A 246,004-nucleotide genomic window follows, 5' to 3' on the forward strand; every position below is an offset into this window, starting at 1 on the left:
AAAACTCCATCTCAGCCATGAAATGTTCCCAGTACTTTTGTGCTCTCTCTCTCATTCCAGCCTATCCTACAGTGCTGGTGTGGGATGGAAGTGAGCTCTTGGAAGAAAGGTGGAATGCAATAGTTATTTTTTTTAATGTATATTGGATCCAATCAAGGGAAATGTCACTTACAGCACAATCCTAACCCCCCCCCCCAAAAGCTGGCACAAGTCCCTTATGCCAGGTACCAGCTGTTGTGAACATGCCGTAAAGCACATTTGTGACAACTTGGGAGTAGGATAGGCCAGCGCACATGCACTGACCTCATGGAGCAGGCCCCGTGCCTGGAGGTGGTAGGTTTGTGCCATCCAGGGTAGACCAGCAGAAGGGGTGGGAGAGGGCCATGGGAGGGAGAAACAGAGGCAGGGAGGGAGCATTTCTAGGAGGAGGTGAAGGGCAGCCCAGGGGCAGATCATGCCCAGGAGATGGTTGGACCAGCTGTGGCAGCTCAGGCTGGACCCCAACACTTGTCCCCACCCGCGGGATTTTACTTGGGCTGCTTGGATTTGCGTCCGTGAAATGGCAGGAGCAGATCCAAGTAGCCCCATAGGGCTGCATGGGGCATTTCTCAGCGTAACAGGAAGGACCAGACTCATGCTGAATACAGTGCAGGCCAGCCAGCCTGCCTGGTCCAGCACAAGTCAGGACTGAGCCCTTATATTAACAATATTATTTATTTACCAAACCTATTCATTGTTAAATTTAATTTTAAGAGATAAGTTTCCGCAGGAGAGTAAAACCAACTTTTCTTTGCTTTCAAAATATAAGAAAAAGGATTAAGTTGTCGTTTTTAATCTAATGTATGAAAACTGAGAATATCATATGAAAGGGAAGATATACTAAATGAACTATATATCACTAACATAAAAGACTTTAGAGAGCAACATCACTCTTCCCTTTACCTTGTTAAAATACCGTAGTTTTTATTGTAATCACAGAACATACCCAGGTTGCAAATTGCAGTTGAGACCCCTCCTCCCCCTACTGCACTACCTGGAAAAAGATTGGCACCACAAATAAAATCTAGCACATCACTATTACTTTTCACTCATACATTTCTGATTGTATTTACAGGTACATAGCCAACCTGTAGAGGAAAAGGCAAATAGAAGCAAAAAATAATCCCAGATGTACTAGGTGACTTTTCTGAAGCTCACAGGTGTTGTGAAGCTCCTTTGACTTTCACATGGATTGATTTGTACATTTTGGGCAAAATGTTTCAGTAGCATCATTCCTAGTTGGCACAATTTTTTGAAGGATCTCCTGTTGTCTTTCTAAGAATTTCTCCCTCTCTCTTTCTCACTCACTCTCCTTCAGGCATTAAATTTCTCCACAAAATGCTACTAAGGTGGAGATCTTGCTGATTTACATATTTTGAAATGTGATTCCAGGCAAGATGACTCCAGGTTTTTTGGTGACTCCTGTTCAGGATACCAAGGGGGGGAGGATTCCTGCTTTCATAAGAATATAAGAAGAGCCGTGCTGAATCAGGCCAAGGGCCCATCTAGTCCAGCTTCCTGTATCCCATAGTGGACCACCAGATTTCCCGGGAAGCATACAAGATACCCGCATCCTGTTGACACTCCCTTGCATCTGGTATTCATAGATAGCCTACTTCTAAAACCAGAAGGTTACACATACCCATCATGACTTGTAACCTGTGATGAATTTTTCCTCCATAAATTCTTCACCCTGCTCAACCTCCAGTAACCACTTACACCTTGCCCAGTAGTGGTTTTGCTGATTTACTGGTAGGACTATCAATAGAATTTTCTGGATACTAGGCTTCAGGCAGAGCAGCCCTGCAAAACTCACAGATTCTGGACATGCTGCAAGTCATGTCTCCATTTAACCTGGCTGATGCCCTGCCTGAAGTAAGAGCAGGGCGTCCCAAACCCCTGCAGCCACTGCAGAAGAGCCAGAGAAGGCACTCACTCCATGGCAAGTGTGACTGAACTGAAACTTGAAAACATAGTGGTATTCTCAGGCCAATGTGTGCTAAGAGGATATATGCCTCAGCAAGTTCCTGGTCTCATTAGTGGAAGCAGTGGCGTCACTACGGGGATGCAGGTGACACGCACAGGGGTAACAGGTAATTTTTAAAATCATGACATTTTCAAATAATATCAACATGTTATAGATCATTCGATGCATAATTTCGGGCAGAATGCAATGAAATAAACCACATTTCAATATCTCCATTCTATCAAAAGTTATAGCAAAAAAAAAGTGGATGTGAGGCAATGGTGCATCACCACTCCCACTGCCTGGGGTGTTGTCCCACTGCATGGGAGGAGGTCCATCATGGGGGTGATGTGCTGTCCACCCACACTGGGTGTTGCAAACATTAGTGATTCCACTGACTGTAGGCCATTAAACTTGTGCTCCCCAGCTCCAGTTGTAAAGGGAACGTAAAATCAGTCTATCTTGGCACAACATTTCTGAACAGCTGCTACTGGGCTGAATAGGAGGTGATGATATTAATAAGGAACAATAAAAGGGGGAAAATGAAAAACTCCCAACCAGAAGATCTCAAGGGTAGTTCTCTCCCTCTTACCCTATCTGATTCATTTGGACCATTTGCCATGTTTTCATTTAAAATTTTATAATCTCCTAACTTGACCTTCAGAGCCTCTTAAAGCTAGTTTACAACATGGATAGGCAGAATCAAGAACTACAGGTAGATTGCTGAATGAATTGTAACCAGTATTACAAGTGCATTTTGAGCATGCTTCCCTGTATCATCTTGATGTGAGCTTTACCCTGCACAGTAAGTATTATTATCCCAGTGTTGCAGCTGTGGCAGAAGCAAGATTTGGACCACAGACATTCCAATTCCTAGCTTGCTCGCTTAGTCACTGTACTACATGAGCTTCTGCAGTAGATTGGAAAGGATATCTGTGTCCCAATAGTTTCAAAAGATCAAGAACAGAAAGATCACCACCACCACCCAAAAAAAATAAATAATTACGCTGTCAAAAACCCTGATCTGCAGTCATGCAGGCATAGATTTGTATGTGTGTACGCTAAATCACCCCAGTATATGGTTCATGAAGTGAATAAGGGAAGTGGCAAGATAAAAAGAAAATTGATATGTGTGCATGAGAGAAGTATCTATGAGGAAGTGGGTCAAAGAACAGGGGGCCTCTAATAAGGATTTCCTAGTCATGTCCAAAGCTAAGCATCCATGGAACGCTACTTTTTCATATACCTGTGTTGTGCCTTTGATACTGCAAACTAAGCAGAAGTGGTACCAATGAATGCAAAAGAATAAATAAACCATAGTCCGCTTACTATATGCCCAAATTATCAAGGGAGAAAGAATTCAGCCATTCATAATACAAAACTTACTTTTGATCATCTCATCATAGGGCTCCATGTCCAGATTCACAGAACTCCTTCGCTCACCGTGATTCTCCAACATGCAAACTTGAAAACATCCAGACAACCAGTGGAAAACTGAAGCAACACATATCAGGGGCTTCCTGCAGGAAGGAAGGAAGAAGAGTGTATGTTTCAGTTAAGAGCCAAACTAGATGTGAGACTGTTGATCAAAGATTAGGCTCTCCTGCTTTATTTTTAAGTAATTGTAGCCATGGGGGGTACACATGGATCTGTTCAGGACTGCTATACTAGAAGAGGAAGAATTTATCATTTCCTTTGCACTATTTTCCTGATTAAAATAACCCCTCCTCAAAAGCATCTATCTGACCTATGAGAATAAAACTTTTAGATATCCCCATGGTGTCACTAGGGGATGTGTGGGGTGTGGACCGCACCGGGTGATGGCATTCAGGGGGAAGTGACACCACTACTAGAAAAATTTGTAAAATCTTGGTATTTTTGAATAATATCATGTTATATCATTCCATGTGAAATCTCATGTGGAATGCAATGAAATAAACCACTTTGAAATATCTGTATTCTATCAAAGGTTATAGACAAACAACCAGAACAGGAAAACACAACTGCCTTATGTAACAAAACATGGATTTTCATAACTCAGAACTGACCAATGAGACTGATTGTTCTGAGAGCCAATCAGGTGTTATTATAACACAGCAGGAAACCAGTGAGGCATTAGTATCAGTCAGCTCTCATTTCCATGGATCAGAGCTAATACTAGAACTCTTATTCAGTTGTGCGAGTGCCATTAAGTTAGCCACTGGTTTTTTGTTGGTTAGTGATTTGCTGAATGACCTGTACTGCTATATATTAAAATAAATAAATGCATAAATGGGCGTTACAACAATCCTAGTGATGCCACTGCATTTTGATTGTGTTTATGATATTGTAATTTATTCTGTATGGCCTGGTACAGGAGGAGGTCCCTCATGGGGGTGATACAAAGAGCTCTTAAACCAGGTGAAACAAACCATAGTGACTCTAGATATCCCTGTGTCCACAGGGGCAGATCTGGGATATATAATTGACTGATTAGGCTCTAGGTTTTATGCCTTTAAATCCCAACTGAGAATAGATATGAAGAATACACAGAAAGGTAAGTGGATTCTGGGACTCTCCAACACTTTTGGGGGGGGGAGCAGGAGACCTTTGGAAAGTGTAATGCCTCTTGAGAGCACAGCATATTGGGTTTAGACTTGAAAACACTAGGACCAGATATTTGCTCAACTTTCAACTCATGGTAATGCTATAGATATTTCTCAGCAATTAAATTCAGCAAAGACTATTTTAATAACATTTTTTGAGTGATGCTCTTAATCATGTCAGATAGCAAAAGTCAAAGTTGTTAAAATAGATTTTAATATGATAATTAGTGCAGCCAATATTATGATGATGAAGAATGATGACTGAGGTGTATCCCCTAAATTGTGACACATAGGACGCAATCCTAACCAACCTTCCAGTCCCAAGATGAGAGCAATGCAGCTCCGAGGTAAGGAAACAAGCATTCCCTTACCTTGAGGAGGCCTCCATGACTGCCACCCAACTGCAGGATGCAGCATATGCCCCATTGGCACAGCTGTGTCAGTGCTGGAAAGTTGGTTAGGATTTGGGCCATCATCACCTCCTCAAAGGGAAAATCAGCAATGGAAAGTGTGGTGAAAGTGGGCCAACCTTTCTTTGCTGTCTTCTGAGGCATTTGTTTTTCAGGACAGAGAATGTGTTTTGAAAGCACTTTCACCACATTTAGAATACCTTCATCCTAAACTAGGCTCACTTGGGAAGTCATGGTCTCTCACTTCATTCTCTTCACTTCACCCCTAACTATCTGAGAAAATAGGAATTCATAATGACCCTCTTCACAAGACGGTGGAGGACAATTGTCAGACAGAAAATACTATGTGTTTTGCACATTAAAAGGGCTGAATGAATGAGATGGAACCAATCAAAAGGATCCTGTGGTGTAAGAATAAATGGAAACTGAAGACCGCCTTTACATGCCATATAGAAAATTAAAGAAAGCCAAATCTGCCTTTCCTCTTTGGGAGAGGAATTTGTTGGATTGTTTTCCACATTATACTAAAATCGCTTTTATATTTCACCCTTTGTTGCAGTCTTCTGTTGCAGATATCAGAAAAGACAAGGTTAAATTTTGCTGATGTGCTTCTGTCTATCCATCCATCCATCCATGATCCAACTGTCCATTTTGTACAAATAATCATGGTCATTGCACATCCAGTTTGCTTCACAGGGTGATGAAAATGACTTCTCTGGCATTACTGTAAAACTTACATTTTAAGTGGTTTAATAAGAACTGGGAGATGGTCTCAACCAGCAGGTTATTTGCCTTCAATAAATTGATTCCCTCTTCCTTTACTCACCCTGTGCATTGGGCAAGTGTAATTGACGGCAGACCAGGCTGGCTGACATCTGTTTTGTTGCAAGATATACATTTGCCAATGAACTGGACAGCAATATTCATTTGATATTCACAGAAGAAGTACTTGCAGAACAATAAAGACAATAGCTGCCTCTGATTCTTGTGTTTACAACTTTGCCAAAGGATCTTTTGGGCTTTATTCATAGATAATGCTTATTAATCACATGGATTTGAATGTTGGGATGTATTAGATTAATATTCTTTCATGGTCCAGTTCTGCACCAATGCTGTAAAAAGCGTTTGCTGAAGGCAGTTCATTGGAATGACTTATTTTGTAAAAGTTAAATACAATCAGTAATCTGCAGGTGAGAGATAAAAAATGTAGGGAGAGGTGTGTGTGTGTGTGTGTCATAGTTATCTGAGGTGAACCAGGAGCAACACAGAGAGTAATCCAAGCATTCTAAAAGCTAATGCCTTTCATAATTTTTTTATTATAATAAGAGGAAAAGTGTATACACCATCATGTATGAATTAAGCCTGCTGCCAGTACTATTAATGCATATACAGCACAAGACTAGGCAACTCTGCTCAGAAGTAAGTTCCACTGTCACTCCCAAGAAGGTGCAAATAGGATTGCAGCCTATGGCTGTGATCCGATCCACACTTATTGGGGAGAAAGCCCCATTGAATCTAATGGGACTTACTTCTGAGTAGACACGCATAGAACTGGGCTCTAATAGACTGTAACAAGCTGTCCCGGCACACGCGGCAGTGACATCATGACTTCACATGACATTGTGCGATGTGACATCACATGATGTAATTTACGGGTTCTCCCTGAAGGAAGTGGCAGTCACTACTGCAGCTTTGCATGCAGTCTGGGAGACTCCATGAGAGAAGTGAAGGGGTGTGCAAAGCCATCAACACCTCCTCTGTAACTAGGGTGGAGCCTGGGGTAGTCATGCGCCCAGGACAGCTGCCCCTCAAGCTCCTCCCTAGTTACAGATCTGCAGCCTAATATACCCTAAAGGACCATTTTAATAATCATAATTAATAATCATACTCACTGCAAAATAAGTTCTTGTCCACACTTCATACATGACAGCGTACAGGTTTATTTGCACACATGGGCAAGATCAAAGTGTTGTGAAAATATTGAAAATGTGGTGAAGCTGTACTGAGTTCCACAGTCTAATCCTAAGACTACCTACTTGGCAAAAGTCATAAGAACATAAGAATAGCCCCCATGGATCAGGCCAAAGGCACATCTAGTCCAGCTTCCAGTATCTCACAGTGGCCCACCAAATGCCTGAGGGAGCACACAAGTCCCACTCACTCTAGGCCTTAAAACCCTAAAGGACCACATTCTGCAAAGAAAAGTGTTCTAAGAGACCAGTTAATGATAATTTAGGCATGTGAAGTTCTACTGAGTGCTTCACCTGGACCTCATTGCTTGGAATTGGACAAATATTAATTGTTGCTGAATTTCCCTATGACAGCTGGATCCCAAGCAGGTTTTCTTGTGCTCAGTGAGATTCACTCCCAGATAAGTGTGCACAGTTACTTGGGATTAAGTCATGTTGACTTCAGTAGAACTTACTTCCAAGTCAACATGTGTAAGAGCAAACTGTAACATGAGTCCTCAGAGCAAGTAATTTGTAATGGTTATGCTGAAAATAACTATTCACAGCCCAATCCTATCCACACTTTCCTGGGAGTAAGCCCCATTGATGCTAATAGCATTTACTTCTGAGTAGACATGCCTAGGATTGGGCTGTCAGTTGTTAATTTAAGTTTTTCTAGTTTTGTTTTTAATTATCATGTGATAGTATATTCTGTAATGAAAGAAGTCTCTTGTGGCTGTTTTCAGAGTTTCAACTAATATACAGGATGATAGCACTTAGTTTTGATTTAAGACCAAGATATTTTAAATCTGAGTCTGATTGTGCCAGAATAATATCAGTTTGTGTTCCGTAAGAAATACAGCTGACCGTAAGAAATACAGACTGCAATCTCAGTTCAGCCAGGGATTCAATGAGTGGCCTTGGGAGAGTCACTGCCCCTTAGCCTTGATTTTTTCCCCCAGTAAAATTGGCTTAATAAGGGTGTGTCTCATAGGGCATCATTTGAATGCACCCTGTGCATTATGTTGAACAAGGCAATGGCTGTGCTGGTTGCATGATTTAAAATAATGCATAAAGAGAGCAGAAGAAAGAATTAGAACATACAATAAGCAACCTGAATATTAGCTGCCTGAATTTAAATTTGCCTTTGTCATAACTTCTAAAGTGCTGGAGGGGGGGAAATCTCTTACACCAAAGCCACTCCAGAACCAACCTTTCCTATTTTTTTTTATTGTTTTTTTGGTGTTCAGCCAGCTCTTGATATTTGCATTTAAACAAACACACAGAACAATGTACCCTGTTTTTTTTTTCTTTTAGTCTGTTCTTCAGGCATAACGTAAAGCAGAGCTAACTTAAAAATTACATTTCTGTCTGATTTTTTAACCTACTGTTGTGACAAGTAATAACTAAGACTTCTTTTACCAAAAGAGTTGAGAGAGAGAGAGAGAGAGAGAGAGAGAGAGAAATCATTCTAGATCTGATTCAGCTTATTTACAGTCAGTGCTTTATAATAGGTGTTTCACCTGGATAGTCAGTCACATTTCCATTTTTTTTAATGCAAATCTTTCAAAATACAAACATGAAGCAGGAAAAAAAATGTTCAGTGTTTTTCTTTTTCAACTCATGAAGTTTGCTGAGGATATTTGCTCTTAACCATATGCACTAGCATTTAACGCATTCTAATATCCTAACCTTAACTGTGAATATGCTTATTTGGAAGTTTCATCAACTAAGCCAGGGGTGTCCAAACCCCGGCCCGGGGGCCACTTGTGGCCCTTGAGGGCTCCCAATCCGGCCCTCAGGGAGCCCCCAGTGTCCAGTGAGCCTCTAGCCCTTCAGAGACTTACTGGAGCCCATGCTGGCCCGATGCAACTGCTCTCAGCATGAGGACAAGTATTCAACCTTTCACCTGAGCTGAGGGACGAGGGCTTCCTCCACTACTTGCTGTTTCACATCTGTGATGCATCAGTGGCAGTGAAGGAAAGGCTAGCCTTGCTTTGTGCAAGGCCTTCTATAGGCCTTGAGCTACTGCAAGACTTTCATTCATTCATATAAGTTCCATCTCCAATAAATTCATTTATGTAAATTTATTCAAATTTTAAATGTAAATTAATTCTTTTTTTCCCCGGCCCCCAACACAGAGTCAGAGAGATGATGTGGCCCTCCTCCCAAAATGTTTGGACACCCTTGAACTAAGCGATTAGAATTGTCTTCTAAATAAATGCTCTCAATATCAGTGATATGCAACGCAATCCTAAGCGTGACTACCCATAATCAAGCCCCACTGAGTTTGACAGGACGTACTTACAGGAAAGCATGCATAGGATTTCAGCCTCAGATGAGGAAATTACACATATATAATGTTGCAGGGAATACTATCCAAATGTATAACTACCTCCACAAGCCCAAAGGAGCTTTCACTTGTATTTCTCATGGAGCAGTGGCTGGACAAAGGCTTCTGGAGAACTGACAAGCACAAATTCTTGTCTTTGCTCTCTTGTTTGTCCCCTAGTATCTGACTTTCAGGGATACATTGCCCTTCACTGTGGAGGTTCCATTTAGGTGAAAGACTGGTAGCTCAATCCTACCTTCTTCAGCCATCGCTGGCATGCCTCTTCAACCAGCACTGCCATAAAGCAGGCAGCACCAGTTGTTAAAGGCACTGAAGAACAAAGCAGAGCATGAAGTGGCATGTTGCTAGAGTGCCAGCAGGAAGGCCGAAGCCTTCCCACACACTTGATGCCACTGCTGATAGAATTAAAGTGATGGGGGAAGCAGGAGGGAGTGGATGAGGGCAGAACAGGGGCAGGGGAGGGTGGAATGGGGTAGGTAGAGGGCGGGGAGAGCAGAATGGGGCGGCAACATGGGGGGGTGAGTGGATTGGGTGCAGGAAGGGGATGGGTTTGGTGGTTGTGGCTGCCAGCAAGTCCTAATCCTCTTCCTGTACTTGATCCCACAGCACAGATTCATATGAATGTGTGCCGCTATTTAGCTAGCGCAGATCCAAATAGACCCCCCCCCCCACCGTGCCACAAAGCCACAGAGCCTTACCCCCGGTGAAAGATTGCTCCCTTACCCAGAAGAAACCTCTGCAACTGCTCCCCCCCCCCCAGAAGGATGCAGCAATAGCCATTCTGGCATTGTGGGGGATGAACAATAGGATTGGGTTCTTATTCTAATAGACCTAATACCATCAGCATATAGGTTTACTCTTCAAAGAAAAAAAGTCATCTCTTCCTCAGGTCCTTAGGTACGTCCAAAGAAAATCTTTAGATTTTGGCCTCAATATTCCCATGGAAGATGAGCATTTTATAGGAATAGCTAAAGACCAACTAATCAAGTTGTTTGACTACATTTCTAAGAACAAAGAAGAAGGTTTTTTTATAATATGTAGTAAATGCCTAAAGTACACAATTCAGACTCTACTCAGGTGAAGAATTGTCATGAAATACTGTTTCTTGATTACATGCATGCCTTTCTGTGGAAAAAGAGCATGTCTAGAGTTTCAGCTAGACTTTAGACTTCGTCAGCATTTGAATACTTTGTGATTCAAATTTAGTTATTTGATTTTTCTCTGTAAACTGCTTTGTGAACTTTTAGTTGAAAAGCGGTATATAAATACTGTTAATAATAATAATTAAGTACAGCCATATAGTATGTGATGCTCTCTCTCTCTCTCTCTCTCTCTCTCTCTCTCTCTCTCTCTCACACACACACACACACACACACACACACCAAAGTTGGAATTGCTAACTGCAATTGCAAAGTACTAGGCTGCAATCCTCCACAAAGTCAGACAAAATCTCACAACTTTCAATGGGATTTAAGGAGCTACATGTGCAGAATTCTAGCCTAAATAAATACTTTCTATCCAAAGTAGGTCCCCAAACTAGCATCTTCAAGTTGAAAATTCTATGAGATGAAAGCTGAATATGTTAATCTTCATACATAAAAGGAAACAGGTAAACATGTGTCATATCAAGTGACTGACATTTCAAACCTAAGCATGCTGTCTTCAATTTGCTTTCTTCCCTGTCTACTTGATTCAGATTTTTAATGTTCATATGTGAAGCTATTTATGGTGCTCCTATACAAGAGGTAATTTTAAGGAAGTGATTTTAGGACTCAATGTGTTCCTTCTAAAAATGGAACAAAATTATCAGTTGTTTTGTGTGTTTGTTTCTGACTTCATGAAAACAAGGCTTGACCATATGGGTTATTTTTTAAAATATCTGTAAAGAGGTAAGATGGTATTAAGATCATGGGTGTATTGAGATGCTGCATTATTTGTAATGTTCATTTCTGAAATTGTTCTGAGAAAACTGGCACTCCAACACAGTTATTTGGAATTAGATTCCATTAAAATCAATGGAACTTACTTCAGCTGTCTCAGGTTCAACAGTAGCTTGCTCGTCTTTAGAAATAGATTCCACTGAGATCATTAAGATGTACTGCAAGTACTGTAAATATTATCTACTAGAACCAAGGGATAAATACTAAAGTTCGTGAGTATTCTCATATCATATCACATGATATTAGATTGATTCATTAGTATACAGTATTAGATTATGAAATCCATCCTTGGGGTCAAGGCTTGTCTATCTTTATCATATATTTTGAACTGCCTTGAACCATTTAGACTTCAATCATATGCTCTTGGACTTGGAAAAGTTCAGCTAAATCCAGTGGAAATTTTCATGAAATACATAAAAAGGGCTGCCTAAGTACTGTGTTTAAGAAGGAAGAGGAAACCATATCTTTTAAGCAAATCCCTAAAGATCAACTTCTCAAAGACAGCATAAGACAGTAACCACCACTTCTATCTGTCTATCCTAAAGTTCCAAAGTGCCTAACAAAATGTAAAAATATTTCAGTAACAAGAAAACAAACATAACAGTAAAAGCACAGGGAAATCCATAAACTAGCTAAAAATCTAACAACTGAATCCCTTTTCATATAAAAACACTTTCTTTGAATATTGGGCTCTAGGGAGTCTGCTCCAATGAGAGAATGATTTCATGCCCTACTTAACCATCATGGTATGATGGGACTTGTGCATCTCCCCCCCCCCCCTCCCCAGTTCCCAGAGGCCATGAGGACTATATGGAAAAAGGTAGGCCCTAAGGTGTAGAGGTCCCAGGTCACTGTAAAGTAAAAATAATGCCTTAAAATTCACCTAGAAGCTGATGAACATTTGTACATCTCTTTCAGGGAGGGGGTGCGGTTAACATAAAATAGGTTATCTGTTGTTCCAGTACAAGGAAGATTAATTGAGCATGGATTTTTTAAAAAAGACTAGATAGATGGGCAGGCAAATAGTCAAACCCGTGCTGGATTTCAAAATCATACTTTTTCCCACTTATCTTAATTTGCACTGTACAGTACTTTTATTGCTAATGAGAGTTAAATCCTAGCGTTGTATATCAGGTACTATAGTCAGTGTAGTTTTAATTGTCAGATGGCAAAATTCTTATAAATTTAATTCCTCCAACATCAAAGTGACTGCTTAATTTAACTGTACGTATATTCTTCGAGATACTAAATGTTTAGATGTTGCAGACTTGAGTTCACTTTAGGTTCATTGTCTTGACAAAAAGACAGTTTTCTATTTCTCAGTAGGATTTTCTTCTGCATATAATACTATAAATAATATTATCGTTCTATAGAACTGAAGCACTTCAGCAAAACCACAGATAAATTCAACCCAGAGATATTCTGCATTGCAAATAGATATCAATGGGGAGGGAGCACTGTAAATCGAATGGGACAGTTTATATTCTGTTCTTTTGTGACCTGGTATTTCATTCCAAATCGAGTTTGAATAGATGGCAAGCTTTTGAGAAAGTTCTCAGAAATATTATTTGGCACTCTTTAAATACGTATGTATTAAATACTGTAGGTAATTACAAAAGTTCAAAACCATTTTCTCCCCTATTTTATAGATAATGAATATGCATTTAACAAGCAAAAAAATATGAAGGTGTTCAATGAGAGAGAAAAAAAATCAACATTCTAATATACCATTCTTCAACTCAGTTAAGCCAAAGATAATTCAATTCAAAGCAATGGCAATCAATTATTTTTAACCCAAATATACTATTTCAACTAGGCTGCAGTTCAGGTTGTTTGTTTTAGCAACTTGAATTATAAAATATTGTATTCTAGAACATGAAATGTTATCCTTTCGCAATGCCCAAGAACATGTACAGTATTTGAACAAAACCAAAACAGTTCTTACATTGCATCACCTATAACATTGCTTGATGACAAAAGAATGTGCATAAATCTTTTTCTCCTTGCTTATGAAATAACACCATTACTTAAATAATAACGGGTTGTCCAGTTTGCCATTCTTGCAAACTTTCTGCATTCTTAAAAACATGATGATGCTACGGTCTCTCAACACATTTACTTGCAAGTAAACTCTACCCCAAGGAAAACCGCAAGTCCATTTATTCAGAAATACATAGCTTTAAAATCAGGGGTACTTAGTTAAATATGTGTAGGTCTGAAGAGCCAGAACATCAGGCATAATTCATATAGATCAGTAGGGTGAAGATAAGGCCCCAACCTATTGAAACATTTTGGATGGATTGCTTGGGGGAACCAAAAGTTTCTCCTCTTGTTCAAAGAAGTATTCTGTTGCTTTTAGTAGTTAAAGCCAAAGAAACTTGGTCCTGGATAATGAATGCATGAATGTATACAAGTTAAATTTAAACATGACATTCTTCAAGACTGAGCACCAGAAAGTGCTACAATAAATAGTAATTACACCTAAATGAAAACCTGAGACCAGATTTCCATCTTATAGGAATTAATGGCAGAATTCCAATTATTACCATTGGACTATCAGTGTACAAAATTTAATCTTTGTGGAATTTTGCTACCACCTTGTTGTGGTCCCATTACTAAAAGTAATAACAAACACATACCCAATATTTTAAATTCTATTCCATAGGTGCTAAGTTTGGTGTGAAATAAATTAATAAAAATACAATGGTCATTTTTTGTCTGAAGATGTATTTCTTTGCGATTGTTGTAACATACCATATTAAGAATTGTGAATTTATATAGAATGTGTAATATACAGGTACTGATCAATGTATACAAATGCAAAATAATATACTATAGATAAACATACATATTAAGAGGGGGCATACTTTGTATTTAGGATATTAAATAAATACTGTATACTCTCTCTCTCTCTCTCTCTCTCTCTCTCTCTCTCTCTCTCTCTCTCTCTCTCTGGTAGTATCTAATATGCTATCCATTATGTAACATATCTACAATATTTTAGAAATAGTACTTTCATTTGCTTCATTTTAGAAAATAGTTCCTCTGCATTATTTTCTAGTAAAGGATAAAATAAACCTAGATTCATTATCAGCATAGAGCTGGGCATGTTAAACTCATCAGTTTTACACTGAACTGACTTCAGTACATCTTGGTGTTATTGTTGCTTCTAGAATTGTGCCCACATTTATTTATTTATTTGTTCATGTATTTATTTGGTGTCTGAGACTGTGATGTTTAACTTGGAAATAAATTTCATTTAAATCCATGAGAGTAGCTACCAAGTCACAGTGTCAGTGCATGATTCCAGATTTTTTTGGTTTTGTGTTTGTTTATTTGTTTTAAATGGAAAAGTGTTGATTTAAATTGTTGGGGTCCCAAATAGTTATTTACAGATAAGAAAAAGGCAGCTAAGAAAAAATGGAAGTTCAGATTAATTTCAAATCCAGCACATTTCAAATATTAATGTTTCACATGTTTTATTCAACGGCCTCCATGTGTCATTTCAAGTCAGTTGCACATCATATTTCAAAGGAAGTTTTTTTATCCTCCAGTACAACTGTTCTGTTAATTCATTTTGTAATATCACTGTAGTTCAAGCAAATAGAATTGCACTAAATCACTTAGACCAAGAATCATACTGAATGTAGTAAGACAGGCAAGTTTACATTATTATCTTATAAACCTTTAACTTCATTTTTTTTCCAGATGTGTTGTCTAGCCTAAAAATAGATAATATATATGTTTAGGATTTTGTGTACCTTAGGGGTGTGTGTGTGTGTGTGTGAGAGAGAGAGAGAGAGAGAGAGAGAGAGAGAGAGAGAGAGAGAGAGAGATATTCTTCTGTAAGTTAACTGCTTAATGTAAATGAGTCACAAGTACACACAAGTCATTTGCATTTAGTTTTCTGAATAAACAGTTTCCCCATACTACTCATTGCTAGAATCTTCTTTCTTTAAGTTTACTGTGTACAGTAATTGTAGCTTGTGCTATAAGTGTATCTGAATATGTCTATAAAAAATGTTTCTATATAACTGGTAACTTAGATAAGATCGTACTTCTAGGTGCCTGGAGTTAAATTACATCTTCATCATCATTTCTAAAGGAAAAGAAAAACTTGATAAGTATTGGCTAAGAGAGCAGATCCTATCTGCCATGCATAATTTAAATAATTGGAAAGGTATACATGGAAAGCACATTTGAAAATGTTGAAAAGTTTTGTTACTCAGTGAACAAGTGCAACTTTGTAATAATTACAGGCAAATTAACAATGATAGACCCTAGTAAAACCACCTATAAATATCTGTCTATCTGCACTGAATATTGTTACTGTGAAACAATAAAGAAATTATAAATGCAATTAATATAGTTTTTTTTTTCGAAAGCAGGACACAAACAGAATTACCAGTATAGATATTTATTCCCTGTTTCAATATTGCATTATACTTAATGTAACACATATAAGATCTTTTATATTTCATATAATTTGGACTTTAAAAAAAAAACTGATCCAAGTCATTCAAATTCTAGAGACATATTTGAAGGTAATTCAAAAATTCTTGCTTAAGATGTCCAGAAATTGATTGAAAGGAGCACTATATTCTTATATAGTGATTCATCTTATATAGTGATTCATCTTATATAGGATTCATCATCTATAGAATCCTGTCCACATCTATCAAGTCTTTAAATTCCAGCCAGAACTTTAAACTGTATTTAGCAAAATGGGGAAGGGGGGGGGAGAGCTCACACATTGACATCAGCCGAAATGTTGCATCACAAAATTCAAATGCTACCTTTCCCATTTAATTTCTTTTAGCTATTAAAATCTCACCAACAAAACAAATGCACGTCAAGATAGAATTAATTGAGGAAAGGGGTTGTTTAAAAAAAAAAAACTTACTGAGCAGCACATAGGAAGTGAAGGCTTTTCTTCAAACCGTGATCCCAACCTCCTAAGTGTTCCCGGGTTAACTGATCAGCCCTGTCAGAGAGAGACAAGTGAAGTCTCCTTTGATATTTGTGATCCACGCCGTTGGGGAGCGAGAGAGAGGGGAGGGGGGACCTGGCTGGGGAGAGAGGAAAGAGTGCCATCAAACTTGGGTACCAAACCTGTGCAAGGGGGGTTTGGTGGGGGTGGGTTTGGGGGTTGCTGTAGGGAGAGGACAGGGCTGGCACTCAAAGAGGCTCCCACCCCCCTCTCCCCACCCCACACGCCTCACCGCGTCCACACGCCAGCCCTCCTCTTCCCCCCACGGGTCCATGCGCATCCCTCTGCTGCTCCACCGGATGAATGGGGAGACTCTCAGGCCAGGAGGGCTGAGCATCCTCTGCCCGGGTGAGCCAGCCAGCCAGCCAGCTCCCGAGCCGGGGCGTTCCAGGGCAGCCCACATCAGACAGCAGGGACCGCGGCGGCGGCAGCAGAAGACTCCTCGGAGAAGAGGCACAGCGGCCGGGCTGCAGCCAAGGGCCACGGACGGCAGAGCTTGCTCATCCCGCGTCACAGACCCACCGTCCGCCTGTCCGTCCGCCCGCCCGTCGCTCCTTTGGATACTGAGCCCAGAGAAGGCGGGAAGGAGGGAAGGGATGCGAGAGCGCCGTGTGTGTGTGTGTGTGTGTGTGTGTGTGGTTCATGGATTCCCTCTGCCTTTCTCCCCCCTCCCCTCCCCTTCCACCCCCCCCCCAGCTGCTCCCCCATTTGTTCACCCCAGGCGAAGAGCTCCTGGGCTGGCCGGTCTTGGCGCCGTCCGGAGGAGCTAGAGGTGGCCCGGGGGTGGGCTGGGGGTGGATTGGGGGGGAGAGACCAGGGCAGGAGGCAGAGGCAGCGCGCGGGTGGCGGGGAGGGAAGGTGGGGACAGAAGAATCGAACTCTGGAAAGTGCGGCAGCCCCGACGGGAGGCGCAGGTTGGCCAATTGGTGGCGTCGCGTGGGGCGGCAGGGGGAGCGCTGGCAACGCACCCCGCGTTGGGGGGGCGCGGGAGGGAGGGAGGTGGGTCCCGGCCAGTCCCCAGACGGCGGCTGCTGGAGAGGCTACCTGGCAACCTCGAGTTTCCCCAGCAAGGTGTGACTGGCTGGTGGGCTCCTTCCCCCCACCATCCCCCCCACTCCCCCCCCCACTCTGCTCTACCTCTCGCAGCCCGGCAGCCTCCAGCGAGGGTCAGGCAGAGCCCCAGAAAGCAATTAAAGGCGCATCTGCTGCTCTTGTTTGCCTTGCCGCCGTCCGAGGAGGTCTGGCTGCTGCCAGCTCCCCAGGGGCAGGGAGTCCTCCCTCGGGGAAGGGGGGGGGGAGAAGGAGACAAAGCTGAGATGAAGCGCAAGCGAGAAAAGTGCAGGCACGGTCTGCCTTCTCCCCCCCTCCCCCGGATTTAGAAAAGACTGTCGAGGAGGAAGACGCGCCACCTCCGTCCCCCTCCCCGCAGCCCCCAGCTCCGCGGCAGTCCTGCGGGGGCTTTGAAAGTCTGCCGCAGTCGTGTGTTCGCGGGGGGGGGGGGGGCTGCACTTGCCTCCTCTCCGTCCCTTCTGCGCCAGCCTCGTCTCTCTCTCTCTCTCTGCACAGGGAAGGAGAACGTCTCTGCGAGCTGGTCTTAGAAGGCTGCGGAGGACCGACCCGGCTGCAGCTGGTCTCTGCCTGGCTGCAGCCAAGGGGCCCTATTCTGTCGCCTCCTGGCTTCTCCGCCGCAGCCCCCCTCCTCCATCGAGCCCCATTTCTTCTTCCTCCCTACCCCCCCCCCCAATTAAGGTACTGCATCTACGTCTAACCTGGGAAATGCCTCCCGTTGCTGGCGCCCCCCCAGGCGCAGAATTCACAACCACCAAACACAACCCCTGGAGCCGCTGTGCCGTCTCGGCGTGGCTGGCAATGGAGAGAAGTGGCTGCCCGGGAAGGACACGCGGTTGGTGGAGCCTTGGACCGAGCGGGTCTGGGAACCAGGCGCGGGTCCCACACGCCCCCCCCCTTCCCCACTGTGGGCGAAGCGAAAGACTTTCCAAGATGCGGGCTCTTTGGAAAAACGACGGGGAATCAAAGGCAGGAGAAGCAGCGCCGGGTTGGTGGGCGATCCAATTTTATTGGGATTTACTCTCATTTGTGCGGCACGCCCCTGGGGAAATAATGCCTTGATTAATGTAATCCTGGGCTGGGATCCGCCACACTTGCCCTCCTCCCAGGAGAAGGAGGGGAAGCCTCCTGTTTGACAAACACACACAACACACACACACTACACTCCCCTTTCCACGCTGGGGGAGGGGTAGGAGAGGAAAGGGCACGATCCTAGAGCCATGTCTACTCAGAAGTGAGCCCCATTATATTCCGTGGGACTTACTCCCAGGAAAGGGTGTAGAGGATTGCAGCCAAAGTCACGCACCTCCCCACACGCCCAGTGGCCATATGGCGCAGGGAACGGCGGTGGCCCCGACAGCGCGCCCAGGCGGCTGCCCCGTGAACTGTGCCGGGACACTTCCCCCTTCTTTCCCCCGCGCATCTGGTCACTCAGCGCTTTCCAGAGTCCTTCCCCCTCTCCTCCTCCTCCCCCCCCCTCCACGTTTGTTTCTCCAGGTCCTGGAACGAACCGGTCTCAGCTTCTCTTGTCCCCTCCTGCAGTGGCCCACAGTTCTGCCCTGCCCAGCTGTCTATGAAGAAACACCAGCGCAAGCAGAATACTGGGGGGGGGGGGGGCGACTATGATCACGTTCCAGGTAAGCAGAGGAACCAGAGCCCAATCCTATGCCTGTCTACTCAGAAGTAAATCCCATTATAGTCAAAGGGGCTTACTCCCAGGTAAGTGTGGATAGGATCGCAGCCCCAGTCGCCGCTTCTCCTGCAAAGCCCTCTCGCCCTCAGAAGAAATGTCTAGGGCTCCCCTGATTGCAAGACCAGCCCTGCTACTGCCCCCTATGCACGCAGGGACAGAAGGTCCAAGGACTGGCAGAGAGATTCGGCACTCCAAAAATAAAATAAAAATTAATGCATACAGTATATACAGTACTGGGCCTTTATTGGGGGGGACTGGAGGGGGCTCAGTGAATGATTCGGCTTCCTAAGGTTGTAAACTGCTTCTCCATTCCACGTTCCTTTTTGGAGATCAAAACACCCGTCGAGATTTCCACCTGGCCCGTATCTCCTTCGTCGTTTCGTTGTTCAGTGCCTGTTTGCCTTCATGCAGCCATCACAAAGAGGACCCCAGGATGAGCCAGGCGGACCTCCACTCACAAAGGAGGTCTCAGGCTGCAGATCTACCTCCTGATTTGAAATAAGGCCCGAAGGGGGAAGGAGAACGAGTCTGGGGGGGAGCCTTACACATCACTAGGGTTGATCAAAAAGGGGGGCCCAAGAGCATTTTCGCGGATTGGTCCCCTGACCCCTTTTCAGTGACTCAGCACTTGGGCTTTCTTGGGTGCCTCTCCTTCCTCGGAGTCCTCCTTTTCTCTACCAGGCCCTTCCTCTGCGAAGAACTCAGCTAAGGCCTCCAGATACACACACACAAGCAGACTTGTGGTGGGGCTTTATGCCAAAGGAAAAAAGGGGGGCGAGAACGAGCGTGGCCTGAAGAAGGCTGGAGCTGGGGGGAGGCAGCCAGAGCAAGACACGGCCCTGAACTGCCCCGCAGAGGCTTCTCAGAAGTTGCAATACAATCCACCCTCCTTCAGTGTTTTAGCGCAGACTGAAGTCATTCTGGGTGCACTTGCCATTTCCCACGGACGTACTGGATTTCAATGGCAGAAACAGAAAAGCAGCCCCAACTCAGGAGTATTTTAGACGCTGAACTGGTCCTTCAATCAGAAACCCAGAAACTCCCAATGGAGCCTCAGCTTCCCTTCTCCTCCTCTCCCCACTTTTTTTTTTTAATCGAATAATAACAACGCCTTTAACGAGTTGTTGGTCCAGTTCAGGAAGAGGGGCGTCCACAGAGGCTCATTCTTGGAGCCGAACTCTTTGGGTGATGCGAGTCGTGGTGGAATCCACCCTAGACTCTCTGTTCTGCCCTGCAGCCTGGCCAAGCCCCCTTCTCCAGCCTGTTTCTGAGTGTGGGTTTCCAATCCTCTTTCAGGAGTGGATCTATCAAGGAGCCTAGGCTGGAGGGTGGAAGAGGGGGACAGCCACGCGGCACGGTGGAAAACTGCGGTCCTCGCTGCATGCCTTCGAAGGGGGTGGAGGGAGACGAGGAGGGCACCCACCCACCCACCCACCCACGCACCACCAGCAGGGAAACTGCAGCTTCCCCGAAGGCGAGCAGGCAGCCTGCGAGTGTCTTTCTGTGTGCGATCCCCAAAAGAGCAGCCTTTGGCTTGACCTGCTGCAACCTGCGCCGAGCTCCTCACACAGTCACACAATGGGCCAGTTCAGATGTCAAATTAAAAAAAAAATCTCGTGATATCAAGCAGGGACGCCTCACCAGCGCCGATCCGGTTTTTGCCCTGCCACAGGCTGCAATCCTAGCTCCGTATCTACCTGGGAGTAAGCCCCACTGATTAGAACGGGGCTTACTTCTAAGTAGGCCTGCAGAGGATCGGACTCACAGCCAGCTCTTGTTCAGAGCTTGCATGAGCCATGCTGTTCAGAGCCTTGAAAACCCAAACGAATCCTCTTCCTCACTATGTGGCAGAGAAATCTCATTTTGAACCGGATCACAATGGCACCCTGCCTCTCCTCATAGCAGGGCTGCACAGTTCTCCCCCCCCCCCCACCAAGGACACCAGGGATCCTGGCAAAGCCCTTGCTGTCATCTCATTGGGACCTGGGCTATTGGGAACGCGCCCCTCCCCCATCTTGCCTCCAGCTCCTGGTTTTCAGGTGGAGGGTGAGAGGTTCCTTTCCTTCTTGGGCCAGGCAACTTGTGTCCAGCCGTGCCGTCCCTTCGTGCGCTCCCTTTTCAAGGCACTGTGGTGGGTGGTGGAGGAGGGGGTCCCACTCTCCCTCCCCCCCCCCGCTTCTGCACAATCGCACTGAGTCATGGCAAGAAAGGGGCATCATCTCCTCCTCCCAGAAGGTACCTTTCTCCAGCTCCTCCAGCCCATTTGGGGCTCTCTCCGCTCCTGCCTTCCTGCTCCTCGCATTGATGACGCGACCCGAAAGGCTTTTGTTCGCCTCCGAACAATAAACAAAGCTCAGCCCGGGGCCCTCACAATGAGACGTATGGAGAAGACAAAGCTCGGGCCTGCCCCCACCCTTGTCTTCTGATGGTGCCTGACACCCTTGCAGCGTTCCAAGGCGAGAGGCTCTCCTCCCCATCCCTCCCCTCCCGATTTGATCCAGCCACTATCACCACCATCATCATCATCATCTTGCCAGCGCAGCCATGATCGACCAGGTGGCTGACCAGGAGCAACCACTGTGGACCACAAGTTGGGCAGCCAGCACTCAAAGGCCCTGACAGGAAGTCCAATCCAGACCCTACAGAGTCCAAAGAAGACCCTACTTTGGTCAACCCATCGCACTCCTTCTGGAGGACGCCTTCAGCATCACAGAGCCCGATCCTAGGCCTGCCTACTCGGGAGGAAGTCTCACCGTAGTCAGTGAGGCTTAGGTTGCAATCCTATATATGCTTTCCCGGGAATCAACCCCACTGAACTCAATGGGACTTACTTCTGAGCAGGCACGCCTAGGATTGGGCTGTTAGTCCCAGGAAAGTGTGGATAGGATTGCTGCCAGAGCTGGTTGGGAACTTGGCCCTCTTATACCCGCTTATACCCGCGCGCATCGCTCGAACATATCAGGAACTGAATGTTCAATGCACTATCCAACCCCTGAGCCTTCCCTCTCTACAACACCTCGGCAATCTTCCTGGTTTGGTTGGTGTTCCAAGGGCGTTGAGCCAACCAAACCTTGAGCCAACACTGGGCAGCAATGTTGGAAGGATCTGGGTGCATTAAGGCCCGATCGTATTTCTGCCCAGCCCACAGGTGTGCACGTTTGATCCCTGTTGCGTATATGCAACGTTGGGCAGAAATGGCTTAAAGACAGAAAACAGCCCGCAAAAAAAGAAGCACAACTGCTGCCCAGTTAACTTGTTGCTGGGTTTTGTGCAGCCACTTCCTGTTTGTTTTGCAGGCAGCTGGCAACGTAACGTGGGCACCAGGGCTGAAGGGCGGTGGGTTTCTCCTTCCCCCTCCTGCCCCAAGGAGACATGAAAAGTTTCACTGGAAGGCGGAGGAGAGGAAGATGGAGAAAAGACAGATCAAGAGGTCAGTTGGCACGGGGGTGGTGGTGGGGGGTGAAGAGAGGACAGCCAGGCCAGTGTGTTCCAGATTCCAGATATTGAAAACTGCTGCTCCCGTCCCAAACCGTGCGCTCATCAACATCATAATTAACAGCAGTAAATGAGAGGTGCTGTGGTGGTGGCGGGGAGGTCTGCGAAGAAAATGGCGCTCTGGAAGCATCCCAGAATAGTCTGGGGGATTGTGGAGGCTCCCACTGCCAAGAGTGGAAACCTGGACTGATGCAACCGTCCCAGAAGGATGTTCAACAAGCCCAGCCAGGAATGCTGAACCGGGGCTTGGGTCCGCCTGCAGCCTCAACCTGGGAGTCAATTCCCTCGAACTCAGTGGGACTCACTTTAGAGCTGTGAATGCCCTTGAACAGTGGGGGGGGGGGGGGAGGAGAGAGAGAGAGAGAGAGAGAGAGAGAGAGAGGAAAAGGATCTCAGCTCTCTCACAAACCCACGGCCTATTCGACTTGGCTGTGCATGGTGCCCTTTCCCATCTGGGATGGACGGTGGAAAGGGGGGGGGGGAAGAGTTTCTAAAGCATCCCTTTTACGCACAGCGATTCCAGGTTCCTGAAATGGACTTACCATCGAGGAGACCTAGATTTACAGGCAGACAATAGAGTGAAGGAAAGAGATGGAGACTCTGTTTGAACACCACAGCATTCACTGAAAGTCGATCGAAAATTGCAGCTTCCCAGCAGGGCAGGCGTCCCAGGAAAGGCTATGTAAAAGCGGATCTTCTGAAAGACTGATCGAAGCTCAGCCATCCTAAGAGCCCAGAGCTAGTGACGCGACAATCACAAGAGCCGTTTTCTGGTCATCTATCCTCACTCAAGCCACCTGCAGGACAACTTGAAGGAGTTATCCGCTGGACAATGGATGCCCTCACACTCCAGTGCATGGCGTGGATCTGCCCCCCCCCCCTTTGAAACCATCCACTTTCTGCTCAGAATCGGGATCGCCTTAGGAGACACTTGCAAATCGACCAAAGGGAAATTAAAGGGACATTTCTCGCCCTCCTACCATGTCTGTGGAGAAGAGGAGGGGAGAGGAGGTCGCTCTTGCGTCCACCTAACATGTCGATCTTGAATTTTACTCAGTTAGTTAACCCAACAATGTTGTTTGGCTGATCTGCCTTCAGGGACAGAGGAGGAGGAGGAGGAGGAGTACCCAGAGAAAAATAGGAATACTTACTGGGAAATCATGATGAAGCTTCTCTGGGTTTAGAAATACAATTCAACACTAAATAACGTAAAGGGACCCCAAGTGCCTTTCGCTCGATTTCCAGTGGCTTCTCGAGCTCCAGCTGCCTAGTACAGGACGATGCCCTGCTACAAAAGCACCCTCCTTTCTTTCTCTCGCCACCCCCCTTTAATGTCAAACTGACTTCACTTATTGCGATGAAACTGAGATAACAGCAGGGTCTAAATCATCACCTTCAATCAGGTGAGGAATGGCTTTGGCAGAAGGTTCCTCTAAGTTCTAATGGCTGTTTCCCATTAACTGAGAGTTTATGACAACTCTATCGAAATTCTAGGTTTAGGGAAGAATTTCCTCCTGGCCTGAGCTCTCTCTCCCTTCCCTGCTGCCACCCATGGAATTATTTCCCTGACGCCTGCGGTGTTATAGTACTGCCACACTCATAGAAGGTGGGGTGTATGGACCTCCCCCCCTTTTTTCTGCCTTTTCCTAACAACTTTTTGGAAAACACAACTGCTGTTCGGTTCAAGTGCCTTCGACTGCCCAGGTTGAGCGCCACGTCAGTGCGCCCCCTGCCGACCAGCACGGGCGCTGCGCTGGAGTCTCAGCAGAAAAAGTTTTTATTTTGTTCTGCTAAGCGGATGGGATGAAACGAAGGGCGATCAATGAAACGAGCGTGGATGTCACGACTGTCAGAGTCCACCGCAGCGTACAGCGAGCCTTAGTGAAGCTCGGAGAGGTCTGGGGTTGGCGGCGTGGCCCCTCTTTGGCTGGGCCCAGGCCCTTTTATCTAAAGCCCAGTGCACAAACATATAGCTTAATGTGACTAGTGTTCAGCCTTTCTTTCTCTCTCTATGGCAACCAAGATGTTCCGCTCAGCAATGTTCCCCCATCAAGGAAACAAATGATCTGGAGGGAGCAGCTTTCGACGGCATCTGTTCCAAAGAGTTAACCCCAGTCAAAAGGGAAGCTGAGCGCGTCAACAAGAAGGGGGAAATGGGCGATTCTTCCCCCCCCCCGCCTGAAAGCGACACCTCCCCACTTTTACAAGCCGTCTCATCGATTTGCCATCGGGCCTCTGGGCCACATTTTTTATGAAGTGACCGATTCGGAGGCGGGGAAGGGAGAGAGAGAAAGAGAGAGAGAGGGAGGCAGGGAGGGAGGGAGGGAGGGAGGGAGAGTGAAAAAGAAACAGAGAGAGAGAGAGAGAGAGAGAGATCTGGAGCCCAAGACGTGAAAAGAAATAAGATTGAATAATAAGACCTAATGATAATAAATGACTTGGGGGGAGGGGAGATGACCCCGATAGCTTTGGCTCTGGAAAGCTTGACAAAGTTTCTTTCAGCACCCCTTTCAGCAATCCTTCTCCCCATCTAACACTGCTCCCTCGCTTTCTAATTTCCATATTATTATTATTATTATTATTATTATTATTATTATTATTATTATTATTATTATTATTATTATTATAAGCCTTGCTGCAAGATAAAGAGGACTTCCAGGTCGTTGGATGGAATTTAGGCCTGAAAAGTGGGGCTAAGGACCAGAGCCCCCCCTTCTCATTTCCCCCTTCTCTCCTCCCCCCCCCCCCCCCACTCAGGGCAAGAGAGACAATGTGAAGTCTGCTTCCCTCCTGCTCCAGCCTCAGCCTCCTTGGAGAATAAAATGAAGGAATGTCCTGGTTAGTTTTGATTGATTATACTCTTTCTGATGGACTTTCACTACCGAGCTCGAGATGTTGTGCTTAACCGTCTGTTCCCTAGTTACAAAATTAACCCTGTCCCCCCCGCCCCACCGCCGGCCCTCGCCTCTTCTCCCAAGCCAACTCCAGGCGGGTTCTTTTTCCTCCCAGGTCGTGGCAGGTGCTGCTCTTGCTTTGGCCTCTTAGTAAACATGCAAGTGGGGTTTGGAGCTGGTGTCCCTGATCTGGGGAAGGGGGGGGGGGAGAACCCATCTTGCCTTGAAAACCATTGGCCAATTCTATTGCCTTGCAACATCTGCTGGGGGGGGGAGGCCCTGAGCTCTGTGTCCTGTCTCTCTCCTTGGCTTTCCCCCGAGTGCTACACCACTGCCCCCCAAAGTGCGAGAGCAGCTAGCACCCCTAAGGCAAGGCTCCGCTTCCTTGCAATGACTCCAGGTGAAGAGCCACTAAGATGCGTGGGGGGGAATTCACTTTAAAAAAAAAAGTTCTCTGCCTTCCAAGGAGTTTTCTAGGTTCTCGATCTGAGACTAAACATGTGTGTGTACATTTACACACACACACACACACACACACACACACACAGCACATGAATACAGGAGACACATAAGGGGGAAAACGAGAGGAAGAAAAGAAAAAAGCACTTACCAACCGCAGCTCCAAGCTTTAGAGATATTTTTTTAAATAAAAAAAACCTTATTTTTAAGTGTTTTGCCCTTGAGAAGTAGACGAAAGGAGGGGGATCGCCTCCTCAACTGCAGCGAAACGATCCCGGGTAAGATTTTCCTTTGCACTGACTCCTCTAAGCCCAGCTCTCCACTAGTCTATTATTTTCACCAAAATATATGAAAATTTATGCAAATGAAAATCAGCACTAACTGTTCTCCCCTTGTTATACTTTGGATTTTTTTTTTTTTTTACCCAGACAAAGCAATCACACTCTACAAGGAAGGAGGGTGGGGAATGAGTTGTGTGGGGTGGAGAGCTTTAAGTTGGTCTTTAAAAATAAAAAATAAAAATAAAAGTAAAGCGTCCAATTCGCAGGGTTTGCGTGTGTGTGCCTGAGTAACCAATATTTCAGGAGAACTCTTTCTTTTTTTAAACTTCCTTTATTATTATTATTATTATTATTATTATTATTATTATTATTATTATTATTATTAAGAAAGTGGGTCTGCAGAGGCCAGATCACGTTGCAGCAGGCCACCTGAGACGGCTTTTGAAAGCGTGTACTGTGAAATTCATCGCGGTAATTTAGACAAAATCCTCACTGTATATTAATGAAAGACGGCCCCATGGCACCGTTCCTATCCTCCCCATTCAGTGTAAACAAAACCACGAGACTCACTCGGTTTTTTGAGCCTGATCCAAGCAAAATCGGCTGGAAAGGAAAACATGGGGTTCTGGCACGGGCTATTCAAGCGGCTGCACCTGGAGATCTCCGATTGGGTTCAATGAAATCTGTGTTGGATCTCACACACACACACACACACACACACACTGGAGAGACGGGGGGGCACAGAATGGGGAAAAAAATTATCTTTCTGCTTAGGGTTTCGTTCCTTCAGATCCTTCACCTTACTGGTTTTTCTAAACCTACCTAAGGTGGTCTGGTTTACAGCACAAGCAGGAGCTGGCCTGAGTCCTAAACCAATTCGCCCGGCCTCCAGCTCATCTCCGGGTCCGCGCCAGCGGCGCATACCTTCCTCGCTAGCGGGGTAGTATCTATGCAGTGCGTGCTGTACACCGAGATCCACCTAAGCCGGGTTCCTCTGCGGTGAGATTCTGAACAAGAGGGAGGGGCGGGGGCGTAGTGTTGCACAGCTCAGTGTAAACACGTCGGTGCATATTTTTGCAGAGAGAGAGAGAACGAGACCCACGCGAGCACATCCACACTCTCCAGTGTGGAGGAAGCCACAGCCTGGCTGGCCCCAGCGCGCCACACACAACCACACAGCAGCACAGCCCACCACACCATTAGCCGAGGTGTGCTCCTTGAGTGTCCGAGTGCTGGGATTTCATGGGAAATCCCCGAGGAGTGTTCAATTTGCCCTTGTTTTGGTTGCCACTTTCTCTTTTTTCTTGGTTCACTGAGGTTGCCTCTGTGCCGCGTTTCCGCTTGGTCGCATCTCTCTCTCTCTCCCCCTCTCTCTCCCTCCCCCTCCCTCCCTCCTCTCCCTCTCCCCCGCCCACCTTAACTCTTTCAGCCGGACTAGTGAGAATAAAATGTTGCACGGAGCCAAGTCTGTTTCTGACAAAATGCCCCTGGATCGCCTGGGTTTATGGACACAGGAATCGAATCGTGGGGGAAGACCTAAAAAACCATCATCTTCCCCCCCCTTATAATTTTTTTTTTAATTGAAAGACATCCTGAATTAAAATAGGCACATGGTTAAGCACCTTTTTTGAATGCTTCTGCTCAAAGGTAGGTTGTAATTTTTGTTTGATGAGGCCTGGGAGCGTTGTGTACACACATGCAGTCTCACTTGGGGGGAGGGAGGGAAGGGGAGAAACAGAGAGGAGGGGGAAGAGAAGCATTGTACTTTGCCCAAGATGCGAGGTAACTGGGACAATAAAACAAAGAAGTGTGGGGCTGGTTGCCTACGGTTAGGGGCTAGAGCTCGCCCCCTTTCGCTCCATGAGCACGGTTTTCGTGGGGAACTGTCCAGATCTGGGGGGTGATGGCATCTCCGAAAGAGCAGATGTAGAAGCAGGCGCAGGGAAGAGGGAAACTTTGAAAGGTGCCCAGGGGGGAGCCCCTTTTCTTATGGGGTGGGCTATGTGCGCGCGCGTGTGTGTGAATACAGGCAGCTTGGGTGCCCTGGCTGGTTGCAGATAATAAGGATTAAGAGCCCATAAGAGGAATCAGATGCCTGCAAGGAAAATAAGTACAGTATTAGACAGTGGGTTTTCCTCTCTCTCCCCCTCCCCTCCCTCTTCTCCCTCCCCTTTTTTCTCCCCTTGCCCCCTTCCCCCACCTCTCTGGGAGAGCTCAGATTTATTCTCTGGGCTCTAAGAGTTAAGACGTGGAGGGGGGGAGAGACCAAGGGAGGGGTGATGGGGGGCAGGGCAGTTTTCCAGCATCCACGACACTTTGCCTAAATTAAAAAGCAACCAATCGGAACGGCCGGAAGGGGGGCCTCGCATCCCGAGCCAGTCATCGCGGGCTTGCCAATCACCCAGCGGGTAGCCAATCGGCGGGGGCCCTGGCGCTCGACTTCCTCGTATTTGGGGAAAGTGTGGCGGCGGCGGCGCGCGCTCTGGGCGCAGGGTAAACATTCGACAGTGCCCGCTCTGTGAGGGAGGGACACAGAGAGGGAACTGTCAGAGGCAGAGAAAGGGAAGGCGAGGAGGGGGAGGAGGAAGAGGAGGAGAGGAGGAGGAGGAGGAGAGAGCCGAGCCGAGCCGAGCCGCCGTCCTCCAGCCCCAGCAGAGCACGCCTCGCAAGCCTGGCAGCCAACTTGCCCGCTGGAGTTGGGGGCGAAAGGATCGCGTCTCTGCGCGCACGCTCTCCCTGAGACCGAAGCCCAAGCGGCTTCCCCGCGCTGCTCTCCCGCCCCGTCGCTCCAGAGCCGCTGCAAACTTTTCCTGGAGGGGGGGCGCCCCGAGGAAGCCCCAGCTGCCTCCCGCGCCTGCCGGGGGTCATGTGAAGTGGAGGAAGGCGCCGGAGCACCCAGACCCAGCCAGCCGAACAAAAGGGCGCGTCGAGGAACCACCATGCTTTCTCCAGGCTCTGGAGAGCGGGCTGCCCGAGGAGGACTGCGGCGGCTTCGCGGAGACCCAGCCGGCGCTTCTTGGGCCGGGGCTCAACTCTGAGGCGATGCCTCCTCCTCCTGCCCGTCGACGCCAGCGCCAGCAGCCTCGCCTCCCCCTCCTCCTCCGCCAGCCTGGCCAGAAGTTTTCCTAGGACCGAAACAAAACTTGAGCTCAGGGGAGAGCCCGCCCGCCAGCCCGTGCGAACCGGGGGCCAGAGCAAGGACCCACCCGCAGCCCCGGCGGAGGACAGGAGGGGCAGGACGCCACTTGGGGGGAGAAGCCCCCGGACGCCCTGCCCGGCCCCCGGAGGGGAGATGCGCTCCTGAGGGCTGAAGGCGACCCAGCCCGAGCCAGCCGCCCAGAGGGGAGCCGTGCCGCGGTGGGGCGCGCAGCCCCCGCCCGCCGCTTCCCCCCGCCGCCCGGCTCCGGGGTCATGTCTTTGTGGCTGCGTCGGAGGCGAGTGAAGGCGAACAGGTGAAGCGGCGCGGTCGCAGCCCGGCCACCCCGCGCACAGCTCGCCCCGGGGCCGGCCGTCCGGGGAGGCGGCCGGACGGGCGGGCAGGGCAGGCAGGGCGAGGATTCTGCTTACACGCTACTTGGCTGCGGCGGCCGGAGCGCGGCCTGGAGGGGGGCCCCGGGAAGCAGCGGCAGCGATGGCCACGGCGGCGTCCAACCCCTACCTGCCCAGCAACAGCATCCTGTCGGCGGGCTCCATCGTGCACTCGGACGCCGGGGGGATGCAGCCGGGCAGCGTGGCCGTCACCTCGGTGTCTGGGGGCGGCGGGGGCGGCGGCGGCTACCGGGGGGACCCGTCGGCGGTGAAGATGGTCCAGAGCGACTTCATGCAGGGCGCCATGGCGGCCAGCAACGGCGGCCACATGCTGAGCCATGCCCACCAGTGGGTCACCGCCCTGCCCCACGCCGCAGCGGCCGCCGCCGCCGCCGCAGCCGCCGCCGCGGAAGCCGGCTCGCCCTGGTCCAGCAGCCCGGTGGGCATGACGGGCAGCCCGCAGCAGCAGCAGCAGCAGGCGCAGCAGCAACAGCAGCAGCAGCAGGCCCCCGACGTGAAGGGGGGCGGCGGCCGCGACGAGCTGCACGGGGCGGCGGCGCTGCACCACCGGCCTCCGCCGCCGCACCTGGGCCCCCCGCACCAGGGCCACTGGGGCGCCGCCGCTGCCGCCCACCTGCCCGCCATGGCCGGCCAGCAGCAGCAGCAGCAGCCGCTCCTGTACTCGCAGCCCGGCGGCTTCACGGTGAATGGCATGCTGAGCCCGCCGCCCGGCAGCCAGAGCCTGGTGCACCCGGGGCTGGTGCGCGGGGACACCCCGGAGCTGGGCGAGCACCCGGGGCACCACCACCACCACCACCACCACCCGCACCCGCACGCGCACCACCCCGGGGCGGGCGCGGGCGGCGGCCTGAACAGCCACGACCCGCACTCGGACGAGGACACGCCGACCTCCGACGACCTGGAGCAGTTCGCCAAGCAGTTCAAGCAGCGCAGGATCAAGCTGGGCTTCACGCAGGCCGACGTGGGGCTGGCGCTGGGCACCCTGTACGGGAACGTCTTCTCGCAGACCACCATCTGCCGCTTCGAGGCCCTGCAGCTCAGCTTCAAGAACATGTGCAAGCTGAAGCCGCTGCTCAACAAGTGGCTGGAGGAGGCCGACTCGTCCACCGGCAGCCCCACCAGCATCGACAAGATCGCCGCGCAGGGGCGCAAGCGGAAGAAGCGGACCTCCATCGAGGTGAGTGTCAAGGGGGCCTTGGAGAGCCACTTTCTGAAATGCCCCAAGCCCTCCGCCCAGGAGATTACGAACCTCGCGGACAGCCTGCAGCTGGAGAAGGAGGTGGTCAGGGTTTGGTTTTGCAACCGGAGGCAGAAGGAGAAGCGCATGACCCCCCCGGGGATCCAGCAGCAGACCCCCGACGACGTCTACTCCCAGGTCGGCAACGTCAACTCCGACACGCCGCCCCCGCACCACGGACTCCAGGCGAGCGTGCAGTGAAGAAGGCAGTCCTCGGCGCGCAGCGAGCGGGTTGAGGGGCCGGGGGAGGCGGGCAGGCAGGCAGGCAGAGCAGAAGGGGGGGGGAGAGGATACCATCCTATCCACACTTACCTGGAAGTATGCCCCATTCACTATAACAGGACTTTCTTCTGAGTAGACATGCATAGGACTGGGCTTTCAGGCTGCAATCCTATCCGTGCTTTCCTGGGAGGACGCCCCATTGACTATAATGGAATTTCTGGGTAGACCTGCATAGAATGGTGCTTTCAGTCTACAATCCTTTCCACTTTCCTGGGAGTAAGCCCCATTGAGTCTAATGAGACTTACTTCGGAGTAGACGTGCATAGGATTGGGCTCAGAGACAGTTGTGGGGAATCAGGGGGAGGGGGTTGGGGGAGGGGAAGGAAGGCACACACAAAAACAATAACACAAGCACGCAACACCAACCAAGCCCAAGCCCCAGGCTTGCTGACCTGGTTTCTGTTTTGTTCCAAACCCGTTTCTGAAACGCTTGGGCTTGTCGATCCCCTCCACAGAATTTCTAGCTTCCTGTGGCGAGAAAGAGAAACCAAAATGCACCCCAACCGGATGTGGTTCCTTTGCTTTTCACAGCACAACAAAGCAACATTGAAATTATTCCCGGTTGCTCTTGCTCTTGCTCTTGCAGGAGCGCCCACTTCTCCCTGGTCCATCACCATTCGCTGGGCTGCCTCCCACACACCCACAAGCCCCTTTTCAAGAGACTGTCGTATCTGGTGGATGGGAACTTCCTCTCTCTTTCTGTCTCTCTCTCTCTCACACACACACACACACACAAACACGTTTTAAAAAAAAAAAAACTGGAGTGGTCAGTGCGTGGGGGCGGGGAGGGGGAACCGAATCAGGAAAGGAAGCAGGGGGTGAAATCGCTTAGTTATTCTTGGCCAAACTGCCTGGTTTGGTGCAAGGCAGGAGTCCACTTTGAAAGGAGATCCATTTTTCCTGCAGATGGAGGGGGGTCGCTTTCTCTAGGGAGGAGGGAAAGGGAGAAGAATGCACGCAGCACTCAAACCAGGATAGGAAAGCAAACGTAGATGTTTATATGGTTTCCTATAGATATACTGAGAGAGAAAGAGAGAGAGAGGAGAGAGGAGAAGGGATACAACATCCGCAGATGGAAAGCTGACCCTGATAAAAAAGGGGGGTAGAGGGGGAGGGACTGGAACGGGGGGGGGGGAAGCCAGGCGAGGTTGTTGGTCCTTAAAGTTGTGGAGCTCGGTAGAAGGAGTTTGCATGAATTAAGGGAAACAGCAACGAAAAGAGAATAATTATGGGCAATCCAAATTATGCTCCTGATGGCTGCCAATCATCCTGGAAGATTAATTAAAAAAAAAAAGTTCACTGCTAATATTTTTTTTATTAATATTTTTTATTTTTTATTTCTGGACTAATTCAGATAAAGGGATTTAAAAAGGACTGGGCACCTGCAGCTGCACTTATCTGAACTCCTCTCCTAAATCCGTTGCCAACTTGATTGAATGGGTGCTGTGGATGTGATTATATAACACTGCCGTTTCCTCGCAGTGTTTTTGGTAGGTTTTAATAAACAGACTTTTCAAAAAATAAAAAATAAAAAAAGACGGCAATAGAGAAATGTTTAGATCCGTTGTTGATCTAAAAAAAATTTGCTTTATATTTTCATTAAATGACTTCTTTTAATATTTTATTCAGAATACCTATGAACTGCTGCAAAACGGTAATTTATTTTTTCCCCAGATCTTGTATTACGTGTTTTTTCCAGACGAGCACAAATTTAAAAAATGAAATGAAGAAAAAAAATACGGACAGCTATTAGGTAATAAGGGTATCTTTTGATGTGATAATTTGATTGTAATTTAATTCGAGTAGTGATTCCGTAAGAGATGATTGAGAAAATAAATTTGTTAGAATGAAAGTCTTTTGTCTGATGCATACGAAAATGGTGTGGAGTAAGTTCTCTTAAGAAAACGCTGAAAACCTTCCAAATGACAGAATCAGAGTCAACCTGCTTTCCATAAGTCTATTTATGGGATTTTTACAGGCAGAAGGGAGGGAGGAGAATGTTCTCTCCACTAGTATTGGTCAGATTAGCCTTTTAGAAGTATGTCCACTCCTTAGAAATCCATATATAGTTCCACAGCATTTTGTGGATCAATATACTGTCTTGAAGGTGTGCAATGGGATGATCAAGCAACCATGGGATGAGCCCATCCCATCCCTACGGTAGAATAGAATGCTATTGTTTACCTCCCTGTGAAGAGGAAATCTTTAGCATAGTAGAAATCTTGTAGCAGGTGGTAAACAGTCGACTTTTTAACAGCTTGGCATCTCCTTCCCGCCCCCCTTTCCAAAATATAATACCTAGGACACCTATAAAGAGGGTATGTTATATTGATACGTGTTATCTGTATGTAATTTTTTATTTATTTTATAATAGCTTTTTTATTTAACTTTTAAACTTTTTTTTTTATTTGGCTTTATAATTTAATGAATGAGCTTCTAAATATGCGTGTGTGCCAAGAGAGAAGAAAGTACTCAGAGTTTTAACCAGGTTTAATAGGGTTGTAAACTAGCTTACAGTTGCGGTTCCTTTAGGGATGTGTGCGGGAGGTGAAGTGGTTGTAAGAGAGCTTTCGGTCTCCTCGACAGTAGCCATACCTTTTGATAGCAAATGTGAGTGTTGGTGATACTAAGGATGTAAGTAGATGCTCTAAAAATAGACAACTAGAAATGTTTGTTGTTGTTGTTGTTACCGGTGCTCAGCGAAAGGGAGACAGAGGAAGGTATCAGGGGATGTTAAATCCACACTCACAATGTTGTGGTACCCACCTTACTAGCTCCACAGCTCCCTAAGGAGAGACAGATGTGGGCTGCTTTCACTGAATGAGGGGTTGTGGATAGTGACCATTTCTAACCAGGGAACATTAATTCCTTCGTAGTAAGAAACCAGGGACATTAATTCCTTCGTAGTAAGTCTCTCTCTCTGTTTGAAATCTGCCCAGGCAAACCAGAACTCTGGGACTTGAGAACAAAGTAAATGTCACAGTTGTGTTGATGGGCGACCTCCAAAGCAGGAGAGGTGTTCGAAGGGAGAAACCAGTCGAGAATTTCGTGTCTTTTCCATGTTGGAGTGAGGGAGAGAGGCAGGCACCATTTCATAACCTGTGATTGTTTTTTAAAGGCTCCATCAATTTTCTGGTATGCAAGGCAAATAAGAAAAGAGGCTTTTCAGTGTGGAGGCCCCTAAGTTGGTTGCTTTTACGTGGTGGATACTATTAGCACGTCAGACGGAATCCTATTTTTCACACTCCAGGAAGGGGTGGGAGTGGGATGGGTTTATCAGGAGAGGACTCTTTGCATGTCTTGGTGGTTATTCGCTTACTGCGTTGGGATGACAACAAAGGGCTAGCAGTCAGTGTTTCAGAAGGCAGCCCTCGGCAGTGCACAAGGGTGAACCCACCAAGGTGATTCCCTTCCCTCCTCCCCCCCTTCTCCAAATTGAATCCTCTGAGCAGGAGTGTCAGGATCACAAATCTGGGGAGAAGCACTGAGGGTGCTTCAGGAAAGGAGAGGCTTCCGGATTTAATCGTTCTGACTGTAAATAATGAAAATAATGTTATATATCAGCAGTTCTCTTAATGACCCTGCATATTGTATTAACTTATAATTCCAATGTTCTGTGATTCTTAACTCATTATTATTTTTTAATATTCTTTCCTAGCAAGGGGGGGGCAGAGGCAAAATGTTTTACAAAGTTGTATTTAATCAGTTTAATTCCGAGGCACGACCAATCATAGTATCTATTTTTTTTTTCCCCAGCAGCCTTCTCTTACCCACCCAGCCTCCCACCTCCCTTGATGCCTGGATGGCTTTCCATCGCCATCCCATCTAAACCTCTAGCAAAAAAATAATTTCCAAGTGTATTTAAAGTAGTCACCTCACTGCTTTTGACACCTAATTTGCGAAAGCCTCCAGCTTGCATTGAAATAACCGAGGTTCCTCTTTTTTTTCTTTCCTATTTTTTAAAGATATACTTTATGCTTCAACGTGGTGAGTGGCGTTTGCCTCTTGGCTATTGGTGGAAGCTTGTGTTGTATGAATGGTCTTCCATGGAACCTTTAGAGAACCATCAGTTCTGGAACCAAATGCAGTATATACACCATTGACAGGTTTATCATAAGTGTGGTATTTTCCGTAATTTTGACAACTACTTTTGTGCTTTTTTTTAATGATATATTTGTAAAATATTTATCCTGTCAAAAGCAACGCTATATTGTTGTATTTATTCGTTTATTTTTGTAATAAATGGTTCAACATCTTCAAGAGAAAGACAAAACGACACTTCTATCTTTATAGAGAGAGAGAGAGAGCTATATATATATTTTAGATATCTTCATGTTAAGATGCAAATAGATTTGCATATAAATAGAGGCGAAATAAATCTGTGCCAGGAAGCCTTTTAGAGATAAACCGGGAGCTCCTTGGCCTCATGTCGTTGAGTTTGCATTGAGTTCCAGGGTGATTAATCAAACTCGAAAATGGATGCAACAAGTATTGGCCCTGTCTGGAGGCTTGGAATTAATCACTGAGGATATGGACCAAATTTCAGAAGTCCCAGCCTCTGGCTCTTTCCAGGAAATTGGTCTAAGGTGGCAAGAGGGAAGGCTAAAAAGGACCGAGAGGGGAGGGGAGGGGGCGCCTGCGAAGAGCTACACAAATATTTGCCTTTGCTGTTGGAAATACTTAAAGGGGTGCAAGATTCCGGTAGCAAGAGGAAGATCTTGGTGGTGTTGATGTCCCAGCTGGAGGGAGATGTGATGATGACTGACAGACAGACGGTCTTCAGCTAGCCACCCTCTGAAAGCTTGACCCAGAGTGACATGAATTCCGTTCTTCTCGCCTGCCAGATTAACTAATGCAGGGAGGAAAGGGAGGGTTTGTGTGTGTGTGTGTGTGTGTGTGTGTGTGTGTGTGTGTGTGTGTGTGTGTGTGTGTGTGTGTCGGGAGTATGGGGGCAGACCTCCAAGAACACACTGTACCCAGCTCGCTAAAATCCATTGTGAAACTCCATTGATTCTTAACGGTTGTGGGTTCCACAACCCCTTCTGTGGGTTGGTGGAAGAATGGGGGAGAAAGTGACGGTTTCAAGCTCTCTGCCTTCCCTTAGACCAGGGGTTTCCAAACCCCGGCCGGGCCAGCCTCTGATTCCCTGAGAGCCTCTGGCCCAGCTGACTAAACACAACCAGAGTTGTGCTTGTGGGGTGAGGGAATGGGGGTCCATTTCAGTGTGTGCTTTATTTCTTGGGCTGTGTTGGTGCTTGAAGAAATCCTGGACATTTGAGCCCATTCATTCATTTATTCATTCATCTAAATTTTATATTTAATTTTGTTTTCATTCATTTATTCATTCATCTAAATTATATATATATTTTTCCGCCCTTGGCATTGTGCCAAATATCTGATGTGGCCCTTTGGCCAAAAAGTTTAGAGACCGCTGCCTTAGACAATCAGTAGGGCTTTAGACAAGGTCGAGGTCCCGGGCGCGGTTCCTTCAGAGATCAAACCTGGTCCTCCTCGCCTCTGCTGTGTGAGCCACTTGAGCCTCCCTTCACCCCTACCGGATGGTCATTGCAGTGACGTCACGGGCCTACATCCGAGGCTGAGACTTACTCCAGACAATCCGAGTGGGTGCTGCCGCCGCCTCCCTTAGTCTTCAACCTTTTCTCTTTGTTATCCCGGGGAAGGGAAGGGAAGGAGGGAATAGAAGGCCAGGCTAGATCTGTTCCTTAATCCTAACCACCCTGACAAGGAAGTAAACTCCGTTCAGTTCTATGGGGTTTCCTTCCTTAGTAAATATACTTAGGTGTGTCGATTGTAAGTCATTATTTTAAAGCTGATCCACACGCCAGTTGAGGCGGAGCAGTTAGGTTGGATGGGAAGGGGTGTAATCCTCTTGAAATTAAAATATGAAAGCTCCCTCACAAAGTTGTCTGGCGCAAGACCCACATTTATTAGCAGGCTGGTGAGAGGTGGGGACTTTGGGGGCTGTTGTGTGTGTGTGTGTGTGTGTGTGGGGAGGGGTTCTTACTCCAAATCAATTCAATGGCAACACTTATTTGTTGAGACGCTTTAGCCACCCCTTTTGTACTGCCAGCTTGGGAGGTCGAAGGCTAGTCAGTGGTGAGACCTTTTCACTCTTTCAGTGCCAAGTTAGAGAAGTGGAGAGTGATTCTTGCCGGGGAAGAGGGTGGTGCTTACTCTAGATTCATGAATCCGAAGTAAAGGGCCTGGGTCTCCCTGCTGGCTTGCGTCCGCTCGATCGTTTTCTTGGGGTTTCCTCACGACCTGTGGTGTGGTTAGGCTAGCATAGTGTCGCTGAGCAGTCGGTTTGGATGGCCTTTGGGAAAAGGGTGTTGTGGAAATACCTGAATGAGAGAGAAAGGGGGAGGAAGAGTGAGAATGGATGAGGAACGGGCTGAGGGAACACCCTCAGCAGGTTGAGTAATAGGCGCCTTGGTCGGTGGATGGATGGGTGAGTGGGTGGGTGGAACTGCTTGCAGATGCAATGGACCTTAGCGTGGGTTGAGCAAGGTGGAAAGAGAGATCGGGCCTCAAGAGAGCAAGGAAGGGAGGAGATCAAATGAGATGTGTGGGGGGCACGATGGGGACCTGGACTCTGCATGGGCCTGTGTGTCCTGCTCCTACAGGATTGTGCGCACAGTCCCCTTCCTGGAGGTGGGCAGAGAGTTCATTCTGCAAAGGCGCTTGGGGGGGGGGTCTTTTTCGTCCCCGCTGCCACCTGGCCCTCCAGAAGTGACAGCTGCCTCCTGTCCCACAAGTTGCCTTTTTTTTTATTATTATTTCCTCGTGGCGACCATTCAGACAGACTCAGGATCCCTTCCCCGAGATTTAAATTTCGCGGATGAATTACCATACAGGGGTTGCCTAGCAACGGAATTGAAGCCGGGCTAAGAATATGCAAGCCTTAAAAAAAATTCTCATTAATAAAAGAGCCACTCTGACACAGCAACCTGACTTTGGATCACTGCAACTTCAGTGAAAGCCTTGGGAGAACACCAACCGGCTCCTCTAGTTAATTACAGCTCAGAGTGCCTTGAATTGGGAGGTCTTCAGCTCATCTTTCCTCCTAAAAGCGAGGGTTGGGTTTGGGTGCTTTTTAAAAAGAGGGCTATTCCAGAATACGAGGACTGTACCATGAACTGTTTGGTGGGAAAGGGCTCGTCGTGATTGTGATAGATGGAACCTTCATCTTTGGGTGGGGGGGGGGGAGTATTCCAAAACCCACATCACCTTTCACTCGCTCTCCGGCTCCAGTATCAGAAAGAAGCGTCATATTTCGGGGTCCGGGGATTAAGGAGCAGCTGAAGCCCAGAGACTGAATGGGGCGGATGGCTTTGCGCCTTTGAAAAGGCGTCCACCATGGCTGCAGCCACAGCCACCAGTAGGTAGATAACGAAAGGCTGGGATTCTCCAAGGACTTAGAAGTTTTCTTTTGTTTCCTAGGGTAGAGCGATTGTTTCCCCCTCCCCCAGTAAGTCCTTGTAAGGTCTGAATTTGTTGCAAGTTTCTATTTGAAAGAAAGAAAGAAAGAAAGAAAGAAAGAAAGAAAGAAAGAAAGAAAGAAAGAAAGAAAGAAAGAAAAGCATACTTGAAATGTAAATTTTCTTTCTTTTCCCCCATTCTTAAGCGCAATTGCAACTTTGTCTTTACATAAGGGGTGGGTTTTATTTTTCTACCTTTAACTACACGCTTTCTGCCAACTTTTCTGCTAATGTGCAACCTTGCAAGGTTCGGGGAGGGGGTTATAAAGGAGAACCACTCCTTCAAAAAAGAAAAGAAAAAGTGTAGTGTAGATAAGACCTGGAATATTTCCTAAGATAACTTCCCTCTAGCTAGGTTAGCGTTATTTAATAACACTTTTATTCATCACACCATAGCATGGGGGTGGTGATTTGGAGGGCTCTTAAGCCAGTATAACAGGGCGTCCACGCAAACTTTCTCCTGGCACCAGTCGTCCTAAAGTAGGAGGGAGGTTGATGAACTCTAGGAATATTTTCCGTCGTCGTTCTAATGGAATTGAGGTCTCTCTCTCTCTCTCTCTCTCTCTCTCTCTCTCTCTCTCTCTCTCTCTCTCTCTCTCTCTCTCTCTCTTACTGGAGAGGGGTGGCTCCTGTTAGGAAAAGAAGTCTATGTACCGTGCCTAGGAAATGCCGTCCGTTTTATTTATTTGCCTTTTGGCGATACTGAATGAGCAGGTGGGACGAACCGTGGAGCCAGAACCGCTACTGTTTTCGAGAACAGTCACTCGCCGTTTTTAATCTTGAACTGTCCTGCTTGGGAGAAATCTCTCGGCTGATCTAAGTGAAAGAAGAGCCGCTTTCCCAGGGTTAGGACGGGAGGGTCAACCAACCATTCCCCTCCTTCTTGTCCCAGGATTTGGAGACTGGAGTTCTGAAACAAACAGGAGGTCTGCGTTTTCACAAGTGTTTCAGTCTGTCCACAGACTTTTTTTTTTTTTTTTGAGATCTAAAACAGCTGAGATGTGAAACCAGTTGGTGAGAGATGGGCTGTGCGCGCTTAGAGCAATAGACCCGGGCAGTTGAAAAGTCGTGGAGTTCACACAACCAAGCTAGGACCAGGATTCCGGTTCTGAACCTGAGCGCGCAAGAAACGCTGGCCACTGAGCCCTGCGTGTGCTGGCGCTGGGTGGAACGCGTATGTACACGCAAAAGGGAAGGGTTGTCTGAACATGCAGCAGCAAGGGTTCAGGGTCACCAAAAGCAACCGCTCCCCACCGAGTTTGGAAGGAAAGTCTCCAAATCTGAGCGTACCTCGACTATCGACTCTATTTCCTGGGGTGACTTTCCCAGTCAGTTTTTCCTGACACCGCTGCTGGGTTTGGACAACCCACTCCCTCCCACCCACTCCCACCAGTCCTGGTCAAAAAACCCAGCATATCTGTTCACCTGTCCTCTGTAGGCCACGATTGTCCCATGTGCGCGCTGAAGGGGACCAGCCAAAGTTCATCCGCAGAATTAATCTCTCTTTCCAAGACGGTGGGAGGGCTGGTGGTGGGTGGTGGGGAGAGAAAGAGCGGAAGCGAACGCCACTCAATCCCAGGCGCGTTCGGCTCTAAATCAGGGACCAGGTTTGTGGTTGAGATGATGCAGACCAGCAACCCCAAAAGTCTGGGGACGCGAGAGGAGCGGGGCTTGCGAGCAGCGTCTAGGACGAAACTTCCCAGCGGGAATGGGAATCATTGCAGAGTAGGGGGAGCCGAGGGAGAGAAGGAGGCAACCGCAGAGCAGCTATATTTACTCGCCCCAAACCGACATTCAAACAACTGGAGGCTCTCGGGATGCAGGCACGTTTTCTGTATATAGTAACCTTTTTGTGATCGCTTTGCAAACGCTGGCTGCTGCTGCTGCTGCTGCGGCTCCACAGACCTCCTTCCTTCCAGCCAGCGGAGGGCAGGGAGTGATTGCTCAGGATTGCTCAGGTGGATGTATGAAAGGGGGGGCGGGGACCTTGCAAAGTTTCAGGTGCATCAAGCCCAGTGGTTTTTTGTGGGGACTGTTAGCGGAAAAAGAGCTTGTTGAAAGAGCCCCCACTCTCCTCTCCCCCCCCCTAAGAATCCTGGGCATCCAAGCCAAAATCAGGCCAGGGGAACAGGGGACGCAATGCACTGGGAAGTTCTCCTGAACTTAATGGGAGGTACGCAGGACCAGAGCTTTCAGGGGAGTTAGAGCAGGCGATCTGTGGTGCGTCGCGCCCCATCCAAATGGCAACATTCTCCATAGATTTTCTGGTTCTGGATTTCATCCCCAGTTCCGGAAGCGTAACTGGGTTCAACACAGGATATATTACCCCACGATTTGGAGTGGGGGCTTTGATTAACTATTTCCCCATCGTTACACCCCCACCCAACCAGGAGGCAGCTCAGGACGTAATTTTGGACATTTATCTAAGGCCGAAGTTCCAGGAAGCTTCATTGGATTCAGTGGGACTTACGCTTCCTGAGTAAACTTATCGCGTGCTGTCTCTAATAGCGATGGCGGCAATCTTATTCATTGTTACCTGGGAGTAATCTCCATTTACTATAATGGGACTTACTTCTGAGTAGACATGCGTAAACTTGGGCTCCGTATCAGTCCCAGAGGAGATGTGAGTTTTGTGGGCCTCCTACTTGTCCCTACAAGACTCGCTCACTGGCACCTCCGCCTGCTTGCTGGCAGCTACACACCCCTCCTTATGCTCCGTCTATCACTACAGTACTTACCTCAAGCGAGATGTGCTGGTGTGGTTGGGGGCGGGAAAGGGGAGGAGGAGAGATGCCCATACCTGCTGCTTCAGATGTTCTTAAATCTATATGTTTTTAGTCCATAGAGTGAAATCTCTTCTGCTTGTGTGACATGAAGCACTTTTGCAATTGAAAATACTTAGGAAGAAAAATGGGGGTGGGGGGAGGAGAGATTTAATAGCATCTGTCCTGGAAAGGCAGGAAGTGCAGTGATATACGAGATCCGTCATTCTCAGCGCTGTTCATGACTGTGATGAAGGCAACCACCCGATGTACACTTGGAGAAGCCCCATTGGACTCAGTGGAACTTCCTTCTGGCTAAACACGCGTGGGATGGGGATGGTAGCAAAATAGTGTGTTGATCTTGCAGAGACTGTCGCCAGATTGAGAATTTCCCTGCGTCAGGGAAATGAAATGTGCCCTGGGCTTCTCCCTGCGCCTCCTTCCTTCTCCACTCTCTCTTTTAAAAACAACGTTTGGGTGCGTATTGGGGCCTCTGCGGGACGTCTTCAAGGTCGTGGACGGCCCACAGCACCTGGAGGGACTGGACAGAAGAAGTTCCACTCTGGGCAGCAGATCCCCAGAAGTTTAGCTGTCGAACCGGAAGGCCGTCCTGGGTGGTGGCACCCAAATGGTGGTGGTGGAACTGCGAAATGCTGGAAATGGCTAGTCTTCCCCTTCTCGTCGGGTTTCTTTCCCCCAGAACTGATCTGTTTTTGGGAAGCGAAAGGTTGCGCTTCCCAGAGCCACCAGCTTCAGAACTGTTTGCCAAGCTCAGCACCTTGACTCCAGGTCTGCAACGTGGTGGCCTAGCCCACTCCAGCCTGGCTCCAACGTCTCCCCCCCCCCAATGCCAATTCCCATTTTGCTAGCTTCACGCAGGAATCTGTCTTCTAGCTCTGGAGGCAGAGTGTTCGGCTTTGAACGCCCACCGCTCTCCAGAGGAGAAAGAAGGGCACAATGTCTAGAGCGATAGTGGTGTAAGGTTCCATCCTACCCTCACTTACTTGGAGGTAAGTCCCATTGACTGTAATTGTACTTACTTCTGAGTAGACAGGCATAGGATTGGGCTCTTATCTGCCAAGCTAACCACACTTACTTGGGCGTAAGCCCCATTGACTGTAATTGTACTTACTTCTCAGTAGACAGGCATAGGCTTTGGCTCTTAGTTAGTAGAAGATACACACACACCCCGAGCCTTGTATGTGGCACCTTAAAGACTAACAGATTTATTGTGGCAGAAGCTTTGGAGGAGGAACACCACACTCCATACAGTTCGCACCTGTTTTGCAAATCACTAGTGTGAAAGACTTTGGAGGGTGAAATCCTAGATGGAGATTAAAACCATGGAATTGGCTGCGAGGTTGGTGGAGAAGCTCCTGCAACCACAACCACACGGCCCGCTGTCAACAACAACAGACCAAACTTTTGAAGCTCTGTAGCAAAGGGCAGGATGTGACGTCTGGGTGAAAGGCAAGTCACCTGAAGGAGCCTTGAATCCAAAGAGGGGTGAGGTCGGATTTGGCATTCATTTTCCGGTTGCCTATTTTAGAGGGCACAGCAGGACAGCTCAGGGCACGATCTGGTCCGGTGGGCAAAAGATCTTGCCCTGAATTGCAGGCCACCTCACTCACCGTCTTCCGCAGCTGCCGGGAAATGTAGCTGGGGACAGGCCTGACAAAGCTGGGAAACCCTGAGTATTGGGGCTGTGGCTGAGTGTGGCTCACGTGACTGTTCACCCACTGACGATGAGTGAGTCCTCTCCAGCTCTAATGAAGCTGAGATCCTCAGCTCTCCCTGACCTGCAAGTCCCATTACATTCAGTGAGACTTCTGGGTAGCCGCGGCTAGGCTGAAGTCAGGGCCTGGGGCGGGGGTAAAGGGGGTAAATTTTACCCGGGCCCAGGGTCAGAGGGGGGGGGAAGGAGCCAAAGGAGGGGGCCCAGAAATTTCCTTGGATCTTACATTTCCAATCTCACCCAGACTCACTGTCCATATGGGATGCTGGGGGCACTGCCATGGTGGCTGTCCCAAGTCATACACACCAGGCCCAGGAATGCATACATTCTTTAACAGTGTCACTGGGAGGAAACTGACCTGCCACAGTTGTTCTTTGGCTTGGGATCCGCTAACCATGGAGTGTATAGGAGCTTAGTGACACAGCTGTGGGACTGCAGCTACTGCAGAAGTCAGTTTTGGTGTACACAGGACATTTTTTTTTCTAGTCTAGCGTAAGCCTGAATACAATGGTGATCATCTCTTGCAATTATTTTCTATGTTTGAAATATTTTAGAGGGACTCAGGAGTGAGTTTGGTTTTCCGTATTACTGTATCTAGCTGCCAACACCGGGCAGGCAGGTAGTCCTGAACTCTGCACTGGGAAGCCTGGCAGACCTGGGCTCCAAAGACTATTCCGTCTGTGGCTATTTTCCTCCTGCCTGTTTTGCCCCCATTCTACCCACCCCCATTGCCACCCTCCAGCCACTCTAGTTCACCCCTCCCTCTTTGGGAAGGGGCCCAAAAGAAACTTGGTACCCCCAGATAAAATTCCTCTCAGAATTCCTGGCTGAAGTTTCCCCTGTGCTAGGCTGATTTGACCAGAGCTCCCGCTTAGTCAGTCCAAGGGGACTTTCTGAGCCCAGTTCTGCAGAATAGGGATGCTCGAGTTTCACGCTGCCTCCCCCCCCCCCCACTTGTCCCACCCTGCGATTCTTTCCTGGAGAAAGGAACCAGGTCTCCCTCCCGTAAAGTTCCTGAGAATGTGTGTGGGATTAGACGGTAGGAAAGGGCTCTTCCTGGGCCCCCCCCCCACTCCTATAGACTGGGTAGCAGCAGCCACTGGGAATTCCTGCGTGGGCTCCTCTCCTTTAGTGACGGGTCTGTGCCAGAGCCGAGTTCCTCCGTGTCCCCTTTTGGGAGAGACTTCCATGCCTGGGGTCTGCCTGCCAGGGCGGGTGGTTCGTCTTGGTCTCCTCTCCTGACTTGGACGACAGAACATCGTTCAGCAAGGCTGATTCCATCGTCCTCGGTCACCTCAGCCAAAGAGTCCTCCAAGTCCTCTTGGAGGATCTCAGCACCAGATGCCCCTTCTCTGCTTGTCCTCGATCTTCAGTCTCAGCTGCCCCTGGTGAAGAAGACTGAGGCTGCAATCCTATTCGCACTTACCTGAGAGTAAGCCCCATTGACTATGATGGGACTTACTTCTGAGCAAACGTGCATAGGCTTGGGCTCTCATTCAGGCGCTAGGTACACTCAGCTAGAAGGGAGAGGGAAATGGGATCCCAGGTAAGAAACCTCTTCCTCGCAACCTGTCTTCAGGATGAATGGTCAGGTGCCGTTCCGAGCCTTGCCCTACCTCTGAAGCAGCTCCCTACCCGCGCTGTCTGCACATGAACCGGAGTCCTCACGCCTCCCCCATCCTGAAGTATCCAAGAGGGCAACAAACGCCATCCTTTCGGCCCCTCTGGGTTCCCCCTCATTGCATCCCTCAAAAGGTGGTGGCAGCAAAGTGAGAGGGTCACTAGCGGGCGACCAGGGTTCTTGAGGAAACCAAGAGGAGACCCAACACCGGCTGCTACCAGCTAGAGAGACCTGCCACGCCTAGCGGTCTTCCTTCCCTGGAAAGTCCCACAGAACCTGTCCAAATGCTCTCCACCCCGCTTTGTTCTGCTTGTAGGTTTCCTTCTACTCAGGTCTCTCTCTCTAGGAAACCATGTATTGAGCCTGGGATCCTCCGAGCGCAGGGAAGATTTCTCCGTCGTCCAGCCCGTCCACCTCCAAACACCTGAACGTTACACGCAGCCACCGGAGAGCCCTCTGCCCAAAGTCGTCCAGCCATCGTATTCCTGGGTGTCAAGGGAAGGCTCCAGCCTCGGGGAGGTTTGCTTTCTTCATGTGATCCTCCTTTTGGCTCGCATCACCCACCTTCTTCTGCTCCAGCTGGGCCCTGGTAGGGGAGCATAGGAGCATTGAAATCCATAGGAGCTTTTTGTTTGGCCTTCTATTTCAAGGACATGCGGGTCTAGGGCGGAAAGGGGGTCTGGGGCAGCCCTGTGTCCCTCTCAGAGTCTCTTAGTCCTAGTGGCCTACACTTACTGGGGTTTGGGTTTCGTTTTAGTTCACACCTTCCTCCGAAGAGTTGCAATTTCTTCCTCAACCTCTTTGGCTCTGGGATGATGACATGTTTCTGGGTCTGAGCAAACCCACAAATGAAATATCCTCCCCCTACCCAAAAAAAAATTTTTTTCAATAAAAATAAAGGGTTAAAAAAAACTTTCTGATCCAGTTTAATTTGACTCAACGTTCTGTGAGCTTGCATGGTTACCAAGTAAGTAAGGCTGCAATCCTATCCACACTCACCTGGGAGTAAGCGACATTGACTACAGTGGGACTTACTTCTGAGTAGGCATGCATAGGATTGGTCTCTCAGGCTGCAATACAGATGCTCTAAGAGGATTTCCAGCCTAATGCAGTGGGTTGGACTAGATGACCTATTAGGCCCCTTCCAACTTTATGATTCTATGATTAGAATCCTATCCACACTTACCTGGGAGTAAGCCATATTGACTACAATGGGACTTACTTCTGAGTAGGCATGCATAGGATTGGGCTCTAAGCCCCACTGAACTCCGAGGGATGACTTCTGTGCCAGTAAAATGGGCAGAGAACCAGTCTGCATATCCACAGACTGTCCCCAAGCACGTCTGTCGTTCCACCCCTTGAGTTGCGAACTGGCTCTCCTTACACCTCCTCCTGTTAGCGCTTGCTGGTTGAAGGGGAGGCCTAAGAGGAGTGGTAGAGTTCCGGATCCCTTCTTCTGAAGCCGGGATGGGATCTTACCCATTTCTAGAGGTGTTTAAGAACAGCCCGACTGGATCAGGCCATAGGCCCATCTAGTCCAGCTTCCTGTATCTCACAGCGGCCCACCAAATGAAAACGGTGTTCTTTATTTTACTCAGAAGTAAGCCCCGTGGGTTCAATAAGAGGCTGTCATCCGAGCCTACTCACTGGAAACAAAAACCCCTATGGTGGCCATCTCAGAAAGGAACCGAAACAAACCACGCGCTCCTCGCCTCCCGTATCAAATGCCGCCTTCGAAATCTTGGTTCAGACACATAAGTGAGTGAATCAATCCAGGCAGAGCGCAGAGGGCACCCTTCGCAAACAGAGCACACCCGGGGCACCCCAAACCTGCATCCATGGACACCAGTGGCCAAACTGGAGCTGGATTGGAAAGGGTGCGCGCCGACTGCGAGCTAAGAGCCCAATTCTATGCATGTCTACTTAGAAGTAAGTTCCGTTACAGTCAATGGGGCTTACTCCCAGACGTGGATAGGATGGCAGTCTCAGAAAGCAGATCCTGAGCGCAGTGGGAGGAAATGGAGGATGCAACCCTAGAGGCACACACCACAGAGTCATCCCAGCCAATTCAGGAGAACTGACTTCCTAGTAAAGCATACAAAGGACGTGCGGGGAGGGCCCCACTCCACCATGCAAGGATATCTCCACAAAGGTGAACAATTCCCTTCTGAGACCATCACTCCAGAGGTTCCTGAAGGCCTCCAAGACTCTTTTCCTCTCCCCCAAAAGGTAGCGTTTGCTCCTGAGGCCACCTCCGAAGCAGCTGGCCTGGCACGATTTGGCTTCAAACTCCGTCCATTTCTGACCCCCCCCCCCCAAAGAGGGTTTCACAGAACCCTCTTGGCCTGGATCAGCCTCTTTCTTTCCTCTCGCTTCTCTCTCAACTTGCCCAAAGAGGAAGACTTGTTTTCTTTTAAACAAATGCCCCCTCCAAAGACTTTTCAAGAATGACTCGTATGGAGGAGAAAGCGCAATCAGTCTGGCCGGAGTAGCGAGGACAAGAGAAGGGAAGGGTGACAGCACAGTGTGTGTTCTTCTTGACCTTCCCTTCTGAAGTCTCTCCCAATGAGAAGGGTCTTGGTGTCGAGGGAATGTGGTTTCAGGAGGACCAGGGCTGCAATCCTAGGCACACTTTCCTGGGAGAAAACCCCATTGGTTTTCATGGGACTTACTTCAAGTAGACAGGCATAGGCCGGGGCTCCAGGGCCTTCCCTCAACGCCATGATGAAAGAGATCTCGTGCGGAGAGGAGGGAAGCTCTGGCCCCCAGGATCAAGGCGACCATGGATTTCTTTTTTAGAGGCACGCGCTGTGCGTGTAGGCAGCAGCCAGACCACCACCTCTCTCGTCGATGATGGATGGCAGCGAGTTGGAAGGTTAACAGATCTGGAAGGATTTCAGCCGGCTGGGTAATCAGATGGGCTCAGAATCCGAGCTCCCCAACGCCTTGCTTCAAAGTAAGCGCAGGCAATTGAGGTGAAGCCGACTTGAAATCCCCAAGAAGCCTGAGGGAGGGAGATCCCACTGCCAGGTCCAGTGGCACCCAGGGGATCCACTCCTAGCCGGCAAGAAGTCCACATATCTCTCTCTCTCTCTCTCTCTCTCTCTCTCTCTCTCTCTCTCTCTCTCTCTCTCTCTCCACGGCATGCATTCCAGGTGTGGCTCTAGAGTGAGTCTTTCCTACCCACCCTGGTCCCTTTCTTGGCAGTCAGGGTCATGGATTGGAAAGTGACACGCGGAAACAGTGCGTTTTAAGAGAAAGTTGCAAGGTTTAGCTGGGGAGGGGCGGCGACCTAGAAAGAAGTTTTGCAATGTGAAAGGTGTCTCTGATGAGACAAATAGATAGATAGATAGATAGATAGATAGATAGATAGATAGATAGATAGATAGATAGATAGATAGATAGATAGAAGCGTGACACACTCACACGTAAGAGCTGTTTTGTTTGCCTGGAGCTCTGCCCCTCACTTTCGACAGTCTCTGCATCCTACATACAGACGAACTGTAAGAAAAGTTTGGCCTTCCGAGAAGTCCAGAGCCACTGCACTCCGGATGGGCCTACTACGAGCTGTCTTCAGCGCCCCTCTTTTGGCCTTCACGCAGATACTGTGCGTTTTTCAGGGCCTTCACCCAGCCCAGAGGCCCACCTGGACAGATGGGCTCTACCACCTTTCCTTCCCCCTGCCCACCGCGCGCCTAGGACTTTGCCACTTCCAGACCCCTCCACCTTGCCCAAGGGATGAAACCAGGATCCAAGGGTCGCCCTCCGGCCCCACGTCAGCCTGCCTTGGGGGAGGACACCACCCGAACGCTCCATGTCGCCAGAAGCTTGGTCGCGGATTCAGGTGACCTCAACCCCGAGGATCGTCCTGCTGCTGGCTCCTTGGGCGGCTGCTGAAGGGCGATTTGCACCCACCCCTGTGGTTAGCTCACACCCGAGGCTTCTACACTTACAGCCCAGTCCTATCCACACTTTCCCACTGACTCTAATGAGACTCACTTCTGAGTAGACATGCATAGGATTGGGCTCTCTCTCTCTCTCTCGCTCTCTCTCTCTCTCTCTCTCTCACACACACACACACACACACACACACACACACACACACAGAGAGAGAGAGAGAGAGAGAGAGAGAGAGAGAGAGAGAGGACTCAAAATATGTTCGGGATGAAATCCTTGCGGTCAAAGTTTTCCGAGCAGGATCCACACCTCTCCTCTCCGACCCCCCTCCCCCTCCCTCCCCCTGCGTCCACATTCACTGCCTTGGCTCCTCGCCTGGTCCAGGGGGCACATCTCCAACCGACCCCCCTCCCCCGCGTCCCTAGAGTCGTGTTGCCACCCTGTCCCGCTGCTCCCTCCAACCAGTCCCCCGAGGTCAGTCGATCAGTCTTCTCAGCCCTCCCCGGACCCTTTCTCGGGCCTCCTAGATGCGGCCGGGGCAGGCCATGGGGCAGGAGGCGGCGACCCTCTCCGGCAACCTGCCCTGGGCAAGTTCCACTCCGACCCCGGGAAACACCGCCCGCTGCCTTGGAGCCGAGGCGCCTGGGAGTGGCGGGCAGGCAGCGACTCCAACGGGGCCTCGGTATGCCAGGTAGGTGCGCTGCTGCCGCCGCCAGCCCCACCTCATGCAAACCCCGGGCCCTGGGCTGGGAAGATCGGCCGTCCCCTCGAGGATCGGGCAGCAGGAAGGCTTTGGACGCCCAGTGGCAACGAGGGAGCCGCGCTGTCGGTGACTTGATGGGGCACCCCCTGATCATCGACCCAGGAGGACGGGAGGGAGGCTCTTCCGAGGAGGACGGGAAGGAGCGGACCAGACAGGTGTCCTGCTTCTCGACGGCCTGGGAGACAAGCTCCCTCCCTCGGGCCTGGCCGTCCCTTCCCAGGATCAGGCCAAGACCTGGCAGCAGCAGCACCGGGTCCCTCTTGCCTGCCTCCAGTCCCCAGTAGGAGCTACGGTTTGTACCCACGTCCCAGAAACTCCAGCTGAGGTTTGCAGAGCCTGGATCTCTCATAGCAAACTGGAAACCGCTAACACGAAGCAGCGTCCGTTGACCTGACCCAGATCTGACACGTGTACGCGCCTGACTGCATACACACGTTACGCATTTATTGGATGCGTGCCCACGTCAAGGCGAGAGGTTCCAGTCACCTCCTTTCCCTTCTCTCCCCCCCCCCCCCGATAAAACTTCGCCAAGATCCTTTTGGATCACTTGCGTTCTGATCAAGATTTCCCCTGACCCCAGATCAGCCTCAGAAGAGATGGGAAGCGGCTCCCTTTCCGAGCTCGCCTCGCCATAGCTGGGGAGGAGCCCTTCCTCCCCCTTGGCTTTCTAGGGGTTCCCTGACACGCACAGCCAGTCAGTCAGGGGGCAGTCGGTTTCTTTTCCAACCCGATCTGAAGCCAAGAAGAAGAAAAGTCTCAGAAGGAGTTCTTCACGTGTCTGTGAACCTGCAAGGGAGGAGGGAGAGAACTGGGGCCTGTCAGTGGCGCTCACGGGTTTCACTAGTGCACATTCTTACGCTCGCACGCAGACGCAGACTCTCCTCCGAGTTTCTTGTTCGTTTGGAACTTACACCGCTTTCCAGCCGAAGCGAGTCAGGGGCGCTCCACTGGACCCGGGGAGGGGGACAAGCCCGCCCTCCAGCTCGGTCCTCGGAGCTCGGCAGCAGCCGGGGGTCCCTGCGGATCCATCCTGCGTTCGAGCTGCTGGAGTTTTCTCTCCAAGTTCACAGTCGCACCGCAGGAACCGAGGCGAATGAATCCGGGGAGGCTCCCGCCCCAGGACCCAGTACCCCGCCCCAGAGAACACCCCTCCCCGGGCCAGCAGAGCGAAGGAGGAGCAGGAGGCGAACCCGAAAGTTGCCTGGGCTTCCCTCGGACCTGCTGCCGCGACCCTGGACGGCAAGTCCCGGGAAAGCCGGGGGGGAGCCTCCGTGGGAAGTCCAGGATTGATTAGGCTGGCCAGGCATGGCCAGAGCCCGTGCTTGCGAAACGGGGCTTCCCAACACCTCGCTCATTTGCTCGGAAGAAAGACTCGTGCACTTCAGGGATCCGACTTCGGGAGGGAAACCCACCAAACATAAGACCGTCCTGTATATAGGGACAGACTTTGGGGGGCTGCACCCCCGATCTTAATCTTAAACTCAGGAGTCAACCCTTGAATACCAGCTTTCCTTCCCCCAGTCTCCGGGCGAGTGGGATCAGGGAGCACGTCTGTAGTTCGCAATCGGTCCTGAACCTTCATCCCTTCCTACTCTCAGGAATCACCTCCAGCGGGATGCCCTTCCGAGGATTTCATTAAAGTTTTCGATTTGGTGCTCTCCCTCTCACACACACATGCTCTCTCTCATACACGTGCTCTCTCTCTCATACACACACATGCTTTCTCTTTCACTTGTGCTCTCCCTCTCTCACACACACATGCTTCTCTTTCACATACGTGCTCTCTCTCTCTCTCTCTCTCTCACACACACACACACACACACGCTTTCGCACACCCACGTGCTCTCTCTCTCACACACATACGTGCTTTCTTTCTCACACACGTGCTCTCTCACACACACATGCTTTCTCTTTCACATACCTGCTCTCTCTCTCTCTCTGTCACTCACACACACACACACACACACACACACACGCTTTCTCTTTCACATACGTGCTCTCTCTCTCTCACACACACATGCTTCTCTTTCACATACGTGCTCTCTCTCACACACACACACGCTTTCGCGCACACACGTGCTCTCTCACACACATACGTGCTTTCTTTCTCACACACGTGCTCTCTCACACACACATGCGTTCTCTTTCACATACGTGCTCTCTCTCTCTCACACACACACACATGCTTTCTCTTTCACTCAAGTTGTCTCTCTCTCACACACACACACGTGCGCTCTCACACACACACGCACGCACGGACACGGGGGGGGGGCGCGTGGCTCTCCAGGCACATACTTTTCCAGAAACTTTGGCGCTGACGGAGACGAGGCCCGGCTGGCTCCTGGGGCGCCTCCCCTTCGAGCCCCGCGCTCATTCCGCCCCCTCTGCAGGGATGCCCTCAACGGAGCAGGGCTCCGCGTGCGCACGAGCTATCCCGAAGAGCCCACTGGGAACAGTCCTCGCCGGGCGAGGGGACGGCGGAGAAGCTCCCCTCTCCCCACCAGAGTCTCCCTGCGCCATTCTCACGCTCAGGGAGGCCTCGCCTCGCCTCCTTCGAGATGGCAGTTCTTTTCTGCTAGTGGACAATAAGCCATTCTTGCTACCGGTGGAAAAGTCTGTAGCGCCATCTAATGGCGGCAGGAGGCATTTCTTCTCCATAGAGACACGGCTAATTAAAAGGCAGCTTCTCTCTCTCTCTCAATTCGTGACATCCGCGTTTTGTTGGTTGGGTAGCATCATTTGTGCAGATAGACTATATTTTGTTTTCTGGATTGCTCTGAAGAGTTTCAACAGGGCCTGGCAAACAACCCAGGAGGATTCCCCTTACTCTCTAAGGTTGCCACTGGGTTTTTCTGAAACAGTTGCGAAACAGGCAGAAATTCCACAGGAGCTCTGCCTCAAATTTCCACCCATCACAGTTTTTGAGGAGCCTTTCCAGAAAAAGGTGGCAACCCTTTTTTCTCAATTGGCAGTGTGGTGCAGAGGTTAGAGTGCTGGATCAGGACCTAGGAAGACTCAAAATCTCACTTAGCCATAAAACTCACTAGGCCAATATCTATCTTTCTGTCTATCCTTGATGTGAGTTTAAAAGGGGTGTATTTGGAGGGGGGAGGAGGAGATAGGTTGCACTCTGCCTCCTATCCTATTGTTGGAGGCAGGGCAGTAGGGGAAATCCAACCAATACAGACACTTCCTGAAGCTCACATGTATTTGATAGTGATGGTTTTCGTACTGGGAGGCCCTATTCTGCATTCACTAGTGTGTGGGCTTACTATGCTTGCTCAATGAAGAAGTCAAGGAGTTCATTAAGACAACCAAGGCCTGGGAATATCAGCACCTCTTTCTTCTGTTTGACAGGTGCACACATTTTTTTCTTTCTTTCTTCATTAACATGACTGTGATTGGATGGCTGATTTGGGGGCTCAGTGGGATCCAAAGCTCAGCAGAGCTCAGCCTCAGAATCTGTTTTCTATCAAGATTTGGCCCCAGAAAATCATGGTCAGGATCCCAAGAAGGGCCATGTCAGAACAAGAGAGGAAAAGTAGAGAAGGCTGAAGCTTCTTCAATAGAGAAGGCAGAAGTTTCCACTGCCAAAGTGACAAGCCGCTGCTCATTTAAAAACAAAAGGGAAAACAAGTAGCCTCTTTGGCCGTGGATGGGAAGTCTTGCAGCCAAAACAGCAAGCACATTTCTGATTGCATGCATTTTCCTCTCTGTGTGCACACATGTCCCTCTTTTGGACTCCAGTCTATAAGAAAAGAACTGATATCATTGCTTATTATTGTTCATTTTCAAACACCTTCAAGCACCACTACATTTTAGCGATGAGATCTCAATAGTACAGCCCGACATTCCATTGAAACTATTTCTGCCCAATGTTGCATATATGCAACATTCCAAATGCGTACTCCTGTGGGCCAGGCAAAAATGGGTTAATATAAAACAAAAATGTTTAATGAGCACAAGAAAAGTTTGCAGAGAAAGTCAGATATTTCCATGGGAGGGAAGGACTCTGGAACTTCAGTTTGTCTGCATTTATTCAAAGAAGGAAGATAAAAATGAGACCCGAACAAAAAGAGCACTGAGAGTTCATATGGTATGATGGTTAAAGCTTTAGACTAGGACAGGGGAGACACAGGGCCCAATCCTATCAAGCACTGATGCAGTTGTGCCAATAGGGTGAGTGCTGCATCCTGCAGTGTGGAAGCTTTCACAGAGGCCTCCTTAAGGTATGGGAACATTTGTTCCATTGTGTCAGGGCTGCATTGTGGCTGCAGCAGCCCTGAAAAGTTGGCCAGGATAGGGACCTATCCCAATCCTGCTCAGACAAGAAGTTTAGTGGATGACCTTGGGCTTGTCAGGATCTCTCAGCACAACCCACCTCACAGGATTGTTGTGTGTTGAGAACGCAAAACCTAAGACCCTGTGGTTCTTTGAGGAAGGATGGGATATAATGGTGAGGAATAATAATTAAATGATACTTACGTGGATAAGCCCAGCCATGGGTTTGCACAGTTTCAGAGTGCTTGGTGTCACAGATCTAGAAATGGAAGATTTCTCTGGAAAGGGAACAGTGGACAAAAATGAACAATTGCAGCCATTTCAAGTGATGTATACATGGGGGGGACAACAACCTTGAGTTGCCTGGTTTCTAGTCCACATGTTCCAGAGTGATATTGACATTGGCTAGCAGTTGCTTTTCTCTCTCTTTCCTTGCCTCTTTTCTTCTTCATTTTCTCCCCCTTTCTGTTTCTTGCTTCTTCTTCTTCTTTTCTAATTTGGCAGGTGATGAGAGGGTGGGTAATTACTTTGTAGATTCAAAAAAGGACTACAAATATGACTCATTGGCGGGGTGGGGAAGGAGTAAGATCCTTTGGTTGGCTTTATCTGTTACAATGTTTATTGTTGAAAAACCAAGAGGTTATGAATAATTAAAAAAAAAAAAGAATATATTTTGGCAGGAGCCCGGATTCACAATCATGTTTGCCAAAATATATTTGGAACACACACAAGCCCATTATTGTAAAATTCAGCTAGAAAATAACTAGGTTTGTTGGGTTTTGTGTGCAAAACCAAAAAAAAAAAAAAAAAAAAAAAAAAAAGCTGGTGGCTTGTCCATTAGGGGCAACCTGAAATATTCCTTGACAATCTACAAGAGGGGTGTCAAACATAAGGCCTAGGGGCTGGATGCAGCCCGTGGAAGCCTTTTATTTAGCCCTCAAGCTTTATCTGCTAAGCAGTGCTGAGGTGTTACTTCTGGAAGGGCAGCCCACATGAAAATTGGGCTCTCCCATATCTTGAAATATGATCAAGATTTGCATATTTTCTCTTCTGTCATTTGCAGCTAATAAGGTCCTAAGTGAGAAAAAGTGCTTATTTTTGGTTATGACCTGTTTAATGACATCATTTCCTGTCTAATTACATCACTTTCAGCCCTCAGCAGGCATCATAAATGCTATTCGGCCCTTGGTTTGGAATGAGTTTGACACCCCTGATCTATAATATTAAATCAGCAATTCAAAAACAAAGCATTGTGGAAATTCAGATCCACAGAAGCTGGTTGCGGGTTCATAAAGAAACTGATAATCGGTGGTTAGCCCTTAGGTCAGGGGTGCTCACACTTTTTTGGCTCGAGAGCTACTTTGAAACCCAGCAAGTCCCGGAGATCTACCGGAGTATTTTTTACAATGTTTGCGCCATCATAACATATAACATTTATGTGCACAATGTATGTTGGTGTACCTTGAGCCCCACTGAGTATAACAGGACTTACTCCTGAGTAGACATGCCTAGGATTAGGCTGTGAGGCTGCAATCCTAGCCACACTTACCTGGGAGTAAGCCCCATTGAGTACAATGGGCCTTACTCCTGGCGTTTCCTCCCAGAGGCACCTGAAGGGGGGGTCCGCACTCCGCGATCTACTCATTTTGCCTCGCGATCTACCGGTAGATCGCGATCCACCTATTGAGCACCCCTGCCTTAGGTGATAGCCATGGCATGAAAGCAGCAAAATAAGAGCCATAGGCAGAGTACATTGGGGATCTATGGAGATTTCCTGTTGCATGTATACTTTTGGGCAATGATCTTCCCGTGAAACAGAATGAAGTGGCTATTTCGGGCAGCCCATTCTGGCTGAGCAGCGAATGATCAGTGATTTAATTATTGAATGTATATTTTTACTGCTAGGAGGCACCATTTGAATCTTCTGACTCAGGCACCAAAACGTCTGGGGGTTTTAGCAGTGAAAACATGAATTGTCAGAGCCTGAATGTATTCAGGAGACTGGCAAGAAGGTTGATTAAAACAGTGATCTTCATTCCGGGCATTATTCAGCCAAAGTTGAGCACTCCTGCTGTCCCACTGTTGATTTCAGTGGGAGAATTCCTTAAACACCTGAGAAAGACCCTCCAGTTGAAAGTTCAATCCTGCTAAAGCTAGTCATGACTGATTGTGGCCGTATGAGTTTCATTGGAGTCAGTGGCATTTACTTCCAAGTAAATCGACATAAGGTAAGACCAGGAACTAAGTCCCACTGAATCCAAAAGAATGGAGCTTAATCATAACTAATCTGTTCTACTTGTTTGAATAATACCTACAGCCCAGTGCTATTCCTGCTGACTTGGCAAGAAACCCAATTGAGTTCACTGGGGATCTACTCCCTAGTAAGTATGCCTGAGTCATGACTCACTTTGGCTGGTTTGAAGTGTTGGACTTTAAAATGCTTCACTTTGGTTGAACTGTGTTTCTGCTAGTACATATCTATGCAAGTAACTGTGGGCAGAGAAACAGAGACCAAAATACAACACAAGGCTCTGTTGTATGTTTCAGGTAAGTGCCCAACTAATTCCAAGTACCTATTTGGACTTGATTCTTCTCTGCAGGGAAAGTCACCTCTGAAACGGGGACAAGTATACAGGGAACTAATAATAGGGAAGAAACAGGGAAGTAATACAGAAGTCTCAATGGCATGATGCAAATCTTTAGGAAAAAAATACTTTTGATTGTGGCCTCTGGAAATACACTATGCTGTAACCCATTTATAAACTCAGTCAAGGATCCCATGCTAATTGGGCCTCCAGAGCCAGCTGCTGCACCCTTGGAAACCCCCATGGAGACCCAGGTCTGAGTCCTGAAAGGCCATCAAGTTACAAAAGAAGTTTCCTTGAGGAGCTCACACCACCAAAGACCCCATAGTGTTCTGTGGATTGAAACAGTATCAAAAGCCAGGTTGCAGGCAGTGGTCCCTGTAAGCTGCATAGCCGAGGGCTCACACAGCTGCAACTGAAGGTCTGCACAGCTTCTCTATCAGCGCTAGATAAATGCACACACAGATTAGGCAGGGAGATAAATGCGCGCAAATTTTCAGGACACAAAAAGTGCCGTTTCACACAATAAGCAGATTCAGCCTGGAGTTTGCCCCATGAGTGCATTCCTTTGGGAGGTGCAGCTAATTATGGCTTCCTGGTGAATGTACCTGTACAAAATACAGGTTTTCAAATGTATTTGTTACATTCGCACTTCATCTTTATCAGCAGGCACTTTAAACAGCAAAACATCTTCAGTGTACAACATCACATGACAGGCAAAGTGACCTCAAGTAGCAGCACGAAACGGAAATGAGAACTGCAAATATTTTCATCTCTGGAAATGGACCCCCCCCTTTTTTTTCATTCAGAGGCCGATGCATGGGGCTTAACAAGCCCAGCATTTAGGTATACCAGTTTGAGATTTTTTCAGTCCATATGTTTTTCCCCCTCAGGGTCATCTATTCTTACATTTTTTTTTATCATAGGGTAGGAAAAAAAAACCCTTAATGCTTTCAATATTCCATGTTGGCAGTAGTATGGTTTGAATCAGATACACAGCACAAAGAGGAGTTTGACTGGAAAAGAAAGTACAACCTTCTGTTTTTATTTGTACAGGTATGGGGGGGGGGGAATATGGTAGAAACATTTGTTTTTCAAACTTGTTTGTCCCTAGAGTCAACAGACACCATGTGCAAGGGGAGAGAGAGGCCTTGCTACAGCTTCAATAGTTTTACCTACATGATAAATACAACCTGGCATTCTAACTACCTTGCAGAAGCAATAGGCTCATCTAATTCGACTCGCACAATTTTAAGGTCAGTGCTTTCTGGCATTAGAGGGGTCATAGCTCAGAGGCAGAGCTCAGAGTTTGCATGCAGAAGGCCCCAGGTTCAACTGTAGACCTTCACCTACGTGGATGTCAAGTTGCAGGGCTGGGAAGCCTGAGATTCAGGAGAGTCATTGCCAGTGAGAGTCCTGAGCTAGCTGGACCACTTGCTGATTCATATAGGGCAGCTTGTGTGTTTAACCACCCCAACTAGATAAATCCAAAAGTAATACTTGGATCTAAGTGCTCTGGTTTTGCTTGTTTGAATGTGAATGCATGTTTCCCATCTATTTTGTTTCAGCAGAAAGAAAATCTAACACTAAGCATTAGTGGGCTAATGATGGATAAAACTATTTAAGACATCAGCTGCATAGACAAGGGGTTTCTCTGATCTTCCGCTTTGAGTTATGCTTCCCAAATGCTGATGCTTGATAGGTTCACATGGCAGAATTGAAACCAAGATAAATGAGCTTCATACTGGCAGAGTAGTTCAAGGATCTGGGCAGAAGAGTTTGTCGTGCAATCCTCAAGCACACACTAGAACTTTTAGGCCTGATGATCAACACAACCTTCTACATCTAAAGTCAATGGAATGCTTAAGTCACAAATGGAGAAGACCTTCATGGTGTCTTTTTGGCATGCCAGGTCCCTGTTAGGGCTATACTATGAGCAGAAACAAGAGGCCGAATTGGGATTTGATCTGGGCTCATTTCACTTTTGGAATGGACTCATTGTTTGGCCTTGACAAGACAATATCTGCCCTCTGTGAACTGAGACAAAAATATCCCAAACTGACCTGAGGTAGATCAAGGCAAGGCAAGGCAAGGGCTTGGTGAAATGAAATGTAAAGGAACCCAATGGTCTCACTCAAATAGTTGCAATGGTTGAAAGCATTTTGCTGTTCCAGATTGTGATCCCACAAAAGCAATTATGTTTCTGCTTCCTCATTTTAAGAAGAGCCGAAAAGAACTTGGAGGTTTTTTGGTTTGTTTTAAATTATGGACCATCTACATCTTGTGAGCTAAACAGAAGGTAATATAATACAACATATAGCCAAAAGAAACAAAGTCCAGTTTTTCAAAAACCAGAACAATCCAAATCACAACAAATCCTATGTTAGAACTTGGAACACTGACAACCCAATCCTATCTCCTGCCACATTATAGCATGCAACTGCACCAATCAAGGTTGCGCTACAGGCTATGGGAGGGGCAATTGGACAGCCTGCAAGAGGTAAATAAAAATATTAACTTTAAAAATATGTACTATTATTATTATTATTATTATTATTATTATTATTATTATTTAAACATATTAATATTTTTAATATTTTAATTTATCTTAAATATTTACATACATATATTTTTTTTCCCTACTTCCCCCCCAGTAGGCTGCCCAATCACCTATGGGTATACTCAAGCCTAAGCCAATCATTTCGCTGGCATAAATCAGAGGAGAGAAAAGGAGCGAGGAGGGATTGAAAAGAGGGGATAAGGTCCTGGTGCAAGTTGCTACTGCCAGGAGACCTCCTCAAGCTAAGAGGCTAAAGTCATAAGTGTGTGAAGAACCTGTAGACTGCAGTTTAGGGGGTCAGGCCGAGACAAAGAAGCTGAAGGTTGGAAGGCACCATGGAGCGCAGCAGGGCCTCTCTCAAAGGAATGGATGTGAGGTTGAGGATTTCACTGCCTGGCAAGAGTGCATGATGCTTCCACCTGATGGTCTACCTGTATGCTAGCAAATACATCAAATACTGTATTGCAAAGGCAGCCCAATTATCCCATGATCTCTCACACAAAGGAAGCTACCTCTAGTTAGCACTGTCCTTGACACTTTCCAGTGGAAATGGGCAGCATGTAGCAATAATTTGCAGAAAGTTTCAAGCACAATCTGCAACACAGAGGGATGTGCCAAACAGACCTGACACAGGGGGATCCCAAACAGACCTATGGGTCCAGATCACTGTGTTCTACGCTACAACTCAGCCTGAAGCAAATGGATGCCCCTGTTCCCTTCTACTAATCTCTTTGTAGATGCCAAGAAAGGTGGCATCAAAGGAAAATGATGACAGCCTTGGAAATGCCCAAATCATAGGCTGCTTCCACCATGACTTCACTAGGCCACGATTTTCTCAGATTCACACCTCATTTTTAAACACAATCCATTCCCCAGCAGAGGCAGTTTCGGACCAGGAATAACTTGTGTAGAGGGTACAAGAGAGAGCAGCTGGGTGCATATTAGTGAGCTGCAGAAAGGCCTGCCACTGAAAACCATTGCAGTCAGTGGGGCTGCAAGGCACATATGATTTGCATGTGTGCCCCAACTATCTGCTGAGAAATCTATTGTATACTATGCTCATCCCATTCCATGCACAAAACTGCATTCATGGGCAGATGCACTGTCGCATATTTTTAATTATCATTGCAATCCTAGACATGACTAATCACCTACTCAGAGGGATAGCCCAATCCTGAGCTGCCCAGTGTGCGGGGCTGCCTCAGCACCAAAAATGGCTGCTGTGGTATCCTATGTGCACCGGGCAGCCACCTGTGGCTTTTCGGGGGGAAGGGAAGTAGCCCCACAATGGGGCTACTCGATTCTGTGCCTGCTTTTTAGCTGGTGCTGAATCAAGGACTCCTGTATCAGATCACATGGCCTGATGTGGGGCTCCATATACACCAGAGCTGGATCTTATACTAAACATGCCATTGTTAAGGAAAATGTTTCATGTGTCTAGTCATCCCCATTAAAATCACATCTTGTGCCCTATGCAAAGAGGCAGTTCTGGAGGGCTCTTCTTCCTGAATTCTTCTTTTCCCTTTTAAAATTTCTCATGAGAATTATTTTGGTGACTCAGGGTCCAGTCCTATCCAACTTTCCAGCTCTGATGCAGCCACAATGCAGCCCCGAGGTGAGGGAACAAGCATTCCTTTACTTTGAGGAGATCTCTGTGACTGGCTCCCCACTGCATGATGCAGTGCATGACCCATTGGCATGGCTGCATCAGTGCTGGAAAGTTAGATAGGATTGGGCCCTAATGTAGGTGGTGTCTGCATTCCACTTTTAGGAAGTATAGATCCTTCCATATTTTATAAGTGTGTTTGCTCCCTCATTACTGTTTTGTCTCCCCCCTTCTTCTGCCTTTGTTGCTTTACCTCCTCCCAACCCTCTCTACATTTGGGCTGTAAGTTCCTTGCGCAGGAATCTGTCTCTGGGTTCTGTCACTCTGCAATGTGCCCTGGGTATGGATGATATATACCTTGTATTCTATTTGATCTTATTCTGCTCTTCCTCCAAGAAGCCCAGGCTGGCAGATATGACTCATTCCCAGGGCCAACCCAATACCTCCCAGAGCCTGAGGCAGCATGTCAAATGCTGCCCCCACTTGCCCATCGATGTGCTAGCCTCTGCTCTTCTCACTCTCCAGAGTTTTGGCTCAGTGCTCTCCCTCCCCTCCATGTTCCTTCTTCCTCTCTTTCCCAGTCCAGGGAATGGAAAGAGGAGGAAGAGCAGTGGGGGCAAGCGTGCAGACAGAACTGAACGCCTCCCCCAGCCATCTGCTGCCTTAAGCGACTGCTTCAGGTAGCCTCATAGATAGGATAAGGGGTGGGCAGGGCTAACCCAGCGACAACACTGTGCAGCAAGTTAAACTGGAAACAATTAGCCCAAGATCACCAAGAACGTTTTTGTGGCCTTTGAACCTGGAGCAACTGTTACCCTGCACATGCCTGAGCTCGTCTGATCTCGGAAGCTAAGCAGGGTCAGGCCTGGTTAGTACTTGGATGGGAGACTGCCTGGGAATACCGGGTGCTGTAGGCTTCTACCATAGTCTTTCGAGACTGAAGGTTGCAAACCAACCAACCATCAAAGTTCTAACCTGAGGTGGTGGTGGCGGTGGCAGTGGCGGCAGAAACGGTAGCAATGGTAAGACCATTTGTATTTTAAAAAGGAACATACTTTTAAAACAATTGAACCAAACAAGATAGGGTACAATTAGGTAATTAGATAAGCAACACCCAAACACATCCTTTCTATTGTTAGATGGCATCAAAGAAAACAGTGCTTTCCTCTGCAAACATTTTCTCATGGTAGGAGACGTTTACATTTGCTTCAAGAAACAGATTAATCTCATGCAGCTTCCAAATCTGTACGTCATGCTACATGTGCTCGTCCGTCATTTTCAGCCCCTGTGACATGATATGCGCGAGATGCAGTGTGCACGAGAGATGGTTTGAGAAGCACACACCTATGGAGCAGCACTGCTAAAACAATCAACTTGCTATGAGTGTTAATAGGATGATAACTGTAACTCTCATTACCTTATTTTACCTCCTGCCATCCCCCGCCCCATCATCACTGAAGAATTTGCTTTGCGGCTGTCGTCTGTCTACTTAACTTGTAAAATGCTAAACAAGTTCTGATATTTACCTGTTTATGATTAAATTGCAAAATGATCTGCTGCGTTCTGTTCTAAATTAAGGTCTGCATTAAATGTCATAGCATTTATCTTTCATAAAATGAGACAGCAAGGACACTAATTTCCTAGGTATTCAATCACTGCCCCGTGCCACTTGAGAGGCAGCTTGGGAATGAGCCTGCCCACAGTTCACAGCTCACTGACAGCACCGAGATGGAATCATAAAAGTCAATTAATCATTAAAAGCTGTTACAAGCACATATCGAACCAGTCTGGCACAAAATGTTAATCAGTCCCATATCAATATAATAAATTCGTGCAAATTGGAGTGATCGATACCCTTTAAGGCCTAATGAATCAATTGGAGGGCTCCAGGCCTCTCCTCTGGGCCTTAGGAACATGGCTGCCATGTGGCTGCTACATCTCCAGGCGTGCTGCCAACAGAGGTCACCTATCCCAACAGGCTGTTCACTTCAGCAGCAGTTACCACGGTGACAGCATGTCGCTGTTGCCCTAGTGTCCTTCTAGGTAAGGTGGAAACCAATGCATCACTGCCTTTGATGGATTTGTCAATAATACTTAGCAGGGGAGGGGAAACTGCTCACATAACATTCGCAGGGCCGCAGTCCCTGAGCAGTTTGGGGTGATTTAATTGTTTGAAGGGACGTGTGCTTCTGCATATATGCAGGGGCTAAACAGTGTCCATAGGAAGCATGGGGTAACCATTTGAATCACTGCCTTCTGAAACCTTGGGAAAGTGCAGGCCTGCAAGAGGAAGAAGTGGTTGGCCTAGTGGTACATTAACCAAGGAGCAGTGGAAGGTAGGAATAACCTGCAGATTCTTGGCTTAGAAGTTTATCTATCAAATTATAATATATTACTCATGAATGGCTACGGTGCTGTTTAACACTCAGCCCAACACCCATCCACCCCAGTTTTGGGACAGTATTTAATAACATCTGCTTGCCTCCTATCTATTGGGGCAGAGGGAAGCAAATTAAACATCATTATTAGTATTTAGTTCTTCTATTCATCTTGACTTGGCACATTTTCATTAGCTGCTAAAGACTGGTAGTTAGTGCTGCATCCTCAGTATCCTTAACTGGTGGGTCAAACCACTGATCCATTTGACAAAGGTTTGACCCACCAGTTTGACCCACTGACAAAGGTACTCCAGGAATTCAGAAGTTTGCTCTGCCTTAGCTGGAGTTGCCTGGGTTGAACTCAGGGCCTTTGGCATACAGAGCAGGTGCTCTGCCACTGAGCCACAGATATTAGGCCTTACAAAGCCATGGGTTCGGGGATGCAACAGAAATTTATTTCCAAGTAAACAAGTTTTAACTGAGATGCACATCTCAGTGTTATCATCTATCTTTATCACCGGTTTGAGGAAATTACCCACTCCCAGTGTTCGTAATGATATCATATCTGGTTAGCTGCTGCAAGGTGGAGAATGGGAGAAAGAAACACCAGCAGCCTATATAGCAGCGAGTTTACAGCAGCCTAAACCAATCAGAGGATGGGCAACCCAATCCTGAGCTGCCCGGCACTGAGGGCTGCAGCGGCGCTGAAAATGGCTGTCGCCTCCATGCAGCCACCAACGCACTCCATGCAGCCACTGGCGGCTCCTCAGGAGAAGGGGACTTTCGTCCCCTTCCCCCAGGTAAAGCAAGAAGCCCCACAAAGGAGCTACTCAATTCTATGGCAACTCAAAGGTCATCATAGAATCAAAAGGTTCCGGGTCGGTTGGCCAGCCCAACATGGAGGCTTTGAATCTGGTGGAGCAAAGCTCCACTGGTCCTGGCTACCTCCCGCCCTCTCCCCTCCTTCTCTCCGCCTCTCCCCTCCCCAGAATACCACCTCCCTGCCTCCCCCCACACCTCCACCTACTTTGTTGCTTGGCAGTCCATGCGACCGCCCAGTGGCAGAGCTCCAATACTAGCCTAGTGCTGGCCAGCACTCTGCTAGTACCGGCGGTGAGCTGGCGTGCCAAGCTCAGGATTATGCTCTAAGGCATCTTCTTTGGGGAATGCCAGTCCTCTCAGCACCTGCCATTTGAACTAGGGTGGGACAGCAGAATGGTGCTGGTAGAAGCAGGACACAGGTGAAGTTGGCCACAGACTGATGCTCACATTGGACAAGGTCTGAGGCTGAGCAAACTGTTATGGACTAGCTAAGCTCAGGATTCAGAACCCATTTCAGGCACAGAGGGGAATAGGGCATGCACTATCATTGGCCCCTAAGCACCCAAAGTACCTGCAGGTTTTAAAACAAAAAAATCATCACTCCATTTCTGTTTGTGATTACATACCTCTTTCATTTTATGTCTTTTTAAAAAAAAATTACATCTGTTATATTATTCATTCAATAAGCACACACTCACTTTGCTACTCATTCACTGGAATTACATTCATCTCTATTAAATGGGAGGTCCTCATGGTTCAGCAGGAGATTGAGACATTTCTTTCTTTCTTTCCTTTTTCTGTTTAAATCCCAAACGGCAACTCTTTTGTCACACTTTTAAATAGATGATGCCAATGGCAGAGCTCCTTTCTCACGAGTTGCCAGTTGTTTCTCCCACAATGCCCTGGATATTGCACGGGTCCAAGGCATCGTGGGGAAAACAATTGTGGCTACTAATGAGTTCCTCCGTGCTTGTCTGGCAGCTGCCATTTTTCCCTACAATGTCCAGGGCACTGTAAATAGGAAAAAAAAAAGTGATGGCCATTTGATTGATTTGAACCCCTATTCATTATTGTATACATTTGTTTGGGAACAAAACAAAAGAAAATAGCCAAATGGGCCTGATCTGGCTCATTTTCTCATTCATTCCAAGTGAATGCACACCCCTTGCAGGTACAGTAGTGTGAATAAGGTGTCTCTATCCAAGTCTGGTATAAACTACTAATCAGGCAGACACCTTTTAAAGTGGTATTCTCTTAAATTTAGCAGGTAGAAATCAACTTCCCCCTTTCACCCCAGCACAACTTCTTTTCCAGTGGCAATTGCTTGAAGTGCCTTCCATACTGTTTTTTATATTGTGAGCCCTATGGAACAAGGAACCATTTATTTATGTGTTTAGTAATGCAAACTGCTTTACATGTGGTAAAGTGTTTTGAAAAGTGGTAAATGAATATTCTTATTGATAATAATAATAGTAATAAATACAGTAAGTCTATCCTCTGTCCTTGCCTGCCTAACAGCCCAGACCTATTGCTGGATTGCACTGCCTAAACTCGCATTCCAGCAGCACAGCCTGACTTATGGCATTGCAAAACATGATGCTCCATAGCGCGCTACCAGGACTGGAATTGGTGAGTGGTGCCAGCCACAGAGCATTGGCTTCCCTGGATCCCCCAGCACCAGTATGTCAGTGGACCATAAGCAGGGAGGAAGAGGATTGGGGTCTTCCATTGGATGAACTAGGGGCAGGGAAGGAGATGGAGTGGGTGCATCTGGTGGCAATGGAGCATGACAGATCTTAGCCCCTCTTCTTAAAACCTCCCTGTCCCTTTTCCCATCTTGGACATATGCCACCAAAATAGGTGGTATATGTCTGAGAAGACCCATAGGTGGCCCTAGGGCTTATGCAGAGGTAAGTTAAAAATATTTTTTACCTTACCTCCCATTTGCCTTCATGTCTCTCTCACACACACACACACACACCATCACCACCACAGGATGCAGCATGCACCTTTTTGACACTGCTGCATTGACACTGGTTGCAGAGGTTAGGGTTGGGGCAGTATATTCTGCTTCCGGCTCCAGAAACAACACTTACGGAGTCTGACTGCACAGATCAGAAAGCTCTATAAGTCTAGAGTTGGATATGGTTGTTCATGACTCTGGTCAATGGTTAGGTAAGCAGGGGCAGAATTATAGGCACAGCAGAATCATATGGCACATACACAGGATCACACATGTGCCATGTTTTGAGTGGCTAAAGTCACAGTAGGAAAATAAAAAGGAAAAAAATACCATCAGGAGTGTAGAGAAGATTTATGGCCCGAGCACACTTCTGGCCCTTGTTGGAGAAATGGACTCTCTCAGAGCTGTCCGTGGTGCTGAAATTCTGATATGGCTTGCCTGGTTACCACCCTTGGTTGGGATAGGGCAACAATTTGCAGTAGTGCAAGATAGGGTTAAATACCCTCACTGAATACCACAGTCCTGATCCCAATTCCCCCTCCTCATTCACACACTTGAATGAATGAATGAATGAGTCATACCATGCATTCAACATAATATGTAATTTGGTCCTAAATAAAAACCCTGTAGTGTATATAAAACAAAAAGCAAACCTGACCTTTCAGCAGTGGCTCCTTGAGCTGGTTTTTTCCACATAGAAAGTCCCATGAAACTTAACAGGACTCAGGGCCCTCAGTAACTACCCATGGATGCTACCTTACAAGCTGGCTCTGAGCTCGGTTCTAAACTCTTTCTAAAAAGAAAACACATCTGTTGATTGCCCTTTCTACTCTCACTGCCTTTTAGGTTCTCAGGTACATAGCTGGGATGAGAACATTTAATTTAAAAAATGAGGATTGAGCTTCAGGTTAATAGTGTTTTGATATTCCCAGATGTCTCTGAAATCACTCAGATTGTGAACCAGGTTTCAGTATTTGAAATTAGATTTTGTTAAATTGAATGCTGAGGCTGCACTTTTCTATCCAGTTCCAATATAAGTGGTTTTAAATAGCAGAAAATAAATCTTTACTGATTTTGATAAATGCAAAGTGACTTCTAAACTTAAGGTCAAAATCGTTAGTGATTTAGAGTACTAATCTTTCCCAACATCACAGGCTTAGGGGACATTGATGAGAAGAGAAGACTAAACGCTAGAATATATTAACAATAATACAACTGGTAGAACGCCTTTGCACCTCTCTGGCCCCGAATGCCTTCCCTGATGCAAAATGCTGATAGTACTGTGCAGAGCTGCTCAGGTGAAGCAAGGCCAGAGGGATAGAGGCCAAGAACCAGGAATAATGGAGAGCTGCCTTCTCCTATATGTTCCTCCTTAGCATCTAAGGACATTTGGCTTCACCTTCTGGCCCTTGCAGGGGTAAAATTTGCTCAGGCATGAAGCAAGGTCTTCTAAGACCAGGTCCCACACCATGGAACACTTTGTCAAGGGAAGTGCATGTTATTTGAATCAGGGCTAAGGCATAGGGGGGAAATGATTAGATCCCCTGAGTTCCACGCCAAGGGCCTAATCAAGAATCCTCACCCACATCTGTCATCTCTAGTTCTAGCCCACTGCTATAGATAAGAAGCAGAGGGAAACTTGCAGAACAATTCAGTTAAACTTAAAAAGTAGTAGACTAACTAAGCTGTTGCTCAGGCCATGGTCTGCTAGATGCCCTGGGTGTGTTCCTGTTCCACAGTGGCCAATCACATGCCTTCAAAGGAGTCAAGTGTAAATGCTACTGTGTGCATTCTGTTTTGTCTAGATCAGTGGCTCTCAAACTTTGAGGGAGCATTACTCCCGCAGTAAGTTCTTGCAGGGGAGGGGCTAGAGCAGCGATGTGATCCCCAGGATTGCATCGCTAAGGAGGGCGAGGGGGTGGGGGGGTGCTTTGCACTTACTTTTTACAATGTAGGGCTGCAGCAGGCTGCAGGAGGTGTGGGGAGCCCTGCAAAATGGAAGTACTTTGCGCCCGCTTTGAATGCAGGTTCCAAGCATTGAGGAGCGCTGCAGAGGGCTGTGCAGGGCTCCCCACACCTCCTGCAGCCTCCAGCAGCCCTATCTTGTAAAAAGTAAGTGCAAAGCACCCCCCTCGCACCTCTTAGCGACGCAATCCTGGGGATCACGTCGCTGCCTCCTTCCCCTTCCCCCATACCTTAAAGGGATGGGGGACGTGTTACACGAACTGGTCGGTTGCGACCCACCAGTTGAGAACCACTGGTCTAGATCTACTATAGCCTTTTGCTGGTTGTCGTACATGTCGTACACTCCCAGGGTTTTGGGGTGCTCAGAGTTCTTGGTTCTAGAACCCTAGAGGCCTCAAGGACCCTTGTTCAGTAGTACTGCCACCACCCTGTATGTTCCAGTGTCTCAGTCCAGGGACACTGAGACCCTCTAGGCTTAATTCTATCCCTTGCAGGCACTGAGCACTTTCTTTAGTTAAAGCCTCAGTCCTCAAGTTACTAGTCCTCAATGAGGATTTGGTAGCTTGCTGAATGGCTAGGCAGGATTCTGAACCTTTGTCCCCAACAGACCATGAAACAACTTAGTAAAAGGATTTTTACTTTATTAAATGCATAGGGTTACATAAATTACAAAAGGCAGCAAATACTAGAGGCATAAAACTTCTAGGAAACATATCAGCATTAAAATAACAAAGCTAACTGGCTATCTCTATTATGTCCTAACTCTCACCTGGGTCAGCTTTCCTTTGTAGATTCTCAGCTCCAGATTAACTATGGCCCTGGTGGACTAGGCTCCCCTGCAGAATGTTGCACCCACAACCTTTCCACCAAAAGACAAAGACACACCCCTTCGACTTTGTTCTTATACTTCTCAGGCTAACAGGATGGAGGTGACTCTGTACTTATTTTAAACTGTCCAATCAGAAACTCTTGGGGACAGAATCTTCCCGAAGTGGGGCTGGATGCTAGCCCTCTCACTTCTCCCCTCCCTACTGGAGGTTCACAGCTGCATTCCATCCTTGATGGGCCTTTCTGTCTGCATAGGTGCTACATTATCACCTTCCATTTGTGTTGTAAATTCCTTGCAGCTAGGAACTACAAGCCACTTGTCTGTTACTGGTTTAGTTTGGTTCAGGCACTGCATGCTACTAGGCCTAAACTGTACATTTTCATGACACTGGTGCAACTCCAAGTAGACCCGGAGAGGTAGACTGAGGTTGGGAAAGTGGATAGGATATAGATGGAGTTGCTGCCACTGATAGCCAATCCCTTGCCAACCTTAACAAACCCCCATCCTTCCCAGTTCCTGCCCTGTTCTTCTCCGTCCCTGTCCCCTTTTGCTCTCCCACTGCCTGTTCCAATTTACTGGTGCCAGGGCATCTTTGTTGGACCCTGTTGCACAGTCATTGCCTCTGAGGTGGCTCAGTTGCACACAATAGTGTGGCACAGCTTGCAACACCAGAAAGGGTGCTGTGCTCTTGAAATGAGAGTTCCAATGGCTCAGCTGCATGAAAGGAGTGGGTCCCAAATCTTGCTAAGCTCTGGCTTCCCAAAAAGATTTGGTTTAGAGTGGAAGGTCTACCAAATTCCCTTTTTCTGTATGCAGAGACAAGTACTTTTCTGTTTGTTCAACAACAGAACCTTGGCTTTGTACTTTCAAGGTCCCAGTGGCAGCAGTGTTTGAAAGCAAGTCAAATTCAGATTTGTGTCACATTGGACACAGAAGTTGGTCTTCTCCTTGTTCTCCAGAAAATATTGGGCAAAAAGTTGGATTTGGTTTTTCTAAGCCTGGAATTGTCACTGGTGTACCACCACTGTTCTGTAGCTTGATGAGCCAAAGATGTAGAAAAAGGGAGGGAGTTCAAGTGACCTGCTGTAGAATAAACCAAGATAAATAATTCAGATTCTCATTATACAGGGGATGCAGCTCTCATTCAGAGCAGAGCACCTGCTTTTGTATGAACTGGGATGTGGTGACTGTCTTGGGTAGCCCTAGCAATGTAATCGAGCATTAATATTAACCTGAAAATCAGTGGCAGGAATTACTCGTCTTTCTAAAGTCTTCAATGATCGCTGAATTCATACCATATTGTTTAGTCCTCCTGGGCATTTTAATAATCATGTAATAGAAATGTTGGAGTACTTGAGATGTTCTTTGTACTACTCTCTGAAAAGGTCTTTAACAGAATGTCTTTAGTAGACAGGTTTGATAGAATGTGCTGTAGGAAAAAAAAGAAAGAAAAGAAATATGCCTATTTTGGTAATATGGGGATGTTTCATTAGTTCAGCCGGCAGCGATATGACATTACATTTTAAAAGGAATACAATTAATAACAATGAGAAAGAAGGCAGGGTAGCGCTCATAATATAGCTGGAGGAACTGAGCAAGGTGTCAGGGCAATTAAGGAGATGCAATGCATTACTTTTGTTTGAACACTTAGTTCATTGGCCTTTTGAACAGAGAATTTCTTTATAAGCTGATTCACACACACATGTGCATCAATAGATGTACTGCCATTCCTTGACTGGCAATTGAATGTGTGAACTGTCTCCATTTAAAAGTATTGTGCTGGAAATGATGTGACACTATAAGAAAGTTCTGTCTGCCATGTGAGGATCAGCCATCACAGGACAAATGTTACTGACACTGCAAGTGATTCCACAAATGAGCATGAGATGAGCATGCATGTGTGAATTCACCCCACGAATGATACTGCACTGCAGATACTGCGGGCCAAGAAACTAATATGACAGCACAATCCACTGAGAGGAGCATTGGAAAAAGAGATGTCCAAGAGCAGGCACCAGCACCAGACCCTTCCAGAGCACTGGGTGGAAAGCAGGATATCTGACAAATACTGTAATACCCTTCTACTTTACCCATACCCTTAGTCTGTTTCTGTTTTATCTTCGCTCTTGGTTAGTATGGATAGACTGCATTATTTTATGGATGTTTTACTATTTTGTTTGGGAGACTTGTTTGTGAACCGCTTTTGAAATTAATATGAATATATGGCATGCATAACATACATCTTCAAAGTGCATCACATGGATTATCTTGGTAATCCTCACAACAGCCTTGCAAGGTAAACCAGCATTAATATCGCCACTACTGCAAATGCATAATTGAGACTGAGAGAATAACAGAGAACCCAATGAGTCAACTTAATGGGGTCAAGGCAGAGAAGGTGAGCTTTTTACTGAAGGCCCCCTGGTCTACAGCTCACAATCTTCACCTCAGCGCTCACCAGCTGCCTTTAGTAGAAGTAGTGCTACTGCTAATTTAAAGCATAGTAGCCAATCTCAATTCTACAAGATTGTAAAACTGCAGAATTTCCTTCAACAGCCTGGCTTCCAACACATTGAGGAAAAGAGACATTATATCCATTTGTTTTAGATGACCAATGCAATCCCATGAGCAGCACTAAAAATAAGGGGTGACCCAAAAGTAGGTGAACAGTAGGTGGAATAAATGTTATCATTTACTGTCCACCTTCTTTTGGGTCACCCTGTACTACTTACAAAGAAGTCTGTGGTGCCATTATGAGATCTCTATCAGCTTCCACACTTCTCATTAGGATTCAAAATGAAAACAACAAATAAACCAGTAAATATCTAGCATAATGCAATAATAAGAAAAGTCTGGAGCTGTCCCTCTTTCATTCACCTTAATCATATCAACCTGTTTGCATGTATTAGCGGAACCAATGCCAAAAAGCCTGCTGGCATCTCATTGCCTTGCCAGTTGGTGTGGCCTGTATTCCAGCATGATTCCTTCCTGCCTAGGAAGCAACGGAGGAATACTGGGGGTAAAAAAATCATGAAAGAGAAATATGGAAGCAAGTGGACACATCTGGAGATTTCAGAGAACAGACATCCTTTTGCTTGTTCAGCCACAGAGAGAAAGAAGGAAAAGTATCCTAATTCATCAGGGTTCTACTTATCATCAGAAATACATTTGAGTATCAAACCTTCATTTCTGTACAGTCAGTCCTCTTTGGAAAGGTATCAATAATTATTATTACTTGGCAATGGCAGCCTTGATTCAGAAAATCATTGGGACATGGTCAATTTGGCTTTCTGAAATAGAAGACAGAAGAAGGAACATAAGATCAAATACTTAAGGTAGAACTAGCAATCAAAAGGCACATATTTTGCAAACCTGGACACAGTTTCTTGGAAATAAGTATCACTGGACTCAATGGGACTTTACTTTCCAGGAGACATGCCTTTCCTCAAAGTGCTTTAAGCCTGAGATCTAATACACACTTACTTGGGAGTAAGCCACAATGAACTCAATGGGATTCACTTCTAAGTAAACAGGATTGACCAGTAAGATTACGTTTTAAATTGACTGCTTTTAAAATCTATTTTCAATCTTTTTCATCTCATGGCACACTGACAAGGCACTAAAATTGTCATGGCACACCATCAGGTTTTTGACAATTGACAAGCCACACCATGCAGCCAGTGGGGGGGGCTCACATCCCCATTGGCCCTACTAATAAATGACCTTCCCCCAAATTCCAGTGACACACCTGTGGATCACTCACGGCACACCAGTGTGCCACGGCACAGTGGTTGAAAATGGCTGGACTAAGGGCTCAATCCAGGTTGGACCAATGCAAGTCCCAAAGGACTTATTAAGTCCATTGTGCCTCCCCAGAGGTGTTGCAAAACTGCCATAAGGCACTTTTGCGCCACCATGGAAGGAGTCAGGACATGCGCCAGTGTCCGGAGGCTGAATTTGGCCTCCATTGTACCAGCACCTGGTAAGTTTGCATCAGCCTGCTTCGAGAGTAGGCAGCCTACATGAGAGTGTGGAGAGGGCAGGGGGAGGGTGGTCTTGGAGCTTTCTGGAGCAGGGGAAGGGTGGGTGGTGAGTGGACTTGTGGGCAGACCAGGCTCAGGAGGGGGGTGGAGCCAAGATCTGGCACTTAGGCCAGATCCTAGCCCCCTTCCATGGCAGCTCAACCTAGTGCCAGGCTGCTCCTAACTGTGCCACCTTTATAAGTAGTGCAGATCCAAGTAGCTCCATTCAGGCCACTGCCACTTTACCTGGGGTAAGGGGAATGAATTCCCCTTCCCCCAGGTTGAGTCACAGCTGGCCCCAACCCTGCGCAGGATGCAGCACAGGCCAGGTGGCCTGCCTATTCCAGCACAGGATTGGATTGGGCTGTTAAGTTTCTCCCAGTGCTAGCCTTCCACCAGAGAGCTCACCAGCACAGATTCAATAACTAACAGGACAAGCCTCTGTGTGTCTACTCAGAAGTAAGTTTCATTGAGTTCAGTGTGACTTACCCCCAGGAAAGTGTGCATAGGATTGCAACCTAAATCAGCCAACTTAACCTACCTTCAGCCAATGCAGGCAGGGTCAGAGGAACCTTATCCTCATCCAGCAGGTATATCTCGTGGATAGGATCATATAGTTATGGTTTAACTGTTTTGCTGAATTGTGCCCTGGGTTTTTGGGCCATTTAGTTACACAGAACAAATAAATTATACAAACCAAAATAACTACTCCTACAACCTTCCTTCTCCAAGTTCAGTCCCTTCTCTTTTATGGGTTTGTTTCCTGTGAGTAAGATAGGATTACAGTCTGGCAGCCCAATCCTATCCAGTTTTCCAGTGCCGGTGCTGCTGTGCCCATGGGATATGCACTGCTTCCTGTGTTGGGGAGGCAGTCACAGAGACCACCTCAAGATATGGAAACTTTTGTTCCCTTACCTTGGTGCTGCATTGTGGCTGCACCAGTGCTGGAAAATTGGATAGGATTGGGCCCTAAGTCAGTGGGTTCCCAAACTTGTAGGTTGCAACCACCAGCCAGGGAAGCACTTCTCCCTGTCCCTTTAAGGGGTAGGGAGGGGGGAAGGTAGCAACATTATCTTCAGGATGGGAGATGGGAGGGATTTTTTTTACTTACTGGCAGACAGTGCCAGAGTGGGGGGGGGGGGGAGGTGTTCAAGGAGCCCTTTGCAGGGCTCCAAATATGTAAAAAAGGAAAAAAAGTTTCATGTTGAAAACCAGAAGTGCCAGAAGTTTTTCATGTTTGGAGGTGCCAAGCAACCCTGTGAAGAGATCCCAGACCCCCCCCCCCCAACTCTCCAGGACTCCAGTGCTGGTTGCTGGTAAGTAAAAATAATACCCTCCCATCCCTGGCAGCAGCGTGATCCTGGGAATAGCTTTGCTGCCATAGCCCGTCCCTCATACACATAGTGCTCCTAACTCCCTTGTAGCAGTTTGGGAAGCACTGGCCTTAGTCTTACTGAACACAATGGGCTTACTTCTGAGTAAAATAAATAACTTTTAAAACACCTCTACTCATAAGCTACATATGTGCTTGGTTACAAGTGCTGTTGGGCCTATGGAAAGGAGGTGGTAAAACATAAAATGGGGAGCAGTTAGGTAAAATGGCTAAATTATATCCCCTTGGTGGCAGCCTCTGGTCCAAGTTTGTGGGATAAATTCAGAAAATGTTGGTGACAGCTCTTGTATTTAACACCTGGTTTAAAGTTTTCCGCAGACCATGTCGGTTTATGGAAGGATGTCTGAAAGAAAAGTGAAATGAAATGGTTCTTTTGAAAACGATGAGATTTTATTCTATTAAGATGTGTCCTTCTGCAGCCAAATCAGAAAGATGTGTTACTGTAAAGACACATTGAAAGAATCTAGCCTGTGGATAACTTCATGCTCAACCAGGTTCTATTTGGATATAAGCTGTCAACACAACACAAGTTAAGAGACAAAGTGCAGGAAAAGATATGTTTAGAAGTGGGGAAATGAAGCAGCCAAGATATTTCCTTTTCATCCCCTAGTATGCAAGAGCCTCCTCTTTCTTCCTCAACTGCTGTGATCTTGTATGCCATCTGCAACCACTTTGAGCTGTTCTTACATGATTGTATTTATTGAGGTGCAGGCAGTACCTGAGCAGTAAAGGCCACGATGAGGATATCATGGGGAATTGACTTCATACTATTTCCAAAGCTGCACTGGCAATCTGAATTTCATTGGACATGGGGCTTGCTCTCCAGTCTTTCAAAGCCACTCTCTGCATGCAGTAGAATAACTAGGACCTTCGGTGCAATCCTACACATGTCTACTCAAAAGTAAGTGTGTTCGGTGTGACTTTCTCCCAGGTAAAGCATCATAGCCCTTATGGCTGAATGTTCTCTTGTGAGAACATCCCTGCAGATGGAAAACTGAAAAATTATTATGAAGGGCTATATGCTGGGATTGTGCTGGCATTTATGCAGGCACAGAAAGACTGCTAAAGGATGATTGGCGGTGCTGGAGGAGGGACTAGCACAGTTTTTGCTTTGAAGGAAGCCCTGGATTGCACTGAATGTGTGGTTGCAAATCCCACATGACTTGAATCCCACGGATGTGACTCAAATGATGTATTTTCTTATGGAATTACTGCATATTTGATTTGGGCCTAAGGTCCAAACTGTGTGTTAAACACTATATCACAAAGGTTATTTTAGAATACGAAAACCTGCTCCCAGAAGGGGTGATCAGGAGCAGTAGAAGTGGTAGCTGAAAGGGGTCTTTTTATGCTTGCTGTTTCATCCACATGGAGAGTTTCTTCTATGTAGGGTTTCAAATGCTGCATCTTCCAACACTGCTCTGCATGTTATCAGAAGCAACTTTGTGTTTCTTCAAAAGGTATGTTTCCATCCATGTTTTCCATCTGCAGGGATGCTCTCAGAAGACAGCATTCAGCCAGAAGGTATGTTTGTTGCCTGGGAAGCATAGGGAGTCTCCTTGTATGGGTGCTATTGTTCATATGACTGATGCAGAAAAGGTCTCTTGAGAACAGGGTCCTGGAAAGTTCAGAAAATCCTGTTCTGTCCACTGTAGAAGGAGGCCCTGGAAAGTGAAAGCAGAGGATCCAATGCAAACCTTCTTCAAGGCTGCAGAAATCTAGTTCAAGTGAAATGCGGCAGCTACAGAACCCAGTGTGGGGTGCCACATTGGAATCCTCCAGAGAGCTGTTCTACCAGTGACATTTGCCATGAGGATCCAGTCGGCAACCCCGTGATGAGTTGCCCACCAGTCCTATCCTAGCTGTAGTATTCACCACAACATAAAGCACCATCCTATTGGGACTTTCAGCAAATACAATTGACATAGAGAATATGATGGCACCACATGGTGAGGAAAGTTTCTACACATCATCATGTCCAGCGCGGGGTGGGGGATCATTCTTAAAGTAATGTTGATCCCTGGAACAATTGTCCAACGTTACCTAAGCTCAATGGCATGGCTAAGGTGCCAGGCTCAGAACGATGCCCTGGTAGTGATGCCATGACCAAAAGTGACATCATGCCCAGACTCTTAAGAAAGTGAAAATTGGAGGAAAACCCACATTCTTCCCCCCCCCCCAGCAACTCACCGCCCACTTGCACTGCCACCTCCCTCCAGCTACTGGCATAGCTAAGGCTGTTACATGGGAGGTCAAAGAAGATTTTGTAGCCCCCCCATGACAAAATCATATTTAATTAAGTAAATAAATAAAAAGTGTGCCCCTTACTGGTTACTGTGCTAGGGTGAAGAGGGGCAGTTATTCTCCCTCTGCTAAATTTAAGAGGAGCACCACCTGAAAAAGTGCCTCTTTACCCAGTTAGCAGGGGTAATTATGTGATGATACATGGAAATGAGAGCTAACTCATATAAACACTTTACTGGTTCCATGCTGTACAATAATAACATTTCATTGGCTCTCAGAACAATCAGTGTCATAGGTCAGTTTTGAGTTAAAGAAATCCACTTTTTGTTCCATAAGGAGGTTGTGCTTTCATTTTCTGGTTAATTGGCCATAACTTTTGATAGAATACAGATATTCCAATGTGGTTTGTTTCATTGCACTCTGCATTAAATTACCGTTCCAATGATATATATCTTCATTCAAACATACCAAGGGTTTCACAGTTTTGGCCACTGGTGTCAAGCTCAGCTTGTTGCCCCCCTAAAGCTTGTTGCTCGGTGCAATTGCTACCCCTTGTACCCCCTTAGCTACACCACTGCTGAAACTTACATGAGGACTCTCCAATAAGCAACAGAAATCCATCTGACTCTAACCCCTCAGTGCTTCTCAGTGGCCAGCACAAACTTCCTTAGCAATCTCGGACCGTTTGTCCTCCTGAGCAGTGGGTTCAAGAACAGTGCAGAGCAAGTGATCTAAGGATCATATCAGACAGAGGCGAGGAAAGTAATTTTGTCTGCTTTTACTGAAACTTGAAGATTAAGTTTCTTTTTTAAAGCAAAACAAAAGAAACAAATGATTCACTCTATTTTCCTCTTAAGACAAACCCAATATTGTCCGTGAGAGTGTTCAGAAAATTTCAAATTTTCACCCATATCAAACTTTAATCATTGGTTCCCATCAAGCAAAGCTACAGAAGCAATGTTTTCCCATTAGATGAGCAATATGCAGTAAGGAGATGTCAGTTCTCACCTGATACACCATCTGCTGAAATCCACGGGAGTTTAGTCACAATAGAAGCAGAAAAAAGATCCCATTTTTGTATTGAAAGAAAAAAATATTAATTTTGCCTTTCTGAAAGCAATTTCATTGTCATGTGGTAGGAAACAAACAAAAAAAAATTTCCTTTTTTGTCGTTTTCTTTTTCCTGAGTCCCAAACATTTTATACTTTCATGAGTCTGTCTTCTAAGAGTGTGGAAAATCAAAAAGAGATGGACAGCAAGATAGTCTGTTTAAAAAGATGCGCCGACTTTATAAGAAAGCGTTTGTCTGCCTAAAGTTGCCTTTTATCATCACAATGACAATGTCTGCTCACATCCCCCGTTTTGTAGGAGGGGATCGCCTTTAATTCATTCACAAGATGATATCTTGACGAGAAAGAGGGAAGCCTGCCTTCCTCCCAAAACAAAATAATATTACTAAACAATAAGTATTTCATATCACTTCAGAATTCAAAACATGGTCACATATAAATAGCTGCATAGATGGTTTGGAGCTAAACTCTCCCTGAAAAAAAAAGTAATTAATTGGTGCTATACACAAAAGACTGTTTTTTTTTGGTAACCAGCACAGCTTTAATTACAAGTAATTGTTCTCAAAACCCCGCTGTTCACAAGTTCTACATTCTAGACAGTGATTAGGCATCAAGACGCTAATCTATCACTTTCATTATTTTAGTCATCAGGGGTATGTTCATCAAAGTCCTGTGTGAAATCCAAACAAACCAGGCATATCCAAGTTTCCTTTCTTTTAAAATCTGCTTGTTTTCAATAGTTTTTTTTAATGCTTATGTAAACTAGAAACCTTTGTTTTACCTAGAATTCTATCCGCAAGGGAGGGCACCAGGATGCAGGTCTCTTATTGTCTTGTGTACTCCTTAAGGCATCTGGTGGTCCACTGTGAGAGACAGGAAGCTGAACTAGATAGGCTTTTGGCCTGATCCAGCAGGACTCTTATGTTCTTATGTTAGTGAAGATGTTATATTCAATTCCCCTGATCTTGACTTTTAAGGCTCTTTATGGCAGGTGCAGCTCAACATGGAACAGTTTAAAAAGCTGAACCTGCCAAAATTCCCTCTTCTATACAATGAAGCCACTCTAGGGCGAATGCATACATGACTTGTACACTATATTAAAAAAACAACAACTAAGGCTGTTTCCACAACTATCATATTTTATGGACTTCTGAAGGATTCTGTTGCTTTCTGGATTCAGAACTGGAGAGATAAACTGTTCCATGTTGAGCTGCACCTGCCACAATTTCCTCTTCTATACGATGGCTAAAGGCAGCGGTCCTCATCCTCAAACTCACCAGAAATCTGAGAACCACTGATAATTGCTTGAGGGGGTGGAGATTGGAAGGGGGTATGTGCCCTAGTGGCGCTGCAGCAATCGCAACACCAAGGGCACTCAGAGGCTTGTCTCTCTACCTGGGGGGAGGGGTCAGCAAGCCTTGGAGTGGGTCCAAGAGGCCCACAGCCCCCTCTGCGTGACTCCCCCAAGTGGTTTATCACTCTGATATGCAGGTCAGAGTTCTTCTGGTTTACCTGGAGATTCTTGGGGTAAACTGGAAGTCACTCAGACCTGCAGATCAGAGTGATAAATTGCTTGGGGGAGACCCGCAGAGGGAGCTGCCGGCCTCTGGGACCCTCTACGAGGCTTGCTGACAGCATCCCTCCCCCCCAGTAGGGAGACAAGTCCCTGGGTTGCCTGCAGCATTGCGATCGCTGTGGCACTGCCAGGGCACCCATTCCTGGGTTACTCCCCTTAAAGGGGAATGGCCTATATTTTGTTTCTATGGTGGGTCACGACCTCCCACTATGAGAACCAGTGGTTAAAGGTATAGGCACTCTGTCCCACGTTGTATCTGGTAACCCTACCTGAGGCACAACATTCAAATGGCACTCTCTTCTACTAATTGACAACGAGGTACAACTTCTAGGAAGATCTCTTGTGCAAATGCTCTCATCTCTTATAATGGTTTGATCATGAAGGTAAGGTGTTTGGGAACCCCTGGTTTAGGAAGAGAGAAAAAACTGGGACCAGGGAATGACCCATGTTTCTCATAGAACTACTGTGGTAAGTCACTGGGAGCTAACGTTGGTTTCCTCCCTTTTTGAAGGACACTGGCAGATAGAAATCTCTTGTTGCTTATGAATCAGAATTCCCATCCCTTTAAATGTTGAAAGAAGAATTTCAAGAGGAGCTGCTTCTTTTGTCAACCTGCTGTTCACAATTTCTATGTATATATAAAATGCATAGAAGTTCTCCTCTGAAGTAATGTATTCTGATAACCGTGCTGCTTAATGTCTGGTGCACTACACAGTGTTATAGTCTATGGGCCCAATCCTATCCAATTTTCCTATCTAGCGCTGATGCACCAGCAATGCAGCCCTGAACTAAGGGAACAAATATTCCTTTACCTTCAGGAGGCCTCTGTGACTGCCCCCATCATCACAGGATACAGCACATGCCGCACTGGTGCAACTTCACCAGTGTTGGAATGTTGGATAGGATTTGGTGCTATGCCAGTGTTTCCCTCCAGTGAATCAGGACCCACCAGTGGGTCATGAATCCAAAACTGACAAGCTGATAGCTGGCTAGGAAAATGTATTGAGCCCCATGAAAAGTGAAACTGAGCTACATGAATGTGTTTACTCACAAGTAGGTGAACGTGCTCAGTCCACTTTGAAGGGCAGGCTGAGAGGAATGCAACACCACCAGAATGGGTTTGAACTCAAAGCCCAAAAAAGCACTCTAGAAGTTCCCCCTCTCCAAACAGAGAAGGAAAATGTACTGAGGCTCATGAAAACTGAAGCAGAGCAGCATGTGCACATTTACCTGTGAGTAAACAACCATGCCTCAGCTCCTGTCAAAGGTCAGGCAAGGGAAACGCAAGGCCACCAGAAGAATGGTCTCGATCCAATGAACATGGAGCTCAACAAATGCTCCAGAAGGCAGCACCCCCTCCCCCAATAGTAAAAAGGATAAAAACAGAGGCTTGAGTAAGGTTAAACTTCTTTTTTTTTTCTTTTTTTTTTGAAGTCTTAAAGTTGGGTCCTGATATTGTGTCATTTTAAAAAGTGGGGCCCTGTGCTAAAACGTTTGGGAACCACTGACATAGAGGATTGTAGCGAGAGATGTATAGAAATAGTGAAGAAAGGAAAGGCACACAATTGCACAGACAAGGCAAGGCAGCAGTGATGTTTTTCAAGCTACTCGCTGCTGCTACAAGGGTCAAAAAGTTGATTTTTTTTCAATAAGTAGAATCTGAGGGAAAATCAATTTACATACGGTATAAGTGCAGTATACCTCTACTAAGAGATTTATTTGTAATATACTACATCTCCAAAGAATGCCCAAGACAGTTAAAAAGTAACATCACAATGAATTAACAATGAAATAACTAAACACTGTTTAAAATAAAATGTAGAATAGGATCTGATAAACCTGCTTTGTACCAATAGGCCATTGGCATGATTAGACTGCTTTATCCATAACAGCTTATCTGTAACTGCTATTTGCCAGTCAGGGTAAGTGATTATAGCAGTTGTGACATTTTATACACATAGTTGGGCATGAGATTTTGTGACACCCCCCCCAAAATGCTGATAATTACAATACTGTACTCAGCATTTATATAGCTCTTTAATGGTTCAAAGTAGCAGTTCTCAAACTGTGGGTCGCGATCCACCAGTGGTAGCAATCCGATTATTGGTGGGTTGCGTGCCGGCACTACTTGGAAACTGCAAGGCATCCTGGGTCATGATGCACCCATGATGACGCACATGCAGTGGGTCATGTGCCAGAGCTACCCAGAAGCCACAAGGCATTCTGGGGCATGACGTGGCCACCGTGGCCGATAAAGGAGGTTGCAAAGATAAAAAGATTGATAAGCACTGGTTCAAAGCAATTCATAGATGCTATTTTGTTGGGATCCTTACAACAGCCTTAAAGGTAGGCCAGTATCACTATCCTCATGTTTCAAATTGGGGGCTGAAGCTGAGAGGAAGCAGCTTGCCTCAGGTTAGCCCAGGAAATTCATAGGAGAGATAGTGTGGTCCATTGGGAAAACACCATTTAATTCTTTAGGCCAGGGGTGCTCAATAGGTGGATCGCGATCTATCGGTAGATCGCGAGGCAAAATGAGTAGATTGCGGAGCCCTTGTCTCTCCAAACTGTTAATATGTCAGTTTCGTCTAGTTACTAGACGAAACTGACATATTTAGCTGACACTAAACTGAAACTGACACTTTAGCTGCTCTTCAGGCATGCAGCAACAAAACTGATGAAACTGACTAGACTACAGCAGGGGCTCCATACATTAAAGGGGGTGTCTGTCAAGACGCTTCCTTCCCCCCTGGTAGATCTCTGGGCCTTGCTGGGTTTCAAAGTAGCTCTCGAGCCAAAAAAGTGTGAGCACCCCTGCTTTAGGCTATTCCTTTATAGTTACAGAATTCCACTATCAAGTGACTGTTCCCTCCACAATGACCTCCACACTGTAAGCTGACTTCCATACATCCCAAGACTTGAATTGTATCTCAGTAAGAATGTCACTCATGTTTAGGGCTCTGCATGGCATCTTTTACCATTTGCCAGCATTTTGTCAGACAAGAATAATCTGATATGTTTCTTATGCTACAATAGAGCTCAAGCCAGTTCCTACTAAAATCAATGAAATAAGCACTAGGTAGGAGAAGTGACAATGGCTGCAGCCACTGTAAATGAAACATAAGTGTGCAGGATGTAATTGTATTGCATGTATAGTATGTATACCTGACCTGTGGAGGCTGCAAAAACATAACATGATTGACCTCGTTGAGCTATCTCAATTTGCAGTAGCTATCTGCACCTAAAACCTTTTCCTCCACCGTCATTCAAAATTAGAACCATATGCTACAAAATAAAAGAGATCTCTACACATCAAATTACATTATTTTTTTCTTGCTCTGTTTTTGTATCTTATGAATGTATTTAACTTGAAACTGAGGACTAGGAAACACGAACCCTCTTTTATTATGGTTTTCACGCAGTTCAACCAGGACCTTGAATTGTAGCAAAGATTTGTGTAGTTTTCACCCTCTGATATCACCTTAACCATTTCAAGAAGTTTTGTCACACAGCAAATTCAATTTTTTTCCCCACACATGACACTGTGTGGAATGCCAGCCGAGGGACAAGGAACCAGGAGAAAGACGTGACGGAGAAAAAACTATTCCTTCTCCCATGGCTTTCCCTCTGAATTACCTTAAAACATTTTTTTTTCCTTTTTCTTAAAAGCTCCATCCCTGTATCTTTTCCCCCATCAGAAGAAAAGAATCATGGGAAAGCACTTCTAAGAAGAAAAATAGCTGGTGGAAAGGCTTAGCTGTTCCTCATGTCCAGGTTTGGCCCAAGCTGCAATCGTGTTGGAAGCAATGCCCATATTTTCTACAACCCTACCCCCTTTTAATGATGTTGTGATAACATATAATTTTATCATATAATATGTTTATCATTATAATGTTTATCATTATAATATCATATAATATGTTGTGATAACATATAATTTTATTATATGTGATAACATATAATTAACATATTTTAATGATGATAATAACATATATGTCCCAACCCTCCCCCAGCCCTACCATCACCTCCTTGCCCAAAGCAGTCTGGGTGGAACATCCTAGGACCCGAAGAAGTCCCAGCATGTTCACCCAGTCTGAAGAAGCAAGGAATCCTCTTTTGATTGTGCTTCTCTTCTTGCATATTCTCGGTGAGGATCAAAGCTCAGGTTGAATCAACTGGGGGGAGGATGGTAGGCATGTAATGTGGGGCACCCCTGCCAATTCACCTCTTCCCTCAGCCTGCCACTCAGAGCACTCATTCACCTGGTCTCATGAATAGGCTGGTCCTGCTCATCCCACTCCATGCATGATTGCCATGTCTCATGACTGCTTTGGGCTCTCAATTTTTTTAAAGATTAGAAAAATACCCATGTTTGCACAGTAGTCTCATGTGTGAACATGCCCTGTTCATTATTAATCTGCCTTTCATTTATTTCACCTTAAAACAGAACTCCCTTTTTATGAACCATAGAGCATGTTCACATGGAGTTTCTATGAGGTCCCAGATGTTCTAACGGAACACTCCTGATAATGATGGCAGACTAGGTTTGATTCAGAATCAGTTTGGTATTTATGAGCTTTATCAACAAGTGTTGGGGGGAAGGAATCATGTGTTTTTCAAGAGTTGTCTCCTGGCTTATAATGATGATGCATGCGCTGATGGTGTCATGTGCATGAACATTATTGTACTGTCTCTTGATACTTGGAGTTTGGTTTCACCTGGCCAGTACTCACCCCTTAGCACCAGTCATGGCAGAGAACCACTTGGAAATTCAGCTGCCCTCCCCTTGCCAAACAAACACGCCTGGGAACAGGAGAAGGACTGTAACACATGTGCAAGAAACAATAATAGAATTGCGTGATCCAAAATGAACGTATGCTCACCAGCCAAAAGCTTCCTTGGTTCCCAACCAAAGAGGTAAAGAGTTTCATTCACTGGTATACCTGGGAGGTCCCAGGGGCAAATGCCCTGAGGCATGCTGCAACCCTTCCCCACTGCCATTTTTTTTTCTGGGCCTGTTTTTGAGGCCTTAGAAGGCCTTTTAAGGGCCAGGGAGGCTGCCTGTGGCCTCCCCAACCCCCAGAAGGTCTTCTGAGGCCTTCAGAAACTAGATAGATAGATAGATAGATAGATAGATAGATAGATAGATGATAGATAGATAGATAGATAGATAGATAGATAGATAGATAGATAGATATCACAAACAAGAGCTTTTCTGACCACTGTTCTATCACATATATATATTGTTCAAAAATAGCCTTGATATAAAAGGGATTAATTTTATGAATATTTCTAATATGTAGCAAGCCTGAAGCACATTATTTTCTGACCCTCTAGTCTGCCTTTGGCCGCCATAGATTTTAATAATCCATTATTCAGGCCTGCAATTGTGTATGCAGATTGCACCATGGAAAGTTTGGGAAAAGGAATTTCCAGTTATCTTTATAGCGTCCTAATTATGACCCAGCCTGTACTGGATTACTGGATAACTTTCTGAGATAAGGATGAAAGTACCAAATAATCAAACCATGTGTCGCGGGGGTTATAACTTCTTGATTTGTCCCGATCCAGCCAGCAATGTGTTCCAGATGCCGGAGCTCCAGTGCATGCACAGAACCCACCAGCCAAGAATAGCTTCACCATCCTCCTTTGTGAACTCGGGTTGGCGTCCTAGACCTGAATGAATGAATGAATGTCTTGTGTATGCAAAGAAATTCATGTATACATCTGCACAGATCTCCAGATGAGGATGGATATTTCCACTTTCACTATCAGACTTTCCCCATACACAAAGCTGGGAGGAAACCCCAATTGAGCCTCTTTTGGATCAATGTATTTTAAAACAGACCCATGCCGTTTTGCTACATTTTCTTTTCCCTTTTTAGCACATGAAAGCATATGTGAAAAATGGATGGAGTGAATTCTGTAATTCCTGCTTATACAGGTTCAGCCTTTGAAAAAGGTGAGCTCAAGACTTCTGAAATTAACACCGTTTGAATTGTTCCCATTTCATTTTCATAGTGTTAAAAAAACAATGGGTTCAAAACTTTGTAACTCTCACAAAACATTAATTCATTATCAGAAGCACAAAAACAAAAGTGACTCTTTGGAACTTATTAAAATGTTCAGCTAATTTAACAATTCACTTCAGGCGTATTGCAAGCTGTGAAAGAAGAAGTGTTTTAAAGATAAATGCTATATGATTGTTAACGAAGTCCACATACATATAGGCTGCTGCCATTTGTGTGTATGCTCATATGTGATCCTTGCAAATTGATTTACGAGGACCAAATAGAAAAGAAATAGCAGATTTTCTCACTGTCTGCATAATTGTCTTTTATGCAGGTTCTGTAGATTAGCACTGGCTGTTTACAAACCCTGCTTCAAAAACTCCTCAGCCAAGGAGAGTAACATACTTCCATTGTTTATAAAATGACAGCCTTAAAGGATCATGTTAGCCTTAACACAAACTATTAAATCCTTCTCAGTAAATTTATTTTGTATTCCATTCTAGAATCTTGTTAGCTCTGGATGTAGGTGCAAACTCCGAAGGAAACATGAGCACACATTGAGGCTATTATAGATAATGTTTATTAAATAAGCCTCTGAGGATGTTTTTCTTGGGTTGCTCTCAAGCATTTTGAAGGAGTCATGTTCCATGTTTGAGGTCCCATGTTTCTTCCTCTCAAACTATGAGCAGCTGTAGCACATGACCTACTTCTGTAGAATTCTGTAATGATTTCCTTCCTTCAGTGGCTTCAGGAGTCCCTCTTTGCCCTGCGAAAAAAGGGACAAATATTTTAATCCAAGCAAAATGCGAATGCAGGTTTTGTTGGTTTCAGGGAAGAAACTCAATACAGCTACATCACTGAGTGTAGGCCTCAAATTGGATCCATCTGGACTGCAGAAGCTCCATAAGATCTTTAGGGAAAGGCATGGAGATTTTTCTTGCCTTGGGGTGTAATTCATACACCTGCAAAAAAAGGGAAGACTTTAATGGCAGACAAGCTGGACTAATGCTGGAATTCAGCCTTTCTCACACAACTATAAAAGCAACAGTGACTCAAAGTGTGGAGGTTGGACGGATATATTTCATAAATGTAGGCTCTGAGCTGCAGGACTATAGCTGGAAAGTGCTTGACTGAAGGTCACCCAAAACATGACTGTAAATTGAGCCCACATCTTGTAGCCTTTCCTCACATAAGCAGTTGAACTGACATGAAAATAAGGGCAAAGGAAGGTACAAGTGTGAACACAAAATGCTAAGAAAATATTCCAAAGGTCACCTCTTTTTTCTTTGCTCTCTCTCTCTCTCTCTTTTTAAATGAAACTTGTTTCTCTAATGTCTATTGAGAATAGCAACCTGTAGGTATCAGGCTTATTTGCAACTACTTCTAATTTACACTTTGTAAGTTTTCTCACACCTCTCCAAATTTAGTAGTAATGTAAGATCCCACACTAAGGCTACAATCCTATACACACTTGCTTGAGAGTCAGCCCTGTTAAACTCTGTGGGAAATTCTTCTGAATATACAGGATTGTGCTGTAAGGCTGCAATCCAACAAACACCTGTGTGAGAGCAAGTCCCATTAAACTAAATAGGACTTACTTCTGAGTAGAAATGCATAGGGTTCAATTGTAAGGCTGTTTAGCATCACTGAGGCATTGCTCTTCAGCTATCAGCTAAAAGTGGAAGATGACTGTGGTTTGATACTACACAATATATTGCAATATTACCCACTTCAGTGCCCATCCCCATATGCTCAGAATTGTGGGCAAAGCAAGTCCCCAAGTCTTTTCAAACTTAGGGTGCAATCCTATACACCAGTGTTTCTCAGGACACACTAGGTGGGTTGTGATTGTGAGTCAATTTCAGGTGTCCCCCCATTCATTTTAATATTTTATTTTCAATATATTAGACATGACGCTACCATGGTATGTGATTGCATTTGGGGAAATGTTACAGATCTGTACTTTTAGCAGGCTACTATGTATATGCTTTTAACAATGATAGTCAATTTGGCTTACTCCTGGGTAAGCGTGGATAGGATTGCAGCCTAAGATTGTAAAAATTTTCCTGCTTGATGATGTTACTTCTAATTATGACATTATTTCCAGTGGGTCCTGACAGATTCTCATTCTTAAAAAGTGAGTCCCGATACTAAAGTTTGAGACCCACTGCTTGACACACTTCCCTGGAAGTAAGCCACATTGAATAAAGTGGGTTTACTTCTGAGTACATGTCTGGGATTGTGCTGTTAGTCCTTCATACAAGCCCTCTACATGGCTGACTTATACAGAAAGGGCCTAGAAGCCCATAAGCAAAGTTACTGCATGAAACCCACGGCCTGTTTTGTTGGCTGATGTTTTAAACTGTGCTGTTAAGAACTCTGAAGTGCCCATGAAGCTTATCAAGATACCTCAATGACACAAGCCATGTGAATCTGAGTACCTCACTTGGGCAGGAAATGAATAATATGCCTTGTTACTGTGTTCCATCATGTGGTTTTGGCAAAAACCAGAAGTGTGGGATTTCTGGTTTGATTTGTAGGGACTGTACAAATAAAGGAGCACCTTTGTTCACTTGGTTCCTTTAATAAATCTGGAAGTCTTGCACTTCCAAGTCTACAAAATCAACAAGTTAGAGCAGGGGTCTCCAAACCCTGGCCTGGGGGCCAGATGTGGCCCGCGGTGAGCCTCTATCCGGCCCGCGGCCAGCCTCTTGTCCCCTGAAAGCCTCTGGCCCACTTGGCCAAACATGAGTGGAGCTGTGCTCTGGTTGCATCTGGAGGGTGTTCTAAGGGCCAGAGAGGATGAATGAATGAGCCCATTCATTCATTTATTCACTCATCTAAGTTCCATCTTTAATATATTTATATAAATTTTATATTTAAATTTTTTTTTTCTGGCCCTCTACACCATGCCAGATATTTGATGCAGCCCTCTGGTCAAAAAGTTTGGAGACCCCTGCGTTGGAGCACAGTTTCCATGAATCTGGACTTAAAAGGACTAAGGGTGCAATTCTAACCCCTTATGTCAGTGCTTTCCAGCACTGATATAAGGGCAATGCAGCACCAAGGTAAGGGATCAAACATTCCCTTACTTTGAGGAGGCCTCTGTGAGTGACACCCAACTGCAGGATGCAGCACATATCCTATTGGCTGGAAAGCACTGACAGAAGGGGTTAGGATTGCACCCTAAGTGAACAAAGGAGTTCCTTCCCAACAAAGCACAGTAAGTGGTTTTTTCTCCCAGCATCCTCTGTTCTGCTACTTTGCAACTGAGTCAGATGATTACAGTGCTGATCGGCTATTCTCTTGTGACATCATAAATCTCCTTCATTTACCTCCCCAGAGTACTTTAGCAGGTTTAAAAACTTCATCCCTACCACCGCCACCCAAATAAGGCCCAGACTAACTCTTGATCGTTGAAACAGAAACAATACCTTGGGGGACAGAAGTGCCTTAAGACTTGGAGGGCAAAGTGAATAACCACATCAGCATTCAATTTGCTTATTCCTGTTGAATGCACTATGAAGGTGGGAAAAGCCGGGCTCTTTTTAAAGAAGAAATAAATGTGGTGAACTCTCTTTTTAAGGTATGCCTGTACACACCCTTAGGCTCAAAAGGCCTATTCCTGTAGGTACTCAACATTCTTGCTTCTTCCCCCCACCCTTCCATAGAACTAGAGACACATTATTTATTGAAAACAGCTCTTCAGAGAACTGAATGCTAGATATCTGTTCTAATCCCACAGAAGTCAACAGAAAGCCACAATGCTGGCAGGAATAAGTCTCATGTCCTATGTTCTCTAATCACAGATGCATCATAGAGCCCTTATAGAATGTGCAGGCTAGGCCAACATTTGCTTTAAAATATAAACATATGCTGAAATTTCACTTTCTTCTAATAAAATACTATCTACTACTTTGGAGTGAAAGGAGAATCAGCAATCTGTAGAATCTTTAGAAACCTAGAAAAGGTCTAAATATGTTGCAAAGAGACAAAAGGATAAGTTTTTCAAAATAGGATCAAACATAAGAAATAGGCAGAATACCCAGCATGCACTATAGGTAGGTCTATGGATTTGTAACAAGTAACACTGACAAAATCAAGCGTCATCCTCAAGGTAGTATCTTGAGGGCAGGAGGTCTGGTCTAGAGGGTAGAGCCTCCATTTGCCTGAAGATAACATCCACAAGGTTGCCAGTTCGAGGCCACCGGCACCATGCGACCTTGAAGCAGCTGACAAGCTGAAGCCGAGCTATTCCATCTGCTCTGAGCGTGGGAGGATGGAGGCCAGAATGTGAAACCAGATCAGAGAGAAACACCTGAATGTTGTGGTTCTTGAAAGAAAGAACCTTCTTTCATTTGTAAAAATCCCTACGGGGATTTAAATAAGCCTGCCTATGTAACCCGCCTTGAATAAAGTCTTGAATAAAGACCAAGAAAGGCGGTATATAAATACCTGTATTATTATTATTAGTAGTAGTAGTATCTATTCAGATGGGCTGATTTCCTGCTATTTTGAATTTCTATTGGTTTCCACAAGTTTTCCCACTGTTCTCCCACTTTTGCAATTGTCTTTAGGAGAGAGTCTGTGCAGCTCACTGTTTACCACCATGGAACTATGATAGATTCTACCACTTGTTCATTATCAGCAAGATGTGTCATCATGAAGCTCAATCAGACTGAGGAGGGTGGCACCACAAGTCAAAATACAGACAAAATTATCAGAGTTCAAGATGAAACTTGTCTTGAGTAAACCTCACTGCATTTTGAGTAATTAGCTCTTTGTCAGGGGAATAAGAACCCAATCCTGAGCTGGCGCTAGGTGTCACAAACATACCATACAGCATGCCCGTGACATCCTGTGCCAAATCAGCACTGGAGCTGTCCCAGTGCCAGTTGGTACTGAACCCAGTGCTGGCTGGATGCTGCCTGGAGCTAAGCAAGAGCTCCGGGCAATGGTAAGGGCCTTGAGACGGGCAGGGGGGAGTTGTTCTGGGGCAAGGAGCGGGCGGGGCAAAGGGAGGAACCAAGGTGGGAGGGGCGGGACCAGTGGGATCCTGAACTCTGTGTTGGACCAAAAGGCCTGACACGGAGTCTTTCAAGTCTTTAGGAACCTTTAGGATTGGGCTGCCCATACGGTAACAGTGCCCTGCTTGAAGCCCTCAGATCTGCTAACACTTTTGTTTCCTGCATCAATCCCCTGTGTAGTGCTTGAACTTATGCAGGGCGAATGTCCTTTACTAACTACAACCCTCTCACCCACACATATGAGACTCAGCCCAATCCTAAAGGTGGAACCGCTGCCAGGTGTAGCACCAGAGTGGCTACTGCTGCATTCCCAAGCCCCCCCCCCCCCATTGGGGCTTTTCAACACTGTGCCAGCTATTTTGGGCCTTCTGACCCAACATGGAGTTCAGGATCCTATGGAGCAGATTCTCCTCCCACCCTGATTCCACTGGTGCTGATGAGTTCAGGCTCTAAGAGGGGAGATCTTCCCATCAGAAAGGATAGCTTTTAACTGCAGATAGCGGATTGGCAGGGAGTGCACACATCTCCCATTTCTCTTTCTTCTCCTCTCTCTTGAATTTGAAAAGGAAGAGGTTCACCGCTCTCCTCCCTTCCACATCTACCCTTCATCCCCTCTCCCTTTTCAAATCCAGGGGACAGGGTGAAAAATGGCAAAGGCCACAGCTGGCATGCCACAAGGGAAGGGGGAAACAAAGCACACTGCCTCAGATACTAAGGGCACAATCCTAACCCACTTTCCAGCACCGACATAACAGCAATGCATCTCCGAGGTAAGGGCACAAACATTTCCTTACTTTGAGGGGGCCTCTATAAGTGCCACCCAACTGCAGGATGCAGCACATGTCCCATGAGCACCACTATGCCAGTGCTGAGAAGTTGGTTGGGATTTGGGCCTAAGAGGTCTTGGATTGGCTCTTCTGAGTTGCCTGGAAGCTGGTACCTCTCTGTGAAGAAACTGAGCCACACAGTAGCATCACCAAGAGGAACACAGATACAAAGAACTAGAGAACAATTCACCAGGCCCTTGGGTGCAGAAACTGAGCACATTGGAGGTATAAAGAGAGATTTCCTGGTCGTAATGTAGGAAAGCACATCTAGTTCTTGTTGTTGTGTGTGCTCCCAGAGGCTTCTGGTGGGCCACTGTGAGATACAGGAAGCTGGACTAAATGGGCCTTTTCCTGAACCACCAGGGATGTTCTTATGTTAGGCCTGGGTTATCCTGTAGCAAGGAGCAAGGGACATCACTGTGGGTGTATACTTACAAGGGATACCATGGCATGATAGCATCTAGAAAGTGTCAACTATCAAACAACATGAGTGGGGCTACTAAATGTTTCAAAAACAACCTTGACTCAGAGATCCCTAGGTGAGCACAAAACAGGTTTAACCTTCCTACGCTAATAAAAAGCACTTCACTAATCTGGCATTCTGGTTCAAAATTTTTAATCATATTAAAAGAAAGTGATGCATTTGACAACTACTCCAGTTTAATACTTAACAAGTAAAATTGTATTGAGGGTTTAAAAAAAAAAAGTACAGTGGTATATCTAGGCAGAGGTAGCATCAGGGGTATGCAATGATTCCAAAGCAGGTCTGCCAGCTCACCAAATTTGAGCAGTCTAATTTGCATATTATGCAAATACTTGCTAATTATGCAAATTGAGAGGCAGATGGGGGGAGCTAAGCATCACTAGTGCATTTCCATTCCAAATTGCCCCCTCCTAATGATGTTTTGCAAAAGGCCACGGTCCATTAGGCATTTCCCACACACTGTTGCATGTAACATTATTTATTGTTACATTTCTTACCCTGCCTTCTATCATAACATGATCTCAGGGCAGGTTACAACAAAAATGTGTTGATGAATAAATCTAAAGAGCATAGCCTGCTATGCAATCCCTTGAATGTCTATTCAAATGTAAGCCTTTCAAACTCAGTCCGATTTACAGCCCAATCCTAACTAAACGCCTCTGTCCATGCAGCTGTGCCAATGTGAGGGAGTAGTCCTGGAGGCCTCTACTGCCCCAATGGGTCTTCTTGAATTCCAACCAGCCATTTTGCTGGCACAGAACCAAGTCAAGTAAGGTCGAGGGAATGGGGGAACAGAGACGAAGCTCATGAGGGGCAGGGAGGCAGTCTGTCCTAGGTGCCAACCTTGAGGGAGTGACACCACAAGTGATCAAAATTGAGGTTTTTAGGAATCATACCATCATACCAGTCAAAGTTGAATTTACAGCAGAGTTGCAATGAAAAAAAACCAGCATGAAATATCTCCATTGTATCAAAAGTTATGGCCCAAAAACCAGAAAACAAAAATGCATGAAGCACTTTGGAAAGTGAAACTGAGCCATATCGCACATTTACTTGTGAGTAGGCAAACTTGCCTTCGGGCCCAATTTGGATTGTGCCCAGAGTTTCACTTTCCATAGGGCTCAGTACATTTGTCAGCTTGCAGGGAGGGACTTCCTTCTTGGGTGATTTTGGGGGGCTGTCTTCATCAGACTGGGCCATTCTGGTGTCACTGGATTCCTCTCAGCCTGCCCTTTCTGATGGACTCAGGGCCCAATCCTATCCAACTTTCCAGTGTCAGTGCAGCTGTGCCAATGGGGCATTTGCTGCATCCTGTGGGGCAGGGGGGGCAGTCACGGAGGACTCCTCAAGGTCAGCGAATGTTTGTTTCCTTACCTTGGGGCTGCATTGAGGCTGCACCGGCACCAGAAAGTTGGATAGGATTGGGCCCTGAGTCCATCAGAAAGGGCAGGCTGAGAGGAATCCAGTGACACCAGAACGGCCCAGTCTGATGAAGACAGCCCCCAAAAATCACCCAAGAAGGAAGTCCCCCCTGCAAGCTGACAAATGTACTGAGCCCTATGGAAAGTGAAACTGTGGGCACAATCCTAACCAGGTCTACTCAGAAGTAATGCCTATTTTGTTCAATGGGGCTTACTCTCAGAAAAAGTGTGGTGAGGACTGCAGCCTAAGCTGTATGTTTGCATTTACTCATGAGTAAGCAAACATGCCTTGGGTCAGGTAAGGCAAAGGGGAATGCGAGGTGACCAGAATGGTCCCAATGTGATGAAAGTGGAGCTCAACAAATGCTCCATAAGCAGCTCCCCTTCATAAAAAGAATAAAACAGAGGCTTGAGCTAATAAGATGAATTTTTTCTATTTTAGACTTGTGAAGCTATGTGGGTCCTGTGGTTCAAATGATGGTTTAAATGTAAGAACTTAAATTGAACTGGGCACAGTAGGGCTGAAAATCTTACTGATTTGTGCATGTGTGTGCAAGGGAGTATTATTTCAGGCAGGCTACAGAGAAATTCACTTGGTGGAACAGGGCTGGCTTCCCCTTATTTAATTATTTGTTTTTCTTTAATTTAATTATTTACAATTATTTATTTTATTTGCTTGATGCTGTTACTTCCAGCCATGACATCACTTCTGGTGGGTCCTGGAGAGATTGTAATTCTAAAAAAGAGTCCTGGTGCTAAAAGTTTGAGAACCACAGCCTTAACTCAAAACAAACCAATGAGACATCCTTGGGGGGGGGGGGGGAGTGACACCCTAGTGGCCAAAATTGTGGAAACTGTGGCTTTTAGGAATAATACCATCATGTTATACACTATTTGATGCAGAATTTCATCAATTACTTGTGGGAAAATATTCACTGCATTTATTTTCTGGCCATTATTATTATTCATTTCATTTCATGACTATTACTATCTCTCAGTCTCATCTACCTCACAGGGTTTTGTGAGGACAAAATAAAGGGAGGAACCATGCATATCACCCTGAGTTCCTTAGAGGAAGGGTGGTATAAAAATGTGGAAAAAAAATTATGTCATATGGGAGTTACAAAAATTTATGGGCCCCTGGTGTCAAGTGACATAGCTACACCACTGTGGGGGAAGGAATGGAGATGGGATCCTGGCAGACAGTAGTGCTGCCAGAATCCACACCTCCCTCTCCTGTTCCACCTCCTGCCTAGAAACTCTCCCATTCCTTCCAGCCCTGCCACATCACTCACCTTCCATGACAGATTACCTGCCTCAGTGCAGGTTACCATCTGTGACAGTGTGCCAGGGCCACTGCCACCATTTGTGGTGGTGGTCCCTGAAATGGCCACCAGTATCATAAAGGCACATACACTATTGTACATGCCTCTACGACATCACAAACCCACTTAGGATTCCGTCCTTTCTGGGAAATTCATATAAGAATACAGTAATAGTAGGTTTAGGTTGCATCCTATACCAGCTTAGCTGGGAATAGGTATAAAATCCCATCGAATTTAATCAGTGAACTTCTTAACAGACATGCATAAGATTGCACTGCAAATAATCTTTAACTCAGTGCATAGACCAAAGTATCCTTTGTAATCTTCTCATGCCTGGCAAGTCAGAGTATTTCCCCAGAATCAATAAAATTTCAATGGGGGGGAGGGGCTGATTGGGAGGTTTCCCAGGGCAACCTCCTTGTTCAGAAGCAGCTCCACATTTTGGTAACTTTTGGTAAATTAAACAAAAAAACAAAAACAAAAAACCACCTGGACTGCATTTCCCACCAAATGCTGATAAACATCCTCAGCTCCTCCTCAATCTGCAAATGGTTCCTTAGATGGTAAGGAAGTACCCCACTGCTGAGAAGAGTAGCCTCAGTAGTTTCAGCCATATTTATTTAGTTAATCATTTTATGAATGTTTTGGTTGAAAAGTAGTAGTAGTAGTACAGCAAGGAAAAGAACAGACTTGAGGCTTCTTGACCCAATAAAAAATCTAGCAAAACAAAACAGGATTGTCACTGAAGTCCAACTGTGGCAGAGTAAACTATACTGAGAGCCAGAATTCAGAGATCCAGGGAACTGTAACTTGCCACCCTTGTAAAGGAGAGACCAGAAACCCAGTCCAGGAATAGTACATTCTGCTTTGGTCAGAGGAGAAAGCTGGCTCCTGTTTGTTCACCTCTTTTGTTCATTAGCCAAAGCATTGTGCCGGAAATGGCAGCCAATGTAGCTCTCCAACCTCTCTTCCTTCCCCTCCTGCTGAGACGAAGAGAGCGACTGAAAAGTTCACAGACAGTGAGGGCAAGACAAACGAGGAAACATGGAACAAAAACAAAAACAAAACATATGTTGGTGGCAATGCCACTGGGTCTGTGCTCTGGTTGGGCAGAAAAGCACATTGACGGAGACGGGAGTCTGCCCAGCTGTACACTCTTATGCTATGCACATACGGACACACAAGCCGTCTTTCCTTTCACACGGCACGAAACCAAGCAGAACTCAATTGAGGTCATTGCGCTCATTTACGATTAGCATAAATCATGTCAACACGGTGCTAAGAAGAACGGCGAGCAAATCAAGCACCGAAGGTAATCCATTCAACCCACAGTTACGAATCTTAAAACAGGTAGAAAGTGTTCACAGGCCCACCAAATCTTCTATAATATAGGGAGGATAATCCTGCTCCAGCAGCTGTATGTAATACCACCCTCCTGCTTCTTAGTTGAAAGCTGTCTTTATGGAACTCCACAGCACATGGTAAAAGGGACTCTCTGGGAAACCTTCAGGTAATGTGTGTGCCCAGCTGTGCAGGTATGTGTGTGAAAACTTTGCCTTCACAAAATGTATGCCTTGAAGGAATTAGTCAAACAAAAGATCTACCTGGAAGATCAGATAGAAGGCAGAAAAAATAAAGGAAAGCACCTGAACTCCAGCCCTATTTTTCAAGGAGGGTAAGACATGAAAGAGCCATAGAGCATTGTGGAATTCAGGTGGACATCGCATCTTTTCAAGGACAGTACCCGTTAGCTAGTGTAGCACAGAGGTTAAGGCTGCATTTCTAAACACACATACTGAAGAGTAAGCCCCACTGGGTGCTGTGGAACTTATTTCAGGGTAACTGGGACTTAACTGTTGATATCACTGGTTGGAAACTTGCCTCAGCCATGAACTTGCTAGCCAAGCTGCTATCCCAAGAGCTAGCTCTGCACCTATCATACAGGAATAATAATACTCGACCACCTTATTGGTTGGTTATAAGGATGACTGTAAGAATGACTGTGAAGTGCTTTTAACACTCTAAAGCAGTGTTTCTCAAACTGTGGGTGAGGACCCAATGGGTGGCTCATGAGCCAATTTCAGGTGGGTCATGTAGCACTTAGCTCAGCCATCACTGAAAATACAGAGCTGAAAATACAGGGTACAGAGCTGCTGGGCAGGGTGTGCTCCCAGTGGAAGAGAGGCATGATGCTTTGCCCTGAATAGGTGGGAAGATGGGATGATGGAAAGGGGGGAGGGCTATGTGGTTGGAAAAAGATCTAAACCTGCATTCTGCTTTGACTTCCATTTTAATTCTGAGCTATGCAGTGTTGGAATGTTTGAATTCCGAGCTATACAAAATCCATCCATCCATCCTTTATTGCAGGGGTGGGCAAACTTTCAACTTTAGGGACTCTGGACCTTTAATAATTGTATAGAAGAGGGAATGTCAGCAGATGCATCTTGACATCTCACAGGTGACAAGGTGCACCTGCTGAAATTCTCTCCTATGCCCCTGCTTTATTGGCATAAAAGGTAAACACTGTACAAAACTGGATGCTTCAAAAAAATCTACTACACTTGGTGCTACCATGGTATGTGACTACATTTGGGCAAATGTTACAGACCTGTACTTTTAACAAGCTACTATGTATATTCTTTTAACAATAATAGTTAATGGAACTTACTCCTGGGTAAGTGTGGGTAGAATTGTTAGAAATTTTCCTGCTTGATGATGTCATTTCTGGTCATGACCACTTCTGGTGGGTCCTGACAGATTCTCACTCTAAAAAGTGGGTCCCGGGGCTAAATGTGTGCCTTAAGGCACTGCCTTACGGCATAAAAACATCCTTCCAGAAACCTGAAGAAGCATTTTTTCAACAGAATTGGCCATTCTGAGTCTCTCAGAGGCCATGAGCAGATACATGTGCCCTCTGCAGGGCTCAGAAAGGCCTCCAGAGGCAAGGGGAGCACATCTCCCTTAGCTCCTGAGGCTTGGAGGGGGAACAGGGATCAGTGACAGACCGTTGTATATGCAGTCCATCAGTGATCAGAACATCACTAAATGACATTCATTTGTATACCAGTTACCGGCTGAGATCTTGAGCCCATTATAAAGTGAATAACTTATCACATACGGAACCTTTTTACTATGAAGAGTCTATTGTAAAGAGATTTGATTGTAAAGTGAACTCATTGTAAAGTGGGGTCCATGGTAATCCCCCCCAAGTTTATTGAGATTATTTTTTTTAAAGATGCAGACAATTCAAACATTGATAGATCATGTAAGAAAAGAACATTTATCAGCAACACATGATCATTTTCCCTCTACGAAAAGTACTTCAAAAATACATACTCTGTGCATGTCCACAGGAGGGGCAATGCCTCATTGCTTTGCTCTTTTTATTTAAAAAAAGTCAGGAGATCTGCAATCCAGTACAGTCCTCAAGTGACTTTTTTAAAAAATAAAAGCAAAAGCTTTGCAAAATCTGAAGACATTGCCGCAGTGGGAGAAAATCACTGTAGTGCTTTAAGGCACTTTTTTTTTTACCCCTCTTTCGAAGACCAATGCATGTCAGCCTCCTAGTCAGCTACTCAGGACTAATTAAACATTGCTTCCAGCTTTTGGAAGATCTACTTGCCTCTCAGTGCCTACTAAAAAGCACAGAAGGCAGTTTTCCAAGATGCTGAGAACACAAGTTTCATTCTGGAATCTGACACTGAGTAAGCACATAGATGTCTACATGACCAAAACCATCAAAATCTGAAAATGGTGCCCATTGCTAAATTTTCCAAAATGTTGCCTTTAAAAAAAGTGGGACAAATATCATCTGTGGGTTAAGATGGATATACTTAAGATGGGGATAAATTTCAGTTTTAATACAAAAATATTCATTTACTTAAAAACATTTATACCTCACTTTTCCCTTCCTGTGTTTACAATTCAATGATATAACAAAATACCCAATTAAAAATAATAGTGGCAGAATAGCAACAACCACCCCAGCACCCCACACAGTCAAAATGCCTTCAGAAGATCCTGGACCAAATCAATTTAGTCAGAAACAGTGGAGGGAAACTAAACTTTAAAGGCCTGGCAGAAAAGAAGAGGTTTTAACAAATGGCAAAATGAAAACAAAGAGGGGCTAATTGAGACAGAGAGTTCCACATAATAGATACCACTACAGAGAAGGCGTGAGAAACTCTCTCTTGTTCCCATCAACTGCACCTCATAAGAACCTCAGAAGAGCCCCGCTGGACCAGGCCAAAGGCCCATCTAGTCCAGTTTCCTGTATCTCACAGTGGCTCACCAAATGCTTCAGCACACAAGACAACAAGACACAACCTGAGTCCTGGTGTCCTCCCCTGCATCTGGCAATCTGAGGTAGCCTACCTCTTAAAACCAGGAGCTTACACATACCTACTATGACTTGTAATCTGAGACACCTCTGATGTTGATGGTGGGGCACACAGAGAAAGACCTTATCAACTGACCTCAGATACAGACCAGAAGTATGGGGCAAGGTGGTCCTTCAAGAGTATGGAGCATGAAATCTGCTACAATTCACTCTCTATGATCCAACATGAACAAATGAAGTTAGAGGACTAATGTTGAGGAAAAAATGGAAACAGACAGAACACACATCAAGTTACAGAGCAGGAGAGAAACCAGAGTCACAACTGCCTATAGTTACATCCACTTAGGCAGCCCACATGGACTTGATGTATATAATATGCAGCTCAGTCCTGAAAGAACTGGCATCTTGTTGGAACTCAGTGATGACAGCAGCTCAGCGAAGCTTCTGTAGGCAACACAATCACTAACAGTTGCTAGCAGTAGCAAGACAGCTGGTCTGCAGATGAATCTACTTGCGAGTATAACTGATGTCAACTTAAAAATTACGAGTAGATTGAAATCCATAGATGTTCCTCATCAACAGCATATCTGAGAAGGGCCACATTAGAAGTGCCTAAAATGCATACAATGTAAACATTCTTCCAACTAGAAGCTCTCTTTAAGTCAAACTGGGTGATGGAGGAGAGTGACTAAATAGGACTGGGTCATGTGGGGGTGGGAGGGTTCGCTGTTCCTCATGGTCTAAAATGGAAAGCCCAGCCCTGGAGTTCAGTGCAGGTTAAAAACCTAAGGATTGAGTTATCAAGGGAAGAGCAAAGAAAAAGGGCTCATGCTGCTCAGATTCCAGTCACAGAAGATCACCAGAAGAAAGCAAGGACCATAATGCATGATTTCACAATATACACTAAAGTTGAGGGGTCGTGGTACTCTGAACTATTTGATTGCTTCTAACCCTTCATCCTTGACTTTCCTGGACCACAGTGCAAGTGTTTTGCACAAGTGCACCATGCAGTAGCAATAGTGGCCTCAATACGTTACAGCAAGAGGGAGATGGAGGAATGGACTCAAGAAACATTATATTAGACCTTAGGACCATCCTTGGTTGTAAGTGCTAGACTCACAAAATCCAAACTTCACCACTATTTTTTATTCTTGGTTGCACTGATCTTCAAGAGTGTTGGAATCTGGGCAAAAATATTATCTATGTGTATGTAGACTTTCCTCAATTTCCTACCTTAAGAGTCCTGTTTTATATTACCAGGTAAATTCCCTTCCACCTCTGCAAGTATAGAGAAACAGTGACATTCAGTGGACGATTAGATTTATGGCATCTGAGTTGTTTTTCTGGCAAATCCCTAAGGGTGCAAATACCCTGAGATAATCTTCTGCTTTGTATCCAGTCCCTTTCATCTTTTAAGGAAATGAGAAAAAAGGAAAGAGAATGAGAAGGAAATGCTGCATGTTTTAAGTAGTATAAAATCACTTGAACATTAATTTCAGATTAGCTCAAATGTGTTTGTGCTGCATTTTTAAGGAATAAATGTAATGTAAGAAACTATAAGCAAGAATAAAGAATTTCATGATGCTGCAAGAACCCTCTTAGGCTTTCTTTTGCCTGCTTGCAATCCCCTTGTATTTGGAAGTAAGGAATGTATATTCAAGTTCAACAAGGAATAAAACAGTGACTACTATTTAGTTTTGGGCATTTCTGTAGATTTAAAAATAAAGCAATGATGACAAAATGTACAATAACTGTACAAAATATACTTTCACTTCAAAGAGCAACTTACAGTGAGCACTAAGGGGACAATCCCGTTTCTTTCCTACACACATGGAGAATGCAGAGAGAGAGAGAGAGGGAGAGAGTGTGCTCTGGGCTTGCAAACAATTATCTGAAAGCAGAAGCTAGTAGTATCCCGTGTTACGGAGCATCACTTCATATATGTACAGTTTGGTGTACGTGATGGGGATAGATTGGCATGCCCAAACCCCAGCCCTGGGGCCACTTGCGGCCCTCGAAGACTCCCAGTGCAGCCCTCAGGGAGCCCCCAGTATCCAAGGAGCCTCTGGCCCTCCGGAGATTAGTTGGAGCCTGCACTGGCCTGACGCAACTGCTTTCAGCATGAGGGCGACTGTTTGACCTCTCATGTGAGCTGTGAGATGAGGGCTCCCTCCACTGCTTGCCATTTCACGTCTGTGATGCAGCAGTGGCAGTGAAGGAAAGGCTGACCTTGCTTTGTGCCAGGCCTTTTATAGGCCTTGAGCTATTGCAAGACCTTCATTCAATCATATAAGTTCATCTTTAATATATTCATTTATATAAATTTATTCAAATTTTAAATGTAAATTAATTATTTTTTCCCCCGGCCCTGACACAGTGTCAGAGAAATGATGTGGCCCTCCTGCCAAAACCTTTGGACACCCCTGGGATAGATCCACAGTCTGGGTTGTCCTCTAAATTTGCAACTCTTCACCCCAATCCTATGGTTTACTTTTCCTGCCATACCAAAATTGGCTGCACTGCATGCTGTAGTGGGGAGAGGGGGTGATCAGGAGGTTTGGGAAAGGGAAAATATTTTCCCTTACCCCTCAGTAAGCCCCACAACAACCAATGGTTCTCCTTAGAACCGTGCCAGCTCTTCAGCTGGCACAAGTCTGAGGAGACAAAGGGGAAATGTTTGCTAGTACCAGAAGATATAACATCTGGTGCAAGTCACCAGAAGGTATAGCATCTGGCGCCACTCCCTCCTTCCTCCCCCATTCCACCCCATTATGCCCCCTCCCATCCCGCTACATCCACTTGACCAACTTATAGGTGTCAGCAGCCTTCCTCACCCCACTGCCATGCACAGGGCCTCCACGGCTTCACCAATACAATACAACACAGTACATGTAACCTAGCATAGCCAGTTGAATCAACACTACTATGGAAGAAACAACCAAATCACATGTTTTGCTGTGGCTTTATACACAGCTGGAATTGGTACTGAAATGGGAAGAAACTGATTACAATGGGACAGCTCAGCTGCGCACCATTCTAAAGGACTCTCAGACATGACAAATTTACGGACATGTAAATCTGTTACATGTCCAATGGATTGTCCCTAAATGCCAACCCAAAGCACTGTGTGCCCCTTACATTGAAGACAATAGCAGAGGACTTGCATGTGGGAGCTCCATTAGCACAGTACATCAGAGTTCCCATGGGCATAAGAATGCTTGGATCAGGTTACTGCTATTGGTAGAAGAGGAATGAAACTGACACCGTGTAGCAAGACAGAACTGCTCCACTGCCTTTGAACAGAATGATGATGTAGCTATATTGATGCACTGTGGCAGCTATGCATATTTTTAGGATGTCAGAGTCATAACGGAGCTTTGACACATTGCTATAAAGGAACCTGCTTTGCTTAAACAGAAGAGAGCCAAGTTCTGGAGTTTATGTTGTTCCTCTGTTTATTAAAAACGGATGGAAGCACTTGACAGAAAAATCAAACTTCTGGTCATGGCTCATTAATCTCTATTGTATCTGTCAGATATGTGTGTTTAGAGTTTCAACAAGGCTTGGAAATTAAGATTACTGCTGTGCTTTTGTGTTCTCTCCAGTTCTGAATGGAGAAAAGTGCCACCAGTAGCATTAAAATGAGAGACAAGAAAAAGGGACATCTTATTAGCCAAGATAGAGCCAATGACATTTACAAGTTCCCCACTTTGGCCCTAATATTCAGAATCAGCTGACACTTACGGCATGTATTGACTGCAAATGGAGCTTGGGCAGCTCAGCCTCTTAAAAAAATTATGTCCAAAATGTATAATCGAAATGCAATTCTTTTAGTAATAATGTGATTTCCAGTGACATTTTAAGTAGATGCATCTCCATTATCAGATTCTGCTCTCACATACTGTGGGGTCGATTATCAGCAACCCAAAGACAACAGAGTTTTGCAAAGGTAAAAATAATCAGAATTTTCAAGGTACAAAAAAGAGAGGCCCTTGATAAGATATGTTGCTACTGTTATGCCGGTGAAAGTGGACATAATGGATAGGTGTGGAGTACACACAAAATATTATGAAATTCCACAAAATGTTTCATTCATATTCTTCTCCATGAGCAGAGTTCTGGTATAATTTTACAGGCATTCCAGAACATCATGTAATCCACTGCAATCACAGTGGGAGATTCAAATTCAGGCTGTTGTTCCATTATAGAATGTCGGCATTATTTCAAATGCCTTCCACTCTGTTCACACTTAAGAAGAGGCTATGAAAACAAAAAGTGACAGCATATTACTCATAGTGTGTCCCCAACTAAGTTACAAAGAAACTGTAGGTCTCTCAAAACATACAGTATAAATGTGCTTTCTGGGTGAAAGCAGCACAATAAGAATTCGAGCCATATTATGCTAACCATGCTAGGGAATAGAACTCTAGCCAAATGAGGTACTCTTAACTATGATATGATCACCCCATCTACTGCAGTGGTTCTCATACATTTAGCATGGGGACCCAATTTTTTGAATGAGAATCTGTCAGGACCCACCAGAGGTGATGCCATGACCACAAGTGACATCATCAACCAGGAACATTCTTTACAATCCTAGGTTGCAAACCTACCCACACTTACCCAGTAGTAAGACCCATTGACTATCATTTTTAAAAGAATATACATAGTAGCTTGTTAAAAGTACAAGTCTGTAATATTTCCCCAAATGCAGTCACATCCCATGGTAGCATGGTAGATTAAAATAAAGTATTGAAATGAATGGGGACGCACCTGTGACAGCATCACAGTGCTGTCTAGTGACTTTTAGTTATCTCCAGCTATCTAGGAAAATATTCTGCAGGAGACAAACTTATCATATCAAGCTGCCTTATTCTTGGATACATTTGATCCATCCAGCCCAGTGTTGACTATTCGGATAGCTCTCCGGGTCTCCTTTCCAGCTATGTGGTCCTTTTAATTTGAGGTTGAACTTAAGACTTTCCATATTTAAGATATATAGTCCACTACAGAGCTATGGCCATAAACCACAGTGGTCTGTAGCATGCAATACATTTTGCACACACACAAGCACACACAATGCAGGTTTCCTCTGAATTATTTTGCTTTTACATTGAGTTTTGCAAAATTGTCTCTACTTTTAACTCTTAATAAAATGGGAGAGAATGGGGAGCCTGTTAATTTATACAAGAATGAAAATGGAATGTTCTCTGCTACGTGTTAATATGGCTGATTTAAATCTGGAAACAAAGCTTCAATTTTGTATCTGCATGAAATAGAAATGCATTTATATTTCTAAAAATGTGACAAAGGCATAGTGAAACAAAAAGAAATTACAAACTTGGGGATAATGAAACAGAAAATCAGAACAGGAATATTGTACAAAATGAAATAAACATGAAACATCACAAAATAAAAAAATTTGTATTTCTTTGATCTGAGTACAGACTTCCAATTGGTGGCAATATGTAGAACAGTCTTCAGATCACATTACCTGGTTGAATTGAAGATGCATTTAAAACACCTTTTGTTTTGCAGAACTTTTTTTCTGGTTCCCTTTTGGGGAAAATGAAAAAAAATAACAAAAATAAATTACAAAGTGAAATGAATGCAAAAATGAAGGCAAAGAGAGAAAAGTTAAGGCATTCACAGTGCAAGCCTATGAATGTTGACTTGTTTATGACCTTTAGCTTGGAAGCAATCCCCATTGTGTTCATTGGGGCTTCCAATCCCCATTGGGTTCATTGGACTGCGGCCTGAATCATGAAAAAGGGAACATATCAAAAGGAGTGCCAACTATAAAAGGCTGGAGCTTTGTAAATTAAAAGGACATCCCTCATTTCAGTCATAATACATGCAGATTAGAAAACTGACAGATGAAACATAAAACTGAGCCCAATATAAAAAATTTCCACTAAGTAGAAAAGGCATCACCACATTAAGGAGGATGCCAGCGTGGCTCATGCATAGAGTCAAGGAAGCTATAAAAGGTACGGATTCCTCCATAAAATAGAAGAGCGCAAAAAGGAAAGTAAACTCAGTGTTTTTAAACTTGTTCATAAATGATCTGAAGTTAAGGGTAAACAGCAAGGTGGCCAAGGCTGCAGATGACACCAAACCATTCAGTGTGGCAAAAACCAAAGCAAATTGTGAAAAGCTCCAAAAGGACCTCACCACTGGGTGCATAGGCAAGTAAACATCAAATGCATTCAATGTCAAATAAGTGTAAATGATGCACAATGGAGTAAAAAAAATAAATCCCAACTTGACTGATGAGTATATACTGATGAGGTTCATGAACTGCCAATGACAAAGCAGGAAAGAGATCTTGGGCTCATGGTAGATAGCTTAATGAAAATGTCAACCCAGTGTGCAGCAGCAATGAAGAAGACAAATTCGATGCTAGGGGTCATTAGAAAAGGGATCACAAATAAGATTGCTAATATTATAATGCCCCTAAACAAATCTAGGGTGAGGTCACATTTAGAATACTGTGTACGATTCTAGTCAAGAAGGGTATCGTAGAGATGGAAAAGCTGCGAAAGAGGGCAAACAAAACAATCACTGAAGCAACTTCCTTATAAGGAAAGGCTACAATATTTAGCTTAGCTAAAGATTATTGGCTTGGAAAAGAAAAGATTATTAACCGTCTTTTCCCACTGGTATAGAGAGCTACAGATAATAAAAAAATAGACCAAGCATAATCCTAAGTAATTGATGTGATTTTTTTTTTACTGTTAAATGGACCTTTTAAAAACAAGAGGTTTTTATAAGTATATTGCCATGGCATAATATAAAACAGGGGCAAGAAGTTAGGGTTCTAGGAGCCAAAACCAGTGAAATTCGAACCATTCATACCCCCCCCCCCCAAAAAAAAGAGTTGTAACATTGGCATTTTCTGAGATCAGGAACTTACCTTCATAAGTCAGCGTGATTGAAACCTTTCAGTGAAACATTAACACCTCTACTTGGAACTTGTCCTCCACAATAGTGCTCAGTTCAATTAACATAATTGAAGAAGACACACTGATGGAAGTGTGGCTCAAAATCTTGAAAGGATCTCCAGAATACCATACACCGGCTCTCAGATTTCTGGCAGAAGCACATTGAGGATGGAACCTGAGAAGCACCTGCCTTAGGTGCTACGCCTTGGGTGCTATGACTGTCCCCAGGCTCTGGTCTAGTTACGGAGGTGGCACTGGCAGATTCGCATGCCTTGTTCCTTCTCTTGTGGGGCCTCCACAGGAGAAGGAACGGGGTGCACAAAGTTGCAGCAGCAGCGAGCACTCCGTCCTTCTGGAAGTGACATCACAACACGTAACGTCATGACGTCACTGCCCTAGGTGCTGGGGCAGTGCTTTACGGCTCTGCCTACTGGTTCTTGATTCTGGATTTTCAGCGTGGACACAACGTTTTGCAGGCCTATTCCTCCAATTGCAAATGAATTCCCATAGTGGAAAATGTTACTGCAGAAGAGGTGTCAAAAAAGGAGTTGTGTCAACAGTTAATTGGTTTCACTGTTCAGAAAGGGTCAGTTTACCAACAGGTGATGCGATAACAAAAGAGACAATATCAATGAAAAACACCCATGATTCATCAGAAGGAAGGTCATGTGATAAGACAAGAAAAAGCTGCAGATTGTGATTCTTAGGACAGCTGTGGTCCCTTCTCGGCTGCAATGTTTATGACAATGGCAGCAGAAGAGAGTGAACATTTCCCCTGGTAGAACCAAATCATGTACCATCTGGCCACCACTGACAGAGAAAACCCCATCAAGAAACTTCCCATGTAGTGTGAATAATGCTTCAGTCAGCATTCCAGATGCTCTTGTGCTACATTACTGATAGGCTCATTGTATCTAGTGCTTATACAAGGAGAATGCTGGTCTCAATAAACATGAAGTCCCTGTCCAAGATGCACATAATTTGAGGTCCAGGCATCAACCTGTAGAATACAAACATTCTGTACGACTTTCATGTACATCCCTGTAAAAATATGCAGGTTCCTGGAAGCAATTCTTCTTATAGTGCATTCTTCAGAAGACTAATATTGAGAACACCATTCTTCTTTACCATACCACAGATGCATTAATATCATACATCACATGTTGGCGACCAACTTCGTGCCTCATTTGAAACTTACTAATTGATATAACCTGGGTGACTGTTTTAGTGGATTTTCGGCTATTGTTACATATCTGATGCTGCAAGCCTGGGATTATAACTCTCAAATTCCTCAAGATATATCTCTTCAACTTATTTTGAAACTATTGTGTTATGCTTTTCATAGAATCATATAGTTTGATCGTTTTCATAGAATCATATAGGAAGTGTCCTTCAAAGTCACGTAGTCCAATCCGTTATTCTCTTTAAGTTGTGTGACAGAAAAATCCTTTCTAGGACATCTCCAAAAGGTACCTGGTGAGTCTCTTCTTGAGGGAGGGAGAACCCACCACTTCCCTCAGTAATCGGTTCCATTGTTAAACTGCTCTCGTAATTAAGAAATGTTTCCTTATATTCAGTTGAAATCTCCTCTTCTACAGCTTAAACCCATTAGATCTAGTCCTACCTTTGGGTCAGCAAAGGACAAATCTCTGCCCTCTTCCATGTGGCAGGCCTTCAGGTAGTTGAAGAGCACTATTAAGTCCCCCCTCAGCCTTCTTGTCTGCAGGCTTAACTTGCCAAGCTCCTTCAAAGCTTCTTCACTGACTTTTGGAATAAGTCAGATAGCTTTCAACTCCTTGAATTTTGTATACTGCTAGCCCAGGACATGTTGGCACATGTCCAAACAGGCTTTTGGCAACTTACCATGAATTGCTAAATTGAATGAACCACATTTAGGTGAAACTGAAAGCATAGACTTGAGGGCTAATTCTTGAAGTCAAGAAAGAATGTTATTGTCTAAAATAAGGATCCAAGAAGAATGGGTTCTCACTATCTGTATTGATTTGATGGAACATATGCCAGATTAAACTTCTAATGAAGCATAAACTGGGCTTTATGGGAGACCTCCTTGGTGCTGTAGGCTTATACCATAGTCTTTCGAGACTGAAGGTTGCCAACCATTATAACCATTCAAGCAAAGACTTCCCCATGTTCAGCCATAGGTCTGACCTGGCCCTTGCATGCATGCACATCACTTGATTGCCCTGAATGACTGGCCAGTGTGAAGTGACTCCACTGAGCAACATAACTGGCATGATCTGGGCAGGAGGTCTGGTCTAGAGGGTAGAGCCTCCGTCTGCCTGAAGATAACATCCACAAGGTCGCCGGTTCGAGGCCACCGGCACCATGAATGGCGAGACCTTGAAGCAGCTGACAAGCTGAAGCCGAGCTATTCCATCTGCTCTGAGCGTGGGAGGATGGAGGCCAGAATGTGAAACCAGATCAGAGTGAAACATCTGGACTGTTGTGGTTCTTGAAAGATAGAACCTTCTTTCAATTGTAAAAATCCCTACAGGGATTTAAATAGCCTGCCTATGTAAACCGCCTTGAATAAAGTCTTGAATAAAGACCAAGAAAGGCGGTATATAAATACCTGTTGTTGTTGTTGTTGTTGTTGTTGTTGTTGTTATTATTATCTGCTATGGCCCATTCACACATGCAAATCACCACATTGTGCAGCAGCCATCAAGAGGTGAATGTGCACATGTGAACCAACCCCTATATGAAACAAAAAAAGGTTCACTACAGGTGATTTACAAGTAGAAAGTTAAAAACAAAGGACATTTATACTATGACTATACATAATAAATAATCATAATAAATTACAGATAACAATAACAATAATAATACAGGTATTTATACACTGCCTTTCTTGGTCATCAGATTTCTCCTCAGACTTTAATTCAAGGTAGTTTACATAGGCAGGCTGTTCTAAATCCCCGTAGGGATTTTTACAATTGAAGAAAGGTTCTATCTTTCAAGAACTGCACAACATTGCAGATGGATCTTTTGCGGTCTGGTATCACTTTCTGGCCTCCAGATTCCTCCCACACAGGCTGACAAGCAGCTCCTTCATCTCTCACTTGAAGGGTAGCCAAGACGCTTCTTCGCTCACACCAAAGAGCAGATGGAATAACTCGGCTTGGCTTGTCAGCTGCTTCAAGGTCTCGCCATTCACGGTGCAGGTGGCCTCAAACTGGAGACCTGCGGATGTTATCTTCAGGCAAACGGAGGCTCTACCCTCTGGACCAGACCTCTTACCCAGATGACACTAAACTGGAAGGAACAGTTGACACCACAGAAGAAAACAGAAGCATTCAGGAAAATCTTGACAGAATGAGCTAACAAAATGAAGTTCAGAGGCAAATGCAAGGTTCTGCACTTGGGGGGGGGGGCAGAGACACTATAGAATGGGAGATACCTAGTGGTGTCACCCATTGGCAATACAATGTTTGAAAGAGATATTATTATTATTATTATTAACAACAACAACAACAACAACAACAACAACAACAACAACAACAACAACAACAACTTTATTTTTACCCCGCCTTTCTCCCCGAAGGGACTCAAGGCAGCTTACAACAGGTTAAAACAGATTAAAAACATAATTTAAAACAGATAAAAGCATATTAACACATATCATAAAAACAGCAGTCAGATAAAAAGCAGTCAGGTAAAAAGAGCATAGAGCAGCAAATTATAAAAGAATCAGGCCTGTAAAAAATATTAAAAGATGTTGAAAAGATGTTAAAAAGGCCATGAACTCAGAAGGCTTGTTTAAACAGAAGGGTCTTCAGGCCTCGCCGAAAAGTCTCAAGAGACGGAGCCATTCTTAATTCTTATCTTATGGCCTAGTCTTATCAAAAATCTCCCACTGATGCAGCTGCACCGCCAGAGTACATGGTGCATCCTGCAGGGGGGCAGTCCTGGAGATCTCCTTGCTCCCCAGATGCCGCTAGCATGCTTTACAGTCCATGCGCGACACCCAGAGCAGACAGTACACATGTTCCACCAGCGGTAATACATTGCAATACAGCAACATGCAAGGAAAAATAACTTTTGCTACACTCCTGATCATTTGTGAAATTAGAGCATATTATCATGCAATCTGTGGGACTAGGCTTTACAGCAATGCAACAACCAAGTCAGAGAAACTGAAATCTATTTGTTCACTGCTGAAATATTACTGTGGATGTGAGACAGAATGATGTCAGTAATGACATCATGATGCTGAAGCAGACTTCTTCCAATCTCTCCCCCCACCCAGTCAAGAAATAATGTAAATAAGTCTATTTTAATTTCAGGTGGTTAATTAAAACAAGGCACCAGGAAAACATTAATTTTAAAACTCCAGAGATGTATCAATCTAGAGGTAGCCATTTTTGCCCTTTCAACGACTGCTGTATCAGCTTGAAGGTGATTAAATGCTGTATTCCAAGATTAAAGGCATTTGTAAAAAGCATTTTATTGGGAGGGTTCTTATTTAAAGAGGTGCTTCAGGAAGTAATCAGCTGTTTTACGGTTCCACTGAGAAAGCTATTTCTCTGCCAGTGTAACCTCAAATAATAACCATATCATCAGTCTAAGCAATGAGATGTGTATCATATTTCAAGACAAACTATGTGGGAAGCATCTTATAAAGCTGTGTAATATACATGATTTTTAAAAATATATTTGATTAATGGAACAGGAATTAGAGGGACATCACAAAATATCACAAGCAGAGGGCTCCTGCTCACAACTGGAGATTGGGTAATACAGATAACAGAAAAGTTCAGGTAATGTTTACAGATCCTAGAGAGAGTCTATATGAGTTATCCAAGAAGACTTTAATACATATTATCTTTTCTAATCATATTACAATGGGTGGCCAATATGTCCAAACATGCCCATTTTATTGCAGTGTAAATAAAATCCATGTCTACACACTTACCTGAGAGTAAGCTCCATTGACTATGCATAGGATTTGGCCCTCTTCCCATTCTTCTTCCTTTAAGCTGTCAGCTGCTAAGGACACATTTGCGTCTTTGATTTCATTGTCTGAGGTCTTAATAATCTGTTCATGTTCAACTTACTGTCTCATTCCCTAGGAATGTCAATTCAAGGTATCTAGAATGCTGTATTACAAATCTGTTTTATCTTTTTTGTTGTTGTTCCTATTTTTGTTTTTGATGTTATCATATAAGCTGCTCTGAGAACATTTTTACATTGAAGGAAGGGATATAAAGTGATCAAATAAACAAACAAAGAAAGAAAATTAAATTTAAAAAATGCAGTGAGCTTCAGGGTAGAGGTAGGTAACTTGTTCTGATTTTAAGTAGCACCTTGGCTATGATCCAAAGACTCTCATGCCTGTAGCTAAGTGCTTCTGTGTGCAAGCATGGAATGCTTTGGATTTTCCATTCTGACTTGAGAGGTGCTTGTTGCTTTTGTTGCTGCAGAGAGCTTCCAGACTTTCTGAAATACCTTTTTTTGGGGGGGGGGGCTTTTTTGGGAATGGGAAAGCTCTGTAGACCCAGAACAGTGGCAGAGGGCTCACACAAGCACAGTGAGGATTAGGCTCAATAACAAGATTCTGAGTGGACCTGAGGTTGTGCTTCCCTCTCAAGAGTTCAAAGCAGCTTTGGGAGAAATTTAGATTGAGAAAATGATGCTCCAATGAAGAATTAAACACACCTACCCAACTACCACGCAGAGTCTGAGCTAATTGTCAGCTTTCCATGACAACATTTTAGTAAAAGAAAACATGTTGAGAGATTGCCCCCCACCCAGTTGTGCCACCTGGAGTCAGTAGCACCTGTTGCAGTCCCCAGGAATGCAAATGGCCTTGCCAGCACCAGCATTCAGTCCATTTTTATACAAATGTCAAGAGAAAGCACTTAAGAACACAACACAATTTACTCCTGTAAATGCAATTTATTCCAAAAGCCAAAGCTACCTACAGTTCAATTCTATCCTCCCAGTCCTATTGTGGCAGCCTCTCTGCCAGCCTGTGGGGAACTGCTGCCAATGCAAAGGCCACAAGGCCAACTGCTGCCCACAGTGCGGTACAGTACGGCTGCCAGTTGGCTTCTGCCAGCTGTAGGAGCATATCAGGGCTGGATCAGGAACAGGATTTGACAAAGTGGATCATGGCGGCACATGTGATCACGTTTCCAACACATCCTAAGCCCCCATCCCAGGCCTGCCCTCTGTGGCACTTCATTTCTATGCCAGCAAAAGAGTGGTGGAGATCTGAGGAGTTCCGTAAAGTGCTAGTCAGCAGCCCAGGAAATAAGAAAAGCTTTCTCTACTTACCTCTCCTGGCTGGCCAGGTACCCTGTTGGTGCACAGGATACAGCAGCCGTTGCACTGGCGGCCCTGCGTCAAGCACACCGATGTGGGATATGATAGGGCCATTACAGTGCTATGCTGTGCTGTCTACTCAGAAATGTTCCAGTGATTTCAGTAGGACTTACTCCCACACATATACATAAGATTGAAGTCTTCATGTATATGATAGTACCACCCTTATGAGGGTCATACTATTTTTAAAAGATAGACAAAATTATTCTTAAAAGATTGAAAAGTCTGCAGTGTTACTGTTTTTTTATATTAACACGCACTTGGGGAACTGGGAGAAAAACTTGGCTATCCTTTTTTTACTGTCTGATGTCCTTCAATAAGGCATTTGACTTCTGAAACCAACAGTGACCTACAGCTTCAGCATATAGAAGAGGTCAGTCACTGATTAGTTCCTGAGATGAAGCTCGATGATTTCCAACACAAACTCCAGGTTATCTATCTCCACTGCTTTGGGACTGAAAGCTCAAAAAGATTTTTCTTTAGTGCCACAAATTTGTAAAGTTAAATTTATGCCCCTCAAAAAGATAAATACACTTGCAGCTCTTTTCTGTCACACACATAAAAATTTGTAGAGGTTACTTACTTTACTGTAATTGCTATGCATTTAAAGCAGCTCAATGTTTAAAAGAAAATACACTGTCTTATAAGAAATATTTCATTTTTATGAGTATTTTTTTTAGTTTATAGATGTATGCTGCTGCCTTTTGATCAAAATTATCATGGGGCAGAGGTCTTACAATAACCACTGAAAGTTACATCACACCCTGGCTTTATAAAAAGTGCAAATTGGGAGGAACCCACATCCTTCCCCCAGCAGCTCACCACCCACTTGCTCTGCTGCCTCCCCCCCCCTTAATGGCATAGCTAAGGCATCTATCTGCAACCAAGAAGATTTTGTAGCCCCCCCTGCATGACAAATTCAAATTTAATTAAGTAAATAAATAAAAAGTCATTGGTTCCATGCTGAATCATAATAACATCTCATTGGCACTCAGAACAAACTGTCTCATAGGTCAGTTTGGAGTTAAACAAATCCACTTTTTGTTCCACAAGTCACTTATGTTTTCATGTTCTGGTTAATTGGCCATAACTTTTGACAGAAAACAGATATTCCAGTGCCATTTGCTTCATTGCACTCTGCATTAAATTACCTTTCCAATGATAGGTATTATTCATTCATATCAAGATTTTCACAATTTGGGTCACTAGTGTCAAGCTCAGCTTATTGACCCCCCTAAAGCTTGATGCCCAGTGCAACTGCTACCCCCTGCACTCCCTTAGCTATGCCACTGAGTAGAAGCATGTTTTACGTACCCTCCTCTACTACCACAGGGTTCCCAATAGGTCTACTCAAACCTGTGCCAGCCACTTAGCTGCCATAAGTTTGAGTAGAGCAAAAGGGGTGTGTGTCAGGGACAAATCTCTTGAGCTTTTATTTCCCTCAGGTTTTCAAGTTTTGTTTTCTGATCAGCCCACATGAAACTGTTCTCATAAAGAGCTTAAATGTGATCTTGTTGGGGTCAGCAAAAATAACACTTGGGAACTGTAAACAAAACCTCCATCGGAGTGTGGAGACCAATGAAGTGCAATACAGGTATTTGAAAAAAAATTTTAAAGTTCAGATAAATACACTTGTGCATGAAACAAACAAGGGGTAATTTTACCATTTTCACCCACGTGTTTGGGAGAAATCAATGTCAGTTTTACTTCACCACACATGCCCAGCTTATCTCCTGCGCACACGTGAAGCTGCAGCTGATCGCTCAGACACAAGGGGCAGTTTCCAGAACGATGGAACAGTGGACGGTATGCACATCCTTTCTCATGGCAAAGGGATTCCCAGTGTTTGCACTCAGAATCCCCAGGTGGGTAGACAAAGTGCTGGTGCCGGGCTGTGGGTGGCCCTGATCCTGCACTGGACCCTCCACAGGAGTCCCTCACAGTCCCTGAGAGAGTATATAGGATTGGCGCCTCAGAGCTCAAGCCTTTGCGTGTCTATGCAGAAGTAAGCCCCATTATAGTCAATGGGGCTTACTCCCAGGGAAGTGTGGAGAGGATGGCAGCTTGAGGCTACAGTCTTAGCCACACTTACCTGCGAGTAAGAGTAAGTCCCATGACAGTCAGTGGCTCTTACTCCCAGGTAAGTGTGGCAAAGACTAGCTTCAAGCTGCCACCCTCTCCACACTTCCCTGGGAGTAAGCCCCATTGACTCTAATGGGGCGTACTTCTGAGTAGACACGCGTAGCCTTGACTGTCAGGCACAAGCCTAGAAACTCCCTTCGAACTGAGAGAGCGCGTGCAACTTTGGCTCTGCAAGCCGTGCGCGCTCCCGCCCGACAGTACCTCACCCCCCCCCCTCAGCGTCACGTGTCCCTTCTCACGGGCCGCGCGCACTTCCCCCCTCCCTTGTTCACCGCTGCCCGCTTCCCAGTTCTGCCGCCGCCGTGCTCGTGCACGCGTGCGTCAGTTCGCCTGCGCAGTGGCGGCGTGTGGTGGCCGCAGTGTCCACCGCTCCAGGGGCCAACATGGCGGCGACGGCGGCTGTTGGACGTGTGCTGGTGGGGAGTCGCGCCTGGAGCGCAGCGGTGAGGAGGAGGGGAAGCCTCGGGGGAGGGGGGTCGAAGGGAAGGGAGTGGCTGAGCAGCTGCTTGTGGCGAGGGCTGCCTGGTGAAGCACGTCTTCCGCCCCCCACTGTCCTGCGTGGGGCTTCGACACGGGGGCTGCCTGGTCCAGGTGGCCCAAAGGAACACTTTGGTGTCTTTCTGTGGCCAGTCCCTGTCACTGCGGCCTCCCCCATTGCAGCCAGTCCTCCCCCTGCAGGGCTCAGTCCTCTTCATAAGTGCATGGTGGGCAGAAACAGAAACACCCCCTCCCCAGCTACCTACCTACCACCCACCCAACTACCTGCCTACCACCCACCTACCTACCACCCACCCACCTACCTACCTACCACCCACCTACCTAACATCTCTCCCCCCTGGGACAAGTGTCACTGGCTGCATGTTATGCTTGTAGCTGTTCAAAGCACAGGAGCCCTGTGGGCTCAAGACAGGATTCTCAGGAGGTAATAAAGGGTTTATTTATGTGTCATGTGAGGGTTACAGCCTAGTGTTTCTCAAACAGTAGTACCACTGGTGGTACTTGAGGTGGTGTCTGGTGGCACACGCAGGCCCCCTTGCGCACCTGCTGCCCAACAGCAAGACCAGGAACTCACAACAAACAGCGGTAGGAGGCATGGCTCATTGATTACAGCTCTGAAGCACGCTCTCCAAAAAGCCCTGCTATCCAACCTAAACCTCTTAACAGGTGTTTGTTGCAGTTACATCTGGTCTCCCAACCCAGAAGTAACTAGAGATAATGTCATTGCCTGTTACTTCCAGTGGTACTTTGAATAGGTGGACCACGTGATGTGGTCCATTGAGGGACAAATGTTGAGAAACACTGTTTTAGTCATAACACAGTACAAAATATCTGTAAAGGAGAGAAGACCTTTTACTCAAATGGTTTGAAAAGCCGTATATAAATACTGTAAATAATGATTTATTATTATTATTATTATTATTATTATTATTATTATTATTATTATTATTATTGAATCCACTTGACCCTGATATGAGTGCCTTGGAGTATGGTGGAAGAATTCAGACCTAGGACACAATCCTATGCATGTCTACTCAGAAATAAGTCCTACTGTGTTCAGTGGGGCTTACTGTCAGGATAGGATAGGATTGCAGCCTTCTTGTTTGAAGTATCAGATCTTTTCATTTGGCGCACTTGGATTTTTAGGTGAACTCTTGTTTTCACCAGGATTACTATGGTGGCATAATGAATTGAGTGTGAGACTGAAGGGAAGAGTTGCTTCAGTCTTGCCTCTCACCCCACCCCCATGAAGCTCACTGGGTGATCCTCTCATCTCAGCATAATTTATCTTATATTCTTAGGGTTGCAGAAAAAGGATGATGGTGGTGTGTGTGATCTAAATTTCCTTTCAGGAAGGATAAAGTAAAAATATGAAATAAATGAGATATATTCATAAATAAAATTATTTCATTTCTAGTGATTGAATGGTATCTTACATGCATAATTTTGCAGCTAACTTAAGAGAAATGGCATTTAATATTATTTGAAAAAGTTATACCCTCCTTTTCCCATGCTGAAGCTAATGCCCAACGTGTCTTACAAATGAATACAGAAATGAATAACAAAGAATGGATACATTTAGGAAAAAAAACATTGAAAACTCTGGGTATGATGGGACACCATGCAGAAAGCTATGTAATATTTTATTTTTAATGTTTATGTAACATATGTATATCCCATTGTTCTATTATACGTCTCCAAGGTAGTTTGCAAATATGTTTGAATACTGTTGGTTATAATCTCAGCAAGTGTCTGGCAGACAGAGACTCATTGGAGATTGGGAGCTCCCTGTGGGTCCTCAGGGATTGGGGGTCCTCAAGGACTGCAAATGACTCCTGGGCCAGGGTTTGGGCACCCCTGCTATAGATGTTCTAGCCTAGATCAAAGCAACAGACTCTCATCCTGTGTCTGATGTCTCCATGTAAGGGTCATGCCTTTGGTAATGACCTCCAGAAATGACCTCAGTGGTGGTGGGGAGATAAAGAACAAGTACTCTATAGAAGCTTCTCTGTCTCTTCTCCCTGCCTTCCCCACCCAAGACAATCCAGTCATGGAGCAGATGACAATGCCTTGATTAAGGCAGCTACTGCTATACAGTACTTCCCACAGACTGAATGTATGATGGACAGGAATCCATATCTGTTTATTTAGATTATTTGTGCTCACCATTAACATCCTCTGGCGTGTGCAACAGGCCTGGTGAAGAGACAAGGATATCTTGAATTCATGCTGGGTCAGAGGAAAAAGTAAGGGAGGGAGAAACTGTATTTTTAGTTGCTTCAGACCACAATGGAAATGAGAGCTTATGCGAAGGGATCTGTGCTTCTTTACATCTTTCTTGCCAGTGAGCCCCATCAGGAGTGTTCTCTGTCAGGAATTTTGGGTGACATTAGAGGCGTTGCTAGGTCTTTTGACACCCAGGGCCCATAAATTTTTGTCACTCTATATGACATAATTAATTAATTATTAATTATATAATTAATTAATTCATATTTTTATCCTTCCTCTAAGCAGCTCAGGGTGGTGTACATGGTTCCTCCCCTTATTTTGTCCTCAGAACAACCCTGTGAGGTAGGTGAGACTGAGATATAGTAATAGTCATGACATGAAATGAATAATAATAATGGCCAGAAAATAAATGCAGTGACTATTTTTCCACAAGCAATGGATGAAATTCTGCATCAAATGGTATATAACATGATGGTATTATTCCTAAAAACCATGATTTCCAGAATTTTGGTCACTAGGGTGTCACACACACACACACACACACACACCCCGGATGTCTCATTGACCTGTTCTGAGTTAAGGCAGTGTTTCTCAAACTTTTAACACTGGGACCCACTTTTCAGAATGACAATCTGTCCAGGACCCACCAGCAGTGATGTCATGGCTGGAAGTGACATCATAAAGCAAAATAAATTATAAATAATTAAATTAAAGAAAACAGATAATTAAATAAGGGGAAGCTAACCCTGTTTCACCAAGTGATTTTTTTCTGTAGCCTGCCTGCAGTAACACCCCCCTCCCCCCCAAAAAAAAAATCAGTGAGATTTTCAGGCCTCCCCAGTGCCCACCTTACCAGCTCAAGTCTCTGTTTTATTCTTGGGGAGGTGCTGCCTTCTGGAGCAGTTGTTCAGCTCCACTTTCATCAGATTGGGACCATGCAACTAGCCTTGCCTTCCCCTTTGCCTGACTTGACCAGCAGCCAAGGCACGTTTACTTACTCACAAGTAAACACGACCCTGTGGCTTACTTTCGCTTTCCATAGGGCTCAATACATTTGCCTGCTTGGAGAGAGGGACTTCCTTCTTGGGTGTTTTTTGGGGGCAGCTTTCATTGGATAGGAGCCATTCTGATGTCATTGGATTCCTCTCAGCCTGCCCTTTCCGATGGACTAAGGCACGTTCACCTACTCGCGAGTAAGCACGTGATATGACTTGGTTTCACTTTCCATAGGGCTCCATGCATTTTTTGGTTTCCCGGTTTTTGTCTATAACCTTTGATGGAAAGGAGATAATTTCCTCCGGTTTTTTACATTGCTTTCAGCTGAAAATTCCACATCAAACGGTATATAGCATGATGGGGTTACTCATAACCTCTGCGATGTTAGCGATGTTGGGTAATTTGTGGTGTCGCCCCCCCCAAGGCTGGCAGATGGGGCAAACTGCCCCTCGCTAGCTACGCCACTGGGTGGCAGTGCATTGTTGTTTTCTGACTTTATGTGGTCAGTCAGCTGCTTGCTTATGGAGACCAAAAACAGTCTTGATAAGACTGTAAAGATTGTTGCTTGTTGCAAGACTGTCACCTTGTTTTTCCTTTCTCTATAAGGGTTTCTATCTAAGGTTAAGGATGCAGAAATAGCCAATGGTACAACCTTGGTCGTGCTGCCCACTTTAACGTAGGATGCCTCATGGAGGCTGCGTATGGTGCATTCTTCTTTTTTGAGCCATTTTGGTAGAAAAACCAAGAGTATTTTAACGTATTCTCAAGCATAGGTTTGGCTCCTTCTTACGGTTCAGTTCCAGGGCTCTGAAGATGCAAGGGGAGAATTGTCCTTTGCTGTGTATTTGAGAGATGTTTCAGAAGAGCTGAAGTCCATAGTGATCTACCGGTATATGCTTGTGAAGTTGAGTGGTGATGTCTACTAAAACACTACTAATGGTGACCCCCCACATGATTGCTATTAGAGTCTGTGACTATCTTCAGCCATTTGTCTGAAGAAGAGGGCCTCCATGCTAGCAGGTGTGGATGCTTCAAGGTGTGGACAAGATAACTTCTTAGCCCCTTCCATTTCTGTGAAATAGCATTCTGTGATTCTGCTTTTGCTCACTAAAAGTAAACTTTAATATGACTTTATTTTCAACCTGTTCTGAAAATGTAGAATGCCTCTTTTGTACAACAGTGCTCTGGATTTTTTGTTAATCAACATCATATTAGTTCTGGTTCTGAGAATGCTGGCTTTTAAAAGTCTTGCCTTGGTTTGTCTCTATTTTTTTACTGTTTTGGATCTATAGGCATTGATTGATCTACTGTCACTAGTGCCTTTAAGAAATCTCAGTCTGCTCACCATCCAAATGCAGTGCATTGGATGACTTTTTGTTTTATAATTTGTGGAGCCTTGAAGCCATCTGTGAATCTGTTAGCATATGGAGCACATGATACGGTGAGTAAACTACATTTGTGAATGTATGGAGGGGGAGACTTTTAAAATGTATCCTGCATACTTTGCATCTTGTGAGATTTGCGGTGAAGTGTGTGGCATGAATCTTAGATGTGGAGAGCACTGAGGAGAGTTGTGTGTATTGGTTGGGAATGGAGTCTGTTTCAGGGGGTACTTGATTATCATTTTTTAACTTTTTTGGCCCATGCACAGTGACTGTGTCTTGCAGATCTGTTATGGGGTGATTTGGAGGGGGGCTCTTGAACTATCAGTTTTCAATAGTGTCCGTAATTATGTGCTACTTTCTGTTTCTACGTGTTGTAGTACATCTTCAACAATGAAATTCAGAATTGATAGAAGGAAAAAATTAGGAGTGCTTCTTTCAGTATCTCTACAATTAAAGACATAGTATGCAGAATGGATGATACAGCCATATAAGATTTTCTTGTTCCGGATGAGTTTCCTACCATATCACAGCAGCACCTGTCACACTGAGTAGAAAGTGACCAAAAAGGAATAAGAAACATCACTAGTTATCCTTATTGAGAAAGAGATCATATCATCTCCTGCCAAACCTTCTCTTTGGGTGCATCTCCTGAGCACATTGCTTCTAGCATTGCTTAGAGGGGCAAGCTGCCTAATGAATGAGATGTTGCCTTATTTGAGGGAGAATTTGCATGCAACCATGGAAATACCAAAAGCATGCATGACAGCCCTGTGTCATTGTCTTTTTATTCCTGTGCTTCATTTGAAAATTATAAGAAAAAAATCTTAGGTGCAGAATCGAGGACACTTGCAAAGTGGACCTCTTACAGTGAACAGCGGTTGTCTCCTTAGATAGTGTTTCTGCTGTGTGCCAAGACAGCATTTGCTCTCCATCAACTTCATCCATGTCAGATCAGCCATCTCTATTTGGTAGGTTGCCGCAGGTTACCATGGAGGGTGCAATGAGGAGGAATCTCAGTGGCAATCCATTCACCACATAGTGTTAACCTCTGCCTGTGTGTTTGCAATGAAAATGCTACAATATTATTTTGTTGGATTCTTAGGCATAGCGAGCTCATAGTGAGCCTCACAACAATCTCCTTTAGGCACAGCTTCTCTTTTGGGCACAAGTAAATATTACCAGAACTAGCTTTTGTGGTTTCTGATGAGCTAGTAAGAGTCCTGAAGATCAGTATTTTCCTCCAGTGCACAGCTTGTCAGCAACTTCACACTGTTTGTCTGCCTTGCGAAAGACTTGACTTTCAACAAAAGTCTTAACTTGACGACAAAAACCCTTGACTTCCGACGGGCGGACTTCCCTCAAATGAGGAGGCTGGTTAGAAGGAGGTTGAAAGGGAGGGTAAAAAGAGTCCAATCTCTCCAGAGTCCATGGAGGCTGCTTAAAACAACAGTAATAGAGGCCCAGCAGAGGTGTATACCGCAAAGAAAGAAGGGTTCCACTAAATCCAGGAGGGTGCCCGCATGGCTAACCAGCCAAGTTAGAGAGGCTGTGAAGGGCAAGGAAGCTTCCTTCTGTAAATGGAAGTCTTGCCCTAATGAGAATAAAAAGGAACATAAACTGTGGCAAAAGAAATGTAAGAAGGTGATATGGGAGGCCAAGCGAGACTATGAGGAACGCATGGCCAGCAGCATTAAGGGGTATAATAAAAGCTTCTTCAAATATGTTAGAAGCAGGAAACCTGCCAGATAAGTGGTTGGCCCTCTGGATGGTGAGGGAGGGAAAGGGGAGATAAAAGGAGACTTAGAGATGGCAGAGAAATTAAATGAGTTCTTTGCATCTGTCTTCACGGCAGAAGACCTCGGGCAGATACCGCTGCCCGAACGGCCCCTCCTGACCGAGGAGTTAAGTCAGATAGAGGTTAAAAGAGAAGATGTTTCAGGCCTCATTGATAAATTAAAGATCAATAAGTCTCAGAGCCCTGATGGCATCCACCCAAGAGTTATTAAGGAATTGAAGAATGAAGTTGCAGATCCCTTGACTAAGATATGTAGCTTGTCCCTCAAAATGGCCACGGTGCCAGAAGTTTGGAGGATAGCAAATGTCACGCCTATCTTTAAAAAGGGAAAGAGGGGGGACCCGGGAAACTATAGGCCGGTCAGCCTAACATCTATACTGGGTAAGATGGTGGAATGCCTCATCAAAGATAGGATCTCAAAACACATAGATGTTGCTGAGGGAGAATCAGCATGGCTTCTGTAAGGGTAAGTCTTGCCTCACGAACCTTATATAATTCTTTGAAAAGGTCAACAAGCATGTGGATGTGGGAGAACCCGTGGACATTATATATCTGGACTTTCAGAAGGCGTTCGACACAGTCCCTCACCAAAGGCTACTGAAAAAACTCCACAGTCAGGGAATTAGAGGACAGGTCCTCTCATGGATTGAGAACTGGTTGAAGGCCAGGAAGCAGAGAGTGGGTGTCAATGGGCAATTTTCAGAATGAAGAGAAGTGAAAAGCGGTGTGCCCCAAGGATCTGTCCTGGGACCGGTGCTTTTCAACCTCTTCATAAATGACCTGGAGACAGGGTTGAGCAGTGAGGTTGCAAAGTTTGTGGATGACACCAAACTTTTCCGAGTGGTGAAGATCAGAAGTGATTGTGAGGAGCTCCAGAAGAATCTCTCCAGACTGGCAGAATGGGCAGCAAAATGGCAGATGCACTTCAATGTCAGTAAGTGTAAAGTCATGCACATTGGGGCAAAAAATCAAAACTTTAGATATAGGCTGATGGATTCTGAGCTGTCTGTGACAAATCAGGAGAGAGATCTTGGGGTAGTGGTGGACAGGTCGATGAAAGTGTCGACCCAATGTGCGGCGGCAGTGAAGAAGGCCAATTCTATGCTTGGGATCATTAGGAAAGTTATTGAGAACAAAACGGCTAATATTATAATGCTGTTGTACAAATCGATGGTAAGGCCACACCTGGAGTATTGTGTCCAGTTCTGGTCGCCGCATCTCAAAAAAGACATAGTGGAAATGGAAAAGGTGCAAAAGAGAGCGACTAAGATGATTACGGTGCTGGGGCACCTTCCTTATGAAGAAAGGCTACGGTGTTTGGGCCTCTTCAGCCTAGAAAAGAGGCGCCTGAGGGGGGACATGATTGAGACATACAAAATTATGCAGGGGATGGACAGAGTGGATAGGGAGATGCTCTTTACACTCTCACATAACACCAGAACCAGGGGATATCCACTAAAATTGAGTGTTGGGAGAGTTAGAACAGACAAAAGAAAATATTTCTTTACTCAGCGTGTGGTTGGTCTGTGGAACTCTTTGCCACAGGATGTGGTGATCGCGACTGGCCTGGACACCTTTAAAAGGGGATTGGACAAGTTTCTGGAGGAAAAATCCATTACGGGGTACAAGCCATGATGTATATGCGCAACCTCCTGATTTTAGAAATGGGTTATGTCAGAGTGCCAGATGCAAGGGAGGGCACCAGGATGAGGTCTCTTGTTATCTGGTGTGCTCCTTGGGGCATTTGGTTGGCCACTGTGAGATACAGGAAGCTGGACTAGATGGGCCTATGGCCTGATCCAGTGGGGCTGTTCTTATGTTCTTATGTACTTGTACCACAGAGCACATTTGTAGCCATTTAACAAGGGTCATCAGGAAATGGCTGCTACCACTTGACTTACAATCAGAGTGTGTGATTGTGAACTTTGGTTGAAATGTTGCAGAGGTTGTTGGGGATCTTGGTCCTCATCGTGTGCCAGGCATGGTATACTGCCTATGCCTGGTGGTGAAAGTATTCCGTAATGCAAGAGCACAGATTCTGAAAGCTTGCTAGTAAGTAGTAAAAAAAAAATCGTCATAGAAGACATTTGTTAGAAGTATGTCCACAACCCCATTGACTGAAAAGCTCCATGAAACTGTTATGCTTTGAAATGTAGCAGGAACTACCCAGACAATGGAATTTCATGTTTTGGATACCGTCTAAAGTGTTGAAAGTATAGTTTGAAAACCATGTGTACATTGCAGTTGTAACTGGAGGTTTTGTTAGATCCTCATTGATACCCTATAAGTCTTTAAGAAACAGTGGAGGTGAACCAGAAGAGTAGTCTGCTAAGCAAAATTTTACCACTGCTGGTGCAGATTCAGCACAAAATTAAGTTAAGGCAGAAGATGATGATGACGACGATGTGCCTTGCTTACAAAATGCCAAGTACCCTTAAAAGTAATGAACACCTGAGCAAGTTTACCGATGGTCTGTTCTACAGAATATCTGCTCTCCTTGACCTGCTCTTGAGAGATCTACTAGATAGGGTTGCTGCCTTTGAAATAAGAACAATAAAGGACTAATTTGCTTATGTGTCATTCAATTCTAGTCAAGGTGATGGTATGGATGAGAAAAGAAGCCAAGAGGAGTACAATGAGGACGAGGAGTTTGGGAAACAGACAAGGTTTTGTACTCCAGTTCAGAGACAGGCTGATAAAGACCAGCAAGCTACTGTAATCACAGCAAGTAAAGAACTTCATGCGTATCTGCATGATCCTTGTGTAAAGGTTTGAAAAATATGGCATGAAAAGAGGGACCTATGGCTATACTTGTACAAGGAAGCCATATTTACCTGGATGAAGAGAGGCTGTTTAGCATTGGTGACTTCCCTGCAAGCAAACCTAGAAAAGGCCCCTTTCCAGCTGATGTGGAGAGCCTTCCATTTTTATGAACAGGAGGAAGATACCAAAGGTCTGGTACTCCAGGCTGTTTTCACCCTGTGGTCAAGAGAGGAGAGAAAAATGAATTAGGAAGATGGTGAAGAGCAGGTAGAGAAAGATGATTGAAATGATCTCTTTGAAAGATACTTAAGTCATAATCTATTTTAGTTTTCCAATTATTCGGAGGAAAAAACTGGATATAAATCACTTAAATAATAAATACTCTGGTGAATTCATCCCCCCAAAATCCCAAAACACACAAGTAACTTCTTATAACTTTTTGAAAGATTAAAAGCTCTTTTTTAAAGAAAATCATCAAAACATTGAGGAAGAGTTGGATTACATCTTCCTAAAAGTCATTTGTAAATCCTGCCAGTGTCTTACAATTTCTGGACCTTCTGGCAGGTGAATTTCTGCTTCTGCTGGTGCAGCCATATTTCCTCCCCTTGGGATCAGTGCTTGAAAACACTCATGACAAATGGACGGTTTTGTCTATGTCATGTCTTTATCAGCAGCACACATTTGTGGTTCAGCACGCTTTGGAATGCAGTTTAGAAATGGGTCCTTAGGTGATACTTGTTGCTGGAAGACATTGTCATAACTGCTGTACGTGAGGGTAGTAACTGTTTACAGTCACAAGCAGAAGCATTTGCAGGCTGCAAATTGAGAATGTGCATCCATACTGGTAGGCAAAGCTGTATTACTGTGTCTGCAATTCTGGAAAATGTTTATTAAGAACTTATATTTGGAGATTAAATATGAGCCAGCAAATACTGAAAACTCAGACTATTATACAGAAGTAGACTCCTTATGCTTAGAGTTAGCAACTCTTTAGAGTGGAGCTAGCTATAGTTGAAGGACTATCAATAAGTAGTTGTAAATGGAAGTGAGAATCTTCCCAAGAAATGTATCAAAAGAGACCTGGTAATCATACTTAACATTTTATAGTTAGGCCAGGAACTTGCTGGAAGTTACGTCAGCATTAGTTGTTAGGAGGTCCTTAGTAATAAGCATTCTGATTCTTTACATGGGAATGATACATACAAGTGATGGATGATTATGGCACAGGTGTGTTGTTCCTTCACAGTGCTTATGGTAATATTCCAGGAACTCAGAATGGGAATATTTTCATTCAGTCTTTTGAGATCATTTCCACCTTATTTGTTTTGTTTTTTGATTCTTAAACTTAAGCTACAATCCTAGGCATGCTTTCCAGAGGTTAAGCTCTCTTGAACACAATGGGCCTTTCTTTTGCGACAAAATGCACAGGTTGTGCACATGGTCCTACTTTTCAGTTTCTCCAGATGGTAACTCTTATTTATTTTGCTCTGCAAACTTCTCTGTGAACATTTTTGTTGAGAAGCAGTATACAGTGGGCCCCCCCTTATCCAGAGGCTCAGTATCTGTGAATTTGATTATCTACTGCTGGAGTGCCTCAGAGGACCTCCTGGAAGCAACTTTAAATGGCTTCTCAAAAACTCATATTTACTGCATGAAAGGTTGTCCGCCCATTATGACTTTTTAGAAATGCCCTTATCCACCCCCAAGAAAACAGCAGTAGATAGTTTTACTGAATTGAGTTTGTTAACTTGCTTGGTACTGATGATGGTATGGATCTCTTAACTCATTCATCTGTGCTTTGCAGTATCATAAGGAATTACAGGTCCAGACCGATTATCCCCAGATTTGGAACCCACAGTTCTATCTAACCGTGGGTTCTGAACCTGAAGGTTCAACTGGACCTCTTCCCTCCAAACACATCGTATACTTAGGGCTTTCTGAGGGCTAGGGAAGCCTTCCTGACCCTCAGAAGGCCTACTAAGACCTTCCACAGCTTGAAAACCATGTTGCTGTTTTTGGCCTTCTGGAGGGCTTAGAAAGCCTTCTGAGCGTTGGGGAGGTTTCCCTGGCCCTCTGGATGCAATTGAAGCTCAGCTCTAGGATTGCCTGACTCTTTGCAGGGTACCTCACCCGAAGATTTCATTTCCATGGGTTGTAGCATCTGTGGGGGTTCTGGGAACGGAACCCCTGTGGATACTGAGACACAAAAAGGGAAGGGCAGTCCAATCCTATCCTGTGCTGGAGCAGGCAGGTCAACTGGCTTGCACTGTATCTAGCACATGGTAGGAGTTGACTGCCACGCAACTTGGAGTAAGGGAATTTATTTCCCCTTACCCTGTGTCACAAGGCAGCCATCCCAATGGGGCTACTCGGATGTGTGCCAGTGAAATTCCTGGAGCAGATCCTAGTAGCCAGGTGTAATGCTTGGTTGCTCAGAGTTGGGTCACCTAGCCCAGTCCCATCCACCCCCCAGGCCCAGTCCACCTTCCCCCTGCCCCAAACGTTCCTGTAATTCCCCCCTGCCACCATCCCCAACCCTCCGTGACCGCTGCCCTTGGCTGGCTCAAACTTACTCCTTCACAACAGGTTCCAGTGCAGGGAGTCTGGTGCATGTCCTTGTGTTGGGGGGCCTGCTCTCACAGAGGCACAAACATACCATATATTTGCAATACTCCTGGACCAGTGTAAGGGATTTAGGCCGACTGAGCACAGCATTAGGTTTGCAACCTAAATTCTTTGCTATGTTATTGGAAGATTTTTTTTTCCTTAATTTTAAGCTGTCTTTAGTTCAGTTGCTTCATGCATCTGCCAATAAAAATGGCATCCCTCTAAGTCTTGCCAGAACCCAAGTCTGCATCCTGGCCCTGTTCCTGAAGGCATTTACTTACAAATAACCGAGGCTCACTCAATTCAACCAGACTTGAAAAAAGAATGTGCTTCAAATTGCAGACTATAGAAGTTGGCAGCTAGATGACTCTCTTTAAATTGCTGTTGAGTGTAGCTGCTCAGTAGACCTCCAAGACTGCACCCTTAAATTTCTGGGGTTTTTTTCTTTCCTTTTTTCTTCTCCTTGTGACTTGTTTCTTTCCAGGGAGACAACTCCAGTAATCTGTTTATGGAATAATTAGACTGCTGAGAAGCTTTGTTAATATGAACACAGGACAAATAAAGTAGCATAAAGATGGCTCTTTGCCAGGCTTGAGCCATTACTGCTTTGCCAGTGATTCTTCTGTTCCTTTGGCAGAGTGCTTGATTGAAATTACAGTTGTCTTACCCACTGATTATCTTGCTAAAAGAAAAACAAATCTGTCTAGCCATATCTTATAGTCTTCCACAAAAGCCAGAAGATAACTGTCTCTTGGCCCATTGTTTTGAGCTGGAATTGTATTTGTTAGTAGGCATTGATGGCAATCATACTAAGGTTTTAAGAAGGAGGGAATAAATTGTTCAGCCAAAAATGTCAGCCTCCAAACCAGGGTTTTCAAATGGTCTGTCTTAGTCAATATGTTAACTAATAGAACAAGCTGCTCAAGGGAGGCTTGAATCCTCATTCTCTGAGATCTTAAGAAGTTGTTACACGTTTGTCAAGAGTGGAATGCATGCATTCATTTGGTTTTTGCATGCACCCAGAATTTGGTAATACAGTCACGTTTTTATGCACACTTACTTGAAAGTAAGTCCCACTTAACTCTGTATGACATCTTTCCAAATAAGTGTGCATTGCAGCGGGCTGTTGCTGTGAAATTTGGCCTCCTGGAAATCTTAAGTTTCATATTCTTCTTTTAAATAATTAGCATGAAAAGTCTGAAAATAATCACCATGTGTGTATTAAAGACTTGGGCAGAATTCTAGTAGACTACTCTTCTGTGGCTTGTCATTTCTTTTTACAGCTAATTTTCTCTTGCCTCTACTCCAGTCTTATAATCTCTGTTTCTCAGCCAGCGCTATCCCCACTGACTCATATCTGTCTTTCCTAGTGCCCCATTCTTGCCAAACATTTCCAGGTTTGTGAAAATGTAAGTATTCTAATCACAGGAATGGAAAATTGAAGTGTCCCAAGTCTCTTAAAAATTTGATGCTTGTGCATAGGAAAACAAAGTACTTGTCCAAGTTAGTTCTAGGAGAACATATTGTACTGATCAAGTGTGTAATTTGTCCACTTAGCATAATTTTCTGCAAGTTTTGACTATCCTGATGCAGTTGAAAAGGTGGTTTGGGCATAGAGGTATGTCCTCTCCTAATTGGTCTAGTTGATCCATGGAACGTTTGCTATTCTTAATAAATATTCATCAGCAACAAGGCAGTTATGATTTCTACAGAACACTGATCACAGGAGTGAGAACTACATTGGAATGTTGCTTGCTCTTAGACACATTTTGTGTGTCTTCTGTACTGGAGATCTTGCCAATAAAATGGGTGCTGAGATTTCTTACAGCATTCGTTTCTCACATCAGTTCATTTTGGCTGATGGGACAGTGTAAATCAGTCATGCCTTAAGATTTGAAAGGCACTTATGTTTGCTTTCTCAGTGATAAGTTTTCTTGCTTTGTTGTGAAATCTCTGAATACCAAATTTGTAAGGAAAGAATAACCCCAAATGAAACTCATTTACGGGGGAGGTATCAGGTATTCAGGGAGCAATCCTTTATCTTGCTATAGCACTTATTTGTATTTTGCTTGCTTCTAGAATTTTACTTTTCGAGTGAGGCAATGAAGTGTTACTTAGTTCATATAATCACAAATCCCAGAAGTGAGACCAGCAGTATTTAATATACAGGGTGACCCAAAAGTAGGTGGACAGTAGGTGGAATAAATGTTATCATTTACTGTCGGCCTACTTTTGGGTCACTCTGTATATCTGCTGGATTAGTATAATTCTGAGTGTATTCTCATATGCAGAAATTTAAAAATGGATTACTTTTGAATCCTGCCTTAGAGCTTGGGGTACATCTTTGTCTTAGATACAACAAGATAGTTGTATCTTGTGAACTGGTTAAGACAGAGAGATAATTAACCCCAAATTACCCTGTGAGCTTCATGAGTGGAAATACGAATCCTGGTTTGCCTGATCTAAACCCAGCATTTGATTCACTGTGCCACATTGGCATACTAAACTGTTGAAAAAGTTCCAGAATAATAATGTTTTCATTTCTGCATTATAAGCATGGACAAGCCTTGCTTGTTTTAATAATTGTCCCACTTTTCTTCCATCATGGAACTCAGGGCAGCCATTGCCTGTTTAGGCACCAACCAACCTCCCAGACCTGCTTAACTTCAGCAAGTCTGCTGAATCATATGCCTCCAGACTATATGTATGTTTTGTGTTTTTATTGTCAATCATTTAAAAGCCACTTTGTTTTTCCTCCCTAGACCTTAAGACTAATCTGTACTACTACAACAGCTCATAGAAAAAAAGTTGCCGCTTCAGGACCTGAAAAGTACACAGAAGCTTTTATTAAAAAACAGATTGAAGAGTTCAGCATAGGAAAGAGACATTTAGCCAACATGATGGGAGAAGATCCAGAAACTTTTACCCAAGAGGATATTGATGTAAGTATGGTTGCTCAGTTGGAGAAGTAATTTACTGCAGGGTTTCAGAATTGAAAGCTCTTTGCTTCAGCATGAGCCCCTTAGCTCTCTGTGAATTTTAATCGAACTGTCAGCATATGAGAGAATACTACTATACATAGGAAACATTGCAACTGTGGCTCTGAATAGAGATTCTACCCCTACTACTGTGCGAGGTCAGACAGAACAGTATAGAACTTTATACCAAACCTTGCTAAAGCACAGCAGGCTCTTTTTAAAACTACTAATGGATAATCCCCTTGATCTGAGGTCGTAAGAACCACTATCAAGGTTTATGTAGCATTTGGAAGCATTTACCCGTAATTTGACCTGCTGCGTATTCTTATACTGGGGTCTCACGTATGATACTACAACAGCTAGCATTGCAAGGAACCTTTTTTTTTTTGCCACTTTGTTGCCAATGCCTGGGCTGTAATTCTGTGCCCACTAACTTGGAAGAAAGACCTGACTCACTGGGGCGTAACCTTGGATTCAGTATTCTTAGGATTGAGCTGTTGGTTCAGTTTTGAATTTTGACTTCAGTACTTATTTGGTGTTGAGCAGTTGGTACTTTCTGGAAGTTTCTTTTTAGTCTCTGCAGCTTTAGAAAACTTATTTCTCATCCAGAAATTTTTTAAAAAATTAAAACCATAGAAATTAGCACATCTCCTTTGCACCAACCTATTTTTTCTAATTTTTCTTTTTGTTAGCATTGTTGGTATAGCACTATGTGGTTATTAGCTATGGTACTGTTAACTTCCACATGTAGAAGCAGTGTACCACTGAGGTATAAAGAGGAGGAGATCACCTTCATACCTATCCTTGCATACTTGAAAGTTTCTAGCTGTCCACCATTGAAAACTGAATGCTGGTTTAGCGTTTTGATCTAGTGAGGCAGATCTTCTATTCTTAGTTACCATGTTTCTTTTTCTTTTTGTTTCATATTTTTTTTCTCACTAGCTTTTTTCCCCCCTGCTTCTTTCCAGAAAGGCATGTGATCTTATATAGTCATTTTTCTTTCTGGGATAATGGACAGATTTGTAGTGGAGATCCTTAATCATTGATTAAGGATAATGGGCTGATCATAACTCAGAAGTACAGACATATCTTGGGTTTTTGTCTCGTTAGGGACTAAAGCATGGACAAAAGTAAAAAATGGACAAATGTCAAAGCATAACCTAGTCCAATGTTTCTCAAACTGTGGGTTGTGACCCACTAGGTGGGCCGTGAGCCAATTTCAAGTGGGTCCCCATTCATTTCAATATTTTATTTTTAATATATTAGACTTGATGCCACCATGGTATATGACTGCATCTGATGAACTGTTACAGCTTTGTACTTTTAAAAGGCTACTATGTTTATGCTTTTACCAATGATAGTAAATGGGACTTACTCCTGGGTAAGCGTGGGTAGGATTCCAGCCTAGGATTGGATGTTCCTGCTTGATTATGTCACTTCCAGTCATGACATCATTCCCCGCGGGTCCTGACAGATTCTCATTCTAAAAAGTGGGTCCCGGTGCTAAAAGTTTGAGAACCACTGGCTGAGTCTATTGAGCTGAAAGTGAAACGGAGTCTATTGTGAGTCTATTGAGCTGAAAGTGAAACGGAGCCACACATGTTTCCTTGTAAGTAGGTGACTGTGCCTTTGCTCTTATGGAAGGCCAGGCAAAGAGGACCACAAAGCCACCAGAATCCAATAAATGTGGAGATCAGCAAACACTCCAGAAGTCCCCTTCCTCACAATAAAGAAGACTGAGGCTTGAGGTTTGAGAGACTGTGAAATTTTTTTTTTCATGTAAAGCTCAGTGGTAACCACTAGCCTTGACAATTAAAAAAATGTCCTGGCTTTCCATGCTGGTTTGCATGCAGAAAAGAGAAGCAATTCTGCTGGAATCTCTTCTGCGCAAGCTTTTACCAGGTACGATTATGAAGAGCTGCTGAGAGCAGCCAGGCAGTTGCAAAACTGCCCCTCTGTTCAGGCATATTCAGTCAATGCTGAAGCAATAGATTCCTCCCATTGTGCAGTATTTCTCTGGCCTTCCAGTTAACTCAATTTTTATATCTGATCCCGCTCCTTACCCTTTGAGGAGTTAGATTAAATTGGACGAAATAGGAAAGCTCATGGACAAAATTTGAAATATGGTTGTAAATTGAAATGATTGAAAGAGCAAAGGTACAAAAATCAGAGCATACCTGTATCTCAAATTCAGTGGAACTGAGATCCTGGGGCACATCCCATTCACTTTCCTCCAGGTCTAGGCCACAAATGATTCAGCAACCAGGAAGTGATCTAGCACTTGTCATATTTTGCAGGTAGATGCAAGACCCATTCAATATATGTACAGGCATTTTGAAATTGCTTATGTTCTGGACTTGGTGATCTGCCTGCTGGGATTATTAAAATCAGAACAGTGCACTCTATTATTAGGCATTCTTCAGCCAAAGCTCTCAAAAGTGGTGAACAGTACAAAACTGTATGTGAAAAATAATGAACATTAAACAATAACTAAAACTGAAAGGCAATAAAATTCCAGTACATCACACGTACTGCAACATGGATGAACCCTATCAGTTATGAAGCAGAATAGCAGTTTGAAATAGTGGACAGAAACGCATATCCCATAACCTATCCCTTGTCTGTGCTTTTTTCCTCAAATGGACTTCCTCAGCTACTTCCCTCCTGTAAGAGCGACTTTGGATCATGGGTAGGAGAAAACAAAACTGAGGCACAGCCAAGGGAAGGGTTTAGCATCCCCTCCCCTTCCCTGCAAGAAGTTGTCTGCATTCCATTTATATCTATTCAGTGATAAATCAAGTTTTGGAGCAGGATTTGCTGCCAGGCTGCCTTGTTAGACTCACAAATCATATATTTTATCAGGCTCTCCTTCCCTCCAACCACTGGTACTGTTAGCTTCTCTTGAAAGAAAACCAAACTTTTTCTGGAGAAGGTCAGGAACACTAGGCTTGTCAGAACAGAGACTCAAAAATAATGAATTTTAACAAAAGATCTTGAGTAATTCAGCCCAAACCAGGTTTACTGCAGCCCTCCCAAGTATATGAACATACTCTCCTTAATAAGATATATCCTGAAAATCTCATTTTCTCCTTATTACAGATGTCAAATATAAGACCAGTTCAACATTTTATCTTTTTTTTAAAAGTGAAAGACAACAAAGAACAACATTTTACTTAGCAAGGTAGAGTACTTATAATGCTTGTTAAATTTGCTCATATAACATCAGGTGTGGTAAATACTTAGGCTCTGTAACAGTGCCTGCTAAGCATAATTAAGTTTCTGCTATAAAAATATAAAAGCTGCTTAGCACTGGCAGCAGAATTATCAGGCTTTACACTTGGAATGGTAATAATTCCTTCTGATGAGTGCTTATGCATCTCCTGTCTACTATTAATCAGTGTGTGCAGTTCATTTCCAAAGTAGACGTCCTGGGTTCTTTTTCTTCCTGGCATTTTGGATGTCTATGTTTTGCAACAAGTCATACCGGGAAATACATTAACGGTATGTCAGTGCTTGCGCAGGGTGTTTTTTCACAGAATAACTTGTTACTGGTGGCTTTATTTTTTAAGAAATAAAAAAAGTTAAGCTATAAATTACAACTGTGTGTCTTAGGGGGTCAAAAAAAAAAAAAGCCCCAGCAAATTGATATATAACTCTGCAGAAGTCTACCAATTGCTTTTTAATTGGTATTATAGACCGTGCTCTGAAATCAGGATGTTTTATTCTCCTATGTGTGAATATGCAGTATGAAGTTTCTCTAATTGATTCGCTTTGCCCATTCCATTTGATGTATCATTTTTCACAATATTTCATAATTTGTGCTCATTTCTAATGAACAGAGTCGTTAGGACAGGCATGTCGAAGTACAACTGACAGCTAACATTAGGTGCCAGATGCAGTTTATAAAGCTATGTAGAACTGTAGAGAACAGTTTAAATAAATTAGCACCTGTACATTAGTCTCACTTGCTGGTAATTTATAAGCGAATCAGTAGAGATGACATTTAGGTAAGTCATTGATCAAGTTAACAGCTGCATACCTGCTGCCCAGCTGGGATACCTAATTAATTGAGATTGCAGTCCTGACCTAGTGCTTTTCCCTGGGTTGAGAATGTATTCTTTTTATTTTGTGATTTCATTTTTAACGTATGGAGTAAACAATTTGCCTTGGTTTTGAACAGTCAGATCATTTAACACCAAAGACGTTCAAAAAGGTATCTCAAACAGTACCCTCACCTATTGCAATGATATTTCATTACTCATTAAATACAATTGCAACATCCTGTTCTCTCAGATCCTAATTCAGGACAGCTTTCTTTTTCAAAACTTGATAAAGAAAAGTGAGAGCTGTTACTCTTTGGAATTAATATATCTGCCTTGGGGATCTTTGGACTTGGGGGCAGCCAAAGGTCTTGATTGATATTGACATGAAGACTACTTGTCTAATGCTTAAATGTGAAACAAATTTTTTAAAGAAACTAGCTTCATTGACAAATGCCATTTGCCAAGGGTAGTGAGAGAGTGGTTCTTCTACAAAAAATTTCATGGCCTCAAGCGTATTGATTAAAGAGGGCGGGAGAAATGCCCTCTGCTCAACAAGAGCATCTTGTTTTATTTGTCTGTTGTAGGTTTGCTGTTGGTGAGGATTTAATGACTTCTTTGTTTCTATTGCAACAGTATGAAGTTGCTGTAGGTTAATTTGAACAAAGTGTGGGAGATGTCATTTTGAAGATGAGCTTTTAAAACGTTAATTGCAAAAGAAACAGGCTGCAATCCTAACCACACTTTCCTGAGAGTAAGCCCTATTGAACAAAATAGGACTTACTTCTGAGTAGATCTGGTTAAGTTTGTGCCCTGAATCCTTTATCTGAGAGGTCTCTGTGAAGACTGTAAATAATATTTAAGATTCTTAGGTTCTAGCCAAACTTTGTACTAATATACCATAGTTCAGTGTTTCTCAAACTGTGGGTCGGAACCCACTAGGTGGGTCGTGAGCCAATTTCAGTTAGGTCCCTATTCATTTCAATATTGTATTTTTAATGTATTAGACTTGATTCTACCATAGTATGGGACTGCATTTGGGGGAAATGTTACAGGCTGTCCTTCTAACAGGCTACTATGCATATGCTTTTAACAATGATAGTAAATGGGACTTACTCCTGGGTAAGTGTAGATAGAATTGCAGCCTAAGATTGTAAAAAATGTTCCTGCTTGATGTTGTCACTTCCAGTCATGGCATCACTTTCTGTGGGTCCTGACGGATTCTCATTCTAAAAACGGGTCCTGGTGCTAAAAGTTTGAGAACCACTGCATAGTTGCCTCCATTTACTGTACAGGATCTCAAATAAAAATTCTCTGATTCTGAGATACAATTTAAAAGAATATAACAATATTTGTTACAGGTTGTAGGTGCAACCTCCTGATTTTAGAAATGGGCTACGTCAGAATGTGAGATGCAAGGGAGGGCACCAGGATGAAGTCTCTTGTTATCTGGTATGCTCCCTGGGGCATTTGGTGGGCTGCTGTGAGATATAGGAAGCTGGACTAGATGGGCCTATGGCCTGATCCAGTGGTGCTGTTCTTATGTTCTTAATACTGTTGAGGTAGAACATCTTATCCTGTATGTATATATACAGCAGTTATATATACTGAATTAATTTTGAAAACATCCTCTTGAACCCAGTGTCTCTTTCCTTTCATGGGAAGCCATACTTTACAGTTTGTATGCTAATTTTCATCAACGTTCATTTCACATAGTTGACTATTAAAAATCGTTGCAATAGTCTATTCTCACTGGATTAAAATGAATATTTTGCTGTTGATTTGAATAATATTGCCCCACATTCTTCAAATATATTAGAAGCAGGAAACCCGCCAGAGAAGCGGTTGGCCCTCTGGATGATGAGGGAGGGAAAGGGGAGCTAAAAGGAGACTTAGAGATGGCAGAGAAATTAAATGAGTTCTTTGCATCTGTCTTCACGGCAGAAGACCTCGGGCAGATACCATACCGGGTAAGATGGTGGAATGCCTCATCAAAGATAGGATCTCAAACCACATAGACGAACAGGCCTTGCTGAGGGAGAGTCAGCATGGCTTCTGTAAGGCTAAGTCTTGCCTCACAAACCTTATAGAATTCTTTGAAAAGGTCAACAGGCATGTGGATGCGGGAGAACCCGTGGACATTATATATCTGGACTTTCAGAAGGCGTTTGACACGGTCCCTCACCAAAGGCTACTGAAAAAACTCCACAGTCAGGGAATTAGAGGACAGGTCCTCTCATGGATTGAGAACTGGTTGGAGGCCAGGAAGCAGAGAGTGGGTGTCAATGGGCAATTTTCACAATGGAGAGAGGTGAAAAGCGGTGTGCCCCAAGGATCTGTCCTGGGACCGGTGCTTTTCAACCTCTTCATAAATGACCTGGAGACAGGGTTGAGCAGTGAAGTGGCTAAGTTTGCAGACGACACCAAACTTTTCCGAGTGGTGAAGACCAGAAGTGATTGTGAGGAGCTCCAGAAGGATCTCTCCAGACTGGCAGAATGGGCAGCAAAATGGCAGATGCGCTTCAATGTCAGTAAGTGTAAAGTCATGCACATTGGGGCAAAAAATCAAAACTTTAGATATAGGCTGATGGGTTCTGAGCTGTCTGTGACAGATCAGGAGAGAGATCTTGGGGTGGTGGTGGACAGGTCGATGAAAGTGTCGACCCAATGTGCGGCGACAGTGAAGAAGGCCAATTCTATGCTTGGGATCATTAGGAAGGGTATTGAGAACAAAACGGCTAGTATTATAATGTACAAATTATATTTATAATTTATTTATAAATTATTTTACATTATATTTATAAATTATAATTTATAAATTTGTACATTATATTTATAAATTTATAAATTTATACATTATATTTATAATTTATAAATTTGTACATTATATTTATAAATTATAATTTATAAATTTGTACATTATATTTATAAATTATAATGTACAAATCTATGGTAAGGCCACACCTGGAGTATTGTGTCCAGTTCTGGTCGCCGCATCTCAAAAAAGACATAGTGGAAATGGAAAAGGTGCAAAAGAGAGCGACTAAGATGATTACGGGGCTGGGGCACCTTCCTTATGAGGAAAGGCTACGGCGTTTGGGCCTCTTCAGCCTAGAAAAGAGACGCTTGAGGGGGGGACATGATTGAGACATACAAAATTATGCAGGGGATGGACAGAGTGGATAGGGAGATGCTCTTTACACTCTCACATAATACCAGAACCAGGGGACATCCACTAAAATTGAGTGTTGGGCGGGTTAGGACAGACAAAAGAAAATATTTCTTTACTCAGCGTGTGGTCGGTCTGTGGAACTCCTTGCCACAGGATGTGGTGCTGGCTTCTAGCCTAGACGCCTTTAAAAGGGGATTGGACAAGTTTCTGGAGGAAAAATCCATTACGGGGTACAAGCCATGATGTATATGCGCAACCTCCTGATTTTAGAAATGGGTTATGTCAGAATGCCAGATGCAAGGGAGGGCACCAGGATGAGGTCTCTTGTTATCTGGTGTGCACCCTGGGGCATTTGGTGGGCCGCTGTAGATTCAGGAAGCTGGACTAGATGGGCCTATGGCCTGATCCAGTGGGGCTGTTCTTATGTTCTTATGGAGGTAAAACCAATAATAATATTTATTAGTTATGGTCCAAGAGTAATGTCTAAAGACTCAAGATACAACCTTGCTGAAGCTAAACAGGTCTAGGTCTCATCAGTGACTGCCTGGGGATCCCATGTAAGCCTCCTTGAGTTTCATAATGGAAGAATGATAACATTACCCTTGAGGCAGATGACAATTTGGAAGATAAAGCTTCAAAACATGCAATAATTCTAAAAGTCACAAAACAGCATCATTAGAATTAATCTGAGTACTTGTATAAACTTGTTGAAGTAGGTGGGTAGTGATGGAACCAAATGAACCACCTCAGGGAGGGTATTCAACAATCTAAATGCTTTTCTTTCAAGTTTATCCTCCATACAGAGGAGGCCTTGCAAAGTGGAACCTAATTTTGGGCAGCTTTTTGCAGGAGGAGGTGGTTCTAGATATACCCAGATCCAAGCCTTTTAGATCCCTATTGGCCAAAATTATCCCCTTGAATTGAACCCAGAAGCCAATTAGTAACCAGTGAAGAATCTGAATAATATGTTCTGATTTTCTAGCCCTGGTGGTCACAAGACTAGTGGCTGTGTTAAACAAGCTGAAGTGTTTGAACTGTTTTCAGAAGAAAGCCTACATTCTGTTAAGGTAGGACAAGCCTCTTCAGAACAAGCCTCTTCTGTTAAGGTTTCAGAAGAGAACCTTAACAGTATTAATATGGTTATTTGTTTAGTCATGGACAACTCTGGAAAATATGAAGATAAATGTGTGCTATTGAAGTTACAGCATAACTTTAGGTTTCAAGGCACTTGCAGAGAAATAAAGGCCGTTTTATGTTTTCTGTTATATTAATACTGAATCACATTCCAAAGAGTCCCTTTTGCATTCACTTGTGTGCCAAATTTCATCCAACAATTGCACCTTGCCCTGCATCAAACAACACTGTTTTGGACTCCAAGAAAGAAAGATGGGGTCTAAAATTAAATACACTAAAGATAATAACAATTTGCTTTGCAAAAATAGTTATGATGAAAACCTTTAATGTACGAGAGCAAGGGATGATTGTACTAATTGTACCAGTGCAAGGGATGGTAATATTGGCACTGTCCACAGCAGAATTTCTCATCTTGGCATTACATGGTAACCTCACCTACATCTAGTTGTACATAGAACAGTCAAGTAGTTGTATGCAACTACTCCAGGGAGTGAGCAGCTCCAGCAATCTTTTATTTTTCTGTGCCCCTGTCTAGAAAAATGAGAGTGCCTGACAGGAACATGTTTTGTTTGTCATGCTGTCTCTCAGAGTATGATTTGAAACCTACATGTAACTGATATATAGCTTTGTTATTTTTCTTTAATGCAGATTTTTTAACAGAACACTTCAGTTCTTTCTTGAGATGAGGGACTGAATGGGTTAATTTAACAGTTTGGTTGAGGATCCCTTGCCACTTTAGCAATTTGGGCATACCTGCAAGAAGGAAATGGTATGACTTGGAAACATCTAATTTATACAGTAAATTTGTGAATCACCCTCTTCCTCTTAAGACTGCAAGCCTGTGCATATGTACTGGAGTAAACTGCATTGAACTTGGTGGGACTTACTTTTGAGTAGACATGAATAGTACTGCACTGCAAGTCTTGTTTTCTCCTTATTTAGGGTGTATGCAGACAGTAGCGTGTTCTGCTTTAATTACGGATATGCTGCAGTCAGAGTTTTTCCTCTCATAGCTGAGATTAATGTTTAAGTCAAGCAGAAGCTAGTATAGAAGAGACTTCTTAATAAGTACACACAGTTGGTCCCAGTGTTCCATAATATATTCTTTTGATATGTTATTTTATATGGTGTTTAATATCCGTTGGCTCGCACTGGGTTTTTCTGTTGTCATTATAATTAATCCCCATTTGTTCACAAATGGATGTTCACCTACTCTGTGTGTGTTGACTAACAAATGGGAATTCATCAAGTCGCTAAGAGAAACAAAATACCATTCCATAAAATCAAGTTAATCCTTTTTGTTTGCTGCTGAATTCTCAGAATTTCTGTTTGGAATGCCAATAGGGTATTAATAAAGTAATAGGTGAGGTCTTTATACACTCTGTGCATATTAAGTGGCCTGACAACATTGACAAACCAATCTGTGTCCACAGAAAATATTATCAGTATGTAATAGCCTTGAGTTAATGTAACCAGCAAAGCAATACAATTCTTCAGAGAGGAAAATATTAACTGCAGGCTTGAGACTTATTTCTCATCACTGTGGACAAATACATTTTTGCTTGCACTGGTATTCCTTTTGTATAAGATTTCAAGACTCAGGCTTATAATGAATTTTGCATAATGTCTGTATTATGCTTTATCACAGATGGTTTAAATTTTCTAACATAACTCTAAAGTTAACAAGATGTGTAGCAAATGACTTTAACAAGGTATCCACTATGGACAAGATGGACAGAAGGTAGATCGAGATTACCGGTAGATCTCTGGGTGATTTGCAGTAGATTGGCATTAGTTTTGGACTCCCCAATAATTTAACGAAAGTAAAAATGTAGGTTTAAAACAAATCTCCAACGTGGCTGGCCTTCTGCTAATTGCTTATCTCTTGGTTGTAGTGGTACTCACTTGTAAAATATTATGAATTGGGTCTCTTTGACTGGGAGAGGGGTGCAGCTCAGTTGTAAAGCACATACTTTGCATGCATAAAGTTCCAGGTTCAGTCTTTGGTATCTGCACGTAGGGCAGAGGAAATTTCCTGTCCGAAATCCTGCAATCCTGCAACAGCCAGTCAGTGTCAAAAACGTAGTATAAGGCAGCTGCTGGTATACAGCAGCTTCTTTGTACATCTTTCCTGGTCAGTTTCTCCGTTTGTGACTTGTAGTAAGTCAGGTGTGGATTTGTATTCCTATATGCAGGTTATTCAGTGTGTGGCATATAGAGTGCAGTTGACTAGTGGTTGTTTGGTGTTTCCTCTGATTCCGCTCCAGCTTTCTTCTGTTGGTGGAGGGGTGGGAGTCAGTCCTGCAAGACTAGCATTCTGTCATTCCAGCAGTGCAGCATGTCTCACACCCCAGTCACATAGATTTCTTGGCTAACTTGGGTTCTCTGGTTCATGTCAATATTGGGAGTAGGTAGAATGAATGTCTGATGCTATCTCCGGCATTGAATTGATTGGGCTTCTGTGTTGGGACTATTTAAAGTCGATTTTGTTCAAAGCTGTGGGACTCATTTCCAAGGATACATATTTAAGACTTGTATGTAAAGTTTATGGAGTCAATTTGTCATTTCTCCCCCCATATACATCTAGAACAGAGTTTCTCAACCAGTGGTACTTGAGATGGTGTTCACTGGTACCTGCGGGAACCCCAGACCCCCACCATTTGACAGCAAGACCAGCAATACAACATGACAAACCGCAGTTGGAAACTTGGCTCATTGGACAGAACTCCAGCATGTGCTTTTTTGAGCACTCAAAATAGTCTTCCAGTCCACCCTGAGCCTCTTACCAGTGTTTGTCATGCTTGCGACTGGCCTTTCAATCTGGAAATAACTGTGATAACATAGTCGCCAGTTAATTCCAGCAGTACTTCCAATAGGTGGACCATGCGAAGTGGTACATGGGGGGGGAGGGGACAGACGTTAAGAAACACTGACCTAGAATGATATTGCTCTCTGCTTATCAGAAGGCATCATTGGCTGGTGTTGTAGGGGACATTTTCTTGATTGATTACAGCCAAGCTGCTGCACTGCACAAGAGACCTATGGAGGTTCTTAGAAGACAATTAGGATATTTTTCAGTCTTCTTCAGTTGTAATAGAAAACTTGGAAAGATCCCCATTGTTTTTATATGCAGTCTTTGGAATCCAGACATTTCTCTGCATTCTCTGTGTAGAAAATAGCACAAATGCAAGTATAAAGAACAGAGAAAGGAAGAAAGTTGGGTTTTTTCTTTCACTGTTCTGGATGTGTGCTAGAAAGCATGTGTGTACACATGTTGTTTTTTTTAAATAGAAAACATATTTACTTATGTCTTATAGAGAATATCCATTTTTCACAAAAAGGCACTGATGTAAGTTTATCGTCAAGTATATAATCTCTTGTTTATTATTTTTGTTTTAAATATATTTAAATTGTTTTTGCCTATTGCTTCTAATATGGTGAAATACACATAAATTTAAATATATATGTTTGTGTGTAGTGTGTATTTATTTAATTATTAATTTGTACATATTCATTTCAGGGAGCAGGTGAACCAGCATTGACATTAAATCTTACTAGATTTCAATAAGAAATAGAAATTGTGCTGTGAACACCTTGCCTCTTAGTCATTCATGTAACTGTCCGTAAATTGTATGGATGAGAATATATTTTTGACGCTGAATGTCCTCAATGTGCTATATTTCCAAAGACTTGAGTTTTAAAGTTTTAATGCAGATAAAACTTGTTAAACAAAATATCTTGGTGTCTTTGCAGAAAGCTATTGCCTACCTCTTCCCTTCTGGTCTGTTTGAGAAAAGAGCCAGACCTATAATGAAGGTAAGAACCTCATTCAGTTTTGTTGCTGAAAGGAGAATCTTTCCACCAATGCAACTAACTTTTTTTCTTTCATTTTTTTTAAACAGCATCCTACTGAAATATTTCCAAAGCAAAGAGGTAAGTGCAAATGGATAAAAACATTAAGATTCTGTGTTGTATTCCCTGTATAATCCTTTTTTCAAACTTTGCTGTTCCTTTTCTCATTCTGTGGTTCTTTTCTGTATAATAAAAATATAAAGTTTACTGGTCATCTAGCACAGGGGTGCCCAAACCCAGGTCCGGGGGCCACTTGCGGCCCTCGAGGCCTCTCAATGCGGCCCTCAGGGAGTCCCCAGTCTCCAATGAGCCTCTGGCCCTCTGGAGATTTGTTGAAGCCCGCACTGGTCCAACACAACTTCTCTCAGTGTGAGGGCGACTGTTTGACCTCTCATGTGAGCTGTGGGATGAGAGCTCCCTCCACTGCTTGCTCTTTCACATCTGTGATGTAGCAGTGGCATCACAGGAAAGGAAAGGCTTTCCTGAAGGAAAGGCTGGCCCTGCTTTCTGCAAGGTCCTTTATAGGCCTTGAGCTATTGCAAGACCTTCATTCATTCATATAAGTTCATCTTTAATATATTCATTTATGTAAACTTATGTAAATTTATTCAAGTTTTAAATGTGAATTAATTCTTCCCCCCCCCCCGGCCCCCGACACAGTGTCAGAGAGCTGATGTGGCCCTCCTGCCAAAAACTTTGGACACCCCTGATCTAGCACAATGAAAAAGGAATATTGGAACAGTGGCATTTTACAACTTACTTTGCGAGTAGTGGTTACAAGCGTCAGTCATCTCTAATGGCAGCTATTTATATATTACCCTTAAAGGTCGTGCTTAGTGCTTAGAACACTCTTGTGAAAGATTAAGAGAGACTGTGTGTTTAAATAAGAGTAGGCTGGAAACATTGACATAGTCCCTATGAGGCCCCATGCTGCTAGTATATCTATACTGTCATCTGGATCTACGCTTTTGATACCAGCTCACAGTACAATCCTATTGAGTTGTAGAGCTGGAGCAGCAACCGTGGCACCAGCACTGGATGTCGTAAAAGTTTGGTAAAATGCCTTTTGACACTGGAAAGTTAACAGCACTGGTTGGAAGGCCTACGCCATCCTGCCAGCACTGAATCCCAAGCTGTGGCCGCTGGGGCAGGTAAGAGCTGCTCTGTGCAGTATAGGGGCAGGGTGAGGGCAAAATGGAGGCAGGGATGGACTGTAACAGGGTGGGCAGAGGGCAGGTGAGCAAATGAATCAGGCCTGGGAGGGGATGGGATTGGTGGAGGAGGTCTCCGCTGAATCTGGTTCTGCCTCCCAAGCCTTTTCCTTGACACAGGGCTTCTTGGATCTGCACCAGCAATTTTACTGGCACAGATCCATTGGGCTGACTGGGGCCCAACATGGGGTAAGGAAACAAATGTCCCTTATTCCAAGGAAACCTCCAGCCTGTTCCTAATCAGCACTGGATGGAGCACGGGCCATGCGACCCTGCTATGCCAGTGCTGGATAGGATTGGGCTGTCAGTCTTTTTAGCTCTTGTTCTTTGCACTCTGTTCTAAATTTATGTGGTACTGTCTTAAGGCAGATTTGGAAGCAAGGCCTATTTAAATCAGTAGGATTTAATTGGAACTAACTCTTTATGATTGGGTTGTGCAGGAGAAATGAACGTGTTTAGCTGAAAATAGAGAATATTAAGGAAGTGTACACTTTTAAATGGGTCAGATATTTCTGAAAGTGATTGCTACTTTATTTGTGTGACCTCTAAGACTAAGCTTTAACATGAAGCATAAAAAACTTGAGTCATGTATCAGGTGGAATTCTTAAACCTAGACTGCTTAAGCAGTGAGATGAAGTATCAGTTGAGATTATGGTGTGCTAATTGCTGAATGTTGGTCTTTAAAACAAATAACAGAAACTGGAAAAAATGCCCTGGTATAATTTGCCCTGTTTGGGGGGGGGGGAGTATGTCCTTGTTTTCCTTTACTTTTTTGGCTGTAATATTTGTTTCCTAATGTTTTTTCTTTAGCAATCCAATGGAATGAAGATGGCCGTCCATTTCACTTTCTCTTTTACACTGGCAAGCAGTCATATTATTCATTAATGCATGTGAGTAATGATCTAGTGGTGTGGTGTTTTTTTCCAAATGGACATGAATAAAAGTACCTATAATGTAACGCAGAATTTTGTTTAGTTGTGACTTTCTTAGAAAAACTTACTACCAAACTAAGGAATTACAAGTGGGCCTGTGTTATCTGGGGCGGTGGGTTCAGTTCCAGGAACCCCTGCGGATACCAAAACCCTCAGATGATGAAATCCATGGGTCTCAAGGCCCTCTAATGCCTCTAATCTGTGTACAGCCTCCACAGGCCTCAGAACACCTTCCTGAGGGTCCACGTGGGGCTGACCCCACAGATTTGGGACCCACAGATAGTGAATTCCATGGTTCTCAAATCCACAGATACAGTGAGTCCACTGTACTATTTTTTTCCATTTAAATTTTGGTTTGGTACAAGTTCATAATGATTAATCAGACTTGGCTTTAAAAGTGATACAACAGCAACAAAAATTAACTTGATAGTTCCATTTAAAATGGGTAGTATTCTTCAAAGAAAACAAAATTACAGAACCGAGACTTCTTATGAAAGGCCTTTCCTATAATGTGTGAAACAATTTTAAAAGGTTTGTTTGAATGGAGTTGTAGTGCTTGAGACTGCGCATATCAAGTTGGCTGCAAGTCAGTATTGAGTTTATCTGATAGCTGCACTTCTCATTAATAGACCTCTGACAGTTGTTATTGGTTGTGCTAAGGTCCAAATTGTTCTTTTTAAAACCTGGCTCCCAAGCAATGTACTTGATGAAGAAAATATAGAAGAGGGTATGGAAAAACTGGGAAAAGTGTACAAAAAGCAGAAGATAGTCCTGCAGATTTGTTCATGCTGGCAGGAGTTCCAACCAGTCTTTTGTGCACAGTGAAAGAGCAGACAGCAGGAGACTGTGTGCTTTGACATACCTCTTTTTATCCTTTTCTTAGAGAACATCCAAGCCACTATAGGATATTTGCACCTTGAGGCTTGATTCATATGGTTAGGACCCACACAGGAGCTGCTTTAAAAATTTACTTTGCAAATTTTGTAACTACTGATCAGGTGGCGAGCCAAGTGTTTCTATATTTCTGCTTCCACAACATTTAAATTGGTTGCAGAAATCATCTTAGCCTTAATCACTGTTAAAAGGCTACAGGCAATAACTACCCCATTCAGAAGAGGTATAGTTTGGCTCCCAATTGCCTGAACTCACCCTGATCTGGACAAAGGATGTGGGATCTTCTATCAGGAATTTTTCCTGTAGATTTTAACATGACTTTAAAACTTGTGTTGATGAAAAGTCCCCCGTTAACCTCATATTTGGTCATTGTATGAGTCCCTAGTTGTGGTCTGATGCCTTTGCCATTCTACCTGACATATTATGTGATCACATTTCAGAGGAGCTTATTTTTCATCTGCTTTGTTTGTTTGCTTAGTTAAAATATCTGAACTTTTTTGTCCAACTTCTTTGGAAGGTGGGGAAAATCTGCCACCATCTACCTTTCTGACATTTCAAAAAGAATGGCAGTTTGAAGCAGGTAAGTAAGCACAAAGTGGCCCCTCCTCGCTGCCGTGTGGCAATAGCATTTTAGACATGGGATTACCATGTTCAAGCTCTGAGTACAGTTTGAAAGCAGATAAAGAAATAAACTGTGCAAGGTGCAACACTGTGCAGTAGCATGGAGGCATTTCTGGAGAAAATCTATCCATGTCTATTTGATATAACAACAAAGCATCCATATATTATCCGCAGCAGGCCACTATGGAAACTGGATTTCAGGATTAGATGGACTTTTGGTCGGATATAGCCAGGCACTTCTTATAGTTTTAGGCAAGACTTTATGGGGCTTTCTGTTGACTATTGTTGAAAAACAAAACTAAAGAAACTGAGCTTCCTTCTGCAGTAAATAGCCATAACAGTGTGCAACATTTGTAGACCTTTATGGAAGATTCATTGACTTTCTGTAAGACTGTGCTATCTTGAAGTGTATACTGATGCACAGTTATGGAAAACGAAATGCTCTCTCTTTTGTAGTGTGATAACTTTTCATGATGGCGTTGCTGTTGCATTCAGTTTCCCTCATTACCTGTTTTGGGGGGAAAAGGTTGAGGTAGCATTTATGGGACTTGCTCTAGAAAAACTACAGCTTTACTCTGCTTTTCAGAATTATCTGGTGTTCGTTTGTACTCTGCACACCCAAAGGACAAAATCCCCACTTTTGTCAGGTACATTTATTTCTTTAGAGGGAGAAGAGAGGAATTATTTTTTCTTTTGGTTGACCTTGGGCAAATGAGCTTCTTGCCCTGGCAGAAATGAAATGAATGATAAATGTAGAGTGTGTCTTTGCTGAGTAATGGAGCTGCAGCGTAGGCTTTCCAGAGAGGTTTTCTCCTGCACAGCCTGAGGCAGCCTGAGGACCCCTACTGTTCATTTAAATAGGTATGTCAAATCTGCCTCGAAACGCCGCTGGTTTGATCTGTGGTAATATTTGTGAAGGTTCCATATGGACTTGAGCCCCCTGCAGTGCTAAGAAATAATGTACAGCGCTTCATGGTGCAGACGCAAATTTTCTCTGAAAAGGGATGCAGTGCTGCGTTTTAGCTGTCGGAGAGGATGATGGAGCTGACGCGCTAGGCCTGTCAACTTGTTACACGGATGGGTTGCACGCAGAGAGGCTGTGGAAAATCTGTGCCTTTTAGCTTTTCTACTTAATCACGGTTGTAGCATTGCCTTTAGACTGTATGCTACATTAATTCTCTTCCTGCCTTCTGCCTTTCATCCTAAGTTTCATGGAAAAAAGTAAAGCATGCAGGTCTTGTAGAGGAGCCTTATCAAGCAGCTGTCATCTGACAGGCCATTTGCATTTGTTTTGGCTGAAACAGAGCAACCCAAGGGCAAGATGTTTTGATGCATTCCATCATAATGAAGAAATTACAAAAAAAAATTACAAGGAGCACAACTTTATTTTAGCTATTGCTTGCCTTTTGAAAAAAGGTGTGTAAGATTTTCTTGAGCTACAGCTTTCTCAAAGAAAAGCCCCTCTCGCAACTTGATTTCATTCTTCACATGAAATCCTTTTGAAAAACACAAATGCAATTATTGTAGAATATGTTAAACTTCTGTAGTCAGGCGTTTAGAAATGTCTTCATTTAAAAAGAATGGGAAATCCATTTCATTAAATCTTGCATTAAGACATGTTAAGTAACTGCACAGTATCTAAGGTAAGAACCTTATATGTAAAAACAAACTACATAAATAGTTCTGTACAAGTGTCACTTAAAAAGGTAAATGGAAAATGTCACATTCTTGCACAGTCAGTCTTTTGTAGTTTGTTCCATGTAAAAACTGGTAAGAGTAGTGTTGCCTAAATGTATCCATGTTTCCTTTACTGATACATCTCATTTATTTATTTTGGCTGTGTCACATGTATTAGTAACTGCTCTATAAACAGTGGTTCTCAAACTGTTTAGCACTGGGACCCACTTTGTAGAGTGACAATCTTTCTGGGATGCACCAGAAGTGATGTCATTAACCTGGACATGATGTCATGGCCAGAAGGGACATCGTCAAGCACGAAAGGCTCTCCTAAGACTGCAGCAAGCACTGAAACTGCCCACGACAAGCAGTGAAATTGTGGCATTTACCCTAATTGTGGGCTATAAATAAATAAATTATAATAAATAATTATAAATAATGAAATTAAAGTAAAACAAATAATCAAATAAGAGATGAGATGGGGAAGCCAGCCCTGTTCCTCCAAGTGAATTTTCTCTGCAGCCTGCCTGCAATAACTTCAAACACCCTTCCCCCACAAAAAGAAACAATCAGTAAGATTTTCAGTCCTACCCAGTGCCCAATTCAATTTAAGTTCTTATATTTAAACCAGTTCAGTGTGTTTTGGGCCGAAATCAGTTTTAAATCCAACGTGTTTTTTGTTTGGGCTGGATTGAGATTCAAAACTTCTCTAAACAGCATTAAAACCCCATAAGAGAGAAATGAGGCCCCACTGTCTGGGGGAGAGAGGGAGAGGACTAGGGGAAAACAACAACTCTTTTCAATAAAGCAGTGGTTCTCAAGCCTTTTAGCACCAGAACCCACTTTTTAAAATGACATACCATCAGGACCCACCTAGACTTAAAAAACAAAAACACCTTACCAACTTCAGCCTCTTATCCTTTTTCCTGTACTATGGTGGGGGGGGGGGGGAATCTGCCTTCTGGAACATTGGTTGAGCTCCATGTTCTTCAGATGAGGATCATTCTGGTGGCCTTGCACTTTCCTTTGCTTGACCTTCTGTAGGAGCTTTAGACACAAACATGCTTAGTTTAACTTTCCTTAGAGCTCAATATATTTGTCAGATTAGATGGGGGGGCTTCCTTGAGTGTTTTTGGGGGCCTGTGTTCATCAGATGGGACCATTCTGGTGGCATTGCATTCCTCTCAGCCTGCCCCTTGCAGTGGACCAAGGCATGGTCATCTACTCGTGTGTAAATGTGTCCAGCTCCATTTCAGTTTTCATAGTGCTCAATATATTTTAAGTGCCTGCTATCAGCTTGTCAGTTTCACGACCCATTAACAATCAGGACCCACTGCTGGGGAAACACTGACTTATAACAAAGTAAGAGGAATTAAGCAAAAATTACTTACATGTCATCCACTCCCTGTTCTTGCCTATCCCCTGCAATTTTGAAACTATTTGCTGCATTTGCAGTGGCCATTTTGAAGCTATCGGTAGCCATCTTTGAAAATCCACAGCAACTTCAAAGCTATCTACAGCAATTCTGTAGCCATTTTTGAACATCCAGCTTTGCCATTTCCCAAGATGGTGGCATTCAACTCATTTGCCAGCATACAAGATGGCCACGCCTTGCTTCTACAACCCACCAGGAATCGGATTGTGACCCACCAAGTGGGTGCTCTATAACATTAGGGGCCACCACTCACCTTATGTATTCTATTTTACATATGACTTGCAATTAAGGCTGCTTATACCTGGGTCAATCTTTGGATTTTCATCTTTGTTTTGTTTTGTTTTTTGCTTGATGAAAATTCTTTCGTTTGGGAACCTAGGCAATTTGATTTTGATCCAAACAACTTTACTTGCATGCTCTTCAACAGCACCTTGGGAATATTTAACCCTTTAAGTTCTCAGGCTTCTAACAGAAGTTTACAAAATGCATACACAGCCTCTCTGAGATTGCAACCTTGTCTTTTTTGAAGTGGCATTAAAACTCCAAATGGTTCATGCAGAATTTGACCAAATGTATATAATAAAATAGGAGATATTTTCATTCTTTTGAAAAGTGACAGTATAGAATCACTTTTCATTGAACATTTAGTTTGTTGCTCACATATGTATTAAAATCTAAAAGTATACTGATAGAAAGATTTTTTCCCAGTAGAGAGCTAAAGATGGAACCTAGTGTCCTGATAGTGCTTGTGGACAAATATCCTTCATCATCTACCACACCACTGCTGAAATTTAATGGCAAGAAAACTAGGTTGAAAATGTACAAATGATGTTGATATACAACCAAGATGTGTTTCAAAGATCCAGTACCTTGATTCCTGCTCTTAACTTCTTATGCGGCAATGGTGCAGCTTTGTTTAAAACTGTCTATCTTGTTAATTGACAAGATCAAGGATACAGTCCTCCTGTTTTATGACAGTATATATGACTCACAAGTGTCTTAAAAATCTGCTGCATAATAGCCATGTTTGTAAGGATATAGGCATACATATTTATGACTTTTGCTGTTGCCTCTGGAAACTATTAGAAAGATCTTTACCTAACTGTTTGAAAAAGCAAGAATTTGTTTCTGAAATTTTTCAGATGGATATGTTTGCCAGGTGACATGCTTCTCAGAGTCACATAACTTTGCAATGTATCATTGTCCTGTCTGTTGATCTGTTATCCTGCAAATAATTTTGTACATGCCATCATTTTACTTATATGCACATTAGTACATAAGAACATAAGAACAGCCCCACTGGATCAGGCCATAGGCCCATCTAGTCCAGCTTCCTGTATCTCACAGCGGCCCACCAAATGCCCCAGGGAGCACACCAGATAACAAGAGACCTCATCCTGGTGCCCTCCTCTGCATCTGGCATTCTGACATAACCCATTTCTAAAATCAGGAGGTTGTGCATACACATCATGGCTTGTACCCCATAATGGATTTTTCCTCCAGAAACTTGTCCAATCCCCTTTTAAAGGCATCTAGGCTAGACGCCAGCACCACATCCTGTGGCAAGGAGTTCCACAGACCAACCACGCGCTGAGTAAAGAAATATTTTCTTTTGTCTGTCCTAACCCGCCCAACACTCAGTTTTAGTGGATGTCCCCTGGTTCTGGTATTATGTGAGAGTGTAAAGAGCATCTCCCTATCCACTCTGTCCATCCCCTGCATAATTTTGTATGTCTCAATCATGTCCCCCCTCAAGCGTCTCTCTTCTAGGCTGAAGAGGCCCAAACGCCGTAGCCTTTCCTCATAAGGAAGGTGCCCCAGCCCCGTAATCATCTTAGTCGCTCTCTTTTGCACCTTTTCCATTTCCACTATGTCTTTTTTGAGATGCGGCGACCAGAACTAGACACAATACTCCAGGTGTGGCCTTACCATAGATTTGTACAACGGCATTATAATACTAGCCGTTTTGTTCTCAATACCCTTCCTAATGATCCCAAGCATAGAATTGGCCTTCTTCACTGCCGCCGCACATTGGGTCGACACTTTCATCGACCTGTCCACCACCACCCCAAGATCTCTCTCCTGATTTGTCACAGACAGCTCAGAACCCATCAGCCTATATCTAAAGTTTTGATTTTTTGCCCCAATGTGCATGACTTTACACTTACTGACATTGAAGCGCATCTGCCATTTTGCTGCCCATTCTGCCAGTCTGGAGAGATCCTTCTGGAGCTCCTCACAATCACTTCTGGTCTTCACCGCTCAGAAAAGTTTGGTGTCATCTGCAAACTTAGCCACTTCACTGCTCAACCCTGTCTCCAGGTCATTTATGAAGAGGTTGAAAAGCACCGGTCCCAGGACAGATCCTTGGGGCACACCGCTTTTCACCTCTCTCCATTGTGAAAATTGCCCATTGACACCCACTCTCTGCTTCCTGGCCTCCAACCAGTTCTCAATCCATGAGAGGACCTGTCCTCTAATTCCCTGACTGTGGAGTTTTTTCAGTAGCCTTTGGTGAGGGACCGTGTCAAACGCCTTCTGAAAGTCGAGATATATAATGTCCACGGGTTCTCCCGCATCCACATGCCTGTTGACCTTTTCAAAGAATTCTATAAGGTTTGTGAGGCAAGACTTAGCCTTACAGAAGCCATGCTGACTCTCCCTCAGCAAGGCCTGTTCGTCTATGTGGTTTGAGATCCTATCTTTGATGAGGCATTCCACCATCTTACCCGGTATGGATGTTAGGCTGACCGGCCTATAATTTCCCGGGTCCCCCCTCTTTCCCTTTTTAAAAATAGGAGTGACATTTGCTATCCTCCAATCTTCTGGCACCATGGCCATTTTGAGGGACAAGTTGCATACCTTAGTCAAGAGATCAGCAACTTCATTCTTCAATTCCTTAATAACCCTTGGGTGGATGCCATCAGGGCCCGGTGACTTATTGATCTTTAATTTATCAATGAGGTCTGAAACATCTTCTCTTTTAACCTTTATCTGACTTAACTCCTCGGTCAGGAGGGGCCGTTCGGGCAGCGGTATCTGCCCGAGGTCTTCTGCCGTGAAGACAGATGCAAAGAACTCATTTAATTTCTCTGCCATCTCCAAGTCTCCTTTTATCTCCCCTTTCCCTCCCTCACCATCCAGAGGGCCAACCGCTTCTCTGGCGGGTTTCCTGCTTCTAACATATTTGAAGAAGCTTTTATTATTCCCCTTAATGTTGCTGGCCATGCGTTCCTCATAGTCTCACTTGGCCTCCAGTATCACCTTCTTACATTTCTTTTGCCACAGTTTATGTTCCTTTTTATTCTCCTCATTAGGGCAAGACTTCCATTTACGGAAGGAAGCTTCCTTGCCCTTCACAGCCTCTCTAACTTGGCTGGTTAGCCATGCGGGCACCCTCCTGGATTTAGTGGAACCCTTCTTTCTTTGCGGTATACACCTCTGCTGGGCCTCTATTACTGTTGTTTTAGGCAGCCTCCATGCACTCTGGAGAGATTGGACTCTTTTTACCCTCCGTTTCAACCTCCTTCTTACCAGCCTCCTCATTTGAGGGAAGTCCGCCCGTCGGAAGTCAAGGGTTTTTGTTAGAGATTTGCCTGGTATTCTTCCCCCAACGTGCACGTCAAAACGGATCGCAGCATGATCACTGTTCCCCAATGGCTCAGTAACGTTTACATCTCTAACCAGGTCCTGCGTACCGCACAATATTAAATCCAGAGTCACCTGTCCTCTGGTGGGCTCTGTGACTAGCTGATCTAAGCCACAGTCATTTAGCACGTCAAGAAATCCGGTTTCCTTATCGTGACCAGAACACAAATTGACCCAGTCAATATGAGGATAATTGAAGTCCCCCATGATTACAACCCTGTCCCTCCTTGTCACCTCCCTGATCTGTTTCCTCATTTCAAGGTCCCCATCTGATTTCTGGTCTGGAGGACGATAGCACGCCCCCAGTATTACATCGCTGCACAAGCCTGGTAATTTAACCCACAGAGATTCTACGGTGGAGTCAGACCCTTCAATCTGTACTTTGCTGGATTCTATCCCTTCCTTAACATAAACGGCCACCCCACCTCCAACACGCCCCTGCCTGTCCCTCCTGTAGAGTTTATAGCCCGGGATTGCGGTATCCCACTGATTCTCTGCATTCCACCAGGTTTCCGTTATACCCACTATGTCAATATTTTCTCTTGTCACCAGACATTCCAGTTCTCCCACCTTTGCTCGTAGACTTCGGGCATTCGCATAAAAGCATTTATACACAGAATGCCCCAGGATGCGCTGCTTATTCGCTCCTTTGTCCCCGCATCCTCTCATTGTGCCAAACCGTCTATCACATCCCATCACCCTACCTTTCCCAATTTCTTCTCCTACTCTGCTTTTGTCTTCTTGTTCTCTAACCTCCCCATCCTCATCCCATAGGATGAGTGTTCTTAAGTGTTCTTAAGTACACTTAAGAACAGTCAAAGTGTTTTGAGAAATGATAAAAATGTATGGACTAGGTAAAACCTTATCATGTTAGCCTGACAGTAGGTAATGACTCTTCCAATGATCTGTAGCCTGTGTTTTGTTGTTTAGATAAGTTTTATTTAAGAATAGTAAGTTAGTTTAAAAGGCATTTGCTTAAAGTTAAAATCAAAAACCACATCCTATGAGGTAGCATGTACCATCCAATCTCTCTGTAGCATTATGGGCTATTATTTCCTAACAACCCATTCCTGAGCTGCCCAGCACCCAAAATGGCTGCTGCTACATCCAGATATTTTGTCTTGTTTTAATTGTTTTTTACTGTTTTTTGTTCTTAATGTTTATTTGAATTTTACTTTGTTTTGTATTTTAATTTTGATTGTTAGCCGCCTTGGGTGCCCTTCAGGGAGAAAGGCGGAATACAAATCTAATAAATAAATATCCTCTACGCTAATCAGGCAGTGCTGGCGGCTCCTTGGGAAAAGGGGACTTTTGTCCCCTTCCCATGGATAAGGCGAGCAGCCCCGCAATGAGGCTACTTGATTCTACAGCGACCTAAGGGAATCGCTGTAGAATCAAGAGCCTCTGTGTTGGGCCAGCAGCCGGAAACGGAGGCTCAGGATCTGGTGGAGCAGAGCTCCACCAGTCCTTTCTCCCTCCTGCCCCTCTCCCCGGCATGCCTCCTTCCTGCCCTCTGCCTGTAACGCTTCCTCCCCACACCCTCACTTACCTCTCCACTGCCTGGTGATCTGCACAACCGTGGTGCGGTGAAGCAGCGGCGGTCCACCAGCACTGAGCTAGCACCAGCGCTGGACCAGTGCTGAGGGCCACAGATGTGCCTTACGGCACGTTTGCAACAATGCACGCTGGCAGAAAGCTGGTATGCACTATGTAGGATTGGGTCCTAAATGCCTATAGCATTATAATAAGATCACAAGAATAATTTGCCAACAGTGTTCAGAACCACTTGCGTATAATCCGGCTCTATGTGTTTTGTACGAGACGGCTCTATGTATTACATTCGTACAACATAGAATGTAATCCTAGTGCAAAATTTGACTTTTTGAAAAGAGAAAAGATTACCATCTTTCAACTGTAGAGAAATTTGAAAATGTTCAACCCTGCAAGTTGAAGACTCATCTTAGCACTTCCACAGGTATTTTCTGCCATGAGACAGTCACTGTGCAAGCGGAAGTTTTCTCCATGAACAGAAGAAGCATTTTACTCATGGCAGAGGTTCTTGCACTTGCAGAATGCTCATGGCATTCAGAGAGGAAGCTTCTATTTATGCAGAGAGCTCCTGATGGCATAGGCCCTTGCCAGGATGCCACCTACAGAATCCTGGACAAAGATTTCAAACATTTATTTGAAGCTTGCAGATGTCCAAATATTTCAATTTGATCAAATCTTGAGCAGTTTCTAAATAAATTGGAAAACTTTGGTCCACACATAGCTGAAAGTGGCAAATAATCAGCTTTTTATGTTACAGCCACCTTGTAGTAAGTAGAAATGTGACCCCACCGTCTATAAATCCATGAATGGCCCAATACTATTGGGCTGTGCTGCTGAACTACTGTAATGTTCCAGTGGGTTGACACTTTATGGTGTCGTAAATATCTTCTGGAAGTGCATGGAACCGTGTGCTTCTGGGCCACTGCTACAGATGGCAGGGAGTACCCCACACACAGCAGCAAAGATGAGCCCCTCCACTGTTGGTGAGTCAGGGTGTGTGAAATTGAGGAATACTGGGGGCATGTCAGAGGCAGGAAGGGGTGGCACATGACATGGGTACCTTGTGCTGGATGCTATCCCCTCTGACATTGAGCTGACATGCCCCCTTTGTCCAAACCTGTCTCAGCTAAAGTGCTGGCAGTTGAGGGGCTTACAAGAGGGTTAAGGGAAAATATTTTCCCTTTTGCCTCCTGATCCCTGACTAGTTTCTGTTTTAAAAATATCAGTTCCATTTTGAAAAGTCAGCAGTACTAGTCTATTCTATTTCTTATTCAGATACCTTTGTGTAGAAAGCAAAGCCTATTTCTACTTCCACCTATTTTGTTAGCCTAAGGCATAGGTTCTCAAATATTTTAGCACTGGGACCCACTTTTTAGAGTGACAATCTGTTGGAACCCACCTGAAGTGATGTCATTGACCTGGAAGTGATGTCATAGGCAGAAGTGACATCATCAACTTGGGCTTCAAACCTCAGCTGTGATCAACCAAAGGTCCCATTATACAGTGTGCTCATGCTGTTATTTTGCATAGCTTGAAATTCAAGCATTCCAGCTCAGAAGTCAAAGCAGACTCCAACCACCCTTTCACACCCCATCTTCCCCTATATTCAGGGCAAAGCACCAGGCCTCTCTCTCACTGGGAGCCCAGCACCCTGTCCAGCAGCTCTAGCTCTGAAAATATTTCAGCTATGTTAATTTCAGTGGTGGCTGAGTTAGGTGTATGCAACCCACCTGAAATTGGTTTGCAACCCACCTAGTGGGTCCCGATCCACAGTTTAAGAAATGCTTCCCTAGGGACTTTCCCAAAAGTTCCTATTGAAATTTGATCCCTTTCTGGTATCTCCAATTCAGATTCTAAGTTTCTTAATGAACAAAACAAAAAAAAAGAAGTTCACAGTGCAGGCTTAGCTAGAGAAAAGTTAGTTTATTAACTTAAACTGAAGGCTAAGTTTACACTTAAGCATACTCTTGCAGCCCAATCTAATGCATGTCTTCTCAAAAGTAAGTCCCATTATTAATGAGGCTTACTTCTAGTAAATGTGGACAGGATTGCAGCCTGACACATATTGTCTGTAGGTTCAGAAATAGATTCAGGAGACTAAAGTAAGTCAAATTTTTTCATTTTTCAAGGGGTGGGGGATGCTGCTTTAATTCCCCTCTTTGATCTATACATGTTGTCCTCTCCACTAAGAGTGCCATCTTTCTCAGCGGGAAACTGGCAGGGGCCTGACACTCTCCTAATCCCATTTCATTTGGCTGCGTAGTCTGGTGCAGTCCAGATACTGAGTTGCATCACCATCCCTTAAACAAGGCCCTCTTTTCTAATTGACCACAAAGGGAATTGGAGAGAGGTAGCCAGAGGTATAAATTTGGAACTAGTTTGTGAGTGCAAGGGAACCCCAGCAGCAAAGCTCCGAGGTAACTGGAAGCAGACAGGAGATTTAAGCATCTGTGAAAGTTGAACAGCAGGATGAGAAGGCCAAAGCACTAATAACCCCCTTCTCAAAGCCAGACTTCCTAAAATAAAATGCAGAAATAAAACCCAAATTTAGCTTTTCAAGTAAACAACTTGTAAAAAAAAAAAAAAACAATAATTAGTTAGGAAGTCAGAAAACCAGCGATGGGGAGGAGGGTTCTTTCCAGTGTATTACGTAGTGTCATCTGTACGACTGTCTTTTTGTTAAACATAACTTGTGGTTGTGTCCTCTGTATAGTGAATGTCTAGCTCTCGGGAAGCAAGTGTGTTCCTTTGAAGCCAGAGTAGATTTGGAGAAGCTGAGAGAGGCAGTAGGATCTTGATAGGGGCATCCCACTTCTGAACTGACAGTTCCACTGCAATGAAGAATGAGAAAGGGGGAAATGATCCGTTAGAACACCAGTTTTCAACCAGTGTACCACAGCACATTGGTGTGCTGTGAATGGGCCACGGGTGTACTGCGGGAGTTTTGGGGAGGGTCATTAGTAGGGCCATAGGGGGATGTGAGCTCCCCACCAGCAGTTTGGTGTACCTTGTCAATTGTCCAAAAACTGATGGTGTGCCTTGACAATTTTAGCACCTTATCTGTATGCTGTGAGATGAAAAAGGTTGAAAATCATTGCATTAGAAGGAAACCTTTTCTTGGATGATAAAGGCATATCCTTTCCTGCTATGGATAGTCCTCATAGGGTGGGGAACTTCTAGTAGTGGGTGATTCAGTTGTGAGGAACATCGAGATGGGTTTGTAACAGGTGTGTAGACCGTGTGGTGACATCTGCCAAATACAAAGGTTGTGGATGTCACAACCCTAATGCACAACTTCATTGTTCTTTGTTCCCTGGTTTACATGGACTTGTCATCACAATGACATGAGAGTCGACATAGGGTGAATCTGCCTAGGAAAGAGATTTGGGAAGATTTATTTTGGAGCTGACCCATGTACTTTTCTCTTGTGTTCTAGGAAATATATGGAAAACAGTTGCATATTCAAGAACACCAAGATCAAATGCGTACTCAAGGATTGCTTCCTGACAACAAAACTCAATTGTGAGTTGTTTCTGAGACTAATGAAAGTGCTTGGAAGAGGGTGATATAGTGTATGAATAAAGCATGCACATGACTTTTGTAGATTGACAGCCAGTATCATATCCATGTACTGTACACTACTCTGAGCTTAATGGAAAAAGGATGAGATACAGTGGGAATAAAAATGTTAAACTCCCATGGATATGATTGTCTTTTCCCTGACCCCTCAATTTTAAATAGGGAGGGAACTGGGCTTTATAAAGGACTAGCAAGGGTAGAAGAGGGTTAATGAATGGCAGACAGTATTGTAAAGGGAAATATATGGACATTTGGAGAAAGACCTTGGAATTTAAAGGAAGCAAAGGAGATGTTAGGAAGTAAAGGCAATGGGTATAGACCATGTGGGATATAGGAAATGTTGTGATATGATGGGAGAAAGAGCTGGACAGATTTAAAAACGCATTGTGTAGGTGAGTAATGAGTAAAGAGTAGGTGGTAATGAGCTAGAGAAATGGGCTAAGAATCAGAGAGGAATTAAGAACACATGGGAGGAGATGAGGTCATGTTCAAATAGTGCAGGACTGATGGGGAAAATGAGAAAATCAAGAATTAGGGGAAGATATGAAGTTGATGGGATTTCTGGCAGGACTGTGTTTATCTTCTCTTTGAGAGAAGGAGGATGATGGAGTGAAGGATTTTAAGAGTGAGTCAAAGGTACAACAGACAGCACAGATGGTAAATAACAGTCAATGAGAGAGAGTGGAATAATTGCTTGGCTTCGTAAAGAACAGAATTTAAGGAAGAATGAAGAGCAGTCACAGGAAGTGTGATGGACCCTTAGCCTCCTCCAAAAGCTTTAAAGAGTTAGAGAACATATTACATTCACCATAGGTGTACTAGTGAAAATAGCTTCTCCATGAGAAATTCGTAGACTTTGTCTTTTGTTATAATATTTAGAAGCTCTTTCCTTGTGGAGAGCAGCTATCATGCCATCCCTGTGTACAAGCTCTGTTTGCCTGGCATTGGTCATCACCTAGATCAAACTCCCAGAGAGTTTGAAAGCCACAGTAAGTCTTTGCAGGGGAGGGGAGGGAGGCAGTCGGGGTGGGGGGAAGGCAGCGACGGGATCCCCAGGATCACGTCACTAAGGGGGTCTGCAGGGACTGGGATGAACTCACCAGTTCCTGCAGCAGCCTGTCAGGGATGCAGGAAGCCCTGCGTGAGCGTCTGCAGGGCTCCCCAGCCTTCTAAAGTGAAAGTGGAGCTATCGTGCTACACTTCCGGTTTTGCGGAGGTGGAGCACGACTTCACCACTTTCACTTTTGGAAGTGAAAGCCTGCCCCTTACGGGGGCAGAGACCAGGACCCTCAGGCTGGAGCATCGCAATGCCCCAGTTTGAATACCACTGTAGATGGTTGTGTTGAGTTGAAATTAATAAGTAAAAAGTAACTTGCATTAGAACTGGGGTCCCCTCAAAGAGAACTAACAGTGTGTCTGTTGCCAGAGGATGTTACTTGGGGTGGAGGTGGAAAAAAGACTGGTTGAGGAAAGGAGTGGAAGAGAATCTCAGAGATGGCTAGAACGATACAAATATGTACTATTACTATCACAGAATATTGGTAGGAGAGGGGCAGTCAAATGGAAATTGGAGGAGGAAGTTAAGGCTGAGAATTTAAGAACCAGTGGGTAGACTGAAGTCCCTGAGAATAAGATTGAAGAACTTCAAAACTAATGTGTTTAGACCAGGCTTGTAATATAAAACGAGAGAATTTTGGTAGCTTTGAATTGAGGGAGAGAGAAGGATAAGGAAATGAGAATAGAGAAGAGAAAGATAGAATGAAGGACAGAAATGGAACAGAAAATAAAAACCTTTGAGAAAAAAGAAGCATGAAAAGAAGCAGGAGAAAAGTAATCAGATGAAAAGAGTAGCAAGGCGGGACAGAACACAGAAAGAAACAAACTGAAAAATGATAGTCACCAAACCCAAAGGGTGCTCATCATTCCCCTGCTGTTGGTGAATGTTATATAAGATTTTTGAAGCTGGATGATGCCTGGATTCGCTCTAGCCCTCAGCACCTGACTAGGCATTGACCTATGCTATTTTTGATGCCTTATCTCCATCAGTAACAGTGAGTGTGCTGGCATACAGCAGCAACTGGCCTGTTCGCATTGCGTCAGGGCAGATCTAGGTAAAATGTTCAGGTTTAGAAGACTTAATATGTCCTTTCTACCTGTTTGCTTCAAACACCTGAAACTACCACTGAATTAAGGGAAAGATTTAAAGTTTGCATATTTCTTTGTTATTATTATTATTATTATTATTATTAACAGTATTTACATACCGCTTTTCAACAGAAAGTTCACAAAGCGGTTTACAGAGAAAATCAAACAACTAATGGCTCCCTGTCCCAAAAGGGCTCACAATCTAAAAGGATGCAAAAGAACACCAGCAGATAGCCACTAGAAAAGACAGTGCTGGGGTGAGGAGGGCCAGTTACTCTCCCCCCACTAAATAAAAGAAGAGCACCCACTTAAAAAGTGCCTCTTATTCAGTTAGCAGGGGTTGTTCCCAGTCTTTTTCCCCTCTTGAACTCTTTGTGTATCAAATTCTACAGAAGTATGAGTATTTAACCTATGTTAGCAGAATCCCAATGAAAATGAGCTTTTAAACTAAACTGATGCCTGGCTTATCAGCTGTCAACAGTTTCAGAAAAAATTGTCTGTTGGCCCTAATAAAGAAGAAATTGGAATTACTGCTCTTTACACTTGCAAGTTAGTAATTGCACCTTTTAAAAGCAAGAAGTATATTTCCAAATGAAGTGTGACTGTATGTGTGGCCCTTTTCAATCTAACTCTAATTGTATGATTAGTTAAAGAGTGAATATATGTGATATTTTTTGAACAGAAACCTGATTGGCAGCAGATGGCTGATTAAGGAGGAATTGGAAGAAATGCTAGTGGAAAAACTGTCAGATCAAGATGTGAGTGATTAATATCCTTTATTTAATGAACTCTATATCCTAATGGAACAGCTACTGGTTGTTTATAGTTTTTAGGGATTTGGGGGAAGAAAACCTACTTCCTTAGAGACCAGAATTATTCATGTTCTCAGTCTCATATATATACTTACATCATGGCATAACTTTATATCTGTGCAAATAAATTAGAGTTGGATAACATATTCACCAAAATTGTGGGTTAGTTTATATATTCAACAGAACCAATTGATAAATCTTTTCTGGGTTAGAAAAGTTCAGATCAGACTGCAGGAGATGGAGTTGCAGGCTTGATTGCTCCTTCCATGATGGCTGGGGAAACCCCATCTGAACAGAGAAAAATAATATGTTGGTAAGAAGGCCACATGGAGCCACTTTCCTTACCAGCTAGTTTTCTGTGAACAGCAAGGTATCTCTCCCTGCCCTGTGTGGGAGGATTAAAACGTGTATCCTTAATCACCACTTCAAGAATCGGTCTGCTCCTATGAAGACTTCACTTTGCGGGGGGGGGGGGGGTTCTCTCTTCTGACTATCCATTTAATTCCCCTTTGATCTCTATATGTCTCCTGACATCTCCCCCACCCAGAGTTCCATGTCTGTTTCCTGTTTTTTCCATTTTTTTGTGAGTAGTGGCAACTGTATTTCACAAATCATCTCCGTCCTCTGCCTGGGAAATATGGATGGTTTGTCACTGCTGCCATCAAAGCGGATTTTTCTGGAAACCTGTAGCATTCCTAGTGCTATAGGTCTCCTGTTATAAGGGACCCATTTTATTCTGGCCTTCTATTATAGGAGTGTGAGGGCCCAATCCTATCCAATTTTCCAGTGCCGGTGCAGCTGTGCCAATGGGGCATGCACTGCATCCTGTGGTGGGGAGGCAGTCACAGAGGCATCCTCAAGGTATGGGAACATTTGTTCCCTTACCAAAGGGCTGCATTGCAACTGTACCAGTGCTGGAAAGTTGGACAGGATTGGGCCCTGAATCTGCTTCAGAAAAACATCTTGCTCCAAACTGAATTATCCCTCTCTGAAGCCATTTCAGAGACAGTCCTAAATGAAGCAAGGTTTCTCTTCTCGGTGAATTGAAGCAAAGCTGTTTGAAGCCCCATAGATGACTTGGCTACTTCAGATGCCTTTTCTTCTCCTTTTTTACCCTTGTCTCCTACTGCCTGGAGCTTTTTCTTCCATAAATGAAAGGTGGCTTCTAAGCAGTTAGGGAGAGATCAGCAAGGACCAATGGGATTGACAGCTCTGGCCTGCCAATAAGGCACATATGAATTTCCTAGGGTCAGCTCTACATTTCCTGTGACTTTGGTGCAAATTTAGTATAAGACAAAATAGTAGTACTAGTAGTAGTGGCTCACAAAGTGTTTTACAGACAGTCAGATAATTAAATGATTCCCTGTCCCAAAAGGGCTCACAATATAAAATGAAGAGTCAAGGTCAATTACAAGCTCAAATCTCCAGTATTTATTATGGATCGCTCCTGAACCCCTGCACATATCTTCTGAAATTTAGCAAAGAATCTTATATAGGGGCCTCTGTAGATTAACCTGTGAGTTTCCTGCAAATTGGCAAAAAACCAAATGGCAGGACCAGGAGAAACCTTTAAAAATTATCAAATGTCATTTGCCCCAGAATAAAAACCTCAGCACCAATTTGCATGAAATTTAGCCGACTTGTCCCCTTATGGAGGACATCTTTCCCTTTAATGTCATCCAGAGCCCAATCCTGAGCTCGCATTGCCAGTGCTCTGCTGGTGGTGAGTGTCGTAAACGTGCCATAAAGCACACTTGCGGCCCTCAGCACTAGTCCAGTGCCGGTGCTCGCTCAGTGCCAGCTGGCACTGGGCTAGTGCCAGTAGATCACCGGTGCTCCGCTTCTTGGTGGTCTTGTGGACTGCCAGGTGGCTGAGAGATGGGAGGAGGCATTCCAAAGTGGGGGGCGGATGGCCGAAGGGCAGGGAAAGAGCAGGAAGGAGGCATGCTGGGGGGAGGGAGTGGGACGGGAGGGAGTTGGGACTGGTGGAGCTCTGCTCCTCTACATCCAGAACCTTCGTGTTGGGCCGCTGGCCCAATACGGAGGCTCTTGATTCTACAGCAACCTAAGGGTTGCCATGGAATTGAGTGGCCCCGTTGCAGGGCTACTTGCCTTACCCAGGGGAAGGGGACATTAGTCCGCTTCCCTTGAGGAACCGCCGGTGACTGCCCTGTTGAGTGCAGGATGCCACAGCAGCCGTTTTGGTGTCACGTCAGTCCCAGCGCAATGGGCAGCTCAGGATTGAGCTATCAATTCTGAAACAAAAAATTAAAATGTTAGTGAATGGTTTTGAATTGGGTTAGCTTTGCCCTCTTGCAGATCTGCAAGAGGGATCTGAAGGCCTTAGGAGTGGACCTCAACAAGTGGGAAACCCTGGCCTCTGAGCGGCCCGCTGGGAGGCAGGCTGTGCAGCATGGCCTTTCCCAGTTTGAAGAGATACTTGGCCAACAGTGTGAGGCTAAGAGGCAAATAAGGAAGGCCCATAGCCAGGGAGACAAACCAGGGACAGACTGCACTTGCTCCCAGTGTGGAAGGGATTGTCACTTCCAAATTGGCCTTTTCAGCCACACTAGACGCTGTTCCAGAACCACCTTTCAGAGCGCGATACCATAGTCTTTCGAGACTGAAGGTTGCCAACTAATGTAGCTTTGCCCATTTGAAAACTTGAAATAAATTGGGTACAAAAAAAGCAAGTTGTTGAACCATGCCAGTGTACTGAAATCTGGCCACCAAACAAAGCAAAATCCAAAGCTTCCTATCTTTTTCCTAAACCAACCAAAGTATTATTTTTGGCCAGTTCGCAACTATGAAATTTCTGTCAAGGAAGTTGGGCAGCCTGTAAGAGGGCAAACTGAATTCCTTAGCAAAATTCTTTGCTTAAGAAAAAGATTATCTGTTAAGAATCCAGAACTCTTTAGAAATGAAAGAATAAACATGCAAAAATGCTACCCCTAGTGTCTGTATAAAAGCCATGTACACTGAGTACATGGAACAAATGTGTGGTGCTGTAGCCAGCGAATTTGGTAAATGGTGTGGGGATTTTTAGTTATGCCCTGTTAGTCCTGCTGGACCTCTCGACGGCTTTCGACACCATCGACCATGGTGTCCTTCTGGGTCGGCTGGCCGGGTTGGGGCTTGGAGGCACTGTTTTGAAGTGGTTCCACTCCTTCCTGGCTGACAGATCCCAGAAGGTGGTGCTGGGGGACGCCTGTTCGGCACCCTGACCTCTTAGGTTTGGAGTGCCGCAGGGTTCCATCTTATCCCCCATGATTTTAAACATCTACATGAAGCCTCTGGGAGAGGTCATCCGGGGGTTTGGAGTGGGTTGCCATCAGTATGCTGATGACACCCAGCTTTATCTCTCCTTTCCCCCTGATTCTGAAGAGGCAGTTGGGGTCCTGGATCGCTGTCTGGAGGCGGTTAGGGGCTGGATGTGGGCGAATAAGCTGAAATTAAATCCGGATAAGACAGAGGTGCTCTTGGTTCAGAAATCCACAGCTCGGGTACTGGACTATCGTCCTGCTCTGAATGGGGTTGCACTCCCTCTGAAGGAGCAGGTCCGCAGCTTGTGGGTTCTCCTGGATCCACAGCTGCTCCTGGAGTCCCAGGTGGCGGTGGTGGCCAGGGGAGCCTTCGCTCAGCTTTGGCTGATTCACCAGCTGCGACCGTACCTGAGCTGCGCGGACCTGGCCACAGTAACCCATGCCCTAGTGACATCTAGATTAGATTATTGCAGTGCGCTCTACATGGGGCTGCCTTTGAAGACGGTCCAGAAAATACAACTAGTACAGAACGCAGCTGCTCGTGTGGTTGCTGGGGCACATTGGTTTGACTCTGTCGAGCCGTTGCTCTGGCGGCTACACTGGTTGCCGGTTCTGTTCTGGGCCCAATTCAAGGTGCTAGTTTTGACTTTTAAAGCCCTTTACGGCTCGGGTCCGGGGTATTTGAGGGACCGCCTCCTTCCCTACAATCCTGCCCGTGCTCTTAGATCATCTGGGGGGGCCCTTTTGACTGTCCCGCCACTAAGAGATGTGCGAGGGGCGGCGGCCAGGAAGAGGGCCTTCTCGGTGGTGGCCCCCGAACTGTGGAATACCCTCCCCTTAGAATTGAGAACTGCTCCCTCGTTGCTAACATTTCAGCGTGGACTGAAGACGTTTTTATTTCAAAAAGCTTTTAATTGTTGACAGGCTGGCTGGCATTCTTGCTTCTTACTTTTTATATGAGAATCCACGGGGTTTGTTTGTTTGTTAGATTTTTAATTATTGTAAATTGTTTTAATGATTGTTTTTAATGTTGTATTTTAAATTGTAAGCTGCCTTGTGTGCCCGTTGGGCAAAAAGGCGGGGTATAAATTAATAAAATAATAATAATAAATAATAATTTTTTTGCCACTTCGACTGTTTGCTGTCCTAGTCGTTCTTATTTATTTTGCATGTAGGTACAAAACACTCTATTTGAGATTTTAATAAAGAGCAAATCTCTTTGCTCCTGCCACTTGCAATGTGAATTTTCCTCCATACAGAAACATTTGCCATGATGTGAAACACTGAATACATCCAACCACTTCTTTAATTCCTTGTTGCCGGGGGCCACGTGGCCTTCATATAACCCTTAGTAACAAGACCATGTATTATCAGTGAGACGTTTTACTTTCTAATCACATGTTCAAGATGTAGGGAGAAAAGCACACAGTAGCAAAGGATAATTTATTTCAAGAGGTTGCCCTTTAAGTCAAGTATCTCTTGAATTTTTAAAAAGCTTGATTGTTTGGTTTTTAAAGGAAAAGCATAAACATTAAAGTAACTCCTGGCTGAACAGCCTATGGCAGAGATGCACGTTTCCTGTATGTATTATGAAATATAATCACCTCAGAAGTGGAGTTTAGGAAAATAAAATTATTTCCATTTAAATATACATATCAGCTTACTGGAAATGAGTTGGGAAGCTTACCTCTTGCCACTTTTCATCAAAGCATTGGATTTCGTTTTGAGGCCTGCTGTTTCTTTTAAAGTTAAGATGAACTTCATCCTAATGTGGTAATCCTGTGTTACAAAGAGATTGGTTATATTTTTGAATTGCGGATTCATTTGTTGCGAGGAAAAGAGGGGAGGGGGATTAGGTATCTATTCACATAGAAAATGATACATCTGCATGTTGTTTTGAAAGCAGCATGCAAATACAGATGTGTCATCCTGTCAAAAGTTATCAAGAATAGCAGAACCCAAAAAGATCAAGCGTATAAAAATAGAAGTTGTTGGCAAATGCAATTGCACTTGTGCCCCCCTGCCACCTCTTAATGAATTTTTATTGTCTACAGTATTCACGGTGTATTCAGCTGCTGGAAAGATTAGCGACATTGCCGGGGTGTGCCATCGTAGAAGATTATGTGCTAAAATTTCGCAAGCAATTACCTGTACAATCCAAAAAGCAGATAATTGAACCCCTGAAATATGATGAGCGAGGAGTGGCCTTTAGTACTGCAGAAGGTAACTCTTTTTCCTCATGGTGAGAGGGAAGAATTTGGAAACTGGGAAGTCAAATACATTTTGGTATTAACCTAATTGTTCTTTGAGCAGGATTTCACTTTTCAGTATCAAATACCTGCACTGGAATGGTATTATATTCTGTGCCATTATAGCTATTTTATGGCATTAAAATGGATTTATATTGCAGGAGGACCCATTAGTGTCTTCTCCATGATGGGCTAACAGCAATTGTACAAAATGGCACACAAGACTGTAACTGTAGGTACATATACAACTAAGTCCCACTGAAAACTAGACTTCTGAGAAAAAGTTATTGGGATCAGGCTGTAATCCTTATTTAGATTTTTTTCAGAAACTAGCTGCCTTAGTACAGGTAGTCCCTGCCTTATGACTTGGTTCTATTCCAGAGGTTTGTGCCAAAGGTGGAAGTGATGTAAGTTGGAACAGCATTATCGCACCTGCACAAATGCACAAGACTAGATAGACTGTGCCTGTGTGAAAGCACAGTAAGTCAGACACTGCCTGTCTGCACTTGATTGGAAACCTCCACTAATAGTATATAACTGCATGGTATTGTTTCTTATCCATTTTTTAAAAATGTGGCAAAAGTTAATTAGGCTCATTCTTAGGCTTTATACTAAACAAAAACCAAAGTGTGCAGATTCACTATTGAGCAACCCCAAGTGTCGACACCACATTAGTTCAGATCTCTATGGATGTATGTAAGAATACGATTTACTATTCCTCAGTTTGATGCAGTTGAACAGGATTGTGGTTTGTAGAGCGCTTGGTTCGCGTAGTGACTAAAAGACTGAAATGCAAATCAGGACCTCCCTGGTTTGAATTTCTTCTATGGCTTGAACTTACTAGGCGGGTCTAGGTATGATCAACCCATTTTTGCCCGGCCCACAGATGTACACATTTGGTCCTTGTTGCTTATATGCAACATTGGGCAGAAATGGCTTTTACAGCACACAAGTATGTTTGTGGAAAGACTTAATCTTAATGCACAGTCTAAATCTTCTTCAGAATAGTAAGGAGGTGATATCTTTGGAAGCATTTCTTGAATTAATAAGCATATAAGCTGTATGGAATTTCTTACCTCACTGTACTTAGTATTTGTGTTTGGTATTCAAAACAACTTATAATGCAAGCTGTTCTGAACATTACTATGTAGAGTGCTGATAACTTTAGTTTTTAATTATTTCCTCGACAGTTAATAATACAATGTACATAATGGAAATGGATGTAGTACAAAGCATGATTTTGCAAATCAAAATTTCACAGTCAAATCCTACAGCACAGATAAGAGTGTTCTTCAGTCTGTAGGTAGAGTCTCCTGAGTGCTTATGTGGGTTATTACAATGTTTGTGCTAATGAGCATTGTCTTCATTAACAGTTGTTCCACACCATTTACAACAAAATCTGTTCTAAAATTCAGTTCCCCCCCAACTCTTCATACCACCCCAGAATCTTAGTTTACACATTGAACCCACTATGCAGATCACGTACACTGAAGTATTTGGATTGAAGCATATTTAGTTCCTTTCATGTTAATGAGACTAAAGAGGCTTAAGTTGAGTTTTCACAATTTGTAAACCTATTCATCTTTTATAAATCCAATTTCTTTCTATTTAAGATGCTGGCTGCCATTTTGAATTCTCAGAGTATGCTTCCCTCTGGTGGGGGAAAAAAGAGAATATTTGAAGAAGTGATAGCTGTGTAAACACTTTCTAAACCATTTTTTCCTCAAAATGGATGGCCTGTTTTATTTCCTGTTTTTTCACTATTTAGCATTTTATTTGCATACATTCAGCATTTTATATAGAACTGCTTGCAAGGGAAAGAGAAAAATTCTGCCTGAAGACTTGGTTATAGAGCATTGTCACTGTCTCTACTGCGCTGTGTATGGTGATCGTGTAAGAATCAGGATTCAACCATACCACTTGGATTTTCCAGCAGCTAGAGATTTCTCTGATACCATTTTAGTACCTTCCACTAAGCAGGAAACACCAGGCATTTCCCACTCAAGGTCAGTCTCTTGTGCCTGAAACTGGCAATCGTTCCTCTCCATCAGCTGTAGAAATATTCTCCATTCCTTTCTTTCCCTGGCAGTTGAGGCAGCCTTGCTCTTAGGCTGCAAAAATCAGCACACTTATCTGGGCGTAAGTACCATTGAACAAAGTGGGACTTTCTTCTGAGTGAAAATGTGTAGGACTGTGCTGTTAGAAAAAGAAGGCTTAAGACTGGCAACTTGTTATCCATAACCTGGGACAGGTTGAGGTCAGTATCTGGCTCCAAGATAGGAGTAAGAGCTTTTTCCCCTTGCTATTCGTGAAGTGGTAAAACGTATTTCTTAAGGGTAGCGGTGATGGCCTTGTTGCTGACTGTTCTTGTTCCATGCCCCGCTGTGGTCCTGCAGATGGCCGGAAACGGATGCTGCATGGAACAAATGCTCTTTGTGAGAATCTCCACTTTCTTCACTTTTAGCTAGAATTTTCCTGGCAGCAGCTTGCACAATAGTGTGTTTGAAATGCTGAAGATACATGAATATGCAATGTGTTTTCTTTTCAAGGCCGAAGAAAAACAGCAACAGCAACTGTTACAGTTTATGACAATGGAAGTGGAAAAATTACTGTAAATGGAGACCATTATTTACTTTACTTTCCAGTGCTGCAGGACAGGTGAGTGCACAACCATTTTCCTGTTCTCATTGTCTTCTCATTTCTCAATTCTCAATTCTCATTGTCTTGAATCTCTAGGGCAGTGCTTCCCAAACATTTTAGCATTGGCACCCACTTTTTAAAATGACAGTCTATCATGACCCACTTAGTTTTACTAGACAAAAAAAATACTGTATTTATTAATACTAATAATAGAGTATTAATGAATAACAATTGGGGTCCTGTGCTCCCGAGGCTGCTAGAGATCTTATAGTATACATATAGTATGTATGTGTAGTCATTTTGCTATATTCTCTCTAGAAACGGAGTTCAAGGACTGTTCCCCAAAGCTTTACAGTCATTCCAGAGTATTCAGAAGGCTGAACTGGAGATTAAGATGTGCAATTAGGAACTTGCAAGTTGGACAAAAGGCTGAAACTAGGTTCACATGTGATCTAAAGCAAGCCAACTATTAAAGAAAATAGGAAAATGGGACATTTTAATTTGGGGGTATGAAGATTACCTCGTACCACTCCAGCCACAAGAGTAGTCACTTCATCTGAATTGCCCACTGCTGCAATTTTCTTCTGCAAACTAGGCAAGAGTGCTTGTTAACATTCTTAAAAATATATTTCTGTAACTTTTCGTGACCCACCAAAAATCAGCTTGTGACCCACTGGTGGGTCCCGACCCACAGTTTGGGAAACACTGCTCTAGCGTTTTAGGCATGTCTGCCAACCACTGTACACTAATACTGCATTAGCAAAAACATTCAATTTTTTCACACACAAGAAAATCTGGAGAACCTCATGCCTTACTTGGAGCCCAATCCTGGGCACCATGCCGTGGCTCCGTGCTGCTACGCACTGTCACCAACGTGCCATAAGGCACGTTTGCGAGCCTCACGGCCACGCTCCTGCCCGTGCTAGCCCAGTGCAGGGCTAGAACCAGGCTAGCGCAGGGCAAGTGCCCAGCCTCCACAGCTCAACAATCTCACAGACCGCCGAGTCGCGGCATGATGAGGGAGGCAGGGAGGAGGCGTTCCGGGAAGGGGGAGAGGGCGGGAGGGAGTCGTGACATGGAGGCATGATGCAGGGATGGGGGGAAGGAAGGAGGCGTGCTGGGGGGAGGGAGGTGGGTCTGTGGAGCTCTGCTCCACTGAATCCAAGGCGCTCGTGGAGGGCTTGGTGCCATACACAAGCGCCTTTGCTTTTGGCGGTAAAGTGAGTAGCCCCATTGTGGGGCTGCTTACCTTACCGGGGAGAAGGGGATGAAAATCCCCTTCTCCTGAGGCACCTCCTATGGTAGCCTGAGGCGCTCAGGATCCGGCGGCAGCCATTCTAGGAGCCGCTGAGGCTGGGCGCCCCGGGCAGCTCAGGATTGGTCTGCCCCTTCCTTACTTAGTTTAAAAATGTCTGTACTGTCTTATCCCAACTGTTGTATAGTCAAGTAGTCAGTCAAAACTACTTGTGCAAATAATTAAATTATTGTTGAAATATAGTCCTTCTTAGGTTATTTATTTATCGAATTTATATCCCACCTTTCTATACCAACAAAGGGCACTCAAAGCAGCATACAAATAAAACCATACTAAAACATACATAAATACATTGGTGCCTCGCATAACGAAATTAATCCGTTCCGCGAGTCCTTTCGTTGTGCGAGTTTTTCGTTTTGCGAAGCGCGTTTTCCCATAGGAATGCACTGAAATTTAATTAATGCGTTCCTATGGGCAAGAAAAGTCAGAACAAAGTCAAATTTGGTTTACAAAGTGTTTATTAAGTGCTCTTTAAAGGCATACATACTGTACAGAGGATTTCAAAAATTTCAAGCACAAAACTTCAACTTTTTTAAACATGACAGAAAAACATTTAAAAATCAGCAAACATGAGGCAGGACCATCTGACTTGAGGCTGAACACTGAAACTGAACAGAAACAGTCACAAACAGTCCTTGGACTGTGCAAAACTCTTCAGAAAGTACATTTTTAAGGCATGTAAACAGGGACATCATACAGAAACCAATACAGAAACTTTTTAAAATCACCAAAGGACTCTCTAAGGCTCTAGGGGACACTTGTACTCAAACATTTTAAGGTGACCAAGTCAGGCTGAAGTGTCTCAACCTACAGGACCAGTCTTTTAAGTCAGGAAACGGGAGGCAGACAGAACTGTCTCCACATCACAGCAGCAGTCTTTTACGTTCCCAGAGCTGCGGAAGGTCTCTCTGGGGATGGCACGAACACTGGTCAACTGGGAGAAGGCACAGCAGAGTAGGCAGGGACACTGGCAAACGTGGAGAAGGCGCATGCAGGAATGGTCTCAGGCTGGCTAGCTAGGACAGAAGCAGTTTACAGTTAGCCAAAGACAACCTGGAGACAGACCCCTCTGTCCCCCAAGTCTCAGCATCACTGCTCTAACTTAACTTAACTTAACAACGTGGACAACTGGGAGAAGGCTTCAAGGCTTGACTTCAAGGCTTCTAGGAGGACGAGGAGGAGGATGAAGGCAACTGGGCACCACTGGTAGAAGCAGCAGGTTCCTCTTCCACTCTTTGCTTCTTCATGAAGAACCTCTCCATGGTCTGCTGCTTCAGCCGCCTTTTTAGCACCCCTCTGAAAGAGGACATGATCCTTGTATCAAACATGTTCGCAAGGTCATGTGCCAGAGCCTTGTCTGGGTGGTGCCGCTGTGCATAAGTCTGCACGTTTTTCCACTGTTGGCAGATGTCCTTCAGTTCTGTGGCAAAGTCCTCAGCCGCAGGAACCTCGGAACTGGCAGCCTCTCCATGCCTGACCACACTGTGGATTCCAGATCTGGTTTTGAATCTTTCAAACCAGCCTCTGCTTGCCTTGAAGACTTCTGGCTCGGCTGAGGTTCCTGGCTCTTGCTGTACAAGGTCTGCGTGCAAGGCCTTGGCCTTCTCACAAATGACAGCCTCAGTCACTGTGTCCCCTGCACGCTGCTTCTCTTCCATCCAGATGAGCAGCAACTTCTCACCTCCTCCAGAACAGCTGGCCAGTTCTTCACGATCCTGGTGACTCCCTTGGCTGCATCTGTCGCAAGGATCTTCTCCCTCATCTTCAGGATGGTCCCGATGGTGGATGGATTCCTCCCGTACTCCCTAGCGAGGTCTGTCACTCGCATGCCTCCATCGTGCTTCTGGATGATCTCCTTCTTCATTTCTAGCGTCATCTTTGTCCTCTTCCCGGCCTCTGCAGGAGCAGCCTTCTTGGGACCCATGTCAGCAATTGCTACGTTCGCAAAAACAAAAGGCAGTACTTCACATCCGCTTCACGCACACCTTCCCACCCCTGGCCAAATCTGCCCGGGACAAAAAAGTGGCATAACAGCCCCCCCAACACAGGAGAACAAATGCAGATGGTGAAGCTATGCTCCCTACCTTTCCACTGCTTGAGATGTCCCTGTGAAGAAGCTCCTTAAATCCTGGTCTGGAAAAACGGTTGCAAATGAGTTCCACAGATTCCCCAAACTGCTGGAAAAACTCCCCTAACCTCCCTAAAACAGCAGGCCAAAACTGGCCAGCTGGCCCCAAAACGTACCTCAAACGCTGGCCACCACTTCCCAAAAGTTATGAAAAGTTCAAAGAAACTTACCTTAACTGCTGGTAGTAGGTTCCCCAAGGAGTTGGTGAACTGCTCAGAACTGCTCAGAACAGTTGACCAAAGACAGGGTTCGCCCACAGCACAGGCCACAGTTGCTCCTGGAAGTCAACCCTGGAACTGCACGTGGAGAAGTGAGCCCAGGCTGCATTGGGGAGGCTTTTTAAACCTCCAGGCACAATGCATCCTGGGTATTAACGGTTGTGCGATTTAAAACAAACCAGGACAATAAAAAAAAGGAAAAAATTCGTTTTGCGATGCATGGGTCATAAAAATTCGTTGTGCGAGTTACCAAACTTCGCACAACGCTTTCGTTCTGCGTTTTTCACTGCGCGGGGCATTCGTTATGCAAGGTACCACTGTATATAAAAACTTGGATCCTGATTAAAATACATTCCTAAAAAGGCACCATACTCCCCTGGGTTCAGCATAAAAAGGCTTCCCTGAATAAAGAGGTCTTAAGACCCCACCAAAAGGACTCTAAAGAGAGAGCTGTTTTCAATTCCAGGGGGAGGGAATTCCACAGGCGGGGAGCCACCACCATCAAGGCCCTCTTTTTTGCCGCCATTTCCCTCTCCTCTTTTGGTCATGGCACAGTTAGATGGGCTCCCTCTGACCTTTTAGGTTAGACCAGGAGTGCCCAAACCCTGGCCCCGGGGGCCATTTGTGGCCCTTAGAGACTTCCAGTCTGGCCCATGGGGAGCCCCCAGTCTCTAATGAGCCTCTGGTGATTTGCTGGAGCCTGCACTGATCCGACGCAACTGCTCCCAGCATGAAGGCGACTGTTCGACCTCTTGCGTGAGCTGCGGGCCAAGGCTCCCTTCACTGCTTGCTGTTGCACATCTGTGAAGCAGAAGTGGCAGCAAAGGAAAGGCCGACCTTGCTTTGTGCCTCGAACTATTTCAAGACCTTCATTCATTCATAAAAGTTCCATCTTTAATATGTTCATTATGTAAATTTATTCAAATTTTAAAAGTAAATTAATTCTTTTTTTCCTGGCCCCCAACACAGTGTCAGAGAGGTGATGTGGCCCTCCTGCCAAAAAGTTTGGACACTCCTGGGTTAGACCTTTTTCTTACATTATTGGCTTTGTTTTGTTTGGGATAGTTCTGAACAGTGTGGAGTATGAAATTAATTCACTTAGATCTCAAAGTTGTCAAAAGGAATAGTTCAGTTCAGAATCTTGGGTGCCACCTCAAAACCGTTTGCCAAGCGTACATTTGTTCTTGTCATAACACTGATCAGATTCCATAAGTGGAACTCCACTGATGACGTGGATTGTTCCACCAGTGTATTAAAAATGGTCATGTGATTATGCAAATCCATTCATAAAGCAGATGTTTTGAAGGGTAGACAGACTATGTTCTAGTCTAGTTCATCTTGGGCATAGATCCACAGTGGTAACAAAAGTAGATAGGTGCCATTTAAAATCCTAGAAGGGCCTTCCTAAATTGCACCAAATGCCATCCAGTCAGGCATCCTGATTCTAACCCTGGCCTGGCAGATGTACCTGAGAAGTTCACAAAAGACAGCAGTTGTGACCAGCACCAGACATTCAGGGGTGTAGTACCCCTGCTTTATCCGTGTGCAGCAGGCCTGCACAACAGGCAATCTACTAAACCAATTGCACCTTATGTGGAGCTTAATGAAGTTCCCTGCTGTGCTGCTTCTAGCAAGTACAAAAACGGGTTGATTAAACACCTGGCTTAGTTGTCAACAGTACAAGGCTTGGTGGGTCACAAGTTGTACAAGCCTGGTTGGCAGACCCAGATTTTTGGTTAATGTGGATGACATTTAAAAGCAGATATGACAACAGCATCATACTTCGTATTCAGATTGATTCATTCATTTGAGGGAAAATGTTGGGCCAAGTGGGGAGGGTCCTGTAGGTCAATGGTACACAGAAGGTCCCTTCTGTACACAGCTTCAGTCTCTGTCAACTCCGTGTACAGCAGGGAAAAGCTTCTCAATTAATCAAATCTTTACTAGGATCACAGACCAGCATATAACCAGTGTCAATACAAGTACAACTTAAAAATCTAAATAAATTGAATGTTGAAAAGTTTCTGTCTGAGAGTCACTGCCAGTTAGGGTAGAAGTTGGTGTTCCAGATGGACTAATGACCAGATGCAATATAAAGCAGCAGCATCCATTTTGAAGTAATTCTTTATCTTGGTGGTTCTCATAATGTCCTAGAGCAGGGGTGCTCAACACGTCGATCGCAAGGCAAAATGAGTCGATCGCAAGGCAAAATGAGTCGATCGCAGAGCCCTTAGTCTAGTCTATAGACTAAGGGCTCCACGTTCGACTCATTTTGCCTTTAGTTGCTAAAGGGTTGGGCTTGACTTTGCAGGAAAGTCCTCACTAATCGATTGCGGAGCTCTAGCTAGACCTCTCCCAACCGGGCCACGTGGGAGCGGAGAGGTTGCTTCAGGGGCAGCAGGCAGGCTGCGGATTTCTGTCCCGAGGTACGTGTGGGAAGGAGCCTGGCTGGGGCTGCAGTGCTAGCCACTTACACAGGAGTAAGCCCTGTTGGCTCTAATGGGGCTTTCTTCTGAGTAGACATGCCTAGGATGGGGCTCTGAGGCTGCAAGCTTGTCCACACTTTGCTGGGAGGAAGCCCCACTGGCTCTAACGGGGCTTACTTCTGAGTAGACATGCATAGGATGGGCTCTGGCTTCGTGGAACTAAAACTGAGCCACATATTCAATTCAGTCCCAATGGAACTGCGAGGTTGTTTTGTACCATCACTTCACACTTCCCTGGAGGTGAATCCTTTGAACACAGATTTACTTCTGAGTAAACATGCAGAAAACTGTACTGTTAATTGCTTTCCCCCCCCCCCCCATAACTTTTTTCTTTGTATCCCCCTGTGCATCTGTTTGCTAAATGCAGACACTTTATGCATCTGATAAAATGGGCTTTGGAGCCCAATCCCATGCATGTCTACTCAGAAGTACATCTCATTATAATCAATGGGACTTGCTCCCAGGAAAGTATGGATAGGATTGCAGCCCTACAACACAGTCCTATGCTTGTTCTACCCTGAATTAAATTCCATTATAGGCAATGGTGCTTACTCCCAGGTAAATGTGCATAGAATCAATCCTATGCCTGTCTACTCAGAAGTAAGTCCCATTATAGTCAATGGTTCTTACACCCAGGTAACTGTAGTGGAGCTAAACAAGGGTTGGGCTTGACTTTGCAGGGAAGGCTCGGAGCAGAACTTCGGTTGTTCCTTGGAGAACCTGAGGAGCGTCTCCAGAAGGGCTCGGGAGCATCCCGGGACTGTCTGGAGGAGTTGCTTGGGGCCACTCAGAAGTGCCGCTGATGCAGAGTGGTGGCAGCCTCCGGATGGGGAAGTTCAGCAGCAATTGAGAGATGCAGGTGCCTAAGGCACCTCCTCTCCTCACTTACCTGGGAGTAAGCCCCATTGACTAGCATGGGACTTACTTCTGAGGAGACAGGCTTAGGCTTGGGCACACAAGCTGCAATCCTCTCCACACTTACCCGGGAGTAAGCCCCATTGACTAGCATGGAGCTTGCTTCTGAGGGGACATGCAAAAGATTGGGCTCTAAAGCAGGGGTGCTCAAACTTTCAACTTTAGGGATGCTGGACCGTTAACAAGTGTATAGAAGAGAGAATTTCAGCAGGTGCAACTTGTCATCCCACAGATGACAAGCTGCACCTGCTGAAATTCTCTCCTACACAATTTTAAAGGTCCAGGATCCCTAAAGTTGAAAGTTTGAGCGCCCCTGCTCTAAAGCTCCTATCCACACTTACGGGAGAGTAGACCCCATTGACTAGCATGGGACTTACTTCTGAGTAGACACCATAGGGTTGGGCTCTGAGGTTGCAATTCTGTCCAGATTTACACAGGAGTAAGCCCCACTGACTATAATGGGATAAAAAAAAAAAACTCTGGTAGATCTCCGGGCCTTGCTGGGTTTCAAAGTAGCTCTCGAGCCAAAAAAGTGTGAGCACCCCTGTCCTAGAGGCTGCTGCCTGGTTTATAATTGCCAAGGGGTTATTGGGAAGCAGTGCTCCCTCCCAAATAGCAGCTTGTTTAACCCTTGATGCCTTGTCAGTTTCGCAAACCACCAAAAACTGGGTCAGGACCCACTGGTGGGTCCTGAACCCACAGTTTGAGAACCACTGCTATCAATGAAATTGTTGTCAACTAGCATTAACCCTTCTCTATCCTTAATGAAACATGACCATTTTCCAGCAAAGTGTACTCAAGATCACATTGTAGAATAAGTCAAGATTTTTGAACACATTCTGTAAATGAGTGGGAGAAGGGCCATCTGGACAGAGCACTTGTAGCATCTGGTACTCCCTGAATTAGTGCATATTACTCTGCCTTTACTTACTCTTATTAAGGAATTAAAAAGTGTGCAGTAATTTTTAGTCCTTAAATGTGAAACCGCTTTGAAACAATATATACTTGTGTGTCAATAATTCCATAATTGTTTTTTAGTGTGATCCATGGACAGAACACTAATGCAAAGTTTTCATGGTTTACTAGCTCATGTGTGCCTGATTTTAATTTTCTCACAGTGGCAGTGTTGTTCAGATTGGGCTACATGGGAAAGTCAATATTTCATGTATTTTTAATATGTTATAATGCTTTTCAGAGAACAGCTGATGTTCCCATTCCAGTTTCTTGATCGATTGGGGAAACACGACATGATCTGTTCTGTCTCTGGAGGAGGGAGAGCAGCGCAGGTTGGAGCAATCCGCTTAGCTTCCGCCAGAGCATTGTGCAGCTTCATCACAGAAAGCGAGGTGGAGTTCATGAGGCAAGGTATAAGCAGGATCAGGAAAGTTAGCCTGGCTACAGTTATCACATGCTTTACCTAAAAATAGTTTTCAATATGTTGGAGTTTTTTAAAAAGGAAATCTGAAAAATATTTTCCTCCTGTGCTTACAGACTTGTAGAAGTGTAGATAGTTGTTATATGAAATAAATCTGGAAGGTAGATAGATGCTCCATCAGTACTAGGCCCAACCTTAAAGAATGGTAAGTTTAGCTTTCATTTTGAGCACATGATTTTTCAAAGGAGCAAAAGTTTTCTTTATAATGTAGGGTTTTCTTCCCAACGTTCTTGTTCTTACTTTTGTAATGTGAATAAACACAGGTTATAAGTACTTCATCAAAGTAATCCTTAAATATCTCCAGAGCATTACTCACATAGGTGAAGGAGATACTGAAGATATCTACTTATGGGTTGGCTGTATCAAGAAATGTTGGCTTGTATTATTCTACATGGCAATGAAACTACTTAAAATGGAGCCCAGGCATGCAAAGTTCAAACATCAGAGAAATATTCCTGATGTCTCTCTTAATTAGCTCCTCTTACTTCTGTGAACTTCACCTTGCAAAGCTTCCCTTTTCCTCCTCCAAGCTCATTGATTGTTTGAAATGTGGAACAAAAGTACTCTGACTGAACTGCTCATAAAGTATTCCTTATGCCCCTGCAGCTGGTCTCCTAACACCTGATCCACGTGTGAGAGAGAGAAAGAAGCCAGGTCAAGAGGGAGCCCGCAGAAAGTTCACCTGGAAGAAGCGCTAAATATGAAAATAAAATGCTATACAGAACTCATAACTGTGTGTGTGCCTATGTTTAGATAAATTGTTTTCCTCCTTTTTTACCATGGTTGTCTTTATTTTGCATTAAACAATGAAAAGACAGGCATTTGGTATGATAAAAACCACCAATGAGGTCCTTAAAACCATATCTGTATGAACTCCCCTCCATGAACTTTTGTGGCTTACATCAATAGTAAAATAAAATATTCTGGTTTCTCCTTATTATATATAGAAAACTACTTCAGACACTAAATTTAAAAATACACAATGTAAGGTATTAAGTTTTCAGTACAAATGGTAAAAAACAAAATCGGGTTCCTTTTCACTACTTGTTAGCCCCCAGTGCTTGAGGACTCTGGGATGCTCTCAGAGTCCACTAGGAGGTACCCTGCTTCCTGCAAAGAGAACATCTTTCTATAAAGCTGAGGCACTTTCAGAACAGAGGAGTAACTGCTCATCATTGCTACACATGTACAAATGTCAATGAAAATTGAGAACCAAGCTGGTCTGAAATATGTCATTTGTTTAATAGTGTATCTGCATAAGTTTGTACATAAATAGCATAGTAAGTTATGTTTTACCCACATGCTTGTCAAAGTATACTTTATCAATCAATCAGATTTAAATCCACCTGTACAGATATTTTGAAAGCTTTAATTTAATCTTCAGTCAATGTCAAGATTAACTGTATCGGTTTAATTTATGGAGAAAATGTACCCAGAATAAGTCATACACCTGGGGTATTGTATTAAGAAACCATTCGCAAGTGGTTTTTTGATATTTTTCTTCAGTGAAACAATATACTGTAATTGAACATAAGTCATCAACATCTCACCTCACAGTGTAAAATATATGACAGAGGGTGGTTTCTACGAATGCAGTTCTATACACATTGGACATAGTGGGACTTAATTCTGAGTAGACATGTTTAGGATTCTGCAGTTAGCAAATGCATGTTAAGACACATTGTGCCATTAACCTGATTAATTCAGATCACTCAATTTCATGACAGTTTCCTGAAATATTAGTGGCCATTTTTCTTTGCTCTTTTCTAATCAGAAGCTACAGACTTTTATTTCTTAGCTCATCAGGAGTAAAAGCAAGAATCCAACCACAGCCAGCAAACCAGCTTGTAATTTCAAGTCACATTGTAAAGGCATCTTTTACCTTTACTAAAAAAAAACGCCTGGCTCCTAAACAGTTAAGATGAATTCTTGCTCAGCTAAGTCTACAGTTGGAGGTTGGTGGGCTGCTGGTTACAACTGATCCCTAAAGGTAACCTTCAACCAGACAAAAGAGTTTCATCTGAAGGTTCATAATTGAGAGATGTCATAACTATGATCATAATTAGAGTGTGAAGTTGGTGGTTTCTTGCAAAATTTACAGATGCAATAGAGATAAATAGGACCCCAGAAGTAAAATTAGAAATTGTTTCTCAACATGCACTCTGGATAGTTAAGATGGGGGGAAAATCAGTTTTGCTAGGTCACAAGAAAGGTACTATGGTTTTTAAAAAAGGTTAAATATTCAAGTTTTAAAAAAGGTTTTATAAACCCCCCCCCCCCCCCAGAATAGTTTGCAGTGATATTAGAAAGGTGAGAATTGTTTTGAAAATAGACAAAATATTTTATCACCATCTATGCCCTTTTCTCACTTAACAAGTTCAGGTTCTCATCTACACATTTGTAGCCACAAAGGGTAGTTAAAGCATTAAACAGCATTTTGACCCTTTGACCCCCAAACCTTATATGCTTGGTATTTCTGTCTTATTAATCATTCGAATAGGAGAAGTAGCTACTAAAGCTGTGAGAAAGTATCAATTTTACACTAGATTTATGAGGGAAGGCCCTGAAACAATAAGGTCATTCAAACCTCACCATGGTTGATTAGTATATGGAGCACAGAGTTGCAGAAGGCTTGCACGAAAGTTTAATGTATTTGTTTAATCACTGAGGGGTCCCAGTACTCTGATTTACTTAAGCCTAGGATTTCAAAGATTTTTGTAATTTCCTTAATGCAACCTTTTCACCACAAGATGGAGCTGTTTATAGTCCAATAAAATTAGATAGGCTTCCCAACCCAAAGAATTAAAGAAATGTAGAAATTCTGCAACGTGATATATACTTTGAAGCCATTTGAACTATAGGCTCAGTTATTGCTGAAGCATAGAGGCTAAAATATTAAAATCTAAAATCCTAAAAATTGAAGTGAATGGGGACCCACCTGAAATTGTCTCATGACCCACAGTTTGAGAAACAGTGATTTAGGTTGTAATCCTGTCTTACTGGAAACACTCTACTTAAGTGCACTATCTAAAAGGGGCAGGGGTGTCAGCAAGGCATGCTGGGGTGAAGAAATGAACACCCATTTGCCTTTCCTTAGCAGTGCAAGCAGCCAGTTATTTGCATCTCTCTTGAGCAACAATCAGAGCACACCCCTGAAAGCCAGAGAACAGAAGGAAGGATAAATGTAGTCATGTTAGCAAAGGCAGAGATGAATTTTAGATCAGTGTTTCTCTGTGGGTTGGGACCCACTAGGTAGGTTGCAAGCCAATCTCAGGTGGCTCCCCATTCATTTCAATATTTTATTTTTAATATATTAGACTTGATGCTCCCATGGTATGTGACTGCATTCGAGGAAATATTACAGATCTGTACTTTTAACATGCTACTATATATTTGCTTTTAACAATAATAGTAAATGGGACTTACTTCTGGGTAAGTGTGAGTAGGATTGCAACCTAGGATTGTTAAAACTCTTTTTGCCTGATGATGTCACTTCTGGTCATGACATCACTTCCAGTGAGTCCCGACAGATTCTCATTCTAAAAAGTGGGTCCCAATGCTAAAAGTGTGAGAACCACTGTTTTAGATTATGCCTTCTTAGGCAGAGTCCATAGAAACGTTTTTGTAGTTACAGTACTTAGATTGAAAGGCATGTTTCCCATAGAGTAAGACCATCATTAGATAGTAAGAGTCATTCACCTCCACTGCTAGGATCCCCCTCCTGGATGATTATCTTTGAGGTTCTCCAAAGAAGACTTGCAAATAGCCCATTAGAAAAATAAAATCCAAAATCAACTGCAGCATAGAAACTTCATTCGGACCAGCTAAACAAAAGAGAGTACATTCCACCCCAGCAATTTCATATGTTCAATTTAGTAGTATCTTTAAAGCATCTCCAGAAATGCCTAATTTCAAGGCTTAGTTAGGTAGCATAACATGTAATTAATGTTCTCCCTCCAGTCCAAATCCTATCTAGAAGGTAATAGTAAAGGAGACCATTTTCATTTGGATGCCATCAAGAAGACAGTATCAGCTATGGAGTAGGTGGTTAGCATACTTTTACTTGGCAAGAGTAAAGACCATTAGGATTTGCTGAGAAGCTGGCAGCCATGTAAGGCTGGGAAGAACCGCAGATACTTACCCATGACCATAAATCATCCTAATGGCATTTTGACTACCACTACTGTTTCTGCACACCTGAATACACCTGGATTCTAAGAGTAGGCAGCTCTAGTGAAATCGCATTGCAGGATGGCCCTGCCTCTGTTACATACAAAAAAAACCTGCTATCGCTGCATTAGCAGAAGCTGTTCTTTGTACCAATTGCAACTGTACAAATCCATAGGGCCAGAGTTTGCAAGGGGCAGTTGCCTATCTGCGCTTCCCCTACTAGTGAATTTGTGAGGGAAAGAGAGAAGATTGATCTGGGAACTTCCCCAGTTACACTCTTTAGGCTGGAGACCATCTCATCTCCTGGACTGACAGCTGTTGCTGCTTCACTGATGCAAAGTGACAACTGATAGGGGAGAAGCAGCACCAGAAAAGGATGTAAGGGCTTGGAGGCCAGTCAGCCAATGTGGGGAATGGGGTGGCAGTTGCCCTGTTGCAAGCAGGAGGAAGGGCAACTCCGTTCCATCCTATCAATGTCTGAGGACAGCTCCTCCCCTCCTCCCCCCCCCCCATGTTGGGATGGGAGGGACATTGTGTACTGGCAGGAGCTGGGAAGCCCCAGGCCTGCTGCAGCCCAGCACCAGGAATATTTACCTGTATAAGAGTAAGTAAACTCAGCCCAAACTAAGTGCTTTTTACAGAAGGCTTTTCCTTGTTTTTTCTTTCCCAACCACCTTACTTGATAAATAGCCATAAAGTGAGTAAATGAAGCTAAACAAAAATGAAAGTACATCTGCAGAACATTTAGAGCAACCATCAAAGCACATGGGGTAGATAATTTACATCTGTATGCAAGAAGTAATTGTGCTACTCTCTTCCTGACATTATCATCTTCATAAAACATAATAGATTTCTAATTATGCATTGGGATAAAAGGCAAGCTGGGGGGGGGGAGAAGAATGGTACATGAGAGGTAAAAATAATCAAACTACAAAAACAACACTACAGGGGGGCAGTGGCATGATGCTTAACTATTCACCATTCTGAAGTAGAAGTTTGCTTAACCCACCATTTACTCACTGTTAAGCAATTGGTGTAACCTAAAAGGTAGGAATAACCTGACTTTGCTGTCCGACTGAATAAGATCAATCAAAAATGGGTAGGATGTGAAATCAAAATGTGAACGTTTCTTTTAAATGGTCATGTCAGAGATGAACCGAGAGTAATCTCACATTTAAGATTAAGTTTAACTTCAATTCAGACACAAATTTCCATCTCCCTTGTACTACAAACAGTTTGGGAGCCCTGCAGTCATTGGACTTGCAGTGAGGGAGCCCTGCAGTGACTTCCTAAACTTTGTTCACTTAATCAAAATCTAGATCAGTAGTCCCCAGTCCTTCTGGCCTCATGACAAAATACATTCCTTTAAAACTGCAATGGCACAGGTTTGACTTTGGTGACATTCTACGACATTCTCGTACTTGAGCCTCCCAAGTGGCAACAAAATTCTGAACATAGAACTTAGTGAACATAAAACTAGTTAGGAAACATTTGTTCTCACCTCCCCCATGAGATCATGGGCCCAATCCTATGCTTCCCAGCACCTGGAGGAACTGTGGTGCCAAAATGGCATCTACTGTATCCTGTGGGTGCCAGCAAGCTGCCAGAGGTCTCATCAGGGGAAGGGGACTTTTGTCCCCCATGGAAAGTCTGGGCCCCGCAATGGAGCTACTTGCATCTAAGCCAGCTATTTTGCCAGTGCAGACAGTAAAAGCCCCATGTCTGACTTTGCAGAGAAATGCTGAAGTTAAATAAAACCACAGGTCCTGAATTCACAGATAATTAGTCTGGACCTGAATTTTTTTTATCCACATTTTTATACCACCCTTCCTCCAAGGAGCTCAGGGTGATTATGTACATGGTTTCATCAAACTACCCTGTGTGGTAGGTGAGACTGAGAGAGAGTGACTGGCTCAAGGTCACCCAGCAAGCTTCATGACTGAGCAGGGATTTGAACCTGGCTCTTCCAGGTTGAAGTCCAACTCCCAGAGCACTATACCTTCCTGGCTCTGTTTATTAGCTTGCAGTGGAATGCATAGCTAGGTCCTAGCCATTGGTGTCATCCTAGATTGGGATGTGAGATAGAATTTGTAGGATCAAATCCAAATCCAACCCCTGGACATTCCTACTTGGAAAAATAATAAAGAAATTTCTTTACTAGTTATTTGGAAAAGAAGAAGAGCAAGCTACAACAGAGCTAAGTAAAGCTGCCTTGATGTAGGGCTCCTGCCCCACTCCCTTGCCCCTGGCTTTTTCATGTCAGGGGTCCTTCAGTTAGAACAGGGGTGTCCAAACCTTTTGACAGGAGGGCCACATCATCTCTCTGACACTGTGTCGGGGGCCGGGGGGAAAAAAGAATTAATTTACATTTAAAATTTGAATAAATTTACATAAGTTTACATAAATGAATATATTAAAGATGAACTTATATGAATGAATATAAGGCCTTGCACAAAGCAAGGCTGGCCTTTCCTTTGCTGCCGATACTGCATCACAGATGTGAAACAACAAGCATTGGAGGGAGGGAGCCCTCATCCCACAGCTCACACGAAAGGTCAAACAGTCGCCCTCATGCTGAAAGCAGTTGCCTTGGGCCAATGTGGGCTCCAACAAATCTCTGGAGGGCCAGAGGCTCATTGGAGACTGGGGGCTCCCTGAGGGCCACATTGAGAGACCTCAAGGGCCACAAGTGGCCCTGGGGCTGGGGTTTGGATACCCCTGGGTTAGAATAACCAGTCTGGATGCAGAGTGCAGTGTTTCTGTAAGGTGTTGAGCTCAAGCCTGCTTGGAACTGTACCCACTGCCCTGGAAATTCTTTCCCTTACTCCTAGCTGTGGGATTGATTTGTTCCTCAGTAGGGAAGGGGAGGTTCTTTGTACATGCTCAGGAACGCTAACATTATTTCATCAATATGAACTTTGATATTTGAATGCCCCCTGGGGGGTACATTAAGTGCTGTGTGTACCAGGATGGAACCTCAGAAACCTTTTCTGAATTGCAGGATTTAAGTTGAAAGGGGAGGAAATTGAGGGCCCATTCCTATCCAATTTTCCAGTGCTGGTGCTGCTGTGCTAATGGGGGTAAGCACTGCTTCCTGTAATGGGAAAGCATCACAGAGGCTTCCTCAAGGTATGGGAACATTTGTGCTGGAAAGTTGGTTAGGATCGGGCCCTAAGAAATCTCAATTGTAAGTTACAATTGGCTGCTCTGAGGGAAAGTGAGAGAAAGGCCTTCCAGTATTTTTAGATTGTGAGCCCTTTTGGGACAGGGAGCCATTTAGTTATTTGATTTTTCTCTGTAAACTGCTTTGTGAACTTTTAGTTGAAAAGCGGTATATAAATACTGTTAATAATAATAATAATAATAATAATAATAATAATAATAATAATAATAATAATAATAATAATAATATTGATCAGTGTGTGGGGGAGAAGTGCAGTGTGCAGGTAAGAGTTTCTTTCCTTTGGGTTTTGTTATTTTTTTAAGCATGCCCTATTGTTTTCTTTCTCAACCTTTTGAAACTGCCATGCTGCCAACCTAGACACTTGGTAAAGCCTAAGGCAGTGATTTTCAACCTTTTTCATCTCATGGCACACTGACAAGGCACTAAAATGGTCACAGCACACCACCAGGTTTTTGACACTTGACAGGGCACACCATGCTCACATCTCCCATTGGCCCTATTAATAAATGACCTTCCCCCAAATTCCTGTGGCACACCTGTGGACCACTCATGGCACACCAGTGTGCCAAGGCACAGTGGTTGAAAATGGCTGGCCTAAGGAAGGACTTGGCAGTGCAATCCTACTCATGCCCTCTCAGAAGAAAGTGCCACTGGGTTCAATGGAATTTTCTCCCAAGTAACAGCCCAATCCTATGCCTGTTTACTCAGAAGTAAGTTCCATTATAGTCAATGGAGCTTACTCCCAGGTAAGTGTGGATAGGCTTGCAGGCTGCAGCCTAACAGCCCAATCCTATCCACACTTTCCTGGGAGTAAGTCCCATTGACTCTAATGGAACTTACTTCTGAGTAGACATGCATAGGTTGTAAGTGCAGTGTAGGAGGGGTGCCAAAAATGTATGGGCCCCGGTGCCAAACGACCTTCGTAAGGCACTGATTGTCACCGTAAGGTCTGAGCGCAGGCAGGATGCTCTACGCCAGCCTGTGGAGACACTGCGTTTGGGTACCGCTTCTGCCGCTCAGGGGAAGTGGCCTGCAGAGGGCGCGCTTCCCCCGGTCTCTGCCAGGCAGGAGGAGGATGCGCGTCGCCGCGGCGCGCTGGTGGGACGAGGAGGCTGAGCCGGAGCGCGGCGGGCTGGTCGCAGCCTCTGGCACAGCTGCGGGGAGGCTCTGCGGCGGAAACAAGGTCGGTGGATGGGGAGAGGAGGGGGGCTGGGAAGCGTCGCGGCTCCTTCTGGCCTCAGTGAGACTCTGCGCGGCCGGCAGGGCTCCTCTCTCTGCGGAGACCGGGAAGCCTGGGCTCCGAATGGCGCTGCAGGAGCAGCCTGAGCTGTCTGGCAGCCGAGAGCCCAGTCCTAGGCACGTCTACTCAGAAGTAAGTCCCATCGTAGTCAATGAGGCTTACTCCCAGGTAAGTGTGGGTAGGATGGCAGCCTTAGAGCCCAAGCCTCTGCATGCCTACTTAGATCTAAGTCCCACAGTCAATGGGGCTTATTCCACACTTACCTAGGAGTAAGCCCCATTGACTATAATGGGATTTACTTCTGAGTAGGCATGCATAGGATTGGGCTCTAAGGCTGCCATCCTACCCACACCTGGGAGCAAGCTCCATTGACTATAATGGGACTTTTTTCTGAGTAGGCAAACATAGGATTGGGCTCCCAGGTAAGTGTGGAATAAGCCCCATTGACTATAATGGGACTTAGATCTGAGTAGACATGCTTAGGATGGGGTTCCAGAGGGGTGCACAGGCAGACTTTCCTCTTCCTCCTCTCAGTGTTATTGACAGCAGCCCAATCCCTGGCTGATCTCCACTTCTGATGTGTCTTCCCAAGAGCACATGGGGGAGAGCTTTGCATTGCTTTGCATCCCCTTGGTGTCTGCAAAATGTAGGGGAAAAACAATGCTGCACCAGCATTGTGAGATGCAGGGAAGGGAGCAAAGCCTGGCTTATGTAACTCTCCAGTCGTCCAGGTCTCTCCTCTGCAGGCACCTGTTTGGTCTCGAAGTGGAGAAAGACAAGCAGTGGTTGACATGTACAGGGTTCCTAGGCACCAGTGCTATTCATTTATTTGTCCATTTCAGTAGCAGGAGGAATGTGGGTAGAATTATGTCCATATCAACTGAAAAGTCCATTCAGAACCCCTAATTGCCATTCATTGCAGTGATCGAGTTGGGTTTCTAAAGATAAGCTGAAGGAATAGGAACCCCCCCCCCCGAAAACCATTCTCCCTCCCCCCATAATCTGTGGTAAGGTCATCCAAACCACTCATGTTCTCATGCCAAAAGTGGGAGAACACAGACCAAGAATCCCAGTTCTTGAGGAAGACCCTGCTGGGATTGTGGCACTGGGGACTGGACTTGTCCTTGCATTTCCTCCAACCATGCAACGCTGCTGAGAGCTTCCAAGCACCATCTAAGGCCTGGATAGGGCTGCCTGGGCCTCTTGGGTGTTTTGCACCAGATGCCCCACAAACAAAAGGGCATCTGTCCTCTGTTCCATCTCCAACCTGGTCCTGCCACCATTATTGCTCACCAGAATGCTTGTGATGCCAGGGGTGGTATAGAGGTTTGGGACTTAAAGCTGGAAGATGCTTTGTGGGTGACCTTGGGCTAGTCACTCTCTCTCTCTCAGCCTCACCTACCTCACAGGACTGTTGTGAGGACAAAAAGGAGAATGAATGCCAGATGCATTCAAAATGCCAAAATGCCAGATGCAAGGGATGGCACCAGGAAGTATGTCTCTTGTTATCTTGTGTGCTCCCTGAGGCCTCTGGTAGGCTGCTGTAAGATAAAGGAAGCTGGACTAGATGAGCCTAGGGCCTGATCCAGTGAGGCTGTTCTTATGGGGGAAGCACCATGTACACCTCCCTGAGCTCCATGAAGGGAGGGTGTATGAAACTGTGAAAAAAAGGAAAAAAATTTTGTTTAACATTTTTGTCAAAGATGACCATAAACTGGAAGTTCAGGAACTGCCCCTTAGACATATCCCCTCACCCCCAGTACAAGAGCAACCCCCTCTGTGTGCCAATCCTGGACGACACGGGTCTCTTTGAAAATGTTAAAAGATGCGCAGGGAGTTAGACTTTGTTTTTGGGTTCGATTCAGGTTCATCAGTAACTGTATTTCTCTAGTTCAGTTTCAGTTCAGAAGCTAACCTTAAAAAGTGATTTGGTAACTGGTTCAGATACTTTGAACCAGTCCAGGATCATTTTATGCAGAATAATCTCAAACCCTTTTGCTTACAGTGTATTGCAATAGAATGAACGCATTTATAACCATTGGTGTAGTTGTATGTTTAAAGTGTGATAGCTTGTCATGACATCCCCCCATAGTCACATCCCATTAAGAAAATCACCACCACCACCCCAAAATAAACTTTAATTGTATTCATTAGAGTGTTCTCTTTTCCTGCCACTTACTTCTACTTTGAAAATTGTTATACAGGCAGGCCCTCAGTTTCAGTTATCCATGGATGTGCTTCCCCATGTGCATTAACATCAATTAAGCTTACCAGGGTAGTGTATACCTTGCTGAACACATCAGGTTGCTGTAAGTGGATTCCTGTACAGGTTGCTATAAGTGCTTAAGCTGATAGTACAATGTGAACATGCACTCGGAGGCCTGAATACATGATTAAACTAGCTCTAATGGTAAACAGGAAGCAGTTAACTTTCACTGTTAATGTTTAATGAACATTAATGATAGTTTAATGTTTAGCATTAATGATAGTTTAGTCAAGTGTTCAGGCTGCTAGCAACATGTTCACATCACTCTGTAAGCTTAAATGCTTACAGAAGCCTGTTTAAGCAGGCTATATCTTGCCCCATAAGCTTTTAAACAATTTTAATGTACATGGGGGGATGCAGGGGCATGCGAGTGGGGGCTGCTATGGAAACAGGTGTCCCCCGTATCTGCAGTTTCTGTATCCAGGGGAGAAGGAGCGTCCATGGAACAGATCCTCCGTAGATATGGGGGCATACCTGTACTTCATGTAAAGATCTTAATTTGTTTTCATTCCAGACTCTTGGAGCAAATTGTCATAGTTTTAAAACAAAAGGATAAAAATTGAAATACGAGTCTAAAGACCATCCCAAATAAATATAAAAAGTATATAAGTGTGCTGGTCTATGCATGTGGTCTATGCATATTTACTTAGAAGCATTGTTAAGGGTAACAATCTAAGGGTTGTTAGAGTTGCAACCCTTTGTCTGGTAAAGAGTTGTATGGAACCTTGGAAGAGCAGGCACACAAAACAGCATACACCAGCAGAGTTCTTTGAATGCAGTGGCTATATTTCAGAGCAAGGGTTATCACAGGTAGAGTAATCAGTAAACAGTCCTAGTCAGCACAATGAGCAGTCAGTCCATAAACAACAAATCCAAATCAGTTTTCCAAGATACACAGTCAAAGTTCATTCCATGGTCAGTAACAACATGTATATACTCACATCCAGCCTCCCAAGTTACTGGCAGCAGTTCAGTAGTCTCCTACTACACTCCTACTGCTGCACTGGAAGCTCAACAGACCAAACATTAAGTAGCTGGAGTGGCCAATCAGTGTAGGCTAAACCACACCCAGGGTGAGGCAGTCACAGGTGTTTGCTGATCCTGCTGACTCCAGCAATCTGCACCTGTTCCTGAACCACCTAGTTGGCTGTGTTTCTGCCTTATCCAGAACATAGACCTGACATCCTCCACTGTATTCAATAGGACTTACTGTCAGGTAGAATTGCATACAACTGTAGCTTTAATGTAACATGAGCTGCATACCTCCTCTCAGGCACCCCTTGGGAAAGACCAGGGGTACCCAAACCCCGGCCCGGGGGCCACTTGCGGCCCTCAGAGGCTCCCAACCAGGCCCTCAGGGAGCCCCTAGTCTCCAATGAGCCTCTGGCCCTCCAGAGACTTGCTGGAGCTCGTGCTGGCCCGATGCAACTGTTCTCAACAAGAGGATGACTGTTCGACCTCTCACCTGAGCTGTGGGACGAGGGCACCCTCCACTACTTGCTGTTTCACATCTGTGATGCAGCAGTGGCAGCGAAGGAAAGTCTGGCCTAGCTTTGTGCAAGGCTTTCTATAGGCCTTGAGCTACTGCAAGACCGTCATTCATTCATATAAGTTCCATCTCTAATATATTCATTTATGTAAATTTATTCAAATTTTAAATGGTAAATTAATTCTTTTTTTTCTGGCCCCCGACACAGTGTCAGAGAGATGATGTGGCCCTCCTGCCAAAATGTTTGGACACCCCTGGGAAAGACAATAATCTGCAGGCTTGGCAAATTTCTCAGTTTGCCTTCTGCTAAGCCCAGTGCTTCTTCTATGCTACAGTCCTTTCGAAAAGTTTCAAAGGCAGCACCTGAGGCATCAGCATTCCTGCTATAAGTGAAGTCCCCAAACTCTTCTCCCTTTTGATAACACCCCTGATTGTAACAGTTCAATTTTTTAAATATATATATATATTTAAATTCTTTTTTTAAAGCCATTTCTGCCCAATCTTGCATATACACAACAGGGAACATATGTGTACACCTGTGGGCTGAGCAGAAATGCGTTTATTTTGTTTTGACTGACAAATGAAAATAAACCAGTCATACCATTGCAGGCTGAGTACCTGATTATTGAACCACTAATTTTGAATTAGTTGCTGCTTTTTTTGGGGGGGGGGGGGGGGAGTGGTTCAAGTTCAAGGCAACCAAGAGATTGCAGGTTCAGGTTAATTGGGAAAACCTAAATATACCAGTATTTGTATTTGGGTTCAGGTTCATTTTAACTCCCTGCTTGTAATTGGTGTGACTTTTAGTAGCTGTGGTATTCATTGTATTGAATATCAGAAGAGATTTCAATGACATACTGATGGACATTTAGGGGTGTCAAACGCATTTCATACAGTGGGCTGAATAGCATTCATGATGCCTGCTGAGGTCCGGAAGTGATGTCATTAGGCAGGAAGTGATGTCATTAAACAGATCAAAACCAGAAATAAGCACTCTGTTCTTGGGTAGGAACATTAGCTGCAAATGACAGAAGAGAAAATACACAAATCTTGATCATATTTCAAGGGATGGGAGAGCCCAGTTATTGTGCAGGCCACCGTTTCACCCTTGCTGCATTGCTCAGCAACTGAGAGCCCGAGGGTCAGCTAAAAAGCTTCTGTAGGCTGCATCCGGCCCCCAGGCCTTATGTTTGACACCCCTGACTTAGAAGGTCAGAGGTAAAGCAAAGAATTCACCTTCCATTTGAACGAATAGTAGCAGACCCATCTTTGTTTTAATATGTGACTTTTTATAAATGTAAGCCCACATTGGGAGCAGGGGCTGGAAGACTCCATTGAAAGAGTATGAGTAGGCGAGCTGTCCTGAATTCTTCTGCCAAGCTGCAGTTTATGTTCCCACAAACCTTTCTCCTTGCTGTGCTTACTTCTGGTACTGGGGCCTAGCTTACATCAGGGAACAGACTGTAGGAAGGGAAACCATGGAAGTGGAGCTGGAGGGAGAGGGAGAATTTATTGCTAGCATTGCTAGTTTATTGCTAGTTCACACCCCTTTTCTTCTTCAGACTAGACCCTTTCCCAGTTTCTGCTTTCTATATGATTGGATCAGACCTGCATTTAAAGAGATTGAACTGCCACTGTCACCATTTGGCCCTTAGTTTCTCCAAGCTGTCATCCCATCCCCCTCCCCACCCCATCATTGGAGGAAGCAGAGAAGTAAACCAAGTGTTGCTCACGAGGAGAGCATACAAAAAGAAGATGTGGAGGCAGTTGGGTAGAGTGGTCAGGCAAGTGTTGGGCTGAGGGAGATGGTGGGTAGACACAGGGTTCAAGGCACTACCCACCAGCTTTCCACATCCCCCAGCCTATCACTCAAATCAGCCATTTCAGTCAACCTTATGAATGGGCCACCTGTGCTCTTCCCCTCCACCAACTTAGTTCATAAGCGCACTTCATCTCCCTGCATCAATTTGGATCATGTTTACAGTACAGCCTTAAGCCAGTTTAATAGTCATTCTTTCTCCCCACAGAATCTAGAAACTGACTTCAGATGTGTGGGTGCTAGAGACTTCAAATGGAATACTCTGCAGTCACACCAAGTTCCCAGGATTCTTTGCAGTAACAGCTAAACTAGTGTATTCACAATGTATTCACCTGGGACGGCCAGCCCCCTTTCAATCAGGAAGGAAGGAGGGGGGAGGAGCCAGCCAGGAGTATAAAGCTAGGCAGGCCATCGCGTGAGGCTCTCTGCAGACGCGTGTGGCCTCTGGGAACCCAGTGCCTCGGGAACTAAGTGCCAGGTAAGGCACAAGAGTTTAGCATCTGGGCGAGTTCAGCAGCAGGGCGAGGAGGCCAGGGCCCCATACGCTGCCCTTCCTCTTCCCTTGAGAAGAGGGCTGCTATCCAGTGTACGGTTTTTAAAAGGACCCCTAAATAAAACAACAACAACAAAAAAAAAGCTATGCAGTCAGACAGCCAGCAGCAGGGTGGGGGCTATCCAGTGTTCTGCATCGAGTGCCACATGTATGATTATATGCCTCTGGGGCATAAGTCATGGGTGTGTCCTCGATGCAAGGAGCTCCAGGCTCTCAGGGAACGCGTCCGCTCCCTTGAAGCCTTGGTGGCCGACCTGGAGAAGCGCAGGCAGCCAGAGGAGGACCGTGGGGAGACTTCTGGGGACGATCAGGCTTCGTCCCAACCTCAGGCGTGCAGCTCCTCGGCTGCCCGGGTGGGAAGTCTCGGGACTGGAGGACGTCATCCTGGAGAGGAGGGAAACAATCCCCTAGGGGGGATCCCTTCTCCAGGGGATGGGCCCGTATCCGAGCGCACTCGGGATACTCCTCGGCGGGAGGGGGGTCGGGGGCTTCTTGTAGTGGGGGATTCGATTATTAGAAACATAGAGAGGGGGGTTTGCGACGGATGTGAGGACCGCATGGTGACTTGCCTGCCTGGTGCGAAGGTTGCGGACATCACTTCTCGTCTAGACAGGCTAGTAGACAGTGCTGGGGGAGAGGTAGCGGCTGTGGTGCATGTCGGCACCAACGACGTGGGCAAGTGTAGCTGGGAGGTCCTGGAGGCCAAATTTAGGCTTTTAGGCAGGAAGCTGAAAGCCAGGACCTCAAAGGTAGCGTTCTCTGAAGTGCTACCTGTTCCACGCGCAGGGCCAGCTAGGCAGGCGGAGATCAGGGGTCTCAATGCGTGGATGAGACGGTGGTGTAGGGAGGAGGGGTTTAGATTTGTTAGGCACTGGGGAACGTTTTGGGACAAGCGGGGCCTGTACAAGAGGGACGGGCTCCATTTGAACCAGAATGGAACCAGGCTGCTGGCGCATAACATTAAAAAGGTGGCAGAGCAGCTTTTAAACTGATCCCTGGGGGAAGGCCGACAGGAGCCGAGGGGCATCCGGTTCGGAACTCCTCATCCCTATGGGATGAGGATGGGGAGGTTAGAGAACAACAAGACAAAGGCAGGGTAGGAGAAGAAATTGGGAAAGGTAGGGTGATGGGATGTGATAGACGGTTTGGCACAATGAGAGGATGCGGGGACAAAGGAGCCAATAAGCAGCCCATCCTGGGGCATTCAGTGTATAAATGCTTTTATGCGAATGCCCGAAGTCTACGAGCAAAGGTGGGAGAACTGGAATGTCTGGTGACAAGGGAAAATATTGACATAGTGGGCATAATGGAAACCTGGTGGAATGCGGAGAATCAGTGGGATACTGCAATCCCGGGCTATAAACTCTACAGGAGGGACAGGCAGGGACGTGTTGGAGGTGGGGTGGCCCTTTATGTTAAGGAAGGGATAGAATCCAGCAAAGTAGAGATTGAAGGTGGGTCCGACTCCACCGTAGAATCTCTGTGGGTTAAATTACCAGGCTTGTGCAGCAATGTAATACTGGGGGCGTGCTATCGTCCTCCAGACCAGAAATCTGATGGGGACCTTGAAATGAGGAAACAGATCAGGGAGGTGACAAGGAAGGACAGGGTTGTAATCATGGGGGACTTCAATTATCCTCATATTGACTGGGTCAATTTGTGTTCTGGTCACGATAAGGAAACCGGATTTCTTGACGTGCTAAATGACTGTGGCTTAGATCAGCTAGTCACGGAGCCCACCAGAGGACAGGTGACTCTGGATTTAATTTTGTGCGGTACGCAGGACCTGGTTAGAGATGTAAACGTTACTGAGCCATTGGGGAACAGTGATCATGCTGCGATCCGTTTTGACGTGCACGTTGGGGGAAGAATACCAGGCAAAACTCTAACAAAAACCCTTGACTTCTGACGGGCAGACTTCCCTCAAATGAGGAGGCTGGTTAGAAGGAGGTTGAAAGGGAGGGTAAAAAGAGTCCAGTCTCTCCAGAGTGCATGGAGGCTGCTTAAAACAACAGTAATAGAGGCCCAGCAGAGGTGTATACCTCAAAGAAAGAAGGGTTCCGCTAAATCCAGGAGAGTGCCCGCATGGCTAACCAGCCAAGTTAGAGAGGCTGTGAAGGGCAAGGAAGCTTCCTTCCGTAAATGGAAGTCTTGCCCTAATGAAGAGAATAAAAAGGAACATAAACTGTGGCAAAAGAAATGTAAGAAGGTGATAGGGGAGGCCAAGCGAGACTATGAGGAACGCATGGCCAGCAACATTAAGGGGAATAATAAAAGCTTCTTCAAATATGTTAGAAGCAGGAAACCCGCCAGAGAAGCGGTTGGCCCTCTGGATGGTGAGGGAGGGAAAGGGGAGATAAAAGGAGACTTAGAGATGGCAGAGAAATTAAATGAGTTCTTTGCATCTGTCTTCACGGCAGAAGACCTCGGGCAGATACCGCTGCCCGAACGGCCCCTCCTAACCGAGGAGTTAAGTCAGATAGAGGTTAAAAGAGAAGATGTTTCAGACCTCATTGATAAATTAAAGATCAATAAGTCACCGGGCCCTGATGGCATCCACCCAAGAGTTATTAAGGAATTGAAGAATGAAGTTGCAGATCTCTTGGCTAAGGTATGCAACTTGTCCCTCAAAACGGCCACGGTGCCAGAAGATTGGAGGATAGCAAATGTCACGCCTATTTTTAAAAAGGGAAAGAGGGGGGACCCGGGAAACTATAGGCCGGTCAGCCTAACATCCATACCGGGTAAGATGGTGGAATGCCTCATCAAAGATAGGATCTCAAAACACATAGACGAACAGGCCTTGCTGAGGGAGAGTCAGCATGGCTTCTGTAAGGATAAGTCTTGCCTCACGAACCTTATAGAATTCTTTGAAAAGGTCAACAGGCATGTGGATGCGGGAGAACCCGTGGACATTATATATCTGAACTTTCAGAAGGCGTTTGACACGGTCCCTCACCAAAGGCTACTGAAAAAACTCCACAGTCAGGGAATTAGAGGACAGGTCCTCTCGTGGATTGAGAACTGGTTGGAGGCCAGGAAGCAGAGAGTGGGTGTCAATGGGCAATTTTCACAATGGAGAGAGGTGAAAAGCGGTGTCCCCCAAGGATCTGTCCTGGGACCGGTGCTTTTCAACCTCTTCATAAATGACCTGGAGACAGGGTTGAGCAGTGAAGTGGCTAAGTTTGCAGACGACATCAAACTTTTCCGATTGGTAAAGACCAGAAGTGATTGTGAGGAGCTCCAGAAGGATCTCTCCAGACTGGCAGAATGGGCAGCAAAATGGCAGATGCGCTTCAATGTCAGTAAGTGTAAAGTCATGCACATTGGGGCAAAAAATCAAAACTTTAGATATAGGCTGATGGGTTCTGAGCTGTCTGTGACAGATCAGGAGAGAGATCTTGGGGTGGTGGTGGACAGGTCGATGAAAGTGTCGACCCAATGTGCGGCGGCAGTGAAGAAGGCCAATTCTATGCTTGGGATCATTAGGAAGGGTATTGAGAACAAAACGGTTAGTATTATAATGCCGTTGTACAAATCGATGGTAAGGCCACACCTGGAGTATTGTGTCCAGTTCTGGTCGCCGCATCTCAAAAAAGACATAGTGGAAATGGAAAAGGTGCAAAAGAGAGCGACTAAGATGATTACGGGGCTGGGGCACCTTCCTTATGAGGAAAGGCTACGGCGTTTGGGCCTCTTCAGCCTAGAAAAGAGACGCTTGAGGGGGGACATGATTGAGACATACAAAATTATGCAGGGGATGGACAGAGTGGATAGGGAGATGCTCTTTACACTCTCACATAATACCAGAACCAGGGGACATCCACTAAAATTGAGTGTTGGGCGGGTTAGGACAGACAAAAGAAAATATTTCTTTACTCAGTGAGTGGTCGGTCTGTGGAACTCCTTGCCACAGGATGTGGTGCTGGCGTCTAGCCTAGACGCCTTTAAAAGGGGATTGGACGAGTTTCTGGAGGAAAAATCCATTATGGGGTACAAGCCATGATGTGTATGCGCAACCTCCTGATTTTAGGAATGGGTTAAGTCAGAATGCCAGATGTAGGGGAGAGCACCAGGATGAGGTCTCTTGTTATCTGGTGTGCTCCCTGGGGCATTTGGTGGGCCGCTGTGAGATACAGGAAGCTGGACTAGATGGGCCTATGGCCTGATCCAGTGGGGCTGTTCTTATGTTCTTATGTTCTTAATGCAGTATCAGTTTGTTGAGGAAGTTTGTGTGGTTCTCTTGCCTGACCTACAACAATCAGAAAATTGCAAGTTGATTCATTTCTTGGAGTGATTCTGGTGGGATCACAAACTGCATGTTGGGAAATTCTGAGCCTTGACTTCTGTTCATGAGACATGTGATTAGCATTTTCCTGGAGGGTTCCTGATATCCTGTTGTGGAACCAACCTCCTGACTTGGAAAATGTTGTGATGCATCTATTATTGCATTATGATATGATTGTATTTAACTATAAATGTTTTACAGCCCAATCCTACCCCCTACCACCAATGCCAATGCAGCTGTACCAGAAAAGGCGCATGCTGCATCCTATGGTGGGTGCATCCTATGGAGTGACCTGAAGGCAAATGGAAGGTACATAAAACTACATACCTTTCCTGGGTTGTCTGGTTGCCCCCCCCCCCACCATAGGATGTAGCATGTGCTCCAGCAGCAGTTACACATTGCGCCAATGGGGAGGCACAATTTTTCTGCCCAGCTACAGTAGACCTCTGAGCACAGTGCTGTACTCAGAAGTCTGCCATGGCTTCAGCTGGAGCTTCCCAGCTGACTTTCATCTCCAACTGAGCCATGCTGACCTCCATGCTGCACTTGGAGGTCTGCCATGGCTCTGCAGAAGACTAAAGTCAGTCGGGAAGCTGCTGTAGATGGAACATGGGCAGCAGCCACACTGTGAAACTACCACAGCCCTCCTCCAAACCGGGAAGTGATGTCAAAGCATCACGTGACGTCACAACATTGTGTGATGTCATGACATTAAAGCTCCGGGTACCTCTGCTCCTCATTGCGTTTTCCTCCACCAACCTGCTATCTGAAGCATCCATTTAAGTTGGCCTCATGAATAGGCCAACCCTGCCTGGGACTTTGCATTTCTCTAAATCAGTGGTACTCAAACTTTCCGGCCAGTGCCTCCCTTGACCCCCCCGTGGCTGTTGCCCATGACTCCCCATCATGTTCCTGAGGGTTGGAAGTGACATCATTAAATAGGAAGTGGCCAGAAATATTAACTATATTAATATTAATCATATTAATCATATCATTAATTAAATGCAGATCTTAAAAATATATTATTAATACACAGCAATATACATGCTTTATAAATGATTAGCTGCTGATCACTGTTGGAGACAGGATGCTGGAGTAGGTAGATTTTGTCTGGTCCAGGAAGACTCATTTTTTTAACTTTTTAAGCATACCAATTGAATTGTTTTATCAAATGAACTTTGTGAACAACCAGTCTGACCAACATTACACACACCCACCCCTGTGGACCCCAATCCAACTAGTCATTTCTCCCATTCTCCTTGGATAGGATTGAACCCTTTATTGATTTAATGAAATTAAATTTTTCCAGCAGCTGGTGGGAAAAACAAAAACAGACCATGAAAATAGATCAGAGCTGATAAGGGTTTGGTTAGGAAGCTGATTTGTATCCTGTACTAGGAGACAAGCCTATGTATGTCTACAAGCCTATGCATGTCTATTCAGAAGTAAGTCCCATTAGAGTCAATGGGGCTTACTTCCAGGAAAGTGTGGATAGGATTGGGCTGGCAATCACTTATCAATGGCTGCTAAGTATTCCCTTCAAATAGCAAAATTCATCACTTTAAAAATACAGCCTCTCCTCTTCAATCAAACAACAAGAGTAATAAATCACTTTAAAAACAGTACCCTTTTTCTGCTCCTGGCCAAGTAAAGTGTGTGCTTCTCTCTCTCTCCCCCCCCCCCTTTGCCAATTGCATGGAAACAACTTTAAGACCCCTGGTGACTGGTAAAATAGGAAGCGTTTTATTTGGGGGGGAAGGAGGAAAGCGGGAAGGTTTGGAGATTGAAAGGGGGAAGTGGAAGAGGGAGGGGGTTGAGAAGAGAGATTTCACTTTGATGAGAAGTGATCCCAGGCTGGGAACTAGGAACCAACCAGACAAGGATCAAGGAGGGTTTCTTTCTGATGGTCAGCAAGGACAAGAACTGCAAGCTGAGCATGCTCGGTACCTGCCAGATGGGGGTTGGAGTCAAAGAGCTTTGGAAACAACATGCAGTGAACACAGAAGGCAGCAGCCTCGGAGTGGAGGGAGAAGAGGGTGGGGCGGCAGCAGCCACTCTTGCAGCTGAGCTGAGCAGCTCCTGTTTCTTCTGCTTTAAAAAAAAGCGAAGACGATTCTGTGCAAGGGTGTGACTGTATCGCTGGAAGAGGACATCCCGCGCCTCCCCTTTGAGTTCCTGGCGCCTCCCTAAGGAGCCGCGCCTCACAGTTTGAATAGCACTGCTCTAAATTCTCAGTTTCAGCTTCATTTTGTTCTGATAAACTGCTATATGTGGTTAAACCTGAGCACTTTCGACTTCACTTCTGGGCTGGTCAGTTATCCCTTCCAAGTGAAGGATTGCCATAGTGACCTGTAGAAGAATATCCATGTAGGTGCCTCTCCTGAGGGCATTTGTGTCAGCCTGACTGAAGGCTCACATCTGGAAGCACTAGGCACAGCTCAGAGAGTGCTAAGTGGCCAAGATATTTCATTGATCTCACATGGCCCTTATCACAAGGTTTAACCTAGAAGTACTCCCTTTATCTAAAATTTAACAAAGTGCATTCATTTTAAGGCTCAAGTGTAATCTCAACAGGAAGCATTTAAAACTGTCAGGTTAAGTGGTTCATTTAAATATTGCCCATGTATCATCTCTGTCTTGTCTGCCTGCCTGCCTGTCTGTCTGTCTATATGTAAGGAATGATTTCTCATTGCTGTAAACAAACCTGACAGGCTGTGGGTTAAATGACAGGCACAAGGCTGGTTGTTACCAGGGCATCATTTTCATGGTTATGTTTTTGGATGTTCTGATTCAGAAAAACTTTGTGAAGAACTGTATTTTTTTTTTAAAAGGTAAGATGCCTTTACAATTCAACAAGCTTGAATAAGAAATCATTCTGTGATGGGAACGACTTTCTTAACCACCTCAGATCATGGTTAGTTGCAGAGCTGATGTTTTGCAGTGGTTACTGCAAGTGTGAGCACTGACCAGGAATTCCTTGTTTCAAAAGTCAGCCTGGGACTTACTGACAGTATCTTGATAGTGCCCATCTATAGTCCTTGGATGGTAATGCTGGCCTACCATGGAAGGACGTTGTAAGAATTACTGCAATACCTTGACTTTCATCGCTTTGCTCTTTCAGTTATTTTCAATTATAATCACATGGGAAGTCTCGGGACTGGAGGACGTCATCCTGGAGAGGAGGGAAACAATCCCCTGGGGGGACCCCTTCTCCAGGGGATGGGCCCGTATCCGAACGCACTCGGGATACTCCTCGGCGGGAGGGGGGTCGGGGGCTTCTTGTAGTGGGGGATTCAATTATTAGAAACATAGAGAGGGGGGTTTGCGACGGATGTGAGGACCGCATGGCGACTTGCCTGCCTGGTGCGAAGGTTGCGGACATCACTTCTTGTCTAGACAGGCTAGTAGACAGTGCTGGGGGAGAGGTAGCGGCTGTGGTGCATGTCGGCACCAACGACGTGGGCAAGTGTAGCTGGGAGGTCCTGGAGGCCAAATTTAGGCTTTTAGGCAGGAAGCTGAAAGACAGGACCTCAAAGGTAGCGTTCTCTGAAGTGCTACCTGTTCCACGCGCAGGGCCAGCTAGGCAGGCGGAGATCAGGGGTCTCAATGCGTGAATGAGACGGTGGTGTAGGGAGGAGGGGTTTAGATTCGTTAGGCACTGGGGAACGTTTTGGGACAAGCAGGGCCTGTACAAGAGGGACGGGCTCCACTTGAACCAGAATGGAACCAGGCTGCTGGCGCATAACATTAAAAAGGTGGCAGAGCAGCTTTTAAACTGATCCCTGGGGGAAGGCCGACAGGAGCCGAGGGGCATCCGGTTCGGGACTCCTCATCCCTATGGGATGAGGATGGGGAGGTTAGAGAACAATAAGACAAAGGCAGAGTAGGAGAAGAAACTAGGAAAGGTAGCATGATGGGATGTGATAGACGGTTTGGCACAATGAGAGGATGCGGGGACAAAGGAGCCAATAAGCAGCGCATCCTGGGGCATTCCGTGTACAAATGCTTTTATGCGAATGCCCGAAGTCTACGAGCAAAGGTGGGAGAACTGGAATGTCTGGTGACAAGGGAAAATATTGACATAGTGGGCATAACGGAAACCTGGTGGAATGCGGAGAATCAGTGGGATACCGCAATCCCGGGCTATAAACTCTACAGGAGGGACAGGCAGGGGCGTGTTGGAGGTGGGGTGGCCGTTTATGTTAAGGAAGGGATAGAATCCAGCAAAGTACAGATTGAAGGTGGGTCCGACTCCACCGTAGAATCTCTGTGGGTTAAATTACCAGGCTTGTGCAGCGATGTAATACTGGGGGCGTGCTATCGTCCTCCAGACCAGAAATCAGATGGGGACCTTGAAATGAGGAAACAGATCAGGAAGGTGACAAGGAGGGACAGGGTTGTAATCATGGGGGACTTCAATTATCCTCATATTGACTGGGTCAATTTGTGTTCTGGTCACGATAAGGAAACCGGATTTCTTGACGTGCTAAATGACTGTGGCTTAGATCAGCTAGTCACGGAGCCCACCAGAGGACAGGTGACTCTGGATTTAATATTGTGCGGTACGCAGGACCTGGTTAGAGATGTAAACGTTACTGAGCCATTGGGGAACAGTGATCATGCTGCGATCCGTTTTGACGTGCACGTTGGGGGAAGAATACCAGGCAAATCTCTAACAAAAACCCTTGACTTCCGACGGGCGAACTTCCCTCAAATGAGGAGGCTGGTTAGAAGGAGGTTGAAAGGGAGGGTAAAAAGAGTCCAATCTCTCCAGAGTGCATGGAGGCTGCTTAAAACAACAGTAATAGAGGCCCAGCAGAGGTGTATACCGCAAAGAAAGAAGGGTTCCACTAAATCCAGGAGGGTGCCCGCATGGCTAACCAGCCAAGTTAGAGAGGCTGTGAAGGGCAAGGAAGCTTCCTTCTGTAAATGGAAGTCTTGCCCTAATGAGGAGAATAAAAAGGAACATAAACTGTGGCAAAAGAAATGTAAGAAGGTGATACTGGAGGCCAAGCGAGACTATGAGGAACGCATGGCCAGCAACATTAAGGGGAATAATAAAAGCTTCTTCAAATATGTTAGAAGCAGGAAACCTGCCAGAGAAGCGGTTGGCCCTCTGGATGGTGAGGGAGGGAAAGGGGAGATAAAAGGAGACTTAGAGATGGCAGAGAAATTAAATGAGTTCTTTGCATCTGTCTTCACGGCAGAAGACCTCGGGCAGATACCGCTGCCCGAACGGCCCCTCCTGACCGAGGAGTTAAGTCAGATAGAGGTTAAAGGAGAAGATGTTTCAGACCTCATTGATAAATTAAAGATCAATAAGTCGCCGGGCCCTGATGGCATCCACCCAAGAGTTATTAAGGAATTGAAGAATGAAGTTGCAGACCTCTTGACTAAGGTATGCAACTTGTCCCTCAAAACGGCCATGGTGCCAGAAGATTGGAGGATAGCAAATGTCACGCCTATTTTTAAAAAGGGAAAGAGGGAGGACCCGGGAAACTATAGGCCGGTCAGCCTAACATCCATACCGGGTAAGATGGTGGAATGCCTCATCAAAGATAGGATCTCAAAACACATAGACGAACAGGCCTTGCTGAGGGAGAGTCAGCATGGCTTCTGTAAGGGTAAGTCTTGCCTCACGAACCTTATAGAATTCTTTGAAAAGGTCAACAGGCATGTGGATGCGGGAGAACCCGTGGACATTATATATCTGGACTTTCAGAAGGCGTTTGACACAGTCCCTCACCAAAGACTACTGAAAAAACTCCACAGTCAGGGAATTAGAGGACAGGTCCTCTCGTGGATTGAGAACTGGTTGGAGGCCAGGAAGCAGAGAGTGGGTGTCAATGGGCAATTTTCACAATGGAGAGAGGTGAAAAGCGGTGTGCCCCAAGGATCTGTCCTGGGACCAGTGCTTTTCAACCTCTTCATAAATGACCTGGAGACAGGGTTGAGCAGTGAAGTGGCTAAGTTTGCAGACGACACCAAACTTTTCCGAGTGGTGAAGACCAGAAGTGATTGTGAGGAGCTCCAGAAGGATCTCTTCAGACTGGCAGAATGGGCAGCAAAATGGCAGATGCGCTTCAATGTCAGTAAGTGTAAAGTCATGCACATTGGGGCAAAAAATCAAAACTTTAGATATAGGCTGATGGGTTCTGAGCTGTCTGTGACAGATCAGGAGAGAGATCTTGGGGTGGTGGTGGGCAGGTCGATGAAAGTGTCGACCCAATGTGCGGCGGCAGTGAAGAAGGCCAATTCTATGCTTGGGATCATTAGGAAGGGTATTGAGAACAAAACGGTTAGTATTATAATGCCGTTGTACAAATCGATGGTAAGGCCACACCTGGAGTATTGTGTCCAGTTCTGGTCGCCGCATCTCAAAAAAGACATAGTGGAAATGGAAAAGGTGCAAAAGAGAGCGACTAAGATGATTACGGGGCTGGGGCACCTTCCTTATGAGGAAAGGCTACGGCGTTTGGGCCTCTTCAGCCTAGAAAAGAGACGCCTGAGGGGGGACATGATTGAGACATACAAAATTATGCAGGGGATGGACAGAGTGGATAGGGAGATGCTCTTTACACTCTCACATAATACCAGAACCAGGGGACATCCACTAAAATTGAGTGTTGGGCGGGTTAGGACAGACAAAAGAAAATATTTCTTTACTCAGCGTGTGGTCGGTCTGTGGAACTCCTTGCCACAGGATGTGGTGCTGGCGTCTAGCCTAGACGCCTTTAAAAGGGGATTGGACAAGTTTCTGGAGGAAAAATCCACTATGGGGTACAAGCCATGATGTGTATGCGCAACCTCCTGATTTTAGAAATGGGTTATGTCAGAATGCCAGATGTAGGGGAGGGCACCAGGATGAGGTCTCTTGTTATCTGGTGTGCTCCCTGGGGCATTTGGTTGGCCGCTGTGAGATACAGGAAGCTGGACTAGATGGGACTATGGCCTGATCCAGTGGGGCTGTTCTTATGTTCAAACTTTGTGCATGTGCTTTTCTCTTTCATCTTATTTTATCCAATCCAGTCTTCCATGACATTTGTTGATGTTCTTGTGTTTATTTTTATTTACATTTATTTTATCTGTACATTTAGGTTTTGTGCACATTCGTATGTGTTCTATAGTTAGTTAGTTATATTTTTCACCGGCCAAAATAAATTTTCAGGCTAAATAAGGCTATGCCTTGACATTTATCCTTTTTTACTTTCATCCCTAACTAGACAAAAGTGCAAGGTATTGTTGTACTAAGACTATGTATATAAAGTACTGTATAAAAACCAAGTGCTATACAAGTTTCTTTGCTTCAGACCTCAATAAAGCATCTAAGGCCCATATCCTAACCAACTTCCCCGCACTGACATAGCTGTGCCAGTGGGGCATGTGCTGCATCCTACAGTTGGGTGACAGTCATGGAGGCCTGCTCAAGGTAAGGGAATGTTTGTTTCCTTATCGCGAAGTTGCATTGCCCTTAAGTCAGTGCTGGAAAGTTGGTTAGAACTGTGCCCTAAGTTCTATAATATTCTCGTTGTCCTTTTCCCCCAGCCACTTCCTTACGTTTCCTTGATGATGAATGAGAGAAGGGGCCCGGGGCACATTTAAATTCCCTTTTTCCACTGAAGGATTGACTGTGGAAGGACTGGGCATGCGGAACTGATTTACAGCAGCCTTTGTACTGCAATGATCACTACATTCCTGTGAGCAGTGCTAAAGCAAGGAGGTAGGAAATGTAAGTTTCAGGCCCAAGATCTGGCATTTTTCTTTAACTTTTCTAAAATTTCTTCCCACACTGCTGGCATTTTCCTGCTGAATTTCCTAGACCGAATTTGGAATGACATTGAGAACAAAATGTATTAAAGAGACCAGGAAGAAACATAGAACAGCTGCAGAGGTCAGTCTGATTTGAAGGGGTGGCTGGAGTCGGAACACTGGTCCTTCCATATCCTTCTGTTTTGTTGTCTGTGAGCTGGTGTGAGGTCAGGATGTGGCAAGCGATGTGGCTTGCAGAAACTGGCAGTAGCAGAAGGCATGAACACGACCCAACTTAAGTGGCAGTCACCATAGCAACACAGTTGGTCAGCACTCTCTGCTTGCGTGCCTCACCCCATGATTCTGCTTGTCTGTCCGTCTTCTCGAAGTGCAGTTAGGGTGTCATTCCTGTGCAGCACTGACCTTCTGGCTGCACTCTCAAGGCAACTTCCTGGCACCCTTCTGTGCTGCTGCTGTTGTCATCCCCAGTTGTGCTCAGCCATGCCTGGTAATCATGGCCCTGTCTCTGAAACCGCGCATGGCATCATTGCCTTCGCCACAGAAACTGTGGCCTGGTCAATCCGTGCACCACATCAAGATGGGAATGAAATGGTCAAACGTTGACATGGCAGAATAGACCACTTTGGGCTACAGGCAGGGGGTCACAATTTTTATTGCTCCTGTGTCAGCAGTAATGTGCAAGCTGTGCCGCATGGAGTGAGCCAATCAGGAACTGGTCTCCTTGATATGCTAGTTTTGTTTTGTGTTCCCAGGGAGGGTGTTGCTTTTGCTTTTGACATGGATAAATGCTTTACTAGTGATGGGGGTGGGGGTGGGGCTTTGGAGCTCTCACTGCCTCCCCCACATGTTCTTGGACATGCTAAAGTAATGAATGCATAGGGTTCCTAGCACAGGCAGCATCATTTCCCAGATATTTTCCCCTGTAGACAAACACTGTAATTGTGGTGAATGTGACAAGGGGCATGGTCTATGGGTGTGTTAGCACTGGAAGCAGGGCTTACTGGTACGCTCCCATAGTCTCCACAATCATGTTTTGTTTCTACACTAAAAGGTAACATCCAAACAGGGCTTATCTGAGCTGGAGCCACCAAGCCCAGGGATTCCACGTTTGGAACTAACTTGTGCATGACTAAGTTAAACACTCTGATACCCAGATGGTGGGGGGGGGGCACGGAATGGTTAAATATGTGTTTTGGGCAAACATATGATTATATAAAAAAAATCAGAGCTTGTTCACAACTTCAATTAGTGTAAATAGAGAACAAAATAGCTTGGTTTGTTTACAGCTCATCTTCAGTAGCTTATTGTTACCCAGCATGCAACAATTTGCAACCTATCTATGCACAACGTAGCTCCCGTAATGACAGTTTCCTCCCTGCATTATACAGGTTTCTCCTAGCCTGGTTCTGAAACTAGGAGTGAACCAAGCTGGGGGAAAAGTGCTTAAAACAAATGGACACAGTGAGGTATGGCAGAGAAAGGGTCAGATTTTTGCTTCCTCTCCTTTTCCTATCAAGAGTTAGATCCTCACTCTGCAACGTGGGTGAACAGGTGAGACGCATGGATTTTTGCTTTCTGTAGGACAGGGATGTTTCAGAACATCAGGAGAGCCCTGTTGGATAAGGCCAAAGGTCCAGCTGGCCCAACATTTTTTTTTTTTTTTGCCACAGTAGCTAACCACAAATCAAGGCAGTAGGTCTACCCCACTGGTGCTTCCTCATCAACTGGCATTCAGTGGCATATGGCTGCTGAAAGGAAATTGTATACAGCCTGTGATAGATCTGCCATCCAAGGGTTTGTCTAATCCTGTCCTCAAGTTAGCTAAGCTGAAGACATCACCACATCTTGCAGGTCCATAAACTGTGTGTTCTGTGACTAAGTACTAGTTTAGATTATGTGTTTCCTGCTGGTACCACCAAATGAGACAGTAAGCGGATTCTCTTCACTAATATTGACAGCGAGTAACTGACCAGCCCTGTCAGGAGAATCTAACAAAATGACTTTCTGGGTGAACAACTCTGGAACTAAAGGCATTAAGGGAGAAAAAAAATCCACTCCATCCCAGTACATGGCTCTTGGATAAATCAGCAAGATTGTTCATCTTTGTTATACAGTTCAGTGCACCATAGTGAACTTTCAGGATTGATGTACACTGACTCCAGCAGTAGCAAGTCACTGTGGTTGTCTTGAATCTGCTCCTTCTTTGATAGGCTATCAGTTGGGGGTTATGAATGACTGTGTCATAGCTGGCAGCTGCTACTGAACTGAGGGCAACAAAGTGTGAATTGGAAGTCCATTCTGGAATCATTTACATTGTGAAACAAGAGAGAAGAAAGCAAATTTGGCTTTTTATAGAGTAGTTGGTGATCCTTGTTAGTGAAGATAATGTCAGGATTATGGCAGGCAGGCAATAAATCAATCAATAAATCAATAAGTAAAACTTATTTGCTCTAGAATAATGTTTTACTTTGGTGAACAAGCTCCACTGTAGGTGGTTTGACAATGGTACGGAGCTCTGTGAAGCCCTGCTGTGCTCATATGGCTGTTTTCTATTTTAACACTGGAAATGGAATACAATTGACTGGTTCCACTTCCACAAAACTGGAAGTGGCACGCCATTGCTCTACTTTCACTTCTGCTGACCTGGGGAACCCTGCAGAGGCTCGCGCAGGGCTCTCCGACCCCCAGGACCGCTGCTGCAGGGACTGTTGAGTGCACCCAGTCCCTGCAGCCCTGTCAGAAGTGAAAGTGGAGCAATTGCGCTTCACTTCTGGTTTAGCGGAGGTGGGGTGCGATTGTCCCACTTTCACTTTTGAAGCATTGGGGAGGCCTGCGGACAGCTGCGCAGGGCTCCCACAACCCTGGGAAGCTGCAGGATGCTGTGGTACATACAGCCAAGCCCCTGCAGCCCCCTGAGCGGCGCGATCCCAGGGATCGTGCTGCTGCCTCCTCCCTGCCTCCTGGCTGCCCCCACTCCTTAAGGGAAAGGGGGCCTCAGTCTGCAGCATTGCGATACCTCATTCTGAAAGCCTCTGGCTTAAGGCTTTGTATACGTATGTGGTTTTGAATGTTTTTATAAGCACAGTGATCCAAAGAGCTGCTTGGGCACTCCCAGTCAAAGTTCTGATTTCTTTGAGTGGCAGATTCCCACCACCACCACCACCCCATTACAAACTGCTCTTCAAATTATCTTCAGTTTGAAAAGCACTTTGTGATATGGCATGAGGGTTTGACACACAGAAGAAATCAAAGATTACAGTTAGGGGGAGGGGTGCCTAAGTGGCTCTTTGGATCCAAATCTGAGTATTTTAATAAGACAGTTTAGATATATGAAGAAAGGCAATTCAAAGTTGATTGCAGCATTAAATTCTTAAGACAGCCAGGCAACCAGCTCCTCACTTTTTCCCAGGCTCTAAAAGCTGTTTACCAATAAAGAATGCATCAGAAAATCAATGTAACATAAAGCTAGTTGCTGTAAAGTGGATAAATGGAGCAGACAGGTCCTGTGTTGTATAATATTGGGGCTTCAACACTTCTTGCCCACACTTACTGCAAAATGCAACCAACATTTTTATGTTACTATTTGATAACATTTATTTCTTTTTCCCCATTTTGTAGATCAGAGAGCATTGGAGATATGTGCTTGACAATGGCTGTACCTCTAATTCTACACAGGACCTTGTTCCTTGCCAAAATCACACTGGTTCAGCACTGCGATTCTTGCTGAAGAACAGTCCTTTAGACAGACATTTGGTCAGCGACCCATGAACAGCTGTTTAAAGATTAAGATGGGAAAATGGCCCCAGCCAAAGAGTTAATAGGAATACTTGGCATTACTGATGCCCGTATTTCATACAATGGCATGCAACGAGACTCCTACAGACATGCTTGTTGGCCTGAATTCAAGCGATCAGTTTGCAGATTCCACCTTCACAACCTTGCCTATCCCACTCAGACTACTCCTGGCTCTCATAATGCTATTCATGATTGCTATTGGATTCTTAGGCAATGCCATTGTCTGCCTCATTGTCTACCAGAAGCCAGCCATGCGTTCTGCTATCAACCTGCTCTTAGCCACTTTGGCTTTCTCGGATATCATGCTGTCTTTGTTCTGCATGCCCTTCACTGCAGTGACCGTCATTACAGTGAACTGGAACTTTGGCGCTCACTTCTGCCGGATATCAGCTATGCTCTACTGGTTCTTTGTCTTGGAAGGCGTCTCCATCCTCTTGATAATTAGCGTGGACCGATTCTTAATCATTGTCCAGCGACAAGACAAACTGAACCCTCACCGTGCCAAAGTCATGATTGCCATTTCATGGGCCTTCTCCTTCTGCATCTCATTTCCCTCAGTGGTTGGCTGGACATTTGTTGAAGTCCCAAGCCGGGCTCCCCAATGTGTCCTAGGGTACACAGAGTTTCCTGCAGATAGAGCTTACGTTGTGATGTTAATTGTGGCAGTTTTCTTTATCCCTTTCAGTGTCATGCTGTACTCTTATCTTTGCATTCTGAATACTGTCCGTCGGAATACTGTTCGGATTCACAACCATGCTGAGAGTGTATGCTTGAATCAAGTGAGCAAACTGGGCCTAACGGGGTCACAGAAGCCTCATCAGATGAACGTAGACATGAGTTTCAAGACCAGGGCCTTCACGACCATTCTCATCCTCTTTGTTGGCTTTTCCTTTTGCTGGCTTCCACACACCATATTCAGCCTGATGTCCGTGTTCAACAGACAGTTCTACTACAGCCCCTCTTTCTACGTCACCAGCACCTGCATGCTGTGGCTGAGTTACCTCAAGTCGGTGTTCAATCCTATCATCTATTGTTGGAGAATCAAGAAGTTCCGCGAGGCCTGTCTGGAGTTCATGCCAAAAACATTTAAGATTTTTCCTAAAGTGCCTGGACGAACTAAAAGGAGAATAAGGCCAAGCACAATATATGTCTGTAGCGAGCACCAGTCTGCAGTTTAAAAATAAACCATTAGAAAGACACATATTTGATTTAAGCCACTATTGCTTTCTTCAGTTTCTGCTCTTGTAACACAATCCAACAATGGTTTATGTATGGATTGCACAGCAAAGTGGAATTTTCTTCATGTCACCAATTCCGTTATAGCACTTGCTACACTGTCTAAACTGTGGTATTAGACAATATACAGCTAGTAAATGGAAGCCTAAAATTCTATTTTTCTAATTTAAAAAAAGTGGTTTTTAGCTCATTATCTAATGCCCCTTTTACATCCGTTAGGGTCCGCTATGAAGGCCAGTGCCTGGAAAAAACACATTAGGTACTGATCATTTGCCATTTTGCACTATCTAGGAAAAATTCAGTTATAACTTAACTTATAACTGCATATCATATTGCATTGCATTCTGGAGTGTGACCTCTAACATCTGTTTGCCAAAACTAAAGTTTTGTTAACTCACTGGGTAGTGTGCATTTACCTGGATGTAGTTGGATGCATTTACTTGGATGTAGTGCAGACTGCCACCAGAATGGATTTGGTCGGGACTAATGGCCAGGTGCAGCTCTGTGCATGCTGAGGAGGTTTTATCTTTCAAGCTCAATATTGACTGGCTTCAAGAAGGCCACTGTATTTGCTTTTGCAGCACTCCACAAAAAGACCATGCAACCACTCCAAATTTCACTGACTGCAGCTAGACTTGTTTCTGTAAGTTTAGTTTTGCAACCTTCATATTTAACTGCAATCCAAAACATGTGCCTAGGAGTAAACCTTATTAAAATTTGGATGTGTCCTGAAGTATTAATTGCATTTGTAGCCCATCCTTTGTAGCTTACAAGGCCCCTCAAACAATCAGGGATGGGCAATTCCAGTGCAGCTTGACTTGAGTCGAGTCACAAGTCTCCACCCCCACAACTCAACTTGAAAAGGAGTCTTAATGGGGGGAACTTTCCTAGTCCCCCAGAGTTTTTGCAACTGAAAAACACTTGAGTCATGAGTCTTTCCCTTTAAAAACCCAGTTTCGATTCCATGGGAATAAACAGAGCTGCTGCGGGGTGTGTGTGTGTGTGTGTGGGGGGGAGTTCTCTTTAAACACTCCCCTGCTGTCTCCATTGCATCTGTAAACAAGGCAGGAGGGGGTGGGACAGACTGCTTGTTATCAGGGCAGCTTATCAGTATGACCCAATCCTTTGCAGCTCTACTCAGAAGTAGTTTCATTTGCACAGGTCATTCAATAAGGTTTCATCCTCCCAAGTAACAATGGAACCATGCAGTTGGATAGCATGGTTGCTACAACCCGCCTACCCCTCCCTGGGCATCTCCAGCCAATGCTAAGGCAAGAAGCTCCATGGGCTCCTCCTTCTGCCCTACCTTATCCAAAGGGGAAAAAAATCAGATCGCCCATCCTTTGTCCAATGATCATTGATTCCTTCAGAGACGGACAAGAGAGCCTACTCCCACTTCCCCCCCCCCTTCTGCTGATGCAAAAGCAAAACATTATCCCTTCCCTACCTCCTGGCTAGAACTTCCCTGCTGCTCACCCAGTCTGAATGATGCCCCCACAAGGTCTTTCACACCATAAAAAAGCAAGCACACCCCACAAGACTCGAGTCTGCATGTGTGGGGACCAAGTGCCGAGTTAGTGGCCTCAGAATTGAGTCAGTGCCCGAGTCACTGACTTGTGTGTAAACAAGTCAGCAAAAAAAATGAGTAACAATTGAATATTTGCCATGCTAGCTTTTTCTCCTCTTCCTCACAGGGAAGTCAGGATCTGGTTTCTACTAATTTCAGTGAAACTTAGTTGCAATTTATGTTTGGTGAATTACATCCTCTTTTGGGTTTGCTTTATTTTATAGGTACCCCTAAGAAAATAGTGTTTCATGTCAATATGTTATTATATTCTCTGCAAGACAAATAAAGATTAATCACAGTAGTTAACACTCTTTTTCAGCCAGTAAGGAGGTCTTGAGGTGTCTTGTGCAACCAAAACAAACTTTTTTTGGTTCAGGACACTTTACTCATACAATTTTTCTTTTGCCAAGTTGGAAACCATCCTTCTATAGTATAGTATAGCAGATAAGTGGGCAGGATACTGAAGGAGTGACACCTGAGCTGCAACTCCTCCTACAAAACAAAATTTATTTAACAGCCTAAGCAGGGTTGCTGTCTTGCCCCACAGCTCCTAAGGCCAACCCTGCTCAGGCTGCTAAGACACAAGAAGCAGGGAGAAACAGATGGGATGGGCAGATCAGGTCCCAGCAGGATAAGTGGTGGGTCACCAGTCGCACTTTATTTATTGGGGTTATGGCATGAAAAAGGTAGAAGACCCTTGCTCTAGGTAAATCCCCATCTTTTTAAACAGAATACTGGGACTCTTCCTTTTTTGTGATACAACCTGCAGGACTTGACCCCAATGGGGTAGTGAAGCCTCATTTAGTTGGTCATATCAACCTTTCAAAGCCTGTGCAAGAGAGGGCTTAGATGCAAGGGTAGCTGCATATGAGAGTTTCAAAGAGTTAACACATCACTTGAGAATTCATAGAGCATTTATTAAGCTTGATAAGTGTTACCAGCACTATAGGGTGCTATTACTGATGTCTTTCTTGCACCCGTAACCCTTTGTATGAGCCAAGGCCCAGTCCTGCAAAGCAGAGGCACAAATTTCTTGCTGGAAATTCTAAAGATGGCTCTTTCTGATGTAAACTCTTAAAAGCAATACCTGCAATTATCAGTCAATGTTTTTTGCTCTAAAGAACCCTTGTGATATAAAACCATTTCATTGAACTGTATTTACACAACATTTGTATAATAAATAAGTCACTACATTTTTAAAGCCTCTTCCTTCTCCCCCTCCCCTATCCAATGGATTATACAGTTCCATAATATGGACTCTAGAATCTGGTGACTTCACTGTGATTAGTAGTGTTGGGGAACTGCATGGCTTCTCACACCATAGTGCAGCATCATCGTGCTTCCCTCACTCCCAACAGCAGCAGGAGCTACTGAGAGGTCAGTGCTTCAGCATGTTCCGTTGTAAACTGGACTTTATGGCAGAGAAGGAAAGAGAACAAAGGCTCAAAGTGCATCAAATCCTAACAGTATGAAAAGCACAGAACAAGTTCATGATGCTGTCCAACAGGCAAAAAATGTCAACCCCAGATGAGAATGCAATGCAGCCTGCTCTGCTCTCGGAGAAGAGCTGCTTTATGCCACCTACTCAAGAGACAGAATCACAATATCTGGGGAACAAATATCTTTCCTTGTTAACCCCTTCCAAGTCCAGTTGATCACCAAATTCAGTGCAAATTTTAATTTAAACAGTTCTTTTTCCCCTCTCTATCCCCACCCCAACACTCACTCTTACTGGGAGGGAAGAGTGTGTTCATTTTATAAACAGGTCTGCAATTTCTTGTGCCATCTACATTCATAAAAGATCAGCAGTTTAAGTGGCCATGTTTCACATTGACTGAAATCTTGGTGCTCGTCCCAGGGACATCTCCTTGACTGGTCATCTGTTCTTTCATCCAGCTGATTCTCTTTGGCAACTTCCAAGGAGTAACCAACACGGCAACTGGTGTTATCCTGAACACGTTTCATGTCCGTCCACTGGGACTGGATAAATGGTGGTTTGTGTTTGAATTGACAAGCTTGTTTGCAGCACAGTGTGTATGGGCCATGCCACCATTTGGGTACCTGACGAACACAGGCTCACTGAAGGGACTTTGACACACCTGGCAGACTTTTCTGTCTGAGAGAACAATTGGACTCCCTTTTAGTTTTACCTATAAACAGGAGAAACAAGCCAAGTATTACTAAAAAAAATCAGTACATGAACCGAGATGAGTGTAGGGCTATCATAAAAAATCAGAAGGGCAGAGTATAATAAAATGTACCCTTAAGAGTTTAAGCAGGTATTAAAGCAAGATGCTAACCCATTAAGGCCGCAATCCTAACCAACTTTCAGTACTGACATAAGGGCAATGCAACTCCAAGGTAAGGGAACAAACATTACCTTACCTTGAGGAAGTCTCCATGACTGCCCCCCAACTGCAGGATGCAGCACATGCCCCAAGGACACAGCTATGCCAGTTCTGGAAAGTTGGTTAGGGTTGCGCCCTAAGACTACTTTCCATTTTTTGTTAACAAAATTGCCTTTTCATATTTATGGAAAAACAGGGAAGTAGTAAGCAGCTAGAAAGTTATTCAGTGTCTGAGCCAGGGAGATGAGACTGCACTCCATCAATCTAAGTTTACAAAGATCATCAGGAGACTTCAATGTGTAAATACCATGAACATACTGGTGCACTCACCTTCTCGTGCTTATAAATTATGTTCTCGGCTTTTGCCAATCCCAGTGCAAGCTGAGTCATTCTTTGTGCATGAATGCTCTCCCTCACTGCACCAGTCAGAAAGGAGGACAGAAGCTGCACCGACCAGCTGTCGGGTATAAGCTGCAAGACACTCGCTGCATCAAATTCAGCAGCATGACTATTTAGGAGATCTACAGCAGCCACAAGCAGTTCATGTTTGGACGGGCTGGAGTTTAGATATGCAGAAAGCAGCATATGAAAAAGCTTCCGCCGGCATGGTGGACCTTTGTTCTCAGAATTCCACATACAGTAGTCCTCAGCAGCAGCAAAATCTTTCAATTCATGAACTAGGATATGTAAAGCTTTGTCATGCTCTTCCAATTTTCCATACAGTATTGCACACTCCATGTGAAGATTCGTGCCACTGATCTTATCTGTGAAATACACATTTTAAGCAGAAGATTCATCAAGGCAAGGGAATGTTATATCTGATCTACATGAAGAGTCTTCAAGGAAAGAAAGTTACTGAAAACCAAGAATAATCCAAAAGATGAACTGTAAGAGCAACATTTTCCCTATTTCCTAGTTATCTTTAGGAATACAATAGGTGGGTACCAAATATCTGTGTGCATGAGAAGACAATTTCTTATGTGCACAATGTACGTGTGTGTGTGTGTGTGTGTGTGTGTGTGTGTGTGTGTGTGTGTGTGTGTGTGTGTGTATTAGACTCTTAAAACTTTAACTGGCTATAATGCAAGCAATTTAAAATTATCCCATGGCCACCTTCAACTCTGACATCCAAATGTTATTCTCTAGGTCAGCATTTCTCAATGTCTATCCTCTGCCGACCTCTTCGCATGATCCACCTACAGGAAGTACCATTGGAAGTAAGTGCTGATGATGTCATCACCAGTTACCTCTGGGTTGAGAGGCCAGATGCAACATGACAAACACCAGTAAGAGGCTCAGGTTGGACAGGAGTGTGCGAAAAAGCATGCATTGGAGCTCTGTCCACCAAGTCCAGATTCCTCACAGTGTTTGTTGCATCACATTGCTTGTCTCACTGCTGGGCAGCAGATGTCTGGGGGGTCTCACAAGTACCACCAGACACTACCTCAAGTACCACTGGTGGTATTTATACCACTGGTTAAGAAATACTGCTCTAGGTCATTTTTGTTTCTCTGTAGAATGTACGAACTCCCCACAGTTGTGTAATACTATTTTATCTCACCTAAAATGAAGTGAATTCTATATAGATCAGATTTCTGTAGAAGACTGCGCAGCTTAGCCTGTGTTGTGGACATCTCCGTGCAGCTCTCTGCACCCTCCTGTGATTTCCCGTGTAGCACTTCTTCCAGGTACAGCACCGCTAGATGGGTGTGGTACTTTTCCTTCTGACAATGTAAAGACAGTCAGTTTCAAGTTAGTCCACAAGCAAGTTAATATTTCAACACAACATTGATTTTCTTGTTAATATTGGTCAAGAATGAGTTCAGAAGAACTGTGTTTCTGTCTCTTTAAAAATGTATACCTGGGAACAAGCCCCACTGAACTCAGAGGAACTTACTTCTGAGCAGACGTGAACTGGATTGTACAGTTAGAAAATTCCATTAACAAAGCTTCTCCAGTACATTACAAGGACAGGAGAGCTTCAGAACATAAAAGGAAAAGAAGCTCAGTGGCCTTCAAAATGATATCAACCAAGAAGAGCATAAATCTTGTTTCAATGGCATTTTACAGCAACACATTTTACCATCCCATTTGTGTCAAACTCATTGAAATCCAGTGACATATCAAGGCTAGTGTTTTGCCTTCTGGGGATAAAATAATATTAAGAATACTTCTGAAGTAGGAGTAGCATGAGGCGTTGGCAAAGTGAGGCACTGGCTGACAATCCACCTGGCCAGACTGACTCCTGAAACCTCAATAGTGGGGGCAGTGCCCAGTGCATCATGAACTGCCCAGTGCAAGGCTTTGCCCCAGGAACCCCAGCAACTGAAATAATGAACAATTAGCTACCCCTAGAAATACTTCGTCCTAACCTCCCACTAACTCAGGGGTGACTGAACTTTCTACTTCAGGGCTCCTGAACCTTTAATAATTGGGTAGAGGAGAGAATTTCAGGAAGTCCAGCTTCTTATGCTGAAATTCCCTGCAGTAACTGTTGGGTCCAATTTTTTAAAGCTTCTCCTTAAAAAAAAAAAATCCAATCTTATATAGGCATACCCCCTTATCTGCAGGGGTTGCGTTCTGGAAGCAGATACCTGAATCCAGGGATATGGACGTCGCTGTCCCCAGGGGGGTGTTCCCTCTCCAGAAGAGAGGGAAGCTCTGCTCCCCGCGCTTCCAGTGGGCCTCTGAGCTAAGCAGAGGCTGAAGACATCTGTTCCTGACCTCTGCCGAGCTTAGACTGAGCTCTACCGAAAAATGCAATTTCTGGTTTCACTTCCAGAGGGGACATGCGCAGTGGTGTGTACGCTGGGGCGGACCCGATCCACAGATTCGCTGGTATGGGAACAGAATTCCCATATTATGCTAACAGAATTTAGCAAAATTTTCGTATTCTGCTAACAGAATTTAGAAGCTGTGAAAGTTAGGAGCCCCACATTCCTTGTGTGAGTGTAAGCAGATCAGGACCATTCAGCACTCTCCTACAGTAGCAGTGAGTGATCAGAGCCACAGGAAACTTCAGCAATGTACAACATCACTGGGGGGGGGGTCACCAGAGAAGATCTTGGTCAACTTGGTGACACAAGGTCAACTTGCACCTCACCTTAAAGCAGCTCCCGTCTCAGACTGGGAAGGGGGTAAATTCAGAATTACTCTGAAGAAATCAAAGAATGGGACAGAATACCACTTTAGCTATTAGCTATACAAGTGCAAAAAACTGCTGTAATGTAAAAGATAATCGTCACTTTTAGAGTCTGAGTTAGCAAGAAGGAGAGAACTGAATATAAGTTCAAAAGCTTGTTATCACCATGGGTACAGTTGTTGCTGTACACCACACGAGACAACAAGAGGAAGAACCTGGAATTTTTGGGTACCTAGGACTTCAGCTCTTGACTTAAGGCTTGAACGGACATGCTAACAATATACGTATTATTGTTACTACAAAGGCACAAGGACTTACTTTTATTCTTCTTTCCAGAACCAAAAACTCTAAATATTTTACTAGTGATTTGGGATATTTGTTAAGGCAGCTGATGACATCCTCTGGATTAAAGCTGTTTTTCTGTTGCTCTTCCTCTGCAGGTCTTTTGGTGAAAATGTATACTCCAATCTAAAAAAAAAAAAAATGCATTTAAGAAAACAAGAATTCTGTCTTTACCATTACAAAGCTCTAGTGCCAACCCCCATTACCAGCAGCAATCCCTGCTGCTCCTCAACTTGTTCGTGACATAGACCAAGAAAAGACCCATTCTACATAACGGCCCAAACCAGAACACCGGTAGCCACCGTGCAGCAAAGGGTTTCACTGGAATCAAAAAATGGGGTGGTGGTGGTGAAAATCCCATTTGGGCATAATAGAAAGGGATGCAAGAGCCAGGGCTGCACTGCTATTTGTCTCTAAAAAATTGGTTGAATGTGTGTACTTAGCTGAGGGTCACAACACTACAGGCTCCAAAGGATGCAACTTAATGAAATATAGGCACACACATTAAAAGTTAACACCCATCTCTGTGCTTTAGGGAAGTCTCACTGTTTAACCTGTTATTTATTAAATTAGAAACCAGAGCTAACAAATGCCCGTGACATCTGAAACGCTGTATCCTACATAGGAGTTCCAATCAATCACATTTTTCTATGTCTAGAAGGCTGAGCTTTCTGTGTTGGGTGTATGGAATCTCCTTGCAACAGGTACCTTGAGAACAATATTTGTATAGTAATTTCTGATTGAGCAAAGCGTGTCACATATTGTGTCCTAACAACTCTGTACAGTTAAGTATTGATATCCTCATCCTACAGCTAGAGAAAAAAAGCTGCAGGGGGAGCGGCTTGCCTTAAGGCTACCTAGCAAGAACTCATAGCAGATATGATATCTGAACTAGGACAGTCCCGATTCACAGTTCAGTCTCCTTCACTATGCTAAACCAACTATCTCTATAAATACAATTTGTGAAGTTGCAAGGGAGGAGAACAGTGTCAGGAAAACTGACAGCATTTCACCAGGTAGGGAGTCCTCCCCACCAAATGCTTCTCTTCAAAAACTGCTTTCTTCAGGAGAACCATCAATGCTGTTGAGATTGCTGCAATGGCTGCTGCTATCTCAACCTTCTATTTGCCTACCAAGCAATGACCAAAGATCATCATAACGTCCAGCTTAACAGGCCTGAAGGCAAAGGATCACAAACATGCATGTGCAGGCAAAGGTGAAGCAACAACTGGTCTTCTTCCTTCCACTGAGCTGCAGCTCATTCTTATGGCCACCTTTTCATACATAACCCCATCATTTGAAATTTCATACCAATTTCTTCATAATTGTGGAACTTAGCTAGAAGAATAAGATGCAGTAATTATGTATGAACAGACATATGTTTCAGAAGTCTAAGGGAAGAGAAGGACCAAACATTCTAAACATGTCCAAGTAACCATTTCCCAAGAGAATCCAGCCACAAACCTCCTCATTTCGCTGCAAAACCCATTCTGCATACTTCCACACTAGTTCATGATCCAAGCAGGAAGTAAGGAAGTCTACTATATATTCATAGAGATCTGTTCGTGTAGAGTCCTGAATTTCTCCATTAACGATTTTTACCCATAACTAAAGTATAAGAGAAGGAAAATAGTTAGAACTCTGTAACAATCATCTTTGAAAGGTATCTTTATCTCAGACTGTTATTCTGGACACAGTGCCACCACCAAAAGTGGAATTTTCCTGTTCTGAATTTCACCCACCTTTTGATACACTCACCCATTGTGAGCTTCCTGACCAATGCTCAGAATCGTTGGCAAAGGAACAAAATTTGCAGTTCTGCCTTCCCTTATCTTCTGGATGCGACTGGAAGAGTCTTCCACTCACGTCTGGGGGGATCTTCTGAAGCCTGGGAAGCCTCCCTGGGCCTCAGAAGGCCCCCCTCCTGGATGTGACCAGAAGACTCTTCCAGTTGTGTCTGGGACGTACAGGGATGTCCTCCTGATCCACGCTGGGTCAAATCTGTGAGTTCTGAACCTACGGATAAGGAGGGCTGACCTGTACAGCAGGATAGGTAAATAATTCACTTCAGCTGCTTATAGGATGAACCAGACAGAATTAAGTTCAACTATTACACTGTAGAGTAGAGTTCCTCACGGTGGGGCATTTCACAGGACCTAAGCCTAGGGATGAAAATATAGTTGCCAACTATGTTCACTGTGCCATAAAAATGGCTGGAAGCATATAGGATAACCAATGAAAAACAAAGAGAAAAATCAGGGGATTACTAAATCATAGCTGGGCTAAGATGGCAGACTGCCATTTACCCAAGTAGGTACAGCCAAGCTGTACCAAAATTGGGGCTCACTACCATGGGCACACACTGGAGATAACTGTGGAGATACATGGATTCCATTCCTTCTCCATTAACTCAGCAACAACAAAAGGTTATTTTAGCTTAAACAACTGGGATAGCATCCAAAGTAACACTTCCAGGAATGTAAGTGCACCAACAGGAATGCAAGCTTCCTCCAAGAACAGGAGGCAAAATTCTATTTCTCTCACAGACAGCACCACTTCCACTTGTGCAAGGGCACACTGCCCAAGAGTAACACTCCTTCCATTCTTAAGGGGAGCTTATGTACAAAGAGCATGCTTCCATACACAGAAGTGTTATTCCAGATGCAAACTGCAGTATTTTTTTTTAATGAAAACTTAAATACATCCACAAGCAACAGTTTCCAGTGGCCACTACTGGATCTGAAACACAAGATAAGCAAAACACCAACACATTGCTTTAATTCACTGTAGGCTTATCTGCACCCTCTCACCTGTAGCGCTGCAGCATCTTGACCGTTTGAGTGATACAGCAGCCCAAGAGCAAAAAACCTGGATGAAAAGCAAATGAAACAGCAAATTACTAGAGTTAGTTTAGTATTTATGAAGCAAGTTTAAAACAGTATGCTTTCTAATATTCATACAATCAATTCTTGCAAAGCTTCTGCATAGCAAGTCTATATTATTCCCTTGTTACACAGTCCAAATTTCTACTTTGGATTACTATTTCTGGGGAAAGCAGCAGAAGCAAGATACAGCTATTAATATCCATGCATATTAAGGGTCTGAAATGACTAGAGACCAGCCATTTCTCCCCCAAACTAAAGAAACAGATTCTCAAATATTGCCGTAATAAGCCTCCTTATATGAAGGAATATTAAGTATTAGAACACTTAGAATAAGTGTTAGAACAAAAATACACACAAAACAAGCAACCCAACAACCTATTAGCCATACCTTAGGGATTGGCTTTAGGGATTCAATCCAGCCATGAAGCCCTTAACTCATTTCTAAGAACTGTTTTATTATCTATTTCAGTGCATGTCTGCTGACCACAAGTCAAGACATGGACAAACAAGGGTAGGTGCATAAGGGGAGAATGCTGACAAAGCCTCTGTTGCTGTTCATATGGGGACAACTGGCCACATTTCACAGCTCAGACACAAGTAAAACAGCGAGAACAATGTCTCTGGCTCTTCACTCCATGCTCAACACAAAATGCTTACATTCTTACAACTGACACAATAGTTCCAGTAAATGCTGGAACGCTGCAGTTACGGACACCTCAGTGATATTATACAGCTGGGTCAAGGTCTTCAGAAGAAAAATAAACTGCTAGGAAATCAGGTTCCCTCTCTGAGTTATGCAGGTGTTGTAAAGCAAGGAGAGGTGGACAGTCTTGAGAATTACATGGTCATTTGTAATTTATAAAAAGTGAAGATGCTTATTTTGGCAATGCAGAGTGGGCCAAATTAAATAATCATACAGTTAAGTGACTTGAGGGCTGGGGAAGGAGCATTAATATTGTCATAATGTTCCTTTCTTTGTTTAGAAAATGTGTTCTTTAAAAAAAGATTTCAAAAAATGTATTTAAAGTAGCTGATCAGGGGTCCCATATTGTTCAAAAGAGACAGGGGCTCCAGGTTCAACATGTTAAAAATGGACAGGAAAGAATGGATGTAACTGGGTCTCCATGAAGATGCCCACGTCTCACTTTGCAAATTGTATTCTAAAGGATATGAAACAAGCTCTAAAGCAGAGGTCTCTAAAATTTTCAGTATGAGGGCCACAGAATATATTTACAAATGATCAAAGGCCAGAAAAAAAATCAGTTTTATAAATAAAAAATACAATTTAACTGAATTACCCCCATTTTTCTCCTCCTTTCTTCCAATACCACCCCACCCCACCCACATCACCACCTTCTTGGGCAGATATGTCAACAAGATGCCAGTATTTTGTTATCCAATGTACTTTGTTAACAAGTCTGTCCGATTACCCAGTGCATCAGCAGGTTGCTGTAGGCTAGAACATTAAGGCTTCCCCATCAACACGTATGGGCCAGGTAAAATCCCCCAGGGTGGCGAGTGTGGGCCATAGTTTGGAGACCTCCTGCTCTAGAGGAGGTCTTACTTTTTGTGCATATGCTTACTTTTTGTGCTTCTCCAGCCATGCGGCACTATCTGCAAGAAGACAGAAGTTCTCAGAGACCAGCAGATCAAGGAGGCTTTCGTGATTGGTTTCTGCATAGAGCTTCAGTAAAGCCGTGTCAATGTCTTCCTTGTAGCCATTTGCAATGTCAGTACTGCGCACCTCGCTCAAGTAGCTCATAAGAAACCGTTTGCACCTGGCCATCTTCTCCTGGTCCCCTTGCGTCAATTGGTTCAAATCAGCATATTCATGGAGAGGAGGATGAGATCGCATGAAGGAAGAGGAGGTAGGCAACAGGAAGGGGTAGAGAGAGATCAGTTCCCGGACATCCAGCTGGCTGCTTCTGCAATTACAGTGTCAAACTAAATGAAGCAAAAAGAAAGAAGTATACAAAGACAAACACCCCCTCCCCCCCACACACAGGAAATGAGCCATGTAGCAAAACAGAATTGGGACATTGTTACAGCTGCACAATTGCGAAATTAAATGCTAGCATATGAAATGCTTTACACACTTATTGTATCAAAGAAAATGTTCTGCTAATATAATCAAGTACCATTCCCATAGATACACTAACATACTACAAGACCTGAATTAAAAAGAGCCATCAGTGAGAAGACTCCCCACAGCCTTCCACGCAAGTCTTACACTTATGCCTGCGAAAGCCCCATTTACAAGGCCCACCAGAGTTCAGACAGAATTGCCACACATCAGTGATTCCCTACTCCCTTTGAGCTGAAGAATCTATTTCTCCTTGGAGGACCTCTGAAAGATAGTATGCAGCTGGAAAGGAGCGGAGAAACAATTTAGCAGGCTTCATGTTTCAGACAAATTTTAATGCTTACTTTCATTGAAAGGGTAACAAATCTGATCAACAACCACAAGATTTGTAGTCACCAGGCTCTTCTCCAAGGGGCAAGATTTTGTCCCTGAGCTTATACCGCATATCCAAAATGTGCAAGGACAGAGACAATCCGCTGCTCCTCAACCCTGATTCAAGGTGGGTGAAGAAGAGGCACTGTTCCCCAGCCTCTCCTCTAGCTTCGTGTTAAAAAAAAACTTCCACCACTTAAGTTAGAACTTAGATGCTTGGCAGATGATTGCACAAGGTGCTCCTTGCAAATGCCATGACCAAAACAAGCCCTTCATCCTTCTCTAGCTCTGAGCTACAGTTGGGTAAAAGATGAAGGGTCTGTCATTTTAGCTTTGAGCTCCCAGCAAATACAAGCCCTTCACTTTCCCTCTCTCCCTTTCCTGCCCTAAGAGCAAGACAAGTCCACTGACAGAAAAGGTGAGTATAATCTTTCTGCACCATCACATGTTCAGCATACAGGAATCAATGCCAAAAGGACCTTGGTATACTGTATATCAGTGGTCCCCAAACATTTTAGCATTGCCACCCACGTAAAAAGGTTTCACTTTACCAGCTGCTCAAACGTCTATGGTTATAATGGTAATTGGGCAGCAGTATCCCCCCCAAGTAGCACAGGCCTGTACAGGTTAAGCAGGTTGCTTAGCTCTTGATCCACCTAAGCTAATCTACCCTGTCAGTTTCACAAACCACCAAAAATTGGTTTCACAAACCACCAAAAATTGGGCCACAGTCCCACCATTTGGGAACCGCTGCAGTACATATTTGATGTCATCACTTGATCATAAAGAGTGGCTCCATATTTATCTTGATTTGCTGTTTTTAATTTTGTGCCTTTCAAAGGTTTCAACCCAACCTCACTGAAAAATCTCAAAAATTAAGGGCCTTCAGATTCAAGTGCATGAATTTAATCAGGACTCGATTAACACTGCATGAGAAATTCCCATCCTTTACAAAGGATTACCTGAAGAGTTCTTTTGCTTCTAGGAACTGAAGCTGTGCAAACTGTATAAATCCTGCTTGCTGCAGGATTCGTCTGTACATTATCTGCAAAGGAAATGGGAGGGGAGGTTTTTCAGTGTGCAAAGCTGAAAAATATTCATTAGCATTATGTTGCTATATATTAATTAGCATTATATAACAATGAAATGGAAAACAAAACTGATCAAGGCTTTTGGGTGGCTCTTGGTATCTGTAGGGGTTCTGAGCTGTGCTCCAGTTGGGTCCAGAGGCCCCCCTCTGAGTGCCAAAAAGCATGACTTCCAGTTTTCAAGTTTTTGGTCCTCAGAAGGACCTCCAGACTCGATCAGAGCACTGCTCTGGTCAGGTTCAGAGGGCTACAGGTGGCCCACCCCACAGGTTCAATACTCATGGATATTCAAATTCGCTGGTATCGAACCCGCAGATATCATGGGCTGCCTGTACCTTTCATTTGCATACTTGGTACCATTCTGCATACGAGACCAACTCACACACTTGAGTGACGTCAGAAGGCCATCCTTCTGATAGCAAGATAGCAAGGCAGAACAATCCTCCTAATTTGCTCTCAACAAGGCCTCAGTTGGCTGCAAAGGGAGAATAGGCACAGTGTTATAAGGTGCCTGCAAAACATGCTAGCCCAGAGTACTCAAGCAATTACCAGCTAAGATCGTACGAACTTGTCAAATGAAATAAAATCCCTATAGATCAATTTCTTAAAAGAAAATTTGTATAAAACTAGAATGCGCGCGAAGCCCACACATATTTTGCAGTGTACATGTATAATGCACACCAGAAATTGATCACAGCTTGCCAGTATGCACATGCTGGACAGACAGACACAGGCCCCACTTTACGATGGGCTCACAATGTGATCAAATCACTTTACAATGCATGAACTCTCCATGATAAAACAAGGCACACTATATGATAGGTTCTTCACTGTATAATAGCCACCAGCAGAACTCTGGGAGTGATATATAAGCTAATCTAGTGATTCTGACACATTTAGCACCAGGACCCACTTTTTAGAATGAGAATCTGTCAAGGCCCACTGGAAGTGATGTATGACCGGAAGTGACATCATCAAGTAGGAAAAATTTTTACCATCCTAGACTGCAATCCTACCCACACTTACCCAGGAGTTAAGTCCCATTGACTATCATTATTAAAAGAACATGCATAGTAGCTTGTTAAAAGTACAAGCCTTTTATCAGGCCTGTACTTCCCCAAGTGCAGTCATATACCATGGTAGCATTAAGTCTCATATATTAAAAATGAAATATTGAAATGAATGGGGACCCACCTGAAATTGGCTTGCGACCCACCCAGTGGGTCCCGACCCACAGTTTGAGAAACACTGAACTAATCAGTAACTGCAAGCAAGTGGCAGCGTCTCAGTCAATAGCATGTTTAACATTGTGACTGCGTGTTTGAGGAAAGGAGGCAACACCAATACAAAGCTTTGAAGTAGCTCTCAACTCCTTGCACATGTTTAACGGAACAATGGTCCCTAAAGAGCACAGGAGGCACCTTTGAAATCACTATTTAGAAGTTGCTTCTTTCTGTGGCAGATGCCGAGGTCTTGGAATGAATTACCAAAAAAAAGTGTTATAAAAAATGTGTATTTTCACAACACAGTGGTGTATTCAGAGTGAATACCATTGAAAGCCAGGGTTCACTGTATGCACAGAAGCTTCATGCATCAGGATACTAAAATGATGTATCTACCTGCCACATGGAAATGCTTTCCTAAAGTTTTTTACTTGACTATAACTTGGAATCAGAATACAGTCTACATGTAAGGTGCTTTGAATTAAAATGCAGCAGTTTAAGTGTGTTTTATTGCAAATTTGCAATTGTGCATTCCTCTCAGTAACTTGAGCACAAACATCTTGACTACTTCAGCATGTATCCCATACTGCACCACCGCATTTCTCATGCACCCTATATACATTTGAGGTGCATAGGGCTGCATAAGAAAACACTGGAAATCCAGAAAGAGCATTTACACAAAAAACGCATGAAGGTTAATGTCGATAAAGCAAGGAAGGAAGTTGAAAGGAAGGGCAAGAAGGGGCTTGGACTGTGACTAATAAAACTATTTCCTACTTGCTGAACAGAATCTAATGTATGCTTTGCCTTTTCTAAATAATCATAATTTTGTGTGGCCTATGGCTAAACACATTTAATGAAATGGGTAGGAGAAAACCACAGTTTAAAACAGAACTGGTAAATCAGCGTAACAGCCTACCGTCTGCCCTGCAAACACTAATATGTTTTTCTTGGCATTTCATAGCCACCAGGGTCCATATAACCATTGTACGAATAATATCTTTATTATTATTTGCCCTTAGAGTTTGGAGGGCATGTGTGCAGCAAAAAGAATGATGACCATGCTGTGGGGGAAAACATCTGGAAATGGGGTTCTATGAGATTCTCAGAAATTAATTGTAAAAACTCCATTTGTTAAAAAAGGGAGGGTAAAGTGGTGATTGCCTGCTTATGTGAACTGTCTTGAGTCCGTAAGACTCTCACTCATTATGAGTCAGTGCGAAAAGCGGTATATAAATACTTTATAAGTATACCCATCTGGAAGCAAAATCTGTTGAAATCAACAAAACTTGCTTCCAGATGAAAATGTTTAGAGCAGGATTAAACAGGACAAAAGGAACTTTCTCCAGTCACAAAATCTTCAAGATAAACTGTTCAGGATAGCTCATTACTCCTAAAAATTTTTGCTCAAGTTCCTATTTCTAACTAAGTCACTAGTCTCACCAAGCTCCACAGCCTAACAGTGGTTAGCAAAACACATTCTAAGTGTATCCTGTAAGCAGCATTACAAATAGATTGTCCCGTAAACCAATGTGCAAGAGCTCCAATTATCAGACATATCCGATTAAGGCTTCACTTTCATCCAAAGAGAAACAAATTGGTGCCAATTATGATACCTTCTCTTGGAATAAGTTAAGGGACCACCAAATATTTCTATATATGTCATAGCCTGTTTGCTCCTCAGCCACCTTCTTATGGTTGGATTATTTAAAATACAGACAGACCTGAAATTTCTCTTTTGGAATATTTCTTCGGGCTCCCTTCGCCAACACTAAAGCTTCTTCAACTCTACGGCTGGCCAAAAGATCCTGAATCTGTCTTTCCAGGGGAAGCGGCACCAAGATGTATACGCCCTTGTTGGTAGCTACAATAACTTTGCCTGAATTTTAAAAAAAGTTGCCAATTTACATTTTAGAACAAAGCAAAAGGATTTAAAATATAGAATGAATATTAACGAACGTAAATAGCATAGTCTTTGAAAAGGAAAATATATCTGATAATTTCAATCAGGAAGTGCCCTAAATTATGATTTACCACAAATCAGGAAGATAGCCTTTCAAAAAATCAACTTACCAACATGGCTCAATATTTTCATGAATGCTATTCACAAAGGTGCATTTATATCACACAAATACTTGCTGATGTTAGGTCTCAGATCTCCTGATCTTTGCCAATTTATAGAAACAGTTCCCTTTCTTTAGATCACAGATCTCAAAATAAGGAGATGGAGAGCTCCCACAATCTCATCCCATTCTCCATCTCCTATTACAAGCAGAGATCCCTTGAATCTACGAAGGATTTCTTGTAAACATTAGACTGAAGCTAAACTTGTGCTATGATGAAACGTGCAAGGGATCTTTCTACCCTTTCCACTACAGTTCTGTAAGCCCCACAAAAAGCCACTCTAAAGGGTCATGGGAACTTTAGTAACAAGTTCTACAACTTTAGCAATTGGGGGGGGGGGAGTAAAACATGGGGGAGGGAGAATCCCTGGAGTCACCCAGTTTGGACAGTCATGCAATTTACTATATTTATGATATTCAGGTTTGCTTAGCTTAGTGCTGTGTGTGTGCATGCACGAACTCAAGAGAAACTTCAAATCATAAAGTTCTCATCGCATATACACTGGGTACGCACATGCTGAAATAGTGTGGCTATAGGACTATGCAACACAACTATTACACATTATGTCGAATGTTTGAGAAGCAACATGGTAAAGATTTCTTTAACAACCCCCACATATTTTGTGTCCTTAAAAAAATATAAACTAGATTTTGGCTTGAATATAAAGAGTTACTTAAGGCATGCTCATGGGATTAAGCTCAAGGGATTGAACCAGCAGAATATTCAACTTCATCCTTTTGAGTGGTGGATGCCATATCACAAACTGCTTTTCAAATGTCTCAAAACCACCCCCTTTTATACTAGCATAAATAGTGCAGCAGAATGCATGACCCAGGGCGCAATCCTAACCCACTTTCCAGCACTGACATGAGGGCAATGCAGCTCTGAGGGAAGGGAACAAACATTGCCTTATCTTGAGGAGGCCTCCATGAGTGACACCCAACTGCAGGATGCAGCACACGTCCCATTGTCATGGCTATGCCAGTGCTGGAAAATGTGTGAGTATTTGAGCCCCAGATAGGAACTTCAGTAAGTAAAGTATTGTAAAACCCTACTCCCCTACCAACCACAGTTTCACCCTTCACCGTACTTCCCATTAACCTATATCTGTCTACACACCCTACAAGCAGCAGCTACATGTTGCATGTGTACATCCACGGGCACAGATGGGTTTTAACAAAAGCGAACTTACACTTAAACTGGCTCTTTAATCATATCGCATAGTTTGGCTCAGCTCTTTAAATCCAAGTTGCTGAAGACCTAAATAATAAGCAAAGCCTAATCTTGTCCTTTGCACCAGCGTGCCCACACAAAATATAAGGTTCACCAGATAGTACCTTCAAAGTCTTGGAGAATATGACCATCCTTAAAAGGCAGAGTTTGCTTTTGCTGCTGGTCCAGCATACTATGAACTGTAATGAATTCTTCATCCAGGGCAACGACATAAGGAAAACAGAGGGCAGCCCCAATCACATTTTCTGACCAGTGAACAGGGGCATGCTGGGAAACCCCATCAACAGTTGCAAACATACCTGTTAATTTATAAATGGAATAATAAAAATCAATCAGATTATAAATTGATTATCTTGATGGTAGATTGGTAACAATATAAATGTACATATTGCAAAGCCTCCATGAAAGTGCCTTTAAGAGTTCTGAAAGAAACACACAGATTCTCTTAAGTGCAAGTTAACTTGCAGTTTAATAAGCAAAACCTACCATGTTTGCTGGAAGGAGAATCTGCCTTTCCAAATGGTTTTATTTTTTTTAATTGCTAAAGATTGAATATTCTGTTGCACACACACAGGCATATGAGGACAGGTTCCGCAACAGTGCAACAGAATCAAGACTTACAAAATGTTCGGATACAAATTTTTAAACAATGGGTTGAATCTTAAAGTTTAGCATTTTAAAACCTGTTTGCATTAATAAGACTTAAATGAATCACATCTTTACTTGTCTTATTGGTTTTAATGGTTCTTAGGTCCTGACTTTCTTGGGATACCATCCAGATTGCACTTCAGTTGTCCCTTGTTCTTACTATTAAAAGAAAAGCTATATTAAACTTAACTCTGAAAGGTCAACTACATTCCATGTTGGCATCCTTCAGTCTCGGAAGACCATGGTGTCACGCTCTGAATGGTGGCTCTGGAACAAAGTGTCCTCTCCAGTGCGCGAAGCCTGGGTAAAGTAGGTATGGAGGATAGGCTATTACCCATGCAGCAAATCCCCCCTCTCCACGTCGCTGAAATGGTCCAATGAAAAGGCAGAAGCCAATACGGTTGGTTCCAGCGGCGTAGCAGGAGTTGCCAGAACGTGACTGTGTTCAGCCATGAACTGCCTCAGGGACTCCGGCTCCGGATTTTGCCTCGAGGTTGACTCCTGAAGCCTTTTCCATAACTGGATGTAGCCACAAGGCAGTGGAGGTTTGGAATCAGAGTTTTCCTTCTCTCAGATGAGCTGCCTTCCCAGGCTGACGAGCCCTATCTACCCGGTGGCTGTTTAGTCGCCTCTTACGACAAGTACAGGCAAACTGAGGGCCTATTCTTATCCCCAGCCCCCAGATAAACCATATTCCAGTCTCTCTCATCCATTCTAGCCCAAAGAGAATGCAGACTGTTGACAGGTTCTTCAAATCCCAGATCCCATTCTCTTTCCTTGTCATCTTTCTACCAATTAACTGCAGGCAAGATTTTAGTTTGCCAGATGTGTACTGGGGCAAAAATATGTACAGGTTGAGTCTCATTATTCGTGAGGGTTCCGTTCCAAGAACTTATGTGGATGGCAAAAAACACGTTATAGCAAAACAATTTAAAAAACAAAGTTCCTTTGCTCTGGTGATTTAAAATGTGATCATCAGCCTTTATGATCTTTGTAATGCAGACAGAGCCAATCAGTCTCTCTCCAGGCGCTTAGGCTTCACTAGGAGGCAGCAATCCCTCCCTTCACCAGGAGCCCCAGCAAGGGGGAAAGAATGGAAAAGGTGATAATCACTGCCATTTAGCCTTCTTTCACATGCTCAGGGGGGAGGGAGGAGTGAAGCCTGCAGAGAGAAAGATTGACAGATTGTCAGCCGGCTGCCCTCTCTGGCATTATTAAACAACTGTTTTCCTTTAATTTAAAGGGCCCTTTTAATCAGCTTTGAGATAGAAAAATCTGTGGATACTTAGGTTATACCTGTAATCACTTGTATGACTGTCTCTCTGCAACAGTAAAAACAGTTTTTAAAACTGATTTTTAAGGGGTGCATTTTTCCCGTTCTCCAGGGATCATCACATTCCTTCTCATTTACAGGGGCCATTTGTGTTGAGGCAAATCCATTTATAAAAAATCTGTGCATAACAAGGCTGGACCTGTACAGTCAACTGAATGAAAATGCCTGCTTTAAGTGCATTAGAGAGTGAAGGACAAAAAACCGAACCACAAAAAATCTGGAGTTAACAGGTTGAAAGTTTAAGACTGTCTAAGGACACCATCCCAATGTTCATTTGGGCCAGCCCAAGTCACTTGCACCAGCTCGGAAGTGTTGCAAGGCACTTCTGCATCAACTCAGGAGTTGGAGGCCAACTCCGGTGCCATTGAGCTGGAGGAGAGGTACGTTCGCACTGGCCATGTCAGGCTGGTGTGGGGGTCTGGGGAGGATGGAACAGAGGCATTCCGGGGCAGGGGAGGGTGGGCCCGTGGACAGGCAGGGACCAGGATCCAACACTTAGGCCAGATCCTTACTCCACTCCCAGGTAACCTGGCACAGCACTGGGCTTCTCGGATCTGTACCACCTCTTTAGGTGGTGCAGATTTGAGTAACCCCATTGGGGTTACTGCCATGTTATACTTGGGTTAAGGGGAATCAATTCCCCTTGCTCTGGGCTGAGCCGCAGCCAACCCCAACCCCATGCTGGATATGGGGCAGGCCAGCTGGTCTCCCTGTTCCAGTACAGGTTAGGATTGGACTGTAAGCCAAACACATATCTAAAATTTTCCCTCTGTTGAGAAAGTGATCGCATCATATACGCTACCTTGACAGATCAGACAAAAGTTTAACATTCTGTTTTCCAAAGCAACCAGCAGATAGCTCTGAAAGCTCACTAGTAGGCCATGAAAAAGGTGGACTTCCCCATTTGTCCTTAGTACCTAATCATCACAGATCCATGAATTGGTGCAGCGTAGGTTCCATTTAGCTAGCACAGCTAATAGGAGTTGATAGATTATCCCCATTCCCTACTACAACTAAAAAAGTATAAATACAAAAGTTGCATATATTTCCCTACACATCCCTCCTCTATTATCTCCTTTGTGTCACCACCTGATTTGCAAGCTTCTTTGGGAAGGAACATATATTTCCATGTAAAGCACCATACACACTGATCATCATCCTCCATGAATTGACATGCCATCTGAGCCTGCACCCAACATCTTATGAATAGAAATCCAGTTTTATAATACAAATAGGATGACAGCCTTGATGAACTGGCTTACTCAGCTTGGTGTGCCTTTGATATCAGAAGAAGCGGAAGATTTTTTTAATGTGTTTTAATCTTACAAACCAAAACACCCAGCAAGACTCATTATTTAAAAAGGTCAGTTTTCCACCCATGATTTTTTTAAATACATGCTTACAAATAGCAGTTTTACAAAAGTAGTTATAGTTATTACAGATGCTGTCTGGAATAGCGCCATACCTCAGTGTCATTTTAATAAGCTAGATATTGGGTCCTGGCAGATCACTTCTGAGGATTCCTGAGGTCAAGGATGTGTCATATGAAGTTCCCCAAACCTTCAGGATCCAATTTCTGCAGCCCTCATATACAACTGACCATTCAAGCCCATGCAAAGTTAGGCACACTTAAGAACATCAAAATCAATGGCTTTAGCTCACCATAGCTCCATAGGATTGGGCTGTAAACAGCAGAAGCTCCAAGACTTTCATTCATCCCAAGGTATGAATGAGTTCTCCATACATGTGCTTTTAAAAAGCAACACCAAATTCTATAAGAAGAATCAGTAATTACTTTCTTAGGGCCCACTCCTATCCAACTTTCCAGAACTGATGCAGCCATGCCAACAAGGCGTGCGCTGCATCCTGCAATGGGGGGTGCAGTCACGGAAGACTCCTCAAGGTCAGGGAACATTTGTTATCTTACCTAGGGGCTGCACTGCAGCTGCATCGGTGCTGGAAAGTGGCATAGGATTGACCCCTTAGGCTTTTCCACATTATTAACTTTCAGAGCAATAAATGCACATTGGTTATTCATTATCTAAATATCTTCTCTTACGATAGTGCTTTTGTTTCAGGTAGCAAATAAAGTGCTAGCAAAACGCAAATTGACCTAAACATTGCTACTGCCACTGAAGTGAAGGCTGTGACTGTGTGTCACAGGATTTACCAGGTACTGCCCTTGACATCTTTAATGACAAGGAAACTCTCCCATTGAGTGGCCATCATTTTGTTACATTCCATTTTTTAATTTACTTTTATTCTTTGGTTGTCTGCATACTCCCCTGATGTGATACTCTTGCACTGTAGCATTCGCCCAAATCCATTTTTAAGTAGAAAATATTAACATACTTCCATAAGCAAAGTCAGTATGGGACCTTTTCAGCAAAGGTCTACAGCAAGTTCTCTGCACTTGCTGTAGACCTTCACTGCAGCCATTACATACAGATGGGTACCACATAATAGGTATTCAGATCTCCCAAAATCTTGTGCCAGTCCGATCTGATCTGTTGCACAAGTTTTGTCTGATCATAAAGAAAAGCAAAAGAAGAAAACTGTCATGGGATGCAGTGAACATTCCATCCTCACCTAATCCTCCAGGTCCAGCCAACAGGAATTCTTGTCTGCCTATTCTTTTCACAATTGGACGCCTCTCTTCGCTTGAGTAAGGAAAGAGGTCCTGGGAAACACCAGTATCGTAATTCAGGATAATGTACTGGGTGGTGAGGGCGAGACATAAGTAATGGCCATCCACTGCCACAGCACAGGGCTGCTCCTGAGTGAAAACCTCCTTCACAATTTGGACTCTGTCCTCGTACACCAAGAACAGCTGGATGGTCCTCCGTTTGACGGAAACAATACAAACCTCAACACAAAATGGGTCCCCATTCACAGGGTTTTCATTCAACGTGAAAGTCACAGCTCCCTTGATTTTAGCTCCCGTGGGGATGGGCTCCAGATTCATCATGTTCACCAAGGTTATGGTCGAGTCACAAAGCACCAGAAGCCTGTCGAGTGCTGAAGCTGCTTTCAATTCACCCACAGCCTTCCGAAAACTTAGGCTTTTATGCAGCTGCTTGGTAACCGAAAAAGTCGTTTTTTCAGCAGGTGCGTTCTTTTCTTCCAGGAGGAAGTGATAGATAGAGCCATCGTTGGTTCCTATATAGAGGTTCTTTCCGCAGCACTCAATGCATTCAATATTGATTCGAGCTTTATCACTCATTAGCATTTCCCGCTCAACTGCAGGGACAAGCCTGAAAGCCTTGACACTCATTGCGCTTTCCAGATGGCCTGCTAAGCAAACAAAAAGAGACTGTATTTTTATTCCCAGCCACACAACACAAAGAACACAGAACAAATAGAACATTTTAAATTAATCTGTACAAATCTTCCGTTCATTAGCATTTCCTAAAATAGGTGCACGTTCCAATGCAAAACTAGACACAGTACATCTGTTAATTGATCTCAGTACATGACCAAGTGGAAGCACAACTGAGGGCTTAGCAGGCTTCGGATAAACGGTATTCAAGATGTGCTATCCAGAGACCCTGTTCTCAAACAATTGCAGCACAGGAGATGCAGCGTAGGGAAGGGACGTGGGGAGGCAACTGGGAAAAGAGCACCTCCATTATGCCACCTGGAACACATACATCATGTAGGTTTTGCCCAGATACTAGGACCACCACATTAAGAAGGATCAAGCTACATAAAAACCTACAATTTAATTCATATATACAGCCTCACTTAAAGTTGTTTCATTCAACTTTGTTTCATTTTAAAGTTAGTCAGCAATTCTCAATCTTCTGGCCTCTGCATCCACCACAGCTGCACACTGTAGGGCTACCAGAAGCTGCTTCCTGGTTATGCCATGCCTGCAACCCACTTCCTTGGCCTTGTCACATCCCAGAGTGCCTTATGGACTTCCACAAAGCATTCCAGGGAGCAACTATGCTTTGCAGTGTAATAGGAAAGCAGGGCAAACCTGTCACTTGAGAGAGTGTTACTGGGCCTGCCTACAATAAAACTGGTTGCATTATAAGTTCTCACTTCAAGTTGCAGTTTCTAAGAACCCATCAACAACTTTAAGTGAAGACTTCCTTATATGCTTTTTTAAAGTCAGCTATATTAAGATGCTCTTTTAAAAATAAACCCATTTAAAATAAAATCTGTACTAAAGAAAACAATCTCTTGGAACTAATTTTATAACCGTCTTATGAGCCTGAGTTTCTTTGCAAAGAGTCATCTGGGGAAACCATCTTTATCAGTCATCATACAGCACAAGAATATGTTACTTATACTATGGCTTGATACTGGGGGCCACGACCTGGCAAGTAATCACAGGTATAATCCACTGCTACATCTTGGTGACTTTTAACTCATGTTTTATGCCTGATCTCTGCAACTCATTCACAATCAGTACTCTATAAATATGGATGACTTGATAAGCCAGTCTAAGAACGTGGGCATTTTCCTATCATGGAGACTGGCAGTCTGCCTGCAACTGCATTTTGTGTGCTGGGCAAATCAGGGCAGGGCAGTTATATTAATGATATTTGGCTTTTACAGACATGGTCGTTTTATAAGGTGGTTGCTGCTACTCTTATGTTTTATTATAATTGTATTTTATTTTCAAGATTGTCTTGCTTGTTTTATAAGTCTTAGCTTATTGTGTAATTTCCTTTTTTAATTGTGATTTTATGTTTTCTGAAACTCTGTTTTTTGTAAGCTGCCTTGAGTCCCTTCAGGGAGAAAGGAGTGGTAAAAATACTGTAAATAAATAAAATTAAGCAAGAAGACAGAAACAGAAAGAAATGCTGGAAAGAGGAAGCACCTTCTAGGGCCAATTTGTGTAAACCGCTTTGTGAACTTTCCGTTGAAAAGCGGTATATAAATACTGTTATTATTATTATTAATTCCAAGCAGTACCTGCCAAACTCACTTGTCATGAACATTGGTCATAAAAAACACTTTAACGAGGAATATTTTGGAAAAAATTCCTTTGATGGGTGAACAGATGAAAATGAGGCAAATGTACTGCAAAAACACTGCAAAAAAGGATGCAAGACTTAGTTGCCAGAATGAAGCAGTGTCAAGTCCATGTTTTTATGGTCATGTTTTTATGGCTTATTGGTTTTATTTATGAAGTATACGCCTTTTTCCCTTGGTGATTTTAAACCAACCCACCCTAGGAAAGATGCATGCAGTGCACATATTTAGCATAATCTTTAAAGCACACAACCAACCCACTCCTGGCATCAGACCAGGAGCAGGTGTGCAGGGGTTGGGCTACCTTTTCACCACATGTACAAAGGATTGGAAAAACTTGGTTGTATTCAGCGAAACAAAATTGGCCACTTTCACAACTGCACATACACACACACCCCTGCAGAGATATCTGTTTCAGGAAATCCCTGTGCTAAAAGTACTGTGTATCCCGTGTCATAAAATGGGATGTTCTATCTCCCATTACCTAGGTAGATTGTCACCTAAAATGCTAAAGAATATCAAAATAATGAAAGCAAAATAGATCCCAGATTTGTGTACTACCCAAGCCACTAAAAACACACACCTATTCCAACTTCAGCCTTCTGGGCTAGAAACTTGCTTATTGAAACAAGTGATAAGAGGCAGCTCAAAGACAGGTCAGCACTTCTTCAGTGTTGTATGTAATCTAATTTCCTCCCGGCACTAGTCTCAAAGCACCAGTGTGCAACCCAACAGCATTCCAGTTCCCTTTCATCAAATAGATGATGTGAACTTATTCTGTCCTATATAAAAAAAAAGAAGTGTCACAGATTATTATCTATATAACACCATCCACACACATTGTGGTTGACAACAGAAGAACAGTCAGGTTCTTTACTGACTGTTCTTTACTGACTCATGATGTAGAAACAAATACGTACATACGTCAATATAAAAAGGAGAAGGGAGTGGTTGAAGGTAAAGATGACAGACAGAAGACTGTACAATTATTTTATACAGTATCCATATTCTTGTGCTTAGTCACAGGAAGGCAAATGGAAGCAGTGCCAAAAAGTTTCAATTTCAAAGGCTGCAGCAGTAGTTTTATGATTTTCCACTATGATATACATACAGCCAATTATCATGTAGCCTATGTCCACAGTAATCAAGTATGGCAAAAATAATATAGGTCTAAGAGCCTAGTTTGGTAGCTGTAGCAATTTCTTCGGGTCAACTTGTACAAAACATTAAGAAAGATGCACCCTTTGCACAGATTTCAGTGCCTTCACTAAATACTATTAAGAACACAGTATTTAGCAGCTACTATCAACATGGAGCCAGGTACTGTACTTCCTAAATTGTTAAGTACGGCTCAATATCTTTGCTAAATGAAATCTGTGCAGTCTGAATACATAAATCAGTATAACACCTGGAAAGACTCTCAGACACATTCTCCAAGTTCTCCATTGGTTTCTTAGAAAGAAATGGGATGTGCTACAGCAGCCATTTTCCACCAGTGTGCTGCAAAGGGTCCACAGGAGTTTGGAGCGCAGCAGTTGAAAATCGCCAGCAACCAGGTTCTGTGGCTCTGTTTTTAGGGCAACCGTCTATAAGCAGTGGTTCTCAAACTTTTAGCACCGGGGCCCACTTTTTAGAATGAGAATATGTCAGGACTCACCAGAAGTGATATCATACCCAGAAGTGACATCATTAAGCAGGAAAATTTTTAACAATCCTAGGCTGCAATCCTACCCATATTTACACCCAGGAATAAGTTCCATTTATTATCATTGTTAAAAGCATATACACAGTAGCCTGTTAAAGGACAGATGTATAACATCTCCCCAAATGCAGTCACATACCATAGCAGCATCAAGTCTAACATAAAAACAGAATATTGAAATGAATGGGGACTCACCTGAAATTGCCTCACAACCCACCTAGTGGGTTCCAACCCACAGTTTGAGAAACACTGGTCTATAGCAGGGGTGCCCAAACCCCGGCCCTGGGGCCACTTGCGGCCCTCAAGGCCTCTCAATGCCCCCACGGAGCCCCCAGTCTCCAATGAGCCTCTGGCCCTCCGGAGATTTGTTGGAGCCCACACTGGCCTGATGCAACTGCTCTCCGCATGAGGGCAACTGTTTGACCTCTCGCGTGAGCTGTAGCATGTGGGCTCCCTCCACTGCTTATTGTTTCACGTCTGTGATGCAGTAGCAGCAGCAAAGGAAAGGCTGGCCTTGCTTTGTGCAAGGCTTTTTATAGGCCTTGAGCTATTACAAAACCTTCATTCATTCATATAAGTTCATCTTCAATATATTCATTTACATAAACTTATGTAAATTTATTCAAATTTTAAATGTAAATTAATTCTTTTTTTCCCTGGCCCCCGACACAGTGTCAGAAAGATGATGTGGCCCTCTTGCCAAAAACTTTGGACACCCCTGGTCTATAGCAATATCTGTCCCTTTTTACTCTGGGAGTCTGGAAGAGTCTCCCAGAAGCAACATCACAAGTGGCTAAGACCACAGAGGTCAGTGTGCTGTGTGAAAAATCACTGTGCTAGAGTTTTGTATACATATAAATTACACTAGATGGTATGCAAGATAACAGGTCTAGTCGGAATCAATGGAATGTAGAGTATATGATACTGCCAGACTGAGCCAGATGATTGATTCATCTACTTCAGTATTGTCCACGCCGAGAGCAGTTCTTTAATGGTTTCTTAGTAAAAAGAACTGGAGTATGCAAGATAACTTTTTATTAAAGAATGTTTCACATTTACAAAGAACAACTGAGTAGAAAATATAAGGTCCTGAAACATGGTTACGTACATTGGAAAAATATTTATTACACTAGATGTTTTCACACAAGCATTCATCGTAGCTTTAGAAAGCCTCTGTAATCAAAAAAATTTTAAAACCCATTTAGGAAGTGCATTTCATGTCTAAAAAATTAAACTGGTTTTACTACAATAGACAATCTGTGCTGTCCTAGCATATGCAAAACACTCTTACCCCAGAATAAGTATCTGATTTCACACTGACAATTTACAGGGGAGGAAAACAGACATATTGACTAATTACAGAGTAAATAAGTAGAGAGTTGGTAGATAGTGGCTAAGAGTGTGATCCAGGAAGTCTACAGATCTCACCTCAGCCACAAACACTTTAGGTACTAAGCCTTGTGTCCTATCTTTCAGCTTCAGCTCCCCATCTACAATATTACTGTCCTACCTTAGCGGGACCTCAGAAGGATTACACAGATATCACTAAATGCTTTGGACCTTTGAATGTTCCATATAAATGAATATCATTAGTACAGTTAATAAACTTGCTAAAAGGGGTAATTGATCTGATCATACATAATTGGGTAAAGAGTATAATGCCCAACAGTATGGAACCAAAACTAAACACAACACACACACCAATGACTAAGTGCAGTAATTTGATGATAATTGTGAAATACAACACATCTGTTGCTTAATTCAACTGCATTCTTTCTAACCAGAAACTACACCACCTTCCTCTATTGATTACATCTAGCAATGAAAAGGGTGTTTCTACAGCACAAGGCATGAGGGAGCCCCAGCATATTAAAGAATCAAGACACTGCAACCTACATATGATGATATGAAGAAAGTCACCACAGATACTCGCCTATAAGTCGACCCCACAAATAAGTCGAGGGCAGGTTTTTGAGCCAACAATCATGGAATTTTCTATGACAGATAAGTCGGGGGTGTCTGACTATAGTTTTGTCTGATTTTACTCAAGGCCAGATCCTGAAAAATAACCTACCACTAATTGTTACCTAAGGACTGTAGCCTCTAATTTATTAAAAACATAGTAAAAGATCATAAGATACATTTTTATTCTTTTTTAAATTCTGGTCTTCACCACCTTTTTGTAAACACTATCACAGTAAGTGCACTGTAAACAACATAGCAGTAAAACAGTGGTTCCCAACCTGGTATTCATGTACTCCCAGGGACACTCAACAGGACCTGTAGGGGTACTTGAAAAAGAATGGAATAATGGCAGAAAAAGGCAGGTTGTGCTCCAGAAGGCTTTGCAGGGCCAGCAAGGCAGGAAGGAGGGTAGCTAGTTGACTGTGAAAGCCCTACCAATAGCTAGTTTTTGGTCATCAATTCATGTATGCACCAGTGATTGAAAACCAGCACAGTAAAAAAGCTGAAACATAATATGGAAAGTGATCAATCACCCAGAATTTCTCAGCACACTTCTGGTGCAAAACAGTGCAAAGGCATAATCTTCTGCCCTTCAAACAGATGAAAAGAGAAAACACTGTGATAAGTACATGAAGTCTGGGTTTTCATATGGCGGAGATGAGTGTTTGTATTATTAATTTCAAACATTTTGCAAATAGGAAGGGTACAATTTATGGAAAAAGGCTGCCAAGGGATATGCAAGTGAAAAATGTTGAACCATGAATCAAATCCATCTTTAAGGCATCTAGTGTGTTAAGCGAGAAGCTCTACGTACAACATACAACCCATAACACATAACTGAGAGTGTGCAATTCAATTCACAGCAGAGAGATGAATCGGCATATATCTGCAACCCTTTTTACTCAGAAGTACACCCACTGCTTTCCATGGCTGTTATACTTAAGTAATGGTGCACTGAATTGTAGCCTGGGAAGGAGGGTCCCATCCTGGCATTTCAAAAAACAGACCTGCTTTGCAAGCATTTGCAAAGCAGAACCAGGCTGCAGCAGAAGGAAGGAGCTTAAAAGGTTAACTTTGGCTGGAATTTCCCGTTGCAGTAGAAATGAAAATTTCACGTACTATACTAAACTATACACTATAAGTTATATATATACTAAACTACATACTATATACACTATACTATACTATATACTATATACACTATAAGTTTTATATATACTAAACTGTACAAGTATCTAAGGTAGGTATTGCTGTTGTACGGCTCAACTTCCCAAAGCTCACCTTTAAACAGCATTTTCAAAAAGATAGCATAATCCCAAGCTTTTCCTGGGTTTCCTTTTCACTTCCCTATAACTGAGACATTAACCTATGGGGGGGGGGCAGCACCACTTCAAATATGAAAGCTCACATCCCACTATTCAAAGTACCTTCATATACACAACAGACTCACACATCACTGCGATGGTGCATTAGAAAAAAAACACAACATGCAAAAGTTACAATCTGATAATATTTTTATCAGGACCAAACAAAATGACAAAATCTTGAGCTCTTCCAGAACTCTTCATTAGGTTTCCACCAAATGGAAAACTACTATAGCAGAGATGAACACAGAACTCGTTCCACAGACACAGGTGAGGCAAAATTCTTTTGCACAAAGGAGTATTTAGTGAGACCAACAATCTTACACTTCCACAAACTACTCTGAATCCATACCTGTACTCTGTTTCATCACCATTAGAGCAGCATTTCTCAACCAGTGGTACTTGAAGTGATGCCCAATCACCTCACACAGGACTCCCAGACCCCCACTGCCTGGCAGCAAGACCAGCAATGCAAGGCAACAAGCAACAGTAGGCTTGGTTCAGCAGGCAGAGCTCCAGCATACACTTTTCACATGTTCAGAAAAGCCCTCCTGCACACCTTGAACGTTTTACCAATGCTTGCTGTATTGCGTCTGACCACCCAATCCAAAAGTAACTAGCAATGACATCGTCCCCAGTTACTTCCAATGGACCCTCCAAAAGGTGAACTATACAAAGTGGTACAGTGGGGGGGGGGGGGCAAACGCTGAGAAACGCTGCATTAGAGCTAACTGTGGTGTGCCTGCACCATTCTGCAGAGGCATTCAGAGCAGTGCCTTGCCTGCCAGAGCATCTTCCTCTTCCCAGATCGCCCCCAAAGATGAGTTCTTCTCGCATACCCACCCACCCAAGGACTAGGCTGCCTTGTAAGGATGCAGTCGTCAGCTAACCGGGGGAGGTGGGTGGTCAGTGAGCATGCCTGAAGGTAGCAGATGGGAGGCAGGGGTTTGCACCACCATCCCCTTTTACCACATCCCTTCCAGGCCGGGCGGGCAGGGCCGCAGCACCCAGGAAAGCAGGACGCCACTCCCACCCTGGGGTGGCCGGCGGCAGGTGCAACCCCAGGATGCTGGACCGCAGCAGGTGGGTGGGAAGGAGAGAAGTGATGAAGAGGGTCGGGACCAAGCGAGGAGGAAGAGAGAAGGTGAAAAGAGAGGAAGGCGTACCAGCCACTGCACCCCCGCCCCTTTTACCAGGTTCTCCCTGGGCTTCCTCCTCCTCTTCTTCTTCCCCCTCGGTTCCAGTCCAGGCTCGCCAGCCCCGGCGATCCCCCTCGCTCCAGGCCCCGCGGTGTCAGCACCTCTCCCGCCACCGTTGCGAGCCAGCGCAGCTGATTCTCCCTCCGGGGGCGGCTCCCCGCTCCTTCCGGTCACAAGGCAGGCAGGCTCCTCCCGCTGATTGACAGGCGGCAGGGAAAGGAGGGCTTTCCCCGTCGGTGGGAAGCTTCAGGAGGAAGGTGCGCTTCTTCCCCAGGCGGAGCTGCATAAGGGTTGCAATCGACAGTCATTCGCTGTTCTGCTCCTTGGGTTGCATTTCTACCCACACCTACACTGCTGTGGCTCCCTGCAGTAGCTTACTCAGGAGGAAGTGCCAGTGTGCTTCGTGACACTGACTTCCAGGCAAATAGGAACTGCAGACTTACCACCAGGCAGCAGCAGCAGAATCCTATGCATGTCTACTCAGAGAAGTAAGGCCCCTTCAGTTCAGTGAGAGTCACTCTCAGGGGAGCGTGTCTTGGATTGCAGCCCAAATCATGGAGAATTCAGTGAGTAGGTGCTGAATAAAAAGGCATAAGATTAAACAAAGCACTGCAGAGCACTGCAGCCAGCCAGCCAGCCCAATCCAGCGCTGTTTACTTAGAAGTAAGCCCCATTTTTTTAGTCTGCTAGTCCCAAGTTCTTGTGCATAGGATAGATGGTTTAAATTGCAATCCTATGCCCAATGACCTGGGTGTAAGCCCCTGCAACTCAAATTCAATGATGCATAAAACCAGGTTGTCAGGCTGCAATCCTATGTGCATTCACTGAGGGCCCAATCCTATCCAATTTTCCAGTCCCATTGCAACTGTGCTAATGGGGCATGCACTGCATCTTGTAGTGGGGTAGCAGTCACAGAGGCCTCCTTAAGGTATGGGAACATTTGTTCCCTTACCATGGGGCTGCATTGTAGTTGCACTGGGGCTGGAAAATTGCATAGGATTGGGCCCTAAATGGCATTGAAATCAGAAGGATGATTTTAAAGTATGCTTCCAGCATTTAGCACTGGTATTGATGTTCAGGAATAATCATAATGTATTAAACACTATTTTATTTAAAATATTTATATACTTTTCAACTGCACATAGCGAAATTAATGAAAAAGTAGTTCCCTGTTCCCAAGGATTCATAATCTACTCCACACACACATTACACAATGTGATGGGGGGGGTGAACAGGGGCAGTTGCTCTCCCTCTCTCAAAGGTAACCAGCATTTTAAAATGTTCTTCTTGGCCCAGTTAAGCACTAAAAATTGGCAGTGTTTCTTTAGAAATAAGTGGCAATGAACTAATGGACTGACAGCCCAATCCTATACATGTCTACTCACAAGTAAGTCCCACTAGTATCAATGGGGCTTACTCCCAGGAAAGTGTGGATAGGATTAGGCTGTGACACTGCAATCCTATATGCATTTACCTGGGAGTAAGTCCCACTGAAGTGTATTTCAGTTAGGATTGACATATGCAAAGCACATACAAAATGCCTTCTGTTCATCACTTCAGGCTGCAATCCTAGACACACTTTCCATTGAGAAAGTCTCATTGGAACACAAAGAGACTAAGGCCCAAAACACACCAATTTTCCAGCACTGACACAACTGTGCTAACGGGGCAAGTTGGGGCATTCTGCAGTTGGGTGGCAGTCACAGAAGCCTCTTCAAGGTAAGGAATGTCTGTTCCCTTACCTTGGAGCTGCATTGCCCTTATGTTGGTGCTGGAAAGTTGGTTAGGATTGCACCCTAAGGGGCAATGCAGTCCAAGGAAAGGGAACAGATATTCCCTTACCTGGAGGAGGCCTCTGTGGCTGCCCATGCACCACTGGATTTAGCGCATACCCATTGACATGGCTGCACCAGTGCTGGAAAGTTGGATAGGATTTGGCCCTTACTTTTTAATAAACATGCGTAGGATCTTGCACTAATATGAGGCATGACACAAAGATTCTTGTATTATTTCGTGATTGTAATTGTGACCTGTCTTGTTAGCCTTTGGTGGATCAAAAAGCAAGATATAAACTTAAGATGTGTTGTGGAGCTCTGATAGTCCAATCCTATATAATGTTCATTCAGAAGTAAGAGTCCGATCCTATTTGTATCTACTCAGATGTATGTCTCATTATAGTCAATGGGACTTACTCTCAGGTAAGTGTGGATAGGAGGATTGCAGCATCAGTCTCACTATGTTCAATGGAGCTTATTTCCAGGCAAGTCAGTATGCATAGGATCGCTGATGTGGCAAGATGCCACCAAAATATTGGCAAATTGGCAAAATATACACAGCATATTTCTACACTCACTCTGTCTCAGCAATGATGATGGATAGGATTCAAGGGCAAAGGAGTCACAAGAGAAAACTATGCAAACATTGTAAGGCAACTGATTGATCTAATAGTAAACATTACTGTTTCTGAAATGGACAAAACAACAAATGAGTTCTACTTATTTAGTTCACATAAATCCATTTGCTCCAGTTTGACTGTGCTAGGCAAGATCAGAAAGCAAAGTTAAGCATCAGTAACCTGTATAGCAAGTTTCTAGGTTAATTATTTGCCTTGTGTTGGTTCATCAAATAGTCCTGTATTCTGAAATTGTACTATGAACTCTCCAGGCCTTCTGCAAGACAGAATGAGAATCAGAAATAGAAATAGATAGTATTTCTATATTATTTTTATATAATAATAAAAATTATTTTATTTTTATATAATAATAAAAATAATAGAACAATATACATTCAGTATATTCAGTATATCATAGAGTCTCTTGGAGACATCCAAGATCAAAGCACTGGCACCAGCTCGACCTGATCCTCACCAGACGCTCCAGCCTTCCCAGCATCAAGATCACACGCAGTTATCATGGTGCTGCCTGCGACACTGACCACTCCCTGGTGTGCAGCAAAGTGAAACTGCAAACAAAGCGACTGTATCACACGAAAAAGGAAGGAAGACCTCGCATTGATACCAGCAAGACCCGGGATCAGAGAAAAGTGGAGGAATTTGCACAAGCGCTTGAGGAATCTCTTCCAGGCCCGGCCGACGCAAACGCATCCAACAGATGGGAACATTTCAAGAATACCGTTTACAACACCGCCTTGTCCATATTCGGCAAGAAGACCAACAAGACAGCAGACTGGTTTGAAGCCCACTTTGAGGAGTTGGCACCAGTCATTGAGGAAAAGAGGAGAGCTCAAGCAGCATACAAGGCCTGTCCCAGTGAGCGCAACCTGCAGGTCCTCCGAACTGCTCGCAGCAAAGTCCAACAGACTGCCAGGAGATGTGCTAACGACTACTGGCTCCAGCTCTGTTCCGAGATACAGATAGCAGCTGACACGGGCAACATCAAGGGGATGTATGATGGTATCAAGCAGGCCCTAGGTCCAACACAGAGGAAAATTGCCCCTCTGAAGTCTGCCACAGGCGAGGTCATCCAGGATCGGGTGCAGCAGATGGAACGCTGGGTGCAGCACTACTCTGAGCTATATTCCAGAGAAAATGTAGTCACCGAAGAAGCACTGAACAACATTGAGTGCCTGCCTGTGCTGGAAGAGCTTGACAGTGAACCAACCCTAGAAGAACTTCACGTGGCCCTGGACTCCCTTGCCTTTGGCAAGGCACCTGGAAAAGACAGCATCCCTGCTGAAGTCCTAAAATGCTGCAAAGAGGTCATCGTCACTGAGCTGCATGAAATCCTCTGTCTCTGCTGGAGAGAAGGTGGAGTACCTCAAGACATGAGGGATGCAAACATCATCACGCTGTACAAGAACAAAGGTGACAGGGGTGACTGCAACAACTACCGTGGCATCTCTCTCCTTAGCGTTGTAGGAAAGCTGTTTGCCCGAGTTGTACTAAAGAGGCTCCAGGTACTTGCAGAGAGCGTCTATCCAGAATCGCAGTGTGGATTCCGAGCCAACAGGTCCACCACTGATATGGTATTCTCCCTTAGACAACTGCAGGAGAAATGCAGGGAACAACGACAGCCACTCTTTATAGCCTTCATAGATCTCACAAAGGCTTTCGACCTGGTCAGCAGAGACGGCCTCTTCAAGATTCTCCCCAAGATTGGCTGTCCACCCAGGCTCCTCAGCATCATCAGATCTTTTCACAAGGACATGAAGGGCACTGTTGTCTTCGATGGCTCCACATCAGACCCTTTTGACATCCGAAGCAGAGTGAAGCAGGGCTGTGTTCTTGCACCAACCTTGTTTGGGATTTTCTTCGCTGTCCTGCTGAAGCAGGCCTTTGGAACTGCAACAGAAGGCATCTATCTCCGGACCAGATCAGACGGAAAGCTCTTCAACCTCTCCAGGTTGAGAGCAAAGTCCAAAGTCCAGCTGAAATGTCTGCGTGACTTCCTCTTTGCCGACGATGCAGCTGTCACTACCCACTCTGCCAAAGATCTCCAGCAGCTCATGGATCGTTTTAGCAAGGCCTGCCAAGATTTTGGACTGACAATCAGCCTGAAGAAAACACAGGTCATGGTTCAGGATGTGGACTCACCTCCCTGCATTACAATCTCTGAGCATGAACTGGAGGTTGTCCATGACTTTGTGTACCTTGGCTCAACGATCTCCGACACTCTTTCTCTCGATACCGAGCTAAACAAGCGCATCGGTAAAGCAGCTACCACGTTTTCCAGACTCACAAAGAGAGTCTGGTCCAACAAGAAGCTGACAGAACATACCAAGATCCAGGTCTACAGAGCTTGCGTCCTGAGTACACTTCTGTACTGCAGCGAGTCATGGACTCTTCGCTCACAACAGGAGAGGAAACTGAGCACTTTCCACATGCGCTGCCTCCGACGCATCCTCGGCATCACCTGGCAGGACAAAGTTCCAAACAACACAATCCTGGAACGTGCTGGAATCCCTAGCATGTATTCACTGCTGAAACAGAGACGCCTGCGTTGGCTTGGTCATGTCGTGAGAATGGATGATGGCCGGATCCCAAAGGATCTCCTCTATGGAGAACTCGTGCAAGGAAAGCGCCCTACAGGTAGACCACAGCTGCGATACAAGGACATCTGCAAGAGGGATCTGAAGGCCTTAGGGATGGACCTCAACAAGTGGGAAACCCTGGCCTCTGAGCGGCCCGCTTGGAGGCAGGCTGTGCAGCATGGCCTTTCCCAGTTTGAAGAGACACTTTGCCAACAGTCTGAGGCTAAGAGGCAAAGAAGGAAGGCCCATAGCCAGGGAGACAGACCAGGGACAGACTGCACTTGCTCCCGGTGTGGAAGGGATTGTCACTCGCGGATTGGCCTTTTCAGCCACACTAGATGCTGTGCCAGAACCACCTTTCAGAGCACGATACCATAGCCTTTCGAGACTGAAGGTTGCCAATAAAAAAAAATAAACATTCAGTATTGTCTAGACTCTTACCCCAAACAACTGATGACCTAACGCACTGACAGCACATCTTTTCCATATTTACTTGGAAGTAAGTCCCATTGTGCTCAATGGGACTTACTACCAAGTAAACACGAATAGGCTTTTTTATGTAAATAACTCTTGAAGCTGCCTTTTAAAATTCCATATGAACTGGCCTGCCCCCTAAGATCATTTGAGATATGCTGCCTGTGAAACCAGATAGACCTGCTCCTTGTGGCAGCCATTCTGTGGTGCTGCCCTTATTATGGAATTCCCTCCCAATAGGATTAAGAACTGCACCTTCCTGTTAGCCTTCTGGTGAGGGATGAAAACATTTCTATTTTTACCTGGATTTTCCCTCTGGGTATTTGTTTTACAACACAATTCTATCCATGTCTGCTCAGAAGTAAGTTCCATTGTGTTCAATGAGGTTTACTCCCAGGAAAGTGTAAGCCCTAGTCCACTAGGTGCTGCTATTTATTTATTTATACCCCACCATTCCACCCTGCTTAAGGGCCCTCAAAAGGGGCCCCCTTTTTTTGCAGTATTTCAACCAAATTCTTCTGGTTCTAAAGAATTTGAAAAGTAAAAAATCCATTTAGTTTATTTAGTAGAATTTTAGCCATTAAGCATTTTTACAGATGCTTGTCCTCAATTTCTGTTGGTCAAACAGATGCTAACGGCTGCAGTGCCAGGAAAGGAGGGGAAAAAACTGTAAATCCAACCTCTGAGGCTGAGGTTGCATTCCTTTCTTGGGAGTAAGCCTCATTGACTATAATGGGACTTACTTCTGAGTAGACATACATCAGTTTGTGCTGTAAGAAAGCTAAAAAGGTTCCCAAATAGACATATGCAACCAACACATCCAGAGAGCCACCCTAACCTGTTGTCTTTGATCCACCCAAATAATTCCCAGTTTTCCCCAAAGGCATAAAAAAAA

General features: G+C 44.5%; 4 protein-coding genes and 1 pseudogene across 6 annotated transcripts; 4 read left to right on the forward strand and 1 right to left on the reverse strand.

Annotated features, from left to right (window-relative positions):
* The first annotated feature begins 29,753 nt into the window (after window positions 1-29,753).
* POU3F3 (POU class 3 homeobox 3) lies at window positions 29,754-31,109 on the forward strand. Its single transcript, XM_066621164.1, has one exon. It carries the CDS (start codon window positions 29,754-29,756, stop codon window positions 31,107-31,109), a length of 1,356 nt encoding a protein of 451 aa, XP_066477261.1.
* Window positions 31,110-61,296: 30,187 nt separating this feature from the next.
* On the forward strand, window positions 61,297-61,416 carry LOC136646320 (5S ribosomal RNA; annotated as a pseudogene).
* A 52,526-nt stretch (window positions 61,417-113,942) lies between these two features.
* Window positions 113,943-176,963, forward strand: MRPS9 (mitochondrial ribosomal protein S9). The gene is made up of 11 exons (XM_066621126.1): window positions 113,943-114,072; window positions 128,665-128,844; window positions 140,980-141,042; window positions 141,129-141,159; window positions 143,100-143,179; window positions 156,484-156,569; window positions 159,454-159,529; window positions 164,901-165,069; window positions 167,645-167,753; window positions 175,993-176,162; window positions 176,839-176,963. Exons 1-11 carry the CDS (start codon window positions 114,013-114,015, stop codon window positions 176,928-176,930), a joined length of 1,116 nt encoding a protein of 371 aa, XP_066477223.1. The 5' UTR covers window positions 113,943-114,012; the 3' UTR covers window positions 176,931-176,963.
* Window positions 176,964-184,690: 7,727 nt separating this feature from the next.
* GPR45 (G protein-coupled receptor 45) lies at window positions 184,691-207,998 on the forward strand. The gene is made up of 2 exons (XM_066621898.1): window positions 184,691-184,769; window positions 206,630-207,998. The coding sequence occupies exon 2, from the start codon at window positions 206,851-206,853 to the stop codon at window positions 207,982-207,984; it is 1,134 nt and encodes a 377-aa protein (XP_066477995.1). The 5' UTR covers window positions 184,691-184,769; window positions 206,630-206,850; the 3' UTR covers window positions 207,985-207,998.
* A 2,507-nt stretch (window positions 207,999-210,505) lies between these two features.
* On the reverse strand, window positions 210,506-239,784 carry TGFBRAP1 (transforming growth factor beta receptor associated protein 1). Of its 3 annotated transcripts, none has more exons than XM_066620180.1 (13): window positions 239,641-239,784; window positions 234,000-234,198; window positions 231,020-231,721; window positions 226,554-226,748; window positions 224,817-224,971; window positions 221,744-221,826; window positions 219,910-220,251; window positions 218,252-218,309; window positions 216,906-217,049; window positions 215,418-215,567; window positions 213,519-213,681; window positions 212,288-212,721; window positions 210,506-211,759 (listed from the first exon to the last, which is right to left on the reverse strand). In XM_066620180.1, exons 3-13 carry the CDS (start codon window positions 231,702-231,704, stop codon window positions 211,571-211,573), a joined length of 2,598 nt encoding a protein of 865 aa, XP_066476277.1. In that variant the 5' UTR covers window positions 231,705-231,721; window positions 234,000-234,198; window positions 239,641-239,784; the 3' UTR covers window positions 210,506-211,570. The 3 variants fall into 3 exon arrangements, with proteins under 3 accessions (XP_066476277.1, XP_066476276.1, XP_066476278.1); XM_066620179.1 differs by having other exon boundaries at window positions 231,020-231,724; XM_066620181.1 differs by lacking the exon at window positions 234,000-234,198 and having other exon boundaries at window positions 231,020-231,724.
* Between the last annotated feature and the right edge of the window lie 6,220 nt (window positions 239,785-246,004).

This window comes from Tiliqua scincoides, chromosome 3, assembly GCF_035046505.1.
Source record: "Tiliqua scincoides isolate rTilSci1 chromosome 3, rTilSci1.hap2, whole genome shotgun sequence".
NCBI classification, from domain to species: domain Eukaryota; kingdom Metazoa; phylum Chordata; class Lepidosauria; order Squamata; family Scincidae; genus Tiliqua; species Tiliqua scincoides.

Bases quoted from the DNA above. Each gene is read 5' to 3' on its own strand.
- GPR45 (XM_066621898.1), top strand. From the start codon at position 206,851: ATGCCCGTATTTCATACAATGGCATGCAACGAGACTCCTACAGACATG.
- POU3F3 (XM_066621164.1), top strand. From the start codon at position 29,754: ATGGCCACGGCGGCGTCCAACCCCTACCTGCCCAGCAACAGCATCCTG.
- MRPS9 (XM_066621126.1), top strand. From the start codon at position 114,013: ATGGCGGCGACGGCGGCTGTTGGACGTGTGCTGGTGGGGAGTCGCGCC. The intron at 128,845-140,979 runs GTAAGTATGGTT...GTGTCTTTGCAG, and splicing joins TTACCCAAGAGGATATTGAT to AAAGCTATTGCCTACCTCTT. The intron at 156,570-159,453 runs GTGAGTTGTTTC...TTTTTTGAACAG, and splicing joins CCTGACAACAAAACTCAATT to AAACCTGATTGGCAGCAGAT.
- TGFBRAP1 (XM_066620181.1), bottom strand. From the start codon at position 231,704: ATGAGTGTCAAGGCTTTCAGGCTTGTCCCTGCAGTTGAGCGGGAAATG. The intron at 220,252-221,743 runs GTAATCCTTTGT...CTGTAATTGCAG, and splicing joins GAAGCAAAAGAACTCTTCAG to AAGCAGCCAGCTGGATGTCC. The intron at 212,722-213,518 runs GTGAGATAAAAT...TGTATTTCACAG, and splicing joins TAGAATTCACTTCATTTTAG to ATAAGATCAGTGGCACGAAT.